The sequence below is a fragment of the Ambystoma mexicanum genome, chromosome 14, assembly GCF_040938575.1.
Source record: "Ambystoma mexicanum isolate Mex_15411 chromosome 14, UKY_AmexF1_1, whole genome shotgun sequence".
NCBI lineage: Eukaryota > Metazoa > Chordata > Amphibia > Caudata > Ambystomatidae > Ambystoma > Ambystoma mexicanum.
In genome coordinates, this window is record NC_090940.1 from 240942711 (window position 1) to 241231068 (window position 288358).

The window sequence follows — 288358 nt, forward strand, 5'->3', positions numbered from 1 at the left end:
CCAATCAGTTAGTGCAAATATGTGTTAAAAACTGAGTGGTATAAATCCCCCAGAAAGCACAATTTCTTTGAACTGGCTCCATAGAACCCTACATAATGACCTCATGCCTTCTGACAGAAGTCACACTTTGTCTGACGTTCCATTTCTGCATTTCACGTTCCGTGGACATCACAGCTCTTCCGCAGAACTCATGAACATGTGACTTCGATTTTTCGTTTTTTAACTCTTCTCAAAGGGAACTTTCACTTCAGGTGAATGAAAGGAGAATAGTGGTTAGACCCAATAACTGGTCAAAAATGCTTCACAGTCTTGTAAATGATGGAAAAGCACTAAAGTAATGGCCAAACACCTAAGTCTTAATTTCTGTCTACTAGAGCACATTGCAGTGGTACCCCTCCACCATGAGGTCCACCTTCTCTGGAAGACATTTTTTCTTCAATCCCCGGGATTTTGACCACCTCTCACTTCTTCCTGGAGCAGTGTCCTTTTTGGCTTTCTACAGACGTTTCTGGAGGGAATGTTGCTTTGCCTGGGTTCCCTGTTCCATCACCTATACGGAAGAGCAGAATATTTTTGTATGTGTATTTATTAGGTAACTAAAGAGTTTTTTTGATCAGAAATGCTGTATATAAGAATACACAGCAGTGCGCAACTTGGTAGTGACTGTGGTTATTAATTAGCGATGATCATGTGATGAAGGGGTTTTTATAGTGATAACATTGAATGGCACAGACGTACTCAACTGTAAGACATTGGGCCTCATTACACGGATGGCGGTGAACCATGGCGCTATCAGCGCCATGGTTCATGCCGGTAAAATACCGGCACCGCCTTGGTGGAAAGGGGAATTACCGCCCTATTCCAAGGTTGGCGGGGCGGTAATTCCCCCTTCCACCATTGCCCTTCCCCATTCCCATTTTTGCCCCATAGGGCTCTATGGGAATGGGGAAGGCGCTAATTACGGTACCGCAAATTGCGGTACCGTAATTAGCTCCCTGGTCCCTTTGCAGGTTGGTTTTTAACGCCTGCAAAAAGCAGGCGTTAAATTCCCCAACCCGCAAAGGGACATCGTAATAAGGCGGTAAGGATTTACCGGTACCGGTAAAATACTGATACCGGTAAACCCTTACCGCCATCCGTGTAATGAGGCCCATTGTATGCACAATAGGCAGATACAGAATACTAGACAATTTGGTGACAGAATATACAACATACAAATCAAAGCTATAGTGTCATTATTGATGAGAGAAATTTGAAGACATACGGCAGTGAAGAGTGGGAGATCAGATGGTAGGAACAAAGGGCCTCATTACACGGACGGCGGTGGACCAAAGTGCTATTAGCGCCATGGTTCATGCCGGTAAAATACCGGCACCGCCTTGGTGGAAAGGGGAATTACCGCCCTATTCCAAGGTTGGTGGGGCGGTAATTCCCCCTTTCACCATTGCCCTTCCCCATTCCCATTTTTGCCCCATAGGGCATAATGGGAATGGGGAAGGTGCTAATTAAGGCACCGCAAATTGCGGTACTGTAATTAGCTCCCTGGTCCCTTTGCGGGTTGGTTTTTAACGCCTGCAAAAAGCAGGCGTTAAATTCTCCAACCCGCAAAGGGACCTCGTAGTAAGGCAGTAAGGGTTTACCGGTGCCGGTAAAATACCGGTACCGGTAAACCCTTACCGCCTACCGTGTAATGAGGCCCTTAAAGAGATTGAAGAAGGCAGAGGACCCTTCAAGGGAAAGAAGAGGACATTTGGGGGTGGTTCAGAATGGTGGAATGTGGTATATTTTTGTTTTCGGAAGGAAGGGCATGCCAGTGAAGGGAGAAAAAAGCTTGAAGAGCGGTATTGGGAGTACGCCCAATGTGTGCAGGAGACAGAAGGGTATCCAGGTGCTGGCCAAGGTCGAAGACTTAATGCAAGAACCTCCGGAATGTTCTTTTTCACTCTGTTTAAATTCAGCCATTTTGTCTGGGGAACCTCTGAATTCTAACAGCCTTTATAAGTGATATGGACATATGCTTTTTACCATATGGAATTTCTTCTGTTAAGACCATAGTGACCTTAGTTGCTTACCAAACATTCCGTTTAATTTGCAGAAATAGGTTAATCAAGGAGTCAATAGTTACGGTGGTGTGCTATACTGCCAGAAGGAATGTTTGCCGTGCAACAGTACCAGACAATGATGCAGCGTCTTCACATGACTTGTTACAAAGGAATAACAACAATTAGAACACCCTAGCGGGTGTTTCGCAATCTTGATTGGTCAATCTGCGAGCTATACGAACTGCAGATTGATTACAGCCCGCAAATCGGGTTGTAATTACTTGCACAGTTGTATACGAACACTTTTACATAGCAAGCAGCTTCAACGTTGTTTTCTGCCACGTTGAAGCTTCTTGCTTTGGTGTATGTGAAAGTGTTCATATACACCCGGGGTGCATATTTACACTTTCATACACACCAAAGTAAGGAGCTTCAATGTTGCAGAATACAACGTTGAAGCTGCTTGCTTTGGGGTATGTGAAAGTGTTCATATACATCTGTGGTGCATATTTACACTTTCATACACACCAGAGTAAGCAGCTTCAATGTTGCAGAATACACTGTTGAAGCTGCTTGCTTTGGTGTATATAAAGGTGTTCATATACACCCGAGAGGTGTATATGAACACTTTCACGTACACCTAAGCAACGAACACCAAAGCAAGCAGCTTTTCTGGGCAACTCAGAGGCCAGTCCGCGAAACGAAAAGGCAAGTGAGTCCACGAACCGGACAAAGATATCACTAATTGTTTTGCCTTACGTTTTGGTTGTTTAAAAAAAACGGTTTGGGCTGTATGCGTGAGCAAAGTTTTTTCCCATTATGTCTATGGGAAAAAATGAAGGCAGGTGCACTTTAAAAATCAAATGCCCTTGTCACATACTGGACCTCATTACGATCCTAGCGGTCCTGTAATGAAGGGTGCCGGTAACGTACCGGCACCCTTCATTACAGGTAAAACCAGCCGTCCTTTCCGGGTCCCGCGAGGGGAAGAGGGAGCGAATAATGGGCCATTTGTAATGTGCCCGTTATTACTTCCCTCCCCGTTCCCATTGAGCTCTATGGGGGCTCAAATGGGAATGGGGAATGGTTCCTTCAAGAAGGAATTACCGGTCCTCCAATGTTGGAATGACCCGGTTATTCCTCATTGAAGGAACCCGGTATTGGAACCCGGTAGGGAGGCAGCCATGGCGCTAATGGCACCATGGCTACCTCCATACTCGTAATGAGGCCCACTGTATTTGTTACATACACACACTCGAGAAACAGTCCACATGGATTTGTTCAAAAGCAAACTAAATGCCTACCTCCTTACCTCTGAAATACCCTCTTAGCCTACCTCTCATCTGTCTGCTAGCTATCATGTTTCCTTGCCTCTAACCTGCCTCTGTCCCTCACTTTTTCTGACTCCACTATAACACTTCACCCATCATGGTTACATCCCTAGCAGAGCTGGCTGCACTTTATACCTGCACTTAGAAATGGCCAACGTTGGATGTCCTTAATCTATGTATGTCTAGTTATGTAGTGTCCCCAGTGACTGTTCCATTTACTCCCCTCCACACCCTGGTCAGAATGTCCCTCAATCTCACCCCATTGTAAGAAGTTCACTGCATCCCATCAAATCTGATTTCTTATTTATTGTACATTCTTTTGTGATCAAAATAGCATTGCTCCACCTGTAGATAATAGATGAATAAATAAGACTGTACGATTTAGAGCGCCATACTGTTTTCGCTGCTCACTACTACCATTGTTTGAGTTTGATGCAATGACACTCCTTCAGTGGTCAGGTACATGCACAACTAGATAAGGATTAATCAGATGTACAGTACACAAGAGTAATGTGACTTCTTCCTAATGTTCTGTTTCATAGTCTATTTAAAGACCAACTTCATACTTTCCACAACCCCCGCGCCCCTTGTCGAAACCAGTATTTTCAGGTGTCGAGAAGAACACACGCCAAAAAAGACACGTGTTACAACCAATGAGAGGTGAAGCTAAAGAAACAGCTATACAAAGTGTGAAAAAGTCAAAAAAACACTGGAAGCTACAAATAAAATCAACCAGCGTGTGCACTCAGACATCCCAAATAATAATGTATGGACAGCAGACTAGAAAATCTACCACTGGGGAATGAAATTGAACTTCATGAATATATTGCTTTTGTTATGAAGATGGCCCAATAACTATATCAAGTGACAGCCTGTGAGAGGGTGTAGTACAGGTCGAAAGGGCCGAAACATATGTTGACCATCTAGGGAACCTAAGATGTTTTCCCTATCTCTCGTGCATAACTGAACAATTGTTATGTTACCTAAGAAAAGCAAATTAAGTTCCCCATAAATGTAGACTAATGTTGTATGAAAGTGGTGATTGATGAATAGAAAGTATTTGATTACATGTTTTTTTTTTATGAAAATGAAATAAAGAGAACTGTTTTGAAATAAAAGTTTTGGGATACCGAGAAATGTCTAAATCGCTATAGGTGGTCCATCTACGAAATGATAAAGTAGAGTCCGATCATCCGGCCTGTTGTACAAAAGGGACCTCTAGAGAGGGGTAGTCAATCTGTCTCTCCTTTTGTTTATACAATTCACACAGCCTCCTAAATACCGTTCACCACACCTGCACCCAACAGCGTAGACCTTTATAGCAGCCACCACAACCTATTGCAGCCATGCAGTTGTCACTCTGCATGCATTTGAAGTTGGTGACTTTTACACAATGGTTGTGGAGGACACTGTGCACTTGGTCCACAGTGTCCTCCACTGTGGAGTACACCACAGTGTACTGTTACAGCATGAAAGGACATGTTCAGCAGCACACATGTAATGTATGGCTAATCTATACAGCCTCCTACATACCGTTTAGCACACCCAACAGACCGTTATGCAGCCATGCGTGGAAATATGTGCCCAGGGTGAAGCTGGCAGGCTAATTTGCAGATGGGGAGTGCAGTGCACATGACATGAGCATTTCACCACAGCCTGTACTATGGCAAGCTCAATTGAAGATGGGGAGTGCAGTGCACCTGGCATGAGCATTTAATAATAGCGTGTGCGATGGTGTCTGCATGCATTTGAAGTTGGTGACTTTTACACAATGGTTGTGGAGGACATTGCAGACTTGGTAGAGCAGCAGAAGTAAGCTGGTAGGCGTACATTAGCATACGGTGTACATCATTGCCCCTGTTGAACAAAAGGGAGCCTCATGACACCATATGCATTTCCTGTGGTTTGGCCCTTATAATCACCTTGCTTTTGGGAGTGTTGTAAGATATTGCAGCATTGAAGCCCGTGCTCAGCAGCACACATGTAAACTATGGCTAACGTACACGGGCGCCTACATTCCGTTCAGCACAACCAATGCAACATTATGAAACCATGCGTGCAAATATGTGCCGGGCCGAAAGCTGCCAGGCTGAATTTCAGATGAGTGCAGTGCACATGACAGGCGCATTTACCCATAGCCTGTGGTATGGTGTGTTTTCTGTGGGGAGGACCTAGCACCTTGTGTGCATGGCAGGAGTGCAAAGCGAAAAAAGGAGTCCTCTTGCTTTACTGTGCTGCGGCCCTCCTGGTACTTAGGAAAGCGTACGTGCCACATTATGCGTTTCTCACCATGCTGGCCAATGGAAATGGGAGTATGGCCTTTGTTCAATCAGGTGCTCAGGGTGTGTGTGATAGGCAAGAGCTCCAATAGGGAGAAGGACTCCTCCTGCTTCACTGGGGCACGGCCCTCGCGGTACTTGGGGAAAGGCACATGACACATTCTTCGCTTCTCACCATTGTGGCAAATGGAAATGGGACTGTGGGAAATGTCCAATCAGGTGCACAGGGGGGGGGGGGGGCGTCACCATCTTGTAAATGCTGTAATAATTTCTTGCATTAGTTTGTGCAGTGCGGTTGGCAAACATGGCATGAGGCACAGTTTTCGTTGTGGCTGATGCCTTTGTGGAAGATCTGTTTGTGTAAGCCCTCAAAGAAGGCTTTTGTGCAATTTCGGATTGGAAGGAGTGGACGCATTGTGGTGAGTGTCGAATCATGCTGTTTCGGCGAAGTGCTTGTAGAATGCTGACGTATGGCCTCTTCGGCAACTGTATATGTCGTGGTCGTGCACTTTGGAGCCTTCTTTTAGGGTTCCATGGCTTGTTACAGTGTGTACTGAAGAAGGTGATGAAAGCACTGCAGCACATTTTTCCCAATGCCAGGCTGTACTGAAGACCTTATCGTACGAATGTGAGCTGACGTTGAAAACACAAAATCACTTATAAAAACCGCAATTTTTTATTTCCTCTGGAAGCGCCTTTTAAAAAAAAAAGCCTCTTTTAAGAGTCGCCGCAACTAAGGACGTCCCCTACCATGGTTGAAAGATATTCCCCCACTCCTGTGCGCACACAGCACAAAAAGTCAGCGAATATTGTGATAGTTGCAGGGTGCCATGTGTTAGATACGCCCTTTTTGCAGATGACGGGCATATAAACGGGCCTGTAGAGGCTACAGGATGGGTCAATAAGGTTTCTGGGTGTGGTGTGTATGCACAGACTGTGGTACACAGTGTATGTGTCGACAGAAATGCAGAGAGTGTGGTTGTGGCTGTGTGTTACTCTAACCTTAGCAATGAGCCCCAAGATTGCATCGGTTCAAGCAGATGACACTACCACTACGCAGTTTCTACATTTAAAAGAAAGCATCCTGACAGAACTCCAGCAGTGTCATAACCTACAGAATCTCTGTGTTCTTATGGCCACTCTAAATAAATTTGTAGCAGTCATATGCCTGCATAAAATCAGCATGGCAATACAAACCGCAATAAAATTCCCCACAGTTGAGTTGAAACAGCTAAAAACATTGGAGAATGGCTGCCGAACCAAGATATTAGTAGCGAGTCATGATCAAGCCTAACAAAACCAATTTCACTAATGGCTCCTTGCAAGCTTCGGTCGGGATATCAACGAGCATAAAGGATAATTTCAATCACACCAGCACTGTCGATAAGGCGCTACCCGAGAATATATCGACGGTAATATTAGTACCAGACCACAACCAAGTTTAAAATTGTAAAATACATGATTCTGAAAGCAATCCTTCGCCCAAGCAAGTTGTCAAGTGGATATGCAATCAATTAAACCACTAATGTCTTGTATCAAGGACCCTACTACACATGCTTTCATCATGGACCAACACAATTTTCTTATCTCAAATATTCTGAAAGTCACAGTAAAAGAGACTAGAGAAACTTTAAGAAATAACGTCCTTGCTTGGCTGCGCCAACGCACAGGACCAGGCTCTGTTAGACTGTCAGATCTCAAGGTCATTCGGCATATTGAGCTGAGAGACTGGTGTTCCATGCCAAACAGTGACTGTGTCATAATAAGGTGCAGGTTTAGCTCGCTCCCAGGCTATCTTAGCCTGTGTAACTATTTCCCGAGAGGGGATACTAACTGTAAGTTAATTCTTTAAATGATTCTCTCAGGGCGTGGCCAGCAGCAGCGCGATGCGGACGTGAGCCTTTGGAGCTTCCGCGACCGCTGCAGAAATCCTGACAAAATAGCCTGTCATCAGCTGCAAGTGCAATTCAAAAAGACTGTACTGAGAGATAATGAGCCTCGCCATGACTTTACGGAAATTGGTCCTGAATATCACCCGCCTGAGAGCAAACGACGGTGAAGAACATCCCCTGTGCATGTTAGAAGGAGCGAATCCAAAATGGCGGCAATGGCACGTAGCAATATTAAGCCCAGTGGCGGAGGCGAAGGGAGAGCCTGCACGCGACAGGGAACCGAAGGAGCTGCAAACTGAAGGAACCCACATATGCAAAGGGGTGCGGGGGATCAAAGGAGTGAACCATGTGAGTGGATTGGACTGGGGAACATCCTGCAACACGGAAGAAAGGGAGAAGCATAGCACAAGCCAAGACGTGCTCCGTAACACAGCAATGGAGGGGTGACGGCTCCAACGAGGTAAATCCTTCCCGGGCTGGAGCCGCTGTGGCATACTCCAGCCAACTGATACACGTGAGGGAAAGAGAAGCGGTCCCAGACACGAACCACAGGGAGACCTTCTTTACGGTCCCACCCCAGGTGCGGCTGGGCCATGGCACAAGTTGACTGCCTCCCGGCGCGCCTAAAGACGGTACGAACGGCAAAGTACAACCCACCACCATGTGATAATAGCATGGGCAAAGACAGAGGGAAAAAGCCAGGCACCCAGAGCAAAATAGATCAGTTTACCACACCCACGGCAACCACGACACCTGAACAACATCACCCAGTAGTTATGGTGGAGGTGGGGGAAGCAGTATCCCTAAAAGATGTTATGGCGGCAATAGCAGAATCACGTGTGTCCATGGAGCAGAAGATGGATGGTATCAGTATGGACGTCTCACTACTGCGCAGGACCTCCAAAAACTGACGTCCCGCACAGGGGAGGCAGAACAACTTATTTCGGGTGCAGAAGACAGACTGTGAAACCTGGAACAGCAGCTCAATAGAGTTACCACACGTCTGAAGGTAATGGAAGGAAGAATGGATGAGGGAGAAGGCAGATCAAGACGGAACAATGTCCGGATACTGGGATTGCCGGAAGAAACGGAAGGACCAAGTGTAGAACTGTTCCTTGAACAGTGGCTGCCGGACATTTTTGATCCAAAAGTGTTCTCTGTATTCTTCTTGATCGAAAGAGCGCATCGCGTGCCAACTGGTCGAGTGGTACCGGGCGCCCCACCACACACGGTAATAGCAAAGTTCTTAAACTATAGAGACTGTGACGTGCTGCTCCAGATGGCACGTACCAAAGGCACGATAACCTACAACAGATCTAGAATAGCATTCTTCCCAGACTATATCAGGGAGGTACAGAAGGCAAGACAGTCGTTTGACCATCTCAAGAAGTAGCTACACGCCCTGAATGTTAAATATGGTCCTGTGTTCCTGGCGAAATTGAAAATGTATCATAAAGGCATGTCTTTCCACTTTACAGACCCGAAAGAAGCCTGGAAATGGGCAGAACAACACTTTGAAGGTGACTGGAGTGCAAGCCAAAACAAAAGAAATGGGACCCAAATAGCCCTGCCGGCGCAAGACTCGCCCAAGACCCACTGAGATGAGAAAGGGACGCACGACCGCGGATGGAGGATGATTGAAACAGCAGAGGGCGATACATGGCACTACCCGCAACCCCGGTGCTATAGATGCGCTGTGGAGCTCTCATACGAAGGCTCAAAATGTAACAAGAAGCAGCAGAGATGAAGGGCCTCATAACACGGTAGGCGGAGAACCATGGCGCTATTAGCGCCATGGTTCATGCCGGTAAAATACCGGCACCGCCTTGGTGGAAAGGGGAATTACCGCCCCATTCCAAGGTTGGCGGGGCTGTAATTCCCCCTTCCACCATTGCCCTTCCCCATTCCCATTTTTGCCCCATAGGGCATAATGGGAATGGGGAAGGCGCTAATTACGGTACCGCAAATTGCGGTACCGTAATTAGCTCCACTGGACCCTTTGCGGGTTGGTTTTTAACGCCTGCAAAAAGCAGGCGTTAAATTTCCCAACCCGCAAAGGGACCTCGTAGTAAGGCGGTAAGGATTTACCGGTACCGGTAAAATACCGGTACCGGTAAACCCTTACCGCCTACCATGTAATGAGGCCCGAACACAAATTGTGCGGTAGGTTGGGACGGAAGAACTTTCCCTCCCCCCCACAACCCGCCAAGACTGGTGGTGGGAATTATAATGATTTTTGTTACGGCAGCGAGTAGGTTTTAATTACCTCCAAGCTGATGTTCGGGCGACAGGTACTTCGGATTGGGGCAGAGTGTAGGGAGGTGGGTGAGGGGAAAGGGAATTGCTGGTTGATAGCTTGGTTTAAAATGTTAAGTGAAGGTCAAAATGGAATGCTGAACGTTACACTCCATGCAGGTACCCGGGTACCTCCTCAAAGAGATCCCTCTAAGCTTGCAGCATATCGTAGACATACAATCATAATGTTACAGATTAAAAATGGCAGAACACGGCCCTAGAACCACTACAAATGAGCAATACATGCCCAATGAGAATGAGCGCACTTTGAAGGTCCTCACCTGGAATGTCAATGGGCTAAGGAGCAGTCTAGAAAGGCGATTAGTTATACAATACTTAAATAAACACGCCCCAGGTATAGCATTCTTCACGGAAACCCACCTAGCGGATACAACCTGCAATCTTTTTAAATGTACCAACTATCGCACGACACTGCATGCTGGCTTCTCTATGGACTTGCGGGGTGTACTCATACTGTTGCATAAAGCAATACCCCTCACTCTCTCTACAGTGATACAGGACACAGAGAGGAGATATACGTTGGCGGTAGGAACACTATGGAACCAAACAATAACCCTTCTGGTGGTCTATGCGCCCCCTGCGCTGTTGCCAGCATTGGTAAAGGATGTTACCCCACTAATTGCTAACGACACATCCGATATGCTGATCTTGGGGGGAGATTTTAATGAAGTGATGAATGTGGAACTTGACAGAACGCACCTACGTGAGAGAAATCCTGCGAGTCACACGAAACTAGCTACATTCGTCGATGCAATGGGTTTGCGTGATGTATGGCGTGATTTACACCCCAACACCAGAGAATACGCACATCACTCGGGAGTGCATGCCTCCTTGTCCAGGCTGGATTACTTCTTTGTCCCTGCGATTAGTATACACAGGGCGAGCGCAGTCAACTTCCTGCCAAGGGGAATATTGGCCCACTCCCCCCTGCTGATTGAAGTGGCAACAACACGACTACTCCCCCCTAGATCATGGTGCAAAAACACCTACAAAATGTGGCATTAGACAATGCCAAGCAAGCTCACAGGGCAATGAAAGCTAGAATTTATGAAGTGGGGACAAGGCAAGCAAAATGTTGGCCTGGCTGGAGCGCAGGGACAATGGACACAGTCAGGTCAGAATAATTAGACCAGAGAACACACAACCATTGGTAACAGACAAGGTTTTGCAGCCTCCATACTAGATAAGATAACCCTCCCGAGCATGTGCACTGAACAAGGTCTCCTTCTAGAAAAGGACATCACGGAAGAAGAACTAATTGAAGCAATGTCACAACTCCAGAATGGTAAAACCCTGGGTCCAAATGGCTTCCCGATTGAGACATAGAAAAAGATAGGTCCAGAGGTACTAGCCCCGCATCTCCTGAAAATGAACAAACACACAAAGACACAAGGTAGTCTACTGGCCGACCTTAGGAAGGCTACCATAATAGTAATCCCTAAACCTGATAAAACCCCTGAGCAATTTAGCTCATACACACCAATCTCCCTTATAAACACCAAATCCAAGCTTTTAGCAAAGTACTGGCGATCAGATTACAAAAAGTGATCACGTGCCTAGTGCACTCGGACCAGTGCGGTTTCATGCCAAACAGATCAACACGCATGAATATCCGTAGACCACATATAGCACTGGAAAGGGTGCAGAACGCCAATGACCCCCTAGCACTACTCGTAATAGACTTTGAGAAAGCATTTGACTCGGTATATTGGGAGGCACTGTGGGAGATTATGAGAAGGATGGGATTTGGTACAGAATTTATGGGGTGGCCGAAACAACTATACAATGCCCCAGAGGCAGAAACTAGAGTCAACGGCTGGCCATCTGAACCATTCAAACTCGGGAAGAGAACGAGACAGGGCTGCCCCCTGTCAGCACTTCTTTTTGCATTAGCCATTGAGCCCCTTGCTTGTTGGTTGAGAGGCTCACAAAGCTGGAAGGGCTTTAAAAGCCCGGCAGAGTTGGAAGATAAGGTCTCCCTATATGCGGACGACCACCTGGTATACCTCAGGGATCCGATCACCTCCTGCCCTATAGTGACTAACATCCTGCAACAATATGGTTCCTTTAGCGGATTAAAGGTAAACTGGGCCTAATCTGTACTTTTCCCAGTCAGAATAGCAGAAGACATGATCCCGGAGGGCTGCCCATATCGAGTTGAGAGAACTTGTTTTAGATATCTTGGAATACTTGTTACTAAAAACATGAACAAATATATAGATAGGAACTTGCAGCCAATCATGGAACGATTCAAGGAAGATACACACCACTGGTGGTCCCTACCGTTGACCCTCCTGGGAAAAGCAGCATTGAACAAACTGATGTCCTTACCCCGTTTTTTATATGTCCTGTTGAACGCTCCAGTGCATGGCATGTCCCAGTGGTAATCTTCCGCAAAATTGAGTGCACACTACGCGAGCTCTTATGGGGAGGCGGGCACCCAAGAATGGCGCTTGGTACGCTCCAAAGGTCAATTTGGGAGGGAGGTATCGGTCTCCCACGTCTACAGTCTTATTACTGGGCAAGTCAAATGGAAGTGGTAAATGATATGCTACTTGGAGACAAATCACTTCCACATATAAGGGCAGAGGTAGAAATGAGATAAAACCCACCCCCGTTGGAAGGGCTCTACCAGAAACTGAGACTGATAACCCCTAGTAAGCTGGTGGCCCAATCAACTTTGATTTGGGCAGAGATACTCAAATTCATAGGCTGGGACAGAAAGGTACCACCAGTCCAACCGCTGTGGGGAAACGGGAACCTAACAGAGGTGAGCAAGTTACTGAGATGGTCATGCTGGGTAGCAAAGGGAATTCTGAAAGTGGGAGATGTGATGGATGGTGGGGGTATGATACCCTTTGAAGACCTTTTGATGAAATTTGACATTCCGGAAAGCGAAAGGTACCAATATACACAGAGGAGACACGCGCTACACAAACACCTCCGGGGTTTAATGAACATGCCAGACTGCACCCCAATAGAAAGGAACATTTTGGTGGATCACCTCTGTTATGTATGGGGTCATCACCTCTTTTGCTACATCAGAGTTGTCGAACCTGAAGTCTAAATGGGAAAGGGATGTAGGGGAAATCCTCACAGAGGAATGGGTGCTGACCCTGATGTACCCTCGCAAAGTAGCCATTTCATCCAGGCTCCGACTCATCCAGCTCAAAATACAATATAGGGTATATTATCCAAGAACATCGCTCTACAGTTGGGATAGGAGTACAGAGCCTAACTGTCTCAGATGTCGCCAAGAAGACGGTACCTTCTTCCATATATTATGGGAATGCCTGCACATCCGCCAGTACTGGCAGCAATGCTGTGATGTAATCACGAGAGTGATGGGCCAGACAATACTGAGAGAACCCAAACTATTGAGCTGGGGATAGAAGGTGAGGGGGAAATGACGAGATATGAGAAATTGTTCTTCTCAACCATAACTGCCGTGATCAAGCGAAATATAGCAGGGCTTTGGGGATCACATGTGTTGCCACAGGTGGAACAATGGGTGGCTGATGTAAATGTCTGTGTGGCGATGGAACAAAGAGTGTACACGGCCAGAGGTTGCCCCCAAAAAGCTGGGAAAATTTGGCAAAAATGGTAGGATGCTCAATGATCTGCCTGGCTGTCGAATCCATGTAAGATATAATGGACAGTAAAATAAAGGGATGCTGCTATTGTGAACAAACTCATCAATGGAGATGTACGTGTTGAGTAATTCCAATGACCTATTGTTATGTCATGAAGTTTTTTTGTTCTGATTTGACTCCTTTGGAGTCCACAGTTGGTCTGTATGTCTTAAAAAACAATAAAATGTGTTATTAAAAAAATAAAATAATAATAATAAATAAATGATTCTCTAATGGACACCTACAAAGTTACATGTTAGCCTTACTCTGCTTATGGTTGTATTATGGGTTTGCCCGCATGTTCACCCAGGGGGGTTCATTGGTTTTTAGGTTGTATTCTTTATTAAGTTTTATGTTTGTTTGTTACCTGTTGTTTGTATTATTGTTTGTTATGTTACGCGCCATCATGCTATGGGTCCATTGAGCGCTATATAAATAAAAAAAAGTAACGTAAAAGTAAAGTGTTTGATGAGCCACAGCGTGCAGGGTTTAGGGGAGTTTGAAATACATTGCCTGAAAGTGATTGGAAAATACTGTGCAGAGGCTGCTAATTTTGGAATCTATCATGTGGATGTGTACTGCTATGGAGTACCTACAATGAAGTGACTGATTTTGGTTTGTCTGTGTGACACTGGTGACACGCAATCATGCTGATTTTATTGTTGTTCATTGTGGAGGGAAAATTGCACAGCATGTTACATGAGTTTCAGTGCCGTTTGCTATGAAAGAGGCACTTGCCCAGGTCATGCGTTTGTTTGCGATCTCTCGCATAACTTTCTATCTCATTATGCAGACACCGATGTGGCTGCGTCATTTTTTATTTGGTCTGCAAATGGAGAAAGCGCGGTACATTGCGAAAAAGTGTATTTTTGCCTTTGTACGACATGTGCCAATGGCGTACTTCACACATGGCCATTTGACGATTCACAGCATGAACAAATTTCCCCAGCTATAGCGTTCATCTTACTATGCCTGACATCCCGATTTCTGCACACCCCATCCGAATTGCCTTGGTGCTCTTCTTGAAAGTAGTGAAACAATTTTTGTACTTAGGGTTACGCACTGACCCTATTCAAAATGCTGTACAACACGTAAAGAAACCTCTTTCTACGGCGATCCCCTTTCCAACTGATTATACTACAGTGCATTTGCACAGTGCCTCGCCTTCTGCCCTGCATTTGTGAATTGGTAAATCTATGTTCTTCTATAAAAGGTGCTTTCTTTATTTTTCTTTTTTCCTTTCCCAGTTCATTTCCATTTCTTATGCTCTTCAGAAACACGCCACAGAAGGAACGGCAGGAAAGGGCCGGTACAGAAGGGGCAGCAACTGCATGGATAAGATAGGGGACGTGCCGAGAGACAGAATTATAGGGTGGCCCTCACCTACATAGGCGCCAGTCATTGTCATGATCCTGCAAGGATCCTTCCCACTCACTTCCAAGTACCTTCCCTCTGTAGAGTAGCGCGTTGCAGTACATGTACAATACAATGCCCTTTGCCGGGTAAGGGTGTGTAGTACGGCATATGGTCTGCAAGGATGTTTTAGATCTCTGCTACCCTACAGGAGTGCCCCTCTTGTTGCCCGCAGCAGATGTGCCAAATGATGTACATGAAATTACTCTACGTAATTGTTGGAAGGATGGTAGTCTGCCCACTGGTCCATTGTGCTTTCATTTCAGTTGTCGTTGCATGCAGTACAAACACTTTATGCTACTCCATTAGTCTTAGGAGTAGCATTCACTGAGATGCATACATTCTGGCATACAAGAATGTTAACAACGGGAAACACTGCTTCATTTCGTGGCGCAGGAAGCCATTTATTTTGTGCAACCTATGTGGCTACAGTACTTTTCTAACCACTGCTAACATTGTTTGCACTCTGCACATTCTGCTGTTTGCTTACTTGCCTTTACATGCAATAGTATGTGTGTGACCAAGCCGCACTAGCTTTGTCATTTTGCAGACTCACTACAAACTGTCCCACCTGCAGTTACATGTTTTCTTCAACTGTGCGACCTGCAGGCAACCTCTTGACACTTTCCGTCACACTGCTCAGTGCAGACACGATGTGTCTATTTCACGTCACGGGTCATTGAAAGGCAAGCAGCACATCAATCAAATTAATTAAACATTTAACATGCTCACGTTACACTGCAGGTTGCTGTTCCATGTTCACCAATGGGCATCATAGTCAGGCATGCTTTTGGCACACATTGATAGGTTTGCAGAGCCACCCACATAGTCAGCAGGAGTACTTGAAAGGCGGGAGCCTACCATATGCATCCGTAGGGCTGGCAACAGGGACTGTGTTACCAGCACACAGTGGATGACCTCTGCATGGGTATAGGTGTGCAACTCATACAAGTGAGCTTCCACAACTATTTAAAAGTGCATTACAAGATGTGGACATGCAGCCAGTAATGGAGGCCTATGGATACTTGCTGTGTGATTACACATACTCCGACCAGGGCAGTCACGCTAGGAAATGTTCATATTGCTCATCTGTAGTCATCTCGGCCACTACTGTGCGGCACAGATTCACCATACAATGTTAACTCAAAAACATAGACTACTCAAACACTCACCAAAATTTACCATGTACATCTCTAAATGCTAAGATACACCAACACTATTCGGAAAAGGAAGGGGTAGCGCAAATGGATACATACACCTGTTATGCTCACCTGGTCTCTGCAGAGGCGTTGGGGTACGGTTGCAGCCCTCCCCGGGGTGAGGTCGCTTGGGTCCGACTTCGTCCTCTGCGCTTATTTGGTGACTGGTGGTAATAGGTGATGCTGCTCGGGGCTGCTCCTGCATGGAGAATAGAGGGCGTGAGTATGCCAGCTTGTGCGCCTGATCCCCTTCCAGACCCCTTCTCCCAAACCATGGTACCCGTGGGATGCACTGTCCCTGGAAAGCTCACCTGTTGATTAGTTTTGGTGTGCACTCCGTCCTGCTGCTTCTGGCAGGGGTGCTTGTATGATCTGGACCGATTTCCTTCACTGGTCCCTTGCACGTGGTAGTCCAGTCCTGCTGAGACTAACCCACTATACTTCAGGTAATTGTTCCTGTTTGCCTTTGTCTTTCCTCGTCTGTTTTTGTTGTATTGTAAAGATCATTGTCTTGTATTGCTGTCCGTTCCACTTTTGATGTTTGCTCTTTTGCTTTCTTCCCTTGCAGGCGATGTTGCCGGCCTGACAGAAGCTGCGGAGCTCGAGGCAACAGCCAGAGGGAATGAGGAACAAAGCTGCAGAGGTACAGTAGCTGGTCAATTGTTAACTAGGGGGCGTGCAGGGTTCAAATGTGACGAGGCCCTAGTACGGATGTTCTAACCTTGGCTTTCTTCTTCTTCACATGGTCCGACTTTTGGATGCGGAGTGCGGTGCTGCGGCATCAGGATCAAGATCACTGGATGTCAGGAGATGAGTCTGCAGATGAAGCGATGAAGCACCGGTTTCCTGGAGGTCCATATGCAGGAGAATGCCTGGTTTCAGAGGTAAATAAACTGGTCCAAGCAGCGGGCGAGCGTCACATTGCATGCAAGTGCACAGTAACGCAAAGCACCGGCCTTAAGGATGGAACAGCTTATATAGCTGAGCTTCTGAAGCCACGCCCACCAGCTTCAGCCTGCCTGCCACACCCTGCCATACCCGATGAGTCGGCACATGAAGACCAGGCCTAGGGAGCCACACCCAATGAGTCAGCACATGAGGATGTTCTCTGGAATAAAGGCTTTCAGCTCCTGGAAAGTTCTTGTAAAATAAAAGCACTCCTGCACTGAAATAAAGTGTTCCTGCTCACATCTCTATAGGAGCCTGGTGCCTTCAGTCCAGCCAGGGCCCCTGTGTTTATAGGTCCCAAAGGGACATAAGTGAGTCAAGTGACCCATTGCCCCCATCACTAGATGGTGTGGTTTTTGCATTCTGGTGCCTGTGGCCATGACAGCACCACGCAATTTGGCCTTTCCACACCTTTAACATGAGGGCAGCCAAGTAATCTGTAACAAATCATTGTCAAAGGGACGTTATGGTTCCGTTACAGTACCAAACAGCTATTATCTTTACAGAAAACACACTGCTAAAGCAACGTTCTGGTTACAGTGCCCTACTAAAAACCTATGAAATTCAGTAACAAAAACATTGTTAAAGGGACGTTATGGTCAAGTTCAAGTTGCACTAGTAAAAACCTATGCAATGCAATTGAGAAACGTTGTTACAGGGACGTTATGGTTACAGGTAAAACTGACCCCCCCCCCCAAATTTGCCAGTTTTGTTAAGCTAAGCAACCAAAACTAGCGCTACCAGTGTGCTCTGCAAGGACATCGAAGATGCTATCACAAATCTCATTGATGACATCACTGATGACATGACATGCACATTTAGTTTTTGTGGAAAGCCTGCATGAGGGATTGTTATTGTAATGGTGGCAGAAAACTATCAACGATCATTGGACGAACTATCATGAGAAAAGTAGTTAATTGCACAATGCATTGCTATACACACCATTGTATTAGAGACTTCCTTGCAGTACATGAACCAACTCATGTGGACACTTAGCCATTGTCTGCACCATGCCCCATACAAGTGTAATCTTGAAAATCTTCCCATGTTACAAAGTGAAATTATGAATGCTTTCATTTTAGAGTTTCGGGTACTGTGAAACATGTAAGAGGTAGCTACCTTTGCCGTATTAACTACATAATTGCACTACTGCACAGAAAACATAAAGACACCACAATGTTTACAAACATGAGCAAATACACAGAAATTACAGAAAGCAAACAAAGGAGCAGTATTACCAGAAAGTGTTCATAACATAACTGATTAGCTTCATGCAGAGAAATGATTGCTGTGTGTTACGCTTTCTTCTTCCCCTATATGTATATGTATCGTATGAGGTGATTGAACCCTGAGGAAAGTAGTGCAAGAACATATGAGAAGGGTGCCGTACACAAAGATAGAACCTTTTGAATTGTTACTTCCTCACTGTTAGTGAAGAAGAAGAAAAGCACCTGGCCTGCTTAATGTAAGTGAAATAAAAGGGGCAGCTACACATGTGATGTCATCAGTGATGTCATCAATGAGATTTGTGATGGCATCTTTGATGTCATGGGTGTTAGTCCTTGCAGTGCACATTGGTGGCGCGAGTTATGGTTGCTTAGCTTACCATAACTGCCGACTTTCAGGTTTTTTTCGGTTTTACCTGTAACCTGTAACAACGTTTGTCAATTGCATTGCATAGGTTTTTACTAGTGCAACTTAACCATAATGTCCCTTTAACGATGTTTTTGTCTGTGAATATAATTATTCTCTAGATGTTGTTCTAACCGAATTTAATCATGAAGTCCTTTTTTCATTTCACTGAGGGGGGTAATGGGAATTGTATTTCAAAACATACCATGACCAGGATATGCCTTCTGCAAACTCTGTTTAATAAGGTCAACTGGTGGAACCTTTTTTTTCATTTTCCCACATGTCTAACTCCACTGAATTTTATTGCTATGCATTCCCTTTCTGCATACACCTCTCAAACTCCAAACCAAACACAACCAAAACCTACAGCACAACAAACCGCACAAACTTCACTACATCGCAACAACAAAACAAAAACACACATAGCCTTGCACAACAGTACACGACGACTACCGGCCGCAAACACCCCAAGCCCAGCCAACGGACCCACCAGGCTGAGGCCGCCAATAGCACATCACTGCTCTCTTGCACTTTTCCTGCTTCCTCCCACTAACTCAACCTACCCTCCTTGTTCAGAGCCGCCAGAGCGCCAGAGGACCACTCCGGTGGTGATAGTGCGCGGTACAAATGTCCTTTAACATAGACAGAAATTAAGAGTTTGTTTTTGTGTTCATTATTTGCAGATATTGATTAATAATTTTTTTAGACATTCATACATATATATTTCATGTTTTATTATATTTAATGTGATTAGTTCATTGAAAACGTTCACAAGCTTACATATTTATTTATACTCATAAGGGATATTCATAACATTGTTCACCCTTAAATAATGAATACAATCATTAAACATTGCTTTAAAATACCAATACAGATAAAACCATTAATATCACTAAAAACGTTTACATCACCATTATTACACATTTACTTCCATGTTTTTAAATACTCTCTGCTAAACCCAGTAAAGTGCAAAGTGCAGTGCTGTGTTGTTACAATGAACACAATAATACTCATAATTATTAACAAATCTTCCAAGTACACACATATATGTAGATCCTAGAGTCTTGCATTCAGTTAAAACATGTTTTCCTGTTTCGATTTTGGTTTCTATCTTGCACATACGACAGCATCTTCGGGACCTTTAGCATCAGACCTCGTACTGCTAACACCGCAAGGCGATTTATTCGTAATAGCAGTCAGTGTCTTCGTATTACAGGCGATGGACAGTACAAAAGATATGGCTGCAGAGTTCTATACTTATGAACAGTGTATTTCACTTCACTGTATCTTTTCAGTTCATCCAAATGATCGCAATCCCATTTCTCTAGTTTTAATTCAAATTCTAATGAGAGAAAATCAATGTCCCAGTTAATTTCCTATCAACCATATGAAAAATCATTACTATAGTGTCAGAATATTCATGGTTGATCATTTGCTTCATGGCTTTCCCAGTCAAATGTAATAATTCACACCTGGGGTTTGCCATAGCCTTTATTAGCAGGATTACCTTTCGCATTACTAAGAGATCATATAATGATATCAAACCTAGATCAAGTCTTAGAATTTCCATTGGAACTGACGCAGGCAATCTCAATATTCTTTTCCAGAAATTACCTTCTACGACCTGGAGCCACTGACAAGCTGTTATTACCATAGCCTCTAAACCATGCAATACTGCTGCACAGAAGCATTGTTACACAGTTTAATAATTCCCTCCACACTGTAACCGGCTGACAGCTGTGTACATTGTGTGATCAGTATTGAGAGCTGGTTTGCCTTCCTGCTTTTCACGGCAAAACGATCATCATATCCTCCGGCATTACTATGCCCAAGTATTTATAAGACTCCACATAATCAATTTGGCCACTGTCTAAAGCCAACCCAGGTCTTCTTATTTTCTTGCTTGTGAATTGCATTTTCCATGTTACAGGCCAAATAATTGTCTTTCGCATATTCCCAAAGTTTTTTAACAGTTCCGACCATACCAAAAAAAGTGTAGTTGAATAATACCAGGTCATCTGCGTATGACAGGCAAGTAACCAAGCGTAAGAACAACTCTGGGGGGACAATTTAGGGCCATCTTCAGGCGGGCAGGCATATCTGCCAGATATACATTCAAATGCATGGGAGCCAGCACACATCCCTGTTTAACTCCTTTGCTAGAATATATTGGTGCTGTGATGACTCTCCTGCTATCCAACCTCACCTGAATACTTGTCTCTTCATGAAATAGTTTTAACAGACTTACGAGGGCTTCTGGGAAGCCAAATGCTTCCAACTTCTGCCACAGCGTTTCCCTATCCACAGAGTCAAACCCCCGCACAAACATCCACAAATACAGCAGATAATGACAAGTTTCCCTTTTCTTTGCCCTTTCCATCAATGAATCAATCAGTCTAAGGTATGTGTGGTCGAAGAATTGGCCCTGAAGCCTGTTTGAGACTTATTGAGTAATTGAGCACACACAACCCATTTTTGCAGTTCATCAAGCAGAAACGCAGCAAAGATTGTACCTTTAATATCCAGCATTGATAGTAATCTATAATTCAGGGATATAGTTATACCTTTTTCAGAGAATGGGATCAGTATGTGCAAAGTTTTTGGAACAACATTTCTAGAATACTGGCCCAGGCCTCAGGATCACTTTTCAACACAGCACTGGCCAAACCATTTGTAAATATATCTATATGCAGTAAATGAAGGCATACAGTATGTGCTGATATGAGCGACCATGTATCCATGAATTTCCTGTTTGTTGGGAGGCATTTGTGATATGTCTGAAAGAAATATTGTATGTTGGCCTGAAGCGGATGTGAGAGACACTTGATTGACTAAGGGGGGAGTAGACAAATATGGAGATGCCTAGATTGACAGTGGTGTCAGTGGGAAATCCATAGAAATTTGATAATCTTGTCATTAATATGTTGGGTTTGATCACCCATGTAGCATGTGGGCACAAAGGCAGTATAGTGGTCTTCAGAAAAACAATCAGGGATGCTTTGTTGTCTGAACCATCAAAGTTGACTTTTCTTTATACTGTTGTTGATATTGTTCAATCAACACAACAGCTCTGAGCAGTTTACAGGCCATTTCACCAATGGCATGCTTACAGATGCTAACAATGACCTCTTTACCCTCTGAGATAATTGCAATAAGGACAAAAGTCCTCTTCTTCCTTACATCTAAGGGGTAGGGCTGAGGGACCTATGCTACCCTGGGGGACAACTGTGATACGTGAATGTAAGGAGTAATAGGTGTTACTGGGGTGCTAAAATCCAATAAACAGGTTTGTGATGCTGTGAGTGAAGCTTTCATGGTGCTGTTGTCATAGAGTAGGCATTGTGAGGCTAACCATGAGTATTGCCACATGGGGCAGAGTGAGGGAATGAAGAAGTGATTGTTAAACGAGTGAAGAAGATGACAATCTGATGATAGCTGGCAGTGCCATGCATGTGTGCACAGGTGCTTGGGCACCTGTCATGGGACACAGGGGTCATGTTCAATGGCTCTTCAGGCTTGGGCTGTTCCTCAATGACATGTTGCACGTTTTTCATTGCCAGGTGATTATTCTGCATGGTACACCTTAACAGTTGCAATTTGCTCCTTAAAAGGCCAACAATCCACTTTGGTTGCAAAGTCCATAGAAAAATGGTCTGCATCACACAGGGTATGAGGATAGTCCTTTAGCTGCCAGACATTTTTTGTAGCTATCTGAAGGTCCATCAGCATCATCCCTATAATCAACTCCTTGTACCTCCATCGTATCCCAGAGATAATGTTCTATCCCATTCCCATTGTTATTCCCATTCACTAATGTTGTTCAATACCAATGCTCCACTCAAAACCACCTCCAGCATTTTCAGTGTGATGGTGCTAAAGGAAAAACACATACTGTGTGTGTCAATGTCATGGTCGCTGTTGCAAGGCCTTCTGACTGGCTCGGCTGACATCCAATGGAGTAACTATGGGTGCTGGGTGCTTCTCCATCCAATAGATGACTCCAGGGATGTTATTGAGAGGTTTCCCTGGTTGCCCTCATTTAGTCCCCATTGTTTGTCGCACAATTCACACATGTGAAATCACTTCCTATTCCACAGTGGATTTTCTTTGATCAAACTTGAATCTTCCATACAAGACCCTTCCCATAATAAACACCAGTTGGACAAGGCATCAAACAAATGGCCTCATCACGAGTTGGGTGGTATCCCAGCGGTTAATCTGCCAGAATACTGCCAAACACAATTGCCGTTACTGCTTCTTGGTCCGGTGGCATTACTGTCGGATTACAAGTGGCGGTGGCGGAGTAAGTCCCTATTTGTTTTAGTCCATAGGTCTCAATGGGGCATTTTGGGTGCAATTACCACAACGGTAATTGCGCTGCAGTAATTGCACAAACAATAGGTTGAATGTCAGTGGATTCACCTCCACCCAGAACTGGTGGTGAATCCTCCAACTGCGGTAATGCGGCAGAAATGCTATCACCACCACATTTGTAAGGCATCACCCAACTCGTGATGAGGCCAAGCGGACTCTGGACATTTGAGTGATTAAAGGGATGGAACTTGTAATGTCCCTTTAAGTGGGGAATCTGTGTTGCTGTTAGGCCAGAACATTGTGGAAGCAATAACGCCTTGCTCTCTCCATGCCAAAAAGAAGTATTCTGTATTTGTATTTATTTGAAGAACAGAGATATCAAAAATGACTTACAATACCATATTTACAGATGGTGGATGCATACCAGGAAAGGGTGCACAATACAAAAGAACAAAGATGGAAACAAGTGGTGAGCCAGTTTATGAGAGTGTCAAAGAGTGGGGCATATATCAGGGACAGAACAAAAACAAATATAAACTATATAGGATAAAAACAGGTGACGTAAAAACATATCATTAACGTAATGGGGCAAATTCTTAAAACGAAAGAGTACTACATAACTATACATAATGACATTATTAAGTTTCACTGGAGAGAATGGCGGGGTCCACAGTTGAGCTGGCTTTGATTTTGATGGGCAGTGGGTTCCAATGGAGTGAGGTGAATAGAAAGTAAGAGTCAAAAAGAGGCAGTAAAATGGGGCTTTGGACAGTGAGATTCAGTGCAGAGAAGAATCAGCGGGAATAAGATAGTAAATAAACAGAGATACAATCAAACTGATAGTGAGGAGCGGGACCATTGATAGCTTTGTAGACTAGAAGAAGAAAGGAGCAGTTAGTTATGCAGAGTCAACCAGCATGTTGTTGGTACGTAGAAGGGGGGGAGGTTCTGTGTGGGTTGTAGAGAGTGCAGGTAGCAAAGCTGAGTACTTTGTCAAGAGGGAGGAAGGAGGAAAAAAGAAGTCCAAGGGCTAAGCTCAAGTAGTAGTGAAGTTTGCCTAACATGAGGGTGGAGATTAGGTTTTTCATAGAGTATTTAATAAGAAAAGGGCACATTTTCAGAATGTTGAGAAGGTTAATATGAGCAGCACAGACAGTGGCAGTGTTGTGGTGTGTAGAGGGGTTAGAACTGTAGGTCAGTGCGCAAAGGGCATTAATCCTTTGGTCAGCAGCAGTATCAGGACTCCGAGATATCCCCCTTAACCTCCGATCATAGAAAGTATATTAATGTTAATGATATTTATATAGCGCACAGTCACCAACAGAATTGATCCCCAGGTGTTGAGGCAGATCTGTAAACAAGGAGATGGGGGAGGATTAGTAGGGCGAAGAGGGCGTAGGAAAGTGAGAAGGTGGTGTCCTGTTGGCAGCTTCAGTTCGATTTTCACTGTACGCTGAGCATGGGTGTGAATATCGGATCAATGCAAGTCCTTGTGTGCTGTTGGTGTGACTTATATGTTGATTGTTTGTTGCTGCAGTGTGGTGAAGTGCTTGTGGTTTGCTGTGCGAGAAGTGGTTGTGTGCATTTTTGTGTGAGTTAAGTATGCAGCAACTTGAGTTTTTGTGTTAGTGGGTTATATGTTTCTTAAGTCTTGTAATTCTTGTTCTATGTTTCCAATTGTCATACGGGGCAGGCATATTCTTTTCCTTCCTGTCTGTCTAATTTCTAGGGGCGATGGCCTGGCAGGTTCCCAGCTGTATTATTTTTACCTTAATATACCTGCTGCTTTGGCGAGCATTATCCCCCACTCTGGTATTGGTGCTGTAGTTACAGTCACCCGCTCCCTTTCTATCTATTTATTGTCGGAGGTCCATTGCTGCCCGTTTTAACTCTGTGGGCCAAAGTGTTATTGATTAGTCATCCTTACCCTTCCATCCCGATCGATCTGTGGTCGTTCTTTGGTATGACTCTAGATTATCTATCTTTCAATTGGTAAATTGATATGCCGTAGATTGTTATTCCCTTACTTCTGTTGATAGGTGATAGCTTAGGGGATATGGGTCCAGTTTCCTCTCTCAGCATTGTTTCAGCTGTGTATTGCCCTATAGGTATTCATTCTAGTTATGTGATGAAGAGCCAAGATTTGAGGAGTTTTCTGAATAAGAGGTGATCTCTTGTGTTACGTAGGTTCTTTGGTAGCTCGTTCCAGGTTTTTTGGGGTGAGATGAGCGAAAGATGATCCGCCGAGTTTTCTTTTGTTGTATGGTTTTGGTTCCAAAAAGATGTTGTTGCTGGATCTGATTGGCCTTGTTGTGCGATGTATGTTTATTTTTTTCCTAAGGAACTCTGTGCCTTGGTCATGGATTGCTCTGTGCTTTATACACATTGAATCAAACTTGATTCAATGTTTGATGGGTAGCCAGTGCAGCGTTTTCAGCGCTGGATTGATGTGGTGTCTTTGAGGTAGTTTCGACCAAGTTCTGTTAGCCAGGGGATGTAGTGGTTGTCTCCTCTGTTTTTGGCGATTCTCATTATTTCTGTTTTGCCTGGATTGAGTTTGAGGTAGTTCAAGTACATCTAGTTGTATATTTTGTGAAGGCAGTTCTCTAATTTTGTGTTTTCTTCTTGTGAGTCTTGTATTTTATAGACTATTTGTGTGTCGTCAGCATAGTTGTAACAAGTGAGACCGTGTCTTTTTCAATCATCTTGATTAGTTGAGACAGGTAGATGTTGAATAGTAATCGGGAGACAGATGTTCCTTGTGGGACCTTCACCACTGGAGTCTTCCCATCCCCCCTGAAGCACTCCCTTGTGGACCCTCTTCTTAAGAAACCCTCTGCCAATCCCTCGTGCCTGGCTAACTATCGCCCAGTCTCCATCACTCCCTTCTTGGGCAAGCTCCTGGAGAAACTGGACATCTCCCAGCTTAATCTCCACACTGAATCTGTTGGCTGTCTTCATGACCACCAGTCTGGCTACAGAGCTGCCAGAAGCACGGAAACATCTCTCCTGAACATCCGTGAAGACCTGCTCTCCAACCTTGACTCTAACACCCCCTGTGTCCTCATCTTGCTTAATCTCTCTTCTGCCTTTGACACTGTCAACCATGCCATCCTGCTAAATTGTCTCCAGGATAACCTAGGTCTCACCGGTCAGGCCCTGGAATGGCTGACTTCTTTCCTCTCCGACCAACCCTCCCAGGTCCAACTTGGGCCCTTCCACTCTGCTATCTTCTTCTCTACCTGTGGTGTCCCCCAGGGGTCTAACCTCTCTCCCTGGCTGTTCAACCAATACCTGGCACTCCTTGCCCACCACATTCCCGCTCTCTGCCCCAACTTTCAGTGCTACGCGGATGACACTCAGCTCATTTTCAGACTACCTTCGGCCACCTCTTCTCCGTCCCTCATCTCCGACTGTCTCTCTGCTATCCCGGAGTGGTGTAGCGCCAATGACCTCTGCCTTAATGCCAGTAAGACTGAGATTCTCCTCATCGCCAGACGCATTCCCTCCTTTCCTGTAGCTCTCTGGCCGGCCTCTCTTGGCCCTCTCCCTGCTCCCACCTGCAAGGCTAAAAACTTCGGGATCATCTTCGAATCCACACTCTCTTTCTCTCCTCAGATCTCTGATGTCTCTAAGAAGTCACAGTACCAGCTGGACCTCCTCCTTTCTTCTCCTTCCCCCAGAAGTTCACTCTCTCCAGAGCTCTGGTTCTCTCTAGGCTGGACTTTCGCAACAGCCTCTTTCTAAATCTGCCTGCTTCTACTCTAAGCCCTCTGCAACTCATCCAGAACAGGACTGCGAGACTTGTCCTTGGCCTTGTATCTCTCCAGGACTAAAATCTCTGCACTGGCTCCCAGTGGCTGGGAGGATTAGTTTCAAAACCCTCTGCATTGTCCACAAGGCCTTCTGGGGCCTGGGGCCTAAATACCTTCAACTCTCTCTTCCTACATATCTTTCTTCTCGAGCTCTTCGCTCATCTGCCTCCAACTCCCTCAGGGTCAGTCGCTTCTCCAAGCAATGAGTTGGTGGTAAATAGATCTCTCTTTTCGGCTGGGGCCTCCCTCTGGAAGAGCCTCCTTGCCTCCCTGAAACTTGAGGAGAACCATCTTTGGTCCCGGAATCACCTTAAAACCTTCCTCTTTGCTTTTGCTTTCTCTCCTTCTCTACCCTGCTGATGTCCTGGCTGATACTGAGACTGCACTGGTTACCTGGCCACCCTTCTGAACACGGGCCTAAGCCCTGCCAGTTGCACGCCTGCACTGCCTCCCTGGCAACCCCTGCACCTGGGGGCTGTTTTCTGTATCCCTACCGTCCCCCCACCAGCACTTATGTCTGCACTCACCGTGCACTTGCCACCAGCTGGCCGTTCTTTTATTTATCTTGTTATTTTATTATCCCATGTACTGCACTTTCCCCTCTCCCCCGCACTTTCTTTTCCCCCTTTCCTTGCACTTGCGCGATCTGAATGACACCTGGCCTAGTAAGATCGTTGTCTGTCTTCCCTCTGTTCCCCCTCCCTTGCCTCATAGCGCCTTGAAACACTTGTGTATAGGCGTATTATAAATGCCATATCATATCATAACATATCATGACGACTCTCTTGGGTTTGATTTGAAAAGTTTCATCCTTATTCTTTCATTTCTGTTTGTTAGGAAGAATTTGGTCCATAAAAAGGCGTTGTCAGTGATTCCAAATTCTTCCAGTCTCATGATGAGGATGTTGTGGTTAACTGTGTCGAATGCCGATGAGAGGTCTAGAACAATCAAAGCTGTATTGTTGTCTGAGTCTCTGTTTGCCTTTACATCATCCCAGATTGAGAAGAGTGCTGTTTCCGTTCCTCTCATTTGTCTAAAGCCTACTTGTGCCTGGTTTATTAGGCAGTGTTCTTCTATGAATTCTAGGTTTGTTCTATATATGTCTGTTTCCAGGAGTTTAGCTGGGTAAGGGATGTTGGAGATGGGTCTGTAATTGGAGAGGTCCTCCATGTTTCCTGTTGTTTCCTTGAGGAGCAGCTTAATGAATGCTGATTTGAAGGATTGTGGTACTTTCCCTGTTGAGATTGATTGGTTGAGGACGTTCCTGTAGTATTCCATGGGTGTTCCTTGTGAGAGGATTGATTTGTATATGTCAGGAGTGTAGGGTATTTTGTGGAGATTTGGGGCCTGACGGTATTTTATTACCGCCGAAAAATAACTTAGCAATAATCACTCTTTGTATTCAGATTTGGCCATGTGCAACAATAATACAATGGACATGCATTATTTCAGCACCCAGACCTGCATATTTGGTATACGTGGTTGGTGGTGTTTTGGTGAGCATAATTCCCTTGTTTTATTTGTGGCCCCAATGTCCAGAATCCCTTATCTTTGCTTAGATTTTTTGTGTGATCACTAGAGAGACCTCAGACCTACATTTTAGGAATACCACATTTTTCAGTGATAGTGTTGGTGTGCCACCATGGGCGAACTCACTGACTTATTTACGACAGAGAGCTATATATGGTAGTCTTGTGGTAATTTCCACTACCTTATATACGGTAGGGAGCTATGTTCAGAGAGTCTCTCTTCCCGTTGGCTCATGTACCTCCAACGAGCTATGCTACAGTCACTCACAATTATTCATACTGATTCTGACATGCACATATCTGTCTTAAAATGACCATTGCACTGTTTAAAAATCTCCCCACATCATCGGCATTGTAATGGTAAATAGTAAATACACCACCCATCTGTTTTCAAATATTTTTCTGTATTATAAAAGTTGCATTTAAACACGATCTCATTCTTTACAGAAATAAATAAAATGGTACAGTAAAAGCATTGTCTATGACACACTGCAAAGAGCGTGGCGGAGAACAGAACTCAAATTGCAACATTGGTATTTGATTAAGACACGCACAGGAATCCCCTTTCCTACACTGATTGCATATTTTCGTGCACACACGGCTCCCACGCTTATGTAATTACCTTATCTGTTCAAAGTTTTTTTCAGCTGTTCTCTTTCGGAATGTGGTTCCCTTGAAGATTAACCCCAGTAAAAGGATCGCCTTTCCTTTTCAAACCGGGGTCATTGCCTGGAATTCTCAGCTTTTGCAGATAGGAATGCCTCCAACCAGGAAAAGGTCTTCCTCCCAGCTCTGCCAAATCTTGACTGTAGCAGGACGCAGGAATCTGCATTCAGTCAGGAGTCCCACAGCCAGGTCTTCTCCCCAGTAGTGCAGAAAAATGTCTGCCTGTCTTTTTCCCCGATACTGCCCACTAAAACTTTCATCTCAGCCCTCTGTATGACGTGTCCCAATGAAATCCATCATCTCTCATCCTCCTACTCTCAACAATAGCTTCGCTTATACATTTGCAATTGTTGCAAATCTGACTTCCTTCTTCCTGCAGTTCCTGTGCACAAAAACACGGAGAAGCAGGCAGAGAAGAGAAGAAAAAAAAAATCTGCACACACATTTAAATGGCTTTCAGAGTATGCCTAATTCTGCAGTGGAGAACACATTTTATTAGTGGGTTATGTTAAATAAGGTTTTATTAGTCAGGTTAATGGTTAATAGGTTAGCTGTTAATTTTCAAATGTGTCTCTCGCACCATAGGCATTTCAGGTGAAAAATAGTGTGCATTTTTAAATGAGCACGTGTGCTTTTAACTGTAAAAATAGATTTGCATCTTATATGTTAAAATCGTTTTTGACTGAATAGCCTGTCTTTCCTTGTTAATCTGGTAACCCATATAGCAATGCACCGCACCCTTGTGGTGGTAATGCAAAAAAAAAATGTGCTACTTGTGCAGTAGTGCTGTACTCTATGCTGTTTGCTACCTGTGTAGTAGTGTTGTACTCTGTGCTGTAACACGCCAAATATCCTTACAGATCCGCAGGTGAACCAGATTTGTTGCTTTGATTTACCAGTCTGACAAATGTCTCCACTGATATTTGTGGGAAGCTTCAGAGTTTGTTCCGGTGTTCGTCGTAGGTGTGCGTGTCTTCAATATAGTGGTTGCATGGTCTGTATTGTATGGTCTGTTGGATGGTCATGATTTTGTTTTTTAAATGATCTGCAAGGTCATTGCATAGTGTCTTCGGTGGTATTGTAGCATTGTTTCAGCCAGGTGGGTTTTTTATTTCATTTATGATTTAAAAAAATTCTGTTTGGGTGTTTGGTGCTTTGAGGATTCTGTTGTCGTAGTATTTCCTTTTTGCTTTTTGTATTTCGTTTTTGTATGAGCGTGTATGTTGTTGAAGTTTGAATTTCTTTTCACAGCCTTTATTGATCCTCCATTCTAGTTGAAGTTTTCATGGTGCTGAGTAGTGGGGTGAACCATTTTGCCATTGCTCATTTGTGGGATGGAGTAAAAGGTTTTTCTTTGGCGATCTCGTCAATTTTTGTCATGATCCAGTTGTGAAGTAGGTCTATTTTGATGACCAGGTCAGCTTTGTCCATAATTGTCACTGTTAGTTTGGTGATCTCCAGTAGTTCAGTTAAGTTGAAGTTATTTATGGTTCTCCAGTTTTTTTTCATGATGATCGGTAACTTTCCCTGTTTCTTGGTTATTGGATTGGGCAGTGTGATTACGAAGGGAATGATGAGGTGGTCGCACCAGAGGATCTGAATTGGTGGTGCCGTGGTGATGAGTTTTTTGTTGGTGACGATTGCGTCTAGTGTATGTCCTGATGTGTGGGCCGCTCCTTTGACTAGTTGATGTAGTTCCATTGTTGCTAATTGGCTGGCATGAGACTTTTGTGTGGTTGTGGTTTCTTCATCGAACCAGATGTTGAAGTCTCTGAGGATAATCAGCTGATTATGCTCGATAGCCAGGTTGGTTATTGCGTCCATGAAGGTGTCTATGAAGGCTGCATCATAAGCTGGAGGTGTGTATACCAGTATACATTTCAGGTTTGTTCTGGTGTTTGTTGATAGGTGGAGGATTAGAGATTCACATTTATCGATGTTTAATGGGTCTTCTGCTTTAATTTCCAGGTGTTCCTTCTGGATGATTGCCAGTCCATCACCTCTTTTGGTTTTCCTTTTTGCTTGGACGCACATGAAGGTATCAGGCAGGCAGTTGTTGATAACGATCTTGTAGTTGTCATCTAGCCAAGTTTCAGTTACGAATAGCATGTCGATGCCTCCGTCACTTAGGAGGTTGTAGATTTAAGTGGCATGTTTGGACATTGACCTTGCATTAATTAGATTGCAGTGGATCTTTTTGGTGTGGTTTGTTTTATTTGTTGTTCCCTGTTTTGATTTGTGGGTGTTCAATTGGGGTGCTTCTATGTTGACTCCGGGTTTGTTGTGGTTCCGTGGAGGCTGCTTTATCATTAAATCAGTCTGTTAGATTGATAATTGGGTTGCTGACTTCTACTGCTTCATCATCTCCTGTTGTTTGATGTGGGTTTCGATTGTGCCCTTCTATTCTTGTGATATATGGAGTAAGGGGGTTGGTGTCATCCCATTCTCTTTTTGTATCCTCCTGTTGTTTGTTCCATTGTTCGGGGGAGTTCTTTGTCTATCTGGAGATGTCAGTGTCGTTGAAGTATGTAGGTTCTTTGGTTGTTGCAAGGTACGGTGTAAGGTATAAGGATTTTTCTCTTATGATGTTTGTTCTGTTGATTGTATTTGGCAGGGTGTGTTCTGTATTGAAGGCGTCTTCTACTGGGGGCGGTTGCGCTTGTGTATCTGTATTAATTGTGCCATGTTCCTGCTCTCTTTGTCACCATCCAATCCTGCATCAGGGCATTTTGGGTCCTCAGTGGTAGGAGTTAGTCTTGGTGTTGAGTTTACAGGGTTAGTTGCCCAACTGTAGTGCCTTGTGCTAGGCTGGTGTAGAGCTTTATCCTCTTATGTTGCAATGTCTGGATGCTTTCCAAGGGCATCTACTTGTTCATTCGGTTGGGTAAGGGTGTTGCTCTTCCAACGGGATGGCTATCCAAGGGTGTAGGGGGCGTAAGGACCCCAACAATTCCATAGGAGTTCACCCCTGCCCCACTCTTCTAGCAGCAGTGGCAGCCCCCCAAAATGGGCAGAGGTGGCGACACCCCCCACCAGAGCAGCCCGACCACGACCACGCTGGGAGGGAGCGCAGTCCACCTGTGTGCTTTATTTGGATGGGGGACTGTGCTGCCTGCCTCTGGGCAGAGGCGCGTTCCCTGTTGCACAGAATACTGAGAGCCGGTGAGGCTGCAGAAGCCTGGCTCTCTGGCTCTCATTATTGCGCTAGCAGCATACACACACTGCCTGACAGAAAAAGAGTCCTCTTCTGTCAGTCAGCGTTTTGGGAATGGAAAATTTTGCTGCAGTATTTTTAATCGAAGTAGAATTCATCGAATGGTTTATAGCAGAGTTTGCTACAAATATGTGTGAAGGGTTGGTTTAGAAGGCATTCTCATCAAGCACTTTAAAGCTCGCTCATCGCTGAGATTAACAATGCATCATGGCCGAACTAGAACTTACATAATAGACTTTATGCATTTAACTTGTACAGAATAATATGTTCAGAAGGTTGTTTAAGACTAGATATTGAGCTTCTAATATCAATAATACAAGTGCTAATTTGACATGTTCGGTATAGTGTCTACTATCTAAATCTGCTGGTTTCTGAACATGTTAAAATTCCTAATGAGAAACAGAACTGAAATGACACAGTAATGTAAAGAGTGTAATGATCCTGTGTTAGAACTGTAGAGCAAAGTTACAAGGTTAATGTCCTTGTGCCGGTCAGCAGAGGGTGAACATGTAATTAAAGTAAACAATTAAAGTTACACAGTGGAAACAAAGAGCTTGAATGTGACCTTCCTGGTGTATCTATAATTACACCATGCCACCAGTGGTTTCTCAGCGAAAGTGGGAAATCACTCACCCAGGATTGTACTATAAGCATACCATGTATGTGGGGGAAAGGTCAGTAGCCCATGACAGTGCGAGCAACACTCAGGGTACATTACAGACACTTTTCAACATTGCAAGTGGAATTTGAACGAGTGCAAAAAATTCCCTAGTGCTAAAATCAGATACTGTCAATGTGAATTTTTTTCACAAGGGCACATTTTGTACAAGTAGGGTGAACATTGCCCTGGTACAAAAATGCATTGAAAGAATGATATATTTTGCACTAGGGCAATGTTTGTTCCAGTGCTAATTGCACTTGCACCAGTGCAATATTTCTGTAATAACGCCTGCAGTATTTGGCTTAGGAAAGCACAGCATACATTTTCCAATGTCCTCCTGCCAAAGAGGCCAGCGGTAAGGAGGAGAGTAGAAGGGAAGCATCTGGCTCTGAAACCGTTTTGGCTTTTACCCTCCAAATGCACATTTGAAGCCTCCATGTGCTGCCTCCCTCAATATTACGAACCTTTTCCCATGCATCCCCATTTTCGAGCGGCAGAATTTTACTGCATGCGCTGGGCTTGGCAGGAAGGCCTAAGAATGTAATATTGTACTGCAAACCAGAATTAATTCCGAAATCTAAAATGAACACAGGAAGAATAGCATTTCCTTCTTGTAAATAAAATAATATTCTTCACTGCATTTTCTTGGTATTCGACATTTTGATACTAGCCTGCAGACTGGCCACGTCACATCAAAAGGACTCTAGTGGGGAAATGTCACCCTCCACTGCTCATTCACACCAGTTGCTTTGAGCAATTGGTTTGGAGGAAAAATGCAGAAGCCCACATGTTCATCCCAGGTCTTTATGTAGATGTCACAGGTGTCCAGTTAAAGTATCGATTACAAAAGGTCCGAATGCAATAAGTGAGAGTCAACAGGATGGAAAACCAAAGGTTCGAATTTTTTTGTTAATTATATATTTTTTTTGGATTCCCGTGTAGGTAAAAAAAGTGTTTTTTACCACAAAAACGAGGGTTTGGGGGGGACCCCCAGCCCCAAAAAAAAAATTCAAAAAATAAAATAAATAAATTTCGAACCTTTTGTTCTCGGTCTTTTTGATTCAAACCAATTGTAATTCGAACCTTTTGATTCAAACCTTTGACCTATAACCGATGTCACATCCTATTTTTCCAAAATACAATAGAAAAACTATGTATCAAAGCCACTGTGCTTTATCCAAGTTAAAATTCTCACTTCACACACCCCCAAACTTTAAGGGTTTTGATGTCATAGATCAGATCACCCTAAGTCTCTCTTAACAGAAGTTCTTTCTCTAAATTTCAAGGGTTTTGTTATAATATAGATTCTTCTGGGCCCACTAGCCATGGCCTTTGGCCACTGTCCATGCACCAATGATTTTGAAAGAGGGAAGGTGGAACACTCACTTTAGTTATTACCATAGTTCAAATAAGTGTTAAGGCTGTATTTGTAGTGGTATGCAGTGAATGTTTCTACTATGAGTTTCATATTTGAATTTGTAGTGGTATAGAGTGAGTGTCTGTACCTTCATGTTGATATGTCAACTTATTGAAGACTTTATTTTATGTTAGAGTAAGCGTAAACCCTTTTGTAATGCTATTACATCCCCTGTGTCAGTGTTAGCCAAGGTTATGTTGTCCCTAGCCCTGTTCTCCATACTGTTTCCGGATCCGTTGACCAGTCTTTTATTTTTTTTATTCGTTTGTTGCAATTGCATGAGAGCTTCTATTTCGGTCAAATCCAGCGAAAGTCGTTCCAGATGGCGTGGGCTTAATGGTACAGTCTCCTTTCAATGATGTTCTGATTTTGTTGCTCTTTGATAATATTGTTTCCATTTTTCCTTGGCTTTAATGGCTTTCTCCTTCTGTGAGAGTGGTTCAATGGAAGCTGACCTATTCCATTCCCATACGCAGGCTTAATTAAGATGCCATTTTTGTTTACCTCTACATATGTTTCTACATCACTGGTTTGAGTTTGTTCACTTGTACTGGGTTGCTCCTTTCTCCATTGTGCTTGTAACAAGCTTTTTCTTCCTGAGTCAGTATTATCTATACAATCCTCTTTGTCTTGATACAGATGTGAAATGTTTGAAGTAACTGCACTTGTTTTTTTTGTGCACAGGTGCTTTTTTCACCAGTCATTTCAGCCACTCTTCCATTCAGCACAGGTATGTAATTTACTTCCTTTGTCTGTTCCTGTGTGCTTATATTTGGCACTGTCTCTTTAAGTTGGGAGTCTTTTGAAGCCTCCCCCAAGGCGGGGCTATCATGCTCCACTGATCTTTTGTTGTTGTCCATTTGTGCCTTAGATTGCTTCTCCAAAATCTTTTTTGTTCGGAGCCTAGTCTGGTGTGCAGGGAGTTTCTCTGTTGACAAGGCTCTTCCATCTTCCGCCGCTTTGGGCATTGTTCCACTATAGATGGAAGTGGAACGAGACGTGCTTCGCGTCCCTCTGCTTCCGACTTGATCTTCGTGAGCAGTTCTGCAGCACCCAGGCAGAAGCAAACTCGCCACAGGAAAATCGCCCACCCTCTGCCTATACTCCTATTCCTGGTCGCAGGAGGCCAAAGAGCTTAAAATAACCAAATTAAGAATGGTAAGAACCAATCAGATAACTTGAACCCTAAAGCAGATATACTTTTGATTGACTTGACATCAGATGCTTTACAGAATAAGGTGAACAAAAAGAACCCCAATCGAATCCTTGATTCAACTGAAACAAATCTTGACCCGAATAGGAAGCAACCCAAAGGGTGTCAGAATTACAGCATATTTGAACAACAAGTTCAGAACAATTCTGATAAAGCAAGAACAGAGGTTTTGAAAAAAACAAACCAAAAAATAACAGCGAGGCTCAAGAGCTTTTCTTAGAAACTTGGTATTTAGCAACAAGGAAACTCCTAAAAAATCTAAGCAGCCAGAACTGAATGTTCCGTGAACGGCTAAGGTTAGCAGAAATGATACCGAGAACAGAATCGGAGTGAACGAAGAAACTACCCAAAGTCAAGGAAAGACGAGAGAGAATCCAATAATATAGACCATAGAAGCTAGAGAAATAGAACAAGGAAACATTGACTCTTTGATGAACCTATCTACTTATTCTATACATGATTCAGAAATCACTGAGAATGAAAGCTTGCTGAGAACCATGCAATTTGAACAACAAACACATATGACTTCAATGACCATAATTGACTGCTACGAGGAATCATTCACAGGATCGCATATATCTATAGAGCTAACATGCAAAGAGATTTCTGAAGATGAACTGTACTCTGGAAATTGCACTTTGTCTTCAACAAGACTGGAGAGGTCAGATTATGAGCACCAAAGAGAGGACGTCAGTTGTACTAGCTCTGACCAGAATAAGAAGCAAGATTCCATCGCAGTAAGCCTGTACCTCGAACACCCCAGGTTTGTTGATCCCCACTGGAGACCAAAAATAATCCGCCTGAAATTAGAAGGAAAAACGGATAAAGAGTCCAAAATCATCATGAACAGAACTAACACACTATGCCTTTTTCAGGCGATACATTGAGAAAGCTGAATACCATCAAGTTCATTGATGACAAAAGACTCAATTAAATATGGATACACTGTCACACAACAGAATTGAGGAGACAAATAACATCAGTTGTTAAAGAGATCAAGTCACTGGGGTTTACCATGACTTCGGAGGATTGCCAAGACAGCAGGCCCGATGACACTGACACCATGAACCGGCGAGACAATAGCAGAATGTATTCAGACATTAGCAGCTGTACAAGCAATACGTGCAATGAGACTGTAGAAAGGGAAACAAACAGGGAAGAAAACTGACATACTGCTTATCGGAAAAGTACTAATTACCAACATCAGGCAGCCAAAGAACCTCCAGGATGGAAGCATGAAGCATCTCCCTTTTGGCAAGATGCCAGCTTAGAGACGGATCAGAGAGAGCTGCACAAACAGTCGGCACTATAACAACGAACAGAAAGTATCAAACAAGCAGTCATACAATGTTTGTGGAATACAAGGGGACACCAGTATCTATTTCAAATTGACTAGCCAGAATTGAACAAAGCAAACATCATATGTCTACAAGAGACATGCTTATCGAACCACCCATATGTGAAGGATACCTTACCTACACAAATTCTGCAACTGCTAACAGAACAGGTAGACCGTCAGTTGGTCTATTCATGTTGATAAAACAAGACTTGGCATTTGAAGTTATTGAATATCATAATATAGGTGGCTGGGCCCAAAATATTGTATTAAAAATGGACACAACAATACAGCAACTGATTGCAACTACGACAATCAGTTCTAGCGGAAAGCATCTAAGTATTACAAACGTTTACTGGAATTCCAGAAAATTCAAAGAGGAGATGGTAATAGACTCGATAATGACCATGATAGACAGCACTTCACAGAAATATGAATGCGTAGAATTCATTTTATGTGGTGATCTCAACTTCCATTTGTTTGATGATGAAGGGAACATAAGGGAAGAACATTTACTCGAGCATTGAGCTCGCAGATAGTCAACAGAGTTACGCAATAGGAGTTTTGATCGCTGGGATGCATTCAATACAGCAACAAATACACCAGTCCCCACATGGTCGCAAGGAAGAACCAAATCCGTCATTGATTTTATCTACACCACTAAAGGAATTCCTCAAATTTTGACTAAAGCTGTGAATGTATACAGCAAGTACAGCAATCACTACATCCTTAAGTGCACGTGGGAAATGCACACCAACGAACGTCCCAGAATAAACATCCAACAGCTAACTGTGTCTTCCAGAATGAATCGACTTAAGATCCCACAAAGTAAATTAACAACGATTACTGAATCGCTCAAGAACTCGAAGTTAGAAGATAACAACAGTTAACTACAGATGGCTTCTCAATCAATTTCGATTGACCGAGGTGCAGAAAGATCAGCCACATTCAAAACCTAAATATACATATAACAAAGCAATTGCTGAAAAGAAACAGGAAAAGAAAATTGCAATAAAGAGAGCCAAAACAGAATCCCCTTGTACGAAAAAGCGACTGATAAGCACAGCCAAACAAAAATTTTAAAACTGGCTTAAAAATACAAACATGATGCAGGAACAAGAAAATGCGGAACTCGTGATGAACACACTTAAAAATAGCAATACCAGACGATTATGGGAACTCCTAAAACTGAATAAAAACACTGAAAAGGCAATGATAGTAGATGTCCCCGATTCTGCTTGGGTAAAGTACTTCATGGAGCTATATCAAGAAATAACATTGGGGAGCAATAAAATTACCTCTCCACCGGAAAAGAGATGGAATGTAAGCTACGCTATTGAAGATCTTATCAATTCAATTAAAAAGTTGAATGCAACCGGCCACCAGGGGGCGCACGGATGGTGTCCTCCTCCGTGTGAGCTCCATCCCCGTAGGTCTGCGAGGTGACCTGGGCCCCCACCCCGCGACCCCCCCACGGTGAAAATAGCAGAGAATCGTACATCGGAATACACCTGCACCATCCTGGAGAAAAAACGATCGAAATCGGACCAGTGAAGCCCGAGTAAACTTCGAGTGAAGTTCTTATCCGGAGATGGCACGAAATCGAAAGCAAACTGGCCGGACCAGCGAGCGTGCCCCAGCGGAAGAGCGACGTGCACCCTGTGAGGTGCTGACCAGCAAGCCTCCCCTCGGCCCTCAGTGCTACCCCCCTGAGGTGCCCCCGAACGATCCACGGCGTGGACCCCCCAGTCACGCCCCCTGGCCCGTGGATCATCGGAAAATAAGGCAGGTCCCGCCGAGAGGTAAGCTGCGCCTTCCACCATACGCAGCGCACGCTGCGACCGCGGTACATCCGAACACCGCGGCCTACGTGCTGGGACCCGGCCCTCCCAGTTAGGGAGGCGCGCTCTAGGGCTACCATAACTTCTTTAAACACCTAAAACGCATGTTGACACATGCAAAATGGAGAAGCACGGGGCGAGGTGAATCCCAACAACGTACAGTCTTCTACTGGCAAGGATCCTTCGGACTGAGGGTAGGGCCCCCGAAACGGGGCATGTGCCTCCTCGGATCCCTGGTATTGATTGGAATTGAGACCAAGGAGACATCTTCCAACCTTGCCCCTACGCCAGGGACCCTGCATATTACGAAGGTTATCTTCTGGAGCGTGTCGCCAACAGGGCGCGCACATCACCGCTAACAAACGACTAAGAACCGTGTGGGGCCGCAGCGCAGTGCAGGGGTAAGCCCTCATGTCCTACCCTTGCCTGCCCAAACCCGAGACTTTGAGGTGAGGCACACAAGTATATGCAGGCCAAAATAAAACTGGCTAGTTACGCTTACGCTCCCTCCACCCACACACTCATCACCCCCAAGGTGGCGACGGAACCCGTGGCACACGGAAAGACAGCAGCCACGAAAGGTGACATAGCGGCCCTCCTGACAGAGATAAAGAATATGGGGGCCAATATAGGTGGCAAGATTGACAAAATCACCCAACGCATTGATAAGATTTAGGACAGGATGGAGGGGGTAGAAAACAATCAAGCCTCCATAGATACTTTGGAAACACAACTCGAACACAGGATCACGGATCTCGAACAGCGGGAAGAGGAAGACAGACTTAAGATGGATGATCTGGAAAATCGGGAGAGGTGGAATAATTTACGCTTTTTTGGGATCCCGGAACAAGATGGGGAGACGCAGGAGAGCCTGAAAGCAACACTTCACGATATCATCAAAATCTTGGCGGCAGATGATGAGATTGATGAACCAAGAACAGAACGGATCCACAGAGCAGGTGGCCCACCTGGAGGCCCGAGATCGCTCCTTGCCCGCTTCCACAGATACCAGGACAAAGCAAAGATTCTCGAGAAGGCAAGGCGTGGAGGCGTGATCACCCTCAACGGTGCCCAGGTCACCATATATCAAGACCTAGCTGCCATGACATTGGCGCTGAGAAGGATGTGTGGCCCCCTGACAAAATGGTTGAAAGAGCGGGATACCCGATATCGGTGGGGATATCCCTTATTGCTCTCTTTTGAACATGATGGCACGAGAATCAGAGTACAGTTGGAGAGGGAAATAAAGGCCTGCATCTCCGATCTTGTCGATCCCCGTGAACGAAGGGAGGGTGAAAACACCCCAAGAACTGAATGATGAGATTGGACACTCTGGGGACCTAAGAGGCAGAGAGTCAAAGGGTCAAGGAAGTTTCAGAGAGGTAAAAACACCCCAGAGGGGGACAAGTGAGCCAGATTGGCGGCAGCTACCTTGACACTATGAGTATGTTTGAGATAAGGGCCGCTTTCGGCCCAACACTAAAGTTGTTTTCGATGGTTGTACTTTGGGGTGAAAGGGAGGCTGGGAGGGGGGGCTCAGATTCATGTGGTGTTTATTGTCCCTACTGGTGGTTCACTGCTGGTTCAGTGAATCCAACTGGACCTGCTCGGACGCCAACGTATGGGGGAGGAAGAGGGAGGGATCTACAAGACAAGGGGGAGGGTACAACTATTACAGAACTTTTGTTCGCTGCTGGGATGGGAAAGACACTAAGATTGGTTGAGGGTACAGAACACAAGATATGGCGAGCCATTGTTGTGAATATCGCATTGTCATATACTGATGGCCACTTCTGATGCAAGCACACGAGGTCCCTTGAAAGTCGGGACGCTTAATATCAAAGGCCTTATTTCACCTACTAAGAAGTCGTTAGTCCTACGGGAATTCCGAAGGGCTAAAATTGATATCCTACTCTTACAAGAAACAAAGTATATGAAGGGGGAGGAGAGGTCTATTCTGGGGAAACGTTTCATCATAGAGTTTTGCGGCTCGGGAGCATTGCGAAGAGGGGGAGTGGGAATCCTTATCAGAAAATGACTCAATTTCCATGTCTCCAAAACCTGGTCAGATGCGGAAGGGCGAGCTTTGCTAGTTGTGGGGACTATTGGGAGGGTGGACGTAATGATTGCCACAATCTACTCTCCCAATGTAGGACAGCTCTGATTACTCTCTAAAACTGTCCCCAAAATAATGTTGGCAGCCACCGATCATATTATACTAGGCAGAGACTTCAAACTATGGGCAGATCACGACTTAGACCGGAAAGCAGGATGCCCAGACGTCGATGTTTCTGCGAGAGGAGAACGCAGTGATTTTGCAAACATGATGCAGGTCTATGCGCTAGTAGACGCATGGAGGATGATGCATCCTGATGAAAGAGGGTATACATTTTATTCACCTCCACACAGTACTTTCACCCGAATAGATTACATCTACCTTTCACGAGAACTGAACAACACCACCTCACACTCAGGGTTTACCCCGATAACGTGGTCCGACCATGACATGGTCACAGTAAATATACAGTGGGAACATCTACCAGTTAGGGGTGGGAAGTGGAGATGTAATGAGGACCTATGGAGAGACCCCGTCTTCAAAGAGGAACTCGAAACAGAGATTAAAGAATACTTTAAAGCCAACGATACTGGGAGGTCTCTAAACAGAGTGTGTGGGAGGCGGCCAAGGCAACCTGGAGAGGGATCCTCATACGGGAGGGGGCTCGGAAGAAAAGGGAAAGAACCCTTATTGAGAATAAGCTCTGGAGTGAAATATGTCATCTTGATAGAGAAGCTAGGGTGGGGGACACCACGGACCCTGATAAAATCCAAGAGGCCAGGAAAAAACGGGAAGAACTCCGCCACCTAGGACATGGTCAGATAGCACGTAGGCTACACCTATTGAAGCAGAAATGTTATGAAAAGGGAGATAAGGCTGATGCGCTGCTAGCGGCTAGACTCAGGATGCAGCGGGCAGAACGTAGAGTGACAGAGATTACAGACCCAACCCCTGACCAGACACAACCTAAGCCCCCATCCCAGAATTGTTTGCAAATTTCTACGAGTCCCTATACACTTCAGAAGTATACCCACACTCACAAGAGATAGACAACTACCTCGCTAGCATTGCTCTTCCGAATGTTGCAAGTGCTGACTCGGCCCATCTTGAATCCCCCATAACTGAAGACGAATTACACGAGGCGATCAAACGACTTACACTGGGCAAATCCCCTGGCGAAGACGGATTCACTGCCGGCTTCTATAGAACCTTTTGTACCCTACTGGCTCCATTTCTGACCACTCTATTTAATGAAATCCTTGACACAGGGATTGTCCCTGACTCATTCGCCCGAGCAGTTCTATCAGTCATTCCCAAGGAAGGCAGAGACCCCAAGTGCTGCGGATCATACCGCCCCATATCCTTGCTCAACCTTGATGCCAAACTTTACACAAGAGTCCTGGCAGCCAGGCTAGAGGTCCACATGCCCCATCTCGTCCATCCCAACCAGGTAGGGTTCATAATTGGACGACAGGGTGCAGACACCATGAGAAAGACTCTCTATTTGGTTGAAGCCTCCCAAAATATGTGCAGCGATCCTGCCTTACTCTCCATTGATGCTGAAAAAGCCTTCGATCGAGTAGAATGGGGCTTCCTTGCCGCAGTCCTCCGCACTGTGGGAATAGGGCCGAAATTTAGAAGGGGGATAAAAGCAGTCTACACCGCTCCTAAAGCCTCAGTGTCTGTCAATGGGGAATACTCGAGATGGTTCGAGCTGAAACGTGGGACCCGGCAGGGATGCCCCCTATCGGCCATCCTCTTCGCCCTCTCTGTGGAACCCCTGACCCAAAAAATGCGACAGGATACTCAAGTAACAGGCATGCGTGTAGGGGACGAGGAATACAAAGTAGCGCTATATGCCGATGACCTACTCCTTCATGTGACGAACCCCACTACATCCATTCTCAGGGCTTTGTACCTCTTAGACGAATACGGCCAAGTATCCGGGTTCAAGGTTAACAAAGCTAAGTCCATCCTTTTCCCCTTACAGGGATCAATGGAAACAAACACGGAAAGATACCATTTTCTGGGCCTTATGATTGAAAATGAAAAAATGAAGTACTTAGGCATACATGTCACAAGATCAATAAAAGATTTAGATGAAGCCAATTTCCCTACGCTTCTCCAAAAATTTCACGCAGACCTCGCCTGATGGTATAACCTAACCATATCCTGGTTGGGGCGTTTAAATGCGATAAAAATGACCTGTCTCCCGAGATTTTTATACTCCTTTCAAATGCTCCCCATTCAGATGCCACGTCAATTCTTTGCAGAAGTCAAGAAGGCGATATTAAAATTCCTATGGCAAGGGAAAAAGTCCAGAATTGCGTACTCCAATTTGACATTGCCAAAAGACAAGGGTGGAGTGGGTCTCCCAGACATCCAAAAATATTACGAGGCAGCCCAATTACGTATTCTTATTCCCCATCTTCGTAACCAAAAAACACCCCAGTGGATTGCTATGGACAATCACTACTTGTCCCCGGCAACAATTTCCGAATGGCTATGGTCCCCTAGGAAGAGGGTACTGAAAAGATCTAAGACACACCCGATGTTTGTAACCATATGGGATATATGGTGAGAGAGTAGGGATATGGAAAAGATTACCACATGGCCATCACCATTAAGTCACCTCTGGTCACCGGGCATGAATGACCAGATCCCCAATGTGGAAAGGTTTCAAGCTTGGTATGAGGCAGGCCTGGAGAGGGTGGGACAACTCCTAAAGAAAGACACCTTCATTGCACTCCCTGAACTAGAGGAGGCATTCGGAATAGGCACACTGTCTGCATTCCACTTTCTGCAGATCAAGGGTGTATTGTCAAAACCAGAATGTAGGGAAAAGATGAGCAGGGAACTTACCCCGTTTGACACCATACTCGACTCCAGGACGGAAACGAAAGGGTTAATATCTGCCTTGTATAAAACAATGATGGAAGCGGGAAAGGGCTCAACAGAACCGCTTAGGTTAAAATGGGAAAGGGACATGGGCGAAGACATCGACCCAGAGATATGGGATAAGATATGTAGGTCAGCACCTCAATATCATGCCAGTATAAGTTGCACTCGATTAAATTATTGAATAGGTGGCAATATAACCCGCACAGGCTCTCCAAGATGTATCAGTCATCTAGTCCAATGTGTTGGCGGGGATGTGGGTCTGCGGCAGATTACTGGCACATGTGTTGGAGTTGTCCTCAGGTCAAAATATACTGGAATGAAGTCCTAGGTTGGATTAAGGATCTAGATGGGATCCAACGAACAGCGGATCCCTACTTGATCTTATTTGGTCTCGAGAGGATCGAGGATGAATTGAGAAGGGTTACAGACATAGCTGCACCACTGTTACTAGCCGCGAGAGCTCTATTGACCTCGAAATGGAAATCCCCTTTAACCCCCACAGAAAAAGAATGGGTTAATGTGACCTCCAATATGTGTAACATGGAAAAAATCACGGCATCTATACACGGGAAAGCCACGCAATGCGACATCTTATGGTTAGAGTTTGTCAACAAATATATGCCGGAACAGCCCATTAACGTCTCGCAAATGACCAATGCCATGAGTAGTGAAACTTCATGATAACCTCCCGAACAAGGTAGGCCTCAAGGTCTGACAAACCTATCAACCAATCCGCCAAACGCTAGACAGTACATCCCAGGGCGGCAGCTTATAAAGTCTTGTGGGGTGGAGGGAAGGAGGGGGGGATGGGAAAAGAGCGACCAATGCTTATTGACATTGTACAGGGGAGTTAACGGTGGATAGAACAAAATGCAAGAATTTCGCTGATATATGAAACTAAATCTCAACCGCGCTTTCTATTTGACTGTAATATCTGCTTTCTTGTTATGATTGTTAACTTTGGTTGTATAAACTGTAATCTGTTTGATATAAACTCCAATAAAATTAAGTTTAAAAAAAAAAAAAAAGTTGAATGCATCAGGAACCCCCGGACCGGATGGATGGCATGTCAAACGCCACACTAAAAAAGAATCCTGAAATTTGGGCCATGTTTTGCATGGAAATCATCAAGCTTATTAATTGTACTAAAAGGGTACCGGATTCCTGGCAACTGGCCACACTCATACCGATATACAAACAAGGATCCACCAAGGATCCGATGAATTACCGACCACTGGCACTTTTGGACCCTTTGGGGAACATTTTTGCTAATCTTCTACTTACAAAATTAAACATATTGTTCAAACAAACAAATCATTTGGCAGTTAGACAGACCGGATTTGTCCGCAATGTTGGCACAAGTTCAAATCTGACAATTCTAAATATGCTGAAACATGAAGCGGACAGGACAAAAACACAAATATTTGTAGCATATGTAGATCTCAGCTTTGCATATGACAAAGTCAATCGAGACCTGTTGTGGGCCAAACTGGAGCAATGGGGATGCCCCAGCGACATACTGGAACCCATCAAACTCTTGTATACCAACACCAGAATACAAGTAAGAATGACAGCCAATGGTGTTGTAACAAACCTAATCAATACTTGGCATGGCCTAAAGCAGGGTTGTCCCTTGGCAGCAGCTTTATTTAGTCTCTTTACGTCTGATTTTGAGACTGTCACAAACAAACCTAGTATAAATCCGCCGAAATTAAATGCCACTGCAGTGCACTACTTAATATATGCAGACAATATCATCCTCTTGGCAAAAACACTGTGTGGGCTTCAAATAGCACTCAACAAAACACAAGAATATATGGACCAAAATGAACTTTCAATATACATAAAGAAAACAAAAATCATGCTGCTGACATGTAGAAAGAAAAAAGGAGAAAAAACGTACTCATACTATTTGCAAAAAGAAAAATTGGTACAGCTTTCCACTTACAAATGTCTAGGAATCTGGATCAACCAGAAATTTCGCTGGAGACGTTGACGTGAATGCCTCAGATTGCAAAAAAAAACTTGCTCAACTAGATTGGATCGAGACTCAAGAGAAGAAAGACCGATATAAAATGAATTTAAAGTGTGAGGGAGAATCAAGAGCACTTAATCAACTACCACACTACCTCAACCTTTACCCTGACAGAAGAATGTTTTTAAAATGTAGGCTGAACCTCCTTCCCACAAGAGAAGTCTTAGGGAAATGGACCCAAAACAAAGCTGCTAACAAAGATTGCAGATTTTGCCTAATTTCGGGAAAACAGAAACCATATACCATGTTTTAATGGAATGTAGAGCACTTAACCAGAAAAAATTAATATACAGTGGCAAATATCAAAGTGCCCCCTCTGAACTGGAAACCAAGGAAAGATGGAGCCAAATTTTGATGAGAAATAATAGAAAAATGGTCCCTACCATTGTTCATTTTTGGGAAGACATTGTAGCCGAAATCTGACTCAATATTTAAGAGTTTTAATGGAAAAGACTAAATGATAAGTTAATTTTGTAGAATCATAAATGTAAGGTTTAAGATACAAACCAAATGCATTTAATTAAAAAAAAATAAAAAAATAAAACGTATTTTTTAAACACCAGTAACAAAGCTACATTCTCAGGTACCGTACATCTGGGTTTGCAGCCGAACATGGACATTGTTACATGCTGTAATAACCTTTAACGCTCAGCATATTGAATCAGAAACAAGGACCATATTCAAGGCACAGGCTTTTAAAATGTTAGTTGGATGTACAAAACACAGGGTTATAACATTTAAAGTTGGCATTTTTTAGAGTACCTGTCCTGACTCTTTTAAATGTTCTGCATAATTTGCTGTGAATCCTTTCAAAGAAGGTAGCAGGCGCTCCTCTCCAGAAAGAACCTGGCATGATAACCTGTTCTGAGATGAGAGTTTGCAGCACACGCTTTTTGCTCACTGTACCTTTCACAGATGGGAAATATCTATTTGCATATCAGTCTTTGTCCCGCCCACATGGGCAGTCCAGCACCGAAATGCTATGGCAATTCCTCTCTGAACAAGAGTACCAAAAGCAACCCCATACACGTGTTTCAGCCTTGTTGGGCCTAATCAGTGAGGTGAAGCTTTGTCTCTCTGAGCACAGTGAGCAGGGAGTCCACGTCTGGTTGCCCCCAGGTAACTTAGGGTGACCAACCCCAAGTTCCTTGGAAACATTTCAAAGAAGGTAGCAGGCGCTCCTCTCCAGAAAGAACCTGGCATGATAACCTGTTCTGAGATGAGAGTTTGCAGCACACGCCTTTTGCTCACTGTACCTTTCACAGATGGGAAATATCCATTTGCATATCAGTCTTTGACCCACCCACATGGGCAGCCCAGCAGTGAAAGGTACAGTGAGCAAAAAGCAGATGGCTGCGAACTCTCAATGTGGTTAACAACCACTGAACAGGTTATCATGCCTTGTTCTTCTGAGAGAGAGGCGCCTGCTACCTTTGTTGAATTTGCTGTGAAGCCACCCACATTTTCTCTGCAACTCGTTTTGAAGCTTTGTAATTGGTATTACAACCCACAAATCATATAGGTATGACAATTCAACCATTATAATGTTTTACCTAGTGCATTTTAGATTTGTATGCTACCCTTGTAGGGGAAAAAGCAGTCTGCCCCAATGATACCTGTAATTCCCTAAGCACAGGACATTGGTCATGTGCCATTACTGTTTTAGGACAGGAGCTCTTTAAAATGGCAAACATTAGGTTTAAAATCTGTACTTTATACAGACATTTGGCATTTTAAATCATACACCTCTAATTTGGTTAATTCTTTGTGATTCAACATGCTCAGTGTTACATGTGGTAGAAGCATGTGAGAATGTGGCAGTCTATTAGTTCAGGGTGCAAACCCAAACACGTTGCAATGTTTATTCCCTTGGGAGTTACATTTCCTGCCCTCACTTGCCAGCTCTTCCCTGAATAGCATGCAGGCTCTCATTCACACATAGACAACATGGCAATGAGAGCAGTAAAATGAAATACAGAGGCCATTCTACACTTTATTGCAATTATATTCAGTCTAAATATTCTGTATACTTAGTTTTTAACCCCCCCTCCCAACATTTTCTATACAGAACTATGCTGCAAGGTTTGTGTTGGCGTTGCAGATCAAAAATCACCCATTTGTGCCAATTGAAAGTACCTAATGCCCAGCATAATAGATTTTAAATTTGTAAGGATATCTATATATATTTATATATCGGGAGCTATTGTTGAGGCAATTGGAGACCAAGTCCATTTTGGACCTCGAGACCAAGAAACCTGGGGGTCATAATCTTGTTGAAGAATTATATACGTTTCTAGGAACCTAATAATATATTGCTGTTTTTTTTTTATCTTTGATGAATTACTTTTGTATTTTAGGTACCTTGTATGTTTCTGTATGACCCTTCTAATATCTACCAATGTCTAACAGTATTTTTTTCTGATTTTTGCCACCATGTATTTTCCCTTATGTTTTGACATATCTTTCAGGTTGTTTTTTCATGATATTGTGTAGCCTAACTTGATATTGATCACTCTGATCGATATTTTTACACAGTATGCTTGTTTGATTCCTTACCCGTTTTTACTATGCCCCTTATTTTGTCTTGCCTTTTACCTCTCTTTTACAGAAGGTTATTTTATATCACTTGTGATGTAGACATTTACATTGCAAGGGTTTCTTTGGTATGATACATTTTTCATTTGGTCTATTATGACTATAGATTCTAACCGGGACGATCAAGCTCATGTGTACCACCTTTTTGCAGTAGAAGGTTTATAAGGAAGTTAGTTTGCCTTTAACATTGGGCATTTTATGGTCAAAGCACTTTGCACTTTATTGAGGATGTATTGGTTGACTATTCTCCAGCTGTCCATGTATGCATGGTTTTTGTGCTATGTATTCTTTTATAGAGAGCAGGGTTATTTCTAAACATTTTAGATACTATGTCATCTTAAATATCCATGATTTTTTTATTTATCTCTGTTAACTATGTGTATGGTTTTATGTTTTATATTACCAGTACATTAAGGTATACATCAGTGCATCCATGGACGTAGAGCACTGTGCACATTATTACTGCTGTAGAGATTTCAACTTTCATCCCTTTTACTATTTCCCCTTCCCCTTCTTTTCCCTTTCTTTGCTGCTATGCACTTTGCACTTTTTTGGCTGCTAATATGCTTTATATTGTTTATATACTGCAACATTTGCTTGATTTGTCCCTTTTTCTACCCTTGTATATGCACAATGACAATGATGTGTTTAAGTACTTTGAGATTATAGATTACCATCGGGCATCCGTACACGTCAAACAGTTAATGTCAGGTATGAAACTTAGACTGTGGGTCTGATTTGAAGAGATGGCTATATAACGGTGTGCGTGCACACTTTTAGCGTGGATTTTACATTCTTCTGGATGGCGGGCATTTTCTGACTACGCCTCTTTTTTTATTTATATTTGATAGTTTATACTGTTTAGAGGCATGTTGTGGTCCGCCGTGCCCCCGTACATTGCACCCACAGTGGGAGCACTTTATTTGATATACTTTGTCTTGCTCATTCAGCGGTGATTTTACCGTACAGTTTCCTCCCATAGCTATTTTTTCTCGCGGTATACGCCATCTCTTCTCCAGTTTCCACTTTCAAGATTTTCGTGGCACTGGCGGCAGCATTTTCAATTTAAGCCATTATTTAATGTTCAAATGAACAAGGTGTGTACCTTATTTCATTGTACAGAAAAGAATGCGTTGTCTTTGATATGCTACAACATGGCCGCCTAGTGTCCAATACATTTTATTGACTTGTTCACAGAGACGTTCTATGTACTGCTACCATAGAGTTTGTATAACGTTTTAAGGAGTCCTTTGTCTGTGTTTCCCCTTCCTACGTGAACAAGCGGTCGGAACACCGCGAAACACGTTGTTCTGTTACTTCAGGTTTTCCCTTTCTTATGCACTTTGGATCAATAAAGAAGATTTTGTGCTGCCTGATCCTGCTGTCAAGCCTTTCATTCTGCTGAGATTGGACTTCCTTTACTCAGCTGCCCTTGGGAGTGCAGCCTGCTGGTTTTGCCCTGTTCTAGGGCACAATTTATCGTTTGAAAAAAAAAATAATATATATATATATATATATATATTATAGACCGGCGATAGCTGCCTTATAGTTAACGTGAGTCGGAGACACATAGGAACGCCTCAAAATTCTATTGTTAACTTTTGATTGGAGTAACGGATTTGGCTGAAATTTCGAAAGTGATTTAAAGTCTGCGTGCACCTCAGACTGCAAAGCTCTGTAAAGATTTGTTACAAATCAAAAAGTTATTAAGCATCAACAACACATTTTTTTTCCCCAAATGTGCGGCCTACTTCCCATTTATTTGACCATAAACAAAAAGTTCTATTTTGCCAAAGCGCACAGTCCAAACCGCTGGACGGATTTGGCCCAGGCTCAAAATAACTTGGAAACAAAGAGTTGACTTGTGATCTATGCCTGGTTTGGGGTTATTCCGTGCTGTGCCTATTTTAAAATTTGACGGAGAAGGGGGTGCCCTCTTCTCCAAAAATTATAGTTATGTCTCCCACGGTACATTGCAAGATCATGGTTTTCAGAAATAAAACGACCGCCATCTCGTTTTTTATCTCGATGCGAGAGATACTTGCGGCTATAGCCGAGGTGATGGGAAAATGAAACGCAGTGAAAAGCTATATGTAGATAAAAGCAAATACAAATGCTTTAAGGGTATAGGTGGGGGGATGTCTAGAAAGCACTGAGTGAAATTTGGAGGGGGTCCAGGGACTGAGTTTGCAACACAAAGCTTTCTGTTATACCCACGAGTAGCCGACATCTGAAATCAAACTGTGTCACAGAAGCAGTGTATGCTCTGGGGTGAAAGGGAGAGGTCAGGGGAGGCCATCTGGGGAATGGGGGTACCTGGCACAGATGAGGGAGGCACATGGTGAGGTGCAGGGGGGAGGAAAGCATTTCCTTGGGCTGTTTTGGCAATATTCGTGCCTATGTCTGAGGCTACGAAAGATTACAGATAGCCGAGGGTATGTGTAGGACGGTAGTCACGGCTGCATAGCTTGGGGTGTCAGTGGGTTATATTTTTTTTAAGTACTTTGTTTAGGTATGGTGACATTGAGGGTGAAACATAACTGGTTATGGCCAAAGGCCATGGTCAGTGTCCTGGTGAGTATTAGAGAGTCTTTTTTAAAAAACAAAAAAAAAATGTATTGGCATTTCTTCAAACTCGAACATCGGGACACAACATTGTACCACAACCCCCCCCCCCCTTCCCCTTCCCTCCCCTCCGGTTTGAACGTCTATGCAATGTCTCTGCAACCCTTGGCTGTGTTCAACTTAAGCTGTAAACATATCAAGAATGCAGATGTTGTGGGGGCACCATTGCAATATATAATCACTTTGCAGGAAGTCTATGGCAACACCCCAATCTGTGGTCAACTTCTGTCTGTCTCCTTGAAGGTTATAGGTGATCCTCTCCATGGCTACATAGTTCCAAATCCTCCGGAGCCATTCTTGTGAGGTTGGAGGGGTCCTCTGTTTCCGTTTTTGCGCTATGGCTAGCCATGCTGCTATAAGGAAGCCCATAAAGTTCAGTTTTTGAGTCTTTGTAAAAGACTTATCTCGAGGGGCCCACATACCGCACATCCATATTTCTTCTCCTAGGTTGGCCGCGCCCTCGAAGATTATCTGCATCTGTGCTTTCAGTTCCGCCCAGAATTGTTGTAGTTCTATACAGTCCCACCAGATGTGTCTCCAGCTTCCCATGGAGTCGCATCCCCTCCAGCATTTCGCTTACGTTGTTGGGAACATTTTGTGGATTCTCTCCAGCGTATAGTGCCATTGAATCATCAATTTAGTCCAGGCTTCCCTCGTTTGTACCGCACGTGTCCATTTCAGGATTATTTGCCAGAAGTAAGTCCATTGGTGCCTAGCAATTAGTTTCCCTAGGGTTACTTCCCACTTTTTCATGTACTGCCAGGTGATGTTTTCTTCTTGGGCATTTATGAACTTGTAAAGAGTGGAGACACATTTTTTTTCCCCCGTTTGGGTCATCATATAAGTCGCAAATGGGGTGAGGTCTTGTGTCCATGCCTTTGTTATTCTTGGTGTTGTGAGTCAGTGGTGAAGCTGCTCGTACTGGTATATATCCCTTTCCGTGAGGCCCAGCAGTTCCTGGCATTCTGAGAAGGTTCTGATCTGATGTCCTTCTATCACATCTCCCACTTTTGTACAGTCTGCCTTGCGCCATTTCCTGAATGATCCTTTTACCTGTCCAGGGGGGAAGACTGGGTTGTCCAAAAGTGGTATAAAGGGGGCAGGATCCTTCATTAGGGTTTCCTTCTTAGTTGCTTTGTTCCAAATTTCCATGGTGGCACTCATGGCCTTGCTAAGTTTGATGTTATGATGTCTGTGCTTGGGTCTCCTCCATAGGAGGTGGCGGAGGTTTGATCTTGCGACGGCTCTGTCCTGTGCCTCCCACCATTTTTCTGAATTGTCCGTGATCCATTCGTGCAAGACCCACAGTTGTGCCGCCTCGTAGTACTTTTTAAAGTGGGAGAGCGCCATTCCTCCATCTGATTTATGTGCACTGAGCGCCTGTTGCGACAATCTCTGTGTTTTGTTTTGCCATACATACTTTGTAATGATTTTGGAAAGGGTCTTGAAGAATGCTACCGGGATTCGGATGGGGAGAGCTTGGAAGTAATACAGGAGTCTGGGTAATATCATCATCTTGATGACCGTTATTCTGCCCCACCATGATATTGACAGTGGGTTCCATCTGAGTACATCGCTTTTTACGTCTTCTATCAGTTTGGGGTAGTTTCCTTTACAGAGGTTTTTTATCTGTGGTGTCAAGGTTACTCCAAAGTATTTCACTCCTTCTTCGGCCTTTTGTAGGTGTAGGTCTTTAGTTGTCTTGTATATTCCATCTTTGTCTCCAGTCAGGGCCATTACCGACGACTTCTGTTTAATTATTTTCAGCCCCGAGATCACTCCATAATCGTCTATCTGCTGGATAAGGAGGGGAAGCGTCTTGCTTGGGTCTGCTACGGTCAACAACATATCGTCCGCATATGCCGCCGTCTTATGCGTGTGCCCTCCCATTTCTATGCCCTTGATGTCTGGGGCCTCTCTGATCTTTGCTAGAAGGGGTTCAAGAAAGATTGCGTAGAGTAGGGGTTATAGGGGGCATCCCTGTTTTGTTCCCCTGCCAATTTTGACGGGGTCCGAGAGTTCACCGTTGACTGCAATCATGGCCATCGGTGAATTGTAATTGACCCTAATCATGTCGATAAAGTCATCCCCCATGCCCATTTTCCGTAGTGTAGCAAATAGCATTGACCATTCTACCCGGTCAAATGCTTTTTCCGCATCTAATGCTATTACTGCTGAGGGGATTTCCATAATTCCGGTCTTTTATATGAGGTGAACTATTCGTATTATGTTGTTGTGGTTTTTTCTGTTGGGGATGAAGCCTAATTGTTCTTGGTGGATTAGTTTGGGGAGCAGGGGCGCTAGTCTGTTGGCAAGGACTTTTGTATAGAGTTTGGCATAGACATTGATTAGGGCGATTGGGCGATATTAGCCAGGGTTTTCAGGGTCTTTCCTTTTCTTGTGGAAGACTAGTATCTTTGCGTCATTCATAGATGCGGCTATATTGCGCGTTGTCTTGAAGGTGTTGAATAGAGTAGTTAGATAGGGAGTTAATGTTTCTGCGTATGTTTTGTAGAATGCGGCGGTAAAGCCATCCGGTCCTGGAGCTTTATTCTTAGGAAGGTCTCTAATTGCCTTCAACACCTCCTCTGTTGTAATTGGTCAATCGAGGGCCGCTCTTTCTGCTGAAGTTACTGTTGAGAGTGTTCTCTCTGTTAGAATTGCCACCTGTGCCTCTTCGCTCGGATTCTGTGACGTGTACAGGTTCTGATAGAACTCTCGGAACACTTCTTTTATGTCCTTCATTTGCGTTCTCTTAACTCCTTGTCCGTCTGTCAGGGTTTTCACTGATTGATCTTGCCATTTGCCTTTTAGTTGTCATGCTAGTAGCTTGTCTGCTTTATTTGATTTCATCACGTACCAGTGTTTTGTGTGCATTAATTGCGTTTCGGCTCTTTTGGTCATTATCAGGTCTATCTGGCTCTGGATGTGTCGGTATGCTCTCTTCATTTTCCTGGAGGTGTTCTTGGTCATTTCTTCCTTTAATTCTTCCAATTTTTCTCCCAACTTGTCTTCCCATTTGTGTAAGAGTTTATCTTTTTGAGCTTTTAATGCTATTAATTGTCCCCTTATCACTGCTTTGAAGGCTTCCCACGTTTTGCTCGGGGAGACGTCCGGGGTGTCGTTGTGCTCAAAGTATTCCTCTATTTTCTCTCTGATTATTTCTCTTGTCGCTTTATCTTGAATCATTTCTCTAGGGAAAGTACTACGCCATAGCCTTGATTGTTTCCGCAGTTTAGGAAGGGTGATCCATAGCGGGGCATGGTCTGATAGTGATATTGCGCCTTTTTATCCTTTAGTTGATCCTCTGAGTCTTCTCCACACATCCTCTAGTGCCAAGTTTTGCATCGCCTGCCTGAGTACAGTTGACGGGGTCCCCTGTTGGGAGGTTTTGGGATTGAAACGGTCTTCTGCTAGGTTCCATGGTAAGTTGAAGTCTTCTGTCAGGATCACCTCTCCCTCCGCAAAGTTTTCTAGTTTGTTGATCGTTGCTTTAATGAATCCTTCCTGGCCCGTGTTCGGAGCGTATAGGGTTGCGATGGTTAGTTTACGATTATCTATCTGGACCTTCGCAAAGATGTAGCGGCCGTTTTTGTCCGCTAATGTCTCCTTGATTTGGACGTGCAGTTGGTTGGCGAAGGCTATAAGCACACCTTTTTTTTTCTCTTCATCGTTAGATTGAATAATCTGTTTGTAGCCTTTTATCCGGAATAGGCTTTTCCTCTTCTTCTGAATGTGGGTTTCTTGGAGCGAGATTATATCAAACTTTTCTCTATGTAAGAAGTGTTCCGTTTTTTTCTTCTTCACAGGCGTATTCAGCACTCTGATGTTAAGTGTTAAGATTTTCAGCCCCATTCTTTCAAATGTACTTGGATTTTCTTATTGGGACCATCCTGTGGGTTGCAATGGTGTGCATTCGAACCGGTGTATGAGTCCCCCCCCCCCAAACTTTCCCCTGAACTCCCTCCCTTCCCCCCTCCCTTCCTTCCCCCCCAACTTTGTCCCTGAGGAGGGCTCTGGGCCTATGGTTGCTTCGGCCTGGAGCCTTTGCTCCATTTCCTCTAACATCTCAGGGTAACTGTTCGCAGGATTCCTAAAACCTGCTTGTGGTGCGGATTCCACGGCTGTCCCATGGCTCTGCCATGCCTAGTTTTCGCCTCTTGCCCTTGCTAGAGTGTTATGGCCCATGTTGTCTCTCCCTCTTAAACTGCATAGGAGCTTCTTTTTCTGGGGTATTAGTTTTGTTCTGGATTGCGTGATTGGAGTCTTGTCCTTCTTTTCTCCGTTTGCCATCCCCTTGGCTGTCTTCGTTGTTTTGGGGGTTCTCTTGGTTTGGTGGGGTCTGACATGTGTTTCTGACATCCCATAATCTTGAGGCCCTCTTCGCATGTTGTGATTCGATGTTGTCTTTCTTCCCAAGAGAATAGAAGGCCAAAGGGGAATGTCCATTTATACCGGATTTGTTTTCGCATAGGATTTTGGTCAGCTGACTCATTTCTCTTCTCTTTCTGAGCGTGGAATGTGCTAGATCCTGGACCAGTAGTATTTATTTGCCGTTCATTCTTATTTGTTCCAGTGTCCTGGCTTTCTCAATATTTGTTCCTTTTGTGCGTAGCAAGTCATGGCCACTAGGACGTCTCTAGGGCGGGATCCTGGGTCCCCTGTTCTCCGGGGGCCTACCCTGTGAATTCTGTCGATGTGTATGTCGTCCCTGGGATTGTCCATCAATATGTCTTGAAAAACTTGTTGCACAGCTGTGCGAAGATCTTTATCCTCTACGTTTTCCGGCATATTTTTGATGCATATGTTTGATCTCTGCGATCTGTTTTCCAAGTCTTCACATTGTGATTCGAGTTCCAGCGCCAGACGTGCGAGGCAGTCTTGTGCTCTGCTTGTAGGGTCACCTCCTCATCCATGTTCTGGACCGTCTTTTCCAGATTGTCCTTCCTCTCCTCTAGGGATTCGATGTCTTTTTTTAATTCCTGTACAGCCTGTTTCAGTTCTCCTTTCATATTATCAAATTGTGACTGAGTTGAGGCAATGAACTGGTCCTGAAATTCCTTAAACCAGGTTTTCATGTCATCACGTGAGGCCACATCTGAATCTTCGTTTCACTCTATAGGGTCTCCCTCTTTACTTTTCTGTTTATTTGATTGCTTTAGTCCTGCGTTTCCAATTCCCAAAATGTGGGTCAGATCTTGTGCCTGCTTGGCTCCTCTTTTATTTGTCGTTGAAGCCTGTGACCCAAGCCTCGTCTTGGCTTTGGACATGTGTGAAAATTCTTTGCCTGGTGCGTTTTCTCAGCGTGATTCTCTCTTTGGGCCTTCCGGGCTTGGATATCGTTGTGTAGAGTCGTTTTCCCCCCTGATTAGGCTTGTGCTCGGCCGCTTCTCGAGTGTGAGATCTATCCCGTTTCTTGGGGCCGGTTGGGGTTTCGCCCCCAACTATGGCTCTTGGAGTTGAGAGTCTTTTGTGTGTGTCTGGGGGTCTGACCTTCTGGGTGTCGATGTTCTCCCCACTGGTCCATTGTGTGGAAATGTCACAGGTCGTTCCCCCTTGTGGCAGTGCTTTAGTGGATCCGCCGTGTGGGGGGGGGGGTCCGTGTCTATCTTGTTTCTGAGGGGGAGTGCTGATTCACAGTTACGGCCCCTTATCTGTGTGCTGGGGAAGTTTTGCTGACCGCGCCTGGGGGGGGTCCCTCCTCGTTTGTCCCGGGAGCTCTGCCCTGCCTCGTACCTGCTTTTCGTGACTCCGGTTGGATCGCTGGGCTCAGCTGGACTCGGTCGACATCCGCCGGGTTCCACTGGGCTCTGCCGTCTGCTCCCCGCTGCTGGGCTCTGCCATCTGCTCCCCACTGCCGGCTTCTGTGACCCTCTCCTCGTGGCCGGACTAGGGTGCGGCTTCTCCCGCCTGGCTGCCTCCATCTCCCGGGCGGTCTCTCTCTCATCTGCCTCCCTTCTTTCCGCCACCGTGGCAGCTTCGGAACCTGCCCGATCCTCTCTGGCGGCGTCCCTGCGGGGCGGGGACCTCAGCCTGGTCTCTCGATTCTCCTCGGGGTACACTTCAGCGGAGGTCCGGGTGCTCTCCTTCGGGACTCACTCCACAGTTTTCGGCGTGCTCGCTGGCCCCGAGCTATAGGCGCCTCACTCGGTTGGCTGGCACAGAGTCTCGGTTCTTGACGGAGGGCCTGCACCGGCGGGAAGACAGTCCTGGCCTGGACGGGGGCCTCTGCACGATCGCCTCCAATTTGGTTGTGCCGGCACCTCTTCGCCTCTTTTTCTCTTCCCGTTGGAGAAAGGCACGTCTTGAAGGGCACGGAGCCTGCTTATTTCATTTCTTTATCGTCGCGGCCCGAGCTGAGGGACGGAGCTACGCTCACACACGTCTGCCCGGCTCGGCCGCCATCTTGGAATCCTAGAGAGTCTTTTTTAATTTGGATGTGTGTATTCAGACTTTTGAGCATGTGAGGCTTTGGAGAAAGATAGAAGAAAATAGTTTAACAACATTAATATAAAAAGGAGAAATTGTAGTCTACTTTTAGATGCACCATACAATGTATTTTAGGTTGTGTATTTTCACGTATGGTATTATGTTGTGCGGGTATGCAATGTTTACTTATCTAGTTTACTGTTATGTATTTTTTTCATGATTCTTTTATTGCAGTTACTTGACATAAGTACATCAATAGTGTTGTTCTGTATTCATCATTTAAGTTGGATTGTACCATGAAACTTGAAGTCAGTTCCCCATTTAACTGACTCTTTGTAGCCGCGGCTATGGTAAAAGTCAATGAACTGTAGTCGCAGGTATAATAAAAAATATTTGTGGGTTATTGTTTTTGTATTTGTGTACTTATGTATGATGAGTAGTCCTTAAAAGGACTGTTTTGGGGTACACTGAGTGTAGAACTTTAGCAAACCAGGAGTACTGTTTTGATCTTATCAAGAAACACTGCATTTCCTTCATCAGTTAGGTATACTCCGTCATGTCTATAGAAGTTGGCCATGTAGAACTGTAAGTTGTTGTTTGCAATCCTTTATTGGTTGTGGTCTGTCATGAATGCTGAAACTGGTTTATTAAAATTTTTCGGGGATTTCTCAATTTTCATTAAATCTGGTGGCCCATCGCCATGGTTGCCTCTGAGTAAGATTGGAAAAGATAAAGATGCTGTGAGGAAATAGTTCCATTAGTTTTCCCATTTCTTGTTTCATCCTTAAAGTAAGGGTCGCCCCTCATACATTCCCCATATCATTGCCTCCACAGTGAATAAGTATGACGTCTGGGTGCCCTGTACTTCGCAGACTTAACAATTTTGGAAAAAACCTGGAACCGATGCATTCCCCGCAATCCAAACCATTTAATGGTAAAATATCCGAAACCTAGGTCCATGTTAATATTTAGATTCTCACAAAAAGCCAGCAACCAAAAAGAGCCAACTGTCTCCAATTAGCCACACAGTTTTCAAACCAGCCATGTTTCCAGGAAAATGATTCCTTGTTTGAATTTCTAATAGTTTGTATGAGCAGGGTATGTATGATGTGTGTGTGTTGTACTTTCTAATTGGTCGATGGAGCTACACCTCCCCCATTGTAGCTGCGGCTATATTAGAGCAAGTGACACATTGTGCATTTGTGGACGTGTGGAAGCCGCTCCTACATAGACATTTTGGGTGGAGTGGCATCTTATATGTATTGAGTGTTTTGCGGGATTATAAGAGACCTAGGACAGTGGAGCAGGACTATGAGGAGTTGAGGGGGCGCTGGCATGAATGTTGGGAACAGTTTTTGGAGTTTGTTGCAGTGGAAATGCTATTTTGAATTCAAAGTTATTGTGAATAGCTGAGGCTACTAGCAGGCATGTAGGAGTGGCTCTTGTATAGTTGCATATATAAAAAGCACATACTTGTGTCGATACTATCCTGCGGATGGAAACACAGGTATATTTAAAGCCACGTCTATAACTATAAATATACATTTTCTGCGCAATAATCATAATGTGCATAATACAGTACATAATTTTATTTGTGTGTGTTATTTTATGTACTTAGTTGCTCATTTATTTGATGTGAAGCTTTGAAAGCCAATTTAGTTTGATATGGGGCTTGCAGGAAAATGGTGCGGGTACATGCTGCGGGTACAAACTAGATCTGTATCCGCGTCGAATAGCCGCAGCTATGAAAGATACTAGGTGGGTTTGTGTCCATTTTATTGTTTGTTATTGGTTGTTGTTACTTTTGCATTTGTGTAGGGCTTAGTGATAGGCTGTGCTGACAAAGTCTCAGCCATCGTAGTCGTTTTATCAGTATATGGTCCTCTATTTTTGGTGTTTGTTTTGGAAAGTATAAAAGGTACAATTTTCTGCAGTTTTGTCCTTTTGATTCCTGAACTTTGAGTGTGCACATGGCAGACGTGTGGCTGATGTGAAAGTAGGTGTTATTGTGTATTTACAGATTTGAAGATTTATTTTCAGTGTTGTGTGTGTTAGTTGTAGTGACAATTGCTATCAGCTAGTGTTCATTATTATTTTCTTCATTTGCTGTGTTTGAGTGGCTGTATTTTTTAAGTTTTGAAAAATGTGGACATGTAGCTTTTGTATTTGTTATTAAGGCTGATGGTTTATTTGATTGTACCTCTTGTACTTCTACATATAGTCAAAAGAAAGTCATACTGCCAGAGATGGAAGCAGCAGATGTATGGAAAGTGTTCTTAGTAATTTTCTAGCCTTCGTAATGATTTTGCATCGTTTACACATGATTTGCATCATGGAAAGATTGTGCTTCGGTTAAAGAGGAGTCTGTGCATTTGATACCGCTGTTGACATTGTTGCATTAGTGGTTGGACGTGCTGCAGGTGGTTCTGATCTCTGTCTATGTAAGGAATGGAAACCATGCATTTTTCTTTTATGATGGATTAATCATTATTGATGTTCCTAGACTTTGCGATGGAACATTAGAAGGTCCATGGAATAGAGTTTTATTGTAAAAGGTGAAGAGTACCTCCTCTGCCTCTTTTTTTGCACTGTGTTCCTTGACTTTGAAGAAGCTCCAACTGTCTGCAGTTTTTTTCAATCATTGGATTGTTGCTCCAAATGATGACGTTGTCAACTTGTGCTCTCATGTTCATAGATGTTCGACTGTTTTAGTATGGAGCAAAATATAAAACATGAACATGACAACATGAAAAAGACAATGCTGCAAAAAATGAAAAAGTAGTTTGATAAACTATATTTGTTTGATGACTTGTTCTCCAAGTTGATTTATCCTATCATATTTTCTCTTGTTCTCCAAGTTTGCTTATCCTAACCTATTTTCCCTTGTTCTCCAAGTTCTATTATCCTTCTCATAACTTGTTCTGCATGCTACCAGTATAATGTGTTTTGTTTACTTTCACTCAATGTATATATCCCTGTTTGTTTTTTGTAGTGCTGTTTTCTTATAGTTTTGTATATTGTTGTATTTTTTTTTTATCCAGGTTGGACTTTTTCCCTAATCACCCAATGATTAGTATATGCAACAAGAACAACAGTGTACTATGCACTAATGTTGTATCTGTTGTATAGTGCATGTGATGCACTGCATATAAAATATGAGGGTCATAAAAATGTGTGTATTCAATTGTGTTTATTATAGTGTGTGTGTCATTGAACTGATTCTGTTTTCTTTTTTCAGATAGAAAGATATCATATTTTATTTAAATTATAGATGTATAACCACGATTAGAATCCAGCCGAATGAGTCATCGACAGTTGGAGATGCAGGTAACCGCAGCAACGACTGGGGGGTGTTCCAGGCGCGATTTCGATGACGCATCGTGATTGGATATTTTGGTAGCCACGGTTAAAGTTATTTAATGAAAAACAAAATTGGAAATGTTTTTAAATATGTATTGAGTGTATTGTTTGCAAACAGTGTAACATTTGCAGTACTTTTTAATCAATAATAATGCATATAGGTGTACATGCTTGAAAGGGGTAAATAAATATTAAAACATAGCTTGTTGAAAACAAGTTTATTTGAGGTGGGATGCGGTTGTGGGTTTGCTTTCAGTTTTAGTTATAATCCATGATGTATCTTGTTCTGTAGCCAAACATTCTGCATTTTTATTCTCCATGATTCATTTTAAATGCTCAATGTACTTTTTCATTGCTTGCATGTCTTTTTGTATAGTCATCATTATTTCTATTAATTCTATCAAGGAATCCATACTCATATTGGTGGGTCTTTGTTGTGGTGCTTCCTTTGTGAATCTCTACACACTTGAATCACTTCTTCATCTGTTTGAAAATATTTGAAAGTTTTAAACAATTGAAGATATAACACACTTTCAAAATATGTGGGTTGGTTGCATACACATTTGATAGTTTGACAATAGGTAGATAAATTATATGTGTTTGGTGACTTATATTTGTTAATTTAAATATAATTGCTAGTCATATTTAACATGAATATATAGAATGCACTTACAAAGTGTCATGCATGGTGGACATATTACCTCTGGACCTGGAACACCGTCTTCACGCAGAATGGGTTATGCTCATAGAACTGCTAAGCCTTTCTATTCTAAATGGAAGTTGTTTGAAATCTTGCCTGGAAAACGACGTTTGCATTATTCACGTCGTTGAATTCACGTGATTCAGGATAATCACGTGTATTACTGCATTACGTTCATAAGCAGCATGGAGACGTTGCTCGCTGCTTTTGATTGAACCAACATGGCGTTTTGGTAGCTGAAATCTTGATCTGCGCCCTTGCATCTCTTCAGTTACATCTTTGGCTTTCTCCTTCGTGTTGCTTTCACATGCAAACTCCTGGAGCTGCATTCAAGAAGTTACGGCAGCTTTTCCTGTTCGCTTGTATTTTTCTACACACTACCTTCGGCAGTCGTCCATTAGAAGACCAATGGATGGCTTTTTTTTACAAGCAAGTTCTGGCAGTCCTGTCTGCTTGTACTTCAGTCGTGGGTATAAACACACACGGGTTCCTGATATCTTCATGTGCTGCTTTCCTGGCTGCATGTACTTTTGTTGCATGTAAAACCCCATGCTGTTTCCTGATCTCTTCAAGTGCGGCGGTCCTGGCTGCGTGTACTTTTGTCGCGTGTAAAACCCCACAAGTTTTTCTGAACTCTTCAAGTGCGGCTGTCTTGGCTGCGTGGACTTTGACGCGTGTAAAAGCACACACGGATGTCTGAAATCACCACGTGCTGCTTTCCTGGCTGCGTGTAAGTTTGTCGCGTGTAAATCTCATGCGGTTTCCTGAACTCTTCAAATGCAGCTGTTTTGGCTGCATGTACTTTGGTGCGTGTAAAGACACATGCTGGTTCTTGAACTCTTTAAATGTGCAATTCCACACGCAAGTTGTGTTTCGTTTTGGATTTATCCCTGGCACCTGTGATGAGATAACATGTGGACTTCATTTCATCATTTCTGTTCTACGTGGGAAAGGAAGTATTGCCGACAACTGTTTATTTGAAGGTGATTGTGCACAGTACTTTGGACGCTATCCTGTGGTGCACCAACTCGGTATCTAGCGTGAGCCTCATGCCATTCGGGATAAGTTTCCCTTACTAACCTTCCCTCCTTTTGTCGTTGTTTAAATTCCTGGATTTGTTCAGAGACTTTTTGGCAGAGCCTCCAGTTCTAAGTCTACAGGTTAGTGTTTTACTAGGTGCTATTGCTGTGCTATTAGTGAGAGTTTTAGTTGGGACATTTTCTCATTATACCTTATTCTATCCTGGGCTGACTTCCAATGATGTTCCCATGCCCTTTCCAGTGATCCCTCTCTCTGCCTGTTTTATTAGTCAGAGAGTTGTATCATTTGGAAGGTCTATTTTTGACTTCACTACTATCAAGCCGTGGGATTCAAGGATCCGGAAGAGCCCTGCCAATTGTATCCTTTATCGTTAACTGTATCCTTTTTCATAAGATACTTGGGTGATTTATGACACAAAGTCATGATTGTGGTGTATTTTCTTCTGGATCATTGTTTTGAGCCTCTTCTTTTCTAATCTCTTCTCCTGTAGGGTAATGCTCCTCCAGCCGTTCCATGTATTGTTCCATTGTTCTAGTGGTACGGAGAAATACTTCGGATGTTGTTGAATTGCATAGAGCCTTTGAGAGAATGTATTTTTTGAGTGATGTTTATATATGCCAATAAAGTTGTAGATGGGTGAGGTGCACCCTTAGGAAAAAGGATATATTTATTGTTCGATTTGATATTTGAAACATGGAGCCAATTCCAGAAGGAGAGGAATCTCTTTGTTCAGAAGATCGTGGAATTTCTTTTGAGAATGGTGTTAATAGTGGTGAGTTTTCCAAGCATTGGTTTACAAGGTTTTTTTGGTTTTATAATATTATATTAGATGGAGTGTTTGAAATGAGAGGTATATGCTCCGATTGTGGATAAATATTTTTGAGAGGGAGCACAGGTTTTTTTCTTTTTGGAAAAAGAAAATTAAGCAATCATCTAAATAAAGAGCACATACAAGTTGTTCAAAATGTTTTGAATCATCATAGAGGTGAAGCGTATTTCTCTGATTGAAAATGTTAGTGATGTGTTGGTAGAAGGACCCAAAGGCTCTTTTAACAGCCACCCAGAGATCTTTTGGAAAATGTGTTTGTTGTCCTTTTTTTAAATAGCTGTGGCTACGATAGCAGCCAGTGAAACATTGTGCCCTGTCGTAGCCACAGGTACCGAAAATGGTACAGGCTACAGCCGGGGGTACGAGCAGGCAAATGGTACGTCGTGCATTTTTGGTGGGTGCAGCCGAGGCTATAACTGTCACGCCCTAGCCACGGGTATGAACGCACCAACCTCATGTTTTAGTCTTTCATATCCATGCGTACGAGTGGGTGAATGGCACGTTGTGTATTTTTGGCGGGTGCAGCCGGGGCTACAACTGTCACACCCTCGCTGCGGGTGTGAACGCACCAATCACATGTTGCGATCTTTGATAGCCGTGGGTACGTGCGAGCAAATGGCATGCATTTTTGGCAGGAGCAGCCGGGGGTTTAATGTCACTCCATAGCCGTGGGTATGAATGCACAAATCGCATGTAGGGGTCTTTTATAGCCATGCATATCAACCACACGATAGCCATGGGTATGGCCAGGCAAATGGAACCCTGTGTATTTTTGGCAGGTGCAGCCACAACTATCCCTATCGCATCGCTATACCAGCCACTACAGTCGATTCTATTTTGGTGCAGTGACCATATTATATCATGGATGTTTTAGCTCAGATTTGTACATGTGTTTCTATTTGGATGTTGTCACCTGAAGGCTAATGTGAATCGATTTTGAAATGTGTTGGATATGAGTTTTTTAGCACATTAGAAAAATGTTCATGTAGCCATTTGAATTTTTCTTACTCTGGATTTTGTGCTTATTACATTTTCAGGAACTATGGCAACAATGCAGCCCTACCAGTATGAACCAGAATATTCCAAAGAGGAACTAATTGAAAGAGAAAGAAGCAGATACAAGGGGAATCGGACAATAGTTGGGAAGATGAATCACCGGAGCATGAGCCTGAGCCTAGTCGCATGAAAGACGTTTCCACCTGGTGCACCTGCAATCATTGCGAGGTCATGCTAACCGAGGTGGAGAACTGCCTCTGCCAAGAAAACTCTGGATGCTTGTCCTATATAGCCGAATAAGACACACCACTTCTATACGTTACCGAGATGCATTCTGCCTCACAAGGTCCTTGTTAAGGATTATGATGGTGCTTCTGCACAAATTTTGCATAACAGGTCGCTCTCGCAATGCAAGTTATGAGTAAGTAAGTATACTCTAGATGTGATAATATTTTGACCACTGAGGCAACTAACATGTCATGTTGTTCTCCTACATTGTCGTAACTTTGATTGATCACTGACAAATGAATTTAGTTTGTAAATTGAACACATATCTCGCACATATTGCAAATCAAAGTGTTCATCGCTCGCTTAAGTGTCTTTCCCTTTTGACTAAAAAACAATATTTCTCTATGGCCCAAACCGTTCTGGCTAGAATGTTTTTTCATTTTTGTAATGTGCCAATGCTTCAAAGCGAAGTATATGTTTCCAGAAAGTTACTTCTCTAAGGGCAACTATGCCATTGAATTTAGGATGCATTTTCAAGTAAGGTGGTACACTTGTCTGGTTCATTCAATTAAAATATGTATGATTCTCTTTCACAGGTGGTACAGGCTGGTGGACAATCATTCGTTTACATGGTGGCTTCATGGGAAGCCTGGATTCTGTGTTCGAAGAGTAATACCCGCCTGTGTCGTTCGAGCCATTGGTGCCAAATTCCCCAGTGAGAGCAGACAGTACAGGGGATTTTCACACACTTTGCTGCAACCGCAAATATACAATTTGTAGTTTGTTTGTGCCATCAACATCACCAAACTAAATAAAATACAAATGAGCATACAAATACTTGTTTGAATTTTTCAGTGAGTGAAGAACACACCCAATCATCTATGAGGGTCATGATAGAATGGTTGGTGCCCTTTTGTGCTCAACTAGTGCCCATCCATCCCCGCTCCAGTATCCCCCTTTAGTAGTGGGTGGGCGGGAATGCTCAGGGTGTCAAACACCATGTACAACTCAAAGGAATCCTCCAGACTCCCCTCTTGAAGACCCCGTCCCTACGATCCACATACGTTTCTGTCCTTTCTGCAGTTTTCCGGGCCATTTGCGTGCACCTAATGCCCATCCATCCCCCCAGTATCAATGGAGGTTTGCAGCTGTGGCCGTGCGCTCACAAGAGGGAGGGGTGGGTGGTAACACTCAAGTTGCCAAACACCATGTACACTTCAAAAAGATCTTCTGCACAGGGACCATTGTTCACATGGCCTCCCCATACCCAGTTTCTCCAGACTTCCCTCTTTAAGACCCCATCCCTACAATCCACATAAGTTTGTATCCCTTCAGCAGTGATCCGGGCCTTTTGCGCTCGCCTCATGCCAATCCACCCCCCCTCTAGTTTCAATGGCAGTTTGCACTTGTGGGTGTGCACTCGCAAGGGGTCTAGGTGGGTGGGAACACTCAAGTTGCCAAACACCATGCATACTTGAAAGGGATCTTCCACACAGGGACCATTGGTCAGGCTTGTCCTGAAAGTTCCCCTGTTTCACTAAAGCAAGGGTGGCCTCGTAAGCATTTGTCCATAATGTCAGAGTTTAGAAATCCATCTTAACACCCTCCTGCAGCACTTGTACACCGACAGGATCCTCCTTCATCCCCTAGGCACTAGCACAGATGATTGGCACAGGCCTAGTCAGAGTATGAATATAACTAACCGTTTTGGAATTATTTTTCACAAACCTGTGTTTACATTTTGGCTCGTGGCTCTTTAAAATATATTTTGTTGTAGAATGTGAGGTACAAATTTTAACCTTGTGCTTCGTGTGGCAACTTGACATGATAATGACCACACTGGAGACCTATTAAGTATGAGCATGTAATGTCACCCTGTGTCGCATGATGGTAGAGAGGGCTGCTTCAGGTGTGCAAGGGAGCATGAAGAGACATGCATGAATTATAGTAAGAGCTGTGCAAAATATGCCAAAAAATATAAGTAGCAAATAAACGATTCAAGCGCGGAACAGGGACATAGTAATGATGGGTACTTGGTATATAGCACACTAGGAGCAGGGGTATAATTTGTGCCATGAAACAGTGGTGGACGAGGGAGAGGTGGGGTTTCGATTTAATTTTCATACAGAGATGATATATCCCTGGAGGTAACAGCAACACATAATTTTCTGGAATCTTCTTTCGTTCCCGTTGCGAAACATATTTTACATAGCTGTTTGTAACTGCCCTTGGGTTTCTGAACCACTTGACTGAAGCAGCGTCTTGTACATTTGTTTTTTGTGGCATTCTTTCACAAAATCGAAACCTACCCGCCTTTGGCTTCAATCATGGAAAATAGGCTGCTATTGTTATTTGGCCTTGAGTGAGAGTCAGCAACTCTTCGAAGCACACAATGTGTCGAATATCCACATAAAATGATAACATTTATTATATTGAAAGTGGATATACGAAAATTTTGTTTCCATTCTGCGATCTGTTTTTCGGAGCGGTTACTCAGCGTGACAACGAGAGAATGGAAGTTCCTGAAATTATGTAAGCTGAACTATACACAGTGTTTGTGCGATTAAAAATGGCATTTGTGCTGTCTGCATAATGACTAATTCAGCAACATGCGAATGTGCGATTTGACTGAAAGAATTGACAAAGTATGTTATGATATGTTGAATGATATTTATACTGGAACTATAAAAAAGCGTGTGCGCAACTCACGGTTTGTTTCTCTGTCTAGTAATGATTGTTATTTGTGTATAGTTTAAAGAGGAGTGAATCGAGGTTTGATTTTTTGGGACGTTTTGCTAACTGGCCTTACACACCAATTTATTTTGTGCAGAGTTATGGGTTGTTAGATGGACCACATTGTTATGATTATTCCGCAAAGACTCGGAACCTGTATGTAGACATTAATTAATTACATGATTTACCGAATTCTGCCTCCGGAATTCCCGGGTCAGCAGGGTCGTAATGCCCCGGTAATTCCGGGAATCACGGAGGCAGAATGGTAATACGAGTCCGGCAGTAACCTGCCGGAATTTCAGGCACGGTTACCGCCGGACTCGTAATGAGGCCCAATGTATTGCTCACCTTAACTACTCATCAACTAAAGTGTTTTCCTTGAATATATATATAAACATCTATATTCGTAGTTGTTTGTAGCTTTGTAGCTGTTTGGTGATTTTTGAGCTGGGCATACAAATATGTTAGCCAATCTGGAGACCTGAAATGCCTCTGCTTTTCTGATAGGCTGAAATGCCAGCCATCTTAGACACTCTGAATGGCCTATTTATTGTTGAAAATGTTTGTGCCACAAATGCAAATATCTGCCAAATCTCTTGTTATAGTATTTGAGGATACATAATACATTTTTCAAGTCTGCTGGCATGTTTTCGTGGTGCTTCTAGATATGATCCAAGGTTTTCATAGTTTGCAACCTACAAAGTGTGTCAGCAAGACACCCTAGAGGTAATACTGACCCAAATAGAGAGTTAAGCATGGCGCCCTAGAGGTAATACTGACCCGAAAAGAGAGTCAAGCATGGCACCCTAGAGGTAATACTGACCTGAATAGAGAGTCAGGGAAGGCACCCTAAAGGTAATACTGACCCGAATAGAGAGTCAAGCAAGACACCCTGGAGGTAATACTGACCTGAATAGAGAGTCAAGCAAGGTACCCTAGAGGTAATACTGACCCGAATAGAGAGTCAAGCAAGGCACCCCAGAGGTAATACTGACCCGAATAGAGGGCCAAGCTAGGCACCCTAAAGGTAATAGTGACCTCAACAGTGAGTCAAATTAGATACCCTAAAAACAATGTGATGTAACTATAGACTGTAAGTAGCTTGGCTCAAGTGGTCAATAAGTACCAAGTCTTTTTTTTTTTTATATATGCTCCTTAGCACTGCTCTGTGCACAGACTGCAAGTGATCACTGGACTTCAGGATAACAGTCACATTTACAGTAGCAGATAGAAGAATCGTCTTGAGTGTTGCCTGCGCTACTCTATCCATTTGTAGACTGATGCATTTCAGCTCATGGAGACTTTGACGTAAACATGTTAATTTGCTGGCCACCAAATCATTGTGCTGCATCCACTATTTAATGTGCAGTGTTATATAAACAAATGCAATGGCAGTGAGCAACCAATCAACAGAAAGTTTACTGGTAAGCACCTCTGGAGGGCACACTAGTTCAGCAGCACTCATGCGTGCTGCTTGATGGTGCAATCACATCTGCTGACTTAGGCAAGTGGGCCTGGAGATGGAGTCAGTGACTGGAAACATCTCAGAGAGCACAGAGGCCCCTAGATCCTACAATAAAGCACTCTTCTCCAGGCACAACAGGTAAGGGACCAATAGGAGGTGCTTTAAAACCAATAATTTTTGGGGTCACCATAACATTCAACACTGTGTGAAATCATTGGGGATCACCCAAGAACTTCATCACCCTAAAGCGTCAGAAGCGTATTTGCATGGGTGTCTGCCTCATGAAAATGAAGACTCTCCCACAAATAATACATATGTAGTGGCAAAATTTGTGAGTGTTTATGTTATAATCAAAATACGGCCATACTAAAGATGGGCCACAAAACACCTGGTGAAAGTTTGCCTTGCTCCGTAGGTGCCCACAGCGCAAACAGCGTATACAAGCCTTGCAGCAAAAACTAGACTTCTTTTTACATACCAAGGACGCTCAAAGGCTTGAGACTCAAACTGCACAATGGGAAATAATGAATAGACATTACGCTATTCCGAGGCTGGCGGCCGCAGAATGAACAATGCCGGTAAGGGACCGGCACCGTTCATTCCGGGCCGCCACATTTCGAGGTCTGCAGCGGGTTCCACTCTGGACGCCTGGCCAGACCAGACGTGCAGAGCGGGACCTGCTAGCAGTCCAGGATGCTAACAACTTGCCCGTCATTAAAAGGCCCATTGTTAGCATCCTCCCCATTCACATTGAGCCCTATGGGGGCTCAAATGGGAATGGAACGTACCGGGTCTGGGTCCCGTGAAAGGGAATTACCGGGGCCTCCAAGGTCGAATAGCCCGGTATGTCCCCTTTTGCGGGACCCGGACCCGAGTTTGGGGGTAGCCATGCTGCTAAAAACGGCATGGCTACCTCCAAACTCGTAATGAGGCCCATTGTGGCTTCCTCTGAGGCTCTTGGCAGTATCTACTGGGCAAAGTGCCTCCTCGCAACTTTGCATATTTGTTTTCATTCTTACATTTTCTTATTTTGGGATTTTCTTTCTTTTTTTCTAGGAGGTGATGCTGTGTTCAAGAAGCAGCGGGTTCGCTTACAGAGTATATCATACAGTTGACGATAAATAACAATGATTACAAGAGCACACAACTCCCTCTAACATGAGTACACATTATTAATCAAGTGAGAAAAGACACTGGGGAATGCAGGAAAAGGGAATGTTGATTAGATGGTCAAGCTGCTGAAAGTGAAGCTTTGTGAATGTCCGTATTCGCACAACCCATTGTTGGAGCTAGTGCAACTCTATCTCAAGAGTCTTTTTACAGGATTGTTTATAAGAAGAGGCTGTTTTTTGCGGCACATGGTCGCATAGTTTGACGTTTTTCGTAGCTCTATAAATACAGAGTCATTGTTATTGTGACGTGGATCGGTAAAAGTGGTGGTGGAAGTGTTTGCCTTGATTTTTACTGATCCGCCTCATGTTCCAGCATGTATCTTGCAGAGTTGGGGTGCGTAGGCGGACATACCACATTGCCTCCTTTTCCCACTTCGCAAGATGAATGCGGCTGCCTTACTGCCAGCCTGGATTTTCTATGGAATCCTATGGAATCTGAGTGAAATGGTTAAAGCTGGCAATTTCCAGAGGAATCCATTGTAAATGCTTCCCAAATGTATTGAGTGATGTCTTTACACCTTTCCACCAATGTAGTCGAACATTAAAGAGTAAAGAGGATTGTGTCTATGTTTAACTTTTGACCTTTCCACTACTTGGTGGAAAAGATTAAAATTGCATGCAGGGGACTTTTGCACTAAAGTGCCAAAGGATGTGATTCCCTCTGCACAATTTACATTTGAAATTAATATGACAGTTTTTACCACATGTGTGTGGCAATACCCCTAATTCAAAAAATACAGGGGGAATATGTTCTTTTAAAGAATACATTGCCCTGAGAGGAACACTCACATTTGCACTTAACCGCAATGTGCAATCTTAGTTTTCCACTATGTAGTGGAAAAGTAAAGAGTAAACAAAAGTGAGCTCCCCTTTACTCTTTGCTTTATCACCATTTTTGCTGTGGCCCCATATTCTTTTCGTGTATTTGTTTTGCACCCAGGAAACATAATGGTTGTTTAAAAATGCACTGAATGTATTTTTACATTCAGACAATTGTCGCATTAGTGATAATAGTGTGGAAAATGACACACCACTGCAAAGTTTCTGTAATATGAACCCTGAAGACAAATAAATGCTACATTGACCATAGGGAAGTGTAGTAAATACAGTATCCAGTGATAATGTCGCTGAGAAAATGGCAGCCAGGTGGCGACATTTCCCTAAAAGTGCACCCTCTAGACAATAAAACAACGTCCCCAAATATTCTAGAATTGGAGATGATAACATATAATTATACTCCTCCTAGAATATTTGGGGAAAGCATTTTAAGGATAAGGAACAAAAGTCACTGACCTGGCGACCTTTTCAAAGGGACATTATGACATGGAACAGTGTAGGATCCATAGTCTAAAGCAAGTGCCCACAATGCTTGTGTTTTGAGATCAGGTGTCAGCTCAGTGCAGGCTAGATTCTGTTGTCACCCACAGTTGGGCTTCCCCACCCATACCTCAAAGGGAGACCGTAGCAGGCCACCTCCTTCGGTCAAAGGTATGACTGACTGCAGAGCTGATGCAACAGCGGCCGCTCAACTGTGGGAACTGCTTCCCCGCATAATCACTGCTATTGTTCCATGCTTGGTAATCATTCTTGGTATTTGGTTTTCTTAGAAAAGACACCCTGCTGCCAACTAAAACCTCCCTTTCAAACGTGACACACACGCAAATACTGCCTGCGATGTCAGTAACTAAAAAAAAAGAAAAAAAAAGGAAAGCAACAACCCAAACACAGATCTAGCCCGAGAGATAAACCGTACTGTACTATTGTCTGCTGTATTTAAGGACAACTCTTAATGAAACTGCAAAGCCTTCTGGAGCTTTCTGAGGGGTTCAGCTTCAACATGACTTTCCACAGTTCTATGTCTTTCAACGCAATGTGCCTGTTACAGGAGCCCATCAGGTCTGGCCCTTCCACAAATGCTTTTATGTCACGCATCGTGCGTGGAAACCCAGATGCTGGAAGGCTGCACTGAAATGGTAGACCACTTGCCGGGAAGCAAGTTAATTTTGTCACATAGGGGCCGATTCATGGAATTTCGTGCAGAAATCGCACAAGGGCAGCGCTCCGAGAAGGGCACTGCGCGAGCCTGCGCAAAGAAAGAAAAATGCGTGCAGGCGGATTCATGGAATTGTTTGTGCAAAGAAACAGTATTCACAAGTCACGGCTGGAATGCCCCGCGCAAAGCAGGACACTGCCAGATCAGCTACCTTTGCGCGCTCCCCCGGGCACAAATACACACACCCTTCAAACAGTGCGTGGGGTCCCTGTAAGCAGGCCTGTGACTTGACGAGCCTGCACGGGGTCCCCCTGTAAATGTATCCAGCACCCCAACAACATGCCTTTGAAAATGTGTAACTTTTTTTTATTTATTTTTTATTGATTTAGTTGAATGTTTACAACTTTTCAATAAACAAAGTAAAACACGACATCAATAAAATGCTATACATAAATAATCTAAGTATAAACAATCATAAAATCATTAAAACATATTCAATCGAATTCAGACAATATCATCACACTGGTCATAAATCATTAAGGTTGTGACACGTACAATAGCAATGCACACATGAGGTTCAATTACATTAGTTTGAAACTCCAACTTGTGGATTATTTAATTATCTAGTTTTAAGGAAGATAGGAAATTTATAGTAGCTATTTGGATGCCCAGCAAGGTTGAACCAAAGATGTAATTCCAACAAATGTTGGGTTCAAACATGGCAAAACTTGAACAATACTTATGAAAGTGTAGATGTCTAAGCGAGTTTAGCTGAGTACATTGTGTGATTAAATGCGCCAAAGTTTCAAGACATTCGACCAACTGACAAAACCGACAATTGTTATAAATGGAGGGAATTAGTTTACGCGTGCATAAGAGATCTCTGGTTTGCCAGATATGCAAGCGAAAGCGCAGAATTAAGGATCTGTATTTTAATGAAGGTGCTTTTATGAGATATTTTTGAGGAATTCCTCTTTTATGAGGCGGAAAGCGATAAGTGGTGGCGTGCTTATATAACAAGCATTTTTGGTGATTCATGATCCATGAGGACTGCAATAGTTTTAATTTGGCCTTATTGGGATCGTCTAATAAAATATCAATAGTAATTTCAGCTTGAATCAAGATCTTATACACTGACAACAACCAACTTCGAACAAAAGAGTGAAGTAGAGAATATATAAGCTGAAATTGTCTTGAGTAAATTGTCAGACTGCGAAGAAAGCATGCACTTCCTAAGAAAGGAGCATTGCTTCCAAGCAAGTGCTGAGGCCAAGGACGTGAGTCCTAATTCGTAGCGAAGCCACGACATGGGTACACATGTTGGTACATGCAGGACACTCCTCCAGAATTTGGCCTCCCATTTGTCAAGAGTAATTATAGACAAGGGCGAACCTGCTTCTAGGCCATAGAGAATAGTAGGAATTACTTTCATTTGCCAAAACTTGATGGCCGGGACTATGGAAAACTTACCAAATTTAGCAATGAGGATGCGTGTCTGGGAGATTGCACTGAAGAGTTTAACCTCAATCATAGCCATATGTTTTGTGGATTTTAAGGAAGGTTCGAAAATGATACCCAGATACGTATATGAGGGAACCATAGACAGTTTGACATTATTTCCAATGAACCAGTGTTTTAATGTATGGACCCCTTGATGGGGATTGAACATTAGCACTTGAGTCTTGGCGGTATTGACTCTGAGTTCATTCTCTACCACATAGCAGTCAAGGGCTACCAGTAGTTTCTGAAGGCCACGAGGAGTTTTTGAGATGAAAACTATGTCATCAGCGTAAAACAACGCTTTGATGGCAGAGCCATTAATTTTCGGTGAGTCAGAGTCGATGAGTTCAAAAGCAAATTTAATATCATGGAAATAATAATAGAAAATGGCAGAAGCCAGTAAGCAGCCTTGCTTGAGACCACGTGATGTTGAAATAGGCTACAAAAGTAAACCATTTAAAGTTAGTCTGACCTGAACAAAGGTAGAAGAGTGGAAGTGAAAAATGAGGTCACTAATGGTAGGAGGGCAATGGTCATGTTTGAGTTTTTGCATTAATCTGACTCTTGAGATTGAATCAAAGGCAGAGTGCAGGTCTACAAATGCAAAGTAGACCTGCTGTTTTAAGGAAATACACTGGGTTTTGATGGCATTTAACAAAAACATGTTTTCAACGGTACCCATCCCCGCAACAAACCCTGTCTGAAATGGGTTGTGATGGAAATGAGAGAGTGTCCAGACAGAAAATTCGAGCAATAGGAATTTTGCAAAGATTTTGCTAGGTGAGTCAAGAAGCGCTATGGGCCGATAGTTCTCAGGTACGGCACGATCCCCTTTTTTGTAGATGGGAACCAGGATGGACGAATGCCAGGATAATGGAAGTTTTTTAACATGAAGAATGTGTTGGAACAAGAGAAATAAAATGCGGGTCCAATGGAGTAAATTGTTTTTTAACATTATATTACTTATGCCGTCGGGCCCCGCAGCTCTGGAATTTTTTGCCAGTTTGATATAATGGATGATAGAATCCAGGTCACACTTAAGGGTCCATTTGGAAGTGGATTGCATTTGATAGTCAAACTGGTCAAAAGCTGGATCATGATAAAGACTAGAGAAGTGTCGAACCCATTGCGCTTCTTGTACCCCATTTGCTTGTACATCCAGTTGATGGTTACAATTTTTGAAATTTAGCAGTTTCCAAATAGCTGCTGAGTTTTTGTTAGCCAGAGTATTAAGCATGAGCTCACTATCTTTTTGAAATAAGTGAGCACGGTGGACACAAATCCAATTAGTATAACGAGTTTTTGCTAGTTTGGCTGCATCAAACCGAGATGAGGAAGAGGAGGCAAGTAGGAGTTTGCGCTCTTTCCTATACGAGAGCCTTCTATTATGTAAGTCTTTGTCAAACGAATGTAAATGAGTCAATGATTTCCGTTTAGCAATTATGATATTATTATGAAACGGATGTAGCATGTCAGTATATTCGATGCTGGGATTGTTCAAGATAGAAACCATGAGCGAAAGTTCGAGGGACCATAGTTTACCTGCGGACCATGAGATACGAGTACCAGAACAGTTGATAGATAGTTGAGGAAGCATCCTGGTGGAGTAAAGTGGAGCAATAACGTGCGTTCTTTAAAAATCTAACGTAAGAAACTTATGGTCACTATATGCCTGAGACGTAATTGTCAAGGAGGTGATGTTCTGAAATAGCAGTGTGTCTGCATAAATAAAATCAATCGTACTGACGCTTGAGTCACGTCGCCAAGTGGTGGCGGCGGGTAAGTCACCTGGAACTGCACCGTTAACCATGTTGAAATTGTTGTCTGACATAAAGGTGGACCACATGGAGACTTTGTGTGTTGCAACCTCGGATTTAGGGTGGAGACAATCGAGGTTAAGGTCACCAAGTAAGAGAGTGGCAGTAATGTTGTATGGTTGCGAAACTAGTTCAAGCAAGGATGACATCTCTTTAGGAAACAAATTCATAGGGAGTTTTATTGGGTTTTGGTATATATTGAAGATGGCCATATTGCTGCCACAACTGTGTATTCTCACTAATTGTATAAAAATGTCATAGGTACACCATGATTGAATATGTAGGTGAGCAGACTGCCTGGCGGCTACCAAGAGTCCAGACATTGGGCGACCTTTTTCGCCTCTTGTGGCGGGAAGTAAGGCAATCGAATAGTTGTCCCAGACAGGTGATGATAAGAACCACGTTTCTCGAAAAGCTAGGATGTCATACGAGCTGTTAAGGACACTGATTGAGTGTTGCAGATGAGTATGCCCTCGAGTATTCCAACAACCCAATAAAAATGATCACCGAGCAAGCTCGTCTGATGGTTATGACTGATGGAACGTCATTTTGTTGGATTGATACACCCGTGTGGTGGCAATAGCTTGGCCAGTAGTGCCAACAGCTGTGTTTGTTGGGGTAAATAGGGATTGAGTTTGATCAGGGTCCTGCGTGATGAGAAAGCCCATGTCAAACAGGGTAAGTTTTACATTCCATAACGTTTTTGCAACACTGGCCGACGGTATCCATAGGCGCACAATGGTGAAATCAGTGTCTCCAATGAATTCAACCAAGTCGATGTCAATGGAAGAGACATGTTTGAGGGAGTCTACATCATTTAAGATGTTTAGGACACACTGTCTGTTTAAATCATAAAGTTGGTGTTTACCACCTCTGCATTTCATAATAAGTGAGTGTCCTGACGGGGGGCGAGATTTAACAAACTGGGGAGGTGGTTTAATGAGGGATTTATTAAATTTAAAATTTTGTTTGGACGTGGCGGGCAAAGAATCCGAATCAAATTGATTGTTAGACCTAGACAGTGCAGAGGAGGGCCAGATCTGTGGAGCAGTTAAGAAGCGCTGGGGGACTTGAGAAAGTACAATGTTGCCTGGGGGAATGGGGGCGCTTTGAGCGCTGGTTTTAAATGTGCCACCATTGACCGAAGTTGGTAAACCCGAAAATCGTTGTTTTTCCAAAAAATCGTCCATTAGGGATTTCAGCAGTGAGATCATAAGATCAGAAAGAATGGTGGAGATTTGAGGCAACGACGTGTTTTGAACATTTTCTTGCATAAGAGGTAACGCAGTATATGTTAAATCCTTTCTAAACGGATTGTTTAGAGAGGTCAATGAGGTAGAAACATTAGCAGGGACAGGGGCAGCAGAGGGAATAATGGGCAGGCTTTGCAGCCTGAGAAACTGATCGATAGCAGATTTAATGGAAGCTAAATTTTCAGTGGAGAAAGAAAGTGACTCATGAAGACCCGTAGGCACCGAGGCCGTCCCTGCTGGGGCACCAGGTGTTATTGTATTGGGTGCACTGGAGCTCGGAGGAGTCACAGATGCTTCTAAGGCATTGGCTAAATTGTGCAATGGGAAATAATGAAGATCAATAGGGACCACAGGTTGACCAGCTAAAGCTGCATTAGTATCGAACGTTGGTAACTTGGATGAAATCTTATTGAATGACAGTGAAGGGACTGCTGAACCACTTTTGAAAAAGAATGCGATGGAATTTTTAGGTAATTTTGGGGCAAGCATGTTTTTGGATTTCTTGATGAGGGTTGGACGAACTGGCAACTTTTTTTGTTTTTGTTTGTATTAGTTTTGCTTGGAACTGGGACAACGACAGGCACTAAACTAGGTGCACTTGGATTGTGAGAACAGGATGAAGCTTGAACTAAGACCGGGACAGAGCCACGAGCCAAAGAAGACATGGGCACTGTTGTCGGATGAGCAACTGGCCCTTCTTGGGTGTTTGAAATGTTCTCCCAAGAATAATCATCTGCCATTGGCGTGACGTGTTGTGGCTCTGTATCAATGGGGTGAATGATGTCAGGAATAGAGGGAAGAGTAGGAAAAGGAAATGTTTGTGCGAAAGGGGAACCTTGAGGAATGGGGACCTTGGTAGACGACAAAATCCAATCATGCATCATGTCAATCTGATGTGTCTGCTTAGAAATGTTCTCATCCAGACGTTCAAAGAGTTTGTATAAGCTCAGGACAGTGGTGTTTAATGCTGCAAGAGTTATCTCCAGCATAGTAGGAAGATTGATTGTCTTTGAATTCGGAGATATAGGTTGGGGAAGCGCATAGGGTGTCGGCTGAGCATACAAAGAAGAATCACTTGGAGGATTGCTAATAGAGGAAATTTCATGGGGGACAACATCATCGTGAGTGCTTGAGATTGAGATTGGCGAGTCACCCATGTTAGAATGCAGGGAGATAGGAACGTGATTTGGGGGAGGTGAGGCATTCATAGATCGTTGCTGGAAATGAAACAGACGAAGAGGCGTTTTTTTTGACACATTGACTCTCTAATGCAAGTAAGGTAGCATCCGAAATTGAATGTTGCATCGGATCAGCCGGAGGGGATTTGGCCCATTGACAATGTGTCGCAACCTGTCCAAGAACATGTGATTTTCGAGAAGACGGGGCTGATAGGTTGGGTGCAGGGACCGAAGTTTGCCCAAAACTGCTGAAATTTGAACAGTCAAGATTTAACGAGGGTATGCAGGCCATAGATGTGCGCCGAGATTTTAAAGGTAAATAGCGCAAGGAGTTAGCCCTGCGCAACGCATTAAAGTTGTTATCAGCAGGGTTATCTATGTTGTTGACAATCACAGTATCATTTGGCATACCGTGTTTTAAGGAGTGCAGATGCGTGAACATGGTGAAATCCACGCGAGGGATCACAAATGGGAAGTAAATCTGACTGGCAGATTAGGCAAGGTTAAACTGAAAATAAGTCGCACCCACGCTGCTCGCTGTTCACAGTGAACAGTAAAGAGTCACTTCTGTCACTTCCGGGTGCGCACGCGTGGTGCGCTACGCACACGGAATATGAAGGCAGAGGGAGGCGGGGCAATAGGCGGGACAAATACAAGCTGTACAATCACAGGAGAGCTACAGGGGGGAGACAAAAAACAACAATAAAGAACAAGTAAGTATGAGTGAATACAGGCTGGCTGCCCGGGAGACTATAACAATAGAGCACTCAGTAAGGAAGTCAAGTTTGAATTACTTCGAAGTCAGTCACGGATGGTGTCGCCTTGAAGGACTTCCTCCTGCTGTAAATGCACACTGTGGTAAGAAGGATAAGGGCAGGTGCCAAAGTCTTGCACAAACGAAATAGCAGCCAATCTCGCCAGTAAACAGTCACTTCTGTCATTTCCGGGTGCGCACGCATGGTGCGTTTCGCACACGGAATATGAAGGCAGAGGGAGGCGGGGCAAGAGGCGGGACAAATACAAGCTGTACAATCACAGGAGAGTTCGAAGTCAGGCACGGGTGGTGTCGCCTTGAAGGACTTCCTCCTGCTGTAAATGCACACTGCGGTAAGAAGGATAAGGGCAGGTGCCAAAGTCTTGCACAAACGAAACAGCAGCCAATCTCGCCAGTAAACAGTCACTTCTGTCACTTCTGGGTGCGCTGTGTAACTCAGCAATAACTCAGGAAATGTGTGTGCGAACCCAAATAAAATGTTCCTGTACCACGATACACAGTTTACGTACACACACACCCTGAAATCCAATCCGTCATGTAATCCCACCTGCGAGCTTAAAATTCTACGTGCATGTGTACTTATGCCAGCATTCGGGTGGAGGATGCTATGAAGGACTTGCGTGGCCATTTCCCAGCCGAGACGTTGCCCGATCGATTCCATGAATACATCTCTTGCTGCGCAATAATGTGGCGCGTAAGGAATGCCCACTTCTTCACAAGTTATTGCACATTTCTGGTTTTCATACGCAGCCCTCTGTGCAGGCCATGCCCACCCTCTGCTGGGAGTCTCGCGCAAGGCACTCGAAGGCTCGCACAGGCGTTCCAGGCCAGCGTGAAATCCATGCAAGCCTAAGAAAAGTCCAGGAAAAGCGCATGAATCAAGGAACAGAGTTTCGCGCAGAGTTTGACTGCAGATTGGATGAAGATTTGGCACAAGTAGCCTATTTTCTGCACAATAAATTCCATGAATCGGCACCATAGTGAGAACATTGTGTTTCGGTAACTGTGTTTCATATTATATTTATTTGTTTATGATCTAAAATAATCTTTACAAAACATTGAATGTTTCACCTGAAAACCCATTTCAACATTATCATGTCATTTAACTAAGATATGCCATTCATTCAAAAGGATCCATACGAACGAGTGCACGAAAGAATTACCAGAGTGAGGTAAAGCTGGTAATTGTGTTTCACTTATCCAATATTGCACAGAAAGGTCACTAGTTTGTTCACCTATGTCAGAAATCCAGTTCTTCTATAAGATAAAACAAGGAAGTGTGTGAAGCCCCCTGGAGGCTACCAATAAGGGGGCACTAAATAGAATCATAGGTGCCCTAAAATATAGGATCCAGCCTTACGGCAAGTGAGTGTGTGGGGGCGGGGGGGGGGCGGCACCTTGTATGAGGTGGCATAAACCCTTGTACAGTCCTGTACATCAATCTGTTTAAAGCACAGGCTCATATTTTGTAGAGGCCCTGTATGTGAAAGTCCTTTCAATTATGTATTGTTTGCATATATTGGTATAAATCATGCATTGAAATCTGACCAGTCTTGAGGAAATGGACATGTTTACACCTAAATATGCATTAATCTGACTCCTGCCAGCCTTGCCAACAAACGCGGGAAGACCTTTACATGGCTTCTTATGGAATCCACCTACTATTTGCAGGTGCAATAATCATGTTGAAGCATGAACTTGAACTCCTGCATCAAAGTCAGATGCGTGCAGAGATTCTGTTGTATTAGTCTCATGCAGGGCACGGGGGAGTTGCAATCTGTCTTTTCGATCAATGCACCCTCTCTGTGAGACGTATCAGCCATAATGGTACTAGAGCATGTATATAACGTTTTGCACATGTTTCTACACACCATGCTCACTCTCTGTCATATTCTTAAAGATCCTAGCATTAGCTCTCCGAGCTTTGATAAAGTACAAGTATAATAACAATGTTTGCGGCATACTATGCTATTGCGCTAGTACATGACATTGAAGACAGTGAAGACAAATTGTCTATGGAGTTAACATAACTTTTGTGGAACATTTTTAAATGCTCGCATGGAAAAATGTAAAAAAAAAAAACATTGTACCATTTCTAGAAATCCACTTCTGCATGGAAAACATATGAATTTTTCATGGTCAGCTTTGTCTTTTTTTTTTTTTTAATACTTTGTGTTTTGAACAGTTTCTAACATGTAGGTTTTCCTCAATTCAATGTATGTTGAGAATATGTAGTGGACAAGGATACCACAGTTGCTAAGGATCTTGTCAAACCTACTGACCATTATATGACCATTATATGAGTACTCACATCCAAAGAAATGCCTAGGCGTGTACGCATATATCAAAAGGGAAGGCAGCACCCCAAATCAAAACAGAAGGCTTCTGAGAAAAATAAAATGAACAAGGTGGGTAAGGACTAACGTTTCCACTCCTCTTATGAGAAAACCTCCCACACGTCTCAAGAGAAATCTCCATTACATGGCTCATATGCTTGCTCAGAAAAGAAGAGTGATGGTTCCGCGATCATTGGGGCACCACCTAGATGACAAGATCTGTGTCAGCATGACTAGGCAGAGGAGCAAGGTCAGGGCAAGCCCCTGTTCTGTTCAATGTGTACTGGGAGAATGATCTCCTGTAAAGTAAGTCAACAAATTCAGGGACAAGACCCAACAAGAAATTGGTGGTTCCTCAGTGTCACAGGAGATTCCCACTGCATCTGGCTCATGACATTTCCTTGGCTTGTCAGTTACAAGTGATCATGGTGACTGACAGGCTATCAGCTATTTTTTAATTTCCCAAAATGGTTGTACAAGTAAAGAAATGTGTGCACTCCTTCCAGACTTCCTGTGCTTTCGGTACATCAGGTTGGACAACCAAAGCCCCCTTAAATCCCTTGTCAGTAGTTTGGCAGCCATTCAAGAGGTTGGTTATGGAAATTGTTGGTCCTATGGATCCCCAAACCACCTCAGAGAACTTACACACTTTAGAAGTTACAGACCACGCCACAAAGTACCCTGAACCAGTCCCCTTGAGGAGTTTCAGATGCCTTTGGGTGGCAAATCCTCTGATTGTGATATTCCCTTAAGCAGGTTACCCTGATTAAAATAAAGAGAGGCTTGACTATGTAGACTTTAACAGACAATATATAAGACATGAAATAGAGTACAATAGTGGATATTGGGTAAGTGATGAGATAAAAGAGAGGGAGTTATAGAAGATTGAGGTGAAATATGAAACAGAAGGAGAACAGAGGCATCAAAGATAGACTGTAGTGGGACAAGTGGACACAAGGGGAGTACAACCGGAAGAGCAGAACAATAATCTAGATGGGAAAAGACATGATAAGAATTTTAGTAGCATGGTACATCAAGAATGTACACATTTTAGATATAAGTAAAGCAAATCAGGATTAATATAACAGATGGGAGAGGATCTAATGGAGTAGCGAAGGGGTGGGCCTGGTAAAGAAAAAGACTAGTTTCTGAATCAGATATTGAAGAAAAGGAGAATAGTAATTGAGTAGGGGGAATAGGTGAAGAGTCCTCTGAAGAGGAAGGCAGTGACGTGACGTAAAGTATAACTTTTTGAAATGAAATATGATGCAAAGTCAGAAGCTGTAGATACTGAAGAAATTGACAGAACAAGAGGAGAGGTAGACACAATCTGATTAAGAATGTGAAAAAGAATTTACAGATGCAGAGAATGAGAGAAATCAATGAGGTATAATCGTTTTTTGTAACACGAAAGAGAGTGTTATCATAAGATGTATGTAAAGTGTAAAGTGTGTCGAGATTTGTAGAGAGATGAGTTATTTTTCAAATACACTGCAATGAAGAGTAGAGCACAGGGAGTGAACATGTGGGGTATTAAATGGTTGAGTTTTTTTTTTCTTCTAGATTGTGAACATGTTTGTGAAGGATAGAGGAAATCCTGAAGGGCCGAAGTCAGAGCAGCATCATGACATCTCCAAGAGTCAATAAGAACAAGGAGGGATGGGGGGCGGGTTGAAGGGTTTATGATAGAAGGTTAAAGGGATCAAAGTTACTGAGGTCACATTGTGAAAAGGTCATTGATTATGGTTAGGTGGACTAAGCAATGAAGGAGAAAAAGCAAAATATAGGAGAAAGTGAACAGAAAACGAAACGGGATGGAATGGGGTTTCCAAAGAAAAATCAAGCGATGTAATAATAAGAACAAGATAAGAGCCTAACCTATGGGAAGGTGGAGTGGAAACCTGAAAATGGTCATAGGATTCGATCAAAGATAAAAAAAAATGAAGAAGAACAGTGTAGCAATTGAAGATGCAAATTGAAATCACCAAGCAGAAAGAAGCTGTAGATACTGAAGAAATTGACAGATCAGGTGGAAATATGCCGAAAAGCAGAATGTCTAAATCTTTGTAGTGAGATATAAGAGGACCAGGAGGTCTATAGATAACACACAATGAAATAGGATATGGTTTAGACAAGGAGGCAAATTAAAACTCAAAAAAGAAGGAAAATAAATATTAGGGGGAGGAATATACCATGAGGAGTGGTAGAGAATTCCCATACCTCCCCTTTTCCTTAAACACAAGGTGGGTGAGGGAAACAGGCATGTGAGGAAGAAAGTGCCGTAGGTGTAGCAGATTAGGGGTCTTTGATCGTATGAAAAGGGACCGTGGCAAACTGACTGAAAAAAAATAGCCTGCATGTGGTCACTTTTCATATGATCAAACACCACCCCCCACCATGATGAAACACCACCCCCAGCCCCTACTTATCTGCTCGCTTACCGCCTGTTCCGCATCAACCCTGCGGCATCAGATACGTTCCTCAAATGCGGGTCGGTCCCTTTTTTTGTATTCAGTACCCCGCCTCCAATACTGAGGAAGCAGGGGATATCGCCGCAACCGGCCAGGCCAATACACACCGAACATGGGGAGCGGGGGTCACCCCCGTAACCCCTGCTCCGCATGTTCAGTATGTATTAGCCATGTTGACCGAATATATTCGGTCAAATGGTACAGGCCAAATTCTGTCAAATGTACCATTCGGACAAATATAATCAGTCACATATGCTAACACCGGTGTAGCAGTATTAAAATCAGGAATTCATGCTTCAGTAATACAAAGAAACTGAAGATTGAGATGATAAATGTATCAAGAGTGAAGTGGATTTTGTTACACAGAGGACGAGCATTCCAGAGTGCAATTCGAATTGTAGGAAACAAAGGGGTTGATATAGGAGAGTACAATAGATCGCCAGAGTGCTGTTCGTGGGAATGAAAGCAAGGAGAATGAATAGTAAAATTAACTGGGATAGAAAATGCATAACAGCAGTAGAAAACACTGGAGAGATAACACACAGAGAGAAGGCAGAAGTCAACTGGGATAGTTGCACATGATAAGGGAGTAAGTACACTTAGCTACGATTGGTCTGGTTCAGATGTTATAAAAACAAACTTCCCATAAGTGAGGAGGAGCAGCAAAGCAGTGGAAATGGAATGGGACATATTTCAATGCATATTTAGTTTTGCTTTACTGTCCGCACTCATCACTGTCATCTAAGGTGGGTAATGTTTATTCTAGGGTAGAATTTAAAGCTTTTGCGTTGGGCCTAGTCTCTACAAGGAGTAAATATTGACAACCAGCATGAACTTGTTTCTCAACGCTCCAGTGCATATGGTCTCTGTAGATACATTTGCCATCATGATGAGCCAGACCATTGGAAGGTTTTCGGTAACCAATATTGGGTTGGGGAGGCATGTGGCAGAATGCCACCTGTGCGTCTGTAAAATACAGAGTTTCTTTATATTGTCACTGTTAAAAACGAGGCTGCTTTCTCTCTCTGAAAATGAGATCTGCAAATCAGGCCTCATTTTCCAATACTCTTTACTAAAAAGTATAGTTCACACAAGAGTACTTTGTTGGGCACTGGCCACTAACTCATTAGCCCACTAACACACCAGCAGCTGCAATGCGATTTGGCAACATGGCAGCCACAGAGTAATGTGCATTCCTGAAACAGCTTGCTGGAATTAAATTAATTCCAACAGCCATTGGCTGCCTTTAGCAATGGACATTCAACCAGACTCCTTGCTGCCAAGCCCCACACCCAAACTCTAATCCATAAAAAGACATCTAGTCTTCCCTTCACTTCAGGACCCCATGGCCAAGGCAGCTCTCAAAGTCTCTCGCCATCACAGCCAACACCCCTGGTGTTCTCTTTCCCTCTATCCCCTTGTTTCACCTTCACCCTCATCTCTAGCTTCCCTGCCTACCTCCCAGCCCTTACAGTTTCAACATCTCCCAACTCACATTGTCCTTCCTGCCCATTCGCACCCTTACATCCCTCACATTCCCACTTTCCTTGTGCTTCTGCCAGCACCTCCAATTCCAACCCAAGCAGCATACCCGTCCATGCTCTTCCAACACTGCTATTTCCACCTCAGTCCACTCTGCTCCCTTGCAACCCTTCCCTCTCACTTTCACTTGCATTCCCAGTATCCACCATACCATTCCCTCCCATCCGTACCATTACTTTATCACTTATCTCGTCTCCCTGGCGCTCCAATCCTCTCCTCCAGTCCCACCCTCACCTTGCATCCACTCGACTTCCTAACTCCAGCAAAACCCTGTCCTTATCTTCACCACATCACACATTCTACCCATTTCTTGGCACTGCAATCTCCACCCCTCTTTAATCTCCTTCAACCCCTTACATTGCTCACCTGACCCCCACATTTAGCCCCCCCGCCCCCTCAGCTCTCTACCTTCTATCATAAGTACAGGAATAAAAAGGTAGCCTTGGGCTTTGATGTGAATAGGCATCAAAACGAGGCAGGAAAATAATGCCAGATAAAATGTTGTTTTCAAATATGCATTTGTTGACATATGTTTAGCAGGAATTTGCAAATCAGCCTGCAAACATGTCAGAGGCTGCTAAATGATCTGACTTAGCTTAGTGACCAAAACAGTGATGGCTTTCAGTCTTATTGGAATGGACACTGCACGTTAAACAATTTTGGATCCACTCCACAGTAGCTTTTCTGTGCTGTTTTTGTAGCCTTCACTTCAACCCTAAATCTAATTATGCACGTATGTATACACAGGATTTCTACACTGAAAACCAAGCAGGCAACCAAAGGAGTACTGTACTTTGAAGTAGTATGGGGGAGGCTGAGTGAGTCATTAAAAACAAGCACAGAGAGAGTAGCTGCAGGGTTTAGTCTGAGATATATCCATCATCACCTGAGAAAGAGTTCTTTGAATATCAAGGCCTCCAGTTCTTTTTTGAAATGCTGGGGGGAGAATGCGGCCATTCTGAAGTGCATTGGAACATTCGCAAAGTGCATGGAGCATAGCAGGCAGCAGCCTATTTTCTAATTGCCCCTTCAAGCATTTCCCATTGTTCAACACGGGGATGTAATGGCATCTAATATGTCATTTTCCCCAAGGATCTCGGGTTTCTTGACCAGACAGGATACGGCTTTAGATGTCATAGGTGATTCATGATGTGTTGATTATCATGTTGGCCATAAGGGGTTGCCAGTGGGGTTCCTTGGGGGTGATGTAGTCACATTTCTTCATACCTATAATGAGGCAGACGGCGGTGTTCTTGGGGCCTTCATTGGGGTCAAGATGGCTGGGACATGTGGAAACAGGTGTTGTCACTATCCAGGTGGGAGCAGACCAGAGCTTGGATAATGCATCTGAGGTTTACATAGGGGATGCAGTTGTTGATTCTATGGTGGAGTAAATGCTGTTATCAGGCCATGATCAAACTTTAAATGGCTTCGACACCATTGAAATAGTGACCCACAGTGTCAAAGGTCAATTTGTCCCATTTTTAACAGACTGTTTGAGTAATACCAAAGGGGGAGTTTTCTGGTAAAATGTGTGCACAGTGTATTTTAAAGAATATTTGCTCAGTAACACAGATGAAATCTACTAGCTGCACACTTTGGCTAAAAGACTGGCCACTTTAACCACAAAATCTTTGTTGGGCTTGCACTTTGTCATTGATATTTTGCCCTATAGGCTAGTCCAAGCCTGTGCCAGGCTCGCTGGGTTTATTTAGCAATGTGAGCCTTGAATGAGAGGTCACTGACAATAATGCATACGAGAGAATATACGTATTGTGTTCATCAAGTTCACTTTCTCTCACCTAGTTTTGGACTTGTGCATATTTGCAGAAGCACCTGAGGAACACTGTTTTAGCATGTGGTGAGTTCCATTTCAGACATTGATGCCTGAATAAGGGTAAAGCAGTGTTTCAGTCAATCGATGTTGTTGACACATTTGACTTTTCATGAATTAATGTCATCAGCATCTTGGTGGATCTTGTTGTTATGGTCAGAGAGGAGACCACCATTTTTTCAATCTAGAAGCTGAAGGAGGCTGGAGAAATTATGGAAGCTTGCTGAACTCGACATTTTATTGGGGATTCTTTGACATCTTTTGTAGATAGCTCTGGGATAGCAGCTATTTGTCAGGGAGGTCAAACTAACGTAGAGTCATTAAACCCCTTCCTGTGCGAAGGATTCTGAGGAAAACCTTGAGGTAGTCTGTGTAGAAGGAAGTAGAGAGTGCAAGCAAGGGTCCCTCTTGTCCATGAAGTGGATGGTGTCATTGATGAACTCGATGGTGGTTGCTTGGTTCTACATCTGGTTCGGAGGCGGAACTTGTAATCTTTACTGAGAATATGCTGAAGGGCACAGTGTATGATGGGGCAATAGTTAGTAAGATCATTTGAACCATGAGTGGTCTTCTTCAGTAGGACAGCGGACTGGTCAGTCTTCAGCGTGCATGTGAATATGACTTGCGCGAGAGAGGTGATGGTGCGGGGAAGGGGAATGAGTGCTTTCCCTGTGGTGTTTTTTGCAGTGGAGCCAGTTAGGATGTTCATAGGATTCTTCATAGAATGTTGATCTGATGGTTTTGAGGATTTTAGTCGGATACAGTAATGAGCTTCACCCAGCTTAAAGCATCATATCGTTGAATGGTGGGATTTGTTTTATGGGTCTGGAACTATAAATTTTATGCCTATGAAGATAACGTTGATGGTCTTGCACTTGTCTGTGAATTGAAGTATTGCAAAAAGGTGGATGCTGCACTGTTAAATGGCCTTGAAGAGGGCCATGCTTTTGCTGGCTGTTTTTCCTATGGTCAATATGTAATGTTTGTTCTTGACTTAGATAATGATATACTTGCAGGGTGAACAGAAGCTTGTCACAGTTATGAGTCCATCTTGCCTTCAGGAGTGCTTCCAAATGTATTCTTGCCAGCAGATGGTGGACAATAACTCTGTAACCTCTTGAACGTAGCAAGCCAGGGGGTGGTTGGTCTGTTGACACGTGGCTTCAGTGGTTTATAGATATTGACAGTTCCCATCAGGGTTTGATTGAGTATGTTGACATATGTTGATGATTCTGAATGGACATTGTGTCTTTGAGGTTTTCTTCCAGAATGTTTATGTGGAAGTTCTTGAAGAAGCTTTCTGTTGTCTTGAATGATTTGGCTTGGCATTGGTGGCATTGCAGTCTTTTGTGAAGCTATATAGGTATGCCACTGTGGTCTGCCCAATTAAATGGTAGAGGTAAGAATAATAAGGTAGATGATGAGTGTTAAATACCAGGTAAACTGTGCTGCTTCCCATGTAAGTGGATTTATAACAAGCAGTTTGATGTTCAGGAAGGTTAGGTACTCAGAGGTACTTCAATGGTGACCTTAATTGCTTGTGTTCCTGGCTGGTTTATATCTTTTGCAGTAAATGATGGTTCCTGTCATGATACGTTCTGTGGTTTCATCCAGTAAGGTAGTGTTGGTTTTATGTGGTTGGGAGATCAGATGAAAGGTGTCTCTCTTCATGTCCATGAGAGGGAAATTGCATTTGAGGTGTTCCAAGGTATTACAATTTGAAGGCTCCAGTAGGTTCATGTCAATAACGAAATGTGTTCGCTTTTCACTTCTCTTTCTTATATAGTTAAATTATTGTGTACTTCAGCCTTGACTCTAATATCCCATCTGTCCTCATTCTACTAGATCTCTCTTCTGCCTTTGACACAGTCGACCATGCCATCCTGCTCAAATGCTCAAACGCCTACGTGATAACCTAGGTATCACCGATCAGGCCCTGACCTGGCTGAACTCCTTCCTCTCCAATCGACCATCCCAGGTCCAACTTAGGTCCTTCCTTTCATCTATATCACTCTCTGCCTGTGGGTGTTCCCCAGGGGTCTAACCTCTCTTCCTGACTTTTCAACCAAAACCTCTAATCCAGGAGTGGTGTGCTGCCAACAACCTCTACCGTAATGCCAGTAAGAAAGAGTTAATCCTCATCGGAACACCTGCACCTTCCTTTACTGTCACTCTCTGGCTGGCCTCCCTTGGCTCTCCCTGCCCCTACCTGTGAGGCAAAGAACCTTGGAGTCATCTTCAACTTCATACTTTCCTTTTCTCCACACATCTCTGAAGTCTCTAAGAAGTCAAACTACCAACTGCACCTCCTTAGAGGTATTCTTACTTTCCTCTCCTTTCCCCAGATGCTCACTGTCTCTAGACCACTAGTTCTCCCTAGGCCTGACTATTGCAACAGCCTCTTTCTAAATCTGCCTGCAACTACTCTCGGCCCTCTTCAACTCCTCCAGAACAGAACTGCCTCAAGCCCAGGGATCGTATCTCTCAAGCCCTGAAATCTCTTCATTGGCTCCCAGTGGCTGGAAGGATTAAGTACAAGACCCTTCCATTTCCACAAGGCATTTTGGGGCCTGGGGCCTCAATACCTTCAACTCTCCCTTCGGTAATACCTTCCTACTCGAGCTCTTCGCTCCTCCACCACCAACTTCCTCATGGTCAGACGCTTCTCCAAGCAATGAGTTGGGGGAATATCCCTTTCTCCAGCTGGGGCCTCCCTCTGCAACAGTCTCCCTTCCTCTCTGAAACAGGAGGCTACAGTAACGTGCTCACGGTAACCGAGTGTGCCATTTTGTAGATGTTACGTGGGGAAAGAGTGTGGGTTTTTCCCACGAGTCCCCTTGCAGTATGCCAAACTGTTTGTTTTTTGGGGGGGGCTTCCTTCTTAAGCGTCGAGAGACCTTGAAGCCCATGATGTTTGTCTGGCAGGTCCTGGCTCTAGAGGAGTGACCATAAGCCCTTAATAATGTTTGGGCAAGTAACGACGGCAGAACCACTAAGTGGTTAGTTAATTGTGTCAAGAGGTTTCACAGCAATACTTCTGTATTGTTGGTCAGTTTTTTTGAGAAGATTTTTGGGAGTTTTTCTAGATGTGGAAATGATTAAAGGGGCACACGGCGGCAATGTGTGTTGTTATGGGTTCTCGTTCAAGTCTGACATATATTTCCTGTATTATTACAGATGAACCTGCCCAATTAAGTTTGGGACATGGTGGAACTGGTTTATTTATAAATCCCAGTAGATGTTGAGTACTTAACCACAGAGCCTAGAGGTAAATAATTAATTTTCTGCCTCCAGGTAGATGGAATAAGACTATCTTTGTAAAGTGAATGTAAATTTACACCATGGGCTCATTTTTCTCCTTGTTTGTTTTTATCTCCTTATCACCAGCATACCCACCTGTGAAAAACAGTATCAAGATCACATGTTTTTAGTGTTCTTAGAAATGTTGTCAAGGTCGAAATGACAAATAAAGTTTTTTTCCTCCTGAAGAAAGTTCTGTATTAAATCTGAGAACTGAAACATGTCGAGGCAAAAGACTAGTAATGTTTTGTACTAGTTATATGTGTGTGTTTTTTCTACCTATTTGAAACCCGGCGTGGGATTATTGTCTCACCTGTATATGCTATTGTGAACTATAAGGTTGACTCTACCTAAGTCAATTTGACATCGGTGTTGAATCATTGCAAATGTAGATTGTAAAATCAGTTATTGTCACGTGCACTTTGTCCTTGTTTTTATAAATTGTTTTGACTTTTTAGACGGTTTTTATGAGATTGAATAAAATTTGATACATTTTTTGTAGTTCCATTGAGAAGTGTGGGTTTTTCTGGTGGGGGCGATTTTACTTTGTCGTTCTCTATATTTTGATTTTGATATACCCCTGGATACACAAAGTATATAAGTTAGGGGGTACCCTTTCATATATGGATGCGCACAGTGGCTTAACAGTCACGGGAAAGCATTAGACAAGTGGTTGGCTAACCCATTCTCTAGCATTGCCGTCATTTTGCCCTAAAATTCCTATCTCTGAGATCAATTTCCTTCCCGGCATCACCATGACGGACGATAGAACACTGTTTTACAGTGATGATTATGCATCCGCATTAATGAATTCAATATCTATTTTAAATAACAGTGACTTGGGAGAACAGCATGATAAAGGTACGGGGTGGGATGGAATAGTACAAATTAAAAAGCGTCTCATCCAAGCAGAATTACACGGAGCAATCATGCTTGAGTATTTAAGAAATAAGGCTCTCCCCCAAGGTTTAATTGTTTCTAACCAACTACGTTTGTTTTTGAACAACCAAAAATTTAAACTTCAATGGAGTTATATTTCTAACCGTTGCGGGAGGGATTGGTTGATCCTGATTATCGATACCGCGAAGGAAACGGCGACTAAAATTGAAATTGATCTTAATAAAATGGAAGATGACATTAAAAAACTGACTGCTCTTGACACTTTTAAAAAGAGAATTGAGGAAATCGAAAAAGAATTGAATATCTTTAAAGATAACAATACCATGGAACGCATCACAAGATTGAAAAAAGACCTAGCTAAATTTACCCATGAGAGATCTTTCCCCTATACGACAGAGGGCTATCAAAACCCAATCTCCCAAGAGCCGAACCGGATGAACCAATCATGGCGAGTGCGTTTTCGTGCTACGTCTTACAGTACAAGTAATGATAGCAGTGCCAGTGACCCAGATGATCCGGGTGAAGGGGGATCTATAGGATCGGGAGGACCACCAACACGAGGACGGGGACGAGGAAACATGAACCAAAAACGAGGCTGTGGTAACCAGAATAACAATAGAGGGTGTTTTTTATATCAAGGCCCACCAAGAGGGACTTGGGGCAACAACTTGAAACAGACACGCAGCGGGAGTCGCTTCTAGTCATTTTATTGGACTATTCTTTAAATGACACCGAACAAAGGATGTTAAACAAAGGACTCTGTTTCGTTATGACTAAGACACATGACCCTTTCCAGTTCCGTGTTGAATTCCAGAAACTGCTGCGCAAAATTCATCTTAAAGAATTTTTTGTCATTGAGAGCTATTCTGCTCCAGCCATAAGTAACTGTACGGCCTTCGTCCACCTTCCACTTTTGGCCCTCCTGGACACGCCTTCGCTCCTGAATCGCTGGTGTTTGAAAAACGAGTTTTAGCAGCGGTGTAGAAATTAGAACTGTCTAAAAGGAGTACGTTCTTTAACCTGACTATAGCCGAAAAATCTGCTTTAACCAACAATGCTCAGAATGAACAGATCATCATTAAATAGTCTGATAAGGGGGGCGGAATAGTGATCCTTAACCGTAACAAGTATGTTGAAGAATGTCATCGGCAACTACTAAATGAAATGTACTATAAAAAACTGAGTTATGACCAAACTCAAGAGTTAATGTTAGCTATCAAGCTTAAAGTCACTAAGGCTCGAGATCGAGAGTGGATTAGTCCACAAGAAAGTGCATTCCTCATTAACAAAGATCCTGCTATCCCGAACTTTTACTGCCTCCCGAAGATCCATAAAACTCTTGTGGACCCTCCCGGGAGGCCAATTGTGGCAGGGATCAATTCGATACTAGAACCCCTGTCAGTTTTTTCTGATCATTACTTAAAGAGACATGTCAAAATGATGAAATCGTACCTGAAAGATACAAAAGACGTGATCAACAAAATCGAAAATATGGATTTTTCCTGAATACCCAGCTACTACTATGTCTGGATATAGTATCTTTGTCCACTTGTTTTCCAATTATAAACAAGGAAGATGTTTATTTCCTGCGTTTAAATTGTATTTAAGTACCAAGAATTAAGATCCACTAACAGATACTAATAGAAGAAGCAGAATCGTGAATAAACATAAATGCGATCATAAGTAAAACCTCCGTGCAAAAATGGCCGACAGGTTTTTGCATAATTCAAAACAGAGGAAGGACAAATGGGTTACCGTGGTTACAATACATATACAACACACGGCAACCCGAGTGAGCTCTCAGAAGGGACACGACGCATGATGCGGGATACATGAATTTGTAGGTAAGCCCCAACAACCTGTGCGAGACCACCAACCTGCACCTCCAATGAGGTTCAGATCCGCACAAATAATAAGCGGCCTTAGTGTACCGCTGTTCGTTTCTGTAAATGCGGAGCTTTGAATTCAAAATGTTAAACCTTAAGGTAACGCCTTCTCTCCACTAAATCGTATTGCTATAAAATGACTAGTAACCCTCAAACTTTAGCTAATGAATGCCTTAAGGGGAACATTGCGAGAATAATCTTTTTATATTGGAAGGATGAAACTCGACTCCATTAAAGGGGGCGAGTTGTAAGTAACAGCCACACAACTTTCTGCTAACAAAGAAATGGAACTATGTAGATTTTCTCCATACAACGAATGCGCATGAATTATTAGACTTTAAATCTGTGTACATATAGAGAAACTAACATAAAGTTTACTATTCTTTACCGTTACAAGCACTGGCTACGGTACGAGTCTGATGGGACTCCACTCATTGGAATATGTTACTAAAGTTATTTCTTGAACACCAAATAATAGGTAAGATTTTTTGATTTTTTTTTACAAAATAGCACATGAATAATAGCAGATTAGCTAACTGTATATGGTTGCACTAATATCACCCTTACAAAAGTTTTTTGTTTTTTTCCCCCCAAACCCTCCTTTTTTCTCACTTCTCCTCTGATCATATATCAACATCAAAACTGACAACTATGATGGTATGTGTTAACACTTTACATCACCTGGGTTATATATTTTTCTTTAAAACTGTATTTTTATTCATGTTGTGCCACTCAACGTCTGAAATAATGTGAAAAACAAAATGGAATACATATGATGATTAATATGGTTATACTTATTTATATTTTCTATTTCCTTTTCTTTTTTGTTTTTCTTTTTTTGTTTTGTTGTGTGAAATATTTTAAAAACAGTAAATTGCACTTTATTGCCCAGATTTGAGAAAGGCATGTTAAAGGTGCCGAAACACATGTAATAACTATGGGCTACTCAATAAATTCTGAACCAAAGCAAAATCCGTGTGTGGTGCAGTAATAGATGTGTGCAGAAACTCTCTCTTTTTTTCTGTACTGACAAACGAAGTAGGGGAACTAAATCGATGTCGATAGGCAACTGTGTGAGCTCCAGTCGATACCGGGTACCCACAGTACCCATGAGGAACATCACAAGCCAATGGGGTTTACCCCCTGTTGTGGGCCACTATCCATGTGGGAATTGCTCTGTTTGCAAGCTAACTAAAAAAATCAAACAAATAGATATCAGTTTGAGTGTCCCTTGGACACAGAAGTATTTTTCAAACTGTAATACGGAATATGTAGTGTATTTGATCACATGCCCTTGTGGTCTGCACTACATTGGTAAAAACCAATCGCAAAATTAAAACCTGTATCACGGAGCACAAGAGTTGTCTGAGAAATAAGGTGATGCAAGCACCGTTGGTAAAGCATTTTGTGGAGAAAAATCATGGTTTGGAAAGTTTCATATGGACAGTCCTCCTGGTTATCACAGTTGAGAATCCGGTTTTGAAGAGTAAAATCCTGATCCACAAAGAACAGAATCTTATTTTCTAAACACGGAGTGATCGTGGGGCCTTAATGACTCCATCGAATTGCACAAAATTAAGTAAAGTGCTTTTTTTCCCATTCTAAGAACTGGGTGATTGGAACTGTGTAGACACACAACGTAACTATATGCACTTTAACTGATGTGCCCGCATATGGGGAGATTATTTGATACATACTGTATGCACGTAAAGGATGCTTCCTCCCACAGTTGTGTTGGCACCAGCACTAGTGTAAGTTTGAATCTGATTTTTTACTCGACGTATAGAATAGCAACATGACCGCACCATGGGCCTCATTACATGGTAGGCGGTAACCATGGCGCTGTTAGCGCCATGGTTGCCGCTGGTATTTTACAGAGTCCGCCATGGTGAATGGCGGAATTACCACATAATTCCAAGGTGTGCGGGGCGGTAATTCCCCATTCACCATGGCACTTCCCCATTCCCATTTTTGCCCCCATAGGGCTCAATGGGAATGGGGAAGGCGGTAATTACGGTACCACAAATTGCGGTACCGTAATTACCTCCAAGGTCCCTTTGCGGGTCCTGTCCTTAACGGCTGGTAAAACCAGCTGTTAAGGTAGAGACCCGCGAAGGGACCTCATAGTAAGGCAGTAAGGCATTACCGGTACTGGTACCCTTACCGGTACCGGTAATCCCTTACCACCATCCGTGTAATGAGGCCCCATGTATTCATACTATTTAGAGCAGAATTCGGGTAAACAACAAAGAAAACGGACTATGGAATGTAAATGGCTATTGAAGCTTTAAATACCAGTACTAGTAAAATGGTGGTTACAACTGCTAAAATGACATTTCATCGTGGACGTTTGATACAATAAGTTTGAGCGCTGTACCTGAAGGGGCAGAGAGAAACGCACTGCACCTAGGTGGATGAGGATTCATTCATGTTTAAGTCCTTTCTCCTGGTAAGTAAACTGACCAGAGTTTTGTTACTTTTTTAGGGGCAATATGTTGTGAGGGATGAGTTTTGTTTATACCAGATGTATTGGGAAGTAAAGCCTATGCTTCTAACTAAAGGTATTCCTTTACTTGTCTAGTTGCTCAGGGAAGCAGCATTGTAGCGTCCTGGGGAGACCTGGTGCCCCCTTTCGATTTCATCCGAGTTTAGGAAGAAACCAGGAGGCTACAGTAACGTGCTCACGGTAAGCGAGTGTGCCGTTTTGTAGATGTAACGTGGGGAAAGAGTGTGGGATTTTCCCACAAGTCCCCTTGCAGTATGCCAAACTGTTTATTTTTCGTGGGGGCTTCCTTCTTAAGAGTCGAGAACCTCAAAGCCCAAGAGGTTTGTCTGGCAGGTCCTGGTTCTAGAGGAGTGGTCCTGAGCCCTTAATATAGTTTGGGCAAGTAACGAAGGCAGAACCACTAAGTGGTTAGTTAATTGTGTCAAGAGGTTTCATAGCAATACTTCTGTATTGTTGGTCAGTTTTTTTGTAGCTTTTTGGTAGTTTTTCTAGATGTGGAAATGATTAAAGGGGCACATGGCGGCAATGTGTGTTGTTATGGGTTCTCGTTCAAGTCTGACATATATTTCCTGTATTATTACAGATTACCCTGCCCAATAAAGTTTGGGATATGGTGGAACTAGTTAATTTATAAATCCCAGTAGATGTTGTGGACTTAACCACAGAGCCTTGAGGTAAATAATTAATTTTCTGCCTCCAGGTAGATGGAACAAGACTGTCTTTGTAAAGTGAATGTAAATGTACACCATGGGCTAATGTTGCTCCTTGTTTGTTTTTATCACCTTATCACCTGCATAATAACTTGTGAAAAACAGTATCAAGATCACATTTTTTCAGTGTTCTTAGAAATGTTGTCAAGGTCGAAGTGACAAATAAAGTTTTGTTCCTCCTGAAGAAAGTTCTGTATTAAATCTGAGAACTGAAACATGTCGAGGCAAAAGACTAGTTATGTTTTGTACGAGTTATATGTGTGTGTTTTTTCTACCTATTTGAAACCCGGCGAGGGATTATTGTCTCACCTGTATATTCTATTGTGAACTATAAGGTGGACTCTACCGAAGTCAATTTGACATCGGTGTTGAATCATTGCAAATGAAGATTGTAAAATCAGTTATTGTCACGTGATATGATATGATATTTTATTTGTATCGTGCTCGTACACAAGTGTTTCAGAGCGCGACTAGGCAAGGGAGGGGAACAAGGGAGAACACAGCACAACAAAAAAACAATCTTACTAGGCCCAGTGACATTAAGAACGCGCAAGTGCATGGGAAAGGTAAAAGGGAAAAAGTGCATGGAAGGGGGAGAGTGGAAAGTGCAGAAGCCGAGGAGCGCAGATAAATAAAATAAATAGAAAATTGAGGCAAACTCTGGTAGTGCAGCCAGCAAGTGGCAAGTGCTGTCTTTAAGGCAGCAGACTGGGTAAGTCTGAATAAGTGCAGAAAAGAAGAAAAATGGGGGGGGCTGTATGGGTACAGATACAGTCCCCAGTGCAAGGGGTGGCCAGGAGACAGTGCAGGAAGGTGGCAGGGTGAGCAGGTACCTGTGCCCAGGGGACAGAGGGTGGTCAGGTGCACAGTGCCAAGAGAGCAGATCAGCAGGGGAGAAGGGGAGCGAAGGCAGAAACAAAGAGGAAGGTTTTGAGGTGCTTCCGGAACCGGAGATGGTTCTCCTCAAGTTTTAGAGGGGCAGGGAGGCTGTTCCAGAGGGAGGCCCCAGCCGAAGAAAGAGATCTACCCCCAGCTCGTTTCTTTAAAAAACAACTGACCCTGTGGGAGTTAGAGTTAGGGGAGTGAAGAGCTCGAGAGGAGAGGTATTTGCGGAGGGACAGCTGAAAGTATTTTCGACCCAGGCCCCAGAAAGCCTTGTGGACAATGCAGAGGGTTTTGAATTTAATCCTTGCATCCACTGGGAGCCAATGGAGAGATTTCAAAGCTGGAGAGATACGATCCCAGGGCTTGAGGCCAAGTCAAGACTTGCAGTCCTGTTCTGGATACGTTGTAGAGGGCGGCGAGTAGAGGCAGGTAGATTTAGAAAGAGGCTGTTACAATAGTCCAAGCTAGAGCGAACCAGAGCTTGGGATACCATGAGCTTCTGGGGGAAGAAGAGGAAAGGCAGAATACCTCTGAGGAGCTGCAGTCGGAGGTTTGACTTTTTAGAGACATCAGAGATATGGGGCGAGAAGGAAAGTGTGGAGTCAATGACACCAAGGTTCTTAGCCTCGCAGGTAGGGGTAGGAGGAGGGCCAAGGGAGGCTGGCCAGAGAGTGAGGGAAAAGGATGAGTGCACTTTGTCCTTGTTTTTATAAATTGTTTTGACTTTTTAGACGGTTTTTATGAGATTGAATAAAATTTGATACATTTTTTGTAGTTCCATTGAGAATTGTGTTTTTTTCTGGTGGGGGTGATTTTACTTTGTTGTTCTCTATATTTTGACAATAACAACAAGCCATCAAGTAATCAGGTACCAGGAAATTCTCCCACTCCAGAGATGATGAATATTGTGTTCGCCCTGACCGAGTCCTCATATTGCCTTGATTGCCTTCTCCTCCCATGTGATACACTCTGCAAATGCCACTGCCAGGCTTAGGATCAGGTAGCGACTGCCTTCCCCTGGCCACATGGGAGGAGACTTTATGCTGGGAGCCTGTGAGGAGTCTGCAGGATTCATCACACTACATAGTGATGATATCGATATTGTCGACATACTAGAAGACTCTTATTATGCATGTGTTATTGTCTATTTTTATAACAACACTGTATTAGATCGTATTATGCTGCATGACAATCATTTGGGAAAACTTGGCTACAACAGTTGCATGGTTAGTATTCACTTGAAGGCCCCTGACTTTATAAGGGTGGAGGAGACCCCAACAATTACGATATCCATGCCATTGTCCATCTCTCAGGTCTTGATAAATCGTAAATGGGGAAACAGCCTTAACGCAAGCTAACGCTACCTTGTGTCCTCTTTTTGAACCTCTTACCATTGCCATCGTCTCCTCTGGAAAAAGGCATGTGAGTCCTCACCAAAACCTGGAACAAACAACTGACGGTTTAGCTAATTGTTGGCAGTGGTTACTGTCCACTTTACAACCCTGTCGTTTTTGTACGCCATAGCAGTCATATGTCGATCTTGTCCTGGAACACCTGTGATTTCTCCCAATGCTCTGAGCCTGAGGGCCTCTTTAACTTCATCTACAGGATCTCAGTGGTGATACTTCACGAAACCTAGATTATTGACAATCTGGAAATTGATGGTTGCCAATAAATTAATATTCCTGCCAACAGAGGACTAAAAGTCAGACATAGGGGTGGTTTCATTATCAGTTCTGATAATTCACTCTCGATTATGAAGTTGTATACTCCCATGGACAGCACCTTAGCAGTTATGATTCAGCTGACCCCTATAGCTGTCAAATCCATGTTTGTTCTCATTATCAACTTGTATGATACACCTACTGGCTAAGCGCACCAAGCTACACTAAGATCTATTGAGACCTTAATTGAACATTACTATGACAAAATCCAGATCCTCATTGCTGGGGATTTTAATGCCAGCATACCACCTGACAATGTCTCTAAAACTCCAACACCAATTTGCGGCACTATCGCAAGATCAAAGATAAAAGGAATAGGTGCTGGGCTTCTCTATTATATCTCCACGGTTTCATGATGCTAAACAGCTACTATCCCGGTGACATTCCCAGGAAACACACTAGAGTGACCACATGTAGCTCTATAACTCTTGACAATGGGGGCCCTTACAAGAGTGCCAGTCTGGTAATAAAGTGCTGTTATCACCATATACTGGCACTATAAATTGAATGGCACATCCAGGCTCATGATGCCAGAAACACTGGTGCCGGTAACAGCGGACACTGTACCAACGGTGCTGGTAACACAGGCAAAGGTACCAGCGGCAACATCCCTGGCACCCAACGGTAACATCCGCATCACGGAAACACAGGCACATATGAGCATGGACTTGCCGTTAATGCAGGCAGACAAATGTACTAGCAGCAAATCCATGCCGGAAACACCGGCTCAGCAGAGCAGCCGGTAAATTGGCCCAGGTGGGGGAAAGAAGTCCACAGGTGCACCCAGTCCACCCAGATCCACACAGGAACCACACCTAGAGGGCCACACCCACCCCAAAATACTCCCAAACACAACCATGCTCTCACTCATTGTTGTAGCTATGTACATGGATGTGCTGCATGCTGGAGTTTAGCTCATTGAGCTGGAGCTTCATCAGTGGCTATACAAGGAAAGAGAGTGCAGGAGGAGGATAAGGATGATTCGGATGCAAGTGGTGAGGCAGAGGCATGTTGTGTTTCCTCGCACAAGGGCAACACCCTGGGCGCTGACAGATACACACCTTGTATTGCCTGAACAGGGAGACAATGCTAGAACTTGTGAACCTAATCCAGGATGATATTGAGAGCAGAATTGGCATCAAAACCGCCATATCACTGCTGTTGAAACTGGTGTTGGTCCCGCATAACCTCACGACAGGCACGATCCAGCACTGCATGAGCCAGCGGCATGGCATATTGCAGTCTGTATTCTCCAGAGTGCAGGCATTGGAGGCCCTCCTGTGCCATGTGGGCCAGCACATTTGTCTCCCAGCCACCCAGGCACATGCAAATGCTATCAAGGCCTGCTTCCATGCAATTATGGCCATGCCCAATGTGTTGCAGCATTGGACTGCACACATGTAGAGCTAGTGCCCCCCCATGCCTCAGAGCAGGTGTATAGAAACCAGAAGCAGTACCGTGCACTCAATGTTCAGGCGACATGTGACCCTGACTTGACAATCACGCACTGCTGTGTCCACTTCCCATGATCAACCCGCAACTCCATGGTCCTGCAGAACAGCACCCTGCTGGCGTAAATGGCACGTTACAGAGGACAAAGGAGGACTTGGATGTTGGGTGAGTACATGTACAACTACACATGCATTGCTGCATGGGTCACAGGCTAAGGGGGATGAGGATGATGGCACAAATGCACATCCCACAATCACCCTGCATATTCAGGGTCAACCAGTGCATGCCCATTTGACTGCCCACAACTCTCTGGAGTATCACAAGACTGGAGTAGTATCATTCAATGACCAATCACCAATGACCAGCTATGGGAGATGTGCACACCTGCAGAGTTGGAAATAGCCAGTGATTCTGTCACTCTGGTAGCCAGAAAAGGTACTACTGGCATGATATGGCATGATAGAATCACTGGCTTCATACCAGCAGACTGGTAATGAAGCCCTAGATCTTTGTAAATTACGTCATATATCCTTATTTGATTGATATGCAGATCCTTGAAAGGCTTGTGTTAGCTCATTAGTTTCCTCTTGATTCCTTCCCTCCCTCCTCTATTCCTATCCCGTGGCGTGATTGGCTAGCTGCCCTAGCAAATCCTAGGCAGATAGTGTTCCCTTTGTCAAACCTCTCTCTCCTTCTGTCGCTGAGCGGCATGCAGTGAGTGAAGCTGTGCTTCTTAACATCTTGGGCCTTCTGATATTAGCATTGGGATAACTTCTTGTGTACCTTATCGTCTCATTCCGCGCAGTGAAATTCCATTTTAAGTGTACCTATCTGCCACCTCGTGGCTTTTATTAGCTGGTTAGTCTCCTCTTGATTCCCTCCCTCCCTCTCTCCTCTCTTCCCGCCCCCATGGTGTGATTGGCTAACTGACATATGTACTGAACCCTCCAGGGCAGCCCCACTGTCCATGCAGCCCCTTGGCTAAGGGCCCTGAGGCAAAGGGCAGCTCCTGTGGTAGCAGCTCCAGAGTGTGTTTGCTGGTGTTCACTGTGGGAGCATGCAACACAGCCGTCTACCAGCAGCAACTGAAAAGTTAAGAAAGGTGCAGGCAAGGGGAATGCCATTAATGCTCCCTATTTAACTGTCCCCCTCTCATATTACTTCTATTATGTAATTCTGCAATCTACTGCACTTGACATTTGTTTGTTATCCGTATTTGGGATTAGGTGAATTGTCATAATTAGCCTGAGGGGCTTTCCCCCACTTTCTACGAAAGTCGAATCTGTGAGATTTCACATTTGCTTTTGTGTTTATTATTAGGCTTGTTTCCCATCTTTCTAGGAAAGTCAAATATGTGTGTTTTTGCATTTGCTGTTGTGTTTATAATTAGGCTTATCCCATTTTCTAGGAAAGTTTAATCTGTGTGTTTTTGCATTCCTGTTGTTCTTCAAATCAGTATTTTCCCTCTATCCCTCTATCTAGGTTCTCCCTCTGTCCATATAACTCACCTCTAGGTGTCGTGCCTTTCTGCTGTATGATCTAACCTAGGCCAGGCACTTGCTTCTAGATTGCTGCATTACTGTATGGTCTAGTGCGGTCTCGTGCACTGCAGTTTTTCACCCTCTCTCCCCCATCCATCTCTTCACGCTCTTCCTCAATGGTGCTCTTCATCTCTCCTATCTTCTCTAACTGCTATTCTAACACCTATCCTATACCTCTGTCAGGGTCTGGAAGGAAAAAGTCCACGAAATATTGTTTGGTCTCCAAACTGTCAGGGGTATTGACCCACGTTTGAGTCATTTAGCTGCAACAGTTGGTGCTGTGGGCTTAGGAAATCCAAGATGGCCGAAAAGCCCACGTTGCGCCAGAATCCAGGAGAACCGCACAGTTTTGCGCACACCAAAATGGTCGCCTAACCTGTCAACCACCAGTGCGAGCGTGATGGACCGGAAGCACCATGGGTAAAAGGTGGTGCCCAAGGAAAAACAGCAGGGCTTGTTAGCTCAAAAGCACTTTTAAACCACCTCTGTTTCTCTGAATGCAAGCTTAAAATATCCATTTCAAACATTGCAAAATAGCTAATACAGGAGACCATCTGTTCAAAATCAGTTTTAATTAATGTCTTAATGTCAAAAATGGCTAAAATTAGGGGCACAAAATTATTCTACTGCAGAATCCACACCAAGGCCATGTTGAGCAATGATCATATACTATCAAGAAAATCCCCTTTTTGAAATGGAGATAATTCAAGACAACTCCTGAAAAAATGGGTGCAGTACCGGCATTGGACACAAACCGGCGCTAGCGGTCTAAACTCTGACAGGAGAACTGTACTTCAGGAGTTGCAAAAGGATCCTGTGCCAGCTGGAAACTTCAAAGCCTTTTGGTTAATTAAAATTCTTAAACACCTGCTGTTGCCAGAAGACAGGCTGATTCAATTAACAGTACAAGAGGCTGGGAAACCTTCTCACCTCAGAACTCCACACAAGAAGGCAGGATATCACATGGCCCTGTTGATTGAGAGGGAGAGGTTTCTCCTCCAGCCTGCAGGACCCAACACAATAGACTCTTTCCATTGAATAGGATATGCTGATTTGGGTGTTGACTGTAAACAGTGCCCTGCCAGCAAAGAAGGCCATGTGACCATCTGACTCCCCAAGCTTCTGGGGGCGGACCCAAACACTGAAGTGAAGTGAATTGAAGGCAAATATATGTTTTATAAGAATACTGATACCTAAATGTAACCAGATGGCAGAAATGTACAACTTTGGGATCTTTATAATGACACATTCACTCCCAGTTCAAGACTAGGCTGGTCGCTCTGTGATGTTCTGAGGCCAAACCCCGGGAATTATGAATTCTGCAAACACTGTATTTATGCTAGAGACACGATAACTTAGATTAATATGCTCAGGATGAGGGTACAGGTCTGTGTAAAGTTTTGATGAAAAACCAATGTTGCAAAAGCTACCAAAAACGAAAATAAGTTGTCATTTTTTAATGCAAGCTCTTAGAAACATCAGAGTTGTAGCAGAGACTACCTTATGTGATATATGATATGTTCATGTAATGTCAACGACGTGTGTAACTGGGAAACCTGTTAGTTATGAAAAATTCATTTTTTAAGTAAAAGCAAAGGGGCGTTTCTTCAATAGACTGTAAGACTCTGACTCACTCTGACTCACTGCTCCCTTCTCAAATCAGGTCAAAGAGAAATCCTTGACCTATCAAATCGTGAGTGGGTTGGGCATAGAAAGTTAGCATCCACACCCATTTTCAAAAGACATAAAAAGAGCCACTGGAAGCCGGACAGGGACATTCATTTTCCAACCTTCAACTGAATTCCTGCGCAGCACGCTGACGGAGAACTCCAGAAACCAGGACTCCTGCGATCCAGACTAACTCCAGAAAAAAAAACTCCAAAGAGCTGAACTCTTCAGCAGGCCTCAAAATCTTTTGCAAACTATTCAACCGCCGGGCTGTGCGGTTTGCTGCTTGCTAAGAGTCCTGTGTATCCAGAACAGAACCAGTACCCAGAAAGTAGTGCGGTATCCAGAATCCACTTGATCCAGACCAACAGAACCAGATACCCAGACCAGACCACTGTGAAAAGAACCGGTGCCTGATTGACCCGCCGATCAGAGAGAACCGCAGCTAAACTTGTTGACCAGATCTGTGACAAGGCCATTCCTTTCAAATTTATAGTGTGAGTACCCAGCTAGAACTGTGCAGAACCCATCTCTTAGCTTAAAATAATCTGATTCAAAACTTTTAACCTGTCCAAAACTGCATCATAGAATCGTGTGTCCCTTCTCCGATTTTAAACCTGTAAAAGTGTCATTTGCCATTTTGAATCATTATTTCATTTCTGAAATAACTACCTTCATAAAATTGTCCGTATCTCTTGAACCGTTTGTGCAAGAAGCGAGATTTAACTTTCATTTTAAAGCTAAGATTCTAGGCTTTCCAAACGAATCCAGAACTTAGAACCGACAATATATTCATTATACTGTTTCCGTAATCGCGCTCGACGCACTCGTAAAAAGTGCTGCGATTTGCGATTTGGCTCAAATTTCTTCACTTGTCAAAATAGTAGCTTCTTGCTTTCCTTTGCTGAAATTCGTTTGCAACCTGACAATCATTCATAGAGCATTGCTAAAGTGATCCTGAACTAATTTAAAGTAGCTATCACCCACCCTGAATCTCTTATAGGGAATTAAAAATCATTTTTAGCATATTTTTCCCTTCTTTGCAAACCACATTTTAAGTATTTTGCCTGTGTTTCAAACTCACCCCTGGTGCTATAAGCTTGTTAGGGGGGAACTGAATTCGTATTGTACTGTGATTGTATTCCTGAAGACTGTGTGTGTTACTTCCATCTCCTTACATTGCATAGGAGGGGAGTGAATTGTCAGAGAAAAAGTGATCATATAATATTTTGCTGAAATCATATCAAGTTTATTTCTGTACTGCCTTTTATTCATCTTTGCATCTCCTTGAAACTATAAAGCATTCTCAGCTACCTTATCCTCTATACTACTCCTAAGTAATTAAACCAGTGCACTAGTATAACATCATCCATTGTTGATCGCTGTCATATGTCTAAGTGTGATGTCAAATATGAATTTATTATAAAAGTGTGATATATATATATATTGTTTAATTTTTTTTCGAATAAACCTTTTTAATTAGCAAAACAAACCTACTTCTTGGCTCAGTGGGGTCAGGGAGATTCTAAGAGAGGGGCGTTATACAAGGGTTCATCATCCAGATTATAACTTGTCATAAAAATATATAAATAAGGGCTTCCCTTGAGCAATCCCAGACAAGGCACTGACTTAGTGGGAATGCTTGATTGGAGTCATTAACAGATTGGGGCCTCGTAGCCGGGGATTCTGGATTAGATCTACCACTTGTGCAGTTTAATACGGTGTGCTAACTGACAGGATATATAAATCTTGTTGGATCACCACGATGTGCTACGCTGTGAAAACACCCCTCAAAAAGGAACACTCTCAAGAACCGGTCTGTTTTGCAAAATAAAATACAAACTTCTGTAAATCAGGAAGGAAATCAAATTCCAGAATGACGACCTTGGTAGATATCAAAATAGCCAGAGAACACCTCTTACATAAGCTATTTGTGAGAGGTGAGTGGGCTCATCAGGACCAGGCGGTCTGGTTTCAGGCAATCGCACCACAGATCACTGAAATAGGGTCAGATATATGGATAGATCAGGGTCCCTTACATGTGGCCCTGATTGAACTATATATGGCCCCTAAGGCCAAGGATGAGCACAACAAGATTGCCAGGGTAGCGGCATATTTATGTTTATATATGGGAGCCATACAGGACAAATGTGCTGAAGGCCAAGATCTGGCAAATAGGCAATTGATGGCATTAGAGAAGGCCCAATCTGACCTGTTCTCTTCTGAGCAGAGGCTGCAGAGGAGCCAGGAGTCAGAAAATGATAGTACGCAGTATGTTATTAAAATAAAGGAGGATATGGATATCCTGCAACAGGAAAAGGCTGACCAGGATACCAGATTTCTGGCCTTGCAGAAGGAGTACCAAAAAGGTTTGGACTCCCTACTGCAGAGCCAGAAAAATCTGGAGCAACAACTAGACTTTAACAGGGCATGCACAGAGCAGGTAGCCACCCTGCAAATCCGACTAGACAGAGAGAAAGAGGTGCCTTTCAAAGGCAGAGGGACGACCTGGCAGCACAGATGCAGGCTCTTAGTCAGGAAAGGGACACCTTAGGCCAGGAAGTCTTCCAATTAAAAGAAAAAAAATAAGGAAATCACCTGGCCCTCCAGGGGCTGGGTGACCTCCAAAAAGAGCATCAGAACTTGTTAGAGCACACCAGGAGGGTGGAAGATGCTCTGGCAAGAAAGGAGCAGGCCAGCAGGGATGGGACTCAGGAGTTAACCCTCCTGCAGCAAAGACTGGCCCAGTATTCCAGGACCAATCAGGAGGCACAGAGAGAGAATGAGGCTCTCTGTCAGCACAATGATAGGCTCCAGCAACAGGTAGCCATGCAGGAGAGACTGATAGAGTCTAGAAAGGCCTTAACTGAGGAACTGAAAGTGCAGGCTCTTGCATTGCAACAGGGAGCAGGGGCTGATAGAGATGAAGTTCGCTGGGAAAGGGAAACACCTGAGCATAACCTCAGGAGCCCTAGTACCAGAGGCCTTCATCTCTCACAGTCCCTGGACTCTGCCACCCCCATGTCCCTTGGCGCACATTAACACAGGGCCACAGGGATGGCAGATTACTATCCAGCCAAAAGTATAGGGTTCATAAGCCAGTACCTCCCAGGAATGGATGGGTGGACATCCGAGTATGCGCACCCAAGCACAGTGCAATTTAGTGGGGAACCCCAGGAAAGTAGGCTCACTAAGGGCATCATAAAACCCTCTGCCCAGTTAGGTCAGTGGGGGGGTACCCATCAAATCCTGACAGCAAGGAGGGATCTGAAGACTCCTCTGAGCATCACAGGACACTGGAGACCAGGTCCCCACATTCTGCCAGCCATTCCCAGGCTTGCAGAATCCGGGAAAACCTGGAAAATCAGATGGGCACCTCTGGGAGCAGTGCTTCTGATTCAGAGGATGAATGGTCCAGGGTTACCCGAACCAAAAAGGCCAATAAGGCAAAAAGGACCTTGCTTAAGGACCCCTTAAAACAGATTAATTCAATCAGGAGTGTCATCACGCCTTATCACAAGAACTCCAAGTATTCTGTTTGGGAACACTTGGAGCTCATTGAGCAAATGATGGAGACTTTACATTTGAAGGACAGCAGTAGCTGCATCCAGTACGTCAAATGGACATTCTCCCAAGAATACTCCAGTTTCTTTGCGGGGCTGGAGGACCAAAATCATTCAAGATGGTCCACCTATAGGGTGGCCATCTTGAAACATTTTTCTGTTCATAGAAATCCTCAAGGGGCTCGCAAGGCAGCCTACAATTTGCAATGTGGGGATGATCAGGCCCCACTAGAATTTGTGCAAGAGTTAAAGCGTGCTTTTGTGCAGACTACAAAAAGGGTGCGCACGGACAGTAAAGAATTTGTTAATACGTTTTTCCATGCCTTACCCAAATACATAATGACCCAGCTAGTGAGAGATTTTCACGAGAAAAGCTCTTTAGACTGGGTCATTGAGCAAGACACCCGCATCTATGAGGTGCAGAAACCAGCAGAAAATAAGAATCAGCCCAAAAACCCCAAAACCAACAGCACCCCTGCTACTGCCAAGGTGGCCGAGGTAAAGGTTGCCCCCATTTTAGATTTGGAGATGGGTGGCCCAAGAACCCGCCTGCACAAACTAATTCCAAGCCCACAAGGCCCTCGGGCCAATCACAGACAGGGAGTCGAGGAGGTAGTCCCACAAATGGGGTCCCTCGCTCCCCTGATTATGTAAGTACCCATTACAAGGGAAACCGACCCATCCTGGGTTATGTGTGGACTCCTCCAGCCCAAGGGAGGGATCCAGCCAAGCACCTGACCCAGGGAACTTCCCTCCTAACTTCCCACAGGAGGGCAGAAATTCCCCAAACACTGGGCAGAACTTTTTTCCCAGGTATCCACCCAATTTCCAACCCCCAAATCATCCATCCTTCTTTCCCCACTTCCCTGAGCCCAGACCACATAATCCGGGAGAGGGGAGGCCAAGGGTGGAGGGGTGCCCAAATCTTCCCAACCCAGGGTTCTACCAGAGAAGGGATAGCTACCCTTCCCGGGATCAGCCAAGGGGAAAAAATAGAACCCCGTAAAGCCTATGCTTCTAACTAAAGGTATTCCTTTACTTGTCTAGTTGCTCAGGGAAGCAGCATTGTAGCGTCCTGGGGAGACCTGGTGCCCCCTTTCGATTTCATCCGAGTTTAGGAAGAAACCAGGAGGCTACAGTAACGTGCTCATGGTAAGCGAGTGTGCCGTTTTGTAGATGTAACGTGGGGAAAGAGTGTGGGATTTTCCCACAAGTCCCCTTGCAGTATGCCAAACTGTTTATTTTTCGTGGGGGCTTCCTTCTTAAGAGTCGAGAACCTCAAAGCCCAAGAGGTTTGCCTGGCAGGTCCTGGTTCTAGAGGAGTGGTCCTGAGCCCTTAATATAGTTTGGGCAAGTAACGAAGGAGGAACCACTAAGTGGTTAGTTAATTGTGTCAAGAGGTTTCATAGCAATACTTCTGTATTGTTGGTCAGTTTTTTTTGTAGCTTTTTGGTAGTTTTTCTAGATGTGGAAATGATTAAAGGGGCGCATGGCGGCAATGTGTGTTGTTATGGGTTCTCGTTCAAGTCTGACATATATTTCCTGTATTATTACAGATTACCCTGCCCAATAAAGTTTGGGATATGGTGGAACTAGTTAATTTATAAATCCCAGTAGATGTTGTGGACTTAACCACAGAGCCTTGAGGTAAATAATTAATTTTCTGCCTCCAGGTAGATGGAATAAGACTGTCTTTGTAAAGTGAATGTAAATGTACACCATGGGCTAATTTTGCTCCTGGTTTGTTTTTATCACCTTATCACCAGCATACCCACTTGTGAAAAACAGTATCAAGATCACATTTTTTCAGTGTTCTTAGAAATGTTGTCAAGGTCGAAGTGACAAATAAAGTTTTGTTCCTCCTGAAGAAAGTTCTGTATTAAATCTGAGAACTGAAACATGTCGAGGCAAAAGACTAGTAATGTTTTGTACTAGTTATATGTGTGTGTTTTTTCTACCTATTTGAAACCCGGCGAGGGATTATTGTCTCACCTGTATATGCTATTGTGAACTATAAGGTGGACTCTACCGAAGTCAATTTGACATCAGTGTTGAATCATTGCAAATGAAGATTGTAAAATCAGTTATTGTCACGTGATATGATATGATATTTTATTTGTATCGTGCTCGTACACAAGTGTTTCAGAGCGCGACTAGGCAAGGGAGGGGAAAAAGGGAGAACACAGCACAATAAAAAAACAATCTTACTAGGCCCAGTGACATTGTGAACGTGCAAGTGCATGGGAAAGGGAAAAGGGAAAAAGTGCATGGAAGGGGGAGAGTGGAAAGTGCAGAAGCCGAGGAGCGCAGATAAATAAAATAAATAGAAAATTGAGGCAAACTGTGGTAGTGCAGCCAGCAAGTGGCAAGTGCTGTGTTTAAGGCAGCAGACTGGGTAAGTCTGAATAAGTGCAGAAAAGAAGAAAAAAGGGGGGGGGTTTGTATGGGTACATATACAGTCCCCAGTGCAAGGGGTGGCCAGGAGACAGTGCAGGAAGGTGGCAGGGTGAGCAGGTACCTGTGCCCAGGGGACAGAGGGTGGCCAGGTGCACAGTGCCAAGAGAGCAGATCAGCAGGGGAGAAGGGGAGCGAAGGCAGAAACAAAGAGGAAGGTTTTGAGGTGCTTCCGGAACCGGAGATGGTTCTCCTCAAGTTTTAGAGTGGCAGGGAGGCTGTTCCAGAGGGAGGCCCCAGCCGAAGAAAGAGATCTACCCCCAGCTCGTTTCTTTAAAAAACAACTGACCCTGTGGGAGTTAGAGTTAGGGGAGTGAAGAGCTCGAGAGGAGAGGTATTTGCGGAGGGACAGCTGAAAGTATTTTCGACCCAGGCCCCAGAAAGCCTTGTGGACAATGCAGAGGGTTTTGAATTTAATCCTTGCATCCACTGGGAGCCAATGGAGAGATTTCAAAGCTGGAGAGATACGATCCCAGGGCTTGAGGCCAAGGACAAGACTTACAGTCCTGTTCTGGATACGTTGTAGAGGGCGGCGAGTAGAGGCAGGTAGATTTAGAAAGAGGCTGTTACAATAGTCCAAGCTAGAGCGAACCAGAGCTTGGGATACCATGAGCTTCTGGGGGAAGAAGAGGAAAGGCAGAATAACTCTGAGGAGCTGCAGTCGGAGGTTTGACTTTTTAGAGACATCAGAGATATGGGGCGAGAAGGAAAGTGTGGAGTCAATGACACCAAGGTTCTTAGCCTCGCAGGTAGGGGTAGGAGGAGGGCCAAGGGAGGCTGGCCAGAGAGTGAGGGAAAAGGATAAGTGCACTTTGTCCTTGTTTTTATAAATTGTTTTGACTTTTTAGACGGTTTTTATGAGATTGAATAAAATTTGATACATTTTTTGTAGTTCCATTGAGAATTGTGGTTTTTTCTGGTGGGGGTGATTTTACTTTGTTGTTCTCTATATTTTGACAATAACAACAAGCCATCAAGTAATCAGGTACTAGGAAATTCTCCCACTCCAGAGATGATGAATATTGTGTTCGCCCTGACCGAGTCCTCATATTGCTTTGACTGCCTTCTCCTCCCATGTGATACACTCTGCAAATGCCACTGCCAGGCTTAGGATCAGGTAGCGACTGCCTTCCCCTGGCCACATGGGAGGAGACTTTATGCTGGGAGCCTGTGAGGAGTCTGCAGGATTCATCACACTACATAGTGATGATATTGATATTGTCGACATACTAGAAGACTCTTATTATGCATGTGTTATTGTCTATTTTTATAACAACACTGTATTAGATCGTATTATGCTGCATGACAATCATTTGGGAAAACTTGGCTACAACAGTTGCATGGTTAGTATTCACTTGAAGGCCCCTGACTTTATAAGGGTGGAGGAGACCCCAACAATTACAATATCCATGCCCTTGTCCATCTCTCAGGTCTTGATAAATCGTAAATGGGGAAACAGCCTTAACGCAAGCTAAAGCTACCTTGTGTCCTCTTTTTGAACCTCTTACTATTGCCATCGACTCCTCTGGAAAAAGGCATGTGAGTCCTCACCAAAACCTGGAACAAGAAACTGACGGTTTAGCTAATTGTTGGCAGTGGTTACTGTCCACTTTACAACCCTGTCGTTTTTGTAGACCATAGCAGTCATATGTCGATCTTGTCCTGGAACACCTGTGATTTCTCCCAATGCTCTGAGCCTGAGGGCCTCTTTAACTTCATCTACAGGATCTCAGTGGTGATACTTCAAGAAACCTAGATTATTGACAATCTGGAAATTGATGGTTGCCAATCAATTAATATTCCTGCCAACAGAGGACTAAAAGTCAGACATAGGGGTGGTTTCATTATCAGTTCTGATAATTCACTCTCGATTATGAAGATGTATACTCCCATGGACAACACCTTAGCAGTTATGATTCAGCTGACCCCTATAGCTGTCAAATCCATTTTTGTTCTCATTATCAACTTGTATGATACACCTACTGGCTAAGCGCACCAAGCTACACTAAGATCTATTGAGACCTTAATTGAACATTACAATGACAAAATCCAGATCCTCAATGCTGGGGATTTTAATGCCAGCATACCAGCTGACGATGTCTCTAAAACTCCAACACCAATTTGCGGCACTATCGCAAGATCAAAGATAAAAGGAATAGGTGCTGGGCTTCTCTATTATATCTCCACGGTTTCATGATGCTAAACAGCTACTAAGCCGGTGACATTCCCAGGAAACACACTAGAGTGACCACATGTAGCTCTATAACTCTTGACAATGGGGGCCCTTACAAGAGTGCCTGTCTGGTAATAAAGTGCTGTTATCACCATATACTGGCACTATAAATGGACTGGCACATCCAGGCTCATGATGCCAGAAACACTGGTGCCGGTAACAGCGGACACTGTACCAACGGTGATGGTAACACAGGCAAAGGTACCAGCGGCAACATCCCTGGCACCCAACGCTAATATCCGCATCACGGAAACACAGGCACATATCAGCATGGACTTGCCGTTAATGCAGGCAGACAAATGTACTAGCAGCAAATCCATGCCGGAAACACCGGCTCAGCAGAGAAGCCGGTAAATGGGCCCAGGTGGGGGAAAGAAGTCCACAGGTGCACCCAGTCCACCCAGATCCACACAGGAACCACACCTAGAGGACCACACCCACCCCAAAATACTCCCAAACACAACCATGCTCTCACTCATTGTTGTAGCTATGTACATGGATGTGCTGCATGCTGGAGTTTAGCTCATGGAGCTGGAGCTTCATCAGTGGCTACACAAGGAAAGAGAGTGCAGGAGGAGGATAAGGATGATTGGAATGCAAATGGTGAGACAGAGGCATGTTGTGTTTCCTCGCACAAGGGCAACACCCTGGGCGCTGACAGATACACACCTTGTATTGCCTGAACAGGGAGACAATGCTAGAACTTGTGAACCTAATCCAGGATGATATTGAGAGCAGAATTGGCATCACAACCGCCATATCACTGCTGTTGAAACTGGTGTTGGTCCCGCATAACCTCACGACAGGCACGATCCAGCACTGCATGAGCCAGCGGCATGGCATATTGCAGTCTGTATTCTCCAGAGTGCAGGTATTGGAGGCCATCCTGTGCCATGTGGGCCAGCACATTTGTCTCCCAGCCACCCAGGCACATGCAAATGCTATCAAGGCCTGCTTCCATGCAATTATGGCCATGCCCGATGTGTTGCAGCATTGGACTGCACACATGTAGAGCTAGTGCCCCCCCATGCCTCAGAGCATACCGTGCACTCAATGTTCAGGCGACATGTGACCCTGACTTGACAATCACGCACTGCTGTGTCCACTTCCCATGATCAACCCGCAACTCCATGGTCCTGCAGAACAGCACCCTGCTGGCGTAAATGGCACGTTAAAGAGGACAAAGGAGGACTTGGATGTTGTGTGAGTACATGTACAACTACACATGCATTGCTGCATGGGTCACAGGCTAAGGGGGATGAGGGCGATGGCACAAATGCACATCCCACACTCACCCTGCATATTCAGTGTCAACAAGTGCATGCCCATTTGACTGCCCACAACTCTCTGGAGTATCACAAGACTGGAGTAGTATCATTCAATGACCAATCACCAATGACCAGCTATGGGAGATGTGCACACCTGCAGAGTTGGAAATAGCCAGTGATTCTGTCACTCTGGTAGCCAGAAAAGGTACTACTGGCATGATATGGCATGATAGATTCACTGGCTTCATACCAGCAGACTGGTAATGAAGCCCTATATCTTTGTAAATTACGTCATATATCCTTATTTGATTGATATGCAGATCCTTGCAAGGCTTGTGTTAGCTCATTAGTTTCCTCTTGATTCCTTCCCTCCCTCCTCTATTCCCGTCCCGTGGCGTGATTGGCTAGCTGCCCTAGCAAATCCTAGGCAGATAGTGTTCCCTTTGTCAAACCTCTCTCTCCTTCTGTCGCTGAGCGGCATGCAGTGAGTGAAGCTGTGCTTCTTAACATCTTGGGCCTTCTGTTATTAGCATTGGGATAACTTCTTGTGTACCTTATCGTCTCATTCCGGGCAGTGAAATTCCATTTTAAGTGTACCTATCTGCCACCTCGTGGCTTTTATTAGCTGGTTAGTCTCCTCTTGATTCCCTCCCTCCCTCTCTCCTCTCTTCCCGCCCCCATGGTGTGATTGACTAACTGACATATGTACTGAACCCTCCAGGGCAGCCCCATTGTCCATGCAGCCCCTTGGCTAAGGGCCCTGAGGCAAAGGGCAGCTCCTGTGGTAGCAGCTCCAGAGTGTGTTTGCTGGTGTTCACTGTGGGAGCATGCAAAACAGCCGTCTACCAGCAGCAACTGTAAAGTTAAGAAAGGTGCAGGCAAGGGGAATGCCATTAATGCTCCCTATTTAACTGTCCCCCTCTCATATTACTTCTATTATGTAATTCTGCAATCTACTGCACTTGACATTTGTTTGTTATCCGTATTTGGGATTAGGTGAATTGTCATAATTAGCCTGAGGGGCTTTCCCCCACTTTCTACGAAAGTCGAATCTGTGAGATTTCACATTTGCTTTTGTGTTTATTATTAGGCTTGTTTCCCATCTTTCTAGGAAAGTCAAATATGTGTGTTTTTGCATTTGCTGTTGTGTTTATAATTAGGCTTTTCCCATTTTCTAGGAAAGTTTAATCTGTGTGTTTTTGCATTCCTGTTGTTCTTCAAATCAGTATTTTCCCTCTATCCCTCTATCTAGGTTCTCCCTCTGTCCATATAACTCACCTCTAGGTGTCGTGCCTTTCTGCTGTATGATGTAACCTAGGCCAGGCACTTGCTTCCAGATTGCTGCATTACTGTATGGTCTAGTGCGGTCTCGTGCACTGCAGTTTTTCACCCTCTCTCCCCCATCCATCTCTTCACGCTCTTCCTCAATGGTGCTCTTCATCTCTCCTATCTTCTCTAACTGCTATTCTAACACCTATCCTATACCTCTGTCAGGGTCTGGAAGGAAAAAGTCCACGAAATATTGTTTGGTCTCCAAACTGTCAGGGGTATTGACCCACGTTTGAGTCATTAAGCTGCAACAGTTGGTGCTGTGGGCTTAGGAAATCCAAGATGGCCGAAAAGCCCACGTTGCGCCAGAATCCAGGAGAACCGCGCAGTTTTGCGCACACCAAAATGGTCGCCTAACCTGTCACCCACCAGTGCGAGCGTGATGGACCGGAAGCACCATGGGTAAAAGGTGGTGCCCAAGGAAAAACAGCAGGGCCTGTTAGCTCAAAAGCGCTTTTAAACCACCTCTGTTTCTCTGATTGCAAGCTTAAAATATCCATTTCAAACATTGCAAAATAGCTAATACAGGAGACCATCTGTTCAAAATCAGTTTTAATTAATGTCAAAAATGGCTTAAATTAGGGGCAAAAAATTATTCTACTGCAGAATCCACACCAAGGCCATGTTGAACAATGATCATATACTATCAAGAAAATCCCCTTTTTGAAATGGAGATAATTCAAGACAACTCCGGAAAAAATGGGTGCAGTACCGGCATTGGACACAAACCGGCGCTAGCGGTCTAAACTCTGACAGGAGAACTGTACTTCAGGAGTTGCAAAAGGATCCTGTGCCAGCTGGAAACGTCAAAGCCTTTTGGTTAATTAAAATTCTTAAACACCTGCTGTTGCCAGAAGACATGCTGATTCAATTAACAGTCGAAGAGGCTGGGAAACCTTCTCACCTCAGAACTCCACACAAGAAGGCAGGATATCACATGGCCCTGTTGATTGAGAGGGAGGGGTTTCTCCTCCAGCCTGCAGGACCCAACACGATAGACTCTTTCCATTGAATAGGATATGCTGATTTGGGTGTTGACTGTAAACAGTGCCCTGCCAGCAAAGAAGGCCATGTGACCATCTGACTCCCCAAGCTTCTGGGGGCGGACCCAAACACTGAAGTGAAGTGAATTGAAGGCAAATATATGTTTTATAAGAATACTGATACCTAATTGTAACCAGATGGCAGAAATGTACAACTTTGGGATCTTTATAATGACACATTCACTCCCAGTTCAAGACTAGGCTGGTCGCTCTGTGATGTTCTGAGGCCAAACACCGGGAATTATGAATTCTGCAAACACTGTATTTATGCTAGAGACACGATAACTTAGATTAATATGCTCAGGAAGAGGGTACAGGTCTGTGTAAAGATTTGATGAAAAACCAATGTTGCAAAAGCTACCAAAAACGAAAATAAGTTGTCATTTTTTAATGCAAGCTCTTAGAAACATCAGAGTTGGAACAGAGACTACCTTATGTGATATATGATATGTACATATTCGACGTGTGTATCTGGGAAACCTGTCAGTTATGAAAAATTAATTTTCTAAGTAAAAGTAAAGGGGCGTTTCTTCAATAGACTGTAAGACTCTGACTCACTCTGACTCACTGCTCCCTTCTCAAATCAGGTCAAAGAGAAATCCTTGACCTATCAAATCGTGAGTGGGTTGGGCATAGAAAGTTAGCATCCACACCCATTTTCAAAAGACATAAAAAGAGCCACTGGAAGTCGGACACGGACATTCATTTTCCTACCTTCAACTGAATTCCTGCGCAGCACGCTGACGGAGAACTCCAGAAACCAGAACTCCAGAGATCCAGACTAATTCCAGAACAAAAACTCCAAAGAGCTGAACTCTTCAGCAGGCCTCAACATCTTTTGCAAACTATTCAACCACCAGGCTGTGCGGTTTGCTGCTTGCTAAGAGTCCCGTGTATACAGAACAGAACCACTGCCCAGAAAGCAGTGCGGTATCCAGAATCGACTTGATCCAGACCAGCAGAACCAGAGACCCAGACTGCTGTGAACAGAACCGGTGCCTGATTGACCCGCCGAGCAGAGAGAACCGCAGCTAAACTTGTTGAACAGATCTGTGACGAGGACATTCCTTTCAAATTTGTAGTGTGAGTACCCAGCTAGAACTGTGCAGAACCCATCTCTTAGCTTAAAATAATCTGATTCAAAACATTTAACCTGTCCAAAACTGCATCATAGAATTGTTTGTCCCTTCTCCGCTTTTAAACCTGTAAAAGTTGTTGGGTGTCCTGACCCACGTTTAAGCTATCATGCCACAACATTTGGTGCTGTGGGCTTAGAAAATTCAAGATGGCGGAAAACCCACATGTGCGCCGAAATCCAGGAAAGCTGCGCAGTTTGTGCGCACACCAAAATGGTTGCCTCACTTGTCACCCACCAGTGCGAGAATGAAAGGCCGGGTTGCCATGAGGGAAATGGGTTGCCAAAGGAAAAACAGTAGCGCCGGTTAGCTTCAAAGCGCTTTAAAATCACCATTGGACTACCCGCACAGTAGTCTGAAACCATTGGGAATGGCAATGCTGATTGCCAAATGCAACCTAGAATTGTTGGGAATTCATTTTCTTAAATCCCAAAAATGGGTGCAGTACCAGTACTCACCACTATCCAAAAGCCGGCAGTTTAAAACCACCCTGTGTTTCTCTGAAGGCAGGCTCAAACTGTCTATTTTAAACATTGCAACACATCTAAAAACTCACTGGACACCAGCAGACATTTGGTAGAATGGAGTGTTGTGTGCCTACAAAATCTGGGAAATGAAGAGCCCAGAACAATGCTTATAACAAAACTGGCTGAGCTATGGAGTCAGCAGTTTAAGTTGCACTGGATTTAAAGACACTAAAATCAAAAATGTTTAGATTAAATGAGTGACCTATGTTTGGTGTCACATGCCTTTGTAACTGTTGAAATGTCATAGTTTAAACTTAGAATCAGCATTCTAGCTGCATGTGTAAAATTGCAAGTTAATTTAAAAAGCAACAAAAAAACATGACAGTTAGCTGAAAGTCTGGCTTAAGGAACTGAATTCTGCCTGGCAACTACCCCCATCAGGAGTGAAACTTGAGTCACAGCTGTGTTCCCAGGCCTAGCTGCCCTTTTGCTGCTCACACTAAGGATATGCCATCTATCTGATAATTGAATTACCTGTGCTCTGCAGGAAAGTGAACAAAGCCCTGTCCTGGCTCAGGCAAAGGTTTTATTGGCAGGAGTCGTAAATGGTCGTAAAAAGTGGCTTCCTCCTGAAGAAAGGGGAGGAGCACTGCCTGTGAGAGCAAGCTGGCTTGGCAGAACTGGATAAACCAGTATTTCTACCTTGTGCTGAGAGGAAACCACACCCCTTTGGAGCCAGAACATAACTCTAAAAAGATGAATAACTCATAGAGCAGACATGTGAAAATTTTATAAATGATACCATAATTCTTGTGATTTTTCTGCCCACAGTTTAAGAGGTTTTTAGAACCGGTGGTATGTCCAGGGGGGTTTTAGCGGAAAAGTGGATATTACTCTAAATGTATGCATGTTAAAAATCTGAAACTTCATCAGTTAATGTCCATACTCCCTGCACACATGTATGTAAAGTTGGGTCAATGTCAGAAAGTGAAAAATCAGTTAAAAAGTCAATTATGTGCCATTTCTGAATGCAAGCTCTTAGAAACAGCAGATTTGGACAGAGACATGGCTAAATTCAGCCACACCATGTATATGTAATTTCAAGCAACTGTGTAACTGTGAAATATGTCTTTTATTATCAAATATAGAATGTGTGCAATCTGACAGAGGAGTGTCCTATCTGCAAGCCATAAAATGACATCCCTCTGACTCACAGTTCATTCCCCAATCAAATGATAAATGGAAGTTTGACCAATTAGAAGCTGAGAGAGAGGTAGGGTCAGTGATGCTAGAACACACCCACGTTCTAAACACATAAAAGCAGACAGACAGGACAGATAGGGACCTTCAATTCCATCTGCAGCGGGACGCTCTGCCGGAAAAATCCATACTTACCTCCATCAATCTTCAAAGAGCCAACACTTAGACTCCAAGATAAACAGAGACTTCAGAACCTTAACCAAAAAGGCCACTGCCAGCAAGAGTATTTGTCAGCAGGCCTCAAAATATTTTTGCAACTGAACTCTTCAGACAGCCGGGCGAGCCGTCTGAATTTTGCCAAGAACTTTTGCAAGAACCCGGTGACAGAAATATCCAAAGAGAAGGCAGGACCCGACCCAGAGAACCGGTGCCTAGCAGAGACCAGGCCATTGTATCCAGAGTGCTGACCCCGATGCTGTGAGCAGTTCCAGAGGCCAGGCGCTGTGAGCAGAACCCGGGAAGACCTAACCAGACTGAAGTCCGTGACCAAGTCCCTTTCCGGTTCAAAATCTCTTGTGAGTACTCAGCAAAACTCAGAACACCTCTCTTAGTTAAAATCATATAATTCAATCTATTTAACCTAAGTAGAACTGCCTCCTAGCTGTCACCTCTCATTTTAGCTGCAAAATAGAGACTTGCAGTAACTTTCCTTAGAAAGCTTAGAATCGTGGCTTTCCTACGAACCTAGAACCGCATTCCTACCCCCTATAGTTTTACCGCAATCGCGGAACACGCATTCGCGAATTTTACCGCGATTTGCAAATTTCTTCACATGTAAAAACTGCTGCTGCTTGCCTTCCATTTGCCAGAAATTCGTTTAACCTGCTAATCATTCCTGAATCATTGCTAGTGTGAGCCTGGACTAATATTAACTAGATACCAATCACCCTGAACCTCTGAAAGGGAATTAAAAGTATTTTAGCATACTTTTCAATTCATTGCCAGCACATATCAAAGCAATTTGGGCCTGTGTTTTCAAACTTATGTAGTCTAAGTTTGCTGGATTGAACTGAATTACATTTGATTGCATTTCTGAGAACTGGGTGTTTTCCTTCCATTTCCTTGCCTTGCATCAAGGGGGGGACGGGATTGCCAGAGAAAAGTGATTACATTGTTTTGTTGAAATCATATTGAGTATTTTCTATACTGCATTTCATTCATTCAACCTTGCATTTCCTTGAACCCTCTAAAGCATTCTCTACCACATTATACTTCTGTACCTATTTACCACTGTGCTACCTTATCCATTTCATGTCAACTCCTTATTGATTATAGAGAAGCGTGTTAGTGCCAGATTCTCCGTTGTTAATATTTATCATATCAGATTAAGTGTGCTATTCAATTATTAATTTATTATAAGGTGTGATATATACATCTATTGTTTAAATTATCAAATAAACCTTTTAACTTGCAAAACAGAACTACTTCTTGGCTCAGTGGGGTCAGGGGGATTCCAAGAGAGGGGTGTTATATAGGGGTAGTCATCCAGAACGCATGAACTGGACATAAAGATATATCAATAAGGGTTTCCATTCAGTATCCCAGACTAGGCATTGACTTAGCTGTAGTGTTGAATTGAATCCTCTTACAAATTGGGGGCTCGAGCCGGACGTTTGGGTTAGAATACCACTTGTGCAGCTTAATACAGTGTGCTAACTGACGGGATACATACATCCAGTCGGATCACCACGCTGCATTATGCTGTAAAGCACTCCTCAAAAGGGACACTCCAAGAAAAGTTCTGTTCTGCAAAAATAAAATACAAACTTCTGTAAGTCAGGACAGAGACCAATCTCTAGAATGACGACCTTAGTAGACATGAAAATAGCCAGAGAGCACCTCTTACATAAACTATTTGTGAGAGGTGAATGGACTGAACAGGGCCAGGATGCCTGGTTGCAGGCCATCACGCGACAGGTCACTGAAACAGGGTCAGATATATATAGAGATCAGGGTCCCTTACATGTGGCCCTGAGTGAACTATATATGGCTCCTAAAGCCAAAGAGGAACACAATAAGATTGCCAGGATAGCAGCATACCTGTACCTATATATGGGAGACATGCGGGATAGATGTGCTGAAAGCCAAAATCTGGCAAATAGGCAACAGATGGTGTTAGAGAAGGTCCAATCTGACCTGGTCTCTTCTGAGCAGAGGCTGCAGAGGAGCCAGGAGTCAGAAAATGACAGCAGACGGTACATCACTAAAATAAAGGAGGATATGGATATACTGCAACAGGAAAAGGCTGACCAGGATACCAGATTTCTGGCCCTGCAGAAGGAGCACCAAGACAGTTTGGACTCCTTACTGCAGAGCCAGAAAAAGCTGGAGCAACAATTAGACTTTAACAGGGCATGCACGGAGCAGGTAGCCACCCTGCAAAGTCATCTAGATAGAGTGAAGGTAGAGAGCAACAAGCTGATCTTGAAAGACCTGGATACCCAGGCAGAGTTTGATGAAGAACGCCAGAAAGCTGGTGCCTTTCAAAGGCAGAGGGACGACCTGGCGGCACAAATGCAGGCTCTTAGTCAGGAAAGAGACGCCTTAGGCCAGGAAGTCTGCCATTTAAAAAGGAAAATGGAAGAAAATCACCTGGCCCACCAGGGACTGAGTGACCTCCAAAAAGAACACCAGAACTTGTTAGAGCACACCAGGAGGGTGGAGGATGCTCTAGCAAGAAAGGAGCAGGCCAATAGGGACACAGCTCAGGAGGTAACCCTCCTGCAGCAAAGACTGGCCCAGTTCTCCAGGACCAACCAGGAAGCACAGAGGGAAAATGAGGCTCTCTGCCAGCACAATGAGAGGCTCCAGCAACAGGTAGCGATGCAGGAGAAACTGATAGAGTCGAGTAAGGCCTTAACAGAGGAACTGAAAGCACAAATGCAGGCTCTTGCATTGCAACAGGGAGCAGGGGCGGATAGAGATGAGGTCCGCTGGGAAAGAGAGACTCCTGACCATAACCGCAGGAGCCCTAACACCAGGGGCCTTCATCTCCCCCAGTCCCTGGACTCTACCACCCCCATGTCCCCTGGCGCACATGAGCACAGGGCCACAGGGATGGCAGATTACTATCCAGCTAAGAGTATGGGGCTCATAGGCCAGTACCACTCAGGAATGGAGGGGTGGGCATCCGGGTATGGGCACCCAAGTACAGTACAGTTCAATGGGGAACCCCAGGAGAGTAGGCCCATTAAGGGCATCCTGAAAACCTCTGCCCAGTTAGGTCAGTGGGGGGGGTACCCATCAAATCCTGGCAGCAAGGAGGAATCTGAAGACTCCTCTGAACTGCGCAGGACACAGGAGACCAGGTCCCCACATTCTGCCAGCCATTCCCAGGCTCGCAGAATCCGGGAAAACCTGGAAGAACAGACGGGAACCTCTGGGAGCAGTGCCTCTGAGTCCGAGGAAGAATGGACAAGGGTTACCCGAACCAAAAAGGCCAATAAGGCAAAAAGGGCCTTGCTTAAGGACCCCTTAAAGCAGATTAAGGCGATCAGGAGCGTCATCACGCCTTACCATAAGAACGCTAAGTATTCTGTTTGGGAGCACTTAGAGTTGTTTGAACAAATGATGGAGACTTTCCATTTGAAGGACAGCCAAAGCTGTATTCAATATGTAAAGTGGACCTTCTCCCCGGAATACTCCAGTTTCTTTGCGGGGCTGGAGGACCAAAATCATTTAGGATGGTCCACCTATAAGGCGGCCATCTTGAAACATTTTTCTGTTCACAGAAATCCTCAAGAGGCTCGCAAGGCAGCCTACAATTTGCAATGTGGGGAGGATCAGGCCCCACAAGAATTTGTGCAGGAGTTAAAGCGGGCTTTTGCACAGACCACAAGAAGGGTGCGCACGGATAGCAGGGAATTTATAAATACGTTTTTCCATGCCTTGCCCAAATATATCATGACCCAGCTCGTGAGGGATTTTCACGAGAAAAGATCTTTAGACTGGGTCATTGAACAGGCTACCCGGATCTATGAGGTGCAGAAACCGATAGATAGCAAAAGTAATGCCCAGAAAAACCCCAAAGCCAACAGCACCCCTGCTGCTGCCAAGGTGGCAGAGGTAAAGGTCACCCCCGTTTTGGATTTGGAGATGGGGGGGCCTAAAAACCTGCCTGCACCTAATAATGCTAGGCCCAGGAGGTCCTCGGGTCAGTCACAGACAGGGAGCCAAGGAGGCAGCCCCACAAATGGGGTCCCTCGCTCTCCTGATTATGTAAGTCCCCGTTACAAGGGAAATCGACCCATCCTGGGTTATGTGTGGACTCCTCCAGCCCAAGGGGGGGGATCCAGACAAGCACCTAACCCAGGGAACTTCCCTCCAAACTTCCCACAGGAGGGCAGAAATTTACCAAACCCTGGGCAGAACTTTTTCCCCAGATATCCACCCGACTTTCAGCCCCAAAACCATCCATCCTTCTTTCCCCAATTCCCTGAGCCCAGACCACTGAATCCGGGAGAGGGGAGGCCAAGGGTGGAGGGGTACCCAAATCTTCCCAACCCGGGGTATTACCAGAGGAGGGACAGCTACCCTTCCCGGGATCAGCCCAGGGGAGAAAACAGGGCCCCGTATCAGCCTGAGCGGGTTTCCCAGTTAGAGCGCCAGGTTCAAAACATGGCGCGGGACCTGGGTCACATACTGAGGGCTCAGCAGAACCCTCAGATGGGCGTGCCGGCGCAGAACGTACCCAACTCTGGACCTGGTGCTCCAGAACAATGACGGGGGCAGCACCCCGATAACACACCGGTTCCCAGGGAGGAGGCACAAAGGGAAGGGGGGTGTAAAGCCTTGGAGGAAGCTTCCTTCCTCACTTGTAAACAGCCCCTGGAAACCCAGGAACCGGAAACAAAATCTCTTGCCCCTGAAAGTCTGCCTCCTAAGGAGCAGAGGGGGGGTAGGAGAAACAAAAGACCCAAACAGACTCAGTTTGAGGAGGAGGTACAGATCTTCCAATTTGAGGGAGAGGGATCCTCAGAGGATCCTGGGAAAAGGATCTTCTCCTTCAGAGAGGGGGGAACTCCTCCCAAAGAAAAATGGGTCCCTAGGGATGCAAATCCAGACTGGGGAGATGTGGAGACTGAGCTACCGCCGCCCACCATCTCATCCCAGAACCAACAGCAAGAAAATCCCCTGGTTCAAACCCATCCTCGTGACTGCCTCCAAAAAGGGGGGGGCGGCCCAGAACCGGAACCAGGGGAACCCACAATGGCTCTGATCTCCAGTTGCCAAATTTTTCTTTCAGATTCCCAAGACTCTCCACAGAATTCTGCCCAAATCTCTTCGCTAGCAATGTCCAAAACCAGAATGTTAGCCCACCAGTTGTCCAAAAATGTACATTACCTGTGCCCCCTTGAGGAGAAGGAGGGAAGATATTATGCCCCGGTACAAGTACAGGGGCAGGGTACAATCTCGGCACTGGTGGACACTGGATCTCAAGCTACCCTTCTGTCCAGAAGGGCCTTTGACGAACTGAATGCAGGAAGGGGAGAGAATTACCAAATTCCTCTCACCTCTCTTCCGGGACAACTACAGAACTTTGACGGGAAGGAAATTCCCGTTGAGGGGACTGCAGACTTGGACATTAAAATTGGGCGACATAAGTTGAAACACCCGGTCATAGTTGTGACCCCGGAGGGCACCCCTTGTTTACTAGGGAATGACCTCCTGAGAAGGTTGTCACCCCTAATAGATTGTGTAAACAAGGTCCTCTGGACCCAGACTAGCCGACCAATAAAATTAAAACAGAGTGTCAAGCATGTTAGTTTAAACGGCACATGCCACATGGTTGAACAAAAATCTGACCAAGTAGAATTTCACTTCCAGAATAGCCAAATTCCAGACGTGACAGTAATAGCAGTAGGACAACAGACTGGTGATGGGGGGTCCTCTCTATTTCTGAAAATCAACCTGCCTTCCAGTCTAAAGTGGTACTCCACGCTGGAAGGAAACACTCTGAGATTCTATACTAATCCACAATCAGAAACTCCCACTCCAATAGTCCAGAAAGATGTGAAATCAGCTCAGAGCCTGGCTGATATTCAGCAAATTGGAGAGCAGTTGTTCATCCCTGTTCAGTTAAATGATGGGAAGGACTCTGTTCCCGCTCGAGTGTGTGTGAACAACGGTAAGAGCTTCATCAGCGAAGCCATGTTCCGCCAACTCCCAAAAGATCCAGCCATTCCCACATTCAAACTGATAGACAAATGGGAAATGGACCTGGAAGCGCCTAATTTCAAACATCTCCTGCCAAGCAGGTGTATGCTCAAAATCTCCATTGGCAACAAGAGCATAGTCCACAATTGTTGGGTCGTGCGAGACGTCCCTGCCGCCTTTTACTTAGGCAGTGACATTCTCAATCGCTTTGCCATTAGTTTGGACCTAATAAACTTCAAAGCTTGGTCCCGATTAGCGGATAATCCCATGGGCTTTGATGATCCAGAAAAAGCATTTAGGTCAGCTCAATTGCTACCTTATGCAGTTGAAATTCAGATTAAAGGGGAAGTCACCATCCCAGAAAGGACCCGACAATTCTCCCTGGAAGTGAAAGTTAAAAGGGGACAAGAGTTGAAAAACCCTGATGCTTACATACATCTAAATGCTTCTTTCCAACAGCAAGGGTTGGGGGTAAACCCAACTCCATTAGTCAACATAGAACATGACACCATTCTAATAGAGGTGGATAACAGCGACTTAAAGAGTATTACTCTAGCCGCAGGCACCATTATTGGAATGGCGGTTGATGACCGACATTTCTCCATTGATCTTGTAAATGAACTGTTAGGACCAATCCCCAAGGACTGTGTTGACAGTGACAGTGAGGACAATACAACACCAGACAGGATTTTCACCCGGCATGGGGGGAACTTCCTGGTGTACACTTCCTGCCCCTATGGTAAGGAAGATGTGACGTGTGACTTCAGGAGGGATGAGGTGATTTTCCAGGTACAAGAGGGCTGCCTTTCCCACCTGAAGCCTCCGGTCCAAATCAGCACTCTGACCAGGGACTTCTCCACCCAGCTGGAGGAGGCCGCGGAAATAGCCAAACCAGAAGTCTTTCCAGGCTTCAGGCAGATGGTGGAAGAGAGAGTCAACCTAGCTGATGCCTGTGTGACTCTGGAACAAAAGCAAAAGTTGAAACAAGTTTTCTTGGATTTCCAAGATCTCTTTGCGGTAGACTCATATGACTGTGGTCGCACTGACATCCACACAACAACAATCCCCACGGACCCTGGCATGACTCCTGTGTTTGTGAAGCAATATCGCTTGCCTCTCGCATCAATGGAGTCCCTTACTGAAATAATTAAGAACCTTGAGTCCCGGGGAATAATCCGTCCAGTCCACAGCACCTTCAATAATCCGGTGCTGGGAATATTGAAGCCAAACGGCCAGTGGAGACTCTGTGCCGACCTCAGGGAGCTCAACAAACGGGTCCATACTTCCCGATGGCCTCTGCCCTACATTGACCAAGGGCTGGCCCAGATCCAGGGGTCACAGGTATTCACTGCAATAGACCTGACCAATGGATACTGGACTGTGCCTGTCAGTAGGGAGGACCAATACAAGCTGGCTTTTACCTTTGGGGGCCAGCAGTACACATGGACCCGGACTCCCTTCGGATACCTTAACTCCGGTAATGAGTTCAACATTTTTCTACACAAGGCCATGCCCGACTTGGGTGCAAGGGGTAACCTGGCTTATGTAGATGATGTCCTCATCAAAAGTTCATCTGTGGAGGAACACATAGCGGAGATCCGTTATGTTCTGACACAGTTGAGGGCCGCCGGAGCAAAACTTTCCTTTCAGAAAGCACAGTGGTGTAAAACCCGTGTTAACTTCTTGGGGCATGAGATTACTCCTCAGGGTCTTTGTCCCCAAGAAAAGAAAGTGGAAGCACTTCAGAAACTGAAAGACCCCACAACTCTGCGGGAACTAAGGAGCCTCCTTGGACTGACTAATTACAGCAGAAAGTTCATTGAGGGCTACGCAGAGATCACCAGACCCCTGATTCATCTCCTGAAGGGGGGGGGTCAAGTGGGAATGGGGTCCAGAACAAGCCGAGGCAGTAAAACAACTCAAAAGAAGCCTCTCACAAGCGCCTTGCCTAGCTTACCCTGTCAGAAACAAGGAGTTCTTCCTGGAGACAGGGTTCTCTAATACGTGCTTGACGGCAGTATTATACCAAAAGCATGACAAGGTCAATAAAGTAATCTCCTATGCGAGCAAAACTTTATCCTCTGTGGAGGAAAAATTCAACGATTGTGAGAAGGCACTCCTGGCAACGGTGTGGGCATTGAAGAATTACCGCCCGTTTATCCAGGGGGAACACATCATAGTGGAGACTCCACACCAGCCTCTGCAATATCTCCAAAGTGACAGAATCCGGGCCGGAAATGTGAGTAATTCCCGAATTACTTCCTGGATTCTGTCAATGCAAGGCTTTCCTGTGGAGGTCAGATATGGCCAAAACAAGAAGAGTCCACTCGCGCGAGGTCTGGCTGACTTGCATGATTGTGCCAGAGAAAACTGTCTCGGGGACGAAAGTCTAAAAATAAAGGACAACACGGAGGCATACCTTAATTCCCCACACAAAGTCTTTGAAGAGGACAAGTGTGAGGGAATGCCCACTGTCTATGTGGATGGATGCTCTTACCATGTTGACAACAACGGGGAGAAAGAACTGGTGGCTGGCGTAGGGAATGCATGGGTGAATGAGTCCCCAGAACCCTCCGCTGGATACAAAATTGGTCCCGGAAGTAGTCAGGTGGCAGAATTGATGGCTGTGCATCAGGCCATCCTCACTGCTGTCCAGCATCAACTCCACGAACTGGTCATAATCACAGATTCGGATTATGTACGGAACGGGTTCGTGGAGCACCTGGTTAATTGGAAAACCAGAGGCATGTTATGTGCTAACAACAAACCCTTGAAACATGGGAAGTTGATCCAAAACATTGATGATCTGGTCATATTGAATGAGATGACCATCTATTGGAAAAAGATCAAGGGTCATTCCAAAGTAGAGGGACCAGACAAAACTGGAAATGACTTAGCTGATCAGCTGGCCAAAACTGGGGCCATCCAAGGGGATCTAATTGAGATTGAGTCCCTATTGGGGGAAATCCAGGTCACTGCTATCACTAGGTCCCAGACAAATGCTCACAACGACCTTTCAATTGCACAATGGAGTAAGGAGACCCCTGATGCTGATTTGATTACTGCTCAGAAGGGGGATCCAATTATTGGTAAATTCTACCAGCACCTTGAGGACCCTGAGAACTTTCCCCTGACGGATACCGATTACATTGGGAAAGAGGACCTAAGAGTGTTGATGAAATGTCCAAAAATGTTCCAGATCCAAGACGGTTTGTTGGTAAGGAAATCCAAAGCTGGCCACGATCAGTGGGTGGTTCCTACCTCATTCCGAAGCCTGATGTTAAGTCACGCCCATGATGCGGCCACCGCCGGTCATAGGGGGTTTCACACAACATTGGAAATCTTAAGAGAGGTTGCATACTGGCCACACATGGGGCAGGACCTCGACCAATATTTGAAGGGTTGTCTTGTGTGTGCACAATTTCAGCCATCATCCCTCACGCACCGGGCGCCTTTACAAAAGAGGGGAATGACACTCCCATGGTCAGATTTACAAATCGACTTTGTAGGCCCTGTGATTCGCTCGGCTAGGGGGAATAAGTACATGTTGACTGTGACATGCTTGTTTACCAAGTGGGTGGAATGTCTCCCAGCCCCAAACTGCAAGGCAGAAACGGCAGCTGCCTTGATGATTAACCACATCTTTTCCCGTTTTGGTCTACCTCAAAGGATTGAGTCAGACAGAGGTAGCCACTTCACCAGTGAAGTAATGACAAAGATGTGGGAGATACTGGGGGTCAAGAGAAAGCTGCATATTGCTTATAGACCAGCTTCTTCTGGGGCAGTAGAGAGATATAACCGGACAATTGTGAGCATCTTAAAAAAGTTTGTGGCAGATTCTGGGCCAAGTTGGGATATCCGATTACCTCTGGTCCTAATGGCCATCAGATCTACCCCTTCATCTGCAACCAAAATGTCACCATTTGAGTTGATGACTGGGCGCAAGATGGTGCTTCCTCAGCATTTGCTCTACAGGACCCAAGAGCAGACACTGATAAATGCCTCCACAACTCATGAGTATGTGGAGAATTTAAGGAAACACCTCCAACATGCTTTTGCGTATGCTCAGCGGAATCTAGAAAGATCAGCTGATAGCATGAAGACCCATTATGACCTGAAAACTTCCAGGAAGGAATATCAGGTGGGAGACCGGGTCTATCTATACAACTTCCAAAGGAACCAGGCCAAGCAGCGCAAATTTTTGCCTACATGGAAGGGACCATTTGAGATCATCGACAAGATCTCCCCTGTGGCCTATAAAATCCACACCCCCAAAGGTCCTTTGGCAGCGGGGGAAGACAAGTGGGTCCACATAAACCAGTTGAAATGTAGCCATCCCAGGCACGCTCTGCAACAACTGGAGGAATCCTCTGGAATCCTAGCGGGTACTGTCTCAGACTAATTCCGTTCCAATCATAAAACATACCACATCTAGTCTCTAAAATATTGTGATTTGCATGAAACTGTCTCTTAGTTATACTGTTTTTTATCAAAATAAGAATGTAATGTTTCGTCATGATGAAATGCATATGCTGTCCCACCATCTCAACAGTGGTGGAAAAACGTCTATGAGTAGGTATTGCCGCTCTTCCTTTGTCGTCCTAGGAGAAAGAAGACCTTGAGACTGGCCAAGGAGGACGATCCGGAGACCGGGAACGAAGACGCAATGGGCCCAGTGGACCGCCCAATATTCCCATCAGGACCGGCGAGGAGGACCGATCGATCAGTACCGGATGGAGAAGAAGATGCTGAACTGTGCCATCTACAGAGTAGGAAGAAGATTATGCGGACAGACCGGTGCGTGGGTCAAAACCCTGGGGCACGCGACTCCCCATCGACTCAAATTCAAAGTGCAGTCACGTGGGGGGGCTTGTTGGGTGTCCTGACCCACGTTTAAGCTATCATGCCACAACATTTGGTGCTGTGGGCTTAGAAAATTCAAGATGGCGGAAAACCCACATGTGCGCCGAAATCCAGGAAAGCTGCGCAGTTTGTGCGCACACCAAAATGGTTGCCTCACTTGTCACCCACCAGTGCGAGAATGAAAGGCCGGGTTGCCATGAGGGAAATGGGTTGCCAAAGGAAAAACAGTAGCGCCGGTTAGCTTCAAAGCGCTTTAAAATCACCATTGGACTACCCGCACAGTAGTCTGAAACCATTGGGAATGGCAATGCTGATTGCCAAATGCAACCTAGAATTGTTGGGAATTCATTTTCTTAAATCCCAAAAATGGGTGCAGTACCAGTACTCACCACTATCCAAAAGCCGGCAGTTTAAAACCACCCTGTGTTTCTCTGAAGGCAGGCTCAAACTGTCTATTTTAAACATTGCAACACATCTAAAAACTCACTGGACACCAGCAGACATTTGGTAGAATGGAGTGTTGTGTGCCTACAAAATCTGGGAAATGAAGAGCCCAGAACAATGCTTATAACAAAACTGGCTGAGCTATGGACTCAGCAGTTTAAGTTGCACTGGATTTAAAGATACTAAAATCGAAAATGTTTAGATTAAATGAGTGACCTATGTTTGGTGTCACATGCCTTTGTAACTGTTGAAATGTCATAGTTTAAACTTAGAATCAGCATTCTAGCTGCATGTGTAAAATTGCAAGTTAATTTAAAAAGCAACAAAAAAACATGACAGTTAGCTGAAAGTCTGGCTTAAGGAACTGAATTCTGCCTGGCAACTACCCCCATCAGGAGTGAAACTTGAGTCACAGCTGTGTTCCCAGGCCTAGCTGCCCTTTTGCTGCTCACACTAAGGATATGCCATCTATCTGATAATTGAATTACCTGTGCTCTGCAGGAAAGTGAACAAAGCCCTGTCCTGGCTCAGGCAAAGGTTTTATTGGCAGGAGTCGTAAATGGTCGTAAAAAGTGGCTTCCTCCTGAGGAAAGGGGAGGAGCACTGCCTGTGAGAGCAAGCTGGCTTGGCAGAACTGGATAAACCAGTATTTCTACCTTGTGCTGAGAGGAAACCACACCCCTTTGGAGCCAGAACATAACTCTAAAAAGATGAATAACTCATAGAGCAGACATGTGAAAATTTTATAAATGATACCATAATTCTTGTGATTTTTCTGCCCACAGTTTAAGAGGTTTTTAGAACCGGTGGTATGTTCAGGGGGGTTTTAGCGGAAAAGTGGATATTACTCTAAATGTATGCATGTTAAAAATCTGAAACTTCATCAGTTAATGTCCATACTCCCTGCACACATGTATGTAAAGTTGGGTCAATGTCAGAAAGTGAAAAATCAGTTAAAAAGTCAATTATGTGCCATTTCTGAATGCAAGCTCTTAGAAACAGCAGATTTGGACAGAGACATGGCTAAATTCAGCCACACCATGTATATGTAATTTCAAGCAACTGTGTAACTGTGAAATATGTCTTTTATTATCAAATATAGAATGTGTGCAATCTGACAGAGGAGTGTCCTATCTGCAAGCCATAAAATGACATCCCTCTGACTCACAGTTCATTCCCCAATCAAATGATAAATGGAAGTTTGACCAATTAGAAGCTGAGAGAGAGGTAGGGTCAGTGATGCTAGAACACACCCACGTTCTAAACACATAAAAGCAGACAGACAGGACAGATAGGGACCTTCAATTCCATCTGCAGCGGGACGCTCTGCCGGAAAAATCCATACTTACCTCCATCAATCTTCAAAGAGCCAACACTTAGACTCCAAGATAAACAGAGACTTCAGAACCTTAACCAAAAAGGCTACTGCCAGCAAGAGTATTTGTCAGCAGGCCTCAAAATATTTTTGCAACTGAACTCTTCAGACAGCCGGGCGAGCCGTCTGAATTTTGCCAAGAACTTTTGCAAGAACCCGGTGACAGAAATATCCAAAGAGAAGGCAGGACCCGACCCAGAGAACCGGTGCCTAGCAGAGACCAGGCCATTGTATCCAGAGTGCTGACCCCGATGCTGTGAGCAGTTCCAGAGGCCAGGCGCTGTGAGCAGAACCCGGGAAGACCTGACCAGACTGAAGTCCGTGACCAAGTCGCTTTCCGGTTCAAAATCTCTTGTGAGTACTCAGCAAAACTCAGAACACCTCTCTTAGTTAAAATCATATAATTCAATCTATTTAACCTAAGTAGAACTGCCTCCTAGCTGTCACCTGTCATTTTAGCTGCAAAATCTGCCACTTGTCATTTTGAGCTTTTAAAATTTGCAAAACCAAAAACGACCTCTATTAAATCGGTCATAACTCTGTAACCGTTTGGGTTAGAGACTTGCAGTAACTTTCCTTAGAAAGCTTAGAATCGTGGCTTTCCTACGAACCTAGAACCGCATTCCTACCCCCTATAGTTTTACCGCAATCGCGGAACACGCATTCGCGAATTTTACCGCGATTTGCAAATTTCTTCACATGTAAAAACTGCTGCTGCTTGCCTTCCATTTGCCAGAAATTCGTTTAACCTGCTAATCATTCCTGAATCATTGCTAGTGTGAGCCTGGACTAATATTAACTAGATACCAATCACCCTGAACCTCTGAAAGGGAATTAAAAGTATTTTAGCATACTTTTCAATTCATTGCCAGCACATATCAAAGCAATTTGGGCCTGTGTTTTCAAACTTATGTAGTCTAAGTTTGCTGGATTGAACTGAATTACATTTGGTTGCATTTCTGAGAACTGGGTGTTTTCCTTCCATTTCCTTGCCTTGCATCAAGGGGGGGACGGGATTGCCAGAGAAAAGTGATTACATTGTTTTGTTGAAATCATATTGAGTATTTTCTATACTGCATTTCATTCATTCAACCTTGCATTTCCTTGAACCCTCTAAAGCATTCTCTACCACATTATACTTCTGTACCTATTTACCACTGTGCTACCTTATCCATTTCATGTCAACTCCTTATTGATTATAGAGAAGCGTGTTAGTGCCAGATTCTCCGTTGTTAATATTTATCATATCAAATTAAGTGTGCTATTCAATTATTAATTTATTATAAGGTGTGATATATACATCTATTGTTTAAATTATCAAATAAACCTTTTAACTTGCAAAACAGAACTACTTCTTGGCTCAGTGGGGTCAGGGGGATTCCAAGAGAGGAGTGTTATATAGGGGTAGTCATCCAGAACGCATGAACTGGACATAAAGATATATCAATAAGGGTTTCCATTCAGTATCCCAGACTAGGCATTGACTTAGCTGTAGTGTTGAATTGAATCCTCTTACAAAGTGTAATTTGCCATTTTGAATCATTATTTCATTTCTGAAAAACTACCTTCATAAAATTGTCCGTATCTCTTGAACCGTTTGTGCTAGAAGCGAGATTTAACTTTCATTTTAAAGCTAAGTTTCTATGCTTTCCACAAGATTCAGAAACGACATTCTCTCCATTATGCTGTTTCCGTAATCGCGCTTGACGCACTCAGAAAAAGTGCTGCGATTTGCGATTTGGCTCAAATTTCTTCACTTGTCAAAATAGCAGCTTCGTGCTTTCCTTTGCTGAAATTCGTTTGCAACCTGACAATCATTCATAGAACATTGCTAAAGTGATCCTGAACTAATTTAAAGTAGCTATCACCCACCCTGAATCTCTTATAGGGAATTAAAACTCATTTTTAGCATATTTTTCCCTTCTTTGCAAACCACATTTAAAGTATTTTGCCTGTGTTTTAAAATCATCCCTGGTGCTATAAGCTTGCTAGGGGGGAACTGAATTCGTATTGTACTGTGATTGTATTCCTGAAGACTGTGTGTGTTACTTCCATCTCCTTACATTGCATAGGGGGGGAGTGAATTGTCAGAGAAAAAGTGATCATATTATTTTTTGCTGAAATCATATCAAGTTTATTTCTGTACTGCCTTTTATTCATCTTTGCATCTCCTTGAAACCATAAAGCATTCTCAGCTACCTTATCCTCTATACTACTCATAAGTAATTAAACCAGAGCACTAGAATAACATCATCCATTGTTGATTGCTGTCATATGTCTAAGTGTGATGTCAAATATTAATTTATTATAAAAGTGTGATATATATCTATTGTTTAATTTTTCGAATAAACCTTTTTAATTTGCAAAAGAAACCTACTTCTTGGCTCAGTGGGGTCAGGGAGATTCTAAGAGAGGGGCGTTATACAAGGGTTCATCATCCAGATTATAACTTGTCATAAAAATATATAAATAAGTGCTTCCCTTGAGCAATCCCAGACAAGGCACTGACTTAGTGGGAATGCTTGTTTGGAGTCATTAACAAAACCAGGCATGCCCATCACTGACACCTCTGTCAACGCTTCCGCCAGACAGACACTGACATCCTCTTTGTCATTCCTTCTCAGGACCTTTGGATTCCCCATATGGTCTCATTGCTCTCCCCGTTCTCCTCCTCTCCCATTAATGGCAGCTCCCATTCAACATTCACCTCGACTCCCCTGATGCACCTCTGGACTCTTCCGCAAGCTCTGTGACTTTCTTTCCATCTCCATTCTTCCCTCTAGTCTGAACACACCACACCTTGGATGCTCTCATCCCTGCAGACACCCACATCTCCAACCTTCTCATTACTCCTCTCTCCTGTTCTGATCATGCCACTCCTCTCTGCTGGTCCCCCAACTAAGACCCTGCCAGCACTGCCAGCCTCCTTCTCTGTCATTCGACTCTTGGTGTGACTTTGACCCGGCCTCTCTGAAACCCAAATGCAGAGAAGCTGAGCGGAAGCAGCAGGCTTCAAACACATCCTCTGACAGACTTGCCTGCCGCCTACTCAAAAGACAATAGAGGCTTTCCATCTGCTCAAAGAAGAGGGCCTATATCCAAGCCTTCATCTCTTTGCCCCCTAACAACACGGCTAAACATCTCAAAATCTGCAAGGAACTCACCAAACCTATTGCAGTCTCCACTTCTATTCTGCCTTCCCTGGAGCTCTGCACTTCTCTGGCCTCTCACTTCATTAATAAAGCTCAGGCTAGCCTGTCCTCACTCTCCTCTACATCTCACCCTTCCCCCTCATCTGCTCTCTGGCCTCCCTTTCCTCTTTCTCTCCCATAACACCTGATGAGGTTTCTAGACACGTCCACTCTATGAAAGGCTCATCCAGACAGGTGCTCCCCTGCTCCTCCAGAACTATCAAGGACAACAATGTCTCCCTTGCTCCAGCCCTGGCTGATTTCTGCAATTACTCCTTTGCCACTGAATCCTTCCTGTCACTCTTCAAGCACTCTCTTGTGCACCCTCTCCTCAAAAAGCCTTCTGCCGACCCTTCCTGTCCGGCTAACTAGCGCCCTATCTCCATTAGCCCCTTCCTGGGCAAACTCTTGGAGAAGCTGTCCAGCTTATCAACCACACCAAATCTGTTGGTTGTCTCCATTACCTCCACTCTGGCATCAGAGCAGTCAGAGGCATAGAAACTGCTCTCCCGAACACCTAATCTCGATTCCAACTCTCCCTCTGTTCTCATCCTTCTTAACATTTCCTCTGGCTTTGATACAGTCATTCATGCAGCCTTTATAAATCAGCTCTGTGATACCCTTGGCATCACAGACCTAACGCTGGACTGGCTGAAGTCCTTTCACTCTTATGACCTTCTCAGATTCAACTTGGTCCTTTTCTCTCCTCCATCTCACTTTCCACCATTGGTGTCCTCCGGGGCTCTATCCTCTCTCTTTGGCTTTGCAACATCTACCTCTTCCGCTAGCCCATTTCATCTTTGCCTTCTTTCCTTATTTCCAGTGTTATACAGATGACACAGAACTTTCCTTCAAGGTTCCCTCCTCTGCCTCCTCCTCTCTCATTCCTGACTGCCTGTCTGCTATTCAAGCATGGTGTGCTGCTATCAATCTCTGCCTTAATGCCAGTAGGTCTGAGATCCTCCTCATCAGGACCCCAGCTCCTTCCTTCCTTCCTTCCTTCCTGTGTTCTGGCTGTCCTCCATGGGCCCCCTCACCTCACCATCCTGTGGGGTAATAAACCTTAGTGTCATCTTCAACACCTCTCTCTCCTTCTCTCCTCACATCGTGGAACTTGCCAAGATGGATCACTTTCAGCTGCACCTCCTCAGAGGCATTCTCCCTTGCCTCGCCTTCCCCCAGAAACTCAATGCCTCCAGATCTCTGGTCCTCTCCAGGCTGGACTACTGCAACCGCTTCCTCTGCAACCTGTCTATCTCCTCCTTTTGGCCCCTTCAAGTAATCCAGAATAGGACTACAAGACTTATCCTAGGCCTCAAGCGCAGGGACCGCATCTCTCCAGCCCTATAATCTCTCCACTGGCTGCCGGGTGCTACGAGAATCAAAACCCTCTGCATCATCTGCACGGCTTTCTGGGGCCTGGGACCCCGCTACATCCAACTCTCTCTCTCCCTAAATACCTCCCTGCTCGTGCCCCTCGGTCTTCTAGCTCCAACTCTCTGCAAATCAGATGCTTCTCCAAGCAGAGAGTGGGGGGTAGATCTCTTTCCTCCACAGGTGCCTCACTCTGGAATGGCGTTGCCTCTCTCAGACTTGAGCTGGATCTCCTTAAGTTCCATAAGCTTCTTAAGACACTTTTTTTGTCTTCCTCCTTCCCTCTCCCACTCCCCTGTTAATGCTCCTCCTCTGCCTCTTGACTGGATGCCTGGTTCCTTCAGATCTTACAGGACACCTGGCCTCCCGACTAGTCTACCCTGCACTTGATCTCTTCGGACCCCCCACCCTCCTACTGCACTTGCCCCTCTGGGCTCCCTCTCCCTACACTAGCCTGGCTGGGCCTGCACCCTCTGAGCCCCTCCTGACCTTTTCTGTGCATGTAGCATGTGAACCTTCTGACCTACACTCACTTTCCCTCCCCCAGGCTCTGTCTACCTGAACACCCTGCCCTCCGATACTCCCTTAAACTTCTAGCACTTCCCCCTCTCTTACCCCCTGCACTTCTCTTCTGCACTTGCATGATCTGAATGTCACAAGCCTTACTAGGACCGTTTTCTTTTGTCATCCTTGTTCCCCCGGCCCCCTCTTGTCCTGCTGCGCCTTGAAGCACAGTGTGTATAGGTGCATTATAAAATCCCAATAAATAAATAAAATAAATCACTTTCCTCGCCTTTTGTGCCTAAAATACCTAAATCCTGCCATTTTTAATGATGCCATAAGCAATATTCAAATAAATCAGTTAATATATTGAGTTGGCATCCTGTAAACATTAATAAAGTAATCTCCTTGATCGATGAATGCGTAACAGATCCACTGGCTGCAATCCGTATTGAATCTATAATTTCTTGCAACTCTCGTGTTGCCAATATATATATCTCGGACCTAGGGTTTTTAACTAATCAATTAGTGGAACCCATTATCTGTAAATCTCAGGGGCTCTCCGTCGTAAGGGCTGCAAACTAGAAATTAGTCCATCTCTGACTGTTTGCTCGAGATATTTGCAAGGCCAAACAGAAATGTATGAAAAAGCCAAGCATTGGCAAAGCCAAAGGTTTTACAGCTTGTACTTGTTCATTGACAAATGCCTGTACCTTCAATTACTATGAACAATAACTTGTTAACCAAATTAACAATAATTGCTAAAGCCAACACTTTCAACATTTGCATTATCCATTGACAAAGAACTGCTGATACCATCAGTTACCATGGCAAATCTGTCAAAATTTACAAAAACGAAGTATTAGCAAAGCCACAGATTTTGCTGTTTGTAGTTCTTATGATGACAAAGAAATTGTCCTACTGTCATGCCAAAATTGACAGAATAGCAACTTTGGCAACACCAATATAAGAAATAACAAGCATTATCAAAGCCAACCATTTTGGCTTCTCTATTTGTTCATTGATGAACAAATGACCTAGCTTTGTATCTTGCTTCATATGCCACACAACCCCCTCACCGACAATATGCTTACAGGCATCTATGGTGTTACCTAACAAATAACATAAATCAGTGAGGACAAATATTTTTTAAGAAATAATAAGGTTATTATCTCTAAAAAGTAAAGTCTTAAGTAGACTAAATCAAGATTTTAGAAAAAGTATAGACATTTAATTAAGTAAAACATTGTTTTTAACGTCAAGGTTAATGCCTCATTAAATTGGATTAAGGCGCTATATAAAACAATAATACATACAAATACAAATTAAAACTTAAATCCTAAATACTTTGGAAATGTCAATGTTAACTTTGAACATATTTTTAAATATGAAAGTAACATTAATACGAATAAATACATTAAATAATTACATTAAATCAACAATTTTAGAACCCTAATTCAACATCACAAATAACATCTAGAAAGGTTACATCATAACCGAACTATACCTTTGCAACAGAAAAGAACATACATGGAAAACATGCAATTCCTTTGAAAACCCGACCACATTACCATGTGACTAAATGTAAATAATATACAGAAGACTATACAACCTGACAACATATACCTACAATCACATCTTGAATTATAGGTCCTCAAAGCATAGACCTGCATTGCCAACAGTCATTAGATTACTTCAACTTTTACACCCACAGTTACTCAAATCATTAGCTCACAATAACCTATTTTCTGTCTACCATCTTCATACCACTTGTCACACCAAACTACAACTGACATTCACAGTCTAAGGTCAAACAAGTACACACATATCCGTGATAACAATATATGAGACAGCATGAATGGTCCTTCCAAGGTCCTTTTTTGTTTTGTTTGTAAGAATTGGTCATTTATATATATTAGGAGACCAGTTTACATTTTACCTCTTGGGATGTGTGTATGTGGTGCACAAATGTGCAAAACACAATTATTTAAGGTCATGCAACATTTTGCAATATACAATGAGAACACATTTCAATATTATGACGTAACCCCATTCACACATAAACACCAACCCAAATATAGTGACTGAAATACGGTTCCAACAATTTTAGTTTTAATGTAGTCTTTATTTAATGTTATCTTTAACGTAAATGTTACTTGTATGTTTAATAATAGGTAAACCTTATTGTTCATATTTCCAATATTTGTAGACTTTACATTTTAGTTAGATGGTAACCTTAACCTTTTTTTAAAAAAAGAAAATACAAAAGAGACGTTTTTCCAATGTATATGCAAAGACACACACGCACCCACACTCATAAAATTACATGTCCAATCCTCATTGGTTGAATCTGTCACAGGACCATAATCACCTAAAATGGGAGTGGTCTGAGCTGTGCAAAACATGTCCCACTCATCCTCATTAGCTAACGATGCCTGCACAAAAGCAAAAACTGCTGACTTTGCCATTGTTTTTTTTGTTTTTATCATGCAGCAGCAAGCGTCTTTGCTGGAGGCAATCATTTAATTAATGACTATGTGTGATACTGTGCCCTTCCCTGAATTAAGCCAGAAATATGGAACTGAAATATGTTCTCACAATTTTCTGAGCTAAGAAATTGCAATTAAAGTTATTAGGCATGAACCCAGAGCCAAGCCTTCAGCCTCCTAGAAGGCATTTCTGAAGCATTTGGAATACTTGAAGAATTTCTAACTGCTGTTCGTGGAAATTTAGATCATCTCAATCTTCATTTTTGAAATAACCCCATGGGCAAAATGAAGTGTACTATAAAGCATATTTAGTAAAACAATATTTGTTTGCAATGTATCTGCTTTCACGGAAGCAGGTTAAATGATTGTTTCATTTCCCTACTTATGAAGGTTACAGTCCCCAATATTTGCAAGCTGCTACATTGGTCTGTGTCCAAACTCTTTAGAAGATTTTGTGAAGTGGGAGAGCAAATAAAACAGGTGTGTGTTTGTCCTTTCATAGAATGTCACTGAAAATGTAGTGTTGTAAATAAAAGAGTGTGCACTTGTTCACCCATCGAGACCCAACAATCATTCAGCTGCTGCTCTGAGATGGATTGTCTGAGGATAGCCAATGAGGAACTTTGGGGTAAGCAATGTGTTACATTTAGAAGAATTTGAGGGCTTGCAATGTTTTGCACTAGGGTGAGATTTAAGGCTAGCCTACCTGAGACCACCTCTCTGCGCTCTCCCACTACATGCACTTCTCAATGAAACTCTGCATCACACCTCAGCCATGAGAATGCAACTATCCCCCAAGATATAAAGTTGTCTAGCTGCACACATAATGTGTCTCCTGCTTCTCATAATTGGCAAAAATCCTCGGCCATGAGAATGCAGCTATCCCCCAAGATATAATGTTGTCTAGCTGGACACATAATGTGTCGCCTGCATCTCATAATTGGCCAAAATCCTCGGCCATGAGAATGCAGCTATCCCCCAAGATATAATGTTGTCTAGCTGGACACATAATGTGTCGCCTGCATCTCATAATTGGCCAAAATCCTCGGCCATGAGAATGCAGCTATCCCCCAAGAAATAATGTTGTCTAGCTGCACACACAATGTGTCTCCTGCTTCTCATAATTGGCAAAAATCCTCCGCCATGAGAATGCAGCTATCCCCCAAGATATAATGTTGTCTAGCTGCACACATAATGTATCTCCTGCTTCTCATAATTGGCACAACACCTCTGTCTTTAGAATGCGGCTATCCTCCTTGATACAATTGGTTCTAGCCACACAAACATGTCTCATACTTTGCACAGCACCTCTGCCTTTAGAATGTGGCTACCCCCCCCACAATAAAATTCGATCTAGCTGCAAAAAATAATGTCTCCTCCGCTATACATACATTGCAAAACCCCTCTGCCAGAACAATGTAGTTATCCCGCACAATAAAAATGTGGTAAAGCTGCACACATAATATCTCTTGCAGAAACTCTCCAGACTACCTCTCTGCACTCATCCACATACATGCTCAACATGGGTGACTAAGAGGGATTCTGACACCCCTACCTACCTTTGTATTGGTTAAAATGTATACACACATTCTATGACTCAAATTTCCCATCCTTGGACTTCGGTCCCCAAGGGCGTTTAACTCATAGCGCGTTGAGACCATTCCAATGGAGAAAGGTGCTATACAAATGCCCATTACAATAAGGCATAACCACCATTGGAAATTCCACTATTGTTAATGAAAGCTGGGAGAAAAAAAACCACTTATGGAGCACATAATTGAAGTCTACTGTTATTATTTTCATCAGCTAAGTACATTTTGTAGGAAGTCAATATTTAAACTGAAGGTATGCTGTAGAAAACATCTATAATATTCTCTGGCAGTATCAGGGTCCTCCCAAAAAACTGCATCAATTTCACTTGTTCTGGATGTGTTACTATTTAACACCGGATCAGTGCTGATCCTATGTAACCATGATTTGTCTGCTTTATTTCTTCATGTAATGTGGATTGTTTTGAGGAAAAAAAGTAACACATGTATCACTAGTGGTAAGACAGGAGAGTACATTTTACCACTGGGGAGTATGGCCCCTTCTTTAAGAGGTAGTATTTTACCTCTGGCCGTAGTCATTTTATCTCGCAGGTGCCCCAGAAATCCACAGATAAAGGGAATATTGTTAAGGTGCGTTATTAAAAATGTAAACAACTGGTCTGAGAAGACGGGGACAGTTGAAACTAAGGGGTCTCTACCTTACATGAACTCTCTCAGAACGTTGCCACGGTCTCCTTAGCACTCAACTCCACAGTCCACCCTCCGCCATACTCCAAGCACTCTTGCCACTGCTCACCTAGAAACGTAGCAGCACACAGAGCCTAGATATGTGCCACATACAAGCATCGACATAGTAGTAAAGTCACCTTCCTCTGATCCTTCTGGTCTTAATAAGGAAAACCAAGCCATTTTACAGTAGACTCCAAAGGGCCAAGAGACCACGAAACCAGTGGCTGTGGGATACATACATCCAATACCATAAGGTACCCACAAGCAAAGAAGTCATAGGGGGTCATTACGAGTTTGGAGGTAGCCATGGTGCTATTAGCGCCATGGTTGCCTCCAAACTCGTGTCCGGGTTCCTTGAATGGGGACTTACCATGCCATTCCAACCTTGGAGGACTCGGTAATTCCCCATTCAAAATACCCATCCCCATTGGAGCACCCAGAGGACTCAATGGGAATGGGGAGGGAGCTAATAACGGGCCTGTTATTAGCTCCCTGGTCCCTTAGCGGCTCCCGCTAAGGGCGGGACCTCGTAATGATGCAGTAAGGGGTTAACGGCACTGGCATCCTCACCGGCGCCATTAACCCCTTACTGCTGCACTCTTAATGACCCCCATAGTGCTTGAGTTTTGATGTCAGACCTTCACGTTCATGGGTGTATGCAGAGTGAGCACGATATGTAAGTTTACCATTCCAACTAGTGGACATTCAAGTGTTTTATGTGGATTTGCATAGGCTATTTAAGCATTGAAGATTGTCTCGGATGTACCAAAAGCAAGCTAAATTCCTTAGAACATTGAATATAGTACCTGTGCATATAAGTGTGGCATTTGAGGCTGCTTGTGGCTGCTTTCTGCTAAAAGGAGAACCTGGTGAAAAGTGAACCCAGTGCAGACAGGGGTAAGGGTGGCATGCTCTGCCCATAACTTCTCGAGTTCTGCCTTTTGTGAAAGCTTTTGCCTCAGATGGATACTAGTGCTGACCCCATAGGGCAGTGGTCTTCAAACTGTGTGGCGCACTCCCCAGTGGGGCCCAGCGTCACCTCGGGGGGTGCAAATCTTACAGCTTCAAACACTATTCACAGGCGCACGACGAGAACCACAGCCTTTTTTTTTTTTTACTCTGAGCCAGATGCGGGGCACACTGTATGAACAAATGGAATTAATCCTGTTAATGGCTGTGTGTGTGTTTGAGTGGGAGTTGCCACCAGACTCCTCGGTTACAGACACAGGTATGCAATGTGTCTGTCACTCCCGAACGTCAAGCGATCAAACTCAATAATAAAGAGACAGGGGGACAATTGAAAAGAACAATTGAGGAGAGTGGGCATAGTATGGAGAAGAAGAAGAAAGCACAACATAGGTCGGGGAGGGCCGGGCTGTGGCGATGTGTGCTCTTCACAGGATGGTGAGTGGAGACAGCAGGAGCAGGGATATCAGATAGTACTTCTGCCTCAAAGAGGCCATATGCAGCCACGCTTTTCCGTGAAGCTCTCTCACAGGCACTGGAAGCAATCACAGTGCTTGTGCCTAATCGGGCGGCTGTTTGGAAGGTTGGGATACTCTACAGAATGTTCAAAGGGCCTGCATACACCAAGGGACAATGTCTGACCAGGAGGGCCCTCAGGCCGCAAATCAAGACATTCAAGCAAGGGGTCAGGATGCCTCATCTGCCACAGCCCCATATAGGCTTCCAGAATCGCTAGCAGTGCAATTGCCAGGGGCCTTTTAAGTGGCAGATACCAGTAACATGGGGCTGAGGTGGGCCAAATGGATTAGGGATTTTGACCTATAGATGGGGGGCACAGGGCCTGTTGACGGGGAAAGGCAAAAGTGCCTGCTCAAACTGGCAGTAGGTCCTGTGACACATGACATAATTGATGAAATGCCTGCCACACCTATTGATTCAATTCAGGACCTAAAGGGTGCACTATCAGCATACTTCACCCCACACCAACGTGGACTATGAACGCCACCTATTCAATAGCACAAAGCAAGAAAAGGGTGAGACCATGGACACCTACGTCATGCGTTTGAGGATCAAAATGAAGCACTGTGACTTCGCAAATTATGCCAACACGGAGGCCCTGCGTTCCCAAATCAACACAGGTTGTGGATCCCAAACATTCAAATGGAAATTGCTCCAGAAGGCCCTCACCCACGATGAAATTCTGGTGCTAGTCATGCCAAAGTTGGCTGTGGACACACAGGTTGAGAGTTTCAACACCTCAACACCTGCAGAATCCGTACAATATGACAGAAAACAGGAAGAACTTTTTTGTTATTGGCGTGGGTATGAATACCCACATGAGGGAACCTGTCCGGCATTGGGACAGATATGCTCCGCATGCAGCGAGGAAGGACACTTCAAATCTGTATGTCATATAGCGAGAGGGAGAGGGCGAGACAGAGGGTGGGAGTGAAAAACCTGATACAGACCAAGACCCCTCCTCATAGCACCACAAGCGGCTGGAGCGACTTCTCAATCCCAGCAGAGACCCAAAGACCCTGAACCAAAGGAGAGAGTAAAGGGGGATGACAAGCATAGGAGAGACAGGAGGGAGAGAAGGAGATATGTCATGTGGATACGACCAGAGCTCAGATGAAGATGTCTCATGCGCTATGAAGTCAAACAGTCCCCCTTTGACACTGACATTATCTCTTCAGAGGGTGAACAGCGAAAGAAAGGCTATGTCTACTCCTTGGGCACCTTGACTGCAACAGAGCATAGGCCGACACTGCTGATGGGGCTAAATGAAAGGCCAATATAATTCTTAATAGACACGGATGTTACGGTAAACGTAATTAGTAAACAGGTATACAAGCAATTACTGCATGCCCCAAGACTGAGACCACCAAACGTCGACATATACCCATATGGAGCAATATAAAGCCTAAAGTGTCTAGGACAATTCGAAGGCACGTGTCACTACAAGGCACAATCAAAGAAACTACTCATACACATGCTTGCGACAGAGATTGAAAGTGGCTGCATAATCAGCTTCAGAACAACCGTTGACATGGGACTAATACATGTGCTGTACAAACTGATGGTGCACAAATACATTAACCCTGTTCACATGATCAAAGAATTGTACCCAAACCTGTTAAAAGGGATGAGCAAACTGTGCAACAAACAGGTCAAACTGCGCATTGTAGAAGAAATCATGCCTGTAGTGCAACACTATAGGGGCATACTGGTGGACCTCCAATGGAAAGTAGAGGGGACCTGCAAAAGTTGATAGAATAGGACATAATAGAACCGGCAACTGGCCCCACCACATGGATCTCACCCATCGTTCCAGTTCCTAAGAAGAGTTCATACACCATCTGTCTGTGTGTAAACACGAGGAGACCCAACCAGGCCATTAAGAGGGAGACACACATAGTGCCATGTATCACAAATATGCTACATTTGTTAAACGGGGCCAAGGTCTTCTCCAAACCGGATTTGCAAAAAGGTTACCACCAGCTAGTACTAAGTCCAGAGAGCTGGAACATCCCAACATTTGTCACGCACCTGGGGCTCTAGAGCTACAAAAGGCTGAGCTTCGGTGTGTCCTCCGCTGCGGAAATCTTTCAGGTGGAGATCCACAATGTCATCAAACACATACCCAAAAGTATAGACCACAGTGATGACATCCTGGTGTTTGGGAATGATGTAGGGAAACATGACGAGACTCTCTCCAGGGAGTATATGGCACTCCAGGCAGCAAATCTTACACTCAATCAAGAACAGCCACATGTTCTCAGAAAACCGCATGATGCCAGATCGGACAAAGTCACTGCGCTCAATGAGACACCCACTCAGATTTAGGGGGTTCTTTGTTAAGGTTAATACCAGGATGCTCCCTCTCTTCCTTCTCACCTGTTTCTTGTTCCTCAGATGAGCTCTCAGTAGGTATCGTCCTTCTGTTTCTCCAAGCTCCCTCTTCTCTCTCTTTGTAGGTTTTGGGACGAACTCGTCTGGAGGCCACCTTGCCAGTTCGCAGTTTGCTCGGCAGTGGGACCCTCAGGGAGTCCGCCCCTAATCCCAGGGAAAAAGGCGTATGCCGGAAAAAACCCTGGCGTGATGGTAAACTGCTGCGGGATGGAATGCAGGAGAGCGTAGAATTTGATTCCCAATAGACTCGTTCAAGAACCAAACAAAGCGAAGCGAAGCGAAATCCAGGCACAACAAGGCGGAAGGTGAGTGAATGCAGCTGAGTGGAAGCAGGATTCGTACACGAAGGGAAGCGAGAAACGAGAGTTGGAGTACATGGACCAGAGAAGGGAAGCACAGAGCGGGGACGGAAAACAAACAAGGTAAGCAAGCAAGGTAAGGCGGAGGAATGCGGGAGACAGAGCCCCAGCGGGGGAAACTGCTGGAGGGCAGAGAAATACTCACACGGAGCGCGAAGGAAGGAACTTCAGCGTGTTAACCCGAAGCGGAGACTGAGGGTTGCAACGCACCGGCGTAGCTGTTCGGTGCGTAGATAACGTTGAACCTCAGGGGGCGTGGCACGGCAGTCCGGACACTAGACCGCAGTGTATGGTTCCGTTAGTGTTTCCTCCATCGATTCCACAGTTTCCAGGACGGACGCGTCGTGACAGTATAACCTCTTCTCCTCTGGACTCCTCCGGGTTTCCCTGGATGGTTTCTATGGAAGAGGCGTAGTAGTCGGGGTGCACTGAGGTTTCTTGCAGGTTCCCAGGACCTTTCGGTCCAAGGGTATCCCTTCCAAAGTATGAGGTACTTGAGAACCCCGTGTCTGTAACGAGAGTCCAAGATTTGGGAAACTTCATATTCGGGGTCTTCTTCTAAGTTTGGGATGCATTTCTTGATCGGTCTTACATATGGATCTTTTTTGTAAGCCTTGAGAAGGGACACGTGAAACACTGGATGGATCCTTCGTAAGAAAGGGGGTAGCTTAAGTTGAAAAGCTACTGGATTGATCTGCTGTTCAATGATGTATGGGCCAATATACCTTGGAGTGAATTTTCCTGGACGTATACGCCTTGGTAAGTATTTTGTGGATAACCAAACCTTATCTCCAGGCTTCCAGATCGGATTTGCTCGTCGCTTTCTGTCAGCCCATTTCTTATAGGATTGACGGCTAGCTGTTAATGTTTCCTGAGCTCTCGAGTGGGTTTGTTTGAGAGCATTTAACAATTGGTCTACAGTAGGTATGTTAGTGGTTGGAATCACTGACTGTGGGATATGTCGAAGTTCGTATCCATAAATACATTTGAAAGGGCTCATACCAATCGCCGAATGTACTGTATTATTATAGGAGAACTCGGCTATGGATAGAAGTTGGCTCCAGTTATCCTGTGTCTGGTTGCAGTAACATCTGAGGTATTGTTCCAGGGTAGCGTTTAGTCGTTCGGTTTGTCCATTGCTCTCGGGATGGAATCCGGAAGACAATGCCCTTTGGATCTGTAATTGTTTACACAACGAGGACCAAAATTTTGAGTAAACTGAGTCCCTCGATCCGAGACTATTGTATGTGGTAGACCATGTAGTTTGACTACGTCTTTCAGAAATACTTCTGCAGTCTTAGTAGCAGATGGAGTACCCTGGAGGGGGGAAAAATGAGCAAGTTTACTAAATGAGTCCACTACAACCATGATGGCTGTGAATTCTTCTGAAGGAGGTAAGTCCACGATAAAATCCATGGATATATGCTGCCAGGGACCCGCAGGTAATGTATCCTGTTGGAGAAGGCCCAGTGGTTTGGCTGTGCTGTATTTACCTTGAGCACACGTGGGACAAGAAGATACATAGGCATAGACATCCTTGACCATTGTCGGCCACCAGAAGTTTCTCTTTAGTAGGTGTAGTGTGGCTGCTCGGCCCTTATATCCTGCCGTGGGTAGATCGTGACACCAGGCTAGTGCTTGAGACTGTAGACCGGTATTTGGTAAGAACAGCTGGTCGTCTTTAAACAAGTATTCACCCTTCTTGGTTAAGGATGGGAAACGTGTGACTATGGATCTTGTTTGGGCTTCTAACACTTGTTGTAAAAAGGTGTTGACTGTTCCTATGAATTTCTTCCCTTGAAGTAACTGTTCGTGATCGGAGTATGAACCCGATTCTTCCCCAAAACTTCGGGAGAGGGCATCCGCTAGGTGATTCTCCTTTCCTGGTAAGTAAGTTAGTTCGAAATCATATTGAGCGAAGAAGTATGCCCACCTGGCATGGCGGGAATTTCGACATTCCATACTCTTGAGTACACTAAGATTCCTGTGATCAGTTCGTACTTGGAACGGGAAGTTCGCTCCTTGTAAAAGGTGTCTCCATTCTTCACATGCCTGTCTGATGGCCAACAGTTCCTTTTCTACTACAGAGTAATTCTTTTCACTCGGGGAGAGTGTCCTAGAATAATAAGCAACAGGATGCTCCAGTTTATCTTCCTTCTTTTGGAGAAGAGCAGCTCCAATCACTCCTTGTGAGGCATCTGTCTTTACAATAAAAGGTAAGGTTTGATCAGGTTGCCTGAGGATGGGTGCGGAAATGAACGCCTCCTTGAGATGTTTGAAAGCCATATCAGCCTCTGTGTTCCAGGAAAATCGTGTGCCTTTCTTTAGTAAGGCTGTGATGGGTAGGACAATGTTGGAAAAACCCGGGATAAATTTACGGTAAAAATTTGTCAGTCCTAGGAACCTCTGTATATCTTTTACAGAGTTTGGAGTGGGCCAGTATTGGATGGCTGAGGTCTTGTTGGGATCCATTTCTACCCTTCCTTCTGACAGGATAAATCCCAGATAAGGGACTGTAACAGCCTCAAACAAACATTTTTCTGGTTTGACTAGCAGATGATGAATACTGAGCCTTCGAAGTACCTCTGATACCTGCTGACGATGTTGTGTAAGGGTTGATGAAAATACCAATATGTCATCCAGATAGACCACTACTGAATTGAACAAAAGATCACAGAAAACCTTATCCATTAATCTCTGGAATTGAGCTGGAGCATTCACCAACCCAAAAGGCATCACTTTGTACTCGTAATGACCCAAGGGAGTCCGGAAAGCGGTCTTCCATTCGTCTCCTTTTCGTACCCTCAAGAGATGATATGCTCCTCTTAGGTCTAACTTGGTGAACCACTTGGCTCCTTGCACTGCTTCCATTATATCTTTGATCAAGGGCATGGGGTACCGATCCCGAATGGTCAAGCTATTAAGACCCCTATAGTCAATATAAGGTCGGAGCTCCTTGGTGCCTTTCTTGGGGATAAAAAATAAAGATGCTCCGGCTGACGAGGTGGATTCTTGTATAAGACCATTTTGAATATTGGTGTCCAAATAATCTCTTAGAGCTTCCCTTTCAGGCAGAGACAATGGAAACATACGTCCAAAAGGAACTACAGCATCCGGTACCAGATCGATCTTACAATCCTCATTGCGACTTGGTGGTAAAGGTCTGGGTTGAACGTCTGCAAACACATCAGCATACTCTAGATAGTGTCTTGGAATGGTGTTGATACTTCTTACAGAGAGAGTAGACACTTGAGGACATAATTGTTCCTTATTGGATAGGCAGGATCGAAGACATTGTTCAGAGCGGAATTCCACTACATTGGCTGTCCAGTCAATGCCAGGATTATGCCTTCTTAACCATGGGATGCCTAGGATTATAGGAAAGTGCGCTGCTCTTATGAGATCGAACACCATTATTTCCTGATGAAATTTCATCTTTACTCCCAGTTCTTGAGTCTCCTGCCTGATAAGGCCCGAGGACAAAGGGGTACCATCCACCCCTTCTACAGGGATTGGGATAGGTTTCGCTCTTCTGGGGATAGCATGATCTAGAGCCCATTGATCGTCCATGAAGTTCCCGGCCGCTCCACAATCCAACATGGCCAGACATTCTACAGAGTGTCCTCCTTTCCAATCTAGAACCACAGGTAAAACCATCAACTGATGTGAGGCATTTGGTACTTGGGGTGTATTAGTAATACAGGGATCTGCTGTTTGAACCCCTTCCTTGTCCCTGTTCAGGGTCGGGGTCTTTCGTTTCCCGATCTCCTGGGAGGTACATGCGGACAATCTCGCAGTAGGTGTTTCTCAGAACCACAATACATACATAAGTTCAAGTCTTTACGTCTCTTTTTTTTCTATTACAGTTAGAGGCCCTCGTGCAGTTCCGACCTGCATGGGTTCTTCTGTTTGTCGCACGGTTCTTTCAGGTATTGTAGGAACAAAGGAGAAGGAAGAGGAGGGTGTTATTCCAGACTTGTATCTTCGTCTTTCCGTGCGTCTCTCGGCCATGCGGTACTCTATCTGAAGAGCCAGAGTAACCAGTTCCTGGAAGGTCTCTGGTCTAGCGACCCTCGAGAGTTCATCTTTAAGTTCATCTAGTAAACCCCGTCTGAAGAGGGTCTGTTTGGCCGAATCTGGCCATCCTGTTTCCTCTGCAATTCTTTGAAAGGTTGACAAGTACGTCTGTACGTCTTGAGACCCCTGTTTTATATCCACTAGGTTCTCATATGAGGAGAATAGTACTTCAGGTCTTTCGAATCTTGTGTGGAACTGTTGAACAAAGGCTCCATAATCAGCTAGAATTGGGTCGGCGTTAGTCACCAACGGAGTTGCCCAAGCAAGGGCATTGCCTCCTAGATTGGAGATAAGAAAACCGACCTTGGCTCTGTCAGATACAAACATCCGAGGGAGAAAGGTAAAGTAAACCCGACAGGCATCAAGAAATTCTTTCATTCCTTTCGGATTTCCTTCGTACTTGCCACATGGCAAGGGCATAGGAGGAAGGTCATCTCATACCTCCTCCCTTTGTGTAACTTGTAGGCGTAGAGCAGCATTATCCGCCTTTAATGCATTATTATTGACCCTTACTGCCTGCAGTTCGGCTGTAATCCCCTGAATAGCATTGACAAGTTCCTGATATTGCTCCAAACTGGCCATCCTTGGGCGTTGCAATCTCTCAGATTTAGGGGGTTCTTTGTTAAGGTTAATACCAGGATCCTCCCTCTCTTCCTTCTCACCTGTTTCTTGTTCCTCAGATGAGCTCTCAGTAGGTATCGTCCTTCTGTTTCTCCAAGCTCCCTCTTCTCTCTCTTTGTAGGTTTTGGGACGAACTCGTCTGGAGGCCACCTTGCCAGTTCGCAGTTTGCTCGGCAGTGGGACCCTCAGGGAGTCCGCCCCTAATCCCAGGGAAAAAGGCGTATGCCGGAAAAAACCCTGGCGTGATGGTAAACTGCTGCGGGATGGAATGCAGGAGAGCGTAGAACGTGATTCCCAATAGACTCGTTCAAGAACCAAACAAAGCGAAGCGAAGCGAAATCCAGGCACAACAAGGCGGAAGGTGAGTGAATGCAGCTGAGTGGAAGCAGGATTCGTACACGAAGGGAAGCGAGAAACGAGAGTTGGAGTACATGGACCAGAGAAGGGAAGCACAGAGCGGGGACGGAAGACAAACAAGGTAAGCAAGCCAAGCAAGGTAAGGCGGAGGAATGCGGGAGACAGAGCCCCAGCGGGGGAAACAGCTGGAGGGCAGAGAAATACTCACACGGAGCACGAAGGAAGGAACTTCAGCGTGTTAACCCGAAGCGGAGACTGAGGGTTGCAACGCACCGGCGTAGCTGTTCGGTGCGTAGATAACATTGAACCTCAGGGGGCGTGGCACGGCAGTCCGGACACTAGACCGCAGTGTATGGTTCCGTTAGTGTTTCCTCCATTGATTCCACAGTTTCCAGGACGGACGCGTCGTGACACACCCCCACCCACCAATGTCCCAGAGCCGAGGTCATTCGTGGGCCTCGCCAGCTACTGCACGCAGTACATCAACCATTTTGCCATGGTCAGTGAACCACTACGGGCACTGACTAAACAAAATGCTGTGTTCAATGTCCAATTTCTGAACCAACCCCTTTCCCTCATTTATTTCCCATATCCACTCATTTATATTCCTTTCCTGCATTACTCTTGCCTGCCCCTCACCCACTGCCCTGGCATTTCATCCATCTACCCTGCTCCTCGCCATCCACTTCGCCATGCAATGGACCCTCAGCCCATATTCTTCTTTCATCTTCCGCCACACATGAAGCACACTTGTCCCTCACTTGCAGAACAGCAACACAGTTCTCAATTACAGAAACCATCTGCTGCAGTCACGCAGTCAGGCTATCTAGGACGTGTGTTGAGTGCTAGAAATTACTTTTGGGTATAGGGACTTTGTGTTGTGCAGGGTTCAACTGCTTTCCAACCCTTTGTTCAGAGGGAAGGGAAGCTTTCTCACAACTCTGACACTGGTCTCTCATGTCCAGTTTTGTGCAAGGCTCTGTGCAGGGGAATTAGGAAGGCTGCAGCCTGGGATGCTCGCACGCAGTCTTATCATTCTGAAATTACACTGGCAGTCTTGCGAAAGCCGGGAACTGGTCTGCTCCTTCTAGCTCGGCAGTCTCAAAGTGGACCTATTGAGCGGAGTGACAGCACTCAGTAACACGGTCTGGGTTGCAGACCTCTGGGCCTAAGACTGGGACAGCTTCAGAAATTAGAAGCAGAGCTGCACGCCGCAAATCGCAACAAATGCAAGACGGAGCCAGAGCACTCATCAAACACGTTTTTATTTCCCAACCCTCCAACACTTACTGCCCCCGGGCATTCCCTCCCAACGTAATTTCCCTCCCCACCCCCTGCCCTGCAGCGTGGCCCGGAACATAACTGTCAACATAACCCCCCCACCCAAATTAAACAGTTGCCAAAAAGGTGGGTTTGGTTGGGTAGCAATAAAACACCAGTACTGAAATCCATTTAAAAATACACATTTTGTGTTGGGGCCATGGCCAGATGGAGGAGTGATAGGGTGGATGTTGATAGTTGATAGGATGCAAACTGTCATCAAAATTATATATTGACCGTGGCATGACTAAAGAGAGGAACCACGGGGGAAGGGGGCGAATGAAGAAACTAAAGGGAAGATGGGAGACAGACAAGGAGGAAAGGCAAGGAACGAGACAAATGTAAAGGAAATGTGAGAAGAGGGATCAAGAAAGTGGGAGAGAAACCGAATTAGGGAGGGGAGATGTAGCATGAGGGAGAAAGCGAAGGCAAAAGAGATCTATTAGGAACCAGAGTAAGATGAAGGTCGGGACCAGATCTGATGAGACGAGAACAGACACAATTGGAGTGGGGAAGAGAAACAAAGCAGGAAAGACACAGGATAATCTGTACTTGAGGGAGGAAGACATGTCAGTTGGGGAATGTAAATCAGAGAAATGGAGAGAGAGAGCAAGCAGATGGAACGGAAATAGGAGGGTCAAGAGACAGAATGGGAAATAGGGAGAGAGGGACATACAGAACAGGATGGGAATCAAGGGAGGAGACAAATTGGGGGAGAGCAGCAAGATCAAGAATAGACTGCAAGAGAGTAGGAGAGAGCATATGAGATGGGGAACGAAGAGTTAGTCAATGGATAGACAGCATAGGAGTGAATGGAGAATAGAGCGAGAACCAAGGTGGGAGGATGAAAAGGGGAAAAAACAGGTGAAACGAGTGATTGTGTAAAATGGGAGAATAATAGGATTAGTAGGAAGAGGACCTGGGTAGGAGAGTGATGTTTGGAGGCGACCACGACCAGTGAGTGACCATTAAATGTCAAGATATTGTGGTTTGGGAGTCTGTGACTCTAGTATGCTGTGGAAATGGCATCAGGGTACACATACCTCCTGATGCATTTAGAATGGAACCTATGATGCCTCGTACCATCCTTCAATCAAATGAGCTGGAGCATGGGACTTGTGGAGCAGGACCCTTTTCCTAACCATATGCAACAATAGCATACCTGTAAACCTTTTGGATGGTGTTATCATCCTTCAAACTCATTTTAATAATAATGTGTTTTCCTTTATAGAGCTTCATGCCCAAATTCTTACTACATATAAGCACTTTATTATTGCCACATGTAATGGTGATGGGATGAATTCACCCATCCGCATGGTAGGCTTGGGCTCGCCTGGGCTTATTTGACATTTGTGAGTAAATGGATGATGGTAGAACAGCCTCAGAAAAACGTGTGGGGCTAATCCACACACATTTTCCTGTGCTCACACTAAAACAAACACATAGACCTGTGTACTCTGGCATGGACACAGCCTATAGGCACAGTCCGCCCCCAGTCATATTTAGTTGGATTATGACAGGTGAGCAGCATCGGGGGGACTTCCCGATTAACTGAAAAAGGCTCCATGTAACTGCCTTGCTCTTTTGTTTGGCCCTGCAGCTGCTGGCAGTGATTAACATATAAATAGAGGTTACTTCAAACAGGCCCCCATGGTTCTTGGCTGCAGAGGATAACAAAGGAGATAGGAAACCCAACACACCTTTCATATGTAACTGTGTCAACCTGAAGCCAGCTCCAGCCTCTCAGTATTAATGAGAGTGAAGTGACATGTCTGAGTCTATATGCAGTAAACAACCCCCACTTGGGGGACTCCATTCACAAGATAAAAGAATGTGGTTTGCAGAAGACAGAGTGTCTGGTCACTCAGCATCATCAAGTGAGATCTGCTGCTTTAAAAAGGAACCGCACAGGGAGAACCATAAACCAGAGAGACTCTTTGATCACAGCAGACAAGAATGTGGGTGGGACCTAGTATCTAGGAGAGTGAGACTAGGGCTCTTTCTGTTGAGAGAAGGGTACTGCCAGGTTGTACCTTTTTCACCCCTTAACCATTTCATGTTGCAGGGCACTCTGTTTATGACCTCACACATACAAAATATTGTTGGTTGGGACTTCAGTATTGGTTCACTACCGTGGGCACAGCCTACACCAATCACAGTGTCCCCCTTCGCTTTACAAGAGGACTGGAGCCCCTCTGTGGGCATATCATCTGAAGACTTCATTTGAAGCATGAAGAAGAACAAATCCTTGGACCCTGGCTGAAGTAACAGTCTGCCTTAAAGCTTCCGCCAGTGAAGGAAGAACAGGAACACCCAAAGAGGGAAGAAAGATCCCTCCTCTTATCTTCTCCCATGGAACAGAGGGAGAACATAACTCAGAAGATCCTCCAGCCCCTTCAGAACCAGTACCCAGCCAGCACACAGCAAGCCCTGCTAGGCTCTGCAGCAGGTTAGCTGGACAATAAGTGCCAGAAGATCTCTAAACTTGAAACCAAGTGTAATGCAGCTGCCTGCAACACACTCCCCAGCTCTGGGCCATTCACCTTAAAGGACAACTAAAGCCCATTGAAGAGGCAGGGAGACGTGTAAATACAAGCACCTTCTCAAGCCAGTCGGGCTCCTTGATCTGCAAATGCCTGCAATGCTGACCGCTGTCAAGCCTCCAGCTACCACTGTCAAGCCATAGTCAGTGAATGAACCCAAGACATCTCGACCAGCACTTTAGAACCGCTGATCAGCATTTAGACGATTCCTGACCCTGAGTCGCCATGAAGGATAGCCTGCAGTTGCTTGCCAAGCTTCGCTCACCGAACCGTCTTGCCGCCTGATACCCATCACTGACTCCCATATCAAATTCTGTCGTCGAATGCTGAAAAGCACCCTGAAACTGGCTCGACACTGTTGAGCACCAAGCACAACTACAGTAAGAGGTGCATTGTGGCTCTTTGCCCCTGGTCCTTCCCAAAAGGCACCTAGAGACATTTTAAGACCCTGTGTCCCTTTTTGCTGAAGCCACAAAGCCTTTTATAAACTATTGTGGTTACTAACCATATCAGCTACCCTCCTGTTAGTGTCCAGAGTGCATCCTTATTCCTTCTTAGAAACTGTCTGTTATCTTCATTCCTTTACATGGTGAGTTGTATTTAGTGGTGTTATTAGACTGTCTGTTGAGATAATAATGAAGTAGATATTTTTTTTATACATCCTTAAATGGACACTCCTTTTATCTTTCAGTAATAATTGTATTTCCGCTGTGTTGTAAATAACCAATGTTCCACAACCTTTAGAGGAGAAAAGCCTGATGTTCTGTCCACGTTATCAAAATTGGACAAGGAGGTTTATCATTTTAATTGTATGCTTGTTCAATCCAATCTGTTCAAATCCATTCTGGTGTATTAGGTGTGTGGGGCTGATTGATGGTTTAGAAACCGATATTCACCCCTGGATCACTCGTACCCTGGAATTTGATTAGTCACAGGTGCTCAAAGTATCAACCTCAGAAATATGAATGGCTGAGTCAGCCCTGCAGTAGAATTTGAACTTGAGAAGGGCACAGCATAACTCATGAGCTAGCCACCCTCCTAAATAGACAAGCATTGGCAATGCAAGTCGTTTTGGTGCTTACTGTTGTTCTTTTTATTTTGCATTTATGGGTACCACAGTGCAAGGAGGAGAGTGCAAAGTTTTAAAGGAGGATGTGATAAGGGGTGCAGTTGTGCAATGTAGTGAGAAGTGGACTAGAGAAATGGAGGAAGCCATTGGTAGAGGGTGCTGATTATCAGCAAGAGGAACTATGAGCGAGAAAGTGTGAGAGAGTATTAAAAAAAGGGAGTGTGAGAAGAAGGATTAGAGAAAAAGTAAGGGCTGAGAGTTGGAGAATATGCAATAAGGGGATCCATTCAAGAGTGCCAGAGAGAGAGCAACAGTGCATGCAGGGAGAGAACGAGAGTGATAGCATGCACAGATAGAGAGTGACAGTGTGCACAGGGAGAGTGAGTGACAGCACACACAAAGAGAGAGAGCAACACAGCGTGTGGGGTAGCGCGACAGCACGTGCAGGGCAAGAGAGACAGAGAGTGACAGCACATGCATGCATACCATTTGAGCCAGCATTACTTCAGCCCACCATACAGAGAAGCATGCCAGCAGGCTCACTGCTGGGGATAGAAATATCCTTGCCATCATGAAGAGAAGTAGGCGTACATGCACCCCACTATGGCCAGTATTAACCTCCCCAACACAGAGGTGTTGCTGCCCATCATGCAGTGGATCAATGTGCATGCACACTGTCACCATTAACCTAGCCCACTTTGCAAAGGAGTGATTGTGCAGGGCAGGCATAGAGCAGGAACTGCTCTTGAGTGTGCCTTAAACACTACCCCATTCGAAGTTATTTTCCCATAGCCAACCAAGACAAGACACGGGCGTTCGTGTACACTGCACGGGGTGTCTCTCTCCTGTCCCCCCCATTCTGAGAAGTGAATGTGCATGCATACAAGAGGAACCTGCTCTAACGCAGCACAGCGTCCCAGGGAGAGATATCACGGGATGGAGGGAGAGATAGCGTGCCTGTGTGTGCCCATCCCCCAGCCTCACGTCACTCACATGTTAGGCACCTAGTCGGCCATTGCCAGACAGTAGTTCATACATCCATGTGTTATACATTATGGGTCTTGTATTTCACGTTCATATGTAAACATCCGGGACTACAAATCCCAGAATGCAGAAAATAAACATGTCTGAATGGGCAACTCATAATCAATGTGAGCCCACGATACCAGTACTGTGTGTGATCCGCAACCTTCCAGCAGCAGCAGCAATAACATTTCTGACAGGGAGACGGGTGAGCACTCCCCTCTCTCCCTCGTGTTGTGTCCCGCCCCCAGAGCTGGGCTCTTCAATCCCCTCTTCAATCCCCTAAGTGCCAGAATGCAGAAAAGAAACATGTCAGAATGGGCAACTTACAATCGACGTGAGTCCACGGTAACACATTGAATAAGGGACCCACAACCTTCCAGGAGCAGCAGCAATAACAGCTCTGACAGTGAGAGGGGTGAGCACTCCAAGTTGGCCAACCTCCCTCTCTCCCTTGTGGTGCGTCCCACCCCCAGTGCTGGCCTCTTCAAACCCCTTGCTGAAGGGGGAATCAACTTGCTTCACTGACCACCTGCCGGTCCCTCTGAAGTCAATGCAGGCACGTCATTTCACCAAAATGCCTGGGGTAGCGGAAGTGAGATCACACGACACTTGACCCCTGGTGACATCACAGGAAATTATGTAATTTGACCCCACCCCAAAGTGATATTGTGAGAACCGATGGAACATGACCTTTCACCCGTTGACAAAACAGGAAGTGGCATCACATAGCATTGTACACTATGAAAAATATGGTTACGATATCACTATAATGTTATGTAGATGTCATACAAGAATGGATCGCCATATGTATCGTTAAGATCAGTGTGTGTATAGGCCCATATTACCAAATTACTCTAAATGTAAGCAGACGTCCATGACCAAATGATAATAATGTTTTATTATATAGCACTTACGCTTAAGCGTTTTATATAGAAAAAATATGCACCCAATATCACCCAATCTGTGTTGGTACTCATTTATCGATCTCAGAAGGATGAAAGGCTGAGTTGAGGCGTTTAAGAACAGACTAAATCAGTGACTCACCCCCTGAAGTGTGCCTGAAAAAAACCTTTAATGAGTCTAGCAATTATTGTATAGAAGTCCAGAAAGACAAATTATTTGGTATTCCTATTCTTTGTTATTTAGGGTCACTGCTGAAAGTGTTAGACTTGTGGCACTCCTGGGCCTGAACAAGAAAGGCAGCCACTCCAGAAGTAAAGAGCCAAACGGTGCTGGCCACAGCCCAGGAGCTTGCATTACACACACATACAATTTTAAAAAATAAAACTTATTTTTGGGTTTTTTATGTAGAGGTCGCAAGGGGGACCACAGAGGTCGCAAGGAAGACCTCAAAGGTCGCAGTTGCGACCTCTGGTGACCCCTAAATAATGTCCCTGAGTCAATGCACTTTTTGGTTTTAGCGCTTTGGTGGTGTAAGCCACCTAATCGCTAAAACATTGGGCCTCATTACACGGTAGGCGGTAACCATGGCGCTAATAGCGCCATGGTTGCCGCTGGTATTTTACCGTGTCCGCCTTGGTGGATGGCGGAATTACCGCCCTACTCCAAGGTGAGCGGGGGCGGTTATTCCCCATTCACCAAGGCTCTTCCCCATTCCCATTTTTGCCCCATAGAGCATAATGGGAATGGGGAAGGTGCTAATTACGGTACCGCAAATTGCATTACCTTAATTAGCTCCGAGGTCCCTTTGTGGCCCCCTACTTTAACGGCTGGTAAAACCAGCCGTTAAAGTCGGGTCCCGCAAAGGGAACTCGTAGTAAGGCGGTAGGGGTTTACCGGTACCGGGGCCCTTACCGGTACCGGTAAACCCCTACCACCTACCGTGTAATGAGGCCCATTGTATTGAAAACATAAAAAAAGGAGAAAGGGGAGTTCAAGAGTAGTATATGGCATTGCACTGGCAACTTGCAGTGTGTGGCGATGAAATGGTTAAAGCACCGTTTGGGCCGACACCCTGTCACTCGTGTCTGGCAGTCTGCTGCTGTGGAGAATGTTTTTTTTACTCCTGTGCTCCTTTATTTTATACTAGCTTCGAAATTGAAGCCAGTCCTGTGCAAGAGATGAACTAGATCACTCTGCGGTGGACAATAAACATAGTCTGACCGGAGTTTAAGGGAAAAAAAACAATGTTGACTACAAATGAGAAAAATAACCGGCATATCATTGAGTGCAGGCTTTTTGCTCCTACTTCGGAGCTTGCACAGCTTCCACAACAACAGCAGCAGGTCACCAGACATGAGCGAGAGGGTGTCAGCCCAGATGGTGCTTTGACCTTTTCATTGCCACGCACTGCAAGTTGCCATGGTAATGCGATGTACTACTCCTGAACTCCTTTCCCTTTTTTTTTTTTTAACATTTTCAATACAATGTTTTAGCGATTAGGTGGCTTAGGCCACCAAAGCGCCAACACCAAAAAATGGCAATTATAAAGTTCAATCGGAATTAAACTCAAAACGTCTGAGTTCCTCTTCTCTGGCTCAGAAATGTGTATGATTGTGAAAGTGAGGCAGATGGCCCCTTGGCAGCTAGACTACTCTCAGGCACATTCAGTTACTAGTGGGTCTCTGGGTACACTGTGTGCCCCTTACTGCCTCCCCTACCAGCCACCACCATGGCCAGGGAGATATGGGGGGGCTCAACTCCCTGAAATGTTGGTTGAAGGAGGCTTCGGCCAAAGAGGTTTGAAGACCACTGCCATAGGTGGACGTGCTGCTTGATTCTCAGTGGGGTCATTAGCTTATTTTCATGGGGATGCTTCCTGGTGGGAAATGTATTACATCTGATGGAGGAATGCTTTGAAGTTAGGTGACCACCGGATGGTGGTTGTTATTGCACTATACTAACGGGAAAGTTCTGTGTGCTTTTTTCACTCGAGCCGCAGTACCTCAGCAAAAAGCTCTCCGAGAGCTATTTGTTAACCCAATCATGTTGCAGGCATTCATTAACTCAGAATGTCCCTTTTTCACTTTTGTGGAGTTTTATTTTCTGGCTCCTCAGAAATCTTAACAGCATTCTTTATCCACAAAGGCTGGCGATTCTGTCTTTGGTCTTTAGCACAGCAGAGCTGATTTGTTCTAAAAGGAAACAATGGCACCATGGATGATGGCTGGTGACGGCATTGCTTGCACAAAATGTAGGTGGTTTTTACTCGTTTGCTCGTGACCCATTCACAACAAGGACAGACTCGTGGTTTGAACGTTAGCCAACAGGATCCATTAACTGAGAAAAGGATGTTTTCGCTCAGATCAAGTATGTGCGCATGCGTGCGTGTGTGTTTGTGTGTGTGTTTCAGTGGCAGAGCCAGGGAAGAGGTGGGGGGGAGTAAGCCACTCCACCCTGGATCCCCCTGGTGGACAGTGAGCCCCCCAGCCTCCAGCTAGTGCCCTTTTAGCCGCTCCCACCTGGCACCGAATGCTGCCTCCGCTACTGGTGTGTGTGTGTCTATCCACTGTGTAAGAGCTGTGTTTTTGTCACGGGAACATTCTACTATGTGAATGTCAGTCTGTCCTATTATAAGATCGGAAAACGTAGTGAAATGGGGCTACAGCTGGAACACAGTGTATCACATGTCAACAGGGCTGGCCTTAGCTCTGGAGTCACCCGGGTGAGTCAACAAAATTTGGTACCCCCATCACCTCCGTCGGTGACCCCACACCGGGTCACTGCAGGGTAAAGTGGGTGTTGGAGCCCAATGTTTTGTTGCTCTACTTAAGTAAGTGATTAACCACCCACTCCCATGCAGAAGCTGGGAGTTAAGCACGTCAATACAGCAGGGCTGTCAAATCAGCATGGGGCTACTGCCCCATGCTGGTTTGACAGCCCTGCTGTATTGAAGTTGACATTTAGCAGACTCCTCCTCAAACCTGCAGTTTTTTTTAGAGGCCTTGGCCGCTCTGATAGAAAACACATTTTCTGATGGTCAGTTTCCATCTGTGTCACTGCAGGGTTTCTGTATGCCTTTGTGTGTGTGCGCGTGAGTGTATGTGTTTGTGTGGAAGAGGACAATTTATCCATCACTATGGGAGCTGCATTGTTCCACAGAGATGTTTTGTATGAAAGGACCAGACAAACGCTAGCCTTATGAGGATCAAGACTCTATGAGGACTGAGTATCCCCCTTTCTTTCTAAGAATTTTGGGCCTCATCATGAGTTGGATGGTATCCTGGCTGTAATACTGCCTAACTGTAATAGTGTTAGCACAAGGCGGTCTTGCATTATTAGCGCCGGATCATCGGCTAGAGGTTAATGGTTAATCCCTATTCCCATTGGTCAATTTGACACAATGTGGCATTTTTGGTGCAAATACCGTGTGCTAATACAGCCGGTGGTAATTGCGCCGAAAACAGGGATCTAAATTGGATTTTCACGTTCAGCAAAAAGCTGGAGGTAAAATGGCCCATTTAGCACCCAACTCATGATCGGCCAGCCCCTAATTGCGGCGATAATACCATTACCGCCATATTTAAGGACTGGTGCCCAACTCGTGAAGAGGCCCATAGAAACAGCACATTTTGGGCATCTTATAACTCCCCCCGCCCTGGACGAATCCTCAGCAAACTTGGCAAAAAAAGTATATGGCCTCCTCGGAACAATTCTGCAAAGGCTGGTGTGTTTCCATCAAGGGGGGCAAAGTTATAGGGGATGTCCGAAAATGTGTGGAAATACTCATAGATGCAATGGAAATAAAATGTGCTCATGCCTACAGCCCAGACAGCTGGACGGATTTTCACCAAATGTGTGGCAGGCACGGCAGCGGGGTCCCGAATTTATGCTTTTGTAAATTCGGTGTAAATCCATCAAATAGTTTTTTTAAAAATCAGCCAAAAAGTAGGCACAAAAAATGCGTGATATCTGGGTGCAGTCTGCTGACTCACTTCCCTATTTGGTCTGCGGACATCCCCCTGGACCAATTGAAGACCAGCATGATGTCCACATACATCAGGCACGCTTGCTTATTTGATGGTGAAAAGCGTGAGTTGTGTCATATTTTTTTAAACGTTCGCTATGTGGGGTCTGTGGATATCTACTGCTGACCGCGGACACCTCAGTAGGGGGGAAAGTCTGGAAAACACATTTGGGGTTATTTGGCGGCCAGAAGAGGGGTTGGAAAAGGTGGGGGGTGAAATAAAGATGATATGGAGCTGTTTTTATTAGTGAAAAAAGAGTTTGCAGATGAACAGAGTTCACAGTCAATTTTGGTGTCCGTGGACATAATTTCAATTGCAGGGGGTTCAGGGTGAGTTTTGTAATTTGAAGGTGTATTTTACATACTTGTTGTATGGTTTAATTCTATTGTGGTGGTTGTGGCCAGTTGCCACAAAGAATCTGGCCACACACACTATAGTAATATGTGTATAGTAATTATAGATAATGTAGTGGGAGTATACAGTATTTGTAATATGTTGGAATGATATAAAGTGTATACAGTGTTTATGATTGCAATACAATTGAGGAAAGTGCTTCTTGATGTCTCCCGTGACTTTCACACGGTCAGCAATTGTATCCTCATTAAGCGGTTACATGATCTCATCATCATGGAGTGGGCACTGGACTGGCTGATTTTTTTTTATCACTAACTGCCCTTACCAGCTGCATCTCGGCTGTTTGTACTCCACCACGTCACTGTGTACCTGCAGACTACCCCAGGGTTTTTTTCCATATAATTGTTGCTTTTTCATTTCTATTTGGTTCCTCTGGCTCACGTGATGTCCTTCTTCTTTTCTCATTTCCAGTGTTTGTTAATGACGCACATGTTTCCTTAAACTTCTCTGAATGAATTTGTTGTTCTCGTGTTTATCTCTAATTGTCTGACTGTCATCAAGGCATTGTGTATGGCTAACAATCTGTGTCTCTATACCAGTAAGACAGAGATATTTTTTTAGTGTGACACCCTCTACTCTCACAATACTGTGAGACCAAAACATTGGGATTATCTTTAAGTCCTCTCTCTCCTTTACTCCTTACATTTTGGAGCTTGTAAAGAAAGCCATGCTTTCTGCTTGACCTTCTTAGGCAGTGAACCATTCTTCACCTTCACCCAGAAGCTCAATGTCTGTAGAGCCCTGGTCCTGCGTAGGTTGGACTACTGCAACAGATTCTTCCTTAACCTCCCCTTTGTTATCTATGCCCACTTGGGCTAATCTAGAATAGGGCTACAAGAAATATCCTTGGCCTCAAACCCAGGGATCGTATTGCTGCAGCCCTAAAATGTGTACATTAGCTCCTGCTAATTGAAAGTGCTAAAATATGACCAACTTTGTTGCACTAATTACATCCCTTCTAGAGCCCTCTGCTGCTGTAACTCCAAAACTCTGCTTGTAAAATTCTTTTTGAAACAGAGAGCGGGAAGCATGTTCCTGTCATCATCCAGTGCCTGTCTTTGGAACAGCCTTCCTGCTCCTCTGATACCTGAGCTGGACTTCCTTAACTTCCAGAAACTTCTGAAATCTCTACTTGTGTTGCCCTGTTGTACTTTATCTCTTGCCTGCTAACTCATACCACTGCCACAGAGACTGGTGGCCTGGTCCCTTTTGAACCAAACAGGTTCCAGGCCCTATATGTAGTTGACACGAGTGCATCCCCTCTCCCTTTCAGCAATGCCCTTGCGTGTCTACTATCTGGCAGATGTGTTACACACCCTCGGGACTCCTCTGCCCCATCAGGTGCTAGTGGCCTCCCAATTTGGCATGTCTTTGCACTTTTGTTCTGGGCTTGTATGAACACTTGTTAATCCCTACTCCTCTTTGCATTCATGCACTTCTTTTACTGCACAATACATATGTGGATTTATAGCAGCAGCGTGTGCAATCTTTTTGGGATAAGCAAGTGAAATGCATATGCAAAAGATATGCAGAAAATGTTTAAGTGGTAGTTGGTGTGTGGAAGTTTATTATGTTGATATAGTTATATGTTGAGTTTTTTAAACTGATTGTTGCATATATGTGTGACTGTTTCGAAGCAGGCAATAAGGGAGTGCTACAAACATAACAGTAAAAAAGTGTAGAAGGGCTGTCATGTGCGATGTTGTGTACTTGCAATCCAGGTTTTTTAATAAAGCATGGCCTAGGGAGGGACTGCAGAGACCGCGAAGAGTCACGAAGGGCCATGGATTATGGTCCTTATTGTATGCTAGAATAGAGTATTTGGGACATAAAATTGTTTCTGTGCTTTTTTTTTTCTCTAGTATACAATTGTGCATTATTTCCATTAGCATAGTAGAACATGTTAATGGGAATGTTGGAGAATCTTATTAAGTCTAATTACTTTACTGAAAAATGTAAAGTAGATGAAGTCTATAAGCTTGTTTCATTTCATTTCTATTTTGTAACTGTGCAAGGTGGTTCCTAAAGGAACCTTTTTTCTGGTGTATTTTTATTTTATTTTTGTTGTTGTTGCAGGAGAGGGCATAAAGTAAGGTGGGGAGGGAAGTAGGGGAAGGGGCAGTAATCACAGCGATGGAGGGGCAGGTGAACAAGGGAAGATGTTTAGTGTGCATTAAAGGTAAGGTACACTTTCAGCTCTTCCTACTCAAAGGATTCTACCCTTCCTCACCTTCCACCCAGAGACTCAATGTTATCCGTGCTCTGATTCTCTACAGGCTAGACTATTGCAACAGCCTCTTCCTTAATCTTCCTTCAACCACCCAGAATAGGGCAGCAAAGGTTATCATTGGCCTTAAGCCCAGGGGCCACATCTCTCCTACCCTACAAAACCTTCACTGGCTCCCGGTTTTAGCAAGGATTACATCAAAATCCCTATGTATCATCCACAAGGCCATCTGGGGCCGGGTACCACTCTACCTTCAATGCTTCCTGTCCAAATATTCCCCCTCTAGACACCTGCGTTCCTCTGCCACCAACTCCCTGTATGTGAATCGATTTGCTAAACAGAAAGCTGGTGGTCGATCATTTTCCTCAGCGGACTCTCTCCTGTGAAAAAGCTCCCCTCTACCACTGCCTCTTGAGCAAGACCTCCTTAAGTTCCGAGAAAGTGTCAAGACCATTCTCTTTACCTCTTCCTTCTCCTCCTCTCTTCCCTGCTAATCTTACAGTAGCGTGACTGATATGCAGGGCCCTTATGGTTATCTCCCATTCAACCCCTACATCTTGTTACCAACATTATAAACGCAACCCCTTGTAGGGACTTTATATCAAAATGTATTTCACATGAAATATCACATTGGCGGGCGTTTCCAAAAATCGGATACATTTCACGCTTTTCACCATCCAATCAGCGGGCACGCCTGATGTCCGTGGACCTCACGTCGCCCTCTGAACCAATCAGAGATCCGTCCGCGGACCGAACAGGAAAGTGAGTCTGTGGACCGAACTCAGAAATCACAAATTTTCTTGTACCTACTTTTGGGCCGTTTTCCAAAAAACGTCTGGACGGATTTACACCAACATTACAAAAGCACGCTTTCGGGACCAAGCCACCACTCCTGCCATAAATTTGGTGAAAATCCATCCAGCGGTTTGGGCTGTAGACGTGAGCAAAGTTTTTTTCCATTGCTTCTATGGAAAAAAAGTATTTGAAACCCCCCTACAACTTTGCCCCCCTTAATGAAACCACACCAAACTTGTAAAACAAATTCAGAGGGGGCCCATATACTTTTATTGCAAAGTTTGGTAAGGATTTGTCCAGGGGGAGCAAAGTTTGAGCCACCCAAAAAGTGTTCTAACTATGAGTTGAGCAGTTGAGCAACTTAACAATAAATACAGGGCCGCTACCACAGGCCCTGTGAAATATGTATGAGTATATATATATATATATATATAGATAGATATATAGATATATATAGATATATATAGATACATATAGATATATATATAGATATATTATATATTCAGTGAAAAAAATGTTGTTAAACAGACGTTATGGTTAAGTTGTGCTACTAAAACCTATGAAATTCAGTAAAAAAACTGTTAAAGGGACGTTATGGTTCCAAGTAAAACCGAAAAACCCTTGATGTCCCTTTTACAAAGTTTTTTTTACTGAATTTTATAGGTTTTTAGTAGCGCAATTTTACCATACGGTTCCTTTAACAAAGTTTTTTTCACAGAATTTCATAGGTTTTTACTAGGGAACTTAACCATAACGTCCCTTTATCAAAGCTTTTTTACTGAATTTCATAGGTTTTTGGTAGCTCAACCTAACCATAATACCGCTTTAACAATGTTTTCTCACTGAATATAGATATAGATAATACAAATTTGATAAATGCTTACTAGGATTCTCTTAGCTTACATACATATAACATATAAAATACTGAACCCCCTGCCCCTGCTAGTGATTTTGATGTCCGCGGACCGTGTGCATGGCCGCGGACGGACACTTTCACCATCAACACTATGCAAAAACTCAGGGGGTATTTTACATTATTGTATCATACAATAAAATACTGTACATGTTCAAAAAGCACCACATAAATACATTACATGTAATAGTAAATAAGAAGTTGAAACTTTATGTAAGACACCAACCATCCACTGAAATAGCGTTTGCATTATAATGGAATATACCCACAAAAATAAATATGCCTCCAACAGAATTACCTCACAGAAAGTGCACAGCAAAAAGCGAGAGCATACCTACACAGCAGTAACACCACAATTTTGTAAGAAACTAGTAAGTACACTACATTTATTTCATATATTTATACATTTTCTGTATTAGGTACACTAAAACTAATATATTTTTTTTTTTTTACACAGAAATGTCCAGTACTTTGAAATGGCTGGAAGAACATTTCCCACAAGACGAAATTAGTAAAGACAGCGATACTAATGGTAAACACAACATTTTTCTATATAAGTCTATAAATAACCATTACTTTATGTATACTTAACACATTTTTTTTAACAGACCATACAGACAATAAATATAATATACCAAGGAAGACATTAGAAGATCCTCTGAAACGAATGGAACTAAAAATGGACATGTTAATGAAAAATGTAATTCTTATAAAACAGTTTGTTGAGGACCACATTAAAGAAAACATTAAATATCAATGTCCCACATGTACCTGTTGCCCCTCTCCATGTCCCAGCCAACTATCCCCAAACCCTCCCCAGCAACAACAACATTATGATGAGACTTCCATCCCTTCCTCCCCTCCCATACATCATGTCCAAACCCCTAATTCCCCTGTATTTGTTTCAGTTTCTGCTTCCCCCTCTCTTTTGTAATTTTTATACTTTTATACAATAAAAAAATTGCAAGTGCGTTCTTAGTATATGCCTGTGTCTTATTTTTTTAAAAAAAAAGGCAGTTAAGGTGTCCGCAGACAGTGCGGGTGTCCGTTATGTCCACAATTAACCAAAATGGGGGTGTCTAAGGACACTATACCTGTTCGTACTGTTCGTAATTAAAATGGCAGTGTCCTTAGAACACACAAGATGTCCACCTGTTCGCAATTACCCAAAATGGGGGTGTACTAAGAACACTATACCTGTTCACACTGTCCGTAGTTAAATGAGGGTGTCCTCAGGACACCAAATCCATCTGCATGTCTGTAACTATTCAAATTAGGGTGTCCTAAGAACACCCCCCCTGTTCTTATGGTCCGCAACCAGAGTGAATGTTTCTGTAGAACACATATCCCGCCCGCCTGTCTGCAAAGTTTTGACGCACATTTATTTTATTCAGGGACTTCAAAACTGTTCGTAGAACACCTGCGCACATGTGCACCACACCCTTGGGTCCTACGAACATCGCGCCTGTCCGTAACTGTCCACTGCATGTGTGTCGCACTTTTAATTAGTTTGAGGACCCAAACACTGTCCGTAGAACACTTGCGTGCATGTGTACACCCGTCCCCGCACATCTGGTGTCCTGCAGACAGCCGTCCCATTCGCAGACGTGTCTGCAACATCATCATGTGACCGCACCCACACAGAGCATGTGTCCTTATTTGCAGACACTGTCTGGGCCCCCGAACATTTAAAAAGTGCTTTTTTGAGAAATCCAAGGTATTTTACAGTAAACGTTCCCCATTGCACATGTCCCATACAATGTCCCTGCCGATCTACATACTTTTTGACATTTTTGAGCCCTTTATTGGTGTTCGACATGTCTGCGGACAGTGCGGGTGTCCGCGTAGCACACACCTGCACCCCTATAAAAGGCCACACCCAAGAGCTGCTCCTCATCCTGTTTTTGGACTTCCAGCAGAGACACTACTCCACACTGCTGGATTGCTCTTTTGTGTTCCTCAAGTCCTGAGTTCTTGCTGGTTCTTAAGAACTTTGAAGACGGCATCCATGGCTGTTACTGCTGCAGTTGCTTCTGCCTCAGCACCACCCCCAACCCCTCCACCAGCACCACCTCCCCAAGGGCCTGCAGAGGGGGGCAGGTGTGAGGATGCAGAGGAGGATGAAGAGGATGAAGAGGACGAGGTAGTGGAAGTCCCTACTACTAGCACTCATCGTAAGTCTTGGGTATGGTGGTTAGTTACCACTCTTGATGGAAAGCCAAAAGCTTGTGCGAACAAGGTGATGTGCACTCAGTGCTTCATGGTGCTGAGTCATGGCAAGCCTGGTTCGTATAGCTATGGTACTACATCAATGAAGCGACACCTAAAGTCGTTCCACAGTGGGGATATTTGTAAGATTGTACCTTGTGATAAACGTTGTAGGTTGAATTCCTCTGCAGCATCCTCCGTTTCCACTCCTGTCACCACAAGAGACACTCCTCTGGGACAGCGTATCCCGCCAGCTGCCTCGCATGCCATTCATGATGCTGTTGACCCTTACCTTTCGAGGGTCACAATATTGTGAATGTACTTCAAAGCAGTACTCTGCAGGGGGGACAACATTCGGAGTGCTTTCGAGACTGCGATCAAGGAGCATGAGAAGGTCTGCTACCTACCTCAATAAGGCCCACCCCACATCTTCCTCTCTCCACCTACCCTTTCTTATCCCTGTGGTTGGTGGTCCCCTTCCCTCACCCTCCTTTCCCCTCCTTTCCTTGTGTGTCGTGTTTAAAAAACCCAAAAACAATGTAAAACAACAAAAACAAAAAAATGGCTCTTTTCAGAGCCACCTTTCACAGTTTAAAAATAGAAGTGACAAATAAATAGTGCAGGGCCCTGTGTATTTTTTAGAAGTCCGCGGACAGTCTGCGGACATTTAATTTCTTGGGTGCTGCTGTGCTGCCCTATCAGAACCATTGAATCTCTCTATGGGAGGTAAGTGGTGGCTCTGAAAAGGATTTCTTTTGTGTTTCAAAAACTTCAAATGGTCAACACCTACTGCAAAATGGATTGCTGTAATTCCAAAAAGGTTGCAATGGATTTTGTATATTTCACAGAAAAATCTGATTGCTGGCATAAGTAAGATGTACTCCATCTCTTTGAAAAATGTGTGTAATACAAAACATAAGGTTTTCATTCTGAGAAGTGGACATACCAACATCTCTCAAAAAGTCAGAAACAGCCTTGTTAACATTGCACCTTTGTTTCTCCATTTGTGGACCAAATGAAAAAGAATGCAGTCACATTTGTCTCTGTGCAATACGGGAAAAAATTACTCTGAAGTTTGGATACATGTCCATGACTTTCCCAAGTCCTTCTTTCACTGCAAATTGCAAAGAGATTCCAGACACATGTCTGAAACTGTTCCCTCCACAATTAATAATAATAATGTCTGGATGATGATGTGTCACCAAAGTAGCACAGAGAGGTACCAAATCCAGCCACTTCATTCCACACACTCTATACCAGTGCACTTCCACATGCGAGAATCCAAGATGTGCAGCCACTCCACAGCGATCTGCATGCACCTCCAACCAATTTATTCACAAATCTCCCAAAATCCAAACAATCTGTTTTCTGAAACACACCGCCATAGCTATCTGCTCTTCTCTCAGTAAAAAGACTTTCTGACAAACTCTCTCCTTACAGAACACACCCAGTAAACCTTATTGACCAATCCCTTGCTCTGCTCAGTCTCATTTGCATGCCTCTCAACCCCAAAATCCCTGTATGCAATACGCGGTGTCCGTGGACTACCGCAGTGTCCGTGGAAAATCAAAAAATCTGATCATGGGGAAAGAAAATTTAAATAGTGTGCCCCATTTCCCCTTTGAGTTTGGCTCTGAAAAGAGCCTTTTTTTGTGTTTTTTGCAGATGCTTCAGAAACACCTTTTATTTTGTATTTTTTTGTTTTTTTTTTGTTCTTATTTTCCTCCAGAAATCTTCACATTAGCTTCTCCAAAGCAACTCTTATGTTCCAAAACAGTACGGCATTTCCCATAAAAGATAAAGACATGCCATCTTCTTTAAAATAAACAACATTACCAGAATCAATGTTCTCATTATTATAAAAGAACATACCAGCTCTAAGCATGAAAGCAAACATGCCTCGGTTGATTGCATACCTAGCAATATTTTGCTGAGGACAAAAAACAGAACTATTGTCCCATATTGCCCTAGGCACTAAACCAGAAAAATAACCTTGGCATTTGGAAGTATTTTCATTACTGCCTGAACCAAGTGTTTCAAATCTTCTAACAAGGTAGGGGCACTGACATAGCCCAAATGGAAAGCACCACAGTGCAAAACAACTACTTCACCCTGCCCATATCTCCACAAACTTGTACAATTCCCTGCCCATTGAAACCAGGCACAGTGCTCCACACCACCTCCACTCCTTTAACACCAAAATTGTTTGCCACATTCCTGCATTTAGCATAATGCTCCAAGACATGCACAAACCACCAACACCCTGACTTTCTCCACCTCTGCCATCTTCACTACACACAGCCTCTTTCAACACAAACCACATCCTCAACATCTGATTGGCTGATCCCTACAGTCCCCTTTCCATGCTGGAATTGCTGAGACACCCCGGATGTGGCACGCCCTGTCCGTGGAGAGCCGCAGTGTCTGTGGAGCACGTAACACTGGGCAGCCCTTCTACCCTTTCCACTTCACTCTCTGCACAATTTCCTCATTGGCTACTGTTAAGCAGTCACACAATTATCCACCAATCACATCCAAGAACTCTACATCTAACTCCATCATCACAGATCAACACTTTAGATGTACTATTGATCACTCTCAGTACAATTGGGCTGTGGCTGCAAAAGATCGACTTGCAGATTCATGAACATCCACATGCATGAACACAGACTACAGGTATGAATATTTTCTACACAGTACATGTACAGCTCTTCTAGGAATACATATAAACAGAATAACTGCCACTTACCCTGTATAAACTGTAAAATTAACTTACTGTAATTTCTCCCATCTGCTATGATGAAGTGTCACTTGCAAACCTGTCTGCTCTCCAAATTTTTGTTTACACACACAGCTATATAAAAAATGTTATTTCATATTAAACGATGGGAGAAATAACAGTATAATTATGAAAAAGGCTGTCTAGTGTGTTATAAAATTACACGCAGCCAGGATGCGTACATGCATCTTCATTCATGCACACACACAGACAATATAATTAGAAAGGCTCCCAGCTGAAACAACACCACTGCCTCTATATCAAATCCTTCTGCTTTATTTCCCACACCTTCACAAATGCATACATTGTATGCTTTTCTGTACAATCTCTGCCATTTACCCTGTAAAAATAGCAAAAAATGCATATGATTATTTCTTCTATCTCTTAACATCCAATAACATAGCCTTAAAAAAACAAGTGTGCTCTGTATGTTTACTATTATACTCATTTGTAAAACATATTCAACTAACAGATTCTAAGTAAAATATACAGGATGCACATAGGCAAAGGAAAGTGCATGTGCATACTATCCTCAGTTATAAGAAAATCAATGTCTACATTAACAAAAGTGCTCTAAACACACATATTTACTAACATCTTTCTTTTACAATTGCAGTGAAGACCACTGTCCTGAAAAGCAGCAGTGTCTGAAGTACGACCAAGAACTTAGAAGAAACCTACTCTTTCCATTCAAAAAAAGTAAGTACAATACTAATATAATATTCTAACTGTTACTCAAACATTACGTAACACTAACACTAAAATTTTAGTATTGTAGAACAAACGAGTGTATTAACCATCTACCATTAGATTTAGTATTAGTGCTTCCCCTTACCAGCTGGATACTTTATATTGTCATCTGAAGCCCAGTACAGTAACACACAAATACAAGAATAGCCTTCCCAACTTGATGTAGCTGCCCATTGCACAATCACACACCTCCACAAACATCCTTACCATCATACTCAGACACTCATGCACAAACACATACACTGCAACAGACCCCAAAAAATGCCTCCCAAAAAGCAACTCCATAGAAAGCAACGCAGAAGTAGAGCAAATCAAAATAAAAGTGTCAAAAATAAGCATCCATCTCTAGCAGATTTTGTACAAAAAGTTGAAACAAAACAGCTAATACAGTAATTAAGCGAAACAAAACAAGCTTCCAGTACAGAAACTTTACATCCTCTAACAAAATGTAATACCAAACAGAAAGTGATTAACAAGACTTCAGCTACCACTACTGCTAACACTGCACCTATAAATCTTGATGTAGTGGCAAGTAACCATACCAAAAAAACATTTTACAAAAAATGTTCTGCCACAGAGTCCTTCAGAACCTTATAAAAACAGGAGATAAATCATGCACAACCCTTAAAACCTGCCATAGAAAATTGATCCTAGAAACTCTCATAAACAGTGCAATCCTTCTCAAAAGAATGTTACTTATTTTAGTTTTAAACAGAATGAAACCACTAACAAAACTAACTACTAAACAACAAAAAAGACTTATCAATAAATGAAATATCAAGAAAAATAGCTTCTTAAACATCTGTGGAGGTGAATGGAGTCACACCACGAGCACAGAACCATATTTTAATGAAGAAGCATATAAACAAAAGCAAACAAACCCAATTGCCATACATAGCAGTGGACAAGGGTATGAAAAACTTAATAACACCTTTATGGAACAAGAAACGTTGCTCACAAAAATATCCTCAGAAAACTCTGTATCACTCTCCATTCTGCTGAACCAAAACGTCCAGTCTACAAATGACCATACACATCAACGTGTAAAATTGCAAAAAAATCTTTCAAATCCTTACGCCAGTTCCTCAATCAGTATGTAAAAAGCAAACACAAATTCAAAATGACACTACGACAAAATATGGATGCCTGTCCAGTGCGCAAATACACAGGACTACAAGGAAATTCATTAGCCTGCATTTCAGGACCTATTTGCAAAAGCACCTTCCATCATAACAAAATTATATCAACACATCAATCAACTATAAGAAATCTGGTCCATAAACTCTACTTTGCTAAAATTCCTGCTTTAGCACTAGCCAATTTAAATAACAATCTTCTACATGGTACAGCCAAAGACCTACTCAAAGAAATAGAGCATATCCAGAGAAAATATTTTGGAAGTGAAAGCCATTTACAAAATGCAATAGCTTTACAACAAACTAGCAACTACGGTACAAACAGCAACCTTCTATTAAACACATACAAAAAAGAAATAATAAAGTTTAAAAGTACCTCCGCTGAAGTACCAAACCATGGGCCTCATTACGACCCGGGCGGTAAGTTACTGCCTGGGTCGTACCTTTACCAGCATGGCGTAAACTACGTTTACGCCATGGTGGTTGGCGGACTTACCGCCCCATTCAGAGGTGAGTGGGGCGGTAAGTCCCCATTAACCCATTTACCCTTCCCCATTCCCATTTTTGCCCCATAGGGCATAATGGGAGTGGGGAAGGCGTTAATTACGCCACCGTAAATTACGGTGGCGTAATTAACAACAAGGTCCCTTAGCGCCATGGATTTTAACACCTGCTAAAAGCAGGTGTTAAAACCTCCATGGCGCTAAGGGACCTCGGAATCAGGCGGTAAGGGTCGGCGCTGTTTACGCCGCCGTAAACCCCAAACCGCCTGGGTCCTCATGAGGCCCAATGTGTGTGTGTTGCCGCAGGACTTTTTTTTATAAAAGTAGCACAAAAACTGTAGACATAACATACAAAATAGAAGACAATGAGGATTCCAAATGGTTCCAATTAGCTCTCTACCTTATAGCAGAAAAAAAAAAATATACAAAATTACTGACCCCTTAATACTTTGCAATTACTGCACTGCAAAACTTCACAACAGCCAAACACCTTCACGTGATATCACAAATAACTTGGAATTATTCCTACTACCAAAACCCCTGCAACAACTAAATTTATATGAGAGCATCATAATTCAAACAGTGCACCCATTTCAAGCAATAATACCCCTTCAACCAAAAACAGCAAAATTACCTCCCTCTGAATTAGTGAAAGGCATTCATGGCAAAGTAGTTTATTTACCATTAGATCTTAAAGAAAATGTACACACTCTAGGAGTGCAACGGCAAATAGATCAATCTCGAATTGTCTTAGTAAATGGCGTACCTACAAAAGACAAAAACATTTGGCAACTACTCGCGTACTTACATAAAGTTAGACAAGCCCTGCAATATCTAAAAAACAACAATGAATACTACAAAGAAATTAATATTGAAGAAAACCTGAGAGAAACCATTGAAATAATTCAAGACTCACCAGAAACTGGTCAATTTCAACTTCTAAATCCTGCTATAGAATCCAATATTTTAGACCATTGTACAATTCAACCTTTACACTCTAAAGACACTATAGATGATTCACTGGAAACATTCCAAATGCGACAAGCCAAAGGATCTCCAATCAGCATATGGGAAAAAAGTATAGAAGCACCAGCCTTTACTTTACTCTTTCCTACTGGAAAAGGAGGAAGGTACGATGATAGATCCCCACAGATAACAGCATCAGAATATCGCTCTTTATGAATGTATTCTGACAACCCCACATTCAGACAAAATGTGGAATACATAGTCCACCTTCTCTTTGAAAGTGAACTAGCAACTCTATGCTACAGAGTTGCACACCCATTAAAATCAGGTAGCCATTTTCAAAATATGTCAGCTATGCAATTATTACAAAAAGTGCAAGAAAAAGATGAGGTTTTACAGTCAAGTATTACAAATCTTTAGCAAACATGTGTGGTACAAAATAATACTGGTTGCAATGTCATGGAGATGTACGCTGTATGATAAGAAACCTTGGTCCACCCACTTGGTTTGTTACATTAAGTTGTGCAGAATATGCAAGGGAATATGTACACGATTTCCTACGCATAGTAAATAACAACAAAACAAACATTGATATAAAAGCACCAGGAGAACTCTGCTCTCTAGATCCTGTAAATGTATCAAGATATTTTCATCATCGCTTCATTGTTATGCTACACTTCATTTATAATACGACTGTTCCTTCCCTCTGAGAAGTTCAATACTTCTTTTTGAGAAAAGAATACCAAGCCAGAGGAGCACCACACATCCACATGCTATTATGGATTAAAAATGCTCCTAAATTTGGTCAGGACAGTAATGCTACTGTTTTGCAGTTCATCCAAAAATATGTCACCTGTGAAATCCCTTCACAAACAACCCATAGTGACCTTCATGTACACATTTTACAATTTCAAAGACACAAATGTGGGAAATATTGTCTTCGCAAATATAAAAACATAGGGAAATACTACACCAAATGTCGCTTTGTTTTCCCTAGACCAGTTTCAGCAACCAGTTAAGTAAACAACTTAATGTCTTCAGTCAGACATTGGGCCTCATTCCGACCCTGGCGTTTACCAAGGCGCTATTAGCGCCTTGGTTGACGCCGTTATCTTTCCAACTCCGCCATGGTGAATGGCGGAATTACCTCCCCATTCAAAGGTTGGCAGGGTTGGTAATTCCGCATTCACCAAGGGCCCTTCCCCATTCCCATTTTTGCCCCATAGGGCTCAATGGGAATGGGGAAGGCGCTAATTACGGCACCGTAAATTACGGTGCCGTAATTAGCTCCTAGGTCCATTTGCGGGTTGGTTTTTTAACGCCTGCAAAAAGCAGGCATTAAGTACCAACCCGCAAAGGGAACTCGGAATAGGGCGGTAAGGGTTTAACGGCACCGGTCTCGTTAACGGTGACCGTTAACCCTTACCGCCCTACTCGGAATGACCCCCATAGTGCCAAAGGTAAATCACCTAAGAACACATATTACATAAAACGAACAGAAGAATCAAAATACATCAATGATTATAATGCAATCATTGCCCTCCTATGGAATTCAAACAAAGATGTGCAGTACATTGCAGACAATTCCACTGCAGTTGCACAAAATGTCACAGCCTACTTAACCAAAGCAGAGAAAACAGAGCTTCAGGACCTGTGGGATGACATATCATCTGACAAAACACTATCACAGAAATTGTACAGTTTAGGCATAGAAAATGCTCTCCCATAAATAATGTGGCTGCTATGAAGCTGCAGACTGTTTAACCGGTACTGACTTGTATGGAAAATCTGAATATATAGTATGGCTAAGTCTTGGTCCTGCTAAATCTAGAAAAAGAGTTCTCAAATCATATGAGTACCACTTTGGAAACCATATGCCTCTACCACGTAGCCCAAAACTTCACATACAAAAATAATATTAAACTAGATGAAAAGAAAGAGTAGCAAATAGTGAAGGCAGCTTATTGAAACTTACCAAACGCAGTTTAATTAATCATATCAAATTGTCATTAAAAACTTCTCAACATAAAGAACTGTATTACATGTCCCTGCTACAACTTTTAAACAATGGAGAAAAGAAGAAGAGTTACTAGATATCTATGACTCCTATGAAGATGCTTTCAAAGCAAATGAAAGCACTATAACTGATGTAAACTTTACACAGTACAAAACAATGTTGCACAATGAACAGCAACACGAAGAAGAACTCCAGGCCCAACTAGATAAGGACACTCCCAACAGTAGTCAACCTTCTGTAACAGGAAGCCAAGAATCACTGGGACAGCCACTAATAGCAAATGAGGTAGAATTAGCTATGACAGACGTAGAAAACACCATGTGTCACTATGAAGAAGATACAGAAGATTTAACTGTACTGCAATCAAAATTGAACAATGAGCAGCGTAGCATTTTTCAAGAAGTAATAAAAGAAATTGCACATGCTGTACAACATGAAAATAAAGAATGTACCTGCAAAAATGACCAACCTATACTACTGTACGTCAGTGGTCAAGCTGGTTCAGGAAAAACATTCTTAATCAAAATCATCAGCACGTTCCTCCAACAATTGACAAACAACAAACTGTCAGCTGTTGTAACTGCCCCCAGAGGTTTAGCTGCCTACAACATAGGTGGTGTCACTTTACACTGATTACTACTCCTTCCAGTAGAACACCAAAGCAAATGAGACTATTACAAACTTTCTACAGAAGCTGCAATGGAACTACGCAGAGTTTTGAAACAAATGAAAATGCTGCTAATAGAAGAGGCATGGTAATAGATGGGGCATGGTCTCCAACCTAATGTTGGCTTTGATTCACCTCAGATTACAAGAGGTACTCAAAACAGACTACGAAGAGCTCTTTGGAGGAAAACACATTATTGTTTTTGGAGATCTTCTTCAATTGACACCAGTGAAAGGTGCACCTTTAATAAAACCTTAGGGCACAAACTGTGCCGGAAAACTCTTGGCAGCATAGGAAATGTTAACCTTTGGCAACATTTCCAATACAGAGAATTAACAGAAACATGTGCCAGTCTGCAGACCTCACATATGCCAACATTTAAAAAACTATTAGAGTGGGTATACTATCTCAAGAAGCACAATCAATATTAAAAACCAGGCACATTCATACAATCTATGGCCATAACTCATGTGCTACTGAATTAATGGAACAATTAGCACGCACACAGAAATGTCAATTGTATATCCTTCATGCCAACTCTTGCAACCTGTTCACAATTCAATGAAACAATGTTGAAAAAGGAAATACAACCAATAATTGAAATTTGCTCCAAAGATAAACTGGACGTACATGGTATGACACTACCCACGTGTCAACAATCCACAACAAGACTAAATACCTTAGAAAACTCTACCTCCAAAAAAGCTGGTTTGGAGAAAATATTAAAATTAACTTTAAGCTGTAGAGTAATGCTTAAATGTAACACTGAATGGAGCAAGGACTAGTTAATGGAGCACTTGGTACAGTTGTTGGTTTTCAAACATATCCGCGTGGCAACAACATTCAGTTTGTCAATATTCTCTTTGACAAACTATCAGATGTTAAAAGGATAGGACGCTCAAAAGCCAGCTTCCTTCTTTTCAAAGACATGTATGTACGCAGAGAACAATTTTCACTAACTCTAGCATACGCGGTTACCATTCACAAATCACAGGGCCTTACCTTAGATAAAGCATTGATAGATATTGGTAGCACAGTCTTTAAAGAAGGTATGAGCTATGTAGCACTATCAGGCTTATGTACACTTGACGGGCTATTTCTAATCAACTTTGATGCAAGTAAAGTAAATGTTGATATTCCTTGCATTCTAGAATACAATAGACTGCATTCACTCTACACCCCCATCTAAAAACCTATCTTGTTCCACAAAAAGCAAAAGGTTATAAAAGAAAACTACTTCATACTGAAACGATACAGGATCTTACTGCAATTCCCCCAAAGGAAGTAAAAGAAGCTAATGCTTCATTAAGTACCATCACCTAAGAAGAATCTACTGCTCAAAGTAAATCAACTACTTCTTCAAAGAAGCAACACACACTCCGAACAAATGACTTCAACACAGAACTGTCAGGTCCATTCACATTTTCAAATACAACTGGTGTAAATTGCTACACAAATGTAGTAATAAATATTCTATTCCAATTGCCACCAATTATTGACAACATTTACTTACACAGTACAGACCAATTGTGTTTGCAAATGTTAGTCTTTCATAGAAATGCAACCAACAATCCTGACAAAACTTACAGTGTTCATGGAATAAGACAAGAATTGGACTACTGTGCTGGAATGGTTAAATTCACTATAAACTCACAAGAAGATCCAAAGAATGTCTAATGTACTTAATACAGGTACTGGAAAACAAAAACATACCTATAAATGAAATCTTCGAGATTTCATACATGTGGAAACGTACATGCACTCTCTGCAGCCATGTGGCACAGGAACAAGTCCCTAATGAACGCTAACTATACCTAACTGTGAATCCATTCCATTTCAGCAACTTGTACAAAATTCAAACCATGGCAGATTATGTACTGCCAGCAATTCAAATAATTGCTCCACCTTACAAATACAGACACATAGTAAATACATAATAGTAAAGCTTTTATGTTACAATGCAGATGGTACCAAAAACAAACTGTAAACTGACTGGATTTACACATGGTCAAGTATCTCTTGGTAAGAAAACCTTCACAACAATAGGTATTATCTACCACGCAGGAGCCACAGCCAATGTAGGTCACTACACTACATATATAAAAAAGAATTGTGGATGGTTTGAATGTATTGATACTACCATTACTTTAAAGCAGAGATTACCAGCAAATCTTGTAAATGCTTACTTAATATTCTTAAAACCAAAATTTTATACATAATCTCTGTATGAACATAAGCAAAACTTCAACTTCAAAACTATGCACAGTTAGAATACGCCAACATGTATCTAACTGCCCCAAGCTTCTGCAATAAGCAAACAGATAAATAAATACCACTAACATCAAACAAGAAATGTACAGTGAGAATACCCCAACAGGTATCTAACTGGTATCTAACTGCCCCAAAAAATCTGCAACAACCCACCAGATAGATGAAAGTGGTGCTCTTTTTCACCACTTAGCAAGCCACGCCCACCTGGTGTCTTCCTGCTTGCCGCTCTGTTTCCCTACTAAGGAGCCCTCCAGCTTCTTTTCCTTTGCAGATGCGGAGTAGGTGCAAGTGGATCTAGGTCACCAGGCCTAAGCCCCGCCCACCTGGTGCCTTCCTGCCTGCTGCTCCTTTTCACCACTTAGCAAGCCTTCCTGCTTGCCGCTCTTTTTCACCACTTACCAAGCCCATCCCACCTGGTGCCTTCCTCCTTCCCGCTCTTTTTCACCACTTAGCAAGTCACGCGCACCTGGTGCCTTCCTGCTTGCTGCTTTTTTTCACCACTTAGCAGGCCCCACCCACCTGGTGCCTTCCTGCTTGCTGCTCTTTTTCACCACTTAGCAAGCCCCACCCACGTGGTGCCTTCCTGCTTCCTGCTCTTTTTCACCACTTAGCAAGCCCCACCCACCAGGTGCCTTCAATCCTGCCTGCCGCTCTTTTTCACTGCTTAGTAAGCCCCACCCACCTGGTGCCTTCCTGTTTCCCGCTCTTTTTTACCACTTAGCAAGCCACGCCCACCTGGTACCTTGCTGCTTGCCGCTCTGTTTCCCTACTTAAGGAGCCCTCCAGCTTCTTTTCCTTTGCAGATGGGGAGCAGGTGCAAGTGGATCTAGGTCACCTGGCATAAGCCACGCCCACCTGGTGCCTTCCTGCCTGCTGCTCTTTTTCACCACTTAGCAAGCCCTGCCCACCTGGTGCGTTCCTTCACCATCACCGTCTTGTGGCCAATGCTGGATTTGACTTTTATGGACTTCATTCATTCACAGTGTGTCATTCTTTCTCAACTCTCATGCTGGACTTCCTTTGCATCTTGTACTCATGGTGGCCCTGAATCATGCTATTCCCATCTTCATCTTGTATCCTGGCTTGCATCAATATGTGTTACTACTGACTTCTGCAATTGTATTCGCTATCCACTCTTGCTTCTCCACTCTTTTTGACTGCTTACTCTCTGTTCTCTCCTCCTTTCCCTTCTCCCTTTTCCTATCTCCTCCCCTTACTTTCTTCTATGCACTTACTCTATCAGAATTGTCCCTGGACCTTATATGATAGCAACCTCGCCTGTTTCCTCCACCCTCCCATTACTGTCTTTTCCTTCCCACCACCCCTCCAGCACGATCTGAGATGTTGTCAGGCCTAGTATGATAGGCGCTTGTTTTGTTTCTCCCCTCCCTTTCTGCACCCCTCTCCCTCACCTTTTGTTTTTCTCCGGCTCTACCAGAAATGTCGTCAGGCCTAGTACGGTAGTCGCCTGTCTGTTTCCATTTCCTTCCCACTTTCCCCCTCCCTTCCTTATCTATGTCTTAGCTCTTGCACTATCTGAAATGTCGTCAGGCCGAGTACAATAGTTAATTTCACATCCTTACTGTTCATGGCCTGTAAGAATGTGGTTGTATTTTCCCTTGTTCCCTCCCGTGCCTTGAAGCGCTTTGAAACCCATTGTGCATATATAAATAAACTAGCATATCATATCAATAGCATAAAAGTAGAAATAAAAATTAGAATACGCCAACAGGTATCTAACTGCCCCAAAAATCTGCAACAAGCCAAAAGATAGATTAGCAAGAAACAAGAAATAAACAGTAAAACAATGACAGAAATATATTGTACCACAACATATAAGTTTTTTTAAAATCCAGCATGGATTATTTGTTCCCACAGACCCAATGATTTAGAATTCAAACACAGAAACTGAGCAAATTGTGCAGTACACTGGTCTGAACTATGGTACTTGTAAAGTACTAAATATGAGGGTCGATCAAGTACAGAAATGTCTATTATGCAATGCAAAAACTCATTATGAACTACCTACACTAACTAATATGATCTTTTCTTTTATCACAGAGATCAAAAAAGAATGTCTGGTCCAATTACCCATGTCATAAAAAAACTGTATACAACCACACAAAAGTCTATCAGTAAGTATACAATAAACTGACTCACAGACACTGCTGCATAACACACCCATTCAAGCAAAAGTCTAAACATACACCACAATCCAAAATGTTTACTTCCATGAGTATCTTATGCCGCAGTCCTTGTTACAAACTCTACAATCTTAACTGCATATAATAGCCTAGCAAAAACTTCACATACAAACTTTACAAATGAAACAGTACACAAACGTTTGGGTTGTGGATACTTGATGGGTGTTTGATTCTATGTGTGTGTTATGCTGCAGTGGTTGTGGCCAGGGCCTAGAGTCTAGTCCTGGGTGCATGGCTGAAGGCGCCTACGGCCTTCAGCCATGCACTCAAGACTCTAGGCCCTGGCCACAGCCACCGCAGCATAACACACCCATGCTGCCAAACATTTTGACTGTGGTATGTGGGCTGCTTATAGGGGATATTAATTAAAATCAATGATCCACTAACAACCCATAGTAAAGTAAATTATCTTGTAACAGCTAATGCTTTAAGTACATACATTGGGAGAAATAATGGCTTCTCTGTATCGGCAGTAATAACCATTTTTATGGCAAAGGTTAGGTCCATGTTGTTGTATGCTGTGGAGGTATGGGGACATAAATATGAAAAACAATTAGTGACATTTGAAGTCAAATTATTAAGGAATTTATTGTGTTTACCACAATGCTTAAGTGTCGAATACCTTTACCTTGAGTTTGATATTAAAGTAATATGGTACGCATATATATGTCAATGTGTAATGTTTTACGAAAAAGTGTGCACCCTGCAAACTGATACGATCATAGTCCCGTATGTGAAAGCATTTGTAAGCTTAGAAGGCAATGTATTAATTGGCACTATGGGCACTTTTCAAAAACTACATAGGAAATGGGCAATGGGGAGTGATCCAGGCAACACAACCGCAATAGTTTTGAAAAGGTGGCTAAAAAAGAAACTGTATGACTTAGGACATGAAGAATATATTATTACCATTGCATCGAAAGCACATTGTGGTACTTACATTGAAGAAATATCTACTAGAATGAAGCGTCCAATGTATATGTTAGCATATCCAAGTGTCAATACCTTCCGCACATACCTATTAATGAAATTTAATATGTTGGTAGCATTGGAGAATTATGGTGATAGACTAGGAATTGTCCAGGAAAACAGGAACTGTCACTTATGTGGCAATAATGTATCTGAGTATTTATACCACTTGATTATGTTATGTGAAAGCTTAACCAAGCTCAGAACCAAGTATTTTAAATCTTTTAACAATGCAATTGATATGAATGAAATTTCTGATTTATGGATGAATTTTATGATAGGCAATGACATTAATTTAATATATTTTTTAGTAGTGTTTTATATACATATTGTGACTATTTTTAGATGTTTACAATAATGTATTTTAGATATGTGATATGTATTTTATGTAAGATAATGTATGTGATCTCATTGCTTTTTTGTAATTTTTGTTTGTTTTGTGCTATACAAAGCCTACTCGGCTAGATGTATATCTAATAAAATGAAAATGAAATACCTAGTAGTGCATTTATTATGTCTGCGGACAGCCATGATGACCGCGGACATGGCGGACACATCAGGAGCACCTGCCACCTAAACAAATACAGTATTTGACCCATCTCTTACTCCCCAAACCTCCCCAAGCACCCCTGCACACCAACACACTCCCCAAAATTGCATTTTGCCTCTGTTCGCCACAGTGCTGTCCACGGATGTCTGCGGATCCAAGATGGCAGGCACATCAAAACAATGTGACACACCTCACGCCTCACTCCAGCCAATCAGCGAACACATTGCGTGTCCACAGACATGACGCAAGCCGATTAAACAATCGGTGTCCTGTCTGCGGAACCAACAGGGAAATGTGTATAGATATCACTAATTTTTTAGCCATATGTTTTGGTCATTAAAAAAAAATACTGGACGGATTTACACCAAATTAACAAAAGTATGCTTTCCTGACCAAACAACCGCTCCTGCCACAAATTTAGTGTAAATCCGTGCAGCGGTTTGGGCTCTAGGCGTGAACAAGGTTTTTTTCCCATTATGTCTATGGGAAAAAAATACATTTTGGCACCCCCCTATAACTTTGCCCCCCCAAGACCAAACCTCACCAAACTTTGCAAAAATATTCAGAGGGGGCCATATACTTTTTTGCAAAGTTTGGTCAGGATTCGGCCAGGGGGAGCGAAGTTATAAGCAGCCCAAAAAGTGCTCTTCCTATGAGATGAGCAACTTAACCATAACTACATGGCCGCTACCGCAGACCATGTAATATATATCGCTAATAACAACTTTGTTAAAGGGACGTTATGGTTAAGTTGCACTAACAAAAACCTATGAAATTCAATGGAAATAATATTGTTACAGGGACGTTATGGTTACAATTAAAACCAAAAAAAACAAAATTTGCCAGTTATGGTAAGCTAAGCAACCATAACTCACACCACCTGTGTGCACTGCAAGGAATAACACCCATGACATCACAGATGCCATCACAAATCTCATTGATGACATCACTAATGACATAACATGTGTGGCTGCCCCTTTTTTGTTCACTGACATAAGTAGGCCAGGTGCTTTTCTTCACTACCAGTCAGGAAGTAACAATTCAAAAGGTTCTATCTTTGTGTACGGCACCCCTCTCATATGTTCTTGCACTACTTTCCTCAGGGTTCACTCACATCATATGAAACATATAGGGGAAGAAGAAAGCTTGAAATACAGCAATCATGTCTGTGCATGAAGGAGATCAGTTATGCTATGAGCACTTTCTGGTAATACTGCTCCTTGATTTCGTACTGTAATTTCCCTCTATATGCTCAAATTTGTATGCATTGTGGTGTCTTTATGTTTTCTGAACATCAGTTGGTTCATGTACTGCAAGGAAGTTTGTAATACAATGGTGTGTATAGCAATGCATTGGTCAATGAACTACTTATCTCATGATAGTTCTGCCAATGATCTTTGATAGTTTTCTGCCACCATTACTATAACAATCCCTTTGGAGGCTTTCCATGAACACTAAATGCAAATGTGATGTCATCAGTTATGTCATCAACGAGATTTGTGATGGCATCTTTGATGTCATGGGTGTTAGTCCTTGCAGTGCACATGGTGACGTGACTTATGGTTGCTTAGCTTACCATAACTGGTGAATTTTAGGGGGTTTTCGGTTTTACCTGTAACCATAACGTCCCAGTAACAATGTTTTTCCATTGAATTTCATAGGTTTTTGCTAGTGCAACTTAACCCTAATGTCCCTTTAACAATGTTTTTTAGTGAATTTCATAGGTTTTTAGTAGGGCACTGTAACCAGAACGTTGCTTTAGCATAGTGTTTTCTGTAAAGATGATACCTGTTTGGTACTGCAACAGAACCATAACGTCCCATTAACAACGGTTTGTTACTGATTCCTTGGCTGATCCCATGATAAACATGTAGAAAGGCCACATTGTCTGGTGTATTATCCATTTGCGCTATCCCTTCCTTTTCCAAATACTGTTGGTGTATCTTAGCAATTACAGATGTACATGGTAAATGTTGGTGAGTGTTTGAGTAGTTTCTCTTTTTGTGTTAACATTGCATGGTGAATCTGTGCCACACAGTACTGGCCGAGATGACTACAGATGAGCAATATGGACTTTTCCTAGGGAGACTGCACCTGGTCGGCGTATGTGCAATCACACTGCAAGTATGGACTCCATTAGTGGCTGTGTGTCTGCATCTTCCAATGCACGTTAAAGTAGTTGTGAAAGTAGTTGTGAAAGCGCACATATATCCATTCCACACCTACACCCATGCATAGGTCATCCGCTTTGTGCTGTTACACCTCCCCTGTCGCCAGTCCTACGGATTCATACAGTAGGCTACCACATTTCAAGTACTCCTGCCGACTACGTGGGTGGCTCTACAAACCTAGCAACGTGTGGCTAAAGCATGCCTGACTAAATGACGCCCACTGGTAAACAAGGAACAGCAACCTGTAGTGTAACGTGGGCGTGATAAATTTTGCATTAATTTTATTGATGCACTGCTTGCCTTTCCATGACCCGTGAAACAGACACATCGTGTCTGCACTGAGCAGTGTGACGGAAAGTGTTGCAGGGTCGCCTGCGGGTCGTACAGTTGAAGAAAACATGTAACTGCAGGTCGGACAGTTTGTAGTGAGTCTGCAAAATGGCAATGCTGGTGCGGCTTGGACATGCACAGACTAGTGTATGCAAAAGCAAGTAAGCAAACAGCAGAAAATGCAGGTCGCAAACAATCTTAGTGGTGGTTAGAAAAGTACTATAGTTGCATGGGTCGCACAGAATAAATGGCTTCCTGCTCCACGTAACAAAGCTGTGTTTCGCATTGTTGTAAACATTCTTCTTTCCACAATGTATACATCTACGGGAATGCTACCCCTAAGACTAATGATGTAGCATGAAGTGTCTGTACTGCATGTGACGACAACTTAAATGAAAGCACAAGGGACCAGTGGGCAGTCTGCCGCCCTTCCAACAATTACATAGGGTCATTTTATGTACAGCATTTGCCACATCTGCTGCGGGCGACAAGAGGGGCATTCCGGTAGGGCAGCGGAGCTCTAAAACATCCTTGCAGACTATATGCCGCACTACAGACCCTTACCCGGCAAAGGGCATTGTATTGTGCATGTACTGCAACGCGCTACTCTACAGAGGTAAGGTACTTAGAAGTGCGTGTGAAGGGTTCTTCCGGGAGCATGACAATGATTGGCGCCTATATAGGTGAAGGCCACCCAATAATTCCATCTCCCGGCACGTCCCCTATGGTATCCATGCAGGTGCTACCCCTTCTGTACCAGGCCTTTCCTGCCATTCCTTCTGTTGCGCGTGTCAGAAGATCATAATAAATGGAAATGAATTGGGAAAGGAAAAAAGGGAAATAAAGAAAGCTCCTTTTAGAGATGAACAATGGAATTGCCAATGAACGGATGCAGGCGGGAGGCGTGGCACTGTGAAAAACACTGTAGTTCTATCTGTTAGAAAGGGGGTCACTGTAGAAAGAGGTTTCTTTAAGTGTTGCAGAGCATTTTGAAGAGTGTCAGTGCGCAACACTTACTACAAAAATGCTTCACTACTTTCATGAAGAGCACCAAGGCAATTTGGATGGGGTGTGCAGAAATTGGGATGGCAGGCATAGTAAGATAACGTTATAGCTGGGGAAAACTGTTTGTGCTGTGAAACGTCATATTCCCATGTGTGAAGTACGCCATTGGCACATGTCGTACAAAGGCACAAATATACTTCTTCGCAATGTACCATGCTTTCTCCATTTGCGGACCAAATAGAAAATGATGCAGCCAGATCAGTGCCTGCATAATGGATAGAAAGTTATGCAAGAGATTGTAAACAAATGCATGACCTGGTCAAATGTCTCCTTCATTGCAAATGGCACTGAAACCTGTGTAACATTCTGTGCAATTTTCCCTCCACAATGAACAACAATAATATCAGCATGATTGCGTCTCACCAAAGTGTCACAGAGACAAACCAAAATCAGTCCCTTTATTGTAGGTACTCCATAGTACTACACATCCACATGATAGATTCCAGAATGAGCAGCCACTGCACAGTGTTTTTCATTCACTTTCAGTCAATGTATTTCAAACTCCCCGAAAACCTGCATGAAGTGACTCGTGAAACACACAGTCATAACCTCACCCTCTGCATTTCTGTCAACAAATACACTATGTACCACAGTCTGTGTGTACACACCACGCCCAGAAACCTTATTGACCAATCCTGTAGCCTCTACCGGCCCATTTCTATGGCCGTCATCTGCAAAAGGGGCGTCTCTAACACGTGCCACCCTGCAACTATCGTGATTTTCGCTGACTTTTCATGCTGCGTGCGTGCGGAAGTGGGGGAATAACTTTCAACTAGGGTAGGGGACGTTGTTAGTTGTGGCGGCTCTTAAAAGAACCTTTTTTTAAAGGTGCTTCCATAGAAACAGCTTTTTTGTGTTTTTTATAAGTAAATTTGTGTTTTCAACGTTAGCTCACATTCTTACACAAGGGTCTTCAGTGCAGCCTGTAGATTGTGAAACAAAATGTAATTGCCACTGGTCGACAAAGACATGCCATTTGCCTTGAAAAGGTGTATATATCAGACCCAATGTTCTCATTCTCACAGGAGAACATCCCAGCAGCACTCAAGAAGTCACACATGCTTCTGTTGATGAGACCCCTTCCGACCTCTGGCTGGTGACAGGCATCACTATTCTCGGGTGTATACATGAGAAAAGCACCTTGGCAATGGGAAAAATGTACTGCACTGCTTTCATCATCTTCTTCAGTTGATGGCACACACAGGAACAAGGCATGGAACCCAAAAAGAAGGCTCCAAAGTGCACAACCACAGCATGTACAGTTGCCGAAGAGGCCATGCGTTGACATTCTACAAGCACTCTGCCAAAACAGCACGCTTCGATACTGCACCACAAAGCGTCTACTCCCTCCAAACCGAAATTGCCACAAAAGCCTTCTTGGAGGGCATACACAAACAGATTTTCCACAAAGGCATCACCCATGACGAGAAACTGTGCATCTTGCCATGTTTGCCAACCGCACTACACAAACTAATGGAAAAAATTATTGCCGCCCTTTCCTGTGACGCACACCCTTAGCACCTGATTGGACATTCCCCATAGTCCAATTTCCATGGCCGCCACCCGCAAAATCCCTGGATGTGGCTTTCGTGCTGCATGCGGGCGTGGGGGAATAACTTGCAACCAAGGTAGGGCGAGTTCGTGGTAAGGGGTGGCTCTTAAAATAGCCTTTTTTTAATTTGCTTTTGTGTTTTCTTGTGCTCACATTAGTACAGTAAACTCTTCACCACATCCTGTAGACAGGCAAACAAAACTGCATTGCGGATGGGTGACAACAAAATGCAATTTTCTTAGAAAAACTCATTTCCACAACTAATGAGGTAATTGTTGCAGAAGAACATTCCACGAGCAGACAAACAAGTATACATGCTTCTGTTGATGAGACACCTTCCTGCGTCTGGCTTTGAACAACATCCATGAGCTGTGGCCCATACTCTTTGTGGTATTATGGATGAGAAAAGCACCTTGGCAGTGGGAAAAAGCATCTTCACGACATCCAGCAATCTCCTCAGTCTACGGAACAAATCTAAGAAAGCTAGGTAACCCATATGCATGCCACTGTAGTGGATGAGGATAACATGTACTGCTGCAAAAGTGGCCAGGTCTTCACAAAGTGCATGTATATCGGTGAAATTGAACTCAACCACAGCGTTCCACAATGTGTCCACTCCTTCCAAACCAAAATTGCTGTCAAAGTGTCTTTCCAGGGCATAGTTGTGCAGATCTATGACAAATGGATCACCTACAGTCAACACAATGGCCCTCATTACGACCCTGGCGGAAATCGAAAAACGATGGCGGAAATGCAATACCGCCATCGAATAGCGCTCGGTGCGATTATGACCCGTCACCATAAAGTACGATGCCATTAGCGACACCGTAGTGAACGCCAACGCTAACTGCACCAAGTACGCGCACGCGCGCCAATGCGAAACCGTAATTACAACCATGGCGCAACGGTACGGGAATTCTGACCCTAGCGGACATGTACCTAACGCCATCAAGCATGGCGGAAAGTACCATTCCGCCATGGTGAGAAGTACGGCATCGCGAACCAACCGTAAAAGGCCCTACTGAGTGCCTGTACACCACTCCCTGGCCACATTGCACAACTCCTCGTAGGTGCAATGAAGTCACAAAATGCAACCAGTGAAATGTACAAGTCACCCATGCATGCCAACGAACAAATGAATGTAGGGGCTCCAAGTGCCTTGTGAGTGGCCATCCATATTAGCCATGGCACCATTGCCGTACTGATGCAGCACAGGCATGTGAAGCTTCAAGTACAGCAACATGAACTGAAAACTGAGACAAACAAAGACAGGCCCCCCATCGCTTGACACCAGTGTAAGGCAACATTCAAAGCAGTATCCTGAGTGAGACTGCACCAGCCCTGTACTCCTGCCAGTAAACAAACCAACCATCAGCATAAGCATGTACCACACAAGTTGGCAGAGTGACTGAGCAGCCAGGCTCATCTCTAGAGGGGCCAATGGGAGCTGCAGGGCACAGATGGCACGAATACAGAAGCTATTCCAATGGACATGACCTCAGTCTCCCTCCAAGAAACGCACGCAAACACAGGCACCTGTGACCAGCCATATTCTGATAATCACATCATTCCACTAATCCACCTGGCTGACCGGCATCTGTTACACAAAAGCTAATCCCCCTCCCATGAGCATGACATCATCAAAACAGACATAATGGCAGCCCCTATCCCTGACCTTACTGGCCTTCGTAGGCAAACGCGCCCAGTACAGTACCACGCAACTATACTCAGAAGCCGGAACCCAAAGCAGATCTTCTCACAATACATCGCTCCACAAATAGGAATATGCTACATTACTTGCAAAGAATAACGCTACACGGTCAATATCATAATCAAAATTTAATGCACAACAAAATCACCCGGCCCATACAGCTATTAGGTCATGAACTCCAAAATATATTTCATTATTGTGGGCTGCATCCGCAATAAATGACCAGCTTCTTCTTGTGTGACGCCCTGTTCCTTCATGGTACACAGGGGCTACATTCACGTTCAGAAAGGCAACATGGAAGCGCCTAGAACCGCAGGGCCGTCCCATTAGGTAGGCACTAGTCCAGCTGAAAGGTCGAAATGTTGCTCCTAGCCACTAGTACTGCGTAAGGGCATGTGGGCCATTGGCGATCGTCCCATAAGATCGTAATGGTGCTCCACTGATTAACACGAAGCAGCAGGTGTCGGGAGTAAAAGCCATCTGCAGGAGTGGCATACAGATGGCAGCGGCAAAAGGGGAGGAGATACCTGTCACCCAAATGAAATGAAAAAGAATAGTATGGGCATCAGAACTCCATTTGAATTACTCACTTCAAAGATCACACTAAATCCACAGCCATATGCATGCTAGCCCACTCAAAAGGATTATTCGCACCCAAAAATCACTTGCGAATCATAACTATATAAATCGAGGTGAAAACACTATTACAAACGAGTGTTTGTGTGCATGCAGCTGTTAAAACAGAATCCATTAGATGGGATTAGTAACGTGCATAGACACAAGTGTTTGAAGGCGCGTCGAGACAGGGAGGGTTCAACAAGGGCAGATAGACGATGGTCCCACTATGGCAGCCCTGCATCACATAGCGCAGGGGAAGTGGATAGATTCCAAAAAGCCATGTACATGGCAGACTCTCTATTAAATCATCTGTCCATGCATCCATACATCATTCCCTCATCCCGGTATAAAAACGCCTGATTATTTACTCACATAACATTTGAAATTTCCATTGAGTCTGTGCGTAATGCAGTCTGCAAAATCCACTGTGCTCCAGGCCGGAATTCTAGTGTTGTGAAGTAACATGTATTTGGGAACGTCCTGCCTTATCCTCCACTACGCTATTGCGCATCCCATACTATTCATATCAATCATTGCATTCTCGCCATGGCCCCTGTCCCAAGGACATTAAACAATAGAACTTTATATCTGCAGTCAGACCTGTGGGCGTCTCCTCGCCGCTAGCTGGAAACCGAAAGCGCTGTCCTTCGAATTCCTCATTTGCAACATCACGTCGAAAAGGCATCTGTGACCGCTTGAAATCACAAACAGGGGGATTGAGACAGGTCATGGATGGATCCTACATCAACATCACCGTTTTCTGTGTCGGAGCATGCTGCCATTAATGCAGTGTCACCTATGGTGCTGCTGCCACCAGAAGCAGTGCCTTCTGTGGCATCCATTGGGGGGGCCTGTGGTGGTGCTGTTGTGGCCATGCTGGCTGCTGGGGTGCCTGTTGAAGTCCCCTCCTGTGTGCTGCCACTTGATTTGTGCTGCTGCCGTGTCTTGATCCGTGCAGCTGAGGTGGAGGGTCTTTGGCCGTTGGTCTTGGCCCTCTTTGCAGGTGTGCTGGTAGGGGTGTCCTGGAGCTCGTCGTTTGAATCGGACCCTGTGGTGGAGTAAAGGAGGGCGAGCGTTATTAATGGGTCTGTGGAAATTGGAATGGCAATGTATCACATGCATTGGGGTGGTACCTGAGGGTGATTTGGGTCAGGGCCTTGGAGGTGGTTTCATTTTTGTGTGGATTGAGGATGCAGTTGTTTTGCAGCCTGCAGTTAGGGGGTGCCTGCTGCACGTGTAGAGGGTGTTTTTGGGAATTTTAATTATTTATTTATTTAATTTGACTTTTAATGTGCGCTATCAGGCCAATGTATGTGGACGTTCTCCTGGACATGTGTTTCTGTTGCACTATGTGGACACATGGTACTTCACATGATTGGACATTGTGGTTTTAGCATTGTTTTATTTGGGACACCTACCTGATTCTTCGGATGTCTGCACTCCTTTCTCCATCCCTCCGACTCCCTCTATAGTCTCCATTCCAATGGTGGAGGCACAGATTTCTTCCCAGGGGGTCAACTTGATGGGTGATTCCGATCCTCCCCCGGTAGCTGTGGCAATGTTACGGTTGGCGGATAGTATGCTCCGTACGCGTATCCGCAAGTCGTCCCATCGCTTTCTGCATTGCTGTGGGTTGCGGGGTGCGGTCCCCACCGCACTTACCCGCTGTGCCACCAGGGCCCATATGGCCTTCTTGTTCGCAAGTGCCGTCCTGGTCATTTGCGTCGAGAAGACGACGGCAGCATTCTCCTGGAGGGTCTCTGTGAGCACCGTGAGTTCCTCACGGGAGAAGTGGACCTGCCGCTTGCGGTCGCACACTTTTTTCGCTACTTTTCCCATTGTTATTGTTTTCACTAGGGTGGATGACGGGTTGGGATGTGTCTCAGGGTAGTATTTTTAATGGTTGTGTGGAAATTCTGGTTTTATAGGTGTACGGCGTGCTGTTTCCCGTTCCGGGACCATGTTTTTGCTTCCGTTTCCGTATATTTACGGTCACCGTATTTTCCGATTGCCGCTCATTACCGTGACGGCTATGATGGGTGGCGGAATTGCACCTAGGTCGCTGTACGACGGCGGTGAGGGGCGTTTTGGGGACATTTCCGCCATCGCGGACTTTGCACTTCCGCCATGGCGTAGTGCTCGTGCCCGATGGGTCAGAATTAGCCGCACTTTACTCCGTCGTGCAATGGCGGAAACGCTATTTACGCTATGGCGGTCAGGTCAGTTGCTTTCCGCCAGGGTCGTAATGAGGGCCAATGTGTTTTGCCATGTCAGCCACCCTTCCTTCCAATCATTTAAGAGTAACACTAAATGTTGGCTCCAGGAACTTGATCTTGCTGGACACCCACAAGCTTAGCTTTCTTGACGAGGATTTACTCTTTTCCTATCCACAACTCCCCCCCCTAGCTCCCTTCCTGTATTGTAACTTTATTATGTGGCAATGCCCCCCTCTAGCTCCCTTCCTGCATTGTAACTTTATTATGTGGCAATGCTCCTGCTGCTATCTGCTTTTGATTGTACTGACTTATTCAATACTGTGTATTGCCTGACTATACCTTGTAACCTATGTAATTACTGTATATGTTTGAGTAACACTATGTTTTTGCTTTACATGCGCCCAGATGCCCCAGGGCCAGGAGGACTTGACAAATAAAATGAATACAAATACAAATACAGTATGCAGAGTATAATATACAACAGTTTCACCGCCCCTTCCAGTTAACCACACAACAGTACCTGATTGGCTAATCCCCACAGGCCATATCAATTGGGCAACATGGTGCGAAGGGCAGATTGTGGCACATGCGCCTCCCAAAGTACCACGAGGGCCGCACGCCTGTAAAGCTGGAGCAGTCCTTCTTCCCTTTGCACCATCTTCTCTGCAGCACTACCTTATTGGGTTACACGTAAATAGGCACACACGCATCCACCAATCGCATCGAAGCCACCATCATTCCAACACTGTCACTCCTGTACAACACTTCAAATGTACTATTACACATTTACAGTACAAGTGTCGTGCCATTCCAAAGCACGTCCACTACAAAGTTCAGTAAAAGTATGCACAATTTCTCCATCCGCATACATCCACATGGCCACCCAGGATGTGGCACGTGTAATCCTGAAAGTACCAAAGGAATCCGCTACCTTTTTGTGATAATGAGGGAGGGTGGGGGGGGGGTGGGGGTTGGCGGGGTAAGCAATATCAAGCTGGGTAGGGGATTGGGTCTTCCATCGTAGATGTATAAAGGTTCTTTTGTTTAAAACATTTTATTTTTTACATGCGTGCAAGCAACTTTTTTTGTTTTTTCTCTTTATATGCGTTTCTGTTTGCCTCTCCTCACATTTTTACCACATTCTGGTCAATGCTTCTTGCACAGTGTAAAAGAAAACGTCATTGCCAATGGCACTCAAATAAATGCCATTTCTACGGAACCACTGCATATTTTGCGACCTCATGATCTCATAGTGGGTGGAGAACATGCCAGCAGTCTGCATAAATTCACGCATAATTCAGTTTATAACACACCTTCCGACCTCTGGCTGGGAACAAATTACACTGTCATGGGCCAATGTTCCTCTTGGTGTTATGCATGAGAAAAAAGTAGGAAAAATATGCATCTCTGCGTTCAGCAACCTCTTCAGGTGATGGATTAAATGTCCACACGACATGTAACCCAAATGCGGACTTCCATAGCGCACCACGACAAAGTCAAAGTTCGTGACGGACGCCACATATCTGCAAAGGCGAACCATTCTGCCGAAACTGCAGTCACCCTGACATCCCAAGAAAGCGTCCACTCCTTCCAACCCAAAATTACCAGAAATGCCTCTTTGCACACAACACCTGTGCATATGGCACGCAAAGGTATCACCGACGATAAGCACTATGCGTCTCTCCATCTCGATCCCCCTCATGACACAGTATTGGGAAGAAATGGTACTGCCCCTTCCTGTCAATCACACTCTAAACACCTAATTGCCTATTTCCTACAATTCCATTTCCATGTCCACCATGCTCATAATGGCTGAATGTGGCACATGCGCTTTCCCATTTACAGTGAGGGTCACGGCCCAGTAAAGCATACACAATACTTCTTCCCTTTGAATGGACATTTTTGCAGCACTCCCCCATTGGGTACTGTCAAATTTTCAAACATGCATGCAGCAATCACATGCAAAACCTCTGCATTGCACACTATCATTTCTGTACACCACTCCATATTTACCTTCGAACACTCTCAGCACACGTTATGTTTGATTCCAAAGCCCCTCCTCCAGAAACTTCTGCTAAAGAATGCATAATTGCTGCATCCACAAAGATCCTGAGGCAAAACCAGAACACCTCTGTCAATGCACCAGCATTGCTGCCCTTTGCACACCCACCACAACACTATGGATCCATGCATGCGACCATGGGGGCACCTATCATTATGCAAAAATGTAACATACATAGCAGCACTTCTACCCAACTCCCCCACACCATAAAACACAAATTCATGAAAACCTATCAAAATTAGCAGAATCCACAAACATACCACAGCCTGCACCACCCCTACCCACTGCCATTCACAAAGTATTGTGTCACTAGCAACCTATGCACAACCGCTTCACAACATTGGGCCTACTTCAATAAATCTGCACACAGCAGAGTAACCAAGCACATATAAGCTGCACTTCAACCATATCCTCTTCCAAACTCATATTACATAAACACTGCACCCTGTGGCCACATTACACAACTTCTCACTGCACCATCCCCTGCTGTACACCAAATACTGTAGCATGTTGCAACTATCATCACAACCATGGAGCGCACAATATGCGCTTTGCAACTCACTTGTGCAGCTGTAGCACTTCTATAATGTGCTCCACACCCATTCTCCAAAGATTACCACCCTTTACCTGATGCACTGTCAAACCTGCATTGCTGCAGTGGTTGTGCTCCTTGCACACATTCTCTGCACCACAATGCAACCATGCATGTCAGTATGTCACAACTACCACTATGCAGATAGGCACCACTTGCACCAGCACTCCTACCCAACCTCCACACCTCAATGGATATGCACAACATTAAATGCAACAGTTACCATAATGTACAAACATTACACTGTCTCTGGCACCCCTAAGCCCTTTCATTCACATACTATTGTCTTACCCACTTCCACTCAGAAAGTATTGTGTCACTGCCAACCTAACCACAAAATGTTCACAACATTGCCCATACACCAAGCAATCTGCACACAGCACACTATCCAAGCACATATAAGCTGCCCTTCAGCCATTACCTCTACCATACTGACAGTTTGCGAACACTGCACACAGTGCCCACACTGCATGGCTTTTCACTGCACCATCTCCAAACACACATGAAAAACGTTACCATGTTCTAACAGTCACCTGACCTGCGAAACCAAACATACACGCATGGCAGCTCACTTCTACTGCTCTATTGCATCTGAAATATTATCCACACCCATTCTGTACAAGTCACCATCCTCTAACTGATGCAGAGTCAAAAATGCATTATTGCCGTGGGTGTGCTCAACCCCTAGGCACTTGAGTGCATGTCTTATGGCCTACGGCCTTCGGCCATGCACCCAATAGTCTAGGCATTGCACATACCCACTGCAACGTAATGCCACCATGCATGTTGCCATGTCACCAACTACGACAATCCACATACACAGCACTGCCACCAGCACTCCTACTCAACCTGTGAACCTCCATGGAGCTATGCATGAAAAAACTGCAACAGTTACCATAAAGTACAAATAAAACACTGTCTCCGGCACCCCTGTACACTTTCATTCACATACTACGGATGTATCCACTTCCATTCACAAAGTATTTTGTCACTGCCAACCTTCCCACATACTGTTTGCAAAATTGGCCCTACTCCAACCAATCTGCACACACCACACTATGCAAGCACCCCCCTCTCCCGGATGCAGAGTCAAACATGCCTTGCTGCAGTGGGTGAGCTGAAGCCCTAGGCTCTTGAGTGCATGGCCTACAGCCTACGGCCTTCGGCCATGCACCCAATAGTATAATCCTTCAACAGACCCACTGCAACTTCATGTGCCCATGCATGCCACCATGCGCCCAACTACCGCTATCCATGTGCATAGCACAGGCACCCACGCACCCACCCAAACTATGCCATGTGCAATTCACTCCCCTTCTGAAATTCACCTGACACCACTCACCACAGAAAGAGGTTGCTGCAAACAGGTTGCGACAGAAACTATCGGGCCGTTGCGACAGCTGCCTGCAATCACCAGACAAAGTAGTCACCTGTCTAGGTACCCGCAAATTGGGGCAATATGTATGAATACTGCAGCCACTTCTACGTCTTCTTCCACCTATTTACATATGTCACATGAACCACTTCTCACTCCTCCACCCTTTCCCTCCCTTTTTGCCACCAACACATGGCGTACGGTATATTTTGCAGACCCTTCCGCCAGCACACTGTCCTTCGACACACCATGGCGGCGTTTGCCAACATTTTTTGATGCAGAGCACGCTTCCCTCCAGCCAACCACCGGCCGTGTCCAAAGTTCACCGACAGCATGCCGCACCGCAAGCCAATGACACATCTGTCCGCAGAGTTGCAACAAAAGTACTGATCCGATTCCCACCAAGCACACAAAAGCACGCTTTCTGACCCATGTCCCCGCTCCTGCCGCAAATTTGGTGCAAATACGTCCAGCCGTTCGGGCTGTAGTCATGCCCAAAGTTTTTCCCCATCAGTCTATGGAAAAAAAATGTTTTGGGGGACCCCCCTATAACTTTACCCCTTGACGAAACTTCAACAAAGTTGTCAAAAAAATTCAAAGCGGCCCATATACTTTTTTTTGCAAAGTTTGATGAGGATGCGTCCAGGGGAGCACAGTTATAAGCCACCGAAAAAGTGCTCTTCCTATGAGTTTAGCAACTTAACCATAACTATACACTAAAAAAAACTTTGTTAAGGGGACGTTATGCTTAAGTTGCGCTACTAAAAACCTGTGAAATTCACAAAAAAAACTTTACAGACGTGACATTATGGTTCAAAGTAAAACCGAAAAACCCCTGAAATTCGCCAGTTATGGTAGGCTAAGCAACCATACCTGCCCGCACCACTGTGCACTGGTAACACTTACACCCAGGACATGAAAGATGGCATCACAAATTTCATTGAAGACATCACTGATGATATCACATGTGTAGCCCCTTTGTTTTTGGTCACTGCCATACATATATATATATTTTTTCAATAAAAAAACTTTGTTAAAGGGACGTTATGGTTCAAGGTAAAACCAAAAAACCCTTGACATTTGCTACTTATGGTAAGCTAAGCAACCATAACTCGAGCCACCTACGTGCACTGCTAAGACTAACACCCAGGACATCAAAGATGACATCTCAAATATCATTGATGACATCACTGATGACATCACGTCTGGCTCCCTCTTTTTTCCTTTAGTGATATATTTTAGCCAGTAATACTTAGGAACATAAAAATAGAAAAGTACTACATTTGTAGACTTGCACTTCAAATATGTTCTTACAGTAATTCATTTGGGGTTCACTCTTAGCATATGACACATATACATAGGGAGAATACGCACTTGAAAGATACCAATGCTTTCTGTGTGTGAAGATAATCCATAAGGTTATCAACAATTTCTTATTGGTCTGCTGTTTTTTTTTATTACTGTACTTTCTGTGGATATGCTCATATTTGTATTCGCATTACTCTCTTTAGGGTGCAGTCACATCATGTGATAATTATTCATAGGGAAGTAGTAGGTTTAAAGCAGAACAATCATTGCTGTGCATATAAATAATCAGGTAGGTTATGAACAATTTCTGGTTTTACTGCTGCTTTTTTGCATACTTCACTTTCACTGTATATACTCACATTTGTATTTGTTGTTATGTCTTTGTGTTTTGTATGTAATAATGACATTATATAGGAAGTGGGTTTCATTACCTACTTATAACATGTTGCACAGTACACAAAACTCTAATAAGAAAGCTTTTACCATTTCACTATTTCACAAGTGAAGATTATGAATATTGCACCACCATCATGTATGCTGCACACAATGCTTGTACATTATTACACTGTAAAGAACTTCATAATAGAATGCTATTTATGTCAATGCATTGCTTAATGCATCACATAGCTCATGTCATCTATTCCAATGACCCTTGACAGTTTTGTTATCAACATTATAATAAGACTCCCTGGTGCAGACTTTTCATGAAAAGTACATGCACATGTGATGTCATCAGTGATATCATCAATGACATTTGTGATGTCATTTTTGATGTCCTGGGTGTTAGTCTTAGCAATGCACGTAGGTGGCACAAGTTATGGTTGCTTAGCTTACCATAAGTACCGAATGTCAAGGGTTCTTTGGTTTTACTTTGAACCATAACGTCCCTTTAACAAAGTTTTTTTACTGAAAAAAAAATATATATATGTATGGCAGTGACCAAAAACAAAGGGGCTACACATGTGATATCATCAGTGGTGTCATCAATGACATTTGTGATGCCATCTTTCATGTCCTGGGTGTAAGTGTTACCAGTGCACAGTGGTGCGGGCAGGCATGGTTGCTTAGCCTACCATAACTGGCGACTTTCAGGGGTTTTTCGGTTTTACTTTGAACCATAATGTCACGTTTGTAAAGTTTTTTTAGTGAATTTTAGGGGGTTTTAGTAGGGCAACTTAACCATAACGTCCCTTTAACAAAGTTTTTTTTTTTTTACTGAATTTCACAGGTTTTTAGAAGGGGAACTTAATCATAACATTGCATTAATAAAGTTTTTCTACTGAATATACACTTTCATCATGTGATTTTGGGAGTTGTGTACGATAATTTCCTTACTTTATATACATGTAACATAGAACATACTGAACCCCCTCGCTAATGATATTTGAAAGGCACGGACTGAGAGCCTGTCTGCGGATTGGCGCGAACGAAGTCAACACTACCCAAACAGTCAGGGGGTATCTGAAATTGTATTATTGTGTTACATAAAAAATGTACAACTTTCAAAGTGCAAGGAAGAAAAATTACAACAAAATAGTAAGTGACCTTCATTTTTTTGATATGTGTGTGTGTACTTTTTTTGTATGAGGGAAGAAATAATGTATTTCTGTTGTTTTGACACAGAAACGTGCAGTACTTTGGAGTGGCTGGAGGAGAATTTTCCGCATGGGGAAAATGTCGGAAGATAGCGATAATAATGGTACACAATACTCTGCATAAGGAAATTAATGGTCAGTATTTTATGGGCATTTAACATATATATATTTATTTTTAACAGACCAGGTACAAAAAGAAGAAACTCCAACAAAGTACACAGAGGAAGACATGCTGAAAAGGATAGAATAGAAAATGGACATACTGAATGACAATTTCAACAGTTTAAGGCAATTTGTGGAGAACTATGTGAGAGGAAAAATACGATATCACTGTCCCACCTGTACCTACCCCTTCTCCATTTCCTAGTGAACCATCCCCAAACATTCAAGAAGAAAATAAACGTTTTGATGAAACATCCATCCCTTCATCCCCTCACAAATCATCCCCTCACAACCAGCCTGTGTTAAACCCTAATTCCCCTATGTTCGTTTCAGTATCTGCTTCCCCCTGTATTTCTCTTGATTGATGTGTGTGTGTGTGTTTTGACAATTTTTGTATGTTAGTTGTAGTGGAAGGATGTGAGGCAAATTTATTTTAAAAAAGAATTAAAATGTCTGTGGACAGCGCGCCTGTTCGAGCTGGACGTAAGCAATACAATATAGATGTACTAACGGCAATACACCTACCCGTACCAATCGCAACCAAGATGGAAATGATCTTAGAACGGACCAGATGTTCAAGTTGTGCGTAAATGAACACAATGGGCGTCCTAAGGACATTATACCTCTCCGTACCGCTCACAAACAAGATAAAACATGTTCGTAGAACACACCATGTGTCCAGGATGTCTGTAAATGAACAAAATGGGAGTGTCCTAAGGACACTATACCTGTCCGTAGCGTCTGCAGCAAAGATGGAACTGTCCGTAGAACAGGCGCGGTGGCCAGCATGTCCGTAATCAAAGAAAATGGAGGTGTCCTAAGGACACTGTACCTGTCCATACAGTCAGCAGATCATGTACGCACATGCGCACAACACCCATAAGTAGTGAGACCATCCCGCCTGTCCGTAACTGTCTGTGTCACTTGTATCGCACTTTTAATTAGTTTCAGGAGCCGAACACTGTCTTAGAACACCCGCGCGCATGCGCACGTCCGTTACTCTGCATATGTTGTCCAGCGGGCACCCATTTCCCTCGTGTATGTGTTCACGACGTCATCATTTGACCGCACCCACGCTGAGCGTGTGGACTAATTTGCGCATTTTTTCTGCTTCCGCAACATTTCAAAAGAACTTATACAAACATGGGAAATTATTTTACAGTATAAAATCACCATTTCACATGTCCCATACAATTGGCCTACCTTTGAACGTATTGTTTAGAATTTTTGCAATGCTTTTCAGTGATCAATGTGGTCATGAGCCGCACCCTTCCACCCTATAAATGGCCACACCCTCAAGCTCATCTTCATTGTCCTTCTGGTTATAGCAGAGTGAGTTGTGCTGCCTTTACTACTGTAGCGAACATTAGCCCACTACTCCTTATGGCATCCATGGCTACTGTTGCTTCATTAGCCTCAGCACCACCCCCAAACCTTCCACCACCACCAACTCCCCAAGGGCCTGCAGAGGGAAATACGGGTGAGGATGTAGAGATCGAGGAAGAAGAGGAAGAACAGAATGAGGTGGAAGAACTCCGCACTACAAGCACTCGCCGGGAGTCATGGGTGTGGCGGTTGTTTACCGTTTTTGGGAACATACCAAAAGTACGTGCGAACCTGCTCAGGTGTAACCAGTGACTGTTGCTGCTGAGTCGCAGGAGACCTGGTGCATACAGCTTTGGTACAACAACCATGAAGCGACACCTAACTTCGTTCCAGAGTGCGGCCATTCGCAATGTGGTGCCATGTGAAGAACGTAGTAGATTAAGTTCCTCCACAGCATCCTCTGTGTCTGATCCTCTCACCACAAGAGACACTCCTGTGGGGGAGCGCATCCCTCCAGCTGCCTCACAAGCCATTTGCGATGCTGTTGACCTTTACCTTTCGAGGGTCACAATATTGTGTATGTACTGCGACGCAGTACTCTGCAGGGGGAGAGTCTTCAAAGTGCTTTGAAGCTACATTCACGGGGCACCAGAAGAACTGCCCCCTACCTAAGTAAAGGCCAACCTACATCTTTCTCTCTCCAACTGCCCTTTTCGTATCCGCGTAGCTGGTCTCCCTTCCTTACCCTCCTTTGCCCTCCTCACCTAGTGTCTCGTGTGCTGAAAAGCAATAAACATGAAAACAACAAAAATTACAAAAAGGCTCTTTTCAGAGCCGCCTTTCTCAGTTTGCCAATAGAACTATCAAGTGACTATTGTAGGCCCCTCGCATTTTTCAAAAAGTCCACGGACAGTCGTAGGATGCACAAAAATGGAGGGTGCAAGCGGGGCAAAACCAATGCACTTTTTGCTGTGAGTAAGTGGTGGCTCTGAAAAGAGCCTTTGGGTGGTGTTGTGTGTGTTTCAAAAAGTATGGATTCGAAAAAACGGATTGCAAAATAGGTGACTATGAATCCAAAAAAGGCTGCAATGCATTTTGTACATTGCGAAGAAAAATCTGATTGCCAGCATATGCGAGATGGAATCCATCTCTGCGAAAAATGAAAGTGCTGCAAAACAAAATGTTTTCATTGTGGAATGAGGACATGCCAACATCTCTTAGAAAGGCACAAACAGCCTTATTGACATTGCGCCTCGTTTTCTCCATTTGTGGACTAAATGCAGAAGAACGCAGCCATATTTGTCTTTGTGCAATACGGGAAAACACTATTTGGCAATTTGGAAACGTGTCCATGACCTTTGTTAGACCTTCCTTCATTGCAAATTGCAAAGAAATTCCAGAGACATGGCCTGAACTGTTTCCTCCGCAATGAATGATAAGTATATCAGGATGACGCTGTCTGTAAAGTAGCACACAGAGGTACCAAGACCAGCCACCTCATTCCACGCACGCCATGCCAGTGCACTTCCACATGAGGAAATCCAATATCTGCAGATAGACCACAACTTTCTGCATGCACCTTCAACCAATGTATCCATGAGTCTCCCAAAATCCAGATAATCTGTTTTCGAGCACACAGAGCCATGGCTGTCTGGTCTCCTGTCAGGGAAAAGACATTCTCACTAAATTTCTCCATTCAGAACACACCCACTGAACTTTACTGACCAATCCCTACCTTCGCACATTCTCATTTGCATGTGTCTCCACCCCAGAATCCCCGTTGGTAATACGTGCTGCCTGCAAACTACCGCCATGTCCACGGACACGTAGAGGATCAGAGCGTGACGACTGTACATTTAAATATTATTCCTCTTTTCCCCTTTAAGGTGAGCTCTGAAAAGAGCTGTTTTTGTTTTTGTTTTTTGGTCAGATACCTTACAGACACCTGTTATTTTGGTTTATTTTAATATTTTTTCTTCTTACTTTACTCCTTCAACCATTACCGAACCTTCTTCAAAGCAAGCCTTACATTCCAAAAGAACATGGCATTTCCCAAAGAAGATAACGCAACACCATCTGCTGCAAAATAAGCCCAGTACAGGGAACAATGTTCTCGTGGCTGCAGAAAAACATACCAGCTCATAACATGAAAGCATGCATGCCGCAATTGATGTTACACCTCCCTATACTTTGATCAGGACAGAAAACAGAACTGTTGTCCCATTTTCCTCTAGGGAGTAACCCAGAAAAATTTACTTTTGCGGTTGGAAAGTTGTTAATGACTGCTTGCACCAACTGTTCTAAATCTTCCAGCAAAGTACGTGAACTCAGGTAGCCCAAATGGCAAGCACCGTAGAGCAAAAGTACCACCTGCGGACTGGTCATCCTACGCATGTCTCTGCAAACCTGGAGAATTGCTGCAACACTGCGATCAGTCTCAGCGCTCCACACCACCTCTACTCCTCTCACATCGAAATTGTGTGCCACATGCCTACTTTCGGAATAGTGCTCTAAACCATGGACAAAAAATATCTCCAAGCACCAAAACCCTGACTCTCTCCACCTCTGCCATCTTCAGTATACACACAGTCTTTTGACACAAAAGAGCAATGTGAACATCTAATTGGCTGGTGCCTACAGTCCCCTTTCCATGCTGGATTTGCTGTAGAACCCCGTATGTGACACGCCCGACCCGCGGAGAAGCAATGTCTACGTGCGGCATGTAACTCTTAGCCAGTCCTTCTATCCTTTCAACATCACTCGCAAATCCATTCCCTCATTGGACACAGCTAAGCAGTCACACATCCATCCACCAATTCCATTCAACATCCCTACATCTAACTCCATCATCAAAATTTTGCACTTCAAATGTACTATTGATCACGCTGAATGCAAGTTGCATCTCATTGCAAAGCACCTACTTCAAAAACTACTGTGCAAGTGTCGCAGATTTCTACGTACAGCTCCATGCATACGCAGATGCATGAGTATAAAGTACAGGTATGCATATTTTATTGCGAGAACATGGGCAACCTTTATGATTTCATTTAAACAAATGAATGCCACAAAATCTGCTTAGCCAATACATACCAACGCTCCCCCTTTAAGTGCAAGACGTCCGATTTTTCATTGAAAAACCTCACTACTTTCTTACTGTCTCCGGCATAACTTATAATACATACGTAACAACCCTCCCCATTTAGCGTGAAACTCGATTTTCCCTTAGAAAATGTCACAATTTTTTACTGTGTACCGCCTACATTAATACTACTTCCAATGCGATCGTATGAGAAAAATAAACACTCCAGATTGCTGTGGTGACATCTCCCTCTGAGGGTCCCCCGATTTTTCAGATTCGTACTTATAATATGAAAGTAGTGGCATTTTTCCCATCTACTATAATGACCTATCACTAACAAACCTCTCTGCTATGGATAACACAGCTTAAAAAAACAAGACATTTTCATAAACTATAAATTTTACTCATTTCCGAATCACGTTCAACTAACATACTGCAAATAACATACAAAGGCAGCACATAGTGAAGTGAAATGCACACATGCACTGTGTTGAGATATCAAAGGAGAATACTCTGACGAAAGATGCAAAATTAACGTGTACAGTAACATCACTGCTTTAAACACACAAAATTACTAACTTCTTCTTTTTACAATCGCAGTGAAGACTACTCTTCTGAAAATCAACAGCATCTACACTGAAAACGACATATCTGAAGAAACCTGGTCATTCCGCAAAAAAAAGTAAGTACAGTACTACCTTTATATTCTTACTGGTCCTCAATGAGACTGTGTGGGTTATTTATTTAATTTGCGGCCAAAGCAAACATTGATTTCTGAACCATTCTACCCACAAATCCCCATTTATTAAACAAAGAATAACAGGCAGAATGGCTCGTAATTCCCTTTTGGAACTCAAATAACATACAGAAGCCATAGAATGTTAGTGCTATAAAACAAATAGCTGTTTCAATTTTATACCATTACGTTTACTAGTAATGCTTTTCCTCACCACCAGCTCACTTTGTACTCTCATCTGAAGCACAGTGTAGTAGTATACACACAGAAAAATAGCCTTCCCAACTCATTGTAACAGCCCAATGTACTTTCACATACCACCACAAAGAGCTTCCCCTTCAAACTCATGCACGCATGCACACAGCACACATACATTGTTTAACAGACCAAACCATGCCTTTTTTTTCAACAGACCCCAAAGAATGCCTACCAAAAAGCAAGTCCGTAGAAAGGAACGCAGACATAGAGTAAATTACAAATAAAAGTGTCCAAAGTAAGCATCCTTCTGTAGCAGAGTTTGTAGAGAACGTTGGAACAAAACAGCTAATACACTCGTTTAGCGAAACAAAGGAAGCTTCAACTACTGAAACTTTACCTCCTCTATCAAAATGTGGTACGAAGCACAAAACGCGTCACAAAAAATCGGCTACCAGTACTCCTAACAATGCTCCTATTAATCCTGATATAGTAACAAGAACCCATACTACAAAAAGTATTTTAGCAAATATATTTCGCCACAGAGTCTTTCAGAATCTAATAAAAAAGAGGACCTAAACCATCCACAACCCTTAAAACCTACCGTAGACAGGTAATCCTACAAACTCTCGTAGACAGTGCAATCCTTCTCAAAAGGAAGTTGTTCATATTAGTGTTAAATAGGATGAAACCACTAACAAAACTAAGTACTAAACTACAGAGGAAACTTATCAATAAACAGAATGTCAACAAAAATAACTTCTTAAATATTTGTGGCGGTGAATGGAGTCACACAACAACCACAGAACCATATTTTAATGAAGACGCATACAAACAAATCAAACAAACTCAATTGCCATCCATAGCAGTGGACGAGGGTATGAAAAAATCAATAATACCATCATGGAACAAGGAACACTGCTTAGAAAAGTATCCCCTGAAAACTCAGAATTACCTCTCAATTCAACTGAACCAGACCATCCAGTATACAAATGGCCGTGCACGTCAATGTGTGACATTCCTAACAAATCTTTCAAATCTTTACGTCAGTTCCTCAATCAGTATGTGAAAGGTAAAGACAGAATTAAAATGAAAGTACTGCAAAATATGGATATCTGTCCAGTGTGCAAATACACAGAACTACAAGGACATCCATTAGCCTGCATTGCAGGACATATTTGCAAAAGAACCTTCCATGATATCAAAAGGATATCATTACATCATTCAAATGTAAGAAATCTAGGTTATAAAATATACTATGCTAAAAAGTCCAGCTTTAGAATTAGCCAATTTAAATAACACTCTTCTGCATGGTATACCCAAATACCTACAAGAAGAAATCGACCGTATCGAGAGAAAATATTTTGGAAGTGAAAGCCACTTACAAAATTCAATAGTTTTAGAACATAATAGCAACAGTTCTACACATAACAACCTTCTATTACACACATATAAAAAAGAAATACTAAAATTTAAAAGTGCATCGGCTGAATTACCAAACAATGTGTGTGTGTGTGTTGCCGCAGAACATTTTACAAAAGGAACACAAACAATATAGACATAGCATACAAAATAGAAGACAATGAAGATTCCAAATTGTTTGAATTAGCTCTCTACCTTTTAGCAGAAAACAAATACCAAATAAGTGAACCCCTAATATGTTGCAGTTACTGCACTACAAAACTGGACAACAACCAAACTCCTTCACGTGCTATCACAAATAATTTGGAATTGTTGCCACTACTAAAACCCCTGCAACAACTCAATTTGTATGAGAGCATCATATTTCAAACAGTTCACTCATTTCAAGCAATTATACGCCTTCAACCTAAAACAGCACAATTACCTCCCTCTGAATTGGTGAAAGGCATTCATGGCAAAGTAGTTTATTTGTCATTGGATCTAATAGAAACTGTACGCACTCTAGGAGTGCAACGTTCAATAGAGCATTCTTTAATTGTCTTGGTAAATGGTGTACCAACAAAAGACAAAAACATTTGGCAACAACTGGTGGACTTACATAAAGTTAGACAAGCCTTGCAATATATAAAAGACAATAACGAATACTACAAGTAAATACATATTGAAGAAAGCTTAAGGGAAACAACTGAAATAATGCAAGAACCATCAGAAACTGGACAATTTGAACTTCTCGATCCTGCTGCAGTATCCACTCTTTTGGACCATTACATAAGTCATCCATTGCATTCCAATGAAAGCATAGATGATGCACTAGAAACTTACCAAATGCGACAAACCAAAGGGTCACCAATGAGCATATGGGAAAAAAGTAATTTTTTTTTCCACTGCTATTTCCTACTTTCAAAGGCAGAAGATACGATTATAGATCCACTCAGATTATGGCATCAGAATACCGGTCATTACGAGTGTATTCGCAATATCCCAGATTTAGACAAAATGTGGAATACATATTCCACCTACTCTTTGAAAGTGAACTAGCAACCCTATGTCACGGAGTTTCACACATTTTGAAATCTGGAACCCACTTTCAAAATATGTCAGCTACGCAATTAATACAAAAAGTACAAGAAAAAGATGAGGTTTTACAATCAAGTATAACAAATCTGTTTGCAAACACGCGTGGTACAAAAGAATACTGGTTCCGATGGCACAGAGACGTATGTTGTATGATCAGAAACCTTGGACCACCAACTTTGTTTGTTACACTAAGTTGTACAGAATATGCATGGGAAGATTTACATCAGTTCCTACGCATATCAAACAACAACAAAACCAACATAGATAAATTAACACCTGGAGAACTTTGCTCTCTAGATCCAGTTAATGTGTCAAGATATTTCCATCATCGTTTCATTGCTATGCTGCACTTTTCGGTTCGACATAGTGTTAAAGGTAAATCACCTAAGAACACGTATTACATAAAAAGAACAGAAGAATCAAAATATATCAATGATTACAATGCAATTATTGCCCTTTTATGGAATGCAAGCCTAGATGTGCAGTACATTGCAGACAATTCCACTGCAGTTGCACAATATGTTACAGCCTACTTAACAAAAGTAGAAAAAACAGAGCTTCAAGACCTCTGGAATGACTTATCATCTGACAAAACACTATCTCAGAAATTGTACAGCCTAGGCATACAAATGCTCTCTCATAGAGAATGTGGCGCCTATGAAGCGGCAGATCGTTTAACCGGTACTGCTTTGTATGGAAAATCAGCAAACATAGTATAGCTAAGTCTTGGTCCTGCTAAATATAGAAAAAGAGTCCTAAAATCATATGAGGACATAGAAACAATTGCCAGAAATGATCCCAACAGCCAAGACATTTTAAAAATACAATTTACTGGACACATACTATCCGAACAGGAGTAGCACTTTGGAAAGCATGTATCTATACCACATAGCTCAAAACTTTAAATACAAAAATAATATACAACCCGATGAAAGCAAAGGTAGATATAGAGTGACAGATTGTGAAGGCAGTTTAGTGAAACTTACCAAACAAAGCTTAATTAATCATGTCAAATTGTCATTAAAAACTCCTCAACAGAAAGAACTATATTACATGTCTCTGCTACAACTTTTTAAACCATGGAGAAAAGAGGAAGAGATACTAGATAACTATGACTTCTATGAAGATGCTTTCAAAGCAAATGAAAGCGCTATAACCGATGTGAACTTTACGCAGTACAAAACAATGTTGCGTAATGAACAGCAACGTGAAGAAGAACTTCAGGCCCATCTAGATAGGACACTTCTGACAGTAGTCAACCTTCTGTAACAGGAAGCCAAGAACCACTAGGACAGCCACTAACAGCAAATGAGGCAGAATTATCTATGACAGAAGTGGAAAACACCATGTGTCACTTTCACAAAGACATAGAAGACTTACAGCAAGCAAAACTTAACAAAGATCAGCGCACCATTTTTGAAGAAGTAACAAAACAAATTGCACATGGTGTACAACACGAAAATAAAGAATGTACCTGCCAAAATTACAAACCTATACTGCTGTACGTCAGTGGTGAAGCTGGTTCAGGAAAAACATTCTTAATCAAAATCATCAGCAAGTTCCTTCAAAAATTGACAAACAACAAACTGTCAGCTGTTGGAACTTCCCCCACAGGTTTTGCTGCCTACAACATAGGCGGTGTCACTTTACACCGATTCTACTTCTTCCAGTAGAACACCAAAACAAATTAGACTATTACAAACTTTCTGCAGAAGCTGCAATGGAACTACTCAGAGTATTAAAACAAATGAAAATGATACTAATAGATGAAGTGATCATGGTCTCCAACCTAATGTTGGCTTTGATTCACCTCAGATTGCAAGAAGTACTTAAAACAAACTACGAAGAACTCTTTGCAAGGAAACACATTATCGTTTTCGGAGATCTTCTACAATTGACACCAGTGAAAGGTTAACCTATTTTTAAAACCTTAGGACACAAACTCTGCCGTAAAACTGTTGGCAGCATAGGAAATGTCAACCTTTGGCAACATTTCCAATACAGAGAATTAACAGAAAACATGCGACAATCTGCATATCTCACTTATAGCAACATTTTAAAAAGTATTAGAGTTGGTGTACTATCTCAAGAAGCACAAGCAATATTGAAAAACCGGCACATTCATGCACTTTATGGCGATAAAGCATGTGCTACTGATGTTATGGAACAATCAGCCCACAAAAATGTCAATTGTATTGCCTAATGCCAACTCTAGCAAGATGTTTCAAATTCAATGAAACAATGTTAAAAAAAGAAATGCAACCAATAATGGAAATTTGCGCCACAGGCAAACTAGATGTACATGGTATGACACTACTCATGTTTGAGCAAGCCACAAGACTAAATACCTTAGAAAATTCAATCTCCAACACAGCTGGGTTGGAAAAAATATTAAAATTATCCTTAAATTGTAGAGTAATGCTTAAACGTAACCTTGACATGGAGCAAGGGCTAGTTAATGGGGTACTGGGTACAGTTGTTGGCTTTCAAACATACCCACTTGACAACAACATTCAGTTTGTCAATATTCTCTTTGACAAACTTTCAGAAGTGAAAAGGATAGGGCGCTCAACTGCTTGATTCCTTCTCTTCAAAGACATGTATGTACGTAAAGAACACATTTCTCTAACTCTTGCATATGCGGTCACCATTCATGAATCCAAGGTCTTACCTTAGACAAAGCATTGATAGATATAGGAAACACAGTCTTTAAAGAAGGCATGAGCTACGTAGCACTATCACGCTTACGTACACTTGACGGTCTATCTCTAATCAACTTTGATGCAAGTAAACTGAACACTGATATTCCTTGCATTTTAGAATACAATACACTGCGTTCACTGTACACCCCCTATCTGAAACCATATCCTGTGTAAAAGGAAACTAATTCAAACAGAAATGCAACAGAATCTGACGGCAAATCCTTCAAAGAAAACAAAAGAAGCTAAAACGTCATCAATTACCCCAAGCAAAGAAGAACCTATTAGGGAAAGTAAATCAGGTACTTCTTCAAAGAAGGAACAGAAACTCAGAAAAAAGGAATCAGATACAGAACTAGGTGGTCCATTCAAATTTTCAAATGAAACTGGTGTAAATTGCTATGCAAATATAGAATATTCTATTTCAACCATTTGTTAACAATATTTACTTACACAGTACAGACCAATTGTGTTTGCAAATGTTAGTCCTTCATAGAAACGCAACAAGCAATCCTGACAACATGTACAGTGTTCACGGAATAAGACAAGAATTGGACTACTGTGCTGGAATGGTGAGATTCACTATAAACTCACAAGAAGATCCACAAGAATCTCTAATGTACTTACTACAAGTACTGGAAAACAAAAACATACCTATAAATGATATCTTCCACATTTAATACATGTGGAAACATAAATGCAATCTCTGCAACAATGTGATACAGGAAGACATCCCAAATGAGCGATTTGTGTATGTATCCTTACCTAATTGTGAATCCATTCCACTTCAGCAACTTGTACAGAATGCAAACCATGGCAGATTATGTACTATGTGCAATTCAGATAATCACTCCACCTTACTGATACAAACATATAGTAACTACATAATACTTATGCTTTACATTATAATGCAGATGGTACCAAAAACAACTGTAAGCTGACTGGATTCATACACGGTCAAGTGCCGCTTGGAAAGAAAACCTTTACAACAATTGGTATAATATAACACACAGGAGCTACAACCAATGCAGGTCACTACACTGCATACATTAAAAAGAAATGTGGATGGTTCGAATGTAATGATAGCACCATTACTCTAAAGCAGAGATTGCCAGCTAATCTTACAAATGCGTATTGAATCTTCTTAAAGCCAAAATTTAATAACTAATGTGTACTTTAACATTACCAAAAATTCAAGTAAAAGACTATAACAGTTAGAATACACCACAGGTATCTAACTGCCCAAGAGTGTATAACAACCACAAAGATAAATGAAGACCACAGATCCGTAACAAAAAATGCACAGTTACAATACGCCAACAGGTATCTAACTGTTTTTAAAAATCTGGCAACAGACATAACATTAATCATAAAGAACAAGGAAACACTCAAAGAAAACAAAGAAATAGTTTGTAGCATACCAAAGAAAGGGTTTTTTTAATCCGACAAGGATTTTTTCCCCCAGACCCAAGGATTTGAAAAACAAACACAGAAACTGAGCAAAAAGCACAGTACACTGGTTTGTGAATATGAGGGTAAAAAAAAGCTAAAATGTCTATTGTACAATGTAATAAGTCTTCATAAAATACAAACACTAACATACTCTTTCCTTTTATCACAGAAATTAAAAAAGGATATTTCCGCCAAATACTAGAGTCATGTAAGAAATATGTGGATTCTCAACAAAGTAAACAGTAAGTATAATTACACTCATGTCATACATATTCAAATCTACACGTCTAATCTATGGCAGTAATATGGTGCAGTGGCTGTAGGCTGGGCCTAGCGTCTTGGATGTATAACCTACCACCTACACCCTGCGGCCAAGCACCCAAGACTATAGGTCCTACCCACAACCATCGCAGCATATCAAAACCATGGTGTTTGTAATTTCACTACTTATAAATGTACTCTTGGGTGCATGGTCTGCAGCCATGCACCTAAGACGGTAGGTTGTGCACACAACCACTGCACCACAGCACACCCATGTTCACTTATAACCTCACTGCTTATGACTTTAGTCTTGGGTGCATGGCCTTTGGCCATGCACCCAAGACTCTCAGTCCTGGCCAGAACCACCACAGCATATCGCACCCATTGTGGCTTCTAACTTCACTATGTATAAAGTTGGGTTTGGGAGAATGGCCTTCAGCCATGCACCCAAAACGCTAGGCCCTCCCTACAACCACCTGAATGATGTTTGATACTACGGGTGTACCTAAACCTGTAATATGCTGCAGTAGTTGTGGCCACAGGCTACAGTCTTGGGTGTAAGGCCATAGATTTTTCAATGTATGGGTATGCAGTATATGAAACCCATAGTGGCTTACAACTACAGTGCTTATAACTTTGTTCTTGGGTGCATGGCCTTCGGCCATGCACCAAAGACTCTACGTCCTGGCCACAACTACCACACCATATCACACCCATTGTGGCTTGTAACTACACTACATATAAATGTGCTCTTGGGCGCACTGCAGGCCCTCCCCACAACCACCTGAGTGATGTTCGATACTACGGGTGTATCTATAGCTGTGATATGCTGCAGTGGTTGTGGCCAGGGCCTAGAGTCTTAGGTGTATATCCATACATATTTCAATGTATGGGTGTGCAGTGGCTTATAACTCCAATGCTTATAACTTTGTGCTTGGGAGCATGGCCTTTGGCCATGCACCCAAGACTCTGCACACTCCCGACAACCATCTGATCGATAATCAATGCTACAGGTGTATCCATTGCTGTGACATGCTGCGGTAGTTGTGGCCAGGGCCTAGAGTCTTGGAAGTATGGCCTATGGCCTACGGCCATGCACTCAACACTCTAGTCCCTGGCAACAACCACCGCAGCATATTAAGCACATGTCGTTTATAAATCATTAGCAAACCCATAGAAGGAAACATTATCAGGACGATTCATGGAATTAATATGCGCGGAAAATGGCAGCGCAAGTGTGAAAATCACAGCGCAAGCGTGAAAATCGCAGTGCAAGCGTGCCAAAGCCGTGCACATCGATTCATGGATGTCAGTGCGCGTGTAAATCCTGGGATGTGCGCTAAAATTGTGGGTGGCGGGCGCACCCATCATCAAACGGCATGCGCTACGCACACAGCGAAAGCACACATAGCGCAGCGCACACAACAAAACTGGGCGGAACACGGGGCGTAACACGCAGAATGGGGAACAACGTGTGAAAATGTGGGCGTTACGGGGGAAGTACAGGAGGTAAATGCTCGCAACACCCACACGCACGCCTACACCACATTTTCATGGAATTGAGCAGGGGAAACACGTGCGCCAGCAGGAAACACATACGCCAGCAGGAAGCAGGCTTACGCGGCCCCGCACAGCATAAAAGTGTGCGCAAACAACAAACAAGCTCAGACGCTACGATGAATATACCGTTCCTCGCAGCAGTGGTCGTGGGTCACCGCAGGAGGAGGAGGATAGCCTGGCCCCAAAATTTTACACCCAGGACCAGCCTTTTTGTGATGCCTGATGACCAGGTGTATGGGAGGTACAGGTTTCCACCACACATAATACTCGACCTGGTGAGTGAGTGGGAGGATGACCTCACATCACCCACCCTGTGCTCCCAAGCATTGAGCCCCTTGGAAAAGGTGCTCAATGTACTGCACTTCTTGGCCACTGGTTCATTTTAGCGGACAAGTGCCATAATGGGGGGGGGTGTCACGGGCCACGCAGTCACGCTGCCTACACCAGGTGTTGGCCATCATGACTGCACGCTCCTCAGTCCGCAGGCACATATTCATGCCCAGAACACCTGCAGAAAGGCAGGCTGCCGTCCAGGACTTTTACGGGGTGGCACACTTCCCCAAAGTGCTAGGTGCCATTGATTGCACCCATGTGGCTTTACGTCCACCCAGGGCAACTGAGCACATCTATAGAAACCACAAGCACTGGCATTCCATCAATGTGCAGGTAGTATGTGATGCCAAGGGAATCATCACCTCAGTATATGCCAACTATCCAGGGTCCACCCATGATAGTTTCATTTTCAGAATGTCACCCCTTATCCGGGACATAGAAGCTGGGTGGCATGGCGATACATGGCTGCTTGGTGAGTCTAAATGCCTCTGCACGTGCATGCATGTCAGATACTGAGTAATGTCACAACCCCACTAATGATACCCATCATCACCTCCCCAGGGGACAGTGCCTACCCTCTGAGCACCCACATGATGACGCCAATTTGGAAACCCCACCACACCACCTGAGGTAAGATACAACACAGCCCATATTGCAACCCAGGGCATAGTGGAGCGCACATTCGGAGTGCTCAAGTCACGCATTTGCTCCCTTGACCGCTCTGGTGGGCAGCTGCTATACGCGCCCCCAGTAGTGTGCAGGATCATAGTGGCCGCATGTGTCCTGCACAATGTTGCAACCCGCCGGGGCCTGCGGGTGGACATGGTGGTGCCCCCACATCCCCAACCACATGCACGGCCGCTGCGCATGGGAGGTGAAAAGGCACGTGGTGAGGCAGCCCGTACACAGCTGGTGGCTAATTACTTCACCTAAAATCCTACCCCTGCGGAGTGCACACAGCCCTGGCACATACCAGCTGACAATCAATGATGATGACATAAGGGACAGTCAACTGTCACAACCATACCAGCCTGAGATTTGTCACCTGGAAGTGTTACATTTTGTGCATCCCTACCTACTTAAAGACATCAAAGACAACCAATGCTGTGTGACAAAAAGACACACATTCATGATGCATGAATGACTACCCCCTTCAAAAATACAACATGACAATAGTGCCATGTCACTGAACCCCTCCCCATCTCAGCTACCCAACACACCATGGCATGTCATGCAATGATAAAGCAACTAAATGAATGCACAACACATGACACAAGTGTCACAAAGTGCACTGTCCCAAATGTAAACAGGCCACAGACAGTATGCTCCCAGTAATCAATAAGAAACAGCACACATGACCAAATACTTACCAGCTACACAGAACAGCAACACAGGATGAAACAGTGTCAAAATACGACAGTACAAAATTAAAGTAGTGCAAGTCTTACAACCTGACTAAGCCAGCACATCGACCCCTTCCAACTGCAGAGTGTTGCTGTCAGGCAAATGTGTCAGTGTACTGCATACAACATGAACTGCATCTGCAAAGGAGACAGCCTTGTGAAGACATGAAAAAGGTACATGTGCATAAGGAGAAAGACATGAATGCACATGCACATATCATTAGACCATGCAGTGTTCAATCTAACAACAATCCCCACTAGGGATGTACACACAGTTTGACTACAGACTGCCCACACAGCTCATGGGAGCCCAATATCACTGTGTAAGTTACTGTAACTTGGTCACACCCTTTGCAAGCCAGTGGAAAGGGGAAGCAGGAGGGGTGTGTGTGTCAGGAACCCAAGCATCTAACCCAAAGACCGGACAAGCCTGCATGTGCCCAGCTGGAATACACCAGCTTCACCCTCTGCTGCTACATCAGGAGATGGCCGTGCTGTGGGAGGCAGCCCACGCAAAGCCCTGGTATGGCCCTCCATGGCAGCAAGCATGCAGGCGTGGAAGGTTTCGTTCTGGAGGATGATGGTGCGGAGATCCCCATGCAGCACCTCACGGGTAGCCCGCATTTCTACCTGCATGTCCTGGCGTGATGCCTGGATCTCCGCACGGGTTTCCTGGAGCTCTGCTGAGAGTGAACGTGTGAGCTGCTCCAGCTGCTGTTCTGACCTAAAATTTCGGGAAGTCTCAAGTTCACCCAGAGTCTCCCTGAGGAAATGGTGTTCTAACCTCAGGGCTTCCCTGTGGCCCTGTGACTCTACAGATATGGCTTTGCGCAGAGTCTCCAGTGCCGCCCGTCGGTCCCTGTTGGACGCCAACATGTCCTCCCTGTGTGATTGGCAAATGGAGTCTGTTGCCTGCTGTTGGAGCTCCATCTGCCTTTCAGGGGGGAGAATGGAAGTGGCCACCGTATCCATTGCCTGAGCCATCATTTCACCCGATGCTCCCTGTTGTGCTGCTATACTGTACATGGAGTTTTCCCATACAGTATTGCCTGGTGCTGCACGGCCACTGCGTCGGCGGGCACCACACCTGTTTGGGGCAAGGCGATCTGCACCTTGCTGTGCTGGCACTGCCTGAGGCTGCAGGACTGCATTCCCCCTCTGATCTGCTGGCCCAGGAACAGGATCAGATGTAGTGCATCCGTAACCGCCAAAGGTGGAGTTACCAACACTGACATCACCATAGAGGGGCCTACCCCCGGTGCAGGTGGGTTAGACAGAACAGCATCCCTCCCAGAAACACTCACCTGCGACGGCACATATTTCTCACTGTCCGATTCAGCACCTGAATCATAGAGGTCTGCGGAGGTGTACCCAGAGACACACGTGGACAGTATGGTCTGCAGGAGGATTGGGTTTTCACCCACCACCACCCCACGTCCTCCACTGGTGCCCGGTTGTGGCTGAGATTCCTCCTGGGTCTGCACCATCTCCTCTACCTCAACAGCATCAAGTGCGTCATCACCTGCATAAACATGAAAGACAACAAATGGAAACAGGCATGAGCACCATAACACACACATAGGCCTGACAAGCCAGAGATCCAGTACATGAATAACACATGTCTCACATGACTATAACCCTGCCATGCATGCACTGTCAATGAGTTGGAAGGGGAGGCAAAAAACAGACACTGAGGACTCCAAGATGGAAAAACAACACATTTGCTGCATGCTGGATAGCACTGGCATCACACATTAGCCTGTGAGTGGCATGTACAATACAAATACATGCCACATGCCAGCATACAGATGGCATGTAGCATATCCATTGTACTTTTGACAAGTACAGCCATATGTTAGTGAATGAGTACTGTCACCCATCCATGTGAGATGGACATGATTAGATGAAAAATTCAAAATAGTGTGACAAAATATGCATGTGCCACACCCTGCAACACATCCAGTTAACAATTATACAGTGATGGCAGGCAGATGGATACATACATGGTTGGTCACTTCAAAATGACAGGAAACAACAGTCATGTTCCACATTCAAACAGGCCCAAAAAATGTATGTGAGCAGGCCCTTACTCAATCAGCCTGAATGGTCAAATAATTCCCATAACAAGCCAATAAATGTGGGCCATTGTGGGGTGTAATCTATGACAGAACCATGTCACATATGTGTCATTAGGGCAGAAAAATGTGTTGCAAAAATGGGAGGATTGAAACAATCAGGCAGAACAAGCACTGAAAACTTTGAACAATGTTGTTGCAAGATGACAGTTCAAGGACAACTGCAGTAATGTGGTGCTAATTGGCTACTGTGGTCAGAAGGGATACTGTCATACCCAAATCCAAGGCCGGTGAATGGTTTGGAGGAAGCACATGGGTGACCCATGCCACTCATGAGTACACACCCTCACCTGGCACTCAATCAGAACACATCACCCAAGCAACATACACATGGATAACACACACATGCATGGGCACTCACCGGACAGTGCTTCATAATCTGGTAGGTCTCCCACGCCTTGGATCTGTTCCTCTGTGACAAAGGTTCCAGCAACAGACTCATGTTCATTGAGTTGGTCATCCTTTGGTGGAGACCCACCGCCAGTCACCAGAGTAGAGGCATGATTGGAAGCAGCTTGTTTTTTGCTCTGCGTTTCAGGTCATTCGACCGCTTGTAGCAATCATCAGCTGTGCGCCTAACAAATCCAAGGGCAATAATGTGGGCCGCGATGGTCTGCCAGTGGGCCCTACGTTGAGCAGGCGTAGTCTTGCAGCGTGCAGTCACCACCATTTCGCGGCTATGTGTCAACACATAGGCCACAAGTGCATCAAGTTCGGCATCATTGAAGCTAGACTTCCTTGACGTGCCGGAGTGTGTAGCCATGTCTGGGGTCTCAGCCTGTAGTGCAAGAGAACCCTTCTTCTTGTTCTTGGAAGGTGGTGCGGATCCCGAGTGGCTTACGCCGCTCTGGTTAGTAGAGGTAGAAGTGCAGGTGGACTGGGTACTTGAAGTTTGCGAATGCACAATGACCAAAGGTCTTGGTGCAGGCATTGGCTGCAGGGTGATGTGGGCAGGGCCAACGTCGGTGTGATGGACCTGGACTGACACTGTCGCGGCTGGGAGACTCGGGGCTGGGGTGGATTGAGCTGCAGCTGCCCCTGCAGCCTCCTCACCCTGGCTACTTGTGGCAGCGGATGACATTGCTGCCCCAGATCTACGTAGCCTGGTGACAGCAACTTTCACCGCCACACGTGGCTTAGACTTGGTGACCTGGAAGTCAGCCTGGGAGTCATCCTGTGCCGGTTCAGTTGACAAAATGGGCTGGTCCAACAAGGGCTGAGCTGGGATGGTGTCAGCTCCATTTCCCACAACCATGGCCGCGGTATAGGGGGCCCTGATTGGTCCTCCAAACACTGGGCTTTAGGGGCACCCTGCTGCAAATCCTGGCCACGTCCCCTACCGCGCCCACCACGCCCACCTCTATGAGGTCGGCCACCTTTGCCTCCCTTACTGCTTGGTCGCCTCCCAACCATGGCACTGATTTTGTTGTGCATATGGGAGTTGCAGTAAACAATTGTCCTGGGAAATTGGGATCAAAGGGGTAGGGTACTAGATGGAATTCGTACCCTAGTGCTCTAGCAAGGCTGTCTGTGACCCCTGGGGGAAGATGACGGGTCACGCACAGGCATCCCAAAAACAAAATTACACGTGCACGCAACCCCTGGTAGACCACGTGCGTGGAAAAAAGAACCTGCACTACGCTGTGGCACCCAGAAACACAAAAATTAGCGTACACGTGTTACATGCAGTCTGTCATGAACTTCAGATCACGCACCTTTTGGACCTCCTGGTCCTTGTCTCAACGGGGCTTACATTCCGTACTACTTCCAACATGGCCGTCCAGAGCTGAAGCCCTTGCTCGCTCCATGCGCTGAATGCAGCGTGATCTATTTATAGACCACGCCTTCCGCGGCTCCGCGCGTCTCAATGCTATTGCAGAGTAGCCCAGACGTGTGTTCGTAGCTCGCGGTATTGTTTCCTTTGTCCCAGTGCTATTACCCACTCCTGTCCCTTTCCCCCTTCCTGGTTCCGAGCATTTCTAGCCTTTCCCAGTTTCCCAGATTCCTGGACTCCGCGATCCCGGAACTAAATGAAACCTGGAACAAGACAAGACTCAAGCAGTGCTGTTCAAGACCAGGAGCGTTCGCAAGAAGGCAGCGATCGAAGTCACTGGCAAACACCGGACCCAAGACTTAATGCGACGCATGCAAGAACTATCAACCGAGGTTCAACATCTTAAGGTGAAAAACGCTGCACTCAAACAATTGGTCTTATCCCGGGATTCTGCTACAAAGGAGGGTGCCCTGTTGGGCGGTATTGTTGACAAGTATGATGGTTTGGCAAAAACACTCTGCGGATTCCTGGATACATGCCTGGTCCACTTTACCTTTAAGCCCTATTATTTCTCCACTCCTAGGGCTAAGGTGGGTTTCATCATATCCCACCTTTCCGGCAACGCCTTATCTTGGGCAACACCCCTTGTTAACTCCGGCGATGCCCTCCTACACGACTACGATGGGTTCATACAGGTCCTTAAAGGCATGTTTGACCGTCCAGAGCAGGTCTATACTGCCCAAGAACGCTTGCTGGATTTTCAACAGGGCTCCCAAGATATGCTCACTTATGTGACAAGATTTAAACAATTGGCCAAGGAAGCAGACTGGTCCTCTGAGGCTAGTTTTACCCTGTTCAGAAGAGGGCTAAACGATGAGATCAAGGATGAACTGGCCAGGGTTGCCAGACCAAATTCATTCCAAGCACTAATGGACCTGGCCTTGCAAATAGACTTTCGCATCCAGGAAAGGAAGGCTGAAAGGAAGAAATCCAAGGGAAACCCACCCAAGACGTTATTTGAGAGCACAGCCAGAACGGACGCAAACCCAAGTCCAGCCCCAGAACCTGAACCCATGCAAATTGGAGCCTTTTGTGGACCCATATCACCTCAAGAAAGATTGAGAAGGATCCATATGGGTTTGTGTATGTATTGTGCTTCAGACAAACATTTGGTCAGGGAATGTCCTCTGGCACCTCCTCGGCGTTCGGGAAACGCCAGCTCCCGATCTTAAATGGAGCAGAGATTCGGGAGAGAGATGTTTGCTCCACATCAATTCCATCCTTGAACTCTCCTGGACAAAACAGTTTGGTGATACTACAGGCCTTCCTGTCACCCTCCAAAGACAAGACCTATCCCATTCTGGCCTTGGTAGACTGCGGAGCTATGGGAATTTTCATTGATCAAGACTGGGTTGTTAGTCATCATATTCCGTACGAGACACAAATCACCATGCAGCCGGTGGAAACAATTACCGGAAGACCCCTCTCTTCAGGACCCATAAGACTGCAGACTAAAGAGATCCAACTTTCCATAAACCATCATCAAGAGCGGATTACATTCAACATCATTAAGTCAGCCCATTACCCGATGGTTTTGGGCATGCCCTGGTTACAAAAGCACAATCGGTATATCAATTGGACAGCAGGATCATTATTCCTGGGCTCAGAGTTCTGTATGTCCCACTGTCTATCCCTGGATCCCTTCTCAGTAACTCCTAAAGAAACACCAAGAGACCAAGAAACACCACTCATGGTTTCCAATATCATACAAGTTCCAGGGGCCTTTCAGGGATATGCTGATGTATTTTCTACTGCCATAGTCCAGGCCTTACCCCCTCACAGGCCCGAAGACTGTGCCATAGATACGGATCCCTCAGCTGTAATTCCTTTCGGCAAAATGTTCATTCTTTCCGAACCCGAGAAAAAGGCCCTTCGGGAATACCTAGACACTAATTTTGAAAACGGCACCATAAGACCCTTGAAATCTCCAACGGGTGCTTCATTGTTCTTCGTTCCCAAGAAGGATACCAAGGAACTCAGACCTTGCCTCGACTACAGAGGCTTAAATCAATGCACCCTCAAGGATCGGTACCCACTGCCCCTGATCTCGGATATCCTGGAAGCTGTGAGAGTAGCCGTAATATTCACCAAATTGGATCTCAGGGGTGCCTACCATTTGATCCATATCTGGGAAGGAGACGAGTGGAAGACCGCCTTTAGAACACCCTTTGGCCACTACGAGTACCTGGTCATGTCCTTTGGACTAGCTAATGCCCCAGCAGTATTCCAACGTTTTATGGATAGGGTGTTCTCCGATATGTTGTTTCTCTTCGTCATTGTCTATCTGGACGACATATTGATTTTTTCCAAGGACCCTCTGAAGCATGAAGGACATGTTAGGGCAGTTCTACAAAGACTCTAGGAACATCACCTTTTAGCCAAGCCTGAAAAATGTTTGTTTCACGTTACCTCTGTGCACTATCTGGGATTTATCCTTAGTCCAGAGGGGATTGGCATGGACCCTTCAAAAGTAAAGGCCATTCTCGCCTGGCCTACTCCCATGTCCGTGAAACAAATCCAATCCTTCCTAGGACTAGCCAATTTCTACCAGATGTTCATAGCCACCTTTTACGAGATTGTACAACCCATAGTGGCTCTGCTGAAGAAGGACACCCCATTTGTCTGGTCAACATTACAGGAAACTGTATTCCAGCGTTTAAAGACTGAGTTCACACAAGCTCCCATTTTGGCTCAACCCGATACAAGTCGACCCTTTTTAGTGGAAACGGATTCCTCTAATTACGCTATAGGAGCAGTGTTGAAGCAGAAGATGGAGGACAATTTGGAACACCCCGTTGCTTATCTGTCAAGAACCTTAACTCCTAGTGAAACGCACTACTCCATCCTGGAAATGGAACTCTTAGCCATTCGCCAAGCCTTCACTGAATGGTGACACCTACTTCTGGGAGCCAGACATCCTGTCCAAGTCCGTACTGATCATCAAAACCTTCAGATTCTACAGTCACTGGAGTGCAGGAACAGTCGTCAGTATCAGTTCCATATTACCCATGTCCATGGATCACAGAACCTGATCGCTGACGCCTTGTCTCGCTGTCCTGACTACGTGACCACTGAAGATAAGGCATTTCCTAAAATGTTCTCTCCCACAATCTTCGTAGCCCAAGCAGTTGATCTCCTGGAAGAAGTCCGATCGCAAACTCAATCCTCGGAATTATGGAAGGACATTTCAACACGAAATCTGTGGAAATTAAGAACCAAGGAAGGCTACTTATTCAAGGACAATGCACTACTCATTCCTACACGGAAGTTACAGCAAAAAATAATAAACCTTTGTCATGACACACTCCATTCCGTGCACCGAGGTATCACCAACACCCTCCATCTTATACAGACACAGTTCTGGTGGCCTAAGATGAAGTCTGACGTGCAGCAATACATCCAGGCTTACGTAACCTGTGCCCAAAATAAACATGATAACAAGTGACCCGCGGGTCTACTTCTGCTGCCCACTCTACCCTCTAAACCATGGGAAATCATTGCTACAGACTTCATAGTGGAGTTACTACCTTCCCGAGGATATACTACCATCATGGTCACCATAGATTTGTTTACCCGTATGGCCCATTTTACGCCACTGATGAAACTACCCTCCTCTTCAGAGCTAGCTGGAATATTTTTGGAACACATATTCCGACTACATGGGCTTCCTTCCAAGATCATATCTGACCGGGGTCCCCAATACATTCACAATTCTGGAAACACCTCTGTCGGGTACAAGGAATCCAACGTGCCCTCTCTTCAGGATATCACCCACAAACCAACAGAGCCACAGAACGTGCAAATGAGACCCTGGAACAATATCTCCGATGTTTCGCCACCAAGGTCCAGGATGACTGGTCTCTCCTGTTACCCGTTGCGGAATTCGCTTATAACAACTCCGAACACTCAGCGCTACAGACCAGCCCCTTTTATTGTAGCCAGGGGTTCCATCCATCGGTCTTACCCTCGGTTCTTCCTTACCCTACACCAGTACCTACTGTTGACTCCTGGATCGAAACTCTTATCAAGATTCACCGGGAGGCTAAAGAACACTTAGAGAAAGCCAGATTACAGACCAAGAGGTATGCGGATTCCAAGAGAAGACCAGGTCGGTGACCGAGTGTGGTTGTCATCAAAACTACTTCCCCGACACTTACGACCAAACAAGCTGGCTCCTCGCTACTATGGTCCATTTCCCATCAAGGAAATTATCAATCCTGTCTCATATCAAATCAAACTACCTGACTCCTGGAAAAGAATTCATCCAGTTTTTCACACATCCCTATTGAAATCCTACATCCAATCCTCTCGTAAATCCAGTAGACCACCTCCTCTACTGATTGACAACCAACTGGAATATGAGGTGTCCCGGATTTGTGACTCCCGGTATAAGCGGGGCCATCTTCAATACCTAGTGGAGTGGAAAGGATATCCTCCTAGCGAAAGGACCTGGGAACCTATTTCAAATATCAAGGCTCCTCGGTTGCTCAGAAGATTTCACCTAATACACCCGGGCAAACCTGGAGGGAAAGGCCTTCGGAGGAGGCATGCTGTCATGAACTTCAGATCACGCCCCTTTTGGACCTCCTGGTCCTTGTCTCAACGGGGCTTACATTCCGTACTACTTCCAACATGGCCGTCCAGAGCTGAAGCCCTTGCTCGCTCCATGCGCTGATTGCGGCGTGATCTGTTTATAGACCACGCCTTCCGCGGCTCTGCGCGTCTCAATGCTATTGCAGAGTAGCCCAGACGTGTGTTTGTAGCTCGCGGTATTGTTTCCTTTGTCCCAGTGCTATTACCCACTCCTGTCCCTTTCCCCCTTCCTGGTTCTGAGCATTTCTAGCCTTTCCCAGTCTCCCGGATTCCTGGACTCCGCGATCCCGGAACTAAACGCTACCTGGAACCAGACGAGACTCGAGCAGCGCTGTTCAAGACCAGGAGTGTTCGCAAGAAGGCAGCGATCGAAGTCAACGGCAAAAACCGGATCTAGGTGAGAAGGGAGGAACTCCTTGACACAGTCTACAATGACCTCTGATGGGGTACACGACACACGGGGGCAACCACAGTTAGAAAATACGTGCGCGACTCACTGTCTACCTTGAAAAAGAACGTGAAAAAGATGCGCGTGCGTGTTGCCAACACCCCTGCCAAAAGGAGAAAAAAGAACGCAGTCTGAGGAAACAGGGAGTACGAACTGGAAACGTTGTGAAGTAATCGCGTGTGAAGCAACAAGAAGTACAAGAATCACCCGCTCGCTCGCCACAAAAAGCACATACAAGGAAATGGCGTCCTACACGTATCTTTTAAGCCTCTCCACACGTGCAACGTCACAGACGCGCATATGCGCTAAGGCCCTTTCCTCCAATAGCACGCTGACGTGCATTATTCTCACGTGCTTATTTACAATGTCCCCGTGTTGTGGGAAACGCCCGGGCACGTAATGTCACAGATGCGCTTACATGCTAAGGGCCTTTCCTCAGATTTCACGCTCACGTGCAATATTTTCACGTGCTAAATCACTCCGTATCAAGCTGGCCACGCAACAACACATGGAAGACTATGCTCCTGCCCAGAAGGGTGAAATACTGCCCCCCAGAGCCCCGAGCACGCTCCCACCTGCCATCTGCTGCTGCCTGCCTGCCTGCTGGCCACATGCCCTGCTATTTGGTGCCTGGACGTCAGCCATCTGCAGGGGTCCAGTTGCTGTGACTACCCCTGCTGGAACAGTAGACTCCCGACTGGTGTACCATCTTGCTCCACAGCCCAGCCCCAGGACCCAGTTGCCCACCCACACCTGCCTCAGGGGTTGCCATGTCGGACACAACACCATCTGGCACCACTGGCAACACCCAGTCAGAGAGGCAGAGGGCTACCAGCTTCACTGCTGCAGACGTTGGTATCCTGGTGGAGCAAGTCCTGGGGCCTTATGATGCCCTCTTTGGAATTTCACGCGACGACAATGAAGGACAGAAGAGGATCTGGACGGACATCATGGCTGCCATCAATGTGGAGGAGGTGCCAGCCCGCGACTTGCAACACGTCTGGAAGCGCTGGGAGGAATTCAGGTCCAGGACGCTCAGCAAGGCCCGGCGTCTCCTGAAGGCAAAGCATGGGAAGGGGCACTGGGTCCGCCTTACCAACATGCAGATGAGGGTCCTGGAACGTATAGGCCCCGCACTCCACCTCCAGGGCCTTGGGAGGCAGACCCATCCGGAGTCGAGCTGTAAATGTGCATGCGTACTGATTGGATGCTGTGCATGTTGAGGTGTGGCAGGTGTGTGCAGTTTGCACATATGTCTTTGAAGGACCATGTATGTATGTGCATGTACAGGTTAAAGTAACATTAGGAAGAGATCCAATTTCTGGGAACACCACTCTCAGGGATCATATATCAGAAAAAAGAGAGCAACAGGAGGAGGAGGTGACCCTGTGCCCATGAAACCTCCGTCAGGTGAATGGTGTGCCTATCGTTGGGGGAGATCAGCTCCAGGACACTTGTTAGAAGATGAACTAAAAAGGAGCGAGAAACATCAGATTTCACTTACAAAAACATTTGTAGAGAAATATTAAAAGTAAACCACTGAATCATAACAACATTGATTTTTATTTTAGTAAGTTAAAATCAATCTAATTATGTTATAACCCCACTTTAAAACCATTTATGATACAATTAATCTATACAATGTGTTTTTGTTTTTCCTTTGTAATAGAAAAAATTATTTTAGATTGATTTTACTTGCGCGTGAGTGTTGATAGAGATGATATGTGTGTTGGGGAGTGTGAGGCCATGTGTGAAGGTTGAGACTGCCACTCATCTGCAACTGTCATATGTGTATCAGACCATTGTACAGTGCCCTGATGCCTGTGTTCTGTCTCTCCCTGTCTGCAGCGTCAACTGATGAAGAGGGCAGAGACGGTGCTGTGGAGCACACAGGCAGGGATCCCACCGCCAGCCGTAGAGGCAAGGCCCAGCTTCCCTCCCAGGTTTCCATCTCATCAGGGAGTGAGGAGTTTGGTGCCGTCTCCGCGGCCGTAGCTGCCATGGGTAGGTCCAAGAGGCAGAGGTCAGAGGTGGACTCCTCGCAGCAGAAGGGGCAGCTGAGACCCCACAGGGCCCTACGGAGGAAGATGGCACAGAGTCATCCAGGGGGGGTTTGGTTGAGAGGGAGGCGTGGAAGTCACACACACGGGGCCTGGAGGGGGGATTCCACTGGTGCCAGTGGTGCAGTCTAGAGGCAGGGACAGGAGGCAGCACAGGCCGCCGCGGAGGTGCCTGTGTGTAATCCTGTTCCCGATCCTGTGACTGCATCATCCGGCACCAGCAGGGATGCCTTTGTCCAGACCCGTTTTCAGGGAGGGGATAGCCGCACAACAACTGGCCTTCCTCTCCCTGCGGACGTGGCAATCCAGGACTGGATTGAGCCTGTCCTGGGTGGGGTGGCGTTGCGTTTTCGTGACATTCGGGATGACGTGCGGTGTTCTCGCGAGGACAGCGCACATCATTTCGAATGTCTCAAAGACCGCGTCAACCTACTGGGCGGGGTCACCGCTGCTGGGTTCCTCCGTGTGCTGGAGCTTCTGGTGACCCCCTCCTAAACTGAACTCCCCATGCACCAGTGGTCTTCCATGCCATCTTCCTGCCCACGTGTCACCCGGGCACCCTGTGGAGCTGTCCCTGACCCAGCGGCCAGGCTGGTGGAGAACACATCCCTGCCACAGTCGGGAGTCGGAGGTCCAGCAGGGGTGGCCACCCCAACAACTGGACCCCAGCAGGTGGCTGACATGCAGGCAACAACGGGTAGGGCACATGGACAGTAGCAGCAGGCTCAAGGTGGGAGCGATGATGTCTCGGGGCCAACAACATCAGAGGGCCAGGCGTAAGCCGGAGGGCAGGAGGACCCTGGATTGCAAGTGTCTTCCGTGTGGCAGCGGTTGGGCCGGCCATAGATGCGGAGCAGGGGCGGCCAGAAGAGGCACGTCTCACAATGGTCAGGGCGGAGAACTCCATGCGGAGGGCACTAAGGCGGGCCAAGTGCCTCGAGGCAATTCGCAGAAAGTTGGAGTTCAACATGGCATCATCCCTGCGAAACCTCGGGGCCATGCAAGAGGCCCGCCTCCAAGACATAGCACAGGAATTCGATGATGCCCTGGCCCGGGAAATTGGGAAGTGAGCCATCGGACTAGCCTGCCCCCATTGTATATAGTTTGTAGTGTTAGGTTTCATTTTCATTTTCATTTATTTTGGGGTGATTGGACTATGCCCCACACTTTTGTATATAGTTATTTCTTAAGTAGATTCTTGGATAGGTTTCAGTTCTTTTGTTGGGCTCATGGATTCTTTCAAAATTGCTTGCACATAGTTGTACATTGGATTCATGTGTACATTTTCTTTGGATTTCACCATGGAGCAATGGAATTTGATTATTACGTTTCCTTTGGATTTGTTTTGGTGGACAGTGAGTTTGGACAATTTTTCTTCAGGAATTCTTTGGATTGGATCTACATTTCCTTTTTGATTTTTTTGGACATGCATTTCATTTCATGTTTGTATTATTTTGTTGGCTTTCATTCCATTACAATGTTTTTGTTCATAATACATTTTTATATTTTAATTCCATGTGTGGGATTCGCTCATTGGGTTCATGCATGTCAAAATGTGGGTTTACACAATCTATGGCAAACAGTGTGTGTGTGTGACGGACATGTGTTGATGTACATGGTTGACTTTTGATTTGTGTCCTGACATAGGCATGTCGGTGTGGGGTGGATTGGTGAAATCATCGCATGTCAAGACTGGGGGGGCGTGCTGTGGTATTTTGGTGCAAATGAGGGCCATGATTGTGCAGCTTCCTGTCGTGTTGCAGGGGGACATGAGTCGGGTCTGCTGGCAGGTGCCCCTCACTGCTGGGTGGTTGGGGGTGCTGGGGGACATGAGTCAGTGCTCACTTGTGTGTGGTGACATGTGGTCTGGCTGGGGGGCTTCGCCAGGGTGGATGGGCTGCCTGTGGGGCATGGCCAGGGGTGCAGTGTGTACCCCTATGTTGGGGTCTGTCTGCAGGCCCTGGGGAGGGGGGAGAGGGCACACCTGGGAGGACACACACTGTCAATTCATTGGGGTACACCCGTAATACACGTACCCCGCTCGCACAGGGCCAATCGCGTGTGAGAATTCCTGCGCAACCCCGAAATACACATACCCCGCTCGCACAAGGCCAATCGCGCGTGAAAGTTCCTGCGCACCCCCGAATTACACGTACCTCACTCGCACAAACCCAATCGCGTGTGAAAGTTCCAGCGCACCCCATAAATACACGTACCCCGCTCGCACAGGGCCAATCGTGTGTGAAATTTCCCGCGCACCCCAGAAATACATGTACCCTGTTCGCACAGGGCCAATCGCGTGTGAGAATTCCTGCGCACCCCAAAAATACACATATCCTGCTCACACAGGGCCAATCGCGTGTGAAAGTTCCAGCGCACCCCAGAAATACACATACCCCGCTCGCACAGGGCCATTCACGTTTGAGAATTCCAGCGGACCCCAGAAATACACGTACCCTGCTCACACAGAGCCAATCGCATGTGAAAGTTCGAGTGCACCCCAGAAATACACGTACCCCGCTTGCACAGAGCCATTTGCATGTGAGAATTCCTGCATACCCCAGAAATACACGTACCCCGCTCGTACATGGCCACTCGCATGTGAAAGTTCCCGCGCACCACAGAAATACACATACCCTGCTCGCACAGGGCCAATCGCGTGTGAGAATTCCCATGCACCTCGAAAATACACGTACCCCACTTGCACAAGGCCAATCGTGTGTGAAAGTTTCCACGCAGCGGGGTACGTGTATTCGGAGGGGTGCGCAGGGATTTTTACAGACGTTTTTGTGGTTGGGGGGCTGTATGCTGGTCCAATGGCCTGTGCGCCATGTACGGGATTTGTGCTCTGTTCATGGCGCACAGGGGGGGGTTGGCGGCATAACTGGCGCTGCTGCAGGGTCGCTGCACTACTCTGTGGCACTGCTGGTTATGGATGTTGAAATCCATGAATACGCTGTGCGCGGAAATGGATTTTGGCGCACACGGCTGGCGCAGACTGCCACACGAGCACACTGTGCGCCAGCCACGTGCGCAACTTGTGCGCTGAATTCTATGAATTACCCCCTATAACTGTAGCATGTACTCAATTTGTACCCAGGACTCTAGGCCCTGCCCACACCTACCACATACATAATCGAATGTATGGGGGCGATGTATGAATATGATATGCTGCAGTGTTTGTAGGCAGGGTCTACACTCTTGGGTGTACGGCCTACAGCCTGCAGCCATACACCCAAAAGTCTAAGTCCTGCCCACAACCACTGCACTATATAAAACCCATGTTGGCTTAGAACATCAGAGCTTATAACTTTGTCCTTGGGTGCATGGCCGAAGGCCCTCCCCACAACCACCTGAGTGATGTGCGATACTACAGGTGTATCTATAGCTGTGATATGCTGCAGTGGTTGCGGCCAGAGGCTAGACTTTTAGCTGTATGTCCATAGATATTGCAATGTTTGTGTGTGGTGTGGCGAATAGCTCCAGTGCTTATAACTTTGTTCTTGGACTCTACACATTCCCCAGAACCATCTGATCGATAAGCAATACTACAGGTGTATCAATTGCTGTGACATGCTGCGGTGGTTGTGGCCAGGGCCTAGAGTCTTGGAAGTATGGCCTACGGCCATGCATCCAAGACTCTAGACCATAGCTACAACCACTGCAGCATGTCACACCCATGGCAGCGTATAAATCAATAGCACAGCCATAGAAAAAAAATATTTAACTACGGCATGTACTCAATTTCAATGTTTTCTAACACCACGCGTGTCCTTAGAACAGTTTCAAGTTGCCTGCGCACAGCACCAACTGAAGTACTACCCTTATGAGACCCCTCATTTTCTGTACTTACAAACATCCCGAACAAGGCGGGCATAGGGAATACATCATTAACACCTACCGCCTGAACAAATATAGTTTTTCACCCCTCTCTTATTGTCTGAACCCCCGCAAGCACTCTGACACAGCAAAACAGTTTCCAAATTAGCATTTTGCCGAGGGTCGCCGCTGCGCTGTCGGCGGATCCAAGATGTCGGGCGCATCCAAACAATCTGACGCAGAACACGGCTCACTGCAGCCAATCAGCGGAGACGTCGCATGTCCGCGGTCATGACGCCAGCCCCTTAGCCAATCAATATCTTGTCTGCGGAGCGAACAGGGAAGTGTGACCGCGGAGCGAACATAGATATCACTAATTTTTTTAGACCTACTTTTTGGTCATTTTAAAGGAAAATACTGCACGGATTGTCACCAAATTTACAAAAGCACTCTTTCAGGAACAAGCCCCTGCCCCTGCTGCAAATTTGGTAAAAATCCGTCCAGGGGTTTGGTTTGTAGGCGTGCGCAAAGTTGTTCCCCCATTCAGTCAAGTTTGGTGAGGATTCGTCCAGGGGGAGCGGAGTTATAGGCTGCCCAAAAAGCCCTCTTCCCATGGAAACAGCAACTTAACCATAACTACTCTAGGTCCTGGCCACAACCACTGCAGCATGTCACACCCATGGTGGCGTATAAATGAATAGCACAGCCATAGAAAAAAATAATGTAACTGCGGCATGTACTCAATTTCAATGTTCGCTAACACCACGCTTGTCCTTAGAACAGTTTCAAGTTGCCTGCGCACAGCACGGACTGAAGTACTACCCTTATGAGACCCCTCATTTTCTGTACTTACACACATCCCGAACAAGGCGGGCATAGGGAATAAATCATTAACACCTACCGCCTGATCAAATACAGTTTTTCACCCATCTCTTACTGTCTGAACCCCCGCAAGCACTCTGACACAGCAAAACATTTTCCGAAATAGCATTTTGCCGTGGGTCGCTGCTGCGCTGTCGGCGGATCCAAGATGTTGGGCGCATCCAAACAATCTGACGCAGAACATGGCTCACTGCAGCCAATCGGTGGAGACGTCGTGTGTCCGCGGTCATGACCCCAGCCCCTTAGTCAATCAGTATCTTGTCCGCGGAGCGAACAGGGAAGTGTGACTGCGGAGCGGACATAGATATCACTAATTTTTTTAGACTTACTTTCTGGTCGTTTTAAAGGAAACTACTGCACAGATTGTCACCAAATTTACAAAAGCACTCTTTTGGGACCAAGCCCCTGCCCCTGCTGCAAATTTGGTAAAAATCCGTCCAGCGGTTTAGCCTGTAGGCGTGCGCAAATTTGTTCCCCCCATTCAGTCTATGGGAAAAAAAAGATGTTTTGGGACCCCCCCTATAGGTTTTCCCCCTGCACCAAACATCACCAAACTTTGCAAAACAATTCAGAGTGGCCCATACACTTTGTTAGCAAAGTTTGGTGAGGATTCGTCCAGGGGGAGCGGAGTTATAGGCCGCCCAAAAAGTGCTCTTCCTATGGAAACAGCAACTTAACCATAACTACTCTAGGCCCTGGCAACAACCACCGCAGCATGTCACACCCATGGCGGCGTATAAATCAATAGCACAGCCATAGAAAAAAATAATTTAACTACGTCATATACTCAATTTCAATGTTCGCTAACACCACGCGTGTCCTTAGAACAGTTTCAAGTTGCCTGCGCACAGCACAGACTGAAGTACTACCCTTATGAGACCCCTCATTTTCTGTACGTACAAACATCCCGAACAAGGAGGGCATAGGGAATACATCATTAACACCTACCGCCTGGCCTGAACAAATACAGTTTTTCACCCATCTCTCACTGTGTCAACCTCCCCAAGCACTCTAACACCGCAAAACAGTTTCCAAAATAGCATTTTGCCGCTCGTCATCGCTGCGCTGTCGGTGGATCCAAGATGTCAGGCGCATCCAAACAATCTGACGCAGAACACGGCTCACTGCAGCCAATCGGCGGAGACGTCACGTGTCCACGGTCATGACGCCACCCCTTAGCCAATCAATATCTTGTCCGTGGAGCGAACAGGGAAGTATGACCGCGGAGCGGACATAGATATCACACATTTTTTTAGACCTACTTTTTGGTCATTTTAAAGGAAACTACTGCACGGATTGTCACCAAATTTACAAAAGCACTCTTTTGGGACCAAGCCCTGCCGCAAATTTGGGAAAAATCCGTCTAGCGGTTTGGACTGTAGGCGTGCACAAAGCTGTTCCCCCATTCAGTCCATGGGGAAAAAAAGACGTCTTGGGACCCCCCCTATAGGTTTTCCCCCATGCACCAAACATCACCAAACTTTGCAAAACAATTCAGAGTGGCCCATATACTTTTCTTGCAAAGTTTGGTGAGGATTCGTCCAGGGGGAGCGGAGTTATAGGCCGCCCAAAAAGTGCTCTTCCTATGGAAACAGCAACTTAACCATAACTACTCTAGGCCCTGGCAACAACCACCGCAGCATGTCACACCCATAGCGGTGTATAAGTCAATAGCACAGCCATAGAAAAAAATAATTTAACTACGGCACATACTCAATTTCAATGTTCGCTAACACCACGTGTGTCCTTAGAACAGTTTCAAGTTGCCTGTGCACAGCATGGACTGAAGTACTACCCATATGAGACCCCTCATTTTCTGTACTTACAAACATCCCGAACAAGGCGGGCATAGGAAATACATGATTAACACCTACCGCCTGAACAAATACAGTTTTTCACCCATCTCTTACTGTCTGAACCCCCGCAAGCACTCTTACACAGCAAAACAGTTTCCGAAATAGAATTTGCCGCGGATCGCTGCTGCGCTGTTGGCGGATCCAAGATGTCGGGCGCATCCAAACAATCTGATGCAGAACACGGCTTACTGCAGCCAATCGGCGGAGACGTTGCATGTCCGCGGTCATGATGTCAGCCCCTTAGCCAATCAGTATCTTGTCCGTGGAGCGAACAGGGAAGTGTGACCGCGGAGCGAACATAGATATGACTAATTTTTTAGACCTACTTTTTGGTCGTTTTAAAGGAAACTACTGCACAGATTGTCACCAAATTTACAAAAGCACTCTTTCAGGACCAAGTTCCTGCCCCTGCTGCAAATTTGGTAAAAATCCATCCAGCGGTTTGGCCTGTAGGCGTGTGCAAAGTTGTTCCACAATTCAGTCTATGGAAAAGAAAGACGTTTCGGGACATTAACTTTTTTTGCAAAGTTTGGTGAGGATTCGTCCAGGGGCAGCAGAGTTATAGGCCGCCCAAAAAGTACTCTTCTTATGGAAACAGTAACTTAACCATAACTACTCTAGGCCCTGGCAACAACCACCGCAGCATGTCACACCCATGGCGGCGTATAAATCAATAGCACAGCCATAGAAAATAATAATTTAACTACGGCATGTACTCAATTTCAATGTTCGCTAACACCACGCGTGTCCTTAGAACAGTTTCAAGTTGCCTGCGCACAGCACGGACTGAAGTACTACCCTTATGAGACCCTCATTTTCTGTACTTACAAACATCCCGAACAAGGCTGGCATAGGGAATACATCATTAACACTTACCGCCTGAACAAATACAGTTTTTCACCCATCTCTTACTGTCTGAACCTCCCCAAGCACTCTGACACAGCAAAACAGTTTCCAAAATAGCATTTTGCCGCTCGTCGCCGCTGCGCTGTCGGCGGATCCAAGATGTCGGGCGCATCCAAACAATCTGATGCAGAACATGGCTCACTGCAGCCAATCGGCAGAGACGTCGCGTTTCCGCGGTCATGACGCCACCCCTTAGCCAATCAGTATCTTGTCCGTGGAGCGAACAGGGAAGTGTGACCGCGGAACGGACATAGATATCACACATCAATGATATTTGTGACGTCATCTTTGATGTCCTGGGTGTTAGTCTTAGCAGTGCATGGTGGTGGCGCGAGTTATGGTTGCTTAGCTTACCATAACTGGCGAATTTCTAGGGTTTTTCGGTTTTACTTGGAACTATAACGTCCCTTTAACAAAGTTTTTTCACTGAATTTCATAGGTTTTTAGTAGCGCAACTTAACCATAACGTCCCTTTAACAAAGTTTTTTCACTGAATTTCATAGGTTTTTATTAGTGCAACTTAACATTAACGTCCCTTTAACAAAGTATTTTCATTGAATTTCATAGGTATTTATTAGTGCAACTTAACCATAACGTCCCTTAACACATTTCTTTTTTACTGAATTTCATAGGTTTTTGTTAGTGCAACGTAAGCGTAATGTCCTTTTCAATAGATGAAAACCACTAGCATCCTAGGTCCTCAAAGTGGGAACCCCGGGCGGTAAAAAAAGGATTTTTCTTCCCAAACCGGGATGCCTGCAGGGTGTGGGGGGATGTAGGGAGACACAGGGCATGAGCGGGGGGTGGGGGGGAACAGGGGTGACACGGGGCATGAGCGGGTGTTGGGGGGAACAGGGGGAGACACAGGGTATGAGCGGGGGGTGGGGGAACAGGGGAGAGACACGGGGCATGAGCGGGGGGTGGGGGGTAAAGGAAAGAGACACAGGGCAAGAGTGGGGGGAACAAGGCAGGCACGGGACATGAGCGGGGGTGGGGGGAAAGAAGGGAGACACGGGCATGAGCGGGGGGTGTGGGGGAGAAAGAAGGGAGACACATGGCATGAGGGGGGGTGGGGGGAAGAAGCGAGACACAGGGCATGAGCGGGGGTGGGGGGAAAGAATGGAGACACGGGGCATTAGCGGGGGTGGGGGGAAAGAAGGGAGACACAGGGCATGAGCGGGGAGTGGGGGGAAAGAAGGAGACACAGGGCATGAGCGTGGGGTGGGGGGGAAAGAAAGGAGACACGGGCATGAGCGGGGGTGGGGGAAGAAGGGAGACACAGGGAATGAGTGGGGGAAGAAAGGAGACACGGGGCATGAGCGGGGGTGGGGGGGAAAGAAGGGAGACACGGGCATGAGCGGGGGTGGGGGGGAAAGAAGGGAGACACAGGGAATGAGCGGGGGAAGAAGGGAGACACGGGGCATGAGCGGGGGGTGGGGGGAAAGAAGGGAGACACGGGGCATGAGCAGGGTGTGGGGGGATGTAGGGAGACACAGGGCATGAGCAGGGGGTGGGGGGAAAGAAGGGAGACACGGGGCATGAGCAAGGTGGGGGGAAGAAGGGAGACACGGGGCATGAGTGGAGGGTGGGGGGGATAAAAGGGAGAATCGGGGCATGAGCATGGGTGGGGGTGAACAGGGGAGACACAGGCCATGAGCGGGGGGTGGGGGAAAAGGAGGAAGGGAGACACGGAGCATGAGCAGGGGGTGGGGATGAACAGGGGAGACACGAGGCAAGAGCGGGGGGTGGGGGGTAACACAATGGAGACACGGGGCATGAGCGGGGGGTGGGGGGGACAGGGCATGAGTGGGGGGTGGGGGGGTACACAAGGGAGAGAGACACGGGGCATGAGCGGGGGGTGGGGGGTACACGAGGGAGACACGGGGCATGAGCGGGGGGTGGGGGGAACAGGAGGGAGACAAGGGGCATGAACGGGGGTGGGGGGTAACACGAGGGAGACATGGGGCATGAGCTGGGGTTGGGGGGTACAGGAGGGAGACACGGGGCATGAGCGGGGGGTGGGGGAACAGGGCAGACATGGGGCATGAGCGGGGGGGTGGGGGGAAAGAAGGGAGACATGGGGCATGAGCGGGCGGTGGGGGGACAGGGGAGACACGGGGCATGAGCTGGGGGTGGGGGTGAACAGGGGAGGCACGGGGCATGAGCGGGGAGTAGGGGGGACAGGAAGGAAACACGGGGCATGAGCGGGGGGTGGGGGTACAGGAGGGAGTCACGGGGCATGAGCGGGGGGCGGGGGCGAAGAAGGGAGACACAGGGCTTGAGCGGGGAGTGGAGGGGGAAAGAAGGGAGACACGGGGCATGAGCAGGGGGCGGCGTGTAAATAAGGGAGACACAGGGCCTGAGCGGGAGGTTGGGGGGTGAGAAGGGAGACACGGGGCATGAGCGGGGGTGGGGGGAAAGAAGGGAGACACGGGGCATGAGTGGGGGGTGGGGGGGATAAAAGGGGGAATCGGGGCATGAGCGGGGGTGGGGGTGAACAGGGGAGACATGGGCCATGAGCGTGGGGTGGGGGGAAAAGGAGGAAGGGAGACACGGAGCATGAGCAGCGGGTGGGGATGAACAAGGGGAGACACGAGGCAAGAGCGGGGGGCGGGGGGAACATGAGGAAGACACGGGGCATGAACGGGGTGAGGGGTAACATGATGGAGACACGGGGCCTGAGCGGGGGTGGGGGGGACAGGGGGCATGAGTGGGGGGTGGGGGGTACACAAGGGAGAGAGACACGGGGCATGAGCGGGTGGTGGGGGGATACAGGAGGGAGACACGGGGCATGAGCGGGGGGTGGGGGGAACAGGAGGGAGACAAGGGGCATGAATGGGGGTGGGGGGTAACACGATGGAGACACGGGCATGAGCTGGGGTTGGGGGGTACAGGAGGGAGACACGGGACATGAGCGGGGGGTGGGGGAACAGGGCAGACATGGGGCATGAGCGGGGGGGTGGAGGGGAAAGAAGGGAGACATGGGGCATGAGCGGGCGGTGGGGGGACAGGGGAGACATGGGGCATGAGCTGGGGGTGGGAGTGAACAGGGGAGGCACGGGGCATGAGCGGGGGGTGGGGGGGACAGGAAGGAAACACGGGGCATGAGCAGGGAGTGGGGGTACAGGAGGGAGTCACGGGGCATGAGCGGGGGGTGGGGGCGAAGAAGGGAGACACAGGGCTTGAGCGGGGGTGGAGGGGGAAAGAAGGGAGACACGGGGCATGAGCGGGGGGTGGGGAGTGTAAATAAGGGAGACACAGGGCATGAGCGAGGGTGTGGGGGGGAAGAAGGGAGACACGGGGCATGAGCGTAGGTGGGGGAAAGAAGGGAGACACGGGGCATGAGCGGGAGGTGGGGGGAAGAAGGGAAACACGGGGCATAAGCCGGGGATGGGGGGGGAAGAAGGGAGACAGGGGGCATGAGCGGGGGTTGGGAGGAAAGAAGGGAGAAACGGGGCATGAGAGGGGGGCGGGGGGAAAGACGGGAGACACAGGGCATGAGCGGGGGTGGGGGGAAAGAAGGAAGACACGGGGCATGAGCAGGGGGTGGGGGGGAAGAAGGGAGACACGGGGCATGAGAGGGGGGTGGGGGGAAAGAAGGGAGACACGGGGCGTGAGCGGGAGGTGGGGGGGAAGAAGGGAGACACAGGGGATGAGCGGGGGGTGGGCGGGGAAAGAAGGGAGACATGGGGCATGAGCAGGGGGTGGGGGGAAAGAAGGTAGACACGGGGCATGAGTGGGGGGTGGGGGGGAAAGAAGGGAGACACAGGCATGAGTGGGGGGTGGGGGGAAGAAGGGAGACATGGGGCATGAGCAGGGGGTGGGGGGAAGAAGGGAGACACGGGGCATGAGCGGGGTGTGGAGGGGAAAGAAGGGAGACACGGGGCATGAGCGGGGGTGGGGGGGAAGAAGGGAGACACGGGGCATGAGCGGGGGGAAAGAAGGGAGACACGGGATGAGCGGGGGGTGGGGAGGGAAGAAGGGAGACACGGGGCATGAGCGGGGGGTGGGGGGGAAAGAAGGGAGACACGGGGCATGAGCGGGGGTGTGGGGGGGAAAGAAGGTAGACACGGGGCATGAGTGGGGGGTGGGGGGGAAAGAAGGGAGACACAGGCATGAGTGGGGGGTGGGGGGGAGAAGGGAGACATGGGGCATGAGCGGGGGTGGGGAGGAAAGAAGGGAGACATGGGGCATGAGCGGGGGGTGGGGGGGAAAGAAGGAAGACACGGGGCATGAGCGGGGGGTGGGGGGGAAAGAAGGGAGACGCGGGGGCTGGGGGGGAAAGAAGGGAGACACAGGGTATGAGCGGGAGGTGGGGGGAAAGAAGGGAGACACGGGGCATGAGCGGGGGGTGGGCGGGGAAAGAAGGGAGACATGGGGCATGAGCAGGGGGTGGGGGGAAAGAAGGTAGACACGGGGCATGAGTGGGGGGTGGGGCGGAAGAAGGGAGACACAGGCATGAGTGGGGGGTGGGGGGGGAGAAGGGAGACATGGGGCATGAGCAGGGGGTGGGGGAAGAAGGGAGACACGGGCATGAGCGGGGTGTGGGGGGAAAGAAGGGAGACACGGGGCATGAGCGGGGGTGGGGGGAAGAAGGGAGACACGGGGCATGAGCGGGGGGGAAGAAGGGAGACACGGGATGAGCGGGGGGTGGGGAGGGAAGAAGGGAGACACGGGGCATGAGCGGGGGGTAGGGGGGAAAGAATGGAGACACGGGGCATGAGCAGGGGTGTGGGGGGAAAGAAGGGAGACATGGGGCATGAGCGGGGGAAAGAAGGGAGACACAGGGCATGAGCGGGGGGTGGGAGGAAAGAAGGAAGACATGGGGCATGAGCGGGGGTGGGGAGGAAAGAAGGGAGACATGGGGCATGAGAGGGGGGTGGGGGAAAGAACGGAGACATGGGCCATGAGCAGGGGGTGTGGGAAAGAAGGGAGACACGGGGCATGAGCGGGGGGTGGGGGTTGAAAGAAGGGAGACATGGGGCAGGAGCTGGGGGTGGGGGGAGGAAGGGAGAAAAGGGGCATGATTGGGGAGTGCGAGGGAAAGAAGGGAGACACGGGGCATGAGCGGGGGGTGGGGGGGAAAGAAGGGAGACACGGGGCATGAGCGGGGGTGGGGAGTGAAAGAAGGGAGACACGGGGCATGAGCGGGGGGTGAGGAGACACAGGGCATGAGCAGGGGGTGGGTGGCGGAAAGAAGGGAGACATGGGGCATGAGCGGGGGTGGAGGGAAAGAAGGGAGACACGGGGCATGAGTGGGGGGTGGGGGAGAAAGAAGGGAGACACGGGGCATGAGCGGGGGGCGGGGGGAAGAAGGGAGACACGGGGCATGAGCAGGGGGTGGGGGTGAACAGGGGAGACACGGGCCATGAGCAGGGGGGTGGCGGAAAAGGAGGGAGACAGACACGGAGCATGAGCGGGGGTAGGGGTGAACAGGGGAGACACGGGGCATGAGCGGGGGTGGGGGGAACATGAGGGAGACACAGGGCATGAGCGGGGGGTGGGGGAATACGAGGGAGAAACGGGGCATGAGCGGGGGAGGGGGTACAGTAGGGAGACACGGGGCATAAGCGGGGGTGGGGGTGAACAGGGGATGCATGGGGCATGAGTGGGTGGTGGGGGGACAGGAGGGAGATACGGGGCATGAGCGGGGGGTGCAGGGTACAGCAGGGAGACACGGGGCATGAGCAGGGGGTGGCGGGAGAAGGGAGACACGGGGCATGAGCAGGGGTGGAGGGGGGAAAGAAGGGTTAGCCATAGGTTATGAGTGGGGGGTGGGGAGGGTAAAGAAGAGAGACATGGGGCATGAGCGGGGGGTGGGGGGAAAAGAAGGGAGACACGGGGCATGAGTGTGGGTGGGGGAAAGAAGGGAGACACGGGGCATGAGCGGGAGGTGGGGGGAAGAAGGGAAACACGGGGCATGAGCCGGGGATGGGGGGGAAAGAAGGGAGACAGGGGGCATGAGCGGGGGTTGGGAGGAAAGAAGGGAGAAACGGGGCATGAGAGGGGGGTGGGGGGAAAGACGGGAGACACGGGGCATGAGCGGGGGTGGGGGGAAAGAAGGAAGACACGGGGCATGAGCGGGGGGTGGGGGGTACAGGAGGGAGACACGGGGCATGAGCGGGGGTGGGGTGAACAGGGGAGACATGGGGCTTCAGTGTGGGGTTGGGGGACAGGAGGGAGACACGGGGCATGAGCAAGGGAAAGAAGGGAGACACGGGGCATGAGCGGGGGGTGGGGGAAAAAGGGAGACACTGGGCATGAGCGGGGAGTGGGGGGAAAGAAGGGAGACATGGGGCATGAGCAGGGGGTGGGGAGTGAAAGAAGCGAGACACGGGCATGAGCCGGGGGTGAGGTGGGAAAGAAGGGAGACACGGGGCATGAGTGGGGGTTGGGGGGGTGGAAAGAAGGGAGACACGGGGCATGAGCGGGGGTGGAGGGCAAAGAAGGGAGACACGGGGCATGAGCGGGGGGTGGGGGGAAGAAGGGAGACATGGGCATGAGCGGGGGGTGCGGGTGAACAGGGGAGACACAGGCCATGAGTGAGGGGTGGGGGGGAAAAGGAGGGAGACAAACACAGAGCATGAGCGGGTGTGGGGGTGAACAGGGGGGACACGGGGCATGAGCGGGGGGTGGGGGGAACATGAGGGAGACACGGGGCATGAGCGGGGTGTGGGGGTAACACGACAGAGACACGGGACATGAGCGGGGGTGGGGGGAACAGGGCAAACACGGGGCATGAGCAGGGGGTGGGGGGCACACGGGGCATGAGCGGGGCAGGGGGTGAGGGGTGGGTGGCGGAAAGAAGGGAGACATGGGGCATGAGCGGGGGTGGGGGGAAAGAAGGGAGACACGGGGCATGAGCGGGGGCGGGGGGAAAGAAGGGAGACACGGGGCATGGGCGGGGGGTCGGGGGGAAAGAAGGGAGACACGGGGCATGAACGGGGGTGGGGGGAACACAACGGAGACACGGGGCATAAGCGGGGGGTGGGGGAACACGAGGGAGACACGGGCATGAGCGGGGGGTGGGGGGTACAGGAGGGAGACACGGGGCATGAGCGGGGGGTGGGGAGGAAAGAAGGGAGACACGGGGCATGAGCGAGGGGTGGGGGGAAGGAAGGGAGACATGGGGCATGAGCAGGGGGTGGGGGGAAAGAAGGGACACACGGGGCATGAGCGGGGGAGTTGGGGGAAAGAAGGGAGACATGGGGCAGGAGCGGGGGTGGGGGGGAAGAAGGGAGACACGGGGCATGATTAGGGGTGGGGGAAAGAAGGGAGACATGGGGCATGAGCGGGGGTGGGGCGTGAAAGAAGGGAGACACGGGGCATGAGCGGGGGGTGAGGTGGGAAAGAAGGGAGACACAGGGCATGAGCGTGGGGGTGTGGGGGGGCGAAAAGAAGGGAGACATGGGTCATGAGAGGGGGGTGGGGAGGAAAGAAGGGAGACACGGGGCATGAGCAAGGGGTGGGGGGGAAAGAAGGGAGACATGGGGCATGAGCAGGGGGCGGGGGGAAAGAAGGGAGACACGGGGCATGAGCGGGGAGTGCGGGGGGAAAGAAGGGAGACACGGGGCAGGAGCGGGGGTGGGGGGAGAAGGGAGACACGAACATGATTGGGGGTGGGGGGAAAGAAGGGAGACACGGGGCATGAGCAAGGGGTGGATGGGAAAGAAGGGAGACACGGGGCATGAGCGGGGATGGGGAGTGAAAGAAGGGAGACACGGGGCATGAGCGGGGGGTGAGGTGGGAAAGAAGGGAGACACGGGGCATGAGCGGGGGTGGGGGGGAAAGAAGGGAGACAAGGGGCATGTGTGGGGGTGAACAGGGGAGACACAGGCCATGAGCAGGGGGGTGGGGGGAAAAGGAGGGAGACAGACACGGAGCATGAGCGGGGGTAGGGGTGAACAGGGGAGACACGGGGCATGAGCGGGGGGTGGGGAGGAACACGAGGGAGACACAGGGCATGTGCGGGGGGTGGGGGAACACGAGGGAGACACGAGGCATGAACGGGGGGTGGGGGGTACAGGAGGGAGACACGGGGCATGACCGGGGGGTCGGGGTGAACAGGGGAGACATGGGGCATGAGTGGGTGGTGGGGGGGACAGGAGGGAGACACGAGACATGAGTGGGGGTTACAGGAGGGAGACACGGGGCATGAGCGGGGTGTGGGGGGTACAGCAGGGAGACACGGGGCATGAGCAGGGGGTCGGGGGGGAGAAGGGAGACACGGGGCATGAGCGGGGGCTGGAGGGGGGAAAGAAGGGTTAGACACAGTTTATGAGCGGGGGTTGGGGAGGGTAAAGAAGGGAGACATGGGGCATGAGCGCGGGGTGGGGGGAAGAAGGGAGAAACGGGTCATGAGTGGGGGGTGGGGGGAAAGAAGGGAGACATGTGGCATGAGTGGGGGTGGGGGGGAAAGAAGGAAGACACTGGCCATGAGCGGGGGTTGGGGGAAAGAAGGGAGACACGGGGCATGAGCAGGGGATGGGGGAAAGAAGGGAGACACGGGGCATGAGCAAGGGGTGGGTGGGGAAAGAAGGGAGACACGGGGCATGAGCGGGGGTGGGGGGGAAAGAAGGGAGACACAAGGCATGAGCGGGGGTGGGGTGGAAAGAAGGGAGACACGGGGCATGAGCAGGGGGTGGGGGAAAGAAGGGAGACATGGGGCATGAGCGGAGGAAAGAAGGGAGACACGGGGCATGAGCGGGGGTGGGGGGAAAGAAGGGAGACACGGGGCATGAGCGGGGGTGGGGGGGAAAGAAGGGAGACACGGGGCATGAGCGGGGGTTGGGGGGAAAGAAGGGAGACACGGGCATGAGCCGGGGGTGAGGTGGGAAAGAAGGGAGACACGGGGCATGAGCGGGGGGTGGGAAGGAAGAAGGGAGACATGGGGCATGAGCAGGGGGTGGAGGAAAGAAGGGAGACACGGGGCATGAGCGGGGGAAAGAAGGGAGACACGGGGCATGAGCGTGGGGTGGGTGGGAAAAGGAGGGAGACAGGCACGGAGCATGAGCGGGGGTGGGGGTTAACAGGGGAGACACGGGGCATGAGCGGGGGTGGGGGAATACGAGGGAGACACGGGGCATGAGCGGGGGGTGGGGGGGAAAGAAGGGAGACACGGGGCATGAGCAGGGGGTGGGGGAAAGAAGGGAGACACGGGGCATGAGCGGGGGAAAGAAGGGAGACACGGGGCATGAGCGGGGGGTGGGGGGGAAGAAGGGAGACACGGGGCATGAGCGGGGGAAAGAAGGGAGACACGGGGCATGAGCGGGGGGTGGGGGGGAAGAAGGGAGACACGGGGCATGAGCGGGGGGTGGGGGGAAGAAGAGAGACACAGGGCATGAGCGGGGGGTGGGGGGAAAGAAGGGAGACACAGGCATGAGCCGGGGGTGGGGAGCGAAAGAAGGGAGACACGGGCATGAGCCGGGGGTGAGGTGGGAAAGAAGGGAGACATGGGGCATAAGCGGGGGTTGGGGGGGGTGGAAAGAAGGGAGACACAGGGCATGAGCGGGGGGTGGGGGAAAGAAGGGAGACACGGGGCATGAGCGGGGGAAAGAAGGGAGACACGGGGCATGAGCGGGGGGTGGGGGTTTAAGAAGGAAGACACGGGGCATGAGCGGGGGGTGGGGAGGAACACGAAGGAGACACGGGGCATGAGCGGGGGGTGGGGGAACATGAGGGAGACACGGGGCATGAGCGGGGGTGGGGGGTACAGGAGGGAGACACGGGGCATAAGCGGGGGGTGGGGGTGAACAGGATAGACATGGGGCATGGGTGAGGGGTGGGGGGGGCAGGAGGGAGACACGGGACATGAGTGGGGGTTACAGGAGGGAGACACGGGGCATGAGCGGGGTGTGGGGGGTACAGCAGCGAGACACGGGGCATGAGCAGGGGGTCGGGGGGAGAAGGGAGACACGGGGCATGAGCGGATGGTGGAGGGGGGAAAGAAGGGTTAGACACAGTTTGTGAGCGGGGGTTGGGGAGGGTAAAGAAGGGAGACATTGGGAATGAGCGGGGGGTGGGGGGAAGAAGGGAGAAACGGATCATGAGTGGGGTGTGGGGGGGAAAGAAGGGAGACATGTGGCATGAGGGGGAGTGGGGGGGAAAGAAGGAAGACACGGGCCATGAGCGGGGGTTGGGGGAAAGAAGGGAGACATGGGCATGAGCGAGGGTGGGGGGGAAAGAAGGGAGACACAGGGCATGAGCGGGGGTGGGGGGTAAAGAAGGGAGACACGGGCATGAGCGGGGGAAAGAAGGGAGACACGGGGCATGAGCGGGGGGTGGGGGGGAAAGAAGGGAGACACGGGGCATGAGCGGGGGGTGGGGGGGAAAGAAGGGAGACACGAGGCATGAGCAGGGGTTGGGGGGGAAAGAAGGGAGACACGGGCATGAGCCGGGGGTGGGGAGCGAAAGAAGGGAGACACGGGCATGAGCCGGGGGTGAGGTGGGAAAGAAGGGAGACACGGGGCATGAGCGGGGGGTGGGGAGGAAGAAGGGAGATACGGGGCATGAGCAGGGGGTGGGGGAAAGAAGGGAGACACGGGGCATGAGCGGGGGAAAGAAGGGAGACACGGGGCATGAGCGTGGGGTGGGTGGGAAAAGGAGGGAGACAGACACGGAGCATGAGCAGGGGTGGGGGTTAACAGGGGAGACACGGGGCATGAGCGGGGGGTGGGGGAATACGAGGGAGACACGGGGCATGTGCGGGGGTGAGGGGGAAAGAAGGGAGACACAGGGCATGAGCAGGGGTGGGGGAAAGAAGGGAGACAAGGGGCATGAGCGGGGGAAAGAAGGGAGACACGGGGCATGAGCGGGTGTGGGGGGGAAGAAGGGAGACACAGGGCATGAGCGGGGGGTGGGGGGGAAAGAAGGGAGACACAGGGCATGAGCGGGGGTGGGGGGGAAAGAAGGGAGACACAGGCATGAGCCGGGGGTGGGGAGCGAAAGAAGGGAGACACGGGCATGAGCCGGGGGTGAGGTGGGAAAGAAAGGAGACACGGGGCATGAGCGGGGGTTGGGGGGGTGGAAAGAAGGGAGACACAGGGCATGAGCGGGGGGTGGGGGAAAGAAGGGAGCCACGGGGCATGAGCGGGGGGGAAGAAGGGAGACACGGGGCATGAGCGGGGGGTGGGGGAAAGAAGGGAGAAACGGGTCATGAGTGGGGGGTGGGGAGGAAAGAAGGGAGACATGTGGCATGAGGGGGGGTGGGGGGGAAAGAAGGAAGACACGGGCCATGAGTGGGGGTTGGGGGAAAGAAGGGAGACACGGGCATGAGCGAGGGTGGGGGGGAAAGAAGGGAGACACAGGGCATGAGCTGGGGTGGGGGGAAAGACGGGAGACACGGGGCATGAGCGGGGGTTGGGGGGGTGGAAAGAAGGGAGACACAGGGCATGAGCGGGGGGTGGGGGAAAGAAGGGAGACACGGGGCATGAGCGGGGGAAAGAAGGGAGACACAGGGCATGATCGACGGTGGGGGGGAAGAAGGGAGACACGGGGCATGAGCGGGGGGTGGAGGGGAAGAAGGGAGACACAGGGCATGAGCAGGGGGTGGGGGGGAAAGAAGGGAGACACAGGCATGAGCCGGGGGTGGGGAGCGAAAGAAGGGAGACATGGGCATGAGCCGGGGGTGAGGTGGGAAAGAAGGGAGACACGGGGCATGAGCGGGGGTTGGGGGGGGAAAGAAGGAAGACACGGGGCATGAGCGTGGGGTGGGGAGGAACACGAGGGAGACACGGGGCATGAGCGGGGGTGGGGGAACACGAGGGAGACACGGGGCATGAGCGGGGGGTGGGGGGTACAGGAGGGAGACACGGGGCATAGGCGGGGGATGGGGGTGAACAGGGGAGACCTGGGGCATGAGTGGGGGGTGGGGGGGACAGGAGGGAGACACGGGACATGAGTGGGGGTTACAGGAGGGAGACACGGGGCATGAGCGGGGTGTGGGGGGTACAGCAGGAGACACGGAGCATGAGCAGGGGGTCGGGGGGGAGAAGGGAAACACGGGGCATGAGCGGGGGGTGGAGGGGGAAAGAAGGGTTAGACACAGTTTATGAGCAGGGGGGGGGTAAAGAAGGGAGACACGGGCAGGAGCGGGTGGTGGGGGTGAACAGGGGAGACATGGGCCATGAGCGGGGGGTGGGTGGAAAAGGAGGGAGACAGACACGGAGCATGAACGGGGGTGGGGGTGAACAGGGGAGACACGGGGCATGAGCGGGGGGTGGGGGCGAAAGAAGGGAGACACAGGGCATGAGAGGGGTGTGGGGGGAAAGAAGGGAGACACAGGCATGAGCCGGGGGTGGGGAGCGAAAGAAGGGAGACACGGGCATGAGCCGGGGGTGAGGTGGGAAAGAAAGGAGACACGGGGCATGAGCGGGGGTTGGGGGGTGGAAAGAAGGGAGACACAGGGCATGAGCGGGGGGTGGGGGAAAGAAGGGAGACACGGGGCATGAGCGGGGGGGAAGAAGGGAGACACGGGGCATGAGCGGGGGGTGGGGGAAAGAAGGGAGAAACGGGTCATGAGTGGGGGGTGGGGAGGAAAGAAGGGAGACATGTGGCATGAGGGGGGGTGGGGGGGAAAGAAGGAAGACACGGGCCATGAGTGGGGGTTGGGGGAAAGAAGGGAGACACGGGCATGAGCGAGGGTGGGGGGGAAAGAAGGGAGACACAGGGCATGAGCTGGGGTGGCGGGGAAAGACGGGAGACACGGGGCATGAGCGGGGGTTGGGGGGGTGGAAAGAAGGGAGACACAGGGCATGAGCGGGGGGTGGGGGAAAGAAGGGAGACACGGGGCATGAGCGGGGGAAAGAAGGGAGACACAGGGCATGATCGACGGTGGGGGGGAAGAAGGGAGACACGGGGCATGAGCGGGGGGTGGAGGGGAAGAAGTGAGACACAGGGCATGAGCAGGCGGTGGGGGGGAAAGAAGGGAGACACAGGCATGAGCCGGGGGTGGGGAGCGAAAGAAGGGAGAAATGGGCATGAGCCGGGGGTGAGGTGGGAAAGAAGGGAGACACGGGGCATGAGCGGGGGTTGGGGGGGGAAAGAAGGAAGACACGGGGCATGAGCGTGGGGTGGGGAGGAACACGAGGGAGACACAGGGCATGAGCGGGGGTGGGGGAACACGAGGGAGACACGGGGCATGAGCGGGGGGTGGGGGGTACAGGAGGGAGACACGGGGCATAAGCGGGGGATGGGGGTGAACAGGGGAGACCTGGGGCATGAGTGGGGGGTGGGGGGGACAGGAGGGAGACACGGGACATGAGTGGGGGTTACAGGAGGGAGACACGGGGCATGAGCGGGGTGTGGGGGGTACAGCAGGAGACACGGAGCATGAGCAGGGGGTCGGGGGGGAGAAGGGAAACACGGGGCATGAGCGGGGGGTGGAGGGGGAAAGAAGGGTTAGACACAGTTTATGAGCAGGGGGGGGGGAGGGTAAAGAAGGGAGACACGGGCAGGAGCGGGTGGTGGGGGTGAACAGGGGAGACATGGGCCATGAGCGGGGGGTGGGTGGAAAAGGAGGGAGACAGACACGGAGCATGAACGGGGGTGGGGGTGAACAGGGGAGACACGGGGCATGAGCGGGGGGTGGGGGCGAAAGAAGGGAGACACAGGGCATGAGAGGGGGGTGGGGGGAAATGAAGGGAGACACGGGCATGAGCCGGGGGTGGGGAGCGAAAGAAGGGAGACACGGGTGTGAGCCGGGGGTGAGGTGGAAAAGAAGGGAGACACGGGCATAAGCAGGGGTGGGGGGAAAGAAGGGAGACACGGGGCATGAGCGGGGGTGGGGAGGAACACGAGGGAGACACGGGGCTTGAGCAGGGGGTAGGGGAACACGAGGGAGACACGCGGCATGAGCGGGGGTGGGGGGTACAGGAGGGAGACACGGGGCATGAGCGGGGGGTGGGGGTGAACAGGGGAGATATGGGGCATGAGTGGGGGGTGGGTGGACAGGAGGGAGACACGGGACATGAGTGGGGGTTACAGGAGGGAGACACGGGGCATGAGCGGGGCGTGGGGGGTACAGCAGCGAGACACGGGGCATGAGCAGGGGGTCGGGGGGAGAACGGAGACACGGGGCATGAGCGGGGGGTGGAGGGGGAAAGAAGTGTTAGACACAGTTTATGAGCGGGGGTGGGGAGGGTAAAGAAGGGAGACACAGGGCATGAGCGGGGGGTGGGGGAAAGAAGGGAGACACGGGGCATGAGCGGGGGAAAGAAGGGAGACACAGGGCATGATCGACGGTGGGGGGGAAGAAGGGAGACACGGGGCATGAGCGGGGGGTGGAGGGGAAGAAGGGAGACACAGGGCATGAGCAGGGGTGGGGGGGAAAGAAGGGAGACACAGGCATGAGCCGGGGGTGGGGAGCGAAAGAAGGGAGACACGGGCATGAGCCGGGGGTGAGGTGGGAAAGAAGGGAGACACGGGGCATGAGCGGGGGTTGGGGGGGAAAGAAGGAAGACACGGGGCATGAGCGTGGGGTGGGGAGGAACACGAGGGAGACACGGGGCATGAGCGGGGGGTGGGGGAACACGAGGGAGACACGGGGCATGAGCGGGGGGTGGGGGGTACAGGAGGGAGACACGGGGCATAAGCGGGGGATGGGGGTGAACAGGGGAGACCTGGAACATGAGTGGGGGGTGGGGGGGACAGGAGGGAGACACAGGACATGAGTGGGGGTTACAGGAGGGAGACACGGGGCATGAGCGGGGTGTGGGGGGTACAGCAGGAGACACGGAGCATGAGCAGGGGGTCGGGGGGGAGAAGGGAAACAAGGGGCATGAGCGGGGGGTGGAGGGGGAAAGAAGGGTTAGACACAGTTTATGAGCGGGGGTGGGGAGGGTAAAGAAGGGAGACACGGGCAGGAGCGGGTGGTGGGGGTGAACAGGGGAGACATGGGCCATGAGCGGGGGGTGGGTGGAAAAGGAGGGAGACAGACACGGAGCATGAACGGGGGTGGGGGTGAACAGGGGAGACACGGGGCATGAGCGGGGGGTGGGGGCGAAAGAAGGGAGACACAGGGCATGAGAGGGGGGTGGGGGGAAATGAAGGGAGACACGGGCATGAGCCGGGGGTGGGGAGCGAAAGAAGGGAGACACGGGTGTGAGCCGGGGGTGAGGTGGAAAAGAAGGGAGACACGGGCATAAGCAGGGGTGGGGGGAAAGAAGGGAGACACGGGGCATGAGCGGGGGTGGGGAGGAACACGAGGGAGACACGGGGCTTGAGCGGGGGGTAGGGGAACACGAGGGAGACACGGGGCATGAGCGGGGGTGGGGGGTACAGGAGGGAGACACGGGGCATGAGCGGGGGGTGGGGGTGAACAGGGGAGACATGGGGCATGAGTGGGGGGTGGGTGGACAGGAGGGAGACACGGGACATGAGTGGGGGTTACAGGAGGGAGACACGGGGCATGAGCGGGGTGTGGGGGGTACAGCAGCGAGACACGGGGCATGAGCAGGGGGTCGGGGGGGAGAACGGAGACACGGGGCATGAGCGGGGGGTGGAGGGGGGAAAGAAGTGTTAGACACAGTTTATGAGCGGGGGTGGGGAGGGTAAAGAAGGGAGACATGGGGCATGAGCGGGGGGTGGGGGGGAGAAGGGAGAAACGGGTCATGAGCGGGGGGTGGGGGGAAAGTTGGGAGACATGTGGCATGAGCAGGGGTGGGGGGAAGAAGGAAGACATGGGCCATGAGCATGGGGTGTGGGGGAATGAAGGGAGACATGGGGCATGAGTGGGGGTGGGGGGAAGAAGGGAGACATGGGGCATGAGCGGGGGAAAGAAGGGAGACATGGGGGATGAGCGGGGTGGGGGGGAAAGAAGGGAGACACGGGGCATGAGCGGGGGGTGGGGGGAAAGATGGGAGACACGGGTCATGAGTGGGGGTTACAGGAGGGAGACACGGGGCATGAGCGGGGTGTGGGGGGTACAGCAGGAGACACGGAGCATGAGCAGGGGGTCGGGGGGAGAAGGGAAACACGGGGCATGAGCGGGGGGTGGAGGGGGAAAGAAGGGTTAGACACAGTTTATGAGCAGGGGTGGGGAGGGTAAAGAAGGGAGACACGGGCAGGAGCGGGTGGTGGGGGTGAACAGGGAGACATGGGCCATGAGCGGGGGGTGGGTGGAAAAGGAGGGAGACAGACACGGAGCATGAACGGGGGTGGGGGTGAACAGGGGAGACACGGGGCATGAGCGGGGGGTGGGGGCGAAAGAAGGGAGACACAGGGCATGAGCGGGGGGTGGGGGGAAATGAAGGGAGACACGGGCATGAGCCGGGGGTGGGGAGCGAAAGAAGGGAGACACGGGTGTGAGCAGGGGGTGAGGTGGAAAAGAAGGGAGACACGGGCATAAGCAGGGGTGGGGGGAAAGAAGGGAGACACGGGGCATGAGCGGAGGTGGGGAGGAACACGAGGGAGACACGGGGCATGAGCGGGGGGTAGGGGAACACGAGGGAGACACGGGGCATGAGCGGGGGTGGGGGGTACAGGAGGGAGACACGGGGCATGAGCGGGGGGTGGGGGTGAACAGGGGAGACATGGGGCATGAGTGGGGGGTGGGTGGACAGGAGGGAGACACGGGACATGAGTGGGGGTTACAGGAGGGAGACACGGGGCATGAGCGGGGTGTGGGGGGTACAGCAGCGAGACACGGGGCATGAGCAGGGGGTCGGGGGAGAAGGGAGACACGGGGCATGAGCGGGGGGCGGAGGGGGGAAAGAAGGGTTAGACACAGTTTATGAGCGGGGGTGGGGAGGGTAAAGAAGGGAGACATGGGGCATGAGCGGGGGGTGGGGGGAGAAGGGAGAAACGGGTCATGAGCGGGGGATGGGGGGAAAGTTGAGAGACATGTGGCATGAGCAGGGGTGGGGGGAAGAAGGAAGACACGGGCCATGAGCAGGGGGTGGGGGGGAATGAAGGGAGACATGGGGCATGAGTGGGGGTGGGGGGAACAAGGGAGACATGGGGCATGAGCGGGGGAAAGAAGGGAGACATGGGGGATGAGCGGGGGTGGGGGGGAAAGAAGGGAGACACGGGGCATGAGCGGGGGGTGGGGGAAAGAAGGGAGACACGGGTCATGAGCGGGGGTTGGGGGGAAAGAAGGGAGACACGGGCATGAGCCGGGGGTGGGGGTAAAAGTAGGGAGACAGACACGGAGCATGAGCGGGGGTGAGGTTGAACAGGGGAGACACGGGGCATGAGCGGGGGGTGGGGGGAACACGAGGGAGACACGGGCATGAGCGGGGGGTGGGGGAACACTAGGGAGACACGGGGCATGAGCAGGTGTTGGGGGGGTACAGGAGGGAGACACGGGGCATGAGCGGGGGGTGGAGGAACAAGGCAGACACGGGGCATGAGTGGCGGGGTGGGAGGGGAAAGAAGGGGGACACGGGGTATGAGCGGGGGTGGGGGGACAGGGGAGACACGGGGCATGAGTGGGGGGGTGGGAGGGGAAAGAAGGGAGGACACGGGGCATGAGCGGGGGTGGGGGGGGACAGGGGAGACACGGGGCATGAGCGGGGGGTGGGGTGAACAGGGGGGACACGGGGCATGAGCAGGGGGGTGGGGGGACAGGAGGGAGACACGGTCCATGAGCAGGGGGTGGGGGGTACAGGAGAGAGACACCGGGCATGAGCAGGGGTGGGGGGTACAGCAGGGAGACATGGGGCATGAGCGGGGGATGGGGGAAGAAGGGAGACACGGGGCATGAGTGGGGGGTGGAGTGGGAAAGAAGGGAGACACTGGGCATGAGCGGGGGATGGGGGGAAAGAAGGGAGACACAGGGCATGAGCGGGGGTGGGGGGAAAGAAGGGAGACGCGGGGGTGGGGGGAAAGAAGGGAGACATGAGGCATGAGCGGGGGTGGGGAGGAACACGAGGGAGACACAGGGCATGAGCGGGGGGTAGGGGAACACGAGGGAGACACGGGGCATGAGCGGGGGTGGGGGGTACAGGAGGGAGACACGGGGCATGAGCGGGGGGTGGGGGTGAACAGGGGAGACATGGGGCATGAGTGGGGGGTGGGTGGACAGGAGGGAGACACGGGACATGAGTGGGGGTTACAGGAGGGAGACACGGGGCATGAGCGGGGTGTGGGGGGTACAGCAGCGAGACACGGGGCATGAGCAGGGGGTCGGGGGGAGAAGGGAGACACGGGGCATGAGCGGGGGGTGGAGGGGGGAAAGAAGGGTTAGACACAGTTTATGAGCGGGGGTGGGGAGGGTAAAGAAGGGAGACATGGGGCATGAGCGGGGGTGGGGGGAGAAGGGAGAAACGGGTCATGAGCGGGGGGTGGGGGGAAAGTTGGGAGACATGTGGCATGAGCAGGGGTGGGGGGGAAGAAGGAAGACACGGGACATGAGCAGGGGGTGGGGGGGAATGAAGGGAGGCATGGGGCATGAGTGGGGGTGGGGGGAACAAGGGAGACATGGGGCATGAGCGGGGGAAAGAAGGGAGACATGGGGGATGAGCGGGGGTGGGGGGGAAAGAAGGGAGACACGGGGCATGAGCGGGGGGTGGGGGGAAAGAAGGGAGACACGGGTCATGAGCGGGGGTTGGGGGGAAAGAAGGGAGACACGGGCATGAGCCGGGGGTGGGGGTAAAAGTAGGGAGACAGACACGGAGCATGAGCGGGGGTGAGGTTGAACAGGGGAGACACGGGGCATGAGCGGGGGGTGGGGGGAACACGAGGGAGACACGGGCATGAGCGGGGGGTGGGGGAACACTAGGGAGACACGGGGCATGAGCAGGTGTTGGGGGGGTACAGGAGGGAGACACGGGGCATGAGCGGGGGGTGGAGGAACAGGGCAGACACGGGGCATGAGTGGGGGGGTGGGAGGGGAAAGAAGGGGGACACGGGGCATGAGCGGGGGTGGGGGGGGACAGGGGAGACACGGGGCATGAGTGGGGGGGTGGGAGGGGAAAGAAGGGAGGACACGGGGCATGAGCGGGGGTGGGGGGGGACAGGGGAGACACGGGGCATGAGCGGGGGGTGGGGGTGAACAGGGGGGACACGGGGCATGAGCAGGGGGGTGGGGGGACAGGAGGGAGACACGGTCCATGAGCAGGGGGTGGGGGGTACAGGAGAGAGACACCGGGCATGAGCAGGGGTGGGGGGTACAGCAGGGAGACATGGGGCATGAGCGGGGGATGGGGGAAGAAGGGAGACACGGGGCATGAGTGGGGGGTGGAGTGGGAAAGAAGGGAGACACTGGGCATGAGCGGGGGATGGGGGGAAAGAAGGGAGACACAGGGCATGAGCGGGGGTGGGGGGAAAGAAGGGAGACGCGGGGGTGGGGGGAAAGAAGGGAGACATGAGGCATGAGTGGGGGTGGGGGGGAAAGAAGGGAGACATGGGGCATGAGCGGGGGAAAGAAGGGAGACACGGGACATGAGCGGAGGGTGGGGAGGAAAGAAGGGAGACACGGGGCATAAGCGGGGGGTTTGGGGGAAAGAAGGGAGACATGGGGCATGAGCGGGGGGTGGGGGGAAAAGGGAGACACGGGGCATGAGTGGGGAGTGGGGGGAAAGAAGGGAGACATGGGGCATGAGCAGGGGGTGGGGAGTGAAAGAAGGGAGACATGGGCATGATCCGGGGTTGAGGTGGGAAAGAAGGGAGACACGGGGCATGAGTGGGGGTTGGGGGGGTGGAAAGAAGGGAGACACGGGGCATGAGCGGGGGTGGAGGGGAAAGAAGGGAGACACGGGGCATGAGCAGGGGGTGGGGGGGAAGAAGGGAGACATGGGCATGAGCGGGAGCGGGGGGTGCGGGTGAACAGGGGAGACACAGTCCATGAGCGAGGGGTGGGGGGGAAAAGGAGGGAGACAAACACAGAGCATGAGCGGGTGTGGGGGTGAACAGGGGAGACATGGGGCATGAGCCGGGTGTGGGGGGAACATGAGGGAGACACGGGCCATGAGCGGGGTGTGGGGGGTTACACGACAGAGACACGGGACATGAGCGGGGGGTGGGGGGAACAGGGCAAACACGGGGCATGAGCAGGGGGTGGGGGGCACACGGGGCATGAGCGGGGCAGGGGGTGAGGGGTGGGTGGCGGAAAGAAGGGAGACATGGGGCATGAGCGGGGGTGGGGGGAAAGAAGGGAGACACGGGGCATGAGCGGGGGGTGGGGGGAAAGAAGGGAGACACGGGGCATGGGCGGGGGGTGGGGGGAAAGAAGGGAGACACGGGGCATGAACCGGGGTGGGGGGAACACAAGGGAGACACGGGGCATGAGCAGGGGGTGGGGGAACACGAGGGAGACACGGGGCATGAGCGGGGGGTGGGGGGTGCAGGAGGGAGACACGGGGCATGAGCGGGGGGTGGGGAGGAAAGAAGGGAGACACGGGGCATGAGCGAGGGGTGGGGGGAAGGAAGGGAGACATGGGGCAGGGGGTGGGGGGAAAGAAGGGAGACACGGGGCATGAGCGGGGGAGTTGGGGGAAAGAAGGGAGACATGGGGCAGGAGCGGGGGTGGGGGGGAAGAAGGGAGACACGGGGCATGATTGGGGGGTGGGGGAAAGAAGGGAGACATGGGGCGTGAGCGGGGGTGGGGAGTGAAAGAAGGGAGACACGGGGCATGAGCGGGGGGTGAGGTGGGAAAGAAGGGAGACACGGGGCATGAGCGTGGGGGGGTGGGGGGGCGAAAAGAAGGGAGACATGGGTCATGAGAGGGGGGTGGGGAGGAAAGAAGGGAGACACGGGGTATGAGCAAGGGGTGGGGGGGAAAGAAGGGAGACATGGGGCATGAGCAGGGGATGGGGGGAAAGAAGGGAGACATGGGGCATGAGCGGGGAGTGCGGGGGGAAAGAAGGGAGACACGGGGCAGGAGCGGGTGTGGGGGGGAGAAGGGAGACACGAACATGATTGGGGGGTGGGGGGAAAGAAGGGGGACACGGGGCATGAGCAAGGGGTGGATGGGAAAGAAGGGAGACACGGGGCATGAGCGGGGATGGGGAGTGAAAGAAGGGAGACACGGGGCATGAGCGGGGGGTGAGGTGGGAAAGTAGGGAGACACGGGGCATGAGCGGGGGTGGGGGGGAAAGAAGGGAGACAAGGGGCATGTGTGGGGGGTGGGGGTGAACAGGGGAGACACAGGCCATGAGCGGGGGGTGGGGGGAAAAGGAGGGAGACAGACACGGAGTATGAGCGGGGGTAGGGGTGAACAGGGGAGACACGGGGCATGAGCGGGGGGTGGGGAGGACACCAGGGAGACACAGGGCATGTGCGGGGGGTGGGGGAACACGAGGGAGACACGGGGCATGAGCGGGGGGTGGGGGGTACAGGAGGGAGACACAGGGCATGACCGGGGGGTCGGGGTGAACAGGGGAGAAATGGGGCATGAGTGGGGGGTGGGGGGGACAGGAGGGAGACACGGGACATGAGTGGGGGTTACAGGAAGGAGACACGGGGCATGAGCGGGGTGTGGGGGGTACAGCAGGGAGACACGGGGCATGAGCAGGGGGTCGGGGGGTAGAAGGGAGACACGGGGCATGAGCGGGGGCTGGAGGGGGGAAAGAAGGGTTAGACACAGTTTATGAGCGGGGGTTGGGGAGGGTAAAGAAGGGAGACATGGGGCATGAGCGCGGGGTGGGGGGAAGAAGGGAGAAACGGGTCATGAGTGGGGGGTGGGGGGGAAAGAAGGGAGACATGTGGCATGAGTGGAGGTCGGGGGGAAAGAAGGAAGACACAGGCCATGAGCGGGGGTTGGGGGAAAGAAGGGAGACACGGGACATGAGCAGGGGATGGGGGGAAAGAAGGGAGACACGGGGCATGAGCAAGGGGTGGGTGGGGAAAGAAGGGAGACACGGGGCATGAGCGGGGGTGGAGGGGAAAGAAGGGAGACACAAGGCATGAGCGGGGGTGGGGTGTAAAGAAGGGAGACACGGGGCATGAGCAGGGGGTGGGGGAAAGAAGGGAGACACGGGGCATGAGCGGAGGAAAGAAGGGAGACACAGGGCATGAGCTGGGGGTGGGGAGCGAAAGAAGGGAGACACGGGCATGAGCCGGGGGTGAGGTGGGAAAGAAAGGAGACACGGGGCATGAGCGGGGGTTGGGGGGAAAGAAGGGAGACACGGGCATGAGCCGGGGGTGAGGTGGGAAAGAAGGGAGACACGGGGCATGAGCGGGGGGTGGGAAGGAAGAAGGGAGACATGGGGCATGAGCAGGGGGTGGAGGAAAGAAGGGAGACACGGGGCATGAGCGGGGGAAAGAAGGGAGACATGGGGCATGAGCGTGGGGTGGGTGGGAAAAGGAGGGAGACAGACACGGAGCATGAGCGGGGGTGGGGGTTAACAGGGGAGACACGGGGCATGAGCGGGGGGTGGGGGAATACGAGGGAGACACGGGGCATGAGCGGAGGGTGGGGGGGGAAAGAAGGGAGACACGGGGCATGAGCAGGGGGTGGGGAAAGAAGGGAGACACGGGGCATGAGCGGGGGAAAGAAGGGAGACACGGGGCATGAGCAGGGGGTGGGGGGGAAGAAGGGAGACACGGGGCATGAGCGGGGGGTTGGAGGGAAGAAGGGAGACACAGGGCATGAGCGGGGGGTGGGGGGAAAGAAGGGAGACACAGGCATGAGCCGGGGGTGGGGAGCGAAAGAAGGGAGAAATGGGCATGAGCCGGGGGTGAGGTGGGAAAGAAGGGAGACATGGGGCATGAGCGGGGGTGGGGGTAAAAGTAGGGAGACCGACACGGAGCATGAGCGGGGGTGAGGTTGAACAGGGGAGACACGGGGCATGAGCGGGGGGTGGGGGGGAACACGAGGGAGACACGGGCATGAGCGGGGGGTGGGGGAACACAAGGGAGACACGGGGCATGAGCAGGTGTTGGGGGGTACAGGAGGGAGACACGGGGCAAAAGCGGGGGGTGGGGGAACAGGGCAGACACGGGGCATGAGTGGGGGGGTGGGAGGGGAAAGAAGGGGGACACAGGGCATGAGCGGGGGTGGGGGAACAGGGCAGACACGGGGCATGAGTGGGGGGGTGGGAGGGGAAAGAAGGGAGGACACGGGGCATGAGCGGGGGTGGGGGGAGAGGGGAGACACGGGCATGAGCTGGGGGTGGGGGTGAACAGGGGAGACACGGGGCATGAGCGGGGGGGTGGGGGGACAGGAGGGAGACACGGTCCATGAGCAGGGGGTGGGGGGTACAGGAGAGAGACACCGGGCATGAGCGGGGGTGGGGGGTACAGTAGGGAGACACGGGGCATGAGCGGGGGATGGGGGAAGAAGGGAGACACGGGGCATGAGTGGGGGGTGGAGTGGGAAAGAAGGGAGACACTGGGCATGAGCGGGGGATGGGGGGGAAAGAAGGGAGACACAGGGCATGAGCGGGGGTGGGGGGAAAGAAGGGAGACGCGGGGGTGGGGGGAAAGAAGGGAGACATGGGGCATGAGTGGGGGTGGGGGGGGCAAGAAGGGAGACATGGGGCATGAGCGGGGGAAAGAAGGGAGACACAGGACATGAGCGGAGGGTGGGGAGGAAAGAAGGGAGACACAGGGCATAAGCGGGGGGTTGGGGGGAAAGAAGGGAGACATGGGGCATGAGCGGGTGTGCGGGGGAAAGAAGGGAGACACGGGCATGAGCGGGGGGTGGGGGGGAAAGAAGGGAGACACGGGGCATGAATGAGCGGGGGGTGGGAGGGGAAGAAGGGAGACAAGGGGCATGATCGGGTGGTGAGGTGGAAAAGAAGGGAGACACAGGGCATGAGCGGGGGTGCAGGGGTGGAAAGAAGGGAGACACGGGGCATGAGCAGAGGGTGGGGGGGAAAGAAGGGAGACACGGGGCATGAGCAGGGGGTGGGTGGGTAAGAATGGAGACAAGGGGCATGAGCGGGGGGTGGGGGGAAAAGGAGGGAGACAGACACGGAGCATGAGCAGGGGTGGGGGTGAACAGGGGAGACACAGGGCATGAGCGGGGAGTGGGGTGTAACATGACAGAGACACGGGGCTTGAGCGGGGGGTGGGGGGAACAGGAGGGAGACACAGGGCATGAACGAGGGGTGGGGGAACAGGGCAGAAATGGGGGGGTGGGGGGACAGGTGGGAGACAAGGGGCATGAGCGGGTGGTGGGGGGTACAGGAGAGAGACACGGGGCATGAGCGGGGGTTGGGGGGTACAGGAGGAAGACACGCGGCATGAGCGGTGGGTGGGAGGTACAGGAGGGAGACACGGGGCATGAGCGGGGGGTGGAGGGGGGAAGAAGGGATACACGTAGCATGAGCGGGAGGTGGGGGGAAAGAAGGAAGACACGGGGCATGAGCGGGGGGTGGGGGGAAAGAAAGGAGACACAGGGCATGAGCGGGGGTGGGGAGAGAAGGGAGACACGGGGCATGAGCTGGGGGTGGAGGGGGGAAAGAAGGGAGACACGGGGCATGAGCGGTGGGTGGGGGAAAAGAAGGGAGACACAGGGCATGAGTGGGGGGTGGGGGGAAGAACGTAGACACGGGGCATAAGCGGGGAAAGAAGGGAGACACAGTGCATGAGCGGGGGGTGCGGGGGAAAGAAGGGAGACACGGGGCATGAGCGGGGGGTGGGGGGGAAAGAAGGGAGACACTGGGCATGAGCGGGGGGTGGGGGGAAAGAAGGGAGACACGGGGCATGAGCGGGGGTGGGGGGAAAGAAGGGAGACACGGGGCGTGAGCGGGGGGTGGGGGAAAGAAGGGAGACATGGGGCATGAGTGGGGGTGGGGGGAAAGAAGGGAGACATGGAGCATGAGCGGGGGAAAGAAGGGAGACACGGGGCATGAGCGGAGGGTGGGGAGGAAAGAAGGGAGACACGGGGCATGAGCGGGGAGTTGGGGGAAAGAAGGGAGACACGGGGCATGAGCGGGGGTTGCAGGGAAAAGAAGGGAGACACGGGGCATGAGCGGGGGAGGGGGGGAAGGAAGGGAGACACGGGGCATGAGCGGGGGGTGGGAGGGGAAGAAGGGAGACAAGGGGCATGAGCGGGGGGTGAGGGGGAAAGAAGGGATACACGGCGCATGAGCGGGGGGTGGAGGGGGGAAGTAGGGAGACACAGTGCATGAGCGGGGGTGGAGGGGGAAAGAAGGGAGACACGGGGCATGAGCGGGTGGTTGGGAGAGAAAGAAGGGAGACACAGGGCATGAGCGGGAGGTGAGGTGAGAAAGAAGGGAGACACGGGGCATGAGCGGGGTGTGTGGGGGTGGAAAGAAGGGAGACACAGGGCATGAGCGGGGGGTGGGGGAAAGAAGGGAGACACGGGGCATGAGCGGGGGAAAGAAGGGAGACACGGGGCATGAGCGGGGGGTGGGGGTTTAAGAAGGAAGACACGGGGCATGAGCGGGGGGTGGGGAGGAACACGAAGGAGACACGGGGCATGAGCGGGGGGTGGGGGAACATGAGGGAGACACGGGGCATGAGCGGGGGTGGGGGGTACAGGAGGGAGACACGGGGCATAAGCGGGGGGTGGGGGTGAACAGGATAGACATGGGGCATGGGTGAGGGGTGGGGGGGGCAGGAGGGAGACACGGGACATGAGTGGGGGTTACAGGAGGGAGACACGGGGCATGAGCGGGGTGTGGGGGGTACAGCAGCGAGACACGGGGCATGAGCAGGGGGTCGGGGGGAGAAGGGAGACACGGGGCATGAGCGGATGGTGGAGGGGGGAAAGAAGGGTTAGACACAGTTTGTGAGCGGGGGTTGGGGAGGGTAAAGAAGGGAGACATTGGGAATGAGCGGGGGGTGGGGGGAAGAAGGGAGAAACGGATCATGAGTGGGGTGTGGGGGGGAAAGAAGGGAGACATGTGGCATGAGGGGGAGTGGGGGGGAAAGAAGGAAGACACGGGCCATGAGCGGGGGTTGGGGGAAAGAAGGGAGACATGGGCATGAGCGAGGGTGGGGGGGAAAGAAGGGAGACACAGGGCATGAGCGGGGGTGGGGGGTAAAGAAGGGAGACACGGGCATGAGCGGGGGAAAGAAGGGAGACACGGGGCATGAGCGGGGGGTGGGGGGGAAAGAAGGGAGACACGGGGCATGAGCGGGGGGTGGGGGGGAAAGAAGGGAGACACGAGGCATGAGCAGGGGTTGGGGGGGAAAGAAGGGAGACACGGGCATGAGCCGGGGGTGGGGAGCGAAAGAAGGGAGACACGGGCATGAGCCGGGGGTGAGGTGGGAAAGAAGGGAGACACGGGGCATGAGCGGGGGGTGGGGAGGAAGAAGGGAGATACGGGGCATGAGCAGGGGGTGGGGGAAAGAAGGGAGACACGGGGCATGAGCGGGGGAAAGAAGGGAGACACGGGGCATGAGCGTGGGGTGGGTGGGAAAAGGAGGGAGACAGACACGGAGCATGAGCAGGGGTGGGGGTTAACAGGGGAGACACGGGGCATGAGCGGGGGGTGGGGGAATACGAGGGAGACACGGGGCATGTGCGGGGGTGAGGGGGAAAGAAGGGAGACACAGGGCATGAGCAGGGGTGGGGGAAAGAAGGGAGACAAGGGGCATGAGCGGGGGAAAGAAGGGAGACACGGGGCATGAGCGGGTGTGGGGGGGAAGAAGGGAGACACAGGGCATGAGCGGGGGGTGGGGGGGAAAGAAGGGAGACACAGGGCATGAGCGGGGGTGGGGGGGAAAGAAGGGAGACACAGGCATGAGCCGGGGGTGGGGAGCGAAAGAAGGGAGACACGGGCATGAGCCGGGGGTGAGGTGGGAAAGAAAGGAGACACGGGGCATGAGCGGGGGTTGGGGGGGTGGAAAGAAGGGAGACACAGGGCATGAGCGGGGGGTGGGGGAAAGAAGGGAGCCACGGGGCATGAGCGGGGGGGAAGAAGGGAGACACGGGGCATGAGCGGGGGGTGGGGGAAAGAAGGGAGAAACGGGTCATGAGTGGGGGGTGGGGAGGAAAGAAGGGAGACATGTGGCATGAGGGGGGGTGGGGGGGAAAGAAGGAAGACACGGGCCATGAGTGGGGGTTGGGGGAAAGAAGGGAGACACGGGCATGAGCGAGGGTGGGGGGGAAAGAAGGGAGACACAGGGCATGAGCTGGGGTGGGGGGAAAGACGGGAGACACGGGGCATGAGCGGGGGTTGGGGGGGTGGAAAGAAGGGAGACACAGGGCATGAGCGGGGGGTGGGGGAAAGAAGGGAGACACGGGGCATGAGCGGGGGAAAGAAGGGAGACACAGGGCATGATCGACGGTGGGGGGGAAGAAGGGAGACACGGGGCATGAGCGGGGGGTGGAGGGGAAGAAGGGAGACACAGGGCATGAGCAGGGGGTGGGGGGGAAAGAAGGGAGACACAGGCATGAGCCGGGGGTGGGGAGCGAAAGAAGGGAGACATGGGCATGAGCCGGGGGTGAGGTGGGAAAGAAGGGAGACACGGGGCATGAGCGGGGGTTGGGGGGGGAAAGAAGGAAGACACGGGGCATGAGCGTGGGGTGGGGAGGAACACGAGGGAGACACGGGGCATGAGCGGGGGTGGGGGAACACGAGGGAGACACGGGGCATGAGCGGGGGGTGGGGGGTACAGGAGGGAGACACGGGGCATAGGCGGGGGATGGGGGTGAACAGGGGAGACCTGGGGCATGAGTGGGGGGTGGGGGGGACAGGAGGGAGACACGGGACATGAGTGGGGGTTACAGGAGGGAGACACGGGGCATGAGCGGGGTGTGGGGGGTACAGCAGGAGACACGGAGCATGAGCAGGGGGTCGGGGGGGAGAAGGGAAACACGGGGCATGAGCGGGGGGTGGAGGGGGAAAGAAGGGTTAGACACAGTTTATGAGCAGGGGGGGGGTAAAGAAGGGAGACACGGGCAGGAGCGGGTGGTGGGGGTGAACAGGGGAGACATGGGCCATGAGCGGGGGGTGGGTGGAAAAGGAGGGAGACAGACACGGAGCATGAACGGGGGTGGGGGTGAACAGGGGAGACACGGGGCATGAGCGGGGGGTGGGGGCGAAAGAAGGGAGACACAGGGCATGAGAGGGGTGTGGGGGGAAAGAAGGGAGACACAGGCATGAGCCGGGGGTGGGGAGCGAAAGAAGGGAGACACGGGCATGAGCCGGGGGTGAGGTGGGAAAGAAAGGAGACACGGGGCATGAGCGGGGGTTGGGGGGTGGAAAGAAGGGAGACACAGGGCATGAGCGGGGGGTGGGGGAAAGAAGGGAGACACGGGGCATGAGCGGGGGGGAAGAAGGGAGACACGGGGCATGAGCGGGGGGTGGGGGAAAGAAGGGAGAAACGGGTCATGAGTGGGGGGTGGGGAGGAAAGAAGGGAGACATGTGGCATGAGGGGGGGTGGGGGGGAAAGAAGGAAGACACGGGCCATGAGTGGGGGTTGGGGGAAAGAAGGGAGACACGGGCATGAGCGAGGGTGGGGGGGAAAGAAGGGAGACACAGGGCATGAGCTGGGGTGGCGGGGAAAGACGGGAGACACGGGGCATGAGCGGGGGTTGGGGGGGTGGAAAGAAGGGAGACACAGGGCATGAGCGGGGGGTGGGGGAAAGAAGGGAGACACGGGGCATGAGCGGGGGAAAGAAGGGAGACACAGGGCATGATCGACGGTGGGGGGGAAGAAGGGAGACACGGGGCATGAGCGGGGGGTGGAGGGGAAGAAGTGAGACACAGGGCATGAGCAGGCGGTGGGGGGGAAAGAAGGGAGACACAGGCATGAGCCGGGGGTGGGGAGCGAAAGAAGGGAGAAATGGGCATGAGCCGGGGGTGAGGTGGGAAAGAAGGGAGACACGGGGCATGAGCGGGGGTTGGGGGGGGAAAGAAGGAAGACACGGGGCATGAGCGTGGGGTGGGGAGGAACACGAGGGAGACACAGGGCATGAGCGGGGGTGGGGGAACACGAGGGAGACACGGGGCATGAGCGGGGGGTGGGGGGTACAGGAGGGAGACACGGGGCATAAGCGGGGGATGGGGGTGAACAGGGGAGACCTGGGGCATGAGTGGGGGGTGGGGGGGACAGGAGGGAGACACGGGACATGAGTGGGGGTTACAGGAGGGAGACACGGGGCATGAGCGGGGTGTGGGGGGTACAGCAGGAGACACGGAGCATGAGCAGGGGGTCGGGGGGGAGAAGGGAAACACGGGGCATGAGCGGGGGGTGGAGGGGGAAAGAAGGGTTAGACACAGTTTATGAGCAGGGGGGGGGGAGGGTAAAGAAGGGAGACACGGGCAGGAGCGGGTGGTGGGGGTGAACAGGGGAGACATGGGCCATGAGCGGGGGGTGGGTGGAAAAGGAGGGAGACAGACACGGAGCATGAACGGGGGTGGGGGTGAACAGGGGAGACACGGGGCATGAGCGGGGGGTGGGGGCGAAAGAAGGGAGACACAGGGCATGAGAGGGGGGTGGGGGGAAATGAAGGGAGACACGGGCATGAGCCGGGGGTGGGGAGCGAAAGAAGGGAGACACGGGTGTGAGCCGGGGGTGAGGTGGAAAAGAAGGGAGACACGGGCATAAGCAGGGGTGGGGGGAAAGAAGGGAGACACGGGGCATGAGCGGGGGTGGGGAGGAACACGAGGGAGACACGGGGCTTGAGCAGGGGGTAGGGGAACACGAGGGAGACACGCGGCATGAGCGGGGGTGGGGGGTACAGGAGGGAGACACGGGGCATGAGCGGGGGGTGGGGGTGAACAGGGGAGATATGGGGCATGAGTGGGGGGTGGGTGGACAGGAGGGAGACACGGGACATGAGTGGGGGTTACAGGAGGGAGACACGGGGCATGAGCGGGGCGTGGGGGGTACAGCAGCGAGACACGGGGCATGAGCAGGGGGTCGGGGGGAGAACGGAGACACGGGGCATGAGCGGGGGGTGGAGGGGGAAAGAAGTGTTAGACACAGTTTATGAGCGGGGGTGGGGAGGGTAAAGAAGGGAGACACAGGGCATGAGCGGGGGGTGGGGGAAAGAAGGGAGACACGGGGCATGAGCGGGGGAAAGAAGGGAGACACAGGGCATGATCGACGGTGGGGGGGAAGAAGGGAGACACGGGGCATGAGCGGGGGGTGGAGGGGAAGAAGGGAGACACAGGGCATGAGCAGGGGTGGGGGGGAAAGAAGGGAGACACAGGCATGAGCCGGGGGTGGGGAGCGAAAGAAGGGAGACACGGGCATGAGCCGGGGGTGAGGTGGGAAAGAAGGGAGACACGGGGCATGAGCGGGGGTTGGGGGGGAAAGAAGGAAGACACGGGGCATGAGCGTGGGGTGGGGAGGAACACGAGGGAGACACGGGGCATGAGCGGGGGGTGGGGGAACACGAGGGAGACACGGGGCATGAGCGGGGGGTGGGGGGTACAGGAGGGAGACACGGGGCATAAGCGGGGGATGGGGGTGAACAGGGGAGACCTGGAACATGAGTGGGGGGTGGGGGGGACAGGAGGGAGACACAGGACATGAGTGGGGGTTACAGGAGGGAGACACGGGGCATGAGCGGGGTGTGGGGGGTACAGCAGGAGACACGGAGCATGAGCAGGGGGTCGGGGGGGAGAAGGGAAACAAGGGGCATGAGCGGGGGGTGGAGGGGGAAAGAAGGGTTAGACACAGTTTATGAGCGGGGGTGGGGAGGGTAAAGAAGGGAGACACGGGCAGGAGCGGGTGGTGGGGGTGAACAGGGGAGACATGGGCCATGAGCGGGGGGTGGGTGGAAAAGGAGGGAGACAGACACGGAGCATGAACGGGGGTGGGGGTGAACAGGGGAGACACGGGGCATGAGCGGGGGGTGGGGGCGAAAGAAGGGAGACACAGGGCATGAGAGGGGGGTGGGGGGAAATGAAGGGAGACACGGGCATGAGCCGGGGGTGGGGAGCGAAAGAAGGGAGACACGGGTGTGAGCCGGGGGTGAGGTGGAAAAGAAGGGAGACACGGGCATAAGCAGGGGTGGGGGGAAAGAAGGGAGACACGGGGCATGAGCGGGGGTGGGGAGGAACACGAGGGAGACACGGGGCTTGAGCGGGGGGTAGGGGAACACGAGGGAGACACGGGGCATGAGCGGGGGTGGGGGGTACAGGAGGGAGACACGGGGCATGAGCGGGGGGTGGGGGTGAACAGGGGAGACATGGGGCATGAGTGGGGGGTGGGTGGACAGGAGGGAGACACGGGACATGAGTGGGGGTTACAGGAGGGAGACACGGGGCATGAGCGGGGTGTGGGGGGTACAGCAGCGAGACACGGGGCATGAGCAGGGGGTCGGGGGGGAGAACGGAGACACGGGGCATGAGCGGGGGGTGGAGGGGGGAAAGAAGTGTTAGACACAGTTTATGAGCGGGGGTGGGGAGGGTAAAGAAGGGAGACATGGGGCATGAGCGGGGGGTGGGGGGGAGAAGGGAGAAACGGGTCATGAGCGGGGGGTGGGGGGAAAGTTGGGAGACATGTGGCATGAGCAGGGGTGGGGGGAAGAAGGAAGACATGGGCCATGAGCATGGGGTGTGGGGGAATGAAGGGAGACATGGGGCATGAGTGGGGGTGGGGGGAAGAAGGGAGACATGGGGCATGAGCGGGGGAAAGAAGGGAGACATGGGGGATGAGCGGGGTGGGGGGGAAAGAAGGGAGACACGGGGCATGAGCGGGGGGTGGGGGGAAAGATGGGAGACACGGGTCATGAGTGGGGGTTACAGGAGGGAGACACGGGGCATGAGCGGGGTGTGGGGGGTACAGCAGGAGACACGGAGCATGAGCAGGGGGTCGGGGGGAGAAGGGAAACACGGGGCATGAGCGGGGGGTGGAGGGGGAAAGAAGGGTTAGACACAGTTTATGAGCAGGGGTGGGGAGGGTAAAGAAGGGAGACACGGGCAGGAGCGGGTGGTGGGGGTGAACAGGGAGACATGGGCCATGAGCGGGGGGTGGGTGGAAAAGGAGGGAGACAGACACGGAGCATGAACGGGGGTGGGGGTGAACAGGGGAGACACGGGGCATGAGCGGGGGGTGGGGGCGAAAGAAGGGAGACACAGGGCATGAGCGGGGGGTGGGGGGAAATGAAGGGAGACACGGGCATGAGCCGGGGGTGGGGAGCGAAAGAAGGGAGACACGGGTGTGAGCAGGGGGTGAGGTGGAAAAGAAGGGAGACACGGGCATAAGCAGGGGTGGGGGGAAAGAAGGGAGACACGGGGCATGAGCGGAGGTGGGGAGGAACACGAGGGAGACACGGGGCATGAGCGGGGGGTAGGGGAACACGAGGGAGACACGGGGCATGAGCGGGGGTGGGGGGTACAGGAGGGAGACACGGGGCATGAGCGGGGGGTGGGGGTGAACAGGGGAGACATGGGGCATGAGTGGGGGGTGGGTGGACAGGAGGGAGACACGGGACATGAGTGGGGGTTACAGGAGGGAGACACGGGGCATGAGCGGGGTGTGGGGGGTACAGCAGCGAGACACGGGGCATGAGCAGGGGGTCGGGGGAGAAGGGAGACACGGGGCATGAGCGGGGGGCGGAGGGGGGAAAGAAGGGTTAGACACAGTTTATGAGCGGGGGTGGGGAGGGTAAAGAAGGGAGACATGGGGCATGAGCGGGGGGTGGGGGGAGAAGGGAGAAACGGGTCATGAGCGGGGGATGGGGGGAAAGTTGAGAGACATGTGGCATGAGCAGGGGTGGGGGGAAGAAGGAAGACACGGGCCATGAGCAGGGGGTGGGGGGGAATGAAGGGAGACATGGGGCATGAGTGGGGGTGGGGGGAACAAGGGAGACATGGGGCATGAGCGGGGGAAAGAAGGGAGACATGGGGGATGAGCGGGGGTGGGGGGGAAAGAAGGGAGACACGGGGCATGAGCGGGGGGTGGGGGAAAGAAGGGAGACACGGGTCATGAGCGGGGGTTGGGGGGAAAGAAGGGAGACACGGGCATGAGCCGGGGGTGGGGGTAAAAGTAGGGAGACAGACACGGAGCATGAGCGGGGGTGAGGTTGAACAGGGGAGACACGGGGCATGAGCGGGGGGTGGGGGGAACACGAGGGAGACACGGGCATGAGCGGGGGGTGGGGGAACACTAGGGAGACACGGGGCATGAGCAGGTGTTGGGGGGGTACAGGAGGGAGACACGGGGCATGAGCGGGGGGTGGAGGAACAAGGCAGACACGGGGCATGAGTGGCGGGGTGGGAGGGGAAAGAAGGGGGACACGGGGTATGAGCGGGGGTGGGGGGACAGGGGAGACACGGGGCATGAGTGGGGGGGTGGGAGGGGAAAGAAGGGAGGACACGGGGCATGAGCGGGGGTGGGGGGGGACAGGGGAGACACGGGGCATGAGCGGGGGGTGGGGTGAACAGGGGGGACACGGGGCATGAGCAGGGGGGTGGGGGGACAGGAGGGAGACACGGTCCATGAGCAGGGGGTGGGGGGTACAGGAGAGAGACACCGGGCATGAGCAGGGGTGGGGGGTACAGCAGGGAGACATGGGGCATGAGCGGGGGATGGGGGAAGAAGGGAGACACGGGGCATGAGTGGGGGGTGGAGTGGGAAAGAAGGGAGACACTGGGCATGAGCGGGGGATGGGGGGAAAGAAGGGAGACACAGGGCATGAGCGGGGGTGGGGGGAAAGAAGGGAGACGCGGGGGTGGGGGGAAAGAAGGGAGACATGAGGCATGAGCGGGGGTGGGGAGGAACACGAGGGAGACACGGGGCATGAGCGGGGGGTAGGGGAACACGAGGGAGACACGGGGCATGAGCGGGGGTGGGGGGTACAGGAGGGAGACACGGGGCATGAGCGGGGGGTGGGGGTGAACAGGGGAGACATGGGGCATGAGTGGGGGGTGGGTGGACAGGAGGGAGACACGGGACATGAGTGGGGGTTACAGGAGGGAGACACGGGGCATGAGCGGGGTGTGGGGGGTACAGCAGCGAGACACGGGGCATGAGCAGGGGGTCGGGGGGAGAAGGGAGACACGGGGCATGAGCGGGGGGTGGAGGGGGGAAAGAAGGGTTAGACACAGTTTATGAGCGGGGGTGGGGAGGGTAAAGAAGGGAGACATGGGGCATGAGCGGGGGTGGGGGGAGAAGGGAGAAACGGGTCATGAGCGGGGGGTGGGGGGAAAGTTGGGAGACATGTGGCATGAGCAGGGGTGGGGGGGAAGAAGGAAGACACGGGACATGAGCAGGGGGTGGGGGGGAATGAAGGGAGGCATGGGGCATGAGTGGGGGTGGGGGGAACAAGGGAGACATGGGGCATGAGCGGGGGAAAGAAGGGAGACATGGGGGATGAGCGGGGGTGGGGGGGAAAGAAGGGAGACACGGGGCATGAGCGGGGGGTGGGGGGAAAGAAGGGAGACACGGGTCATGAGCGGGGGTTGGGGGGAAAGAAGGGAGACACGGGCATGAGCCGGGGGTGGGGGTAAAAGTAGGGAGACAGACACGGAGCATGAGCGGGGGTGAGGTTGAACAGGGGAGACACGGGGCATGAGCGGGGGGTGGGGGGAACACGAGGGAGACACGGGCATGAGCGGGGGGTGGGGGAACACTAGGGAGACACGGGGCATGAGCAGGTGTTGGGGGGGTACAGGAGGGAGACACGGGGCATGAGCGGGGGGTGGAGGAACAGGGCAGACACGGGGCATGAGTGGGGGGGTGGGAGGGGAAAGAAGGGGGACACGGGGCATGAGCGGGGGTGGGGGGGGACAGGGGAGACACGGGGCATGAGTGGGGGGGTGGGAGGGGAAAGAAGGGAGGACACGGGGCATGAGCGGGGGTGGGGGGGGACAGGGGAGACACGGGGCATGAGCGGGGGGTGGGGGTGAACAGGGGGGACACGGGGCATGAGCAGGGGGGTGGGGGGACAGGAGGGAGACACGGTCCATGAGCAGGGGGTGGGGGGTACAGGAGAGAGACACCGGGCATGAGCAGGGGTGGGGGGTACAGCAGGGAGACATGGGGCATGAGCGGGGGATGGGGGAAGAAGGGAGACACGGGGCATGAGTGGGGGGTGGAGTGGGAAAGAAGGGAGACACTGGGCATGAGCGGGGGATGGGGGGAAAGAAGGGAGACACAGGGCATGAGCGGGGGTGGGGGGAAAGAAGGGAGACGCGGGGGTGGGGGGAAAGAAGGGAGACATGAGGCATGAGTGGGGGTGGGGGGGAAAGAAGGGAGACATGGGGCATGAGCGGGGGAAAGAAGGGAGACACGGGACATGAGCGGAGGGTGGGGAGGAAAGAAGGGAGACACGGGGCATAAGCGGGGGGTTTGGGGGAAAGAAGGGAGACATGGGGCATGAGCGGGGGGTGGGGGGAAAAGGGAGACACGGGGCATGAGTGGGGAGTGGGGGGAAAGAAGGGAGACATGGGGCATGAGCAGGGGGTGGGGAGTGAAAGAAGGGAGACATGGGCATGATCCGGGGTTGAGGTGGGAAAGAAGGGAGACACGGGGCATGAGTGGGGGTTGGGGGGGTGGAAAGAAGGGAGACACGGGGCATGAGCGGGGGTGGAGGGGAAAGAAGGGAGACACGGGGCATGAGCAGGGGGTGGGGGGAAGAAGGGAGACATGGGCATGAGCGGGAGCGGGGGGTGCGGGTGAACAGGGGAGACACAGTCCATGAGCGAGGGGTGGGGGGGAAAAGGAGGGAGACAAACACAGAGCATGAGCGGGTGTGGGGGTGAACAGGGGAGACATGGGGCATGAGCCGGGTGTGGGGGGAACATGAGGGAGACACGGGCCATGAGCGGGGTGTGGGGGGTTACACGACAGAGACACGGGACATGAGCGGGGGGTGGGGGGAACAGGGCAAACACGGGGCATGAGCAGGGGGTGGGGGGCACACGGGGCATGAGCGGGGCAGGGGGTGAGGGGTGGGTGGCGGAAAGAAGGGAGACATGGGGCATGAGCGGGGGTGGGGGGAAAGAAGGGAGACACGGGGCATGAGCGGGGGGTGGGGGGAAAGAAGGGAGACACGGGGCATGGGCGGGGGGTGGGGGGAAAGAAGGGAGACACGGGGCATGAACCGGGGTGGGGGGAACACAAGGGAGACACGGGGCATGAGCAGGGGGTGGGGGAACACGAGGGAGACACGGGGCATGAGCGGGGGGTGGGGGGTGCAGGAGGGAGACACGGGGCATGAGCGGGGGGTGGGGAGGAAAGAAGGGAGACACGGGGCATGAGCGAGGGGTGGGGGGAAGGAAGGGAGACATGGGGCAGGGGGTGGGGGGAAAGAAGGGAGACACGGGGCATGAGCGGGGGAGTTGGGGGAAAGAAGGGAGACATGGGGCAGGAGCGGGGGTGGGGGGGAAGAAGGGAGACACGGGGCATGATTGGGGGGTGGGGGAAAGAAGGGAGACATGGGGCGTGAGCGGGGGTGGGGAGTGAAAGAAGGGAGACACGGGGCATGAGCGGGGGGTGAGGTGGGAAAGAAGGGAGACACGGGGCATGAGCGTGGGGGGGTGGGGGGGCGAAAAGAAGGGAGACATGGGTCATGAGAGGGGGGTGGGGAGGAAAGAAGGGAGACACGGGGTATGAGCAAGGGGTGGGGGGGAAAGAAGGGAGACATGGGGCATGAGCAGGGGATGGGGGGAAAGAAGGGAGACATGGGGCATGAGCGGGGAGTGCGGGGGGAAAGAAGGGAGACACGGGGCAGGAGCGGGTGTGGGGGGGAGAAGGGAGACACGAACATGATTGGGGGGTGGGGGGAAAGAAGGGGGACACGGGGCATGAGCAAGGGGTGGATGGGAAAGAAGGGAGACACGGGGCATGAGCGGGGATGGGGAGTGAAAGAAGGGAGACACGGGGCATGAGCGGGGGGTGAGGTGGGAAAGTAGGGAGACACGGGGCATGAGCGGGGGTGGGGGGGAAAGAAGGGAGACAAGGGGCATGTGTGGGGGGTGGGGGTGAACAGGGGAGACACAGGCCATGAGCGGGGGGTGGGGGGAAAAGGAGGGAGACAGACACGGAGTATGAGCGGGGGTAGGGGTGAACAGGGGAGACACGGGGCATGAGCGGGGGGTGGGGAGGACACCAGGGAGACACAGGGCATGTGCGGGGGGTGGGGGAACACGAGGGAGACACGGGGCATGAGCGGGGGGTGGGGGGTACAGGAGGGAGACACAGGGCATGACCGGGGGGTCGGGGTGAACAGGGGAGAAATGGGGCATGAGTGGGGGGTGGGGGGGACAGGAGGGAGACACGGGACATGAGTGGGGGTTACAGGAAGGAGACACGGGGCATGAGCGGGGTGTGGGGGGTACAGCAGGGAGACACGGGGCATGAGCAGGGGGTCGGGGGGTAGAAGGGAGACACGGGGCATGAGCGGGGGCTGGAGGGGGGAAAGAAGGGTTAGACACAGTTTATGAGCGGGGGTTGGGGAGGGTAAAGAAGGGAGACATGGGGCATGAGCGCGGGGTGGGGGGAAGAAGGGAGAAACGGGTCATGAGTGGGGGGTGGGGGGGAAAGAAGGGAGACATGTGGCATGAGTGGAGGTCGGGGGGAAAGAAGGAAGACACAGGCCATGAGCGGGGGTTGGGGGAAAGAAGGGAGACACGGGACATGAGCAGGGGATGGGGGGAAAGAAGGGAGACACGGGGCATGAGCAAGGGGTGGGTGGGGAAAGAAGGGAGACACGGGGCATGAGCGGGGGTGGAGGGGAAAGAAGGGAGACACAAGGCATGAGCGGGGGTGGGGTGTAAAGAAGGGAGACACGGGGCATGAGCAGGGGGTGGGGGAAAGAAGGGAGACACGGGGCATGAGCGGAGGAAAGAAGGGAGACACAGGGCATGAGCTGGGGGTGGGGAGCGAAAGAAGGGAGACACGGGCATGAGCCGGGGGTGAGGTGGGAAAGAAAGGAGACACGGGGCATGAGCGGGGGTTGGGGGGAAAGAAGGGAGACACGGGCATGAGCCGGGGGTGAGGTGGGAAAGAAGGGAGACACGGGGCATGAGCGGGGGGTGGGAAGGAAGAAGGGAGACATGGGGCATGAGCAGGGGGTGGAGGAAAGAAGGGAGACACGGGGCATGAGCGGGGGAAAGAAGGGAGACATGGGGCATGAGCGTGGGGTGGGTGGGAAAAGGAGGGAGACAGACACGGAGCATGAGCGGGGGTGGGGGTTAACAGGGGAGACACGGGGCATGAGCGGGGGGTGGGGGAATACGAGGGAGACACGGGGCATGAGCGGAGGGTGGGGGGGGAAAGAAGGGAGACACGGGGCATGAGCAGGGGGTGGGGAAAGAAGGGAGACACGGGGCATGAGCGGGGGAAAGAAGGGAGACACGGGGCATGAGCAGGGGGTGGGGGGGAAGAAGGGAGACACGGGGCATGAGCGGGGGGTTGGAGGGAAGAAGGGAGACACAGGGCATGAGCGGGGGGTGGGGGGAAAGAAGGGAGACACAGGCATGAGCCGGGGGTGGGGAGCGAAAGAAGGGAGAAATGGGCATGAGCCGGGGGTGAGGTGGGAAAGAAGGGAGACATGGGGCATGAGCGGGGGTGGGGGTAAAAGTAGGGAGACCGACACGGAGCATGAGCGGGGGTGAGGTTGAACAGGGGAGACACGGGGCATGAGCGGGGGGTGGGGGGGAACACGAGGGAGACACGGGCATGAGCGGGGGGTGGGGGAACACAAGGGAGACACGGGGCATGAGCAGGTGTTGGGGGGTACAGGAGGGAGACACGGGGCAAAAGCGGGGGGTGGGGGAACAGGGCAGACACGGGGCATGAGTGGGGGGGTGGGAGGGGAAAGAAGGGGGACACAGGGCATGAGCGGGGGTGGGGGAACAGGGCAGACACGGGGCATGAGTGGGGGGGTGGGAGGGGAAAGAAGGGAGGACACGGGGCATGAGCGGGGGTGGGGGGAGAGGGGAGACACGGGCATGAGCTGGGGGTGGGGGTGAACAGGGGAGACACGGGGCATGAGCGGGGGGGTGGGGGGACAGGAGGGAGACACGGTCCATGAGCAGGGGGTGGGGGGTACAGGAGAGAGACACCGGGCATGAGCGGGGGTGGGGGGTACAGTAGGGAGACACGGGGCATGAGCGGGGGATGGGGGAAGAAGGGAGACACGGGGCATGAGTGGGGGGTGGAGTGGGAAAGAAGGGAGACACTGGGCATGAGCGGGGGATGGGGGGGAAAGAAGGGAGACACAGGGCATGAGCGGGGGTGGGGGGAAAGAAGGGAGACGCGGGGGTGGGGGGAAAGAAGGGAGACATGGGGCATGAGTGGGGGTGGGGGGGGCAAGAAGGGAGACATGGGGCATGAGCGGGGGAAAGAAGGGAGACACAGGACATGAGCGGAGGGTGGGGAGGAAAGAAGGGAGACACAGGGCATAAGCGGGGGGTTGGGGGGAAAGAAGGGAGACATGGGGCATGAGCGGGTGTGCGGGGGAAAGAAGGGAGACACGGGCATGAGCGGGGGGTGGGGGGGAAAGAAGGGAGACACGGGGCATGAATGAGCGGGGGGTGGGAGGGGAAGAAGGGAGACAAGGGGCATGATCGGGTGGTGAGGTGGAAAAGAAGGGAGACACAGGGCATGAGCGGGGGTGCAGGGGTGGAAAGAAGGGAGACACGGGGCATGAGCAGAGGGTGGGGGGGAAAGAAGGGAGACACGGGGCATGAGCAGGGGGTGGGTGGGTAAGAATGGAGACAAGGGGCATGAGCGGGGGGTGGGGGGAAAAGGAGGGAGACAGACACGGAGCATGAGCAGGGGTGGGGGTGAACAGGGGAGACACAGGGCATGAGCGGGGAGTGGGGTGTAACATGACAGAGACACGGGGCTTGAGCGGGGGGTGGGGGGAACAGGAGGGAGACACAGGGCATGAACGAGGGGTGGGGGAACAGGGCAGAAATGGGGGGGTGGGGGGACAGGTGGGAGACAAGGGGCATGAGCGGGTGGTGGGGGGTACAGGAGAGAGACACGGGGCATGAGCGGGGGTTGGGGGGTACAGGAGGAAGACACGCGGCATGAGCGGTGGGTGGGAGGTACAGGAGGGAGACACGGGGCATGAGCGGGGGGTGGAGGGGGGAAGAAGGGATACACGTAGCATGAGCGGGAGGTGGGGGGAAAGAAGGAAGACACGGGGCATGAGCGGGGGGTGGGGGGAAAGAAAGGAGACACAGGGCATGAGCGGGGGTGGGGAGAGAAGGGAGACACGGGGCATGAGCTGGGGGTGGAGGGGGGAAAGAAGGGAGACACGGGGCATGAGCGGTGGGTGGGGGAAAAGAAGGGAGACACAGGGCATGAGTGGGGGGTGGGGGGAAGAACGTAGACACGGGGCATAAGCGGGGAAAGAAGGGAGACACAGTGCATGAGCGGGGGGTGCGGGGGAAAGAAGGGAGACACGGGGCATGAGCGGGGGGTGGGGGGGAAAGAAGGGAGACACTGGGCATGAGCGGGGGGTGGGGGGAAAGAAGGGAGACACGGGGCATGAGCGGGGGTGGGGGGAAAGAAGGGAGACACGGGGCGTGAGCGGGGGGTGGGGGAAAGAAGGGAGACATGGGGCATGAGTGGGGGTGGGGGGAAAGAAGGGAGACATGGAGCATGAGCGGGGGAAAGAAGGGAGACACGGGGCATGAGCGGAGGGTGGGGAGGAAAGAAGGGAGACACGGGGCATGAGCGGGGAGTTGGGGGAAAGAAGGGAGACACGGGGCATGAGCGGGGGTTGCAGGGAAAAGAAGGGAGACACGGGGCATGAGCGGGGGAGGGGGGGAAGGAAGGGAGACACGGGGCATGAGCGGGGGGTGGGAGGGGAAGAAGGGAGACAAGGGGCATGAGCGGGGGGTGAGGGGGAAAGAAGGGATACACGGCGCATGAGCGGGGGGTGGAGGGGGGAAGTAGGGAGACACAGTGCATGAGCGGGGGTGGAGGGGGAAAGAAGGGAGACACGGGGCATGAGCGGGTGGTTGGGAGAGAAAGAAGGGAGACACAGGGCATGAGCGGGAGGTGAGGTGAGAAAGAAGGGAGACACGGGGCATGAGCGGGGTGTGTGGGGGTGGAAAGAAGGGAGACACAGGGCATGAGCGGGGGGTGGGGGGAAAGAAGGGAGACGCAGGGCATGAGCAGGGGGTGGGGGAAAAGAAAGGAGACACGGGGCATGAGCGGGGGTGGGGGTTAACAGGGGATACACGGGCCATGAGCGGGGGGTGGGGGGAAAAGGGGTTAGACATTCACGGAGCTGAGCAGGGGTGGGGGTGAACAGGGGAGACACAGGACATGAGCAGGGGGTGGGGGGAACACGAGGGAGACACGGGGCATGAGCGGGGGGTGGGGAGGAACACGAGGGAGACATGGGGCATGAGTGGGGGGTGGGGGGGACAGGAGGGAGACACGGGACATGAGTGGGGGTTACAGGAGGGTGACACGGGGCATAAGCAGGGTGTGGGGTGTACAGCAGGGAGACACAGGGCATGAGCAGGGGGTCGGGGGGAGAAGGGAGTCATGGGGCATGAGCGGGGGGTGGAGGGGGGAAATAAGGGTTAGACACAGTTTATGAGCGGGGGGTGGGGAGGGTAAAGAAGGGAGACACGGGCAGGAGCAGGTGGTGGGGGTGAACAGGGGAGACATGGGCCATGAGCGGGGGGTGGGTGGGAAAAGGAGGGAGACAGACACGGAGCATGAGCGGGGGTGGGGGTGAACAGGGGAGACACGGGGCATGAGCGGGGGGTGGGGGGAACACGAGGGAGACACGGGGCATGAGCAGGGGGTGTGGGGGAAAGAAGGGAGACACGGGGCATGAGCAGGGGTTGGGGGAAAGAAGGGAGACACGGGGCATGAGCGGGGGAAAGAAGGGAGACACGGGGCATGAGCGGGGGGTGGGGGGGAAGAAGGGAGACACGGGGCATGAGCAGGGGGTGGGGGGGAGAAGGGAGAAACGGGTCATGAGCGGGGAGTGGGGGGAAGAAGGGAGACACGTGGCATGAGCGGGGGTGGGGGGAAAGAAGGAACACACGGGCCATGAGCAGGGAGTGGGGGGGAATGAAGGGAGATATGGGGCATGAGTGGGGGTGGGGGGAAGAAGGGAGACATGGGGCATGAGCGGGGGAAAGAAGGGAGACACGGGGCATGAGCGGGGGGTGGGGGGGAAAGAAGGGAGACACGGGGCATGAGCGGGGGGTGGGGGGGAAAGAAGGGAGACACGGACATGAGCCGGGGTTGGGGAGCGAAAGAAGGGAGACAGGGAGACACGGGCATGAGCCGGGGGTGAGGTGGGAAAGAAGGGAGACACGGGCATGAGCGGGGGTGGGGGGGAAAGAAGGGAGACAAGAGGCATGAGCGGGGTGTGGGGAGGAAGAAAGGAGACACGGGCAGGAGCGGGTGGTGGGGGTGAACAGGGGAGACATGGGCCATGAGGGGGGGTGGGTGGGAAAAGGAGGGTGACAGACACGGAGCATGAGTGGGGGTGGGGGTGAACAGGGGAGACACAGGGCATGAGCGGGGGGTGGGGGGAACACGAGGGAGAAACGGGGCATGAGCGGGGGTTGGGGGGGAAAGAAGGGAGACACGGGGCATGAGCAGGGGGTGGGGGAAAGAAGGGAGACACGGGGCATGAGCGGGGAAAGAAGGGAGACACAGTGCATGAGCGGGGGTGGGGGGAAAAGAAGGGAGACACTGGGCATGAGCGGGGGGTGGGGGGGAAAGTAGGGAGACGTGGGGGTGGGGAAAAAGAAGGGAGACATGGGGCATGAGTGGGGGTGGGGGGAAAGAAGGGAGACATGGGGCATGAGCGGGGGAAAGAAGGGAGACACGGGACATGAGCGGAGGGTGGGGAGGAAAGAAGGGAGACACGGGGCATGAGCGGGGGGTTGGGGGGAAAGAAGGGAGACATGGGGCATGAGCGGGGGGTGCAGGGGAAAGAAGGGAGACACGGGCATGAGCGGGGGGTGTGGGGGAAAGAAGGGAGACACGGGGCATGAGCGGGGGGTGGGAGGGGAAGAAGGGAGACAAGGGGCATGAGCGGGTGGTGAGGTGGGAAAGAAGGGAGACACGGGGCATGAGTGGGGCTGCAGGGGTGGAAAGAAGGGAGACACGGGGCATGAGCAGAGGGTGGGGGGGAAAGAAGGGAGACACGGGGCATGAGCAGGGGGTGGGTGGGTAAGAATGGAGACAAGGGGCATGAGCGGGGGGTGGGGGGAAAAGGAGGGAGACAGACACGGAGCATGAGCGGGGAAAGAAGGGAGACACAGTGCATGAGCGGGGGGTGGGGGGAACACGAGGGAGAAACGGGGCATGAGCAGGGGTTGGGGGGGAAAGAAGGGAGACACGGGGCATGAGCAGGGGGTGGGGGAAAGAAGGGAGACACGGGGCATGAGCGGGGAAAGAAGGGAGACACAGTGCATGAGCGGGGGTGGGGGGAAAAGAAGGGAGACACTGGGCATGAGCGGGGGTGGGGGGGAAAGTAGGGAGACGTGGGGGTGGGGAAAAAGAAGGGAGACATGGGGCATGAGTGGGGGTGGGGGGAAAGAAGGGAGACATGGGGCATGAGCGGGGGAAAGAAGGGAGACACGGGACATGAGCGGAGGGTGGGGAGGAAAGAAGGGAGAAACGGGGCATGAGCGGGGGGTTGGGGGGAAAGAAGGGAGACATGGGGCATGAGCGGGGGGTGCAGGGGAAAGAAGGGAGACACGGGCATGAGCGGGGGGTGTGGGGGAAAGAAGGGAGACACGGGGCATGAGCGGGGGGTGGGAGGGGAAGAAGGGAGACAAGGGGCATGAGCGGGTGGTGAGGTGGGAAAGAAGGGAGACACGGGGCATGAGTGGGGCTGCAGGGGTGGAAAGAAGGGAGACACGGGGCATGAGCAGAGGGTGGGGGGGAAAGAAGGGAGACACGGGGCATGAGCAGGGGGTGGGTGGGTAAGAATGGAGACAAGGGGCATGAGCGGGGGGTGGGGGGAAAAGGAGGGAGACAGACACGGAGCATGAGCAGGGGTGGGGGTGAACAGGGGAGACACGGGGCATGAGCGGGGGGAACACAAGGGAGACACGGGGCATGAGCGGGGAGTGGGGTGTAACATGACAGAGACACGGGGCTTGAGCGGGGGGTGGGGGGAACAGGAGGGAGAATCAGGGCATGCACGAGGGGTGGGGGAACAGGGCAGAAACAGGGGGGTGGGGGGACAGGAGGGAGACACGGGGCATGAGCGGGTGTTGGGGGGTACAGGAGGGAGACACGGGGCATGAGCGGGGGTTGGGGGGTACAGGAGGGAGACACGGGGCATGAGCGGTGGGTGGGAGGTACAGGAGGGAGACACGGGCATGAGCGTGGGGTGGAGGGGGGAAGAAGGGATACACGGAGCATGAGCGGGGGGTGGGGGGAAAGAAGGGAGACACGGGGCATGAGCGGGGGGTGGGGAGAAAGAAAGGAGACACAGGGCATGAGCGGGGGTGGGGGGGAGAAGGGAGACACGGGGCATGAGCGGGGGGTGGAGGGGGGAAAGAAGGGAGACACGGGGCATGAGTGGTGGGTGGGGGAAAAGAAGGGAGACACGGCATGAGTGGGGGGTGGGGGGGGAAGAACAGAGACACGGGGCATAAGGGGGGAAAGAAGGGAGACACAGTGCATGAGCGGGGGTGGGGGGAAAGAAGGGAGACACGGGGCGTGAGCGGGGGGTGGGGGGAAAGAAGGGAGACATGGGGCATGAGTGGGGGTTGGGAGGAACAAGGGAGACATGGGGCATGAGCAGGGGAAAGAAGGGAGACACAGGACATGAGCGGAGGGTGGGGAGGAAAGAAGGGAGACATGGGGCATGAGGGGGAGGTTGGGGGGAAAGAAGGGAGACACGGGGCATGAGCGGGGGGTGCAGGGGAAACAACGGAGACATGGGGCATGAAGGGGGGGTGGGGTGGAAGGAAGGGAGACACGGGGTATGAGCGGGGGGTGGGAGGGGAAGAAGGGAGACAAGGGGCATGAGCGGGGGGTGGGGGGGAAAGAAGGGATACACGGCGCATGAGCGGGGGGGTGGAGGGGGGAAGAAGGGAGACACGGGGCATGAGCGGGGGTGGAGGAGGGAAAGAAGGGAGACACGGGGCATGAGCGGGGGGTGGGAGGGGAAGAAGGGAGACAAGGGGCATGAGCAGGGGGTGGGGGTGAAAGAAGGGATACACGGCGCATGAGCGGGGGGTGAAGGGGGGAAGAAGGGAGACACGGGGCATGAGCGGGGGTGGAGGGGGGAAAGAAGGGAGACACGGGGCATGAGTGGGGGTGGGGAGAGAAAAAAGGGAGACACAGGGCATGAGCGGGGGGTGAGGTGAGAAAGAAGGGAGACACGGGGCATGAGCGGGGTGTGTGGGGGGGAAAGAAGGGAGACACAGGGCATGAGTGGGGGTTGGGGGAAAAGGGGTTAGACAGACACGGAGCATGAGCAGGGGTGGGGGTGAACAGGGGAGACACAGGACATGAGCAGGGGGTGGGGGAACACGAGGGAGACACGGGGCATGGGCGGGGGGTGCGGGGTAACATGACAGAGACACGGGGCATGAGCGGGGGGTGGGAGGAACAGGAGGGAGACACAGGGCATGAACGGGGGGTGGGGGGAACAGGGCAGACACAGGGCATGAGCGGGGGGTGGGGGGTAACACGAGGGAGACACGGGGCATGAGCTGGGGCTGGGGGAACTGCTGGGAGACATGGGGCATGAGCGGGGGTTGGGGGGTACGAGGGAGACACGGGGCATGAGCGGGGGTGGGGGGAACAGGGCAGACACGGGGCATGAGCAAGGGGGTGGGGGGAAAGAAGGGAGACACGGGGCATGAGCGAGCGGTTGGGGGGAACAGGGAAGACACAGGGAATGAACGGGGGGTGGGGGTGAACACGGGAGACACGGGGCATGAGCAGGGGGGACAGGAGGGAGACAGGAGGCATGACCGGGTGGTGGGGGGTACAGGAGGGAGGCACAGGGCATGAACAGGGGGTGGGGGGTACAGGAGGGAGACACGGGGCATGAGCAGTGGGTGGGGGGTACAGGAGGGAGACATGGGGCATGAGCGGGGGATGGAGGGGGGAAGAAGGGAGACACGGGGCATGAGCAGGGGGTGGGGGGGAAAGAAGGGAAAGACGGGGCATGAGCGGGGTGTGGGGGGGAAAGAAGGGAGACAAGGGGCATGAGCGGGGGTTCGGGGGGAGAAGGGAGACACGGGCCATGAGTGGGGGGTGGAGGGGGAAAAAAGGGAGACACGGGGCATGAGCGGGGGGTGGAGGGGGTGAAGGGAGACATGAGGCATGAGCGGGTGTGGGGGGGAAGAAGGGAGAAAGACACGGAGCATGAGCAGGGGGTGGGGGTGAACAGGGGAGACACGGGGCATGAGCGGGGTTGGGGGGGTGGAAAGAAGGGAGACACGGGTCATGAGCGGGGGTGGGGGGAAAGAAGGGAGGCATGAGCGGTGGGTGGGGAGGAAGAAGGGAAACACGGGCAGGAGAGGGTGGTGGGGGTGAACAGGGGAGACATGGGCCATGAGCGGGGGTGGGTGGGAAAAGGAGGGAGACAGACACGGAGCATGAGCGGGGGTGAACAGGGGAGACACGGGGAATGAGCGGGGGGTGGGGGGAACACGAGGGAGACACGGGGCATGAGCGGGGGGTGGGGGGAAAGAAGGGAGACACGGGGCATGAGCAGGGGGTGGGGGAAAGAAGGGAGACACGGGGCATGAGCGGGAGAAAGAAGGGAGACACGGGGCATTAATGGGGGTGGGGGGGAAAGAAGGGAGACACGGGGCATGAGCAGGGGGTGGGGGAAAGAAGGGAGACACGGGGCATGAGCGGGGAAAGAAGGGAGACACAGTGCATGAGCGGGGGTGGGGGGAAAAGAAGGGAGACACTGGGCATGAGCGGGGGGTGGGGGGGAAAGTAGGGAGACGTGGGGGTGGGGAAAAAGAAGGGAGACATGGGGCATGAGTGGGGGTGGGGGGAAAGAAGGGAGACATGGGGCATGAGCGGGGGAAAGAAGGGAGACACGGGACATGAGCGGAGGGTGGGGAGGAAAGAAGGGAGACACGGGGCATGAGCGGGGGGTTGGGGGGAAAGAAGGGAGACATGGGGCATGAGCGGGGGGTGCAGGGGAAAGAAGGGAGACACGGGCATGAGCGGGGGGTGTGGGGGAAAGAAGGGAGACACGGGGCATGAGCGGGGGTGGGAGGGGAAGAAGGGAGACAAGGGGCATGAGCGGGTGGTGAGGTGGGAAAGAAGGGAGACACGGGGCATGAGTGGGGCTGCAGGGGTGGAAAGAAGGGAGACACGGGGCATGAGCAGAGGGTGGGGGGAAAGAAGGGAGACACGGGGCATGAGCAGGGGGTGGGTGGGTAAGAATGGAGACAAGGGGCATGAGCGGGGGGTGGGGGGAAAAGGAGGGAGACAGACACGGAGCATGAGCAGGGGTGGGGGTGAACAGGGGAGACACGGGGCATGAGCGGGGGGAACACAAGGGAGACACGGGGCATGAGCGGGGAGTGGGGTGTAACATGACAGAGACACGGGGCTTGAGCGGGGGGTGGGGGGAACAGGAGGGAGAATCAGGGCATGCACGAGGGGTGGGGGAACAGGGCAGAAACAGGGGGGTGGGGGGACAGGAGGGAGACACGGGGCATGAGCGGGTGTTGGGGGGTACAGGAGGGAGACACGGGGCATGAGCGGGGGTTGGGGGGTACAGGAGGGAGACACGGGGCATGAGCGGTGGGTGGGAGGTACAGGAGGGAGACACGGGCATGAGCGTGGGGTGGAGGGGGGAAGAAGGGATACACGGAGCATGAGCGGGGGGTGGGGGGAAAGAAGGGAGACACGGGGCATGAGCGGGGGGTGGGGAGAAAGAAAGGAGACACAGGGCATGAGCGGGGGTGGGGGGAGAAGGGAGACACGGGGCATGAGCGGGGGGTGGAGGGGGGAAAGAAGGGAGACACGGGGCATGAGCGGTGGGTGGGGGAAAAGAAGGGAGACACGGCATGAGTGGGGGGTGGGGGGGGGAGAACAGAGACACGGGGCATAAGGGGGGAAAGAAGGGAGACACAGTGCATGAGCGGGGGGTGCGGGGGAAAGAAGGGAGACACGGGGCATGAGCAGGGGGTGGGGGGAAAGAAGGGAGACACTGGGCATGAGCGGGGGGTGGGGGGAAAGAAGGGAGACATGGGGCATGAGCGGGGGTGGGGGGAAAGAAGGGAGACACGGGGCGTGAGCGGGGGGTGGGGGGAAAGAAGGGAGACATGGGGCATGAGTGGGGGTTGGGAGGAACAAGGGAGACATGGGGCATGAGCAGGGGAAAGAAGGGAGACACAGGACATGAGCGGAGGGTGGGGAGGAAAGAAGGGAGACATGGGGCATGAGGGGGAGGTTGGGGGGAAAGAAGGGAGACACGGGGCATGAGCGGGGGGTGCAGGGGAAACAACGGAGACATGGGGCATGAAGGGTGGGTGGGGTGGAAGGAAGGGAGACACGGGGTATGAGCGGGGGGTGGGAGGGGAAGAAGGGAGACAAGGGGCATGAGCGGGGGGTGGGGGGAAAGAAGGGATACACGGCGCATGAGCGGGGGGGTGGAGGGGGGAAGAAGGGAGACACGGGGCATGAGCGGGGGTGGAGGAGGGAAAGAAGGGAGACACGGGGCATGAGCGGGGGGTGGGAGGGGAAGAAGGGAGACAAGGGGCATGAGCAGGGGGTGGGGGTGAAAGAAGGGATACACGGCGCATGAGCGGGGGGTGAAGGGGGGAAGAAGGGAGACACGGGGCATGAGCGGGGGTGGAGGGGGGAAAGAAGGGAGACACGGGGCATGAGTGGGGGTGGGGAGAGAAAAAAGGGAGACACAGGGCATGAGCGGGGGGTGAGGTGAGAAAGAAGGGAGACACGGGGCATGAGCGGGGTGTGTGGGGGTGGAAAGAAGGGAGACACAGGGCATGAGCGGGGGGTGGGGGGGAAAGAAGGGAGACTCAGGGCATGAGTGGGGGTTGGGGGAAAAGGGGTTAGACAGACACGGAGCATGAGCAGGGGTGGGGGTGAACAGGGGAGACACAGGACATGAGCAGGGGGTGGGGGAACACGAGGGAGACACGGGGCATGGGCGGGGGGTGCGGGGTAACATGACAGAGACACGGGGCATGAGCGGGGGGTGGGAGGAACAGGAGGGAGACACAGGGCATGAACGGGGGGTGGGGGGAACAGGGCAGACACAGGGCATGAGCGGGGGGTGGGGGGTAACACGAGGGAGACACGGGGCATGAGCTGGGGCTGGGGGAACTGCTGGGAGACATGGGGCATGAGCGGGGGTTGGGGGGTACGAGGGAGACACGGGGCATGAGCGGGGGTGGGGGGAACAGGGCAGACACGGGGCATGAGCAAGGGGGTGGGGGGAAAGAAGGGAGACACGGGGCATGAGCGAGCGGTTGGGGGGAACAGGGAAGACACAGGGAATGAACGGGGGGTGGGGGTGAACACGGGAGACACGGGGCATGAGCAGGGGGGACAGGAGGGAGACAGGAGGCATGACCGGGTGGTGGGGGGTACAGGAGGGAGGCACAGGGCATGAACAGGGGGTGGGGGGTACAGGAGGGAGACACGGGGCATGAGCGGGGGTTCGGGGGGAGAAGGGAGACACGGGCCATGAGTGGGGGGTGGAGGGGGAAAAAAGGGAGACACGGGGCATGAGCGGGGGGTGGAGGGGGTGAAGGGAGACATGAGGCATGAGCGGGTGTGGGGGGGAAGAAGGGAGAAAGACACGGAGCATGAGCAGGGGGTGGGGGTGAACAGGGGAGACACGGGGCATGAGCGGGGTTGGGGGGGTGGAAAGAAGGGAGACACGGGCCATGAGCGGGGGTGGGGGGAAAGAAGGGAGGCATGAGCGGTGGGTGGGGAGGAAGAAGGGAAACACGGGCAGGAGAGGGTGGTGGGGGTGAACAGGGGAGACATGGGCCATGAGCGGGGGTGGGTGGGAAAAGGAGGGAGACAGACACGGAGCATGAGCGGGGGTGAACAGGGGAGACACGGGGAATGAGCGGGGGGTGGGGGGAACACGAGGGAGACACGGGGCATGAGCGGGGGGTGGGGGGAAAGAAGGGAGACACGGGGCATGAGCAGGGGGTGGGGGAAAGAAGGGAGACACGGGGCATGAGCGGGAGAAAGAAGGGAGACACGGGGCATTAATGGGGGTGGGGGGGAAAGAAGGGAGACACGGGGCATGAGCAGGGGGTGGGGGGAAAGAAGGGAGACACGGGGCATGAGCGGGGGTTGGGGGGGAAAGAAGGGAGACACGGGCATGAGCCGGGGGGTGGGGAGCGATAGAAGGGAGACACAGGCATTAGCTGGGGGTGAGGTGGGAAAGAAGGGAGACACGGGGCATGAGCGGGGGTGGGGCTAAAGAAGGGAGACACGGGGCATGAGCGGGGGGTGGGGAGGAAGAAGGGAGACACGGGCAGGAGCGGGTGGTGGGGGTGAACAGGGGAGACATGGGCCATGAGCGGGGGGTGGGTGGGAAAGGAGGGAGACAGACACAGAGCATGAGCGGGGGTGGGGGTGAACAGGGGAGACACGGGGCATGAGCGGGGGTGGGGGGAACACGAGGGAGACACAGGGCATGAGCGGGGGTGGGGGGTAACGCGACTGAGACACGGGACATGAGCGAGGGTTGGGGGTACAGGGCAGACACGGGGCATGTGCAGGGGGTGGGGGCACACGGGGCATGAGCGGGGCATGAGCAGGGGGTGGGGGGCACACGGGCATGAGCGGGGCGTGGGGGATAACATGACGGAGACACGGGCCATGTGCAGGGGGTGGGGATGCAGGAGGGAGACACAGGGCATGAGAGGGGGGTGGGGGAACAGGGCAGACACAGGGCATGAGTGGGGGTGGGGGGGGAAAGGGAGACACGGGGCATGAGCGGGGGGTGGGGGCAAAAGGGTAGACACAGGGCATGAGCGGGGGGTGGGGGTGAACAGGGGAGACACAGGGCGTGAGAGGAGGTGGGGGGACAGGAGGGAGACATGGGGCATGAGCAGGGGGTGGGGGGTACAGGAGGGACACACGGGGCATGAGCGGGGGGCAGGGGGTACAGGAGGGAGACACGAGGCATGAGTGGGGGGTGGGGGGTACAGGAGGGAGACACGGGACATGAGCGGGAGTGGAGGGAAGAAGGGAGACACGGGGCATGAGTGGGGGGTAGAGGGGGAAAGAAGGGAGACACGGGGCATTAGTGGGGGGTTGGTAGGGTAAAGAAGGGAGACACAGGGCATGATCGGGGTTTGGGGGGAAGAAGGGAGACACGGGGCATGAGCGTGGGGTGGGGGGGAAAGAAGGGAGACACGGAGCATGAGCGGGGGTGGGGGGGAAGATGGGAGACACGGGGCATGAGCGGGGGGTGGGGGGTGAAGAAGGGAGACACAGGGCATGAGCAGGGGTGGGGGGGAAGAAGGGAGACACAGGGCATGAGCAGGGGCGTGGGGATGAAAGAAGGGAGACACGGGGCATGAACGGGGGTAGTGGGGTAACACAGGGCATGAGCGGGGTGGGGGAACATGAGGGAGACACAGGGCATGAGCGGAGGGTGGGGTACAGGAGGGAGACACGGGGCATGAGCGAGGGGTGGGGGAACAGGGCAGACACGGGGCATGAACGGGGAAAGAAGAGAGACATGGGGCATGAGCGGAAGGTTGTCAAGGAGTTCCCCCCTTCTCACCTGGGTCCGGTGTTTGCAGGTGACTTTGATCACTGCCTTTTGCGAACGCTTCTGGTCTTGAACAGCGCTGCTCGAGTCTCGTCTGGTTCCAGGTTGTGTTTAGTTCCGGGATCATGGAGTCCAGGAATCCGGGAGACTCGGAAAGTCTAGAAATGCTCGGAACCAGGAAGGGAGAAAGGGACAGGAGTGGGTAATAGCACTTGGACAAAGGAAACAATACTGCGAGCTACGAACACACGTCTGGGCTACTCTGCAATAGCATTGAGACGTGCGGAGCCACGGAAGGCATGGTCTATAAATAGATCACGCCACGTTCAGCGCATGGAGCGAGCAAGGGCTTCAGCTCTGGACCGCCATGTTGGAAGTAGTACGGAATGTAAGCCCCGTTGAGACAAGGACCAGGAGGTCCAAAAGGGGCGTGAGCTGAAGTTCATGACAGCATGCCTCCTCCGAAGGCCTTCCCGTTCAGGTTTGCCCGGGTGTATTAGGTGAAATCTTCTGAGCAACCGAGGCGCCTTGATATTTGGAATAGGTTCAAAGGTCCTTTTGCTAGGAGGATATCCTTTCCACTCCACTAGGTATTGAAGATGGCCCAGCTTATACCTGGAGTCGCTAATCCGGGACACCTCATATTCCAGTTGGTTGTCAACCAGTAGAGGAGGTGGTCTACTGGATTTTCGAGAGGATTGGATGTAGGGTTTCAATAGGGATGTGTGAAAAACTGGATGAATTATTTTCCAGGAGTCAGGTAGCTTGATTCGATATGAGACAGGATTGATAATCTCCTTGATGGTAAATGGACCATAGTAGCGGGGAGCCAGCTTCTTTGGTCATAAGTGTCGGGGAAGTAGTTTTGATGACAACCACACTCGGTCACCGACCGTATAGGAAGGACCTGGTCTTCTCTTGGAATCCGCATACCTCTTGGTCTGTAATCTGGCTTTCTCTAAGTGTTCTTTAGCCTCTGGTGAATGTTGATAAGAGTTTCGATCCAGGAGTCAACAGTAGGTACTGGTGTAGGGTAAGGAAGAACCGAGGGTAAGACCGATGGATGGAGGCCCTGCCTACAATAAAAGGGGCTGGTCTGTAGTGCTGAGTGTTCGGAGTTGTTGTAAGCGAATTCCGCAACGGGTATCATGAGAGACCAGTCATCCTGGACCTTGGTGGCGAAACATCGAAGATATTGTTCCAGGGTCTGATTTGCACGTTCTGTGGCTCTGTTGGTTTGGGGGTGATATCCTGAAGAGAGGGCACGTTGGATTCCTAGTACCCGACAGAGGTGTTTCCAGAATTGTGAAATGTATTGGGGACCCCGGTCAGATATGATCTTGGATGGAAGCCCATGTAGTCGGAATATGTGTTCCAGAAATATTCCAGCTAGCTCTGAAGAGGAGGGCAGTTTCATCAGTGGCGTAAAAAATGGGCCATATGGGTAAACAAATCTATGGTGACCATGATGGTAGTATATCCTCGGGAAGGTGGTAACTCGACTATGGAGTCTGTAGCAATGATTTCCCATGGTTTATAGGGTAGAGTGGGCTGCAGAAGAAGACCCGCCGGTCTCTTGTTATCATGTTTATTTTGGGCACAGGTTATACAAGCCTGGATGTATTGCTGCACGTCAGACTTCATTTTAGGCCACCAGAACTGTCTCTGTATAAGACGGAGGGTGTTGGTGATACCTCAGTGCCCGGAATGGAGTGTGTCATGACAAAGGTTTATTATTTTTTGCTGTAACTTCCGTGTAAGAATGAGTAGTGCATTGCCCTTGAATAAGTAGCCTTCCTTGGCTCATAATTTCCAGAGATTTCGTGTTGAAATGTCCTTCCACAATTCCGAGGATTGAGTTTGCGATCAGACTTCTTCCAGGAGATCAACTGCTTGGGCTACGAAGATCGTGGGAGTGAACATTTTAGGAAATGCCTTATCTTCAGTGGTCACGTAGTTAGGACGGCGAGACAAGGCATCAGTGATCAGGTTCTGTGATCCATGGACATGGGTAATGTGGAACTGATACTGGGCAAAAAAGTAGGCCCAACGTGCCTGACGACTGTTCCTGCACTCCAGTGACTGTAGAATCTGAAGGTTTCGATGTTCAGTACGGACTTGGACAGGATGTCTGGCACCCAGAAGTAGGTGTCACCATTCAATGAAGGCTTGGCGAATGGCTAAGAGTTCCTTTTCCAGGATGGAGTAGTGCGTTTCACTAGGAGTTAAGGTTCTTGACAGATAAGCAACGGGGTGTTCCAAATCATCCCCCATCTTCTGCTTCAACACTGCTCCTATAGCGTAATTAGAGGCATCTGTTTCCACAAAAAAAGGGTCGACTTGTATCGAGTTGAGCCAAAATGGGAGCTTGTGTGAACTCAGTCTTTAAACGCTGGAATGCAGTTTCTTGTAATGTTGACCAGACAAATGGGGTGTCCTTCTTTAGCAGAGCCACTATGGGTTGTACAATCTCGGAAAAGGTGGCTATGAACTTCCGGTAGAAATTGGCTAGTCCTAGGAAGGATTGGATTTGTTTCACGGATGTGGGAGTAGGCCAGGCGAGAATGGCCTTTACTTTTGAAGGGTCCATGCCAATCCCCTCTGGACTAAGGATAAATCCCAGATAGTGCACAGAGGTAACGTGAAACAAACATTTTTCAGGCTTGGCTAAAAGGTGATGTTCCCGGAGTCTTTGTAGAACTGCCTTAATATGTCCTTCATGCTTCAGAGGGTCCTTGGAAAAAATCAATATGTCGTCCAGATAGACAATGACGAAGAGAAACAACATATCAGAGAACACCCTATCCATAAAACGTTGGAATACTGCTGGGGAATTGGCTAGTCCAAAGGGCATGACCAGGTACTCGTAGTGGCCAAAGGGTGTTCTAAAGGCGGTCTTCCACTCGTCTCCTTCCCGGATACGGATCAAATGGTAGGCACCCCTGAGATACAATTTGGTGAATATTATGGCTCCTCTCACAGCTTCCAGGATATCTGAGATCAGGGGCAGTGGGTACTGATCCTTGAGGGTGCATTGATTTAAGCCTTTATAGTCGAGGCAAGGTCTGAGTTCCTTGGTATCCTTCTTGGGAACGAAGAACAATGAAGCACCCGCTGGAGATTTCGAGGGTCTTATTGTGCCCTTTTCAAGATTAGTGTCTAGGTATTCCCGAAGGGCCTTTTTCTCGGGTTCGGAAAGAATGAACATTCTGCCGAAAGGAATTACTGCTGAGGAATCCATATCTATGGCACAGTCTTCGGGCCTGTGAGGGGGTAAGACCTGGACTATGGCAGTAGAAAATACATCAGCATATCCCTGATAGGCCTCTGGAACTTGTATGATATTGGAAACCATGAGTGATGTTTCTTGGTCTCTTGGTGGTTCTTTAGGAGTTACTGAGGAGGGATCCAGGGATAGACAGTGGGACATACAGAACTCTGAGCCCAGGAATAATGATCCTGCTGTCCAATTGATATACGGATTGTGCTTTTGTAACCAGGGCATGCCCAAAACCATGGGGTAATGGGCTGACTTAATGATGTCGATTGTAATCCGCTCTTGATGATGGTTTATGGAAAGTTGGATCTCTTTAGTCTGCAGGCTTATGGGTCCTGAAGAGAGGGGTCTTCCGTCAATTGCTTCCACCAGCTGCATGGTGTTTCATGTCTCGTACGGAATATGATGACTAACAACCCAGTCTTGATCAATGAAAATTCCCATAGCTCCACAGTCTACCAAGGCCAGAATGGGATAGGTCTTGTCTTTGGAGGGCGTCAGGAAGGCCTGTAGTATCACCAAACTGTTTTGTCCAGGAGAGTTTAAGGATGGAATTGGTGTGGAGCAAACATCTCTCTCCCGAATCTCTGCTCCATTTAAGATCGGGAGCTGGCGTTTCCCGAAAGCTGAGGAGGTGCCAGAGGACATTCCCTGACCAAATGTTTGTCTGAAGCACAAAACATACACA